The sequence below is a fragment of the Haemaphysalis longicornis genome, unplaced genomic scaffold (assembly GCF_048455015.1).
Source record: "Haemaphysalis longicornis isolate Haplotype H1 unplaced genomic scaffold, Haemaphysalis longicornis Haplotype H1 scaffold_5, whole genome shotgun sequence".
NCBI lineage: Eukaryota > Metazoa > Arthropoda > Arachnida > Ixodida > Ixodidae > Haemaphysalis > Haemaphysalis longicornis.
The window spans coordinates 152,896,830-153,185,187 of NW_027526385.1; the positions used below are offsets into that span (position 1 = coordinate 152,896,830).

The 288,358-nt window shown below is 47.7% G+C and overlaps 2 protein-coding genes and 2 pseudogenes across 10 annotated transcripts; 2 read left to right on the forward strand and 2 right to left on the reverse strand.

The window, feature by feature from the left end:
- The first annotated feature begins 24,688 nt into the window (after positions 1–24,688).
- Positions 24,689–40,863, forward strand: LOC144139947 (uncharacterized; annotated as a pseudogene). Its single transcript, XR_013316308.1, has 3 exons — positions 24,689–24,826; positions 35,221–36,542; positions 38,126–40,863. The product of XR_013316308.1 is annotated as an uncharacterized LOC144139947 (transcript).
- Positions 40,864–61,134: 20,271 nt separating this feature from the next.
- Positions 61,135–188,309, reverse strand: LOC144138760 (uncharacterized). 8 transcript variants are annotated; one of them, XM_077671171.1, is made up of 5 exons: positions 188,160–188,303; positions 182,967–183,068; positions 168,306–168,453; positions 97,555–97,808; positions 61,135–62,366 (listed from the first exon to the last, which is right to left on the reverse strand). In XM_077671171.1, exons 3-5 carry the CDS (start codon positions 168,349–168,351, stop codon positions 62,034–62,036), a joined length of 633 nt encoding a protein of 210 aa, XP_077527297.1. In that variant the 5' UTR covers positions 168,352–168,453; positions 182,967–183,068; positions 188,160–188,303; the 3' UTR covers positions 61,135–62,033. The 8 variants fall into 8 exon arrangements, 7 of the variants coding, with proteins under 7 accessions (XP_077527297.1, XP_077527298.1, XP_077527301.1 ...); XM_077671172.1 differs by lacking the exon at positions 188,160–188,303 and adding an exon at positions 184,252–184,891; XM_077671175.1 differs by lacking the exon at positions 182,967–183,068 and having other exon boundaries at positions 168,306–168,385; positions 188,160–188,309.
- On the forward strand, positions 178,314–180,317 carry LOC144138759 (uncharacterized; annotated as a pseudogene).
- A 9,805-nt stretch (positions 188,310–198,114) lies between the features above and the next one.
- LOC144139464 (uncharacterized) lies at positions 198,115–201,294 on the reverse strand. Its single transcript, XM_077671799.1, has 4 exons — positions 200,911–201,294; positions 200,629–200,811; positions 200,503–200,559; positions 198,115–199,132 (listed from the first exon to the last, which is right to left on the reverse strand). Exons 1-4 carry the CDS (start codon positions 201,146–201,148, stop codon positions 198,123–198,125), a joined length of 1,488 nt encoding a protein of 495 aa, XP_077527925.1. The 5' UTR covers positions 201,149–201,294; the 3' UTR covers positions 198,115–198,122.
- Between the last annotated feature and the right edge of the window lie 87,064 nt (positions 201,295–288,358).

Consider the following 288,358-nt stretch of genomic DNA (forward strand, 5'->3'; position numbering starts at 1 on the left):
AGGGCACAGAGCGCAGTGCAGGCAGCGTTGACCCCATGCCCGTACATGGTACACCACGTTCGGAAGTCGCCGTCTAGACACAGCGTCAGCAGGCGCATATTCCTTATCTCGCCGCTGCCTCAGCTGGCTGCGACGCGCGTCTGTCGCAACCACGTTTACGCTGCGACTATTACGCTGGGTCAAGTAGTCTCGGACAATGACTGAGACTGCCTAGTTCGCGTTATCTGTTACAGTAAACGGTCTATTTTTTTCTTTAAACGTTGTTAATGGAACGTTGAAAGGTAGTTTCAGGAAGTGACAGAAATCTTGCTTTCATGGCAGGCATTCAATTAATCTGCATGGATCTTATGGTTCGAAAGAAAGCAAGAGCGCATCAGACAGGACGGAGAGAGAAGTATAAAAAACACTTGCGCTAGTGTTTGCCAAGTTCTCTTCATTTTCCGCCTGATGCGCTGGTTTCTTTCAAACTTATGTATTGATCAGCCACACTTTTCACTCTTGTTTTTGGCGTCATTTTCTTGTAATTACTGGGGTCATTGCTGCAGGTTAATTTTTACCAATTGCTTTAAACGTTTTTCGGACGTGTCGATTTCGAATAGTGCACAATTGAGTATTCATTCTATTTTACGTTGTCTGTACATATTAACATTCAAGCTTTTCTTTCGCACCACAAAAAGTGCCCAAAACTATTCATAAATGATCACACATTCGGGCAGAATCTTATTTGTTAGCTAAATTTTTCCGTTTTCTGGAATTTTTGGTTTATTTAGGAAGACGGCTACGTTCACGGCCGCCAAGGCGTGCAACCACGCACTATTTTATTTATTTATTTGAAGCGCTCACCAACGATGGTGTGCCTTCACGGGTGAGGCACTAGGTATATGAGGAATATAAGGAATACAGAGCGACAACATATAAGTAAAGGTAGTAAATCAAAAATGGGTAAAAGAAATGTGTGGGTATACAGGTGTGTGGGTTTCATCGTGACTACCTAATTACTTTTTTTAATGGATTTTGGAAGTAAAGCTAATTTTTCTGCGCTAAGTGATCAGGGTCCGTGGCAGGTGCCAAGTGCTATTTACGGGAATAAGTAACTTGGCTTGGTAAATCAGCATTTCAATTATCATTTGTTAGGGTGTTGATTGTAATGATTAAATTGTAGAGGATCATGAGCCCATCTCATATCGATTATTACATTTCCGAAATTCTAACTGCGTGCAGAGGTACTGCGCAAGAAACTAAGCTCACCAGATGTGCATAACGAGCTCCGGGCGGAAGCTGAGCGCCGCGAAGCTGCGCCCTCAGGCTCATGTCACTCGGAGCTGTACATGCCACACGCACGCCGGGCTTTATCCTCGGCCCGAAAAGAGGCAAGGGGCACCAGAACAGCCGAAAAGAATCTGATAGCCGGATTTCTAGATTACAAAGTTCCCAGTGAGGGAGTTATTACGTCAAAACAATCTTCGGTCGGCCCATGTGGCCACCGAAACAATAATGTTAAAAAAAGCGCGCCGACATTGGGAATGAGCGTCTTGGGTTACTGCGTTACCGAGGGGTAGGGGGGGGGGGGGAGCGGGGGAAGGGGGGAGGGAGACGTGAGGGGATATACCACTGAAAGTGAACTAAGGGCATGTTATGGCCCGAACGGATAACCGTTGGACCACCGTGGTAACGGAATGACTATCCTGAAATGAGAATAGAAAGAGCAGAAGACCGCTAGCGCTATGAAAGAATGAAATGAAGAAATTAAGCATAAATGAGTTATTTGGACAGAGAAATATAAAAGCAGTTGGACTTCCACGGGCAAGGCCCTTGATAGGCTGATCATTCATTCATACATACATGCATACATACATACATACATACATACATACATACATACATACATACATACATACATACATACATACATACATACATAAATACCTGCGTATGCACATACGTACGTACGTACACTCCTCAATTTACGCAGTGTGGACGTATTATGAAAAATTGAGAAAAAAAATGTGCGATAATTTAAGTAAACCGGCATCACATTTCGTTGGTCACATTTAGCTCAATCTATAACATATGACTTTAGCGTTACAGTAACGTTTACCTAAGCTGTGACCTACGCATTGCACTTGTTACATGCGCTTTCGTCGTTCCGTAATATTGATGGTCACAATAATTTGTTATATTTCTTTACAAAAATAAACAATACAACAAAACGCTCAAATAAGTGCGCTCCGTAGGATTTAAAGCCGTCTTAATAGAACATATTGGTACACCAAACACATTTCCCGGAAAAGAACAAAAACAACGAGCTAAGAGAGAAATCACCATTGTTACGTAGAGCAAGAAAAGGTCATAAAAGAGCGTTCTAAGCAGAGCCATGGCTGGATCCCATCCGCAACATCCCGTTTCCCGTTTCGCTTCTCATGCTCACTGGGCCGCTAGCCAAATTGAATTGTCCAAGAACTCACAAGTCGTCGCAGCAAGGGCCACAATTACTACCGTACTAACAACTATGTGCGTTGCTTAGATTGGGCTTAACCGCTTGCGTAATAGTGTGATCGGGAAAGTGATAGTTCTTGTTTGGTGATTTTTTTATGACGAAATGTTGTATCGTCGATACTACGTACAATCGTGTACTTTTACTTCAAATCCCAGGTCGCATTGTACGAAACGTTTCAAAAGCAATACAGTGGTAATAAATCGTGGATACACTTACTCGGAACGAGAAGGACACGCCGTCACGCAATCCCCTCGTTCGTTCGTCCTCGTGTCGTCCTGCGCATACGCTCGGTACCGTAGAAGAGCCATCGCGAGCGGCATCGTTTAAAAGACACCTTGTTTGGTTGGGGTCACCGCTACAGCCGCATTCTCTAGAAGCCATTATGGATAATTGGAGACATGGCTACGGGTGACCCAATCTTTCGCGAGACGGCCGGCAGATTCCGCCACCGCTGCCTCTAGTCGATGACGAAAAGCTGGTGGGAGTCTAGAATGCCGAGAACCACTTTGCATCCACCATTCGCCGCGAAGACGACGACCTCTGTGATGCATTTGTGGGTACGTGCCAAAATCTTTGAGGACATCATCATCATCATCACCATTATCATCAAAACGATTACTAGCACCGCAAACATGCGAATAAACAGTCATGCTGAAACTTCGCAATGGGTCCGGTACTCCTCACCAAAAACATATTAGTCAGCCAAGCCTAGAGCTTGAGTGCTTGCTTTCCTGATTTTTTTTTTTTTTGTTGCGGCCAAACATATCGTTTTTGTTTTTGTTTTCAGTTCCGAGTTTGCTTTCGTTACGACACAATGGTTGCGAAAGCGTGAGATCTCACTCCGACTGCATTACGTTATTCTAGCCTCGTCAGGAGCAGTTGTATGCACAACCCGCCGCGGTGGCTCAGTGGCTAAGGCGTTGCGCTGCTGAGCACGAGGTCGCGGGTTCGATTCCCGGCCGCGGCGGCCGCTTTTCTGATGGAGGCGAAAAGCAAAAACGCCCGTGTGTACGAGATTTCGGCGCACGTTAAAGATCCCCAGTGCTCAAAATTAATCCGGAGCCCTCCACTACGGCGCGCCTCATCGCCTCCGTTGCGTCGGCGCGTTAAACCTTACAAACAACAAACAAGTTGTATGCACAGCGGGGGTTCTTTCCGCGTCAGCCCTTGGGTTTTTCGGTAATACTCGACGTCTTTGTTTAAAACTCGCAACAGCGCGCGGGGCGACCGAGGCCCGGCCGTCTGAGGTGGTCTACCAAGGATGGCTTGCAGGGGCTTAGCCAGGGTAGGGGGCTAAAGGAGGTTCGGTGTCAGAACACATGCCAAAATTTTCTGAGGGCTGCCTTCATCCCTCCCTTTCCCTTTCTCTTTCTTATACGATATACTATTTACACACCGAGTCAATACTTTATAATTTTAAAACAAAAATAAGAAGGGTATAACTTTATTAAAGCCGGAGAGTGAATAAATTTTGTTTGGACACAGGATCTTTTTCTCTTTTTTTGTTGCAGCGTATAATACCCCCCCCCCCCCCCCCCCAGAAAATATTTCTGGCTGAGCCCCTGATGACGTGTCATTGTAACGAATTCGTGAGGGGGCCTAGTGGGGCTCCTGATGGTCAACGTTTGCTGAACAGTTCCGATCATTGTTCAAAATAAAATCTCGCCCGAAGCCGGCGACACTAACAGGCAGTTTTGTGGCGCATTCCAAGCTCTTCACTATAGACAAGAATTTTGCCGGGTCGGCAATTTTCCAACGATCGAGGTGCCACCTGGCGGGCGTTTCTTGGGGACTGCGGGGCGAGCAGACGACGCCGCAGTCCGACGCTGTTGCTCCGTGCCGCGCGTGAATACCAGACGTCCAGGCGCCACCGAAAATTGGTGTCATTTTTTCTATATATCAGCAGCCACGAGTGAAACAGTGCTTTAAGGATAATGTTCAGTATCCGAGAGCTGTCAGGTCGGTTCATAAATACTGTTGTTAAGCGGTGGGCCACCCCGCACGCCCTTTGTCCTGACGGGGGTTGCCTGTGAGGCTACGTTTCACATTGCCAGCAGGTCTACCGACTTTTAATCTCCAATTGTTGCTTATTTCCTGAATTGTGGGCAGGTTGGCGTCATTGCCTTCACTTGGCGATGTACAGAAGCTACTCGTCCGGGCGTGAGTACGCAGCTGTTGTTTGCACGAAGAATCAGCGTAAGCGCAAAGTACTCATGCAAGAAACGTGTGAAGTGCACCACGACAAAATAAGTGTCAGCATGTCGGGAGGCTATTCGCTGAACAAATTTCTCTGAGTCCCTTGAGTGCCGCCGCGAGTGGTTCGTCCTGCTTAATCGGAAACACTTCTAACCTAGCAAATGTGCTAGAGTAAGTACGGTCGTACGTTGCTTTTGGAAGAGCTGTTTGTTCACCCTCATGGTCAATACCTATCGCACGTTTCTGTTTTCTGGAGGTATGTTCTATTCATGTCATCGACGGGAAGCCTACAAAATCAACCGGACACCTGTGCTGCTGCTGTGGTACGCAAAAAAGTTGAGGTGAAAGCGAAATAAAAGCGTCGCGGTGGCGGAGAACGCCCGATCGTTTCGGGAAATAGGTGTTCGCGGATGGCACCCCCCGCTGAAACGCAAAAGAAACGTAAGTATTTGTGTTTGGTTTCCCAAACAAAGCAAAATACGAGTGTTGCTTGTTCTCATTTAAACTTTTTTTTTATCATGTAGTCACTGACATGGTGTAATTTTTCTAAATAACAATAAAGAAGCCGATAAACATTGCAATAGCCAAGCCAAGGCTGTCTTTCTCGGAGCTGCATAGAAGCAGCCCCCCGGTTCGGTCGTCGTTTTTCGCTTCCGTTCTAAAGATCTATGAGGTCTGTGGCACCATTGCCTATTCGAAAGCGCTTTCTCGGCTGCGTCGCTCGTGTTTCAACTGAAGAAACTGAGTTCGCCGTAGCGCGCTTGCATCGCGGGGGCTGCCATGCTAAAATTCCGCACGGTAGCGTAAGCTGCGGCGACGGTCCGCTAAGAGGCCCCGGTTAGCGGAGCGGGGTCCCGTTTCTGTGTCGCCGGTAGCGCGCGAGTGCGCCACGCATGCGCAATGGCGCTCCCGCTTGCTAGCGGAGCGTCAGAAACGGTCAGCTAAAACTCTCTAATATGTCCAGATACCCGTCACTGCGTGGCTGCGACAAAAGCGCAGTGAACATGCGGGTGCCATCCCGGCCGCTCTTCAGATGGAGGCGAGAAGGAACAACGTCCCTGTGTCGAGATTTCGCAGAACGATCTGCAGGTGGTTGTAATTCATCCGGAGCCCCCCACTATCGCGCGCTTATATCCCAGGTGTGGCTGCAGCGTGTTACAGTCCCAAAATTTGAAATTATTTAAAGGGCACAGAGCGCAGTGCAGGCAGCGTTGACCCCATGCCCGTACATGGTACACCACGTTCGGAAGTCGCCGTCTAGACACAGCGTCAGCAGGCGCATATTCCTTATCTCGCCGCTGCCTCAGCTGGCTGCGACGCGCGTCTGTCGCAACCACGTTTACGCTGCGACTATTACGCTGGGTCAAGTAGTCTCGGACAATGACTGAGACTGCCTAGTTCGCGTTATCTGTTACAGTAAACGGTCTATTTTTTTCTTTAAACGTTGTTAATGGAACGTTGAAAGGTAGTTTCAGGAAGTGACAGAAATCTTGCTTTCATGGCAGGCATTCAATTAATCTGCATGGATCTTATGGTTCGAAAGAAAGCAAGAGCGCATCAGACAGGACGGAGAGAGAAGTATAAAAAACACTTGCGCTAGTGTTTGCCAAGTTCTCTTCATTTTCCGCCTGATGCGCTGGTTTCTTTCAAACTTATGTATTGATCAGCCACACTTTTCACTCTTGTTTTTGGCGTCATTTTCTTGTAATTACTGGGGTCATTGCTGCAGGTTAATTTTTACCAATTGCTTTAAACGTTTTTCGGACGTGTCGATTTCGAATAGTGCACAATTGAGTATTCATTCTATTTTACGTTGTCTGTACATATTAACATTCAAGCTTTTCTTTCGCACCACAAAAAGTGCCCAAAACTATTCATAAATGATCACACATTCGGGCAGAATCTTATTTGTTAGCTAAATTTTTCCGTTTTCTGGAATTTTTGGTTTATTTAGGAAGACGGCTACGTTCACGGCCGCCAAGGCGTGCAACCACGCACTATTTTATTTATTTATTTGAAGCGCTCACCAACGATGGTGTGCCTTCACGGGTGAGGCACTAGGTATATGAGGAATATAAGGAATACAGAGCGACAACATATAAGTAAAGGTAGTAAATCAAAAATGGGTAAAAGAAATGTGTGGGTATACAGGTGTGTGGGTTTCATCGTGACTACCTAATTACTTTTTTTTAATGGATTTTGGAAGTAAAGCTAATTTTTCTGCGCTAAGTGATCAGGGTCCGTGGCAGGTGCCAAGTGCTATTTACGGGAATAAGTAACTTGGCTTGGTAAATCAGCATTTCAATTATCATTTGTTAGGGTGTTGATTGTAATGATTAAATTGTAGAGGATCATGAGCCCATCTCATATCGATTATTACATTTCCGAAATTGTAACTGCGTGCAGAGGTACTGCGCAAGAAACTAAGCTCACCAGATGTGCATAACGAGCTCCGGGCGGAAGCTGAGCGCCGCGAAGCTGCGCCCTCAGGCTCATGTCACTCGGAGCTGTACATGCCACACGCACGCCGGGCTTTATCCTCGGCCCGAAAAGAGGCAAGGGGCACCAGAACAGCCGAAAAGAATCTGATAGCCGGATTTCTAGGTTACAAAGTTCCCAGTGAGGGAGTTATTACGTCAAAACAATCTTCGGTCGGCCCATGTGGCCACCGAAAAAATAATGATAAAAAAAGCGCGCCGACATTGGGAATGAGCGTCTTGGGTTACTGCGTTACCGAGGGGTAGGGGGGGGGGAGCGGGGGAAGGGGGGAGGGAGACGTGAGGGGATATACCACTGAAAGTGAACTAAGGGCATGTTATGGCCCGAACGGATAACCGTTGGACCACCGTGGTAACGGAATGACTATCCTGAAATGAGAATAGAAAGAGCAGAAGACCGCTAGCGCTATGAAAGAATGAAATGAAGAAATTAAGCATAAATGAGTTATTTGGACAGAGAAATATAAAAGCAGTTGGACTTCCACGGGCAAGGCCCTTGATAGGCTGATCATTCATTCATACATACATGCATACATACATACATACATACATACATACATACATACATACATACATACATACATACATACATACATACATACATAAATACCTGCGTATGCACATACGTACGTACGTACACTCCTCAATTTACGCAGTGTGGACGTATTATGAAAAATTGAGAAAAAAAATGTGCGATAATTTAAGTAAACCGGCATCACATTTCGTTGGTCACATTTAGCTCAATCTATAACATATGACTTTAGCGTTACAGTAACGTTTACCTAAGCTGTGACCTACGCATTGCACTTGTTACATGCGCTTTCGTCGTTCCGTAATATTGATGGTCACAATAATTTGTTATATTTCTTTACAAAAATAAACAATACAACAAAACGCCTCAAATAAGTGCGCTCCGTAGGATTTAAAGCCGTCTTAATAGAACATATTGGTACACCAAACACATTTCCCGGAAAAGAACAAAAACAACGAGCTAAGAGAGAAATCACCATTGTTACGTAGAGCAAGAAAAGGTCATAAAAGAGCGTTCTAAGCAGAGCCATGGCTGGATCCCATCCGCAACATCCCGTTTCCCGTTTCGCTTCTCATGCTCACTGGGCCGCTAGCCAAATTGAATTGTCCAAGAACTCACACGTCGTCGCAGCAAGGGCCACAATTACTACCGTACTAACAACTATGTGCGTTGCTTAGATTGGGCTTAACCGCTTGCGTAATAGTGTGATCGGGAAAGTGATAGTTCTTGTTTGGTGATTTTTTTATGACGAAATGTTGTATCGTCGATACTACGTACAATCGTGTACTTTTACTTCAAATCCCAGGTCGCATTGTACGAAACGTTTCAAAAGCAATACAGTGGTAATAAATTCCAACTAAGCTGTTTCACTATTCGTGAAATGTTATAAATGATGTTATCTCGACTGCGGAAAAAATTAAGGAAGGAATTTGCTCAGAGTACAAATACGTTTGCATGCTAAAAGCGAAGCGGGTGACAACTTTAGGCACCCTTCTTCAACTAGAAGGGCTGATAAAGCTGTAGTTATCGCCAGCACAACGCCGCCCAGCGTGATTTGCTCGGCCGCAAGAGATGTGTTTTCAGTTGCTGCTCTGACAATGGTGCGATTTTCTTCATGCGTAACACTGGCAATCGTCGCTGCAGTAATTGAACACGGATAAGTGGGATAAAATTCTCCTTGAAGAAGTCACGTTTCGTGGCTTCCACAGAAGCGCAGCGAACCAAGCTTCTATCCCGCAAACGGCAGGATTGACAACGAATGCTGAGGGAAGCCTGCAGCCCAGTAGGTCCACACGCACCCCTTGCCTCTTCCGTAGCTCGCTGCAGTGCTCTTCTGTCGGTCGGAGCCATGTAACCACCGCTGTTTCTGCTGGCGGAAAAGGGAATTGTGTATACGCGCTGTCGTATTTCTGTGTTCTTACCTGTGCGCGTAAATTGATACCAAAGGTTTAGAAAACCTGTAAATACATTTTCTGTCGCCTTCGTATACGCAGTGGCCTTATCTGGGGGTCGCAGGAAATGAATGTACCACGAGAAGCACTCTCCTCGCCCTCTTTGCAAGTCCCCGACTTCGTGTTCTCCAGAAAAAAACAACAGCGTGCAAAAACGCTAAAAGAAACATCTGGGCCAAGTCATGCCGGTATTCATTCCGTACTGATATCTGATATTTTGGCCACGACCTTCTGTCGTATCAGGGAACGCTCGCGTCATCGCACGACCGATGCATGCCGTCATCGGAGCTATATTTCCTTCCGTGCGGCGGAATAAAGCGTGCTTCGGTGTCCTGGTTGTTTTTACACTGCTAGATTGCAACTACCTGAGCAGCTTTTTGAGGGCGGTACGTGATGCCATCTATGAAGCGAAAAAATGCGAATCTGAGTTGGCGCCGAACTGCTGAACCACGCTTTATTCCGCCGCACGGAAGGAAATATAGCTCCGATGACGGCATGCATCGGTCGTGCGATGACGCGAGCGTTCCCTGATACGACCGAAGGTCGTGGCCAAAATATCAGATATAAGAACGGAATGAATACCGGCATGACTTGGCCCAGATGTTTCTTTTTCCGTTTTTGCATGCTGTTGTTTTTTTCTGGAGAACACGAAGTCGGGGACTTGCAAAGAGGGCGAGGAGGGTGCTTCTCGTGGTACATTCATTTCCCGCGACCCCCAGATAAGGCCACTGCGTATACGGATTGATTGATTGATTGATTGTAGGGTTTAACGCGCTGACGCAACGCAGGCGATGAGGCGTGCGTAGTGGAGGGCTGCGGATTAATTTTGACCACCTGGGGATCTTTAACGTGCGCCGAAATCTCGTACACACCGGCGTTTTTGCTTTCGCCTCCTTCAGAAAAGCGGCCGCCACGGCCAGGAATCGAACCCGCGACCTCGTGCTCAGCAGCGCAACGTGCGTATACGAAGGCGACAGAAAATGTATTTACAGGTTTTCTAAACCTTTGGTATCAATCTACGCGCACAGGTAAGAACACAGAAATACGACAGCGCGTATACACAATTCCCTTTTCCGCCAGCATAAACAGCGGTGGTTACATGGCTTCGACCGACAGAAGAGCACTGCAGCGAGTTACGGAAGAGGCAAGGGGTGCGTGTGGACCTACTGGGCTGCAGGCTTCCCTCAGCATTCGTTGTCAATCCTGCCGTTTGCGGTATAGAAGCTTGGTTCGCTGCGCTTCTGTGGAAGCCACGAAACGTGACTTCTTCAAGGAGAATTTTATCCCACTTATGCGTTTTCAATTACTGCAGCGACGATTGCGAGTGTTACGCATGAAGAAAATCGCACCATTGTCAGAGCAGCAACTGAAAACACATCTCTTGCGGCCGAGCAAATCACGCTGGGCGGCGTTGTGCCGGCTATAACTACATGTAGCTTTATCAGCCCTTCTAGTTGAAGAAGGGTGCCTAAAGTTGTCACCCGCTTCGCTTTTAGCATGCAAACGTATTTGTACTCTGAGCAAATTTCTTCCTTAATTTTTTCCGCAGTTGAGATAACATCATTTATAACATTTCTCGAATAGTGAAACAGCTTAGTTGGAATTTATTACCGCTGTATGGCTTTTGAAACGTTTCGTACAATGCGACCTGGGATTCGAAGTAAAAGTACACGATTGTACGTAGTATCGACGAGATAACATTTCTTCATAAAAAATCACAAACAAGAACTATCACTTTCCCAATCACACTATTATGCAAGCGGTTAAGCCCAATCTAAGCTACGCACATAGTTGTTCGAACGGTAGTAATTGTGGACGTTGCTGCGACGACTTGTGAGTTCTCGGACAATTCAATTTGGCTAGCTTCCCGGTGAGCATGAGAAGCGAAACGGGAAACGGGGTGTTGCGGATGGGATCCAGCCATGGCTCTGTTTAGAACGCTCTTTTATGACCTTTTCTTGCTCTGCGTAACAATGGTGATTTCTCCCTTAGCTCGTTGTTTTTGTTCTTTTCCGCGAAATGTGTTTGGTGTACCAAGATGTTCTATTTTAACGGCTTTAAATCCTACGGAGCGCACTTATTTGAGGCGTTTTGTTGTATTGTTTATTTTTGTAAAGAAATATAACAAATTATTGTGACCATCAATATTACGGAACGACGAAAGCGCATGTAACAAGTGCAATGCGTAGGTCACAGCTTAGGTAAACGTTACTGTAACGCTAAAGTCATATGTTATAGATTGAGCTAAATGTGACCAACGAAATGTGATGCCGGTTTACTTAAATTATCGGACGCTTTTTCTCAATTTTTCATAATACGTCCACACTGCGTAAATTGAGTAGTGTACGTACGTACGTATGTGCATACGCAGGTATTTATGTATGTATGTAAGTATGTATGTATGTATGTATGTATGTATGTATGTATGTATGTATGTATGTATGTATGTATGTATGTATGTATGTATGTATGAATGAATGATCAGCCTATCAAGGGCGTTGCCCGTGGAAGTCCAACTGCTTTTATATTTCTCTGTCCGAATAACTCATTTACGCCTAATTTCTTTGTTTCATTCTTTCATAGCGCTAGCGGTCTTCTGCTCTTTCTATTCTCATTTCAGGGTAGTCATTCCGTTACCACCGTGGTCCAACGGTTATCCGTTCGAACCATAGCATGCCCTTTCTTAGTTCACTTTCAGTGGTATATTCCCTCCCCTCCTCCTCCTCCCTTCCGCCTCCCCCACCTTCCCCCTCGGTAACGCAGTAACCCAAGACGCTCATTCCCAATGTCGGCGCGCTTTTTTTAACATTATTGTTTCGTTGGCCACATGGGCCGACCGAAGATTGTTTTGACGTAATAACTCCCTCACTGGGAACTTTGTAATCTAGAAATCCGGCTATCAGATTCTTTTCGGCTGTTCTGGTGCCCCTTGCCTCTTTTCGGGCCGAGGATAAAGCCCGGCGTGCGTGTGGCATGTACAGCTCCGAGTGACATGAGCCTGAGGGCGCAGCTTCGCGGCGCTCAGCTTCCGCCCGGAGCCCTTTATACACATCTGGTGAGCTTAGGTTCTGGGCACTGTACCTCTGCACGCAGTTACAATTTCGGAAATGTAATAATGGATATGAGATGGGCTCATGATCCTCTACAAGTTAATCATTACAATCAACACCCTAACAAATGATAATTGAAATGCTGATTAACCAAGCCAAGTTACTTATTCCCATAAATAGCACTTGGAACCTGCCACGGTCCCTGATCACTTAGCGCAAGAAAAAAATTCCCCCGCACCTCCCCGAGGGGGATTGTGAGGATGCAGAAATGCGAACGTCGAACGCAACGTCCTCGGGTACCATGCGAGGAAGGCACCGCATAACCTTCGATACGTCGATGGGCACGTTCACCGCCTGTCCCTTGATTCCAAACTGCCCGTTGCCTCGAGTCAGCCGCCTGATGCTCATGAAGGGGAGTCGAGGCGCGATGAGCCGCTCTTCGGCCGGGTTCAGATCGGGAAGATGCGCCGGCCGAGGAGGATAACGGTAGCCAAAACTCACGCAGCCCTCCTCTTCGCAGCTTTGTCTTCTTCTCCTTCTTCTTCTTCAACGGTTCCCGTACGGGAAGATGACGATGGTGGTTGAACGCGAAGCTATCTCGTGATGGATTGTTTGGTTGGCCAATCCCTAGGGGCATCATGCCACAATCATCATCAGAGGCGCTGCGGACGCCGGCCAAGGGACGCACGACAACCCCCGACTATAATGCATTTCTGCATAACAGCTTTACTTCCAAAATCCATTTTTTTTTAAATTAATTAGGTAGTCACGATGAAACCCACACACCCGTATACCCACACATTTCTTTTACCCATTTTTGATTTACTACCCGTGCTTATGTGTTGTCTCTGTATTCCTTATATTCCTCATTTACCCAGTGCCTTACCCGAAAAGGCACACCACTGTTGGTGAGCGCTTCAAATAAATAAATAAAATAGTGCGTGGTTGCACGCCTTGGCGGCCGTGAACGTAGCCGTCTTCCTAAATAAACCAAACATTCCAGAAAACGGAAAAATTTAGCTGACAAAGGAGATTTTGCCCGTATGTGTGGTTATTTATGAATAGTTTTGGGCACTTTTTGTGCTGCGAAAGACAAGCTTCAATGTTAATATGTACAGACAACGTAAAAAACAATGAATACTCAATTGTGCACTATTCGAAATCGATACATCCGAAAAACGTTTAAAGCAATTGGTAAAAATTAACCTCCAGCAATGACCCCAGTAATTACCAGAAAATAACGCCAAAAGCAAGAGTGAAAAGTTGGGCTGATCAATACATAATTTTGAAAGAAACCAGCGCATCAGGCGGAACACGAAGAGAACTTGGCAAACACAAGCGCAAGTGTTTTTTATACTTCTCTTTCCGTCCTGTCTGATGCGCTCTTGCTTTCTTTCGAACCATGTAAAGACCCATGCAGATTAATTGGATGCCTGCCATGAACGCAAGATTTCCGTCACTTCCTCAAACTACCTTTCAACGTTCCATTAACAACGTTTAAAGAAAAAAATAGACCGTTTTCTGTAACAGATAACGTGTACTGGGCAGTCTCACTCATTAGAGAGTTTTAGCTGACCGTTTCTGACGCTCCGCTCCGCTCTGATAGCTAGCGGGAGCGCCATTGCGCATGCATAGGGCGTTAGGGCGCTAGCGGCGATACCGGAGTGAGGCTGCGATCCGCTAACATGGGCGTCTTAGCGGACCGTCGCGGAAGCTTACGCTGCCTCGCGGAATTCCAACATGGCTGCCCCCGCGATGCGAGCGCGCTCCCTCGAACTGCGTTTCTTCATTTGAAACACGAGCGAAGAAATCGCGAAAGCGCTTCCGAATAGGCAAACGTGCCGCACTCCTCAACGAGTTTTAGAACGGAAGCGAAAAACGTCGAACGGAGCGCGGGGCTGCTTCCATGCAGCGCCGAGAAAGACAGCCTTGTCTTGGCTATTCCGAAGTTTACCGGCTTTTTTACAATTATTAAGAACCATTACACCGTGTAAGCGACTACATCATTTTGGAAAGGTGAAATGAGGCACTAGAAACGGTATTTGAAATTCATTTAGCGACCAAATTCCAATCCGCATCTTTACTTTGGCTTCACGTTTTGGTTTGCACACGCACAGGGTGCGACCAGTGACGTGAACCATTCCCCGTCGAGGGAGATACGGTTATCGCTTAGCTAAAAGCCTTTCTGCCGCTGACGCTGCGGTTCTGCTAAGCGGGCCCTTGGGAGCATAGCGGAGCGTCAAAAACGGTCAGCGAAAACTCTATTTTCCGAGACTACTTGACCCAGCGTAATAGTCGCAGCGTAAACGTGGCTGCGACAGACGCGCGTCGCAGCCAGCTGAGGCAGCGGCGAGATAAGGAATATGCGCCTGCTGACGCTGTGACTAGACGGCGACTTCCGAACGTATTGTACCATGTACGGGCATGGGGTCAACGCTGCCTGCACTGCGCTCTGAACCCTTTAAATAATTTCAAATTTTGGGACTGTAACACGCTGCAGCCACACCTGGGATATAAGCGCGCGATAGTGGGGGGCTCCGGATGATCTACAACCACCTGCAGATCGTTCTGCGAAATCTCGACACAAGGACGTTGTTCCTTCTCGCCTCCATCTGAAGAGCGGCCGGGATGGCACCCGCATCTTCGCTGCGCTTTTGTCGCAGCCACGCAGTGACGGGTATCTGGACATATTAGAGAGTTTTAGCTGACCGTTTCTGCCGCTCCGCTCCGCTCCTCTAGCAAGCGGGAGCGCCATTGCGCATGCGTGGCGCGCTCGCGCGCTACCGGCGACACAGAAGCGGGACCCCGCTCCGCTAACCGGGGCCTCTTAGCGGACCATCGCCGCAGCTTACGCTACCGTGCGGAATTTTAGCATGGCAGCCCCCGCGATGCGAGCGCGCTACGGCGAACTCAGTTTCTTCAGTTGAAACACGAGCGACGCAGCCGCGAAAGCGCTTTCGAATAGGCAATGGTGCCACAGACCTCAGAGATCTTTAGAACGGAAGCGAAAAACGACGACCGAACCGCGGGGCTGCTTCTATGCAGCGCCGAGAAATACAGCCTTGGCTTGGCTATTGCAATGTTTATCCGCTTCTTTATTGTTATTTAGAAAAATTACACCATGTCAGTGACTACATTATACAAAAAAAAAGTTTAAATGAGGACAAGCAACACGGTATTTTGCTTTGTTTGGGAGACCAAATACAAATTCTTACGTTTCGTTTAGGATTAAGTTTTGGTTTCCACGCGCACGCGAAACGACCAGCCACACGAATTATTCCCCGTCGAGGGAGATACGGTTATCGCTTAGCTAAAAGCCTTTCGGGTGCTGACGCTGCTTGCGCTATGCGCGCCGCCGATACGGGAGCGGACCGTCGAAAACGGTTGGCTAAAACTCTCTATTGGTTTAGGCTGTCCGGTTGTGCACGGGTACTGCAGGGTTGCTATGGGAACCTTCCCGAGTGCTTGCTTTTCGCGTTTTTAAATCGGTAAACTTTGATCGATTGTAGGGTTTTATCGCGCCGACGCAACGCAGGCGATGAGGCGCGCCGTAGTTGAGGGCTCCGAATTAATTTTGACCACCTGGAGATCTTTAACGTGTGCCGAAATCTCGTACACACGGGCGTTTTTGCTTTTCGCCTCTATCAGAAAAGCGGCCGCCGCGGCCGCCGCGTCCGGGAATCGAATCCGCGACCTCGTGGTGAGCAGCGCAAACAACGTCTTAACCACTCAGCCACCGCGGCGGGTAAATTGCTAAATTTTTCGTTGCCCCTGTGTGTGGACTGTAGCCTGGGTAGTTGTGTTTTTGCTGCCCGCAACCCTGAAATCACGGCGGTGTTCCACTGAGCAAGGGACGTCGCTATTCCTGTACACGCGGGTGGTGCGCCTTAGCCACCCTGTATTCGTATAGTTCCCCGACGTGGGACGGGCGTGCTGCGTATCTTTCTATGAAGTATTTCAAGGTACAGGCAAGGTGCGGAATTAGCTATCGAATTGATCAAAAATCTTTGAGTAGCACTCTGATTTATTCCGAACAGCAATGTTTATTCTTGAGTTATATGGACGTGGTAAACTGATTTCGCATTTCTAAAAGAAAAGTATGAAGAATCTGCAGAAAATACAATGCAAGATAATTAATTGCATGGAATCGCGATGCTACTTTGGCGTCAAATTTTCCTGCCATGCTTGCACCCCGAGGTACTTTGTATCAAAGTAACTCAGAGAACATCAAGTAACATCAAAGGAGGAGGAGGAGGAGAAAACTTTATTGGACAGATCCATCGAGCTTGTAAGTGGGCGGGGTCCTCAGTCCAGGACTCCGTTGGTGTGGCCTGCCGTCTTCGCCCTTTCAGCAAGCCAGAGCTGCTTACTTGGGTCCGAGCTGGCAAGTTCACTCTCCCACTGCTCGTATGTAGGACTGGGAATTGGTGCAAGGTCTGGGTTTGAAGGGCATGCCCAAACCATATGAAAGAGCGTTGCTGGGTTGCCGCAGTGCCGGCACAGGGGGTAGTATATTGTGGGGTGAATGGCGTGTAGCCGTGTGGGATGTGGAAATGTATTTGTTTGAAGTTGTCGGAGGGTGACTTGTTGTTCTTTTGTTAATTTTTCTGCCGGTGGCGGGAAGGTGCGTCGTGTGAGCATGTAGTGTTGGGTGATGTCGTTGTATGTAATAAGTGGGTGTCTGGTCCTCTCATCGTCCTCTTGCGGTGCCCGGCGAGCAAGATCTCGGGCGTGAGCGTGAGCCGCTGCATTGCCGCGAAGGGATGAGTGGGCAGGCGTCCAAATGATTTTGACTGATCTTTCAGGGGGGTTTTGGACTAGGATCCGTAGGGCTTTTGTGGAAATCCTTCCGGCTATGTACTTACGACACGCTGCTTGCGAGTCTGTAATAATAATCTTGGCTTTGGTCTGGGTTATTGCTAATGCGAGCGCCGCTTCTTCCGCTTCGAGGATGGTAGCCTGGCGAAGGGTGACACTAGTAATAAGATCAGTGGGGGTGGCAACAACCGCTGTTTTAGTATTTGCACGTGCGTAGTCCGCTGCGTCTGTGAATACTGTTGTTTTTGAGTGACAGTACAGCCGTTCAAGGGTTTGTGCCCTGGCGGTTCTTCTACCTTCATGGTGCTGAGGGGTCATATTTCTTGGCAGGTCAGCAATTTTTAGCTTCGACCTAATTTCCGGTGGAATGTCTTCGGCATTGTCCATTTCCATTAAAGGGGAGTATCCCAGGTTCATAAGTACTTGCCGGCCTGTCGGGGTAGTGCTTAGGCGCGCTTTCTGGGCGTTCAGGTGCGCCTCTGTAAGCTCATCTATGGTATTGTGCACCCCTAGCGCCATCAAACGAGACGAAGAAGTGCTTGCCGGAAGTCCGAGGGCTTGTTTAAAGGCCTTTCGTATAATGGTATCGATCTTCCGCCTTTCTGCGGCCAGGAGGGTGGCGTAGGGGGCGACGTACGTAATTCGTGATATTACAAAAGCTTGAACAAGATTCAGCATGTCCTGTTCCTTCATTCCGTGTTTTTGGCTGGCAATGCGGCGGAGCATCCTGACGATCTGAGCGGTTGACGAGTCCGATTTCCGTATTAGTTGCGTATTTTTACAATTTCCCTGGTAGGTCATTCCCAAAATCTTGATGTTCCGAGTTGGGGATCGTGACTTACGGCAAGAATGTTGGGTTCCCCGTGGTCCTCGCGACGTTGGGCGGGTGGTCCGATGATTTTTCGGTGGAATTCAGGACTTCTTCCGTTATTTTGATGCGTTATTTGCAGAGTCTGAACAAAGCCAGATACATCGACGACGACGATGATGATGATCCTCCTAAAAGCTCCGGCTTGCACCTACGCGTGCCTTCGTGTTCACGTGTTTGCGTGTGAGCGAGTGTATGTGTACGTGTGTGCATGTCCGTGCCTGCGTGTGTTTGTGGGTGCGTCTGTGCATGTGCGTGGGTGCGTGCATGTGTGTGTGTGTGCGTGCGCGTTGCACGTGTGTGCGCGTGCGTGCGTGTGTGTGTGTGTGTGCGTGTGCGCGCGTGTTGTATGTTCGTGTTGTGTGCGTGTGCGCATGTGCGCGTGCGTGCGTGCGTTCGTGTGTGTGTGTGTGTTTGTGTGTGTGTGTGTGTGTGTGTGCCTGGGTGCGCGCTTCTGTGCGTTCGCATGCGTGCGTGCATGCGTGTGCGTGCGTGTGCGCGCATGTTCGTGGGTGCGCGTTTCTGTTCGTGTGCGTGCGCGTGCGTGTGTGTCTCTGTGTGTGTGCGTATGTGTGCGTTGCGTGTGCGTGCGTGTGTGTGAGAGCGATAATTGTGAGAGCGTGAGAGCGATAATTGTGAAGCGTGCCACCGGAATCTAGATGCGTCATCGTAGCATTATCAAGTACAGGGCCGCCCTGTAGACTGGGTGTTGTCAGATTCACGAGTGTGGTACAAATGTATTTAGAAATGTATCTGTGGGCGGAGTTATTGAAATGGGCCAAAAAATCTGAATGATTACGGGCACTTAATCTCGCCGTCCCAAGTGCGAATGAAATACGGAGAGTAAGCGATAAAAAACTACAACATCAAAGAGCTGTGCATGGGGACATACACAAAATCAGAAGCAATGTGTGATATGTCGAAAAGAAACAAACAAGTCCACTTATTTTACGTGAAGGCGAAATCATCTCTCTGAGCAGGACATGCCTGGCTTCCCAAATACCTAGGTTAACATACAGCATAAATTACACATCCATGTGTGGGACCAGAAATCAATTGAAAAAAAGGAAAAAAAGGGAATTATAATATGGAATAGCTCCAACCTGTTTCATCCAAAATACAATTTTTGGATTTTTCTGATAAAAGTGTTAAGACTACGATGGTATCATTTATGTAGCTGTAAAAGCACAGAACCTCGCTGAGTTATTAGAAGCCATGGCGCCAGCATGATGGAGGGAATAAGATCAAGCAAGTCACCGTCGTTTTCTGCCGATGGTCGGTCTAGATCGGTCGTCTGTAACAAAAATGCGCCGAGCATGCTCCAATGGAATATAAATGAAAGAAAATGAACCAAGTACCCACCAAAGAGCATTTTAACAAATGCGAATCACTCAAATCTTTATTTCAGCATCAACAACTGCAATTCTGGATGTTGGGTGGGGGGGGGCAGTTAAAATCATAATGCCGTTGATCGGTTTGACGACAAAAGTGCAGCATAAACAAGACAAGTGCTGTAGTAGCCAACCCACTAGACACATGAATGCATACGAGTTACAGCAGAGTAGTGGTTTTGACGAGTTGGTACATAAGGACGTGTGGAAGTGCAGCACAAGACGAGGGAAAAGAACGCATGAGAAGACACACTATTCGATGTGCGTCTTCTGCGTTTTTGTCCCTCGTCTTGTGCTGCGCTTCAACAGGTTGATACAAGTTATTATTACATTCAAGTGGCCCCATCGCTTTAAAATATGTATTATGCGCTGATACTAGAAAACACATTGTAACGTTCGTGTCTCATTTGTACGCAAAGGGACCAGACTGCAAGAATAAATAAAAGATTACGAGTGAAAAAAACAGCGCTAAAAAGACGGGACAAGAAAGGACAAAGGACCAACCAGCCCAAATGCGCACCTTATTGCAAATAAAAGATATATGTGCGTGGACTGACACAAAAAATGAAGAAAAATAAATGAAGGCGAACACCGGTGAACGGTCATTGACGACCAATCGTTTATCCATGCTTTAAATGGTTCAAAGTGAGCGATGAACCCTAAACGTAATAAAAAGAAAGGAAATAAAAACAGTCACTATTAAACAAAGACCGCGCTAGTAGGGATGAAAAAGAAGATGAAAGATAAACAAACACGGAAAAATAAAAAAAAAAACAGAAAATCAAATTTCGTTCTTTCAAAGACTAGGCTAAACTTCCGAGCGTGGCTTTCTTACCTCTACGCTGTATCAATGCATCTTACAGCACACCGTGCATTTCTTTGCCTTGGGGACTGAAAATCAAACGGTGTGAAGGAGGCTTTTTGAAGGAATTTTGGAAGGGCACATTTAAACTGCAGAAAAGTTAACTTTCATACCGACAGTAAAAGTAACTCATTGGTCAGCCTGAAGAATTTCCATTAATTGCAGAACAATGAGAGTGACACTTTTGATTTAATATAATTAATTTCAAGTAAGGTGAACATTCTGTGCGCTCGCACAGTTACCTCCGTCTGCAACTTTCAGCAATTTCCGCCTTGAATGGATATAAACAACGAATCAAGTAATAAAAACGTTGCATTTTAGGATTTCTATAAATGCGCCCTGACATTTAGGAAGATTGCTACGCTAATTCAACAATACAATAATGTGGTACACCTGCTGCATATTAGTGCACGAGTCAGTGGGTTTACGCATTACTCCGCTAACGCACGCGTACGCAGATGCAAGTGGCTGCATAGGCTAAGTCTCCGTTCGCGGGAATGCCGAAGTTGAAGATTAAAAAGAAGCTGTCCCTGTAATCTCAATAACGGGTGCTCCTGAATGTCTAATGCTCATTCTACGCGAAGAGGGGAGAGAAAGAAGGAGAGAGAGAGAAAGAGAGAGGAGAAGGAGGAGCAGGAGAAGCAGAAACAGGAGGCAAAACGTCTTAATGAGCAAACAGAAAAATAAAAAAGTCAGGTGGCGTATTCCGTTCAGCAAGCCCCACTAAGGTTTTTTTAGCCGCTCAAGTGCGAAATCACCCCCTTGCCCTCTTCCCCATCCGAGCCTACAAGAAAAATATTATTCCTGCATTTTTGCACCGTGACACCGCCATTATGCAATGAACACAAGCAACAGTTTACCTGCAAGATTTGAGGACACGTCACTTTGAGCGCTGCGTCTTTGCTACGGCTCAGAGTTGAATAATAAAAAAAAACTAAACAGCATTACTACGGAATCAAGCCGTCGTTCGGTGAAAAAGCAAAATATGGACCGTGATATGGACCGCTTCGACCAACGCCATCGGTTTAACCTTGCTCTTCCCCGCGCGCTGATAAGCGTGGAACCCGGCTCGCAAGAGATGACGCTGCAATGCATAGTTGCATCAAAGCGGTGGTGCCACTCGCATGAGTGACGGCAAACTTTTCTTCGCTGTTCCGCGCGCATGCCGCATAAGCCCCAAAGTCCGGCTATCCGCGCAGTAACATAGCGAGAACGCAGCGTGTACGCGGTGATTGGTAGAGCCTAATAATGTTTCCTCCTGATTACGAAAGACGGAGCCACCAACAAGAGTGGAAAATTTGAATGCGAGCGTTCTCGAGCAGTGGAACTTTCAGAAGGCCTAGCCCTAAAACTATTCATCTCAGAAGAATTCTACCGGCATGTGTGCAATCCGAAGAGCCAAAGGGAGGGAATGTTGCGAACAGAATTTCGATATTGGAGGATTTTTTTCAATGCATCGTGCAGAAACACAGGCACCCCGAAAACCCGTGTTTTTGCTCATATTTCTTACTCGTTTGTAAAAAAACGAGATCCCAGTTTAAAAATCTGTCCGCAACATTCCCCCCGTTGTTGAAAGCGGGAAAAGGTGATACTAACCCCATAGGGGTAGGCCAAATATTAGGCGCGCTATGGCTTCTGAAAGTGTCCATGTATTGTCTACGGGAGGCCGGTACTGCTGAACCCTCTTAAGGAAGCAAACGGCCGTGAAATCTTAGTTGATCTAATAAGTTGCCCCTGTTTGGCAACAGGAAATAGTGTTATACCGCGGCAAATATCGTTATAACATATTTTGCTTTTATGAGCATATACGTCTACGACCTTCAAAGCTAAAAGGAATATTTCAGGGTCTGGTTTAACAACCAACTCAGTATGAGGTATGGGAGCGCGTATTAAATGACAACACGTTTGTGTACCGACAACAGCAAGCCATGCTTAAAAATGTTCGCTACTGCGCCTCCGATCGGAGGCATTCGCTCACTGCGGCCACCCATTTTCTTCTGAGCGTACGTAATGGGCATTTTTGCCGACACGACCGGGCATGCTCCGCCACCGTTACGCTTTTCTTTCCCTTTCTGTTAAACTTTTTCGCGTACCGTAGCTGCAGCATAGGTGCCCGGTTGATTTTTGTCTGCTTCCTGTCGATGAGATGAACAGAACATACCTCCAGAGAACAGAAACGTGCGATAGGTATCGACCATGAGGCTGAATAACAGCTCTTCCAAAAGCAGTGTACGACCGTACTTAGTCTCGCAAGTTTGCTAGGTTCCAAGTCTTTCCAATTCAGCACGATGACCCGTTCGCGGCTGCACTCAAGGGACGTAGGAGGAAATTTGTGCATCGAATGGACTCCACATATGCCGGAACTTATTTTGTCGTGGTGCACTTCACACGTTTCTTGCATGAGCACTTTGCGTTTCCTCTGATTGTTGGTGCGGCCAACAACGGCGTATCGCGAAAGGACGAGTACCTTCTGTAAATCGCCACGTAAACGCAATGACGGCAACCTTCCCACAATAAAGAAAATAGCATCAAATGAGGATGAAAAGTCGGGCGCCCTGCTGGCACGGCGAAACGTAGCCGCACAGGCAACCCCGGTCAGGACAAAGCACGTTTGGAGCGGCCCGGCCCGCCTTCTTAGCGGGTCGGGAACGGAATTAATGGGCAAAGCTGACAGCTCCCTGACGCTTTGAACGTTCTTCTTAAATCACGGTTGAACTCGTCGCAGCTGCCATACCCAAAAAATGAGACATCGATTTTCGATGCCGCCTGGACGACCGATATCCATACGCGGCATGGAGCAACAGCGTCGGACTGCAGCGGGGTCGTCTGCTTGCCCGCATTCCCCGAGAAATGCCTGCCAGGGGGCGCCTCAATCGTCTGAAAATGGCGGCGCCCAGTGCACGATGGATATTCTTGTCTATAAGTGCCAGGGGGGTAAAGCGAGCTCCGAGACCGTACGAATCGTGGGCGCTGACATGATACAATTCTCATGGTTGCCAGATCAATTTTATTCAGTCCTCTAAACAGTTGTTCCGTAATTATTTAACTAAAACAAAGAAATGAAGCAAAATAGTTACAAATAATTGCCTCAGTAATTACACTAGCTCTATAAAAAAACTTTTACTGTAATTAAGCTTTAATTAGCGAACAAAGAGTAAGTGCGTAGTTTAGTTTTGGTTTCGATTTTTGTTAAGTGTGCTAGGAAGGGGCGAGGCCCTTGCGCCTGACTTGCGAAGTGTGTGTGTGTGCAGAATCCAGCTCAGATCTGCGTGCGTGCAAAACGTGTACAACTGGTACAACTCGAATGCACGCGCTGAGAAAGTGCCTTCCCGGGCGCTCGAGAGGTCGTTATTCGTTTCTTCACGTGAAGCACCCAATGTACTGCCCCTGAACTGACGCCGGAACAGCGATTCCGATCTGACCTTGACTACCGCAAGTTCACTACAGGCTACGGAGTGGCAGCGATCGTTCCCGTTGGAAGAGAAATAAAAGGAGCTTTTATAATTGTTCCGTTCCAGTTGTTTTATTCATGGAACTTCTTACAGCTCTCCGTGCTTCGATATTTTGCGCAAACGTTCGTAAAGGTAGAACGAAAAAATAAGTAACGAAATGCGGTTTCTTTTTAAATCAGTCACAATAAGACAATAAGTCAATGTTCTCTCCCCGCGCGCTCTGTGCAGCAAATTACTGCCCATTCAATACTGCCCATTCAGACCCGCAAGCTTTCCCTTTGAAGTGGTGGAAAGCAGCTAGAGCTTGACGAATACAGACAGAAAGGAAAACGGGACACGCCGCTGACTGTATTTCGCATACTCCTTTGGCATGCATTCCGCCGTTCCGTTGGCCTGCATTCGACCGCGCTCTTTTGTTCCTGTGCTTCAAAGGGACGCGACTGACCGGCAATATCAGCGTTGGCCCATGCGATAACGTGTTTTTTCTTGGTGTCAGTAAAGGCTCCACATTCAGCTAAAGTCACAGTTCACTTTACTTCATTTGAAAAGCATTGAGCGACGCGCAAAATGTCACAGAATGGCAAATAAAGCGGCACAGCACAAAAATGCTCGGAGATTCGTTTTTCTGTGCGCCCCAGTACGAATCAGCTGATTCCTTGGCGTCCTCGCGCATGCAATCAGTCGCATTCGAGCTTGCGTGCAAGTGTTGTGTGCGCGTTGCCACATCTTGCTCAAATAGTCTAAGTACATATAAGTCACACGCTGAACCGAGAACACGTCGGTTACCTACCCACAGGAGATAGAACTACGCAATGCTGTCGACGCCGCCAGCACAAAATCCGCCTGGCCCGCGGTCCGCCATGTTACAATTAATCCCGGCATGCTTCGCTAGCCGGGCGCGGAAACGACACAGTAGCACGTTGCCAGATTACAACCCATCGCTTTCGCCGTTTTTAGTAAGCAAAAGCTCAGCTGGCAACCTTCAAATCGTTGTATCATGTCTGCCACTGTGTGTCGTACGGTTCCAATGCATTGGCTCAGCTGCGCGCTTTCCCTCTAGAGTCAGTATATTATCTCTATGATAAGGGCACCCGCGGTGCTAGTCTAGGTACGCGCTGTCCCTATAGTATTCAATAAGAATGCTCTGTGTTCTATCATGTGTGTTTCCGGAAAGTTCTGTATAGTCTGACTCCCGTACTCACAAACTTAACGTAAGTAGAACTTTTCCTTTCGGACCCTTTTCAGCGCCCTAACGCGTTTCAAGAACCAAACATATGCTGAAGGGTCACCTTTCACCGAACTTGTATGGCCGTAACAGCGCTACTCAAGGTAGCTTGACCAACCTTAAGTGAGTTTTTTCCCGACCAACATTGCAACTGGTACGATGATAGCTTGGCTGAGTGGTCAGATTTCTCGAGTGGTTCACGAGAAATTGATAAAGCTGTAAACAATGAAGCCCTTTTTGAGAGCAAAAACCATCCACGCACACGCCTGCCGCCCTGACGCGGCGCCCTTTTCTCATTCTGGTCCTTTCCGGACACTTACGAAAGGCTTCCTTATGACAAAAGTTAAGTAGGCTTCTTGAATAGGGCGGTGAATCTTAATTGCAGATCTATTGTACTCTGTCAACGAGCCTATGCTGCCCGTTAGCTTGCAAATAAGCATGTTTCTTCGAGCACGGGAGCCCAGGCCTGCGAGCAGTCGGTTTTCACATGGCTGTAAAGTAGCGCGCGACGAGACCAAATTAAAAAAAAAGTATGGATTTTCGTAGCCTACAAAGCCGCGCCCAATATTCGACGACTGATACGGTGGCTAAACAAGCGCCCGCCGTAAGAAAAGCGAAAGGTGTCCCCTAAAATGTCCATCCGTACAATGCAGCGCCAATTAGGCCTACATCGAAGGGTCGGACATATTCAAGGAGCGACTCCGACGCAAAGTTGTACGTAACGCGTTACAAGTAATCAATTACATTTCCTTTAATTTTTGTAGGATATCTTCAACTATTTTTTCGAAACTGTACCGTTCTGTATACTTCAATTACACTTCGTTTTAATTGATTAGCGGTAATCAATTACTGTTTTAACAAAATCAGGGTGTAAATCAGGTTGTAACACATCGTAACTTTCGTTGAAAACCATTCACTAATTGACCCTAACCAACACGGATTCAGGAGCGGTTTGTCGACAGTAACTCAGTTAGTAGAGACTGTACATGACCTAGCCCTAACGATTGATAAGCGTGGTCAGGTCGACATTGTATTCTTGGATCTATCGAAAGCCTTCGACCGCGTGACGCACCGAAAACTAATTTATAAGTTGCAAAGCATTTTCGGCCACGGCACTCTAACAAAATGGCTAAAAAACGTTTTGTCAGAGCGTAAGCAGTTCGTTCACTTCGAAGGCCAATCATCACAATGTGTTCACGTCTTATCTGGTGTGCCTCAGGGCGCAGTTCTGGCTCCTATTCTTTTCCTTCTTTTCCTCATCGACATAGCAAAAGATATAGAAGCAACAGTGCGGAAGTTCGCAGACGATATTGTATCATCTACAAAGAAATACACACCGTGAATGATCAGTTAGTTTTGAACAATGCTCTAAAGAAATTGACAAGTGGTGCCAGGACTGGCAGATGACGATAAAGTAGAAAAAACTGTTTGCATGACTGTCACGAGAAAGAAAAACCCTTTATTTTTTCCGTACCAAATCCACCAAAGTGTATTACAAAGGGTCAATGAACACAAACACTTAGGTATCATTCTTTCTTCTGATCTAAAATGGAACAAGCACGTGTAATACATTTCAACTAAATCCCTCACAGCGCTTCTTTCCCTCAAACGGTCCCTCCGATACGCTTCGGCAAAAACCAAGCTACTTGCATACACGTCACTCGTTCGATCTATCATCGAATATGGCGTCATATGCTGGTTCCCACATACCAAGTGTGCAATTGCAAAGTTAGAGGGTGTGCAAGAAAGAGCAGCCAGATTCATCTATAACAAATACCGCCGTCGTGATTAACCAACTGAACTGTTAAGATTTGCTGGGCTCCCAACAATCAGCGACCGCGCAAGATACCTCCGAGTGAAATTCCTGTTTCTTCTCCAGAGCAATTCTCTAAAAATAGACAAAAACGGGTTCCTAACACGTTCCGATACAAGAAATTTTAGAACAAAACGCAATAAACAATTACTCGGACACAGATTTCACAGCGACACCTTCAGGTATTCCTTTTTTCCGGAGGCCATCAGAGAATGGAATATGTTACCCCAAGAACTTGTTGATTGTACGTCCCGTGACTCTTTTCTGTCCGGATTGTCTAATTATTACTTTGTTGCTACGTAATATTGTACGCTTGTTTTTCGCTTTTGAGTTTGCTTCGCGAGATAATGTCGCATTGTGTATGTCGCAGCATGGGCCTTATCGTTATGATTGCTTCAATCAAGGCAAATGCCTCTTGCTACTCTTGTTGAAAAATGTCTGAATGATTATGCACGTTTTTGATCTTTCACTACCGTACCCTTTCCTGCCAAAGCCTTTGTTAGGCTAGCAGTATGTACAAAATAAAATAAATAAATAAAAATAAGCAGTGGTCTAAAATTATATGCCACCCCCCGCTGCTGTGGCTCAGGGGGTAATGCTTTTCGTTGTTGAGCACGGGGTCGCGGGTTTGATTCCCGGGCGTGGCGGCGGCTTTTCTGATGAAGGCGAGAAGCGAAAACACATGTTAAAGATCCCCTGCAGATGGTCAAAATTAATCCGGAGCACTCCACCCCTTACAAAAACGGTTGTTCAGTTTCATAAGAAGTTTTGTTGAATTCACTGAACATTCTTGAGTATCCAAAGAATTTCTGTTGTGATTCTGTTGAGGATTTGTTGAGTTTTTCAGGAAAACTGGCCACCGTGGTTTCATTGATTTTCCGTTGAATTTTTTACGTAGAAATCCCATTGAGTTTCTGTTGTCTTTCGGTTGAGTCTCAACTGAATTTCGTATTGATATTTTGTCGAGGTTTTTATGGCTGCCCAATGTGTTTCTGTTGACACTTTGTTGAGATTTTTACGAGGGCCCCCTGTGTTTCTGTTGATATTTTGTTGATTTTTACACGAGTGCTCAATGTGTTTCTGTTGAAATTCGTCGAAACTTTTACGAGTGCCCAATTTGTTTCGGCTGCGATTTCTTTCAAAGGTTTTTGCGTAACTGCAGGTTGAACAAGAATCTACATTTTATCGCGCCACCAATACACGAGTTTAGGGGTGCAGTAGTAGTGCATGTCATGTGACTAAAAATTCTGCTTCATGCAGACATGCAAAAAAGAAAAACAAAGCGTTCAGTGTGCACTTCTTTTTACTTTATTTCCTATTACACGAATTTAGGGGTGGCAGTAGTAGTGCATGTCATGTGACTAAAAATTCTGCCTCATGCAGACATGCAAAAAAGAAAAACAAAGCGTTCAGTGTGCACTTCTTTTTACTTTATTTCCCTATTGAGCAGCGACGACAAGCTATTTTTGATGTATCCGGCGCTCACCCTTGGAAACTTCTGGCCCGTGTAGTATGCAAAAGATGAAATGTATTTATGACTTACTAGAGTTGTCCATCCAAACATGTAGCCATGGGCCATAGAGTTTCATACAATAACAACTAGAAAGGAATTTGGCGCTGCGATCGTACGCCTCAATGGGCGTGATGGGTAGTTCTGGATTCGGATTGGGGATTGATGGCTTGTGGAAGTTGCTATGGATTGCAGGCAGTTTCGTTTTCGTTTTGGATTTACATGAACGCATTTGCCTACGCAGGGTGTTGGAAGAAGCGATCGAAAATACGTTTCTCCCTGAACTGCATGCCTCGCGTGCACTTACGCCGCCCTAAGTGGAATGTTTTATAACCAGAGTTGCGAATTGGGTGGGTTATCAATTCATTGCCGCACAGCGAGCACGAAAACACAAATGACGGCGCTCTGTGCGGCGAAGTTGTCTGCGAATTAGGAGTTGCGGCTGTGCTCATTCGGCAGAGCAATGTATTGCAAAGCTGTCGACCATTGCGAATCGCTTGGAACAGCCACACCTTTCGGGCGAACGCCGGCTCCTACGGCGTAGAAGAGCAGCACCGGCGGCTGGTAGGAACGCAGCTTGATGAATGCCACTACTTCAGGCAAGAATACTTCTTCAAAGGTAAACTGTTTATTTTTTTATGAGCACAAAACTTTTCTGAGTATTACAAACTACACGCGCCGAAACTTTTACAACTAGTTTTTAAAGTCCGAGTCCTGCTGTAGTTGGCGGCAAATGGCAAACCTGCTCCACAAACCTCCTCGACTTCGTGTCTGCTGTTTATTTAAACGCGCGGTTTCATTTCGTACAAAACCAGTTTTTGGTCAGTAACTTTCTTGTTCGTCATGCAATTTACAAACGAAGAACCGGGCAATATAAGTTTTTTTGTCAAAAAACGTAATTTGCGCAGCCATAGGCGCGTTTCAATCCTACGCAATCCGGTTCCAGAACTACCCATCATTCCCACTGAAGCGTAAGCGCCGCTGCCATGTTCGCGTTGACACTAGCGCCAGTTGCTCCTCTAGTTATTTGTATGAAACTCTATGGCCATGGGCTAAAGTTATTTGCAATTATGGGGCCTCTGGAAGTTGCTCTCATCCAAGCGGCAGGCATGATACCTTACATAATACACGCCCACAAAGATTGACAGGAGGAGAATCACCCGAGCTATCTGGAAAATTGTGTACATAAAAATTGCAAAGCTCAAGTGTGCTTTCGTGAAGGTGCCCAGCTTGTGCATATATGCTTGCCCATCCTTTGCGCTTCTCTTTCTTAGCCTCTAAAAGTCCATTCACATGACCAGTTCTAGGCACCACCCTTCGTGCTTAGTGGACAGACAGTTTAGGGGGGAAAAGATGGTGATGATGATTTGGGTTCAATGGTGCAAGGTTTTAATGAGAAAACAGTGCCAAAAATAGTTATTTACTATCTGTGATGGGACGGAACAAATTAAACCCTGTCAGTAAAAAAAATAATTACACGTCATCTTTCCTCACGCGGGTTCTGGCGGGACCAGCAGGATCACAACCGGTTTTAATGCAAGGAAGGGCGTGTTTATGCACAGCAGCTCGTCACGGCAGCTCATCAAGAGTCGCCTCACTCCCTAAGGGCTAACCTGTACATGTGGACGGGCCACCAAGCTGGATCATCCAGTGACGTTTTATAATGTCATATCTGTCCATCGCTGCTGGCCCCTTTTTCTGTCATGCCACTCCCGCCTTAGCATCACGTGGAGGAATTCAAACAAATTATCCATTCAGATTCTACTCGAATCAACATCTCAGAATTTATGCTTTCCCCAGTGCTTGTAGTTAATACTTCCCACTCAGTAACAAATGCTTTTTTTCTAAAAAATAAAAACCTGTTCAGCAAGTTCTCAAAATTAGTAGTAAAAGTGCGCAAAAATACACTTTCGCAAAAAGCATAAAAAGAATGCAATGATCTCACTGTGCACATGAAGACTAACGGGTGATTAGCTAAAGTTGACAAAGATGAACGAGGCTGCTTCGTTCTTGGCACTCTAAAAGCGAATCATGTGCACTCACCGACCACTGCCTTCACCCGCACGGGGTCCAACCCTGGCTTCGTGGGAGCGTCGCCCTGGGCTTTGCCTTTCCCTTCAAATAGTGTCTTTCCATTCAGCTCCTCCGAAGTGAAGAGATGCCGCAAAAGAGCCCTGGAAAATTTGCCAGGGCCACTCGCACATGCATGCACCAGCTGCTCGAGGTACCCCTTTTCAACTAGGACACCGCCCCCAATGTCAACCTGCGAGCAGAAAATAAAACCGAAACAGTTGAACCAATACGAACTCAAGGATCAAGACAATGAAGAGTTTGAGTACCCGTGAACAATTTCTCAGAATATTACAGTAATTCATTTACAGACTGTGGCACTGATCCACTAGAAACTCTTTTTGAATAGATTTAATTTAGAATGTATATTTTTAGTTTTTATGAGTGAACATGCATACCTCAACATGTTTTCGGCTTCTTTAAACAAGCGTTTAAAGAATTCATTAAAGACTTTGCCAAGTGCCCCCTGCAGTACACAGTGCGTGTATTGCTTTGTGGTAGAAGGGCCAAAAAAAAAAGAACCATTTGGGTGCTGTTAGCTCAGTTTGGATGAAACGTTACGTGGCTAAAATTTGAAAATGGCCGACCCAGCAACATTCTAGTCTACAAGCAGAACAAGATAATGGAACACGCTTTGACTACTCCAAAAACATCCCACAGACAAGTGACAAACATGAGCGCTCGAGATTGTGTCAAGCGTCAAGATTTAGTGTTATCTCGGAACACGCTTGGTGATTAAAAAGCCGAATGCGAAAGAACAGGTGAATGCCCACCATGTAATGTTTAAAGCATGTCACGAAGTGCGAGGTGAAAGCTTCAACGCCCATTGTTTTTTGGGCCCACCTCTAATAAAACGGGCGCAACAGATTCCGTACTTATTAGCTAGGTCATTGATAACTTCCCTGCGAATTCAACGAATGAGATCCAAACATCTACAAACACTGCCACGTAGCCTCCGCTTTTAAACAGATCTGAGGCGGAGAAAAATAAACAAAAACAAAGCTTCCCAGCACGCTTGCCTTCACTGGGCACCCTGCTTCGGGTCTGCCCTTGTAGGATGCGTGAACAGGGCAGTCCGGAATTTCGAAACAGAAACAATGCTGGCTACTCCTTACTACAAAGCATTTATAAACTCATGAACCCCGCAGAAAAAACACCACACCGTCCACATGAGCGTTCCTACCAACACCACGCCGCAAGCCATGTTTCGCGTCTTGAAACTTGCTGCTTGCGCAGCAGAGTGCAACCGCATGTGGCGCCAGCGCCACCACGCATGTATAGTGCCACCGCACTGTTGAAAGTCCAGTCATATACACCCTATTAGTAACTACCAAGTGAAGCTAGAAAGGTCACGCCAAAATATACCCAGTACTGCTTACCATTGGCACTAAAGATGTGATGCAAAGTCACAAATTTGTGATAACCATCAAATTTTCTAGTATTACTTACTTACATCCTCTGATTCTTTGACTAGTAATTTTGTCGTAATTTGTGTGATGCTTCCCCCTTACCAGAAATCTACTATACCCTTAAATTTTGCACACTAGCTATTGAAAACATTGACCGTGTGAAACATCCCTCCCCCCCAAAAAAGAAACTTACCTTAAGGGCAAGGGATCACGACGTCCTCCAGGCCTGGCTTGTTGCCTTCAATCTTGCTTAAAATTTTGTGCGCCCTTTTCAGTACCTTGGATGTTTCTGCAAGAAGCCCACAAATAAGATGAACAAAATTGCTAGAACATTCATTAGTCTCATGTCTTTAGTCATTAGTCTCATGTCATGTCTACCTTGCGATGTCCAAATCGATTCTTCGCTCCCAAACTTTACCTCAAAGTTATCGGTTTTCCCTACTTGTAGTCTCATCTCTTGTAGCCACCGTTCCGAGAGAGTGCACCAGCTGTCAATTCACATTACATGCCGTTCTGTTAACTTGAGTTGATACACGATATTAGGATAAGTAAACAATGGAGTTCTGGTATCTCCGAGGCTTCCTACCTCAAGCCGTGCCATGACGTCATGTTAAAAAGCCAATCAAAGCCCCCCCCCCCAACCTTCCATCTGCAAATGGCAGGCATACAGCAGGCTTGCAAAAGGCCAGACAGAGCTACAACATCGGTGCCACGATGAAATTCACATGAAACTGTACGGGTAATGCCTGACCTCTGATAAAACTGATCAACATGGCCAAACTCCCGGTTGACTGATTGTGTACGGTTTAACATGCCAACGCAACACAGGTGATGAGGCGCACCGTGGTGGAGGGCTCCGGATTTATTTTGACCACCTGGGGGTCTTTAACGTCTCTATAACACACGGGCGTTTTGGCTTTTTGCCTCCATCAGAAAAGCGGCTGCAGAGGCCGGGAATCGAACCCACGCCCTCATGCTCAGCAGCACAACGCCTTAGCCACTGCGACGGGTCCAAACTCCCAGTCAAGACCTTTTGCATGTCCGAGCGAGTGGTGCAGGTACAGTTAACCAAGAAGAAAACATTACAAGTGTGGCAGTTGCTGTCCCTGGGTCCACACGTAGTCAACGCAAGTGAAGTGAATGCAAATTGCCTGACCTCAGGGGATAAATTACAAGAAGCTTAAAATAGAAATGTACTGCAAGGACACATAAAACAAGACAACTTTGAGTAGTGAGAAGTTAAATTCAACCAGTCCTTTGCTCGCCAAGTGTATAAATAACAAATGAGAAACAGTGATACTGCCGCTGCAAAGTTTCACCTCCGCACAGTTCCAGTGCTTTCCTACAATAAATGGTGCTCTCAAGATCGTTTAGTCAGTTTGATATGCTTGCGTATGGATTACTGCAGAAACACCCAACAGTCAGTTGGCGGTTAAAGCTATAAATAGATCACATTTTATAAATGCTAGAACAAAGATCTGAACTACAAATGTAAAGCAACCTTTAGCCCACATTTTTCTGAAGCCTGCACTTTTTATGCCTGTGGCCGAGTGGCGAACTGGTACCTAAATGGCATGAACGCCGACTCGACAGCCACAAGTTGGGAAGGCATGTCAGGGAATTTTTCCATCTGAGCAAATTTGTGTCACTTGTAACAACAAAAGGAGGATTCCAAAAGTATTTAGGCAACAGGATGCAAATTTCTGCTGGATGATGACGTAATGAGAATGATGATGAAAACGATGACGCAATATGAGTTTGTGAAAGGCAATGTCTACTAGAAACTTCCAGTGTGCTAAGCAGGGTAACCTCCACTTTTGTTCCTCAGCTCCGCACCATAAATAGTGTTTTTCACTATTAAAAAAGGTTAGCAAGTTCAGCTGAAGGGTGAAATGCGAAAAAGAGATGAGAGCCGTGCTGATAGGCCCACTCACAAGGTACCAGTGTCAAACGAGGCACTACACAAGATATCACCAATGCAGTTCACAGCATGCTGTGTGAGCATTATAGGTCTCTCTGTACTTGGCAATTAAGCCTCCAAATATAAAAGTGTTTAGAACACAAGGCACATTTTGCCATTTTATCCTGGGAGTGAACAAGTAATTTAACAGCGTTAGGAAGACCGAATAGAAACAGAAGTATGCAATTACCTTGTATGAACTGACCTGCCGGCAATGAGTATGTGCATTCCCTACTGTAGAAATGCTCAAAGTAAAGGACAACTGCTTTCAATACCCTCCATGCACAACTTGACTGTCTCTGAAAAACCCTTCTAGGTACTTCGCTTCATTACTCTGGCTTTAGAGTGGGATGTTATCTAACGGCAGCAGCAGCCAAATTGATGTTGAGCTGAAGTTGCAGGCGGTCACTCAATAATTAAAAAGAATGTTGCATTCCAAGTAAGGAAAGATCGAAAAGAATGAAATATGTTAGGTGTCGCCAGTAATGCTGGGCCTGCTGCGCCGCACTTCAATGTTGCATGCCGAACACTCCTTACCAGCAACGTTGTCAACAGCTATTCGCTCTCTCTTCAGCGTCGCCACCTCCGCCTGCAGCCTTTCTTTCTCTTCTTCTAGTTCCCGAATCCGGTCGCTGCAGGCACAGCATGGTCCTTCCTGAAATTGCGAAGACATGCACTAAATGAGGACTCATCCAAACAAAACGCAAATTAATTTTTGTATCAAGTCCAGTTATGAGGTGTTTAGTGAAACATTATTTTTTTATCACCATCACAACCTGAAGCTTTTCTTTTTCCTTCGGCCAGCCTGACAAGAAGGGAGCCCAGCTTTAAAAAAAACAGGATTGCTGTAGTGAACACTGGTGGACTACGATGAGGGGATAAAAAAAAGAAATACAGAAAGTGTGAGAGCTACAAAAGAGTGAAAATGAACTCCGAAAACTAACTGCACGCATAAGAGTGCATGACAGCAGGCTCTTCGCAATGTTGCGGCAGCGGCCGATTTTTTGATGGAGGCGAAAAGCAAAAACGCCCGTGTGTACGACATTTCGGCGCACGTCAAAGATCCCCAGGGGGGTCAAAATGAATCCGGAGCCCTCCACTACGGCGCGTCTTATCGCCTGCGTTGCGTCGGCGCGTTAAAACCTACAATAAATCAATGAAATTAATGTTTGAAATGTTTCTTAAACTTGCTGACATCAAGCGTACAAATGAAAAATGAAAGTAGGATGCCGCTCGCAGGAATTGGTGCATTGCAATTACGCCACCATTGTTGTGAATCCTGTTTCGCCCACTTTCGAAGACCGACTAGCACGCAGCGCGAACACCATTCGCGCACGCGGCTGAGTAACCTACGCCGTGCTCTACCTTCACAACAATTATGCTATGGGGAAGATGCATGCAGCGCATTTTATACACACCCTTCCTTCCATTTGCCGGGAAGGCATGGCTTCGGCTGAGCTGGCGGTGCTGGCGGCTGCGAGCTTCGCGCGCTTCCTCTCCAGGTAGCCCTGTTTTCTTGCCAACAGTAACCGGTACAAACGTCAGTTTTCACCGCTTACTAAATGAACACAAAGAAGACAAAATAGGGCATACTAACCAAAATGGAGAATGCGCGCAGGTGCTGGCTCCTCGCCGTCTCTACAGCTGACGTCCTGTATTGTGCCTTGAAGTTTTTTCAAGGCACCCTCGTCCGTCATCACTCTAACTCTCACTGCTGGATCCGCCAACGCTCGGACGGGGTAAACGTCCCATTTCTCATCCGCCAGCCACTTCACCAGCACGTGGGTCATTGCGAAGCACGAGTACAGCAACTACAGCAACTACTACCACAGAACAGGGCTACTACCGCGCTTTGTCCCAAAAAGAAACAGAAGATTGCCAGGGTGGTCCCAACAGAATAAGAAACAAAAGATTTCCAGAGTGGCCTGTTGGTTTTGTATTTTGGCTAGCAGGGTCTTAAATTATGCATGTTTTAGCGATAGTATTAACTGAAACTGATAAATTAATATGTTAATAAAATAAACAACTTCAATTACTAATTAATAAGCAAAGCTAGCTGAAAAAAACTTGGACTTATTTGGCGTTTTTAGAGCAATACCAAATCTTTTTAGTAGGTAAACCAAAGCAGCATGTGAGGTAGCTGAATAGCTCCACGCCAGGGGTAACACTGCAAAAAAATTTTTTTGTGTATCTCACCAAATAAATCACACAATCAGGCAATATTTTTAACATACACTGTTACGAATTAGAACTGACATGATTTTTTGTCATTTAAAGCAAGCAGAAGTTGCAAAAATAGCTACAGTGTGATTTTTTGTGGCGCTGTAATCGCATCATGTCATTCGCATCGGATGGTGTTGGAGGGTTTGTGCCTGGTTTGTGCACTAACAGGAATAGCCTCGTTGATTGTTTACGACAAGGCCGTAGGTTTTACAGCCGCCGCAAAGGTTACCTTAGCGTACAGCCTACGCGGAAGCCGAAGAGTCAGTGCTGCTCTGTGCGTGCTGCGCGTCCGCAATGCCGCCGAAAAGACAGTTCGGCAAGTACCTATCGGATCCAGACGCCGACGTTCCTATACGTTCCAAATACCGGTTCAATCCACGAGCTTCGCATGACGCCCCCTCCAGCTCCAGGACTGTGAGTGTTGTCATGGATGGAAGCTCTTCCAACAGCAGCAGGGAAAGGGGCGATGAGGACACACCCCGCTGTGCACCTGAAGTGGCTGCCACTGACTCCACCGAAGGAAGCTCGTCTGAAGGCAGCCCGGGAAGTGACGAGGGGGACCGGCCGACTACTGCGCATGCAGCTTCAAACGGCTTTAGCCGCTGCATTCCGTTTCCTAGAGACAGTGAGAGTGAAACGTCTTCGGATGACAGCACCGACTCGGAACCGAAACCTGACATGGATTCCAGCCATACAGAACCCGGGGCTGATGAACTGGTGAGCACTTTGGCTTCGTATTTCTGAACTTGTGGCTGAGACGCCAACATGTAATTAACGGTTTTTTTATTGGGAGGGGGGGCACACAAATTTATTTTTGAGAAGAACTAGTAAACATGCAGTATGTAGTATGTACAGATGCAGTATGTCCAGCCTCCCAAATTTCTATTCAAGCAAAAACGCCCGTGTGTACGAGATTTCGGCGCACGTTAAAGAGCTCCAGGTGGTTAAAATTAATCCCCAGCCCTCTACTACTGCGCGCCTCATCGCCTGCGTTGCGTCGGCGAGTTAACCCTACAATCAATCAATCAAAGTAAGTGCACGCGCAAGAAGCCCTCTCTTTCGCGAGCATCGTTTGCTACGCTGTTTCCTTGAGATCGCTAAACCCCTGCCACAGTATCACCATAACTTTGTTTAAGAAAAACGGGGTTGATTTGAAGCACATGCGCGTCTTCAATGTGTGTTCATGTTTTCGTTCGTATCACTTGCGCGGCACGTGCTTTAGAAATGTTTACGCTGCTAGCTACCTTTTGTGGCTGGCGAAACTAACGTTGGGCGAAACGGCGTGATCACATTGGAGCAAAAGGGGTGTGTTGGTCTAAACCTTTCAGCCCATTTTTTTTATTTCAAGCAAAACAATGTTTTCTGTGTCTTCCTAACTTCAGGGTACCATAAGCCCACAAACAAAAAATACAGCTTTATGGGCAAATATGAACAGATTTATTAATGAGGCAATTATTAGGACATCTAGCAATTAAAAAAGTATGAGCAGAGACATCACTTTTGTATATTTTCCTAAACCATATGATTACACCTACAAACAAGAAGTGAGCTTCGTGGTGCACGTATGTATAGATTTACATTCTTAGGAGCAAAACTCAGACCGCCATTTTTTTCAGCCTCAATGTCATAATTGCCTTCACCGACGCTTCTTTGTAGCGTCCACCTCCACTAAAATGAAGCAACAGTGTTATTTATCGCAATAGGCTTCAATGAGCAACAATCCCCCAAAAAACAAGCTGTTTTGGTTTTGTTCTCTATGCGCGAGAGGAACTTTTAGGTGATGGCATCAAATGACACCACCAGGTCTGAAAGGGCTAAAGAGGCGTAGCAGAAGACACTCCTACCCGCCGCGGTGGCTCAGTGGCTAAGGCGTTGCGCTACTGAGCACGAGGTCGCGGGTTCGATTCCCGGCCACGGCGGCCGCTTTTCTGATGGAGGCGAAAAGCAAAAACGCCCGTGTGTACGAGATTTCGGCGCACGATAAAGATCCCCAGGTGGTCAAAATTAATCCGGAGCCCTCCACTACGGCGCGCCTCATCGCCTGCGTTGCGTCGGTGCGTTAAACCCCCCCAATCAATCAATCGAAGACACTCCTACAACAGATAACGCTATGCGCGTGCGCATACTCTCGCTTATTTCGCCGGTGGATACCCTGATAAGGTGCTGAAATGCCGATCGGTCGTCACTCCTGTGGTATAAAAAAACTGAGAGGATGTACATATTACTTCACGTCTTGTGATTGTTTCATTGTATTATCATGGTGCTAAGCTGCTGCGTATTGTTCTTTTTTTTCTCTCTAGAAAGAGCCTCTGTTCCCAGGGGCCAGGTTAGCAAAAGCAGAGAGCCTCCTGATGGTGATGGCACACAGCTTGCTCCACCACTCCTCCAAGGAAGCCACTCAAGGCTTGGTGCAGCTCATGAGTGCCCACCTGCCGGAAGGTGTGCCGTACCCCGCCTCCAAGTACACTTTTTTTCGGCACTTCTGTGGGGCTGAAAAGGAGTATGCTAAGCATTTCTACTGCAGCGCATGCACTGGGTACATCGGAGAAGTGGAAGTAGAAAATGTATCGTGTACGTACTGCCATGTGGATCCCACGCTCAAGGAGCTCACAAAAAGTTTTTCTTTCTTTCTTGTAATGGACTTCAAAAGCCAGCTGTGTGAGCTTTTAGAGTCGGGTTGTGTGCAGAGAAATCGCTGTGGTTTGTCGTACGACGTGGAGGACATTGCACAAAGCATTCAGTATAATAAACGTGCTGTTACGTAGGATGACGTCACCCTAACGTTTAATACTCATGGTGTGCCTCTCTATGATAGCTCACAATTTGGCATATGGCCCCTCCTTGTCATGGTGAATGAGCTTCCGTACAAGCTGCGCATTCAGAAGTTACTGTTAGCAGCCCTGTGGTTTGGTCCTGGGAAGCCAAACATCAATTTCTTTTTACTTCCGTTTGCGAAAACTGTGAACGAGCGGTCATCAAGTGGAGTAGCATGGAATGACAAAGAAGGTGTTGCACATGTCTCCAAGGCATACCCTGGCCCATGCACGGTCGACAGTTTGGCCAGACGCGAATAGATGAACATGACGCAGTTCAATGGGTCGCAGGGATGTGCAATGTGCGAGGATGCTGGAGAGGTCAAGCCAAAAGGGAGAGCGACTTGCCGTGTGTACGTGCCAAGTGGGTCATGCAACGAAGCTGAGGACTCATGACTCTTTTGTTAGCCATGGTCACAAGGGTAGACCGAAAGCCCCAAGCTGTGGTGTGATGGGAGCAAGTGTGCTAACACTGCTTGCTTGTTTTTTCATTTGGCACCGGTTTTGTTGTTGACTATATGCATTCAGTATGTCTTCGTTTCGTGAAATCAAGCATGACTATGTGGCTGAAGTCGCGAAGGTGTAAAAAATTTAGGTTAAGAACCCATTTTGATAAGGCCAATGCCTGCCTTTTGAGCCTGACTGGTGTATGGGAGCTGTCTCGGTTGCCGAGGTCTTTGAAGGAACTCAAATATTGGAAAGCATCGAACTGGAGAACTTGGTTGCTCTTCTATTCCCCCATTGTTCTCAAAGGGCGCATCCCAGATGCACAGTATGAGCGTTGGATGCGATTTGTTGAAATGATCCATTACCTTCTCGGTCCTTGTTTGCGAATCGAGGACATAGTCACAATGCAAGAAGCGATGATGAAGTTCCTTATGGAACACGAACGTTTTTACGGCGACGAATACATCACCTACAATGCACACCTTTTGTTGCATCTTTTTGACAGTGGAAAAAACTGGGGTCCACCTTGGGGATATTCACTTTTCCCATTTGAGTCGATGAATGGAACATTGGGTAGGTTTGTCAATGGCACAAGGTACGCGCACTTTCGGGTTGTTCAAAAGTTCTCAATCTACCAGAATTTGTTCAAGATGTGGTCGTTAAGAACTGCACAGAATGGCGCATCGCCTTTTGCTCCTTCATTTAAATCACTCATTAAAGGTTACAACCTACGGAAAAAAATTTTGAAAGTCGGACCAGTCTTGCTACTTGGCAGAGGTGTCCAGAAAGAGAATGCGACGGAGTTCAAAAAGATGTTAATTGGCCCATGCATATTCTCTACGGGTCAGTTAGACAAGTCCAGGAGGAAGAACTCCTACGTCAATGTAAATGGGGTTTTTGGCCGCATTTGTCGGATTTGTCAAGATGGTTCAGCTGCAAGTGATAATGAAGTCAATGTTTAACTGCAAGTTATCACTGTTGCACTAAAGCTTTTCAGCAGCTTCTATCGTAACCTGTCATTAGAATTTTTGCAGCTTCAAGAAAGTGCTGAGAGGTGCATTGTAAAAGCCAGCTGCCTAAACAAGTGCATCTTTCTATCAGGCACAGGCTCTATCTTCTTGTGTGTGTTGCATGATAACCTGGTGCTTGAGTCAGTATAAGTTATCTGAAGGTGTTAATTTCATCAACATTGTGTATGTTGAGGCAACGTAAGAGAGTGGCCATACATCCCTTATATATGCGACCTAGAAGTCTTATTTAGGTATCTTCCATTCCGTGGTCCTTTAATGCTTTTCGCGAGACTGCGGTGTGTACCGAGTCAAATGCTTTCTTATAGTCTGTAAATGCCATGTAAATGGGGTTTAGTGTATTCTGCGGATTTTCCTATCATTTGGTTGTCACCATTGATGTGATGTATAGTTGAGTGCATATTCCTAAACCCAGCCTGCTCTCTGAATCCAGGCTGTCCCCTATATGGCTAAATACTTTCGTTTGCTCCAAACAATGAACTGAGAGTAGGCTGATGGGTCTGATTTTTAAGGCCCTTGGTATCTCCCTTTTTATGAATGGCAGTTTTTATATCTTATGTTTGCATTATGAGTGTGCACGCATAAATTATATTTTAGTTTGTTTATTCATTACTAGTGGTAAAGAATGCTCTGGTTTTAATTCTGTGTTGTGAAAGCACTCAGTGGGTTTCATGCTTGTCTCCCATTGCTTGTATTTGCTGTATGTTTTGCGTGTATTTACTGTGTACAGCATTTGCCGCATGTTTTCGACCACCAGACTGTGTTGTGCTGGACCCAATAAACTGTTTCCGCACTGAAATTTTGCCTTTCATGCTGGAAAACGTGCATACACATAAGAGACAAGCGCAGTTGACTCTCAGCATGCTGGCTGAAGTTCTAGACTAGTAAAAAACCTATTAGATTACCCAAACAAAAAGCATAAAATGCTTGGCTCTGATGGAACCGCCAGATATAGTCCAGTAAGCGCAGAAATTTGGCGTGCTCACTCTAGTTTAGCAAAGGGTCACAAAGGCATCTGCAAGAAGAAGGGGGGGATGTTGGGTCGAGTTGATGTCATGCTGTAACCAGCCTTTACAGGTAAGGGAGAGTGTGAGCTATTTGAATGTCATGTGGGCTTAACATAGTTTTCTTTTTTGATGACAAAATTTTATCAACTGGCTCGCCATGCCAAATATGAGCATGCAAAAGTAACCATTTCAAAAATCTAAATAGCCACTTTTTTTAACATGTTTGAGTCCATTGGCTTTTGGAAAAATGACACACCATGAAAAAAATGCATCTTTTTTATATGCTTCGGCTCCCTAATTAGGCCGATACATGCAGGACGGTGGTATTAAAATTCTAATGCAGCTGGCCTTCCATGTTAGGAGGCATGCAGGTAGTATATGGTATCATTTGCTGATGACTTGCCTACAAATAATCACATGAGTCACTGAGAATACAACAAAAAGTCAACAAGAACTACTCACTAAAAAATCATTGTGCAGACCACAACGAAAATTCCGTTGAGTTCTCAATGTGTAAACTCAATGAACATTGAGTTTCTGTTGGTTTTCCGTTTAATCAATGAGAACTGAATGAAACGTCAACAGAAATTCAGAAACCATTTTTGTAAGGGGTGGGTGCAACGCGAGGTACATGGTGCTCTTCCCACTACGCCACAAAACCGTGACAGAATCAAATGCTACGAACGCGACTTATATCCTTGACTCATTCAAACTACGTCAAGATGCTATTGATACAACGCATGATGCGGCAATGATTAACACTTGCAATGAAAGAAAAGAAGCTCCCACTTACAGCAACAATGATGGAGTAAAGGTCGTTGCGACAGCGAAGCCCCAAGCATACCACTTAGAGAGATTGACCAAGGTTGGCCAATAAAACATATTAATAATCATAAAACATAATAATCATACGCGTTCCCGACACGTTTCACGCGATTTCCGAATCAATCCAACGAAACACCAAGTGAACCCCACGCTGCATCGCATCTACACAGGGTTCCCCTCGCGGGGAGGTGGGCGCAATTGCAGTTTGGCCTCCTTGGATTTCGCTCGCTCGTTTTGGCGTGTTTTCGCTCATCGCCACGAAGTGGCTTCAGCGTCCAGCCAATAGGAGAGCCACAAGAGCACAACTCCCGGATTAATGAAAAAATGAGAGCAGCGGGCGATTTTGTGTGGGGAGAGAGAGATAAACGTTTATTTATCGTAAAGGAAAAGAAGTAAGAGTGGAAGTAGTCAGCCTCCGAAGTCCAGGAGGCCGCGAGCCCGTGCTGATTCTATGGTGCCCGGTCGACCAGAACTTGGTGTTGGTCCGGAGCCGAAATGGTCAGCGCAAACTCCCACTGCTCAGGTGATGGGCTGGGGAGGGGATTAGGGCTGTCTGGACATGAGTGCACCAAGTGGTAAGTAGTGAGAGGGACGTTGCAAGTGTTGCAGTCGTGTTGGGAGGGATGGAGAAATGTGGTAGAGAACCGTGTGGTTAAAGTACTGGTCTGTAGCCGGCGCCATATGTGAGACTGTTGGTGGCTGAGAGTATAGGGTGGGGCGATGGATAGATTCTTGTGGAGTGAAGGTAGTGGGATCGGATTGCATTGTACGTAGGGTCGAGGGGTGTTAGACAGTGAATTGTGGAGCTCGGGGAGGTCGAGGCATCTTACCTTGAGGATAGGAATGCCCGGAAGTGCAGACCGCTTTCGGCAGCGTGGGCTGCCTCGTTCCCGACAAAACCCGAGTGGCCTGGGGTCCATACGATGGCTATTTCAAGATCTTCAGGCAAGGTGCGGAGGAGACTTTGCATGGCAATGTAGAGAAAGCTACGGGAAGTGGGGGGGGGACGAGTGGCTGGCAGAACCACGACATTTCGTTGCGCAGTTCGAAGTAAATCCACAAACATTAGTCAATGGGCATAACCTTTGCAATTCAACAACATATATTTCATTTTTTAGCCTTGCATTGACAATGACAATAAACCGGCAGAATATAATCGACCGTAAGCCTTACTTTTTAAAATTTTTGGTTTTGTTTTGTTGCCAAAATTACCACTGGTGGCGCGAAGGTTTTCTTCAGAACAAAATGGCGTCATCATCGACAGCCGCTACTTTTCCGTCCGATAGCCCGCCACTTAATTCGCTGCAAAGGATTTTCAAAAAGCTTCACAACCAAAAGCTGTCAAAACAGACCAAGCAAATTGTCTTAAACGCGTACGCCAAAGTAAGACTGACGCAACCAGGACTCTTCGTCGTTTCCGCATTTCGTTTGGTTAGCCAGCTTACCGGCGTAAGCAAGCGTATGGTCGCACGGCTCAAGAATGAGTTCTGGAAACAGCGCAAAGGGACGACGACGAGGTGTAGACGGGACAAAGCGAAGACTAACAACAGATGTTTATTGCACAAAATTGCTTAAATGCACAATTCTGTTGGAACAAATGAGAGAAAGAGGGAAGATAAAAGAACACAGAAATATCAAGCAGTCACTGCAGCTCACGTGCTGTCACCAGATAAAAACCGAATTTCTTTGTCAGTTAACAACACCGAAGGGTAGCTGACACACGAGTCTTTGTTAAAATATATCCCTATATATTCTTGTTTTCGGCATCAGTGCACCAGCTGGTGGTTAATGCTGGCACCACTCGCCTGAACCGCTGGAAAAGTCACGCTGGACGCCACGGAGCACCGCCGGAGCCTCAATCCGAGCCTCATCAACTCGAGCCCTTCTTATCTTTCGGCTTCCTCCCTCCGTTCTTTTCTTTCCGCCTGGGGTGGTGGTGCTTCATTAAGAAAGCAGGGAAGAGAAAAGAACTGGGAATAGTTTTGAACTCAGTCGGGGAGTTTACCCTCATACAACCCAGTCCAGGGAAGGGAAGGGGAGTTTCTAAGGATAGGAAGGGAGGAAGGGGAAAGAAAGAAGAGAGTGGGGCAAACTACCTTCGCACTCACGGCGCTTTTCAGCCTCCTCGCGCTTATGGCACTGTTTGACCAGGCTGCCTGATTATTACTTTGCTAGTCTCCCATCTAAACTCCCCAACGCGTCTTTCGCAAAGGTTGTAGCTTCCAACATCACCTGCATGCCGTCGAACTACATGCCTGCGATGAGGCCGCCACTCCAACTTTGGTGTACGACGCAGCCTCGAGCATGCCTCACTATCCCAGGCTTAACAAAGAAGCAAGATTTTCCAACGCTGGCACTACAGCAGCTAACTCTCAATTATTTATACGAAAGATACAGTGACCGCACCCAGGTTCACGCCGATGGCTCTGTAACAACATCTGGTTCTGCCGGCGCCGTTGTTATACCACGAATGTCCATGTCCACATAATTCGAAATAGCCCATCTTACCACTTCCACGGCTGCAGAACTTACCGCCATCTGTTGTGCCCTTCACACCGTTGAACAAACTTCATGCCGAAGATGGGCGATCTTCTTCGACTCAAAGCCTGCGCTTCCATCGCTCCAGTCAGGCCTGTGCCGTGGACCTCGTGAACAGCTGCTGGCCGAGATAAGACTACTTACTGTACGACCATGCCACCCAAGTGTGTCATGAAATTGGCTTTTAGTGGCTTCCCAGTCATTGCTGCATTGTCATAAACAAAAGTGCTGGCGCTGCCGCCCGCTTGGCACACCAAAAAATGCAGACCATAACCATTCCGTTATACAGGACGAACGCCGCTAGGACTCTCCGCAAACATGCTCGGGAGACCACTCTATTCAAATGGACTACCCCAGAGTTACGAGCGCTCATATTCATGCCCTGGACCCGCATCTTCAGCGCCCCTCCCATTAGAACTCCCACGATCTGACGCAACCATTCTTTGTCGCCACTGGCTTGGAGTCGCATTCACAAATTCTTACTCCCACTTGATTGGAAAGGGAGCGAGTGAGGCGTGCGAAGCCTGCGACACACCAGAGACCATGCGACATGTCCTATGCGAATGTCGACTTACAAAGGAACGAAGCCAACTCTCTTCGACTCTTCGAAAGTTAGACTCTCGGCTCCTGTTCTCTGAGGAGACAATCCTGGGCCACTGGCCTTCTCCGTCATCTACAAAGAAGGCGACAAAAGCGCGCCTGTGCTTTCTAAAAACGACGTAATTGCACAAAAGACTGTAGCGCGAATGACTACCTCTTTGGACTCACTGAACTTGTTTGTCTATAGTGTCCTACCGCTAGGCATACCACTCTACGCTATGCTTGTACCCTTCTGCTTCTTATTCTATTTTTCTCTCTTTCTTCATTTTTCCCCTTTCATACGTGCAGGATATCCCACTAGGCTTCAGCCTGGTTAACATTCCTGCCTTTATTTTACCTTATCTCTCTTTCTTTTTTCTCCCTTGCCGTCCCTATACTGTCGAGCTACTGGTAAGGTACGCGCAAGTAATTCCCCACATCGCTTTGTTTTCATCCTCAGGGATTGCTTTGGATTTAAAACATTCTATTTAGGCTTGAAACAACCAAAGCTTTCACAGTGCTTTCCACAGCCCTTCTTTAAACTACGATAACCTGTTCTAGAGAAGTCTGGTGAACTGAGAGCGAACATTGAATACTTACCACACTAGGTAATAGCCGTTGCCGGTTAAACCCGAAACTGTCATTCACTCTGAAACAGGGCCATCTCCCTGCAGCCACGACTGTTGGGACTGGCCATCCGAGCGCAGTCACCTGTGCTGCGACGTTCCCTTGCTCCGTCCGCTATCGACGCGGTGCCGAGCAGAGCGATGAAGTTCTCCAGCCGACGAACAGTTGAAGCAACATTTATATACAGTATGTACAAGGGTAACAAAAGCGTTACATGGCTCGCATGGAGGTGACAGCATGCCTCAGGTGCATCCGAAAAGTGCCGTGCTGGCTGATCCTTCCGGGCTGTTTTTTACCCCCGGGGGACCGTTGCAGCCGCGAGTGGTTTGAATTACTCCAATCAGTAGTCTCGCTGACGGAACTTTAAATCCCACAAATGGAGGCGAAGCGGTTGCGCCAGTCGACCCGCAACTACGGGGAAAGGGAAGGCGACTCAGCGGCACCGTTTCCGGGCATGCAGATGCGTGTCTACCGCGGGTCGTTCGTTCTGGGCATGATTCGGCCAAGCCGCCTAGAAGGGAAAAGGAGAGGGGAATCTGCGGCGCTTTCAAGTTGGGGCACGTCAGCCGTGCGCGGTTTGGACCAGGCGCTCGGGCACAGCAGCGTGTTCAAAAAGCGATTTAGAGGCATATGACCTAACTTGCCAAGCACGAATGGGAGTTCCTCTGTTCGAAGCTGGACCCGAGGAAGCCGATTTCTACAATCTGGCGCCTGGGTCGAAGCCTGCGGGTTCCACCAAGTCAACTGCACCCCTTTAGGTCTATTGAACTCAGCACAAAGACTACTGACCTATACGTCTCTAACGCCTTCTATAGGCAAATATACTTTGGCGCCGACACCTGCACTACCATTATTTTCTCCCCTGAGCGAGGCGGCCTCATTGATGTCGTCGCTTATGGATGTGCTTTTCTCAATGACCGAGCTGGGGGCTGCACTGGCCTTCATCAAAAAATCTACGCCCCGTGTCCGGATGACGGCAGTTATACGACCCTGACGCGTTTAGGTCAATAGGTGGAAAGGTACCTCGTCAACATTTTCAATCGCTCATGTGTGACCGGCCGTCTAGATTCAAACTGGGAAAATGCTCGAATTGCGCCAGTCCTCAAATCCGTAAAAATTCCAACTTCCATCGAGTCTTACAGTCCCATAGCCCTCCTGAGCTGATGGTGCTTTGTCGCTTCGACTGGGATTTGACTGTCAGAAATGTGTACCCGCCACATATGTCTGGTTTTCGCAGGGTGTTAACAGCATGCGCAATGTCATCGCCCTTGCAACCAGCGTCACACAAGCTAAGTGTCAGCGGGACATCATCTTTGTCGTGTTCTTGGAAATAAAATCAGCCTACGACTGCGTAGCGCATGGCGCCATTCCCTCGGCTATGAAGTTGCCGTCTGATATCAGAGGCTGCATGTAAGCATGGCCATCAGACTACCTTTCTGGGAGGTACGTCTGCAGATGAAGACATAGCGGGGACTGATCACTATTCAGAGTGACCCAAGGTGTTCCTCAGGGGAAGGAGGGGGGGGGCGATAAGAACTCACTAAGCAGCCTGATGCTGTTCAACGTCCCCATTATAGTACTGGAGAAATGGTAGTCGCAGTCGAAATATCCCTGCACTCGGACAACATCTGCATATGGAGCTGCGGGCATACCAGGTGTGTGCTATGGTCCAGAGTGCAGCGGGCATTAGATTCTATTGCAGCGGTCCTGGCAGCAGGACGCTTAAAAATCTCGGCAAGCAAATGTGCTCGTTGGCTTTTACGAAAAGGGACGTCACGCGCTTCGCGCTCACTGTTGGAGGCCACGTCACGCTTCACGTTCTCAACTATACTTTTCTGAAGGTGATATTCGAGTGGCCTCTCACCTGGTATTTTTATGTCCGCTATCTTTAAGAGAAGATTCATTAACCACCCGCATTCCGTACACTCAGCAATAACTCTGGAGGTTGCTCTGTTAACTCTCTCTTTCGGCTCTACGATGCACTCTGCGTTGGCGTCACTTGCTACAGCACAGCTGTTTTGCTCCCTATCTCTAAAGCAACGATCAAGGCACTTGATACCATGCAAGCAGAAATCTTCAGGACATAAATGGGTGTTCCAAAAACTACCTCTGCTTTGGAAGCACTGACAGAATGCAGACGCCTGTCCCACTTGGCTCTCGACACGCACGAGCTCCTTCGCGTGCGACTGCGGATTATGCCAAGACAACGCAGACACCTTTCAGCGCCAAGGTAAGTCCCTGAAGTGCGTGGCTTCCTGCTTCAGTATTACCAGCAGCTAGCTCCTCCCCTGCATCCGCCCTGGATGTTCCCGATCATGAAAATATGATCATGCTCTCCGCAGGACGAGAAATGAGGGGCTTATTAGGTCCTTGGATTTCTTGCAAACGTGCCTCTCGGGCTACGAAAGCTTTGTTTTCGTACCTAAAGACAGAAGTTTTTATCATGCCTTGTAAATAGCTTTAAAAGCTTGTGTTCCTCTTCATCATTGTAATCATCATCGTCACCGCATTCATCTGGCGTGGCAAGCCAGAGCCGCTTACGCGGCCGACATCGTCGGTTTTAGTAAAGATTGTTCTCTTTAGGTAGTGCAGGAAAGCCACCTTTACACTTTACACAACGGGTTTTAAGGAGGCCCATCAATCATACCTCACACGTACCCAATGGAGGTGTTTACGTACAAAACATGATACGGTGCACTACTGGAATACGCATTGGCATCGTAATGGAACCACTGATGATGATGATGATGAACGCTCCATCGTTGCAATCGAGTCGCTCAGAATTAACTTTGAGTTCATTGCGCGGGGATGACTTTGGACTTTGGCGCAGTTCGTGCAAACATTGGCTTAAGAGTTTGGCCGTTTGCACTTTGGTATTTGGCAGTGTAAATCTTAGACCGTGATTTGATACAGTTTGCATAAAAAAGCTTTGCGTTTCAACCATCTTTATCCCGAAGTAATGGCCTATGACTCTGCTATAAAATAGGCCTTCTTCCTGCTGTACACATTATGATAATTATAATGGAGATGACCGGTTGATGAATGAACCTACCGCTTTTGATGCTTGTAAGTTTACGGAATTTTACGCCAACAAAGATTCTTACAGGGGAATAGACATTTGTTGAGAAACACCGAAGTATGTTTTATATAATATATATTTCCGAATAACAAGCGGAAATTTGCGCTCCGAATAAAACCCAATTAGTACAGAGAAGAAAAGTTAAAATTAAGAAAACCTAGTTCAATTTGATAAGAGGCTGGCTCCTATCGTACACATACTGTATGAGCAAGCGAACAAAACTTTTTTCAAGCTTGACTGAAATAAACGTACCAAAAGCCTTAAAGAATGCACGTATTGGACGTGCGTGCGACCAGTCTTATAATGTATACACATGCGCAGTCTGGGATGAGCCGCTGGTATCTCTCAGTAATAACATAGAAAAAATACAGAACAGGGCCGCGAAGCTCGTCACGGGACCGCATCAATGGCGAGTTGCACGGAAACAAAAATTGAATTGGGAGTTGCTTTCATCGCGTAGAAGAAAATTGCGATTAAAACCTCGATATTTCACATATTATAATAAAACTGGAATTAGCAAAGATACGTATTTACAGATGCCATATTATTTGCAAAATCGAATTGATCATTCCTTTAAACTCAGGGAATACCGTCCCCGGACTGGAATTTTTGCCAATTCATTTTTTGTTAAAAAAATGCATGAATGGAATGGGCTTTCATATCTACGAGTGTCTGCTGTGAAGGAAAACTTTTTTTTTCGAACATGTAACCCCCCTGTTATAACGCATTCGGTATACATTGAATAAAGAATAAGAGTAAGAAAGTATGTTAAAACTTACCAGACCCCTTCTGGTAAATAATTAGCGTACTTTCCGGGTCACATCAAATTTGTGCCATAAGCCTTGAAGCTACACCTTCACTTGCAGTTCTCTCTGAACTACGCGCTGGTTTGGACCCCGTTTCGCTACTGTTGAAACCAACGGTGGAATTGGGATTGAAATAGCAGTCCTTAGCCACCGGCTGACAGTCTTGATTGGCTCAATGTTGCGCCAGAGTAATGAGTATTGACTTCGTGTTTCCTTGTCTCACAATCTCCCCAGACTACCTTCTCTCCGTGTTCCGGGTTATCATATGTAGGCAAGAAAAAAACCGATGAATGAAGCAAACAGTGGAGCGTGATTTAAAAGCGAAGCTTTAGTTTTCTCATTGATGCCGTTGTACGCCAATACACGCAGCAGGAAAGCCAGCTTTCTCTGAACAGGATAATGAATGATCGTGGGTGAACTGAAAAAAAAAAAAACGCTTCCCACGGCCGGACTCGAAAAGCTAGGTCCCTCGTGTTTTGAAGCGGGCGTCAATCTGATTGTTCCATTTTGACATCGCCGAAGCGAACGCCAAGCAGCAGGTACGAATTCGCGCCGTTCACCTCAAACACCAACGTTCGGCCTACAAAGTGCACGCCAGAGATGTGCTGTGGGTATTCTAGAAAAGTGGTACGTCCCTCCAGAGCAGCACATACTCGCCGTGTGGGATTTCCCAATCAAAGAATCAATCACGAGTAAGATTCTTGTTAAACCATCTTAGTTGCTTGACTTTTTAAACCTTCCTTAAATATCTGTCTCCAATGTTTGCCTGATTAACTTGGGTTTAGTCTATTGACTTGAACAGCGTTTCTGTCCGGAGAGTTTGTAATTGCCATCAATGTTCAATTGCAAGGGGTGGGGGTGGCGAAGCTCTATCGCTTTCGGTTGATCAAGTGGTTCAGAATTGCGAGTTCAAAAAACTGTAAACACTCTGTTTATTTTTCCGATTTCTATAATGTTGTACTTGGCGCATGTACTGTAAAAAAGACGCCTAAGCACTAGTTAGGAGTTGTGAATGAAAAATCAATGATGTTTTATTGAACGTAGCTGACTCCGAGTGTTAATGCCAATTTTGCGTTGCAAGCAATCGTGGGTGCTTTACCGCTATAGAAGATCTTGGGGCGCGTGGTGAATTGCCGTCGAACACGGCGCTCACAGGCGCAGCTGCACTCAGGGCTTTCAGCTTGGCGTCGCTTGGCAGCGCGCTCTTTAACGTGTCCGTCTATTTCACAGAACGAAGCTGGTGCTGCGGAACGCTAGGGAGTCTTGCGGGAGCCCTGCCTTGGTTACAGAAGCCAACACCAGCTTTCTTCCTCAATTCGCCATTTCAACACGGTTTTCATGTGGAGAGCGCCAGAAAAAGCCCATGCCGCCTAAAGGGTATTCTTGCTGTTGGTGGCAATTGAGATGCACGTTCACTACGACGTCAAACGATTGAAAAAAACAGAGGGCCGCCATGTTAGGTCTCGCATTTCGGAGAATATTTCACGAGCGCTTTCTTGGGTATGCTGATCAAAATCACCAGCTATATGTTTACACGCCATGTTTAGTTTTACTGGTGTTGAGCTTAGTTTACAGAAAGAGTACAGCTTCGAGTGAAGGTGACGGCAGTTGATGGTCCAAATAACACGGCGTCACCCAGCTGTAGACGCGCTAAACGGTGTGGACGCGCTAAACCGCATCGCACTAGGTACCATTTTTAGGTACGATTAGGTACCATCTTTTCACTGTAGAGGAAATCGGGGATAAAAGGAACCCAAAAAAGTTTCTGCGTTTTTGCGTCACTCTGCTACCGTTTTTATGCCTCTACACGTGCCACTGTCGTTCGTCAGTGCGCACTATACGCTTATTGCCATTGCCGTAGAATCCCACCCTCTTTTCCAGTGTAATTCCTGGGGCCAAGGAACCCGAGCAGAGAGAACCACTCGATCCGGGTGGCAGGAAAAGACTTATTTCACACAAGCGCTCAGGTAGACCGAATAAGATATGGCTGGAAGCGAGTAGGAAAATAGTCGCCCGTATGGCACGTAGCCGGCAGGCGCCCCCGCTCTTTAGAGGCAGGGCTGTTCGTTTTCGGGTTTTATATATATTTAAAAAATCGGCGGGTAGTAATTGGGGGCTATTTTTGAAACTGTTCATTGGGGAGAAGTCGCTTTTCTTAAAGCATTCCGAAGTTCCCGCCTTTTCCCGATAAATCTATACACGCCGTTAGCAATAGGCTCAGTTCATTGTATCAGGTGCCACGAGCTTCTCTAACTCGTTATAATTGATGTTTCTTTCGAGCTGCAGGGTAATCAAGGGGACATTACGGTTTTCTAGCAAGTAGTGTCCGATGAATCCCGTTTTTGTAGAAAAGAAACAGTAATGATGATATTAAACAGCACTTATAACATCGAAAAGCTGGTCAATATTACACATACGTATTTACGTGGATAATCATCTGCAGTCGCATTATGTCGGCCTCACTTCGAGACCTGCCCAGCTGTTGAACGTATCTCAGCTGGGAGCACGTCCTCTCGACTTCACAGGTTTCTTAGCTAGATTCGAGGAGAAATAGGGTTTAACACGAAATAGGGTTTAACCCAGTTCGGGGTTTAACCCGAAACATGTTCGGGGCGTAAGAATCGGGTAAACTCCGAAAACGAAAAATCCTGTTTATATGCTACCGAGCGATCGCTTAAGGACACTCCTCTCTCCGACTATATACCGCAGCGGCCGCCTCTTTGGCAGGCGCTTTTGTAGCGTAAGCTACACTGCCCCGAGGTTGAGCACTTTCGCGTGGACCTGGAAGAACCGTGCTGCGTAAGCGCGAGGAGCTTTGGATTGGATTGGGCTGGAAATCCAATCCAATTGGGGTAGAGGTGTGTAGAGAATTGGGTCTGCACATTCGCCGGTCTGTGCATTCCAGAGGAGTGACGTCATAGCCGCGGCAGACGCACTGGTGCCGGCAGTGCCCAGCTGTGCGCCTCCGCTGCGCAGTAGCCAAGTCTGACGCTGCGCCGGAGCCACTTGATAGCCGTTTCGCGTGGCTCCTGGAGAGCTGTGCTGCGCATGCGCGAGGAGCAGTGACTGGACTGGACTGGACTGGAACCGACTGGACTGGATTGGATTGGACTGGATTGGAAATCGTTTTAGCAGCGGCAAGCGTGATAATTAGCCAATCCTAGACAACCAGGAAACCCAATAATAACCAACTGAACTTTATCTCACGCTACGTATATCCTGGCATAGCCATGTTAAGCCACTGCTCATTTTTTCCCGCCGCGCGCGTGGTGCGTTTCTCGCACTAATATGAGTTTACGGTAAAATTTCCCTTTGGATAGCGAAAGCATACACTTTAGCAGTTATCCATTGTGTTCGATGTACACGTAATTGAGCTACTGAGTTAATTTTTGCCGGCGCTTGTCTTGTCTGCTTCGCGCCGCTCGACGGGCCGAGAGCCCCGGTGGTTTCACGGGATGAAACGTACTGTTGGGAAGTCGTCGGCTGCCGTCGTTTCGTCATCCAAGCGAGAGCTGTTCAATTTGTCACAGCGCATTTCCCACTTTTTTGGAACTTACTTTGAATGTTCACACTTCGAACATCCGAACTTTATGAACTGCACAAACATTGAGGTTTGCAAGAAATGTGACATTAACCTGACGATTCCGGTTATTGTTTTATTTCTGAACGTTGAAATAGTCCGCTGCATCATATGGAAGCGCATTAAAAAGGCACATGCTACTAAGAAGGTGCGCTTACAACGCCGAATTTCAATTTTGCTTTTCTTTGAAGACATTTGTGTCCGCAGCGTTTCTCACAGAGATTGACCATCTGGAGTTCAACTATAAGTTAGTGACTGTTCATGACGACAAAGAACAGCTTGTTGTGCATACCTTTTCATTACTATTAATACACGGAATGTGGTTTATAATCCCTTTATTTACTAGTATTTGTAAATGTAGAAAAAAACGAACAAAGACCAGTCAACTCGGTTTTATTTATTTATTTACTGTACCCTCATAGTGCAAATACATAGTAGACGGGAGGGGCAATAAAAATCAAAAACAGAAACTTTGCAATTGCAAAAACTTACCAAAACGAAAAAAAGTGAAAAACACCAAGTTCGTATGGTTAACTTGTGTAGGTTACAACTCAGTGCACAGTTAATACGTAAACAAAAATAGCATGGGCAGATAAGTAGAATGCTCAATAACTAAACATACCAACACAAACCCCTACGAAGTAACGAGAAAGCAAACCAGCCGCTAGCCTTTCCACTGACAGCGGTAAAAAAAGAAAAAAAAATGGTACAGAGACTAAAAAGAGGCCCTTATTTCAAGAGGGCATGCACACACAAGAACAAGAAGTGGTATATCGAACAATCTGTCAGTGCATAGTTAATACGTAAACAAAAATAGCATGGGAAGATAAATAGAATGCTCAATAACTTCACATACCAACGCAAACCCTTTCGAAGTAACGAGAAAGCAAACCAGCCGCTAGCCTTTCCACTGACAGCGGTAAAAAAAGAAAAAAATGGTACAGAGACGAAAAAGAGGCCCTTCTTTCAAGAGGGCATGCACACACAAGAACAAGAAGTGATATATCGAACAATCTGTGAGTGCACAGTTAATACGTAAACAAAAATAGCATGGGAAGATAAATAGAATGCTCAATAACTTCACATACCAACGCAAACCCTTTCGAAGTAACGAGAAAGCAAACCAGCCGCTAGCCTTTCCACTGACAGCGGTAAAAAAAGAAAAAAAATGGTACAGAGACGAAAAAGAGGCCCTTCTTTCAAGAGGGCATGCACACACAAGAACAAGAAGTGGTATATCCAACAATCTGTGAGTGCACAGTTAATACGTAAACAAAAATAGCATGGGCCGATAAATAGAATGCTCAATAACTTCACATACCAACACAACCCCTTTCGAAGTAACGAGAAAGCAAACCAGCCACTAGCCTTTCCACTGACAGCGTTAAAAAAAGAAAAAAAATGGTACAGAGACGAAAAAAAGGCCCTTATTTCAAGAGGGCATGCACACACAAGAACAAGAAGTGGTATATTGAACAATCTGTCAGTGCACAGTTAATACGTAAACAAAAATAGCATGGGCAGATAAATAGAATGCTCAATAACTTCACATACCAACGCAAACCCTTTCGAAGTAACGAGAAAGCAAACCAGCCGCTAGCCTTTCCACTGACAGCGGTAAAAAAAGAAAAAAATGGTACAGAGACGAAAAAGAGGCCCTTCTTTCAAGAGGGCATGCACACACAAGAACAAGAAGTGATATATCGAACAATCTGTGAGTGCACAGTTAATACGTAAACAAAAATAGCATGGGAAGATAAATAGAATGCTCAATAACTTCACATACCAACGCAAACCCTTTCGAAGTAACGAGAAAGCAAACCAGCCGCTAGCCTTTCCACTGACAGCGGTAAAAAAAGAAAAAAAATGGTACAGAGACGAAAAAGAGGCCCTTCTTTCAAGAGGGCATGCACACACAAGAACAAGAAGTGGTATATCCAACAATCTGTGAGTGCGCAGTTAATACGTAAACAAAAATAGCATGGGCCGATAAATAGAATGCTCAATAACTTCACATACCAACACAACCCCTTTCGAAGTAACGAGAAAGCAAACCAGCCACTAGCCTTTCCACTGACAGCGGTAAAAAAAGAAAAAAAATGGTACAGAGACGAAAAAAAGGCCCTTATTTCAAGAGGGCATGCACACACAAGAACAAGAAGTGGTATATTGAACAATCTGTCAGTGCACAGTTAATACGTAAACAAAAATAGCATGGGCAGATAAATAGAATGCTCAATAACTTCACATACCCACGCAAACCCTTTCGAAGTAACGAGAACGCAAACCAGCCGCTAGCCTTTCCACTGACAGCGGTAAAAAAAAGAAAAAAATGATACAGAGACGAAAAATAGGCCCTTCTTTCAAGAGGGCGTGCACACACAAGAACAAGAAGTGGTATATCGAACAATCTGTCATTGCACAGTTAATACGTAAACAAAAATAGCATGGGCAGATAAATAGAATGCTCAATAACCTCACATACCAACGCAAACCCTTTCGAAGTAACGAGAACGCAAACCAGCCGCTAGCCTTTCCACTGACAGCGGTAAAAAAAGAAAAAAAATGGTACAGAGACGAAAAAGAGGCCCTTCTTTCAAGAGGGCATGCACACACAAGAGCAAGAAGTGGTATATCGAACAATCTGTGAGTGCACAGTTAATACGTAAACAAAAATAGCATGGGCAGATAAATAGAATGCTCAATAACTTCACATACCAACGCAAACCCTTTCGAAGTAACGAGAAAGCAAACCAGTCGCTAGCCTTTCCACTGACAGCGGTTTAAAAAGAAAAAAATGGTAGAGACGAAAAAGAGGCCCTTCTTTCAAGAGGGCATGCACACACAAGAACAAGAAGTGGTATATCGATCAATCTGTGAGTGCACAGTTAATACGTAAACAAAAATAGCATGGGCAGATAAATAGAATGCTTAATAACTTCACATACCAACGCAAACCCTTTCGAAGTAACGAGAAAGCAAACCAGCCACTAGCCTTTCCCCTGACAGCGGTAAAAAAAGAAAAAAATGGTACAGAGACGAAAAAAAGGCCCTTATTTCAAGAGGGCATGCACACACAAGAACAAGAAGTGGTATATCGAAGAATCTCTCAGTGCACAGTTAATACGTAAACAAAAATAGCATGGGCAGATAAATAGAATGCTCGATAACTTCACATACCAACGCAAACCCTTTCGAAGTAACGAGAACACAAACCAGCCGCTAGCCTTTCCACTGACAGCGGTAAAAAAAGAAAAAAAATGGTACAGAGACGAAAAAGAGCCCCTTCTTTCAAGAGGGCATGCACACACAAGAACAAGAAGTGGTATATCGAACAATCTGTCTGTGCACAGTAAATACGTAAACAAAAATAGCATGGGCAGATAAATAGAATGCTCTGTAACTTCACATACCAATGCAAACCCTTTCGAAGTAACTAGAAAGCAAACCAGCCGCTAGCCTTTCCACTGACAGCGGTAAAAAAAGAAAAAAAAATGGTACAGAGACTAAAAAGAGGCCCTTATTTCAAGAGGGCATGCACATACAAGAACAAGAAGTGGTATATCGAACAATCTGTGAGTGCACAGTTAATACGTAAACAAAAATAGCATGGGCAGATAAATAGAATGCTCTGTAACTTCACATACCAATGCAAACCCTTTCGAAGTAACTAGAAAGCAAACCAGCCGCTAGCCTTTCCACTGACAGCGGTAAAAAAAGAAAAAAAATGGTACAGAGACTAAAAAGAGGCCCTTATTTCAAGAGGGCATGCACATACAAGAACAAGAAGTGGTATATCGAACAATCTGTCAGTGCACAGTTAATACGTAAACAAAAATAGCATGGGCAGATAAATAGAATGCTCAATAACTTCACATACCAACACAACCCCTTTCGAAGTAACGAGAAAGCAAACCAGCCACTAGCCTTTCCACTGACAGCGGTAAAAAAAGAAAAAAAAATGGTACAGAGACGAAAAAAGGCCCTTATTTCAAGAGGGCATGCACACACAAGAACAAGAAGTGGTATATCGAACAATCTGTCGGTGCACAGTTAATACGTAAACAAAAATAGCATGGGCAGATAAATAGAATGCTCAATAACTTCACATAGCAACGCAAACCCTTTCGAAGTAACGAGAACGCAAACCAGCCGCTAGCCTTTCCACTGACAGCGGTAAAAAAAAGAAAAAAATGATACAGAGACGAAAAATAGGCCCTTCTTTCAAGAGGGCGTGCACACACAAGAACAAGATGTGGTATATCGAACAATCTGTCAGTGCACAGTTAATACGTAAACAAAAATAGCATGGGCAGATAAATAGAATGCTCAATAACTTCACATACCAACACAGCCCCTTTCGAAGTAACGAGAAAGCAAACCAGCCACTAGCCTTTCCACTGACAGCGGTAAAAAAAGAAAAAAAAATGGTACAGAGACGAAAAAAAGGCCCTTATTTCAAGAGGGCATGCACACACAAGAACAAGAAGTGGTATATCGAACAATCTGTCAGTGCACAGTTAATACGTAAACAAAAATAGCAGGGGCAGATAAATAGAATGCTCAATAACTTCACATACCAACGCAAACCCTTTCGAAGTAACGAGAACGCAAACCAGCCGCTAGCCTTTCCACTGACAGCGGTAAAAAAAAGAAAAAATGATACAGAGACGAAAAATAGGCCCTTCTTTCAAGAGGGCGTGCACACACAAGAACAAGAAGTGGTATATCGAACAATCTGTCATTGCACAGTTAATACGTAAACAAAAATAGCATGGGCAGATAAATAGAATGCTCAATAACCTCACATACCAACGCAAACCCTTTCGAAGTAACGAGAACGCAAACCAGCCGCTAGGCTTTCCACTGACAGCGGTAAAAAAAGAAAAAAAATGGTACAGAGACAAAAAAGAGGCCCTTCTTTCAAGAGGGCATGCACACACAAGAACAAGAAGTGGTATATCGAACAATCTGTCAGTGCACAGTTAATACGTAAACAAAAATAGCATGGGCAGATAAATAGAATGCTCTGTAACTTCACATACCAACGCAAACCCTTTCGAAGTAACTAGAAAGCAAACCAGCCGCTAGCCTTTCCAATGACAGCGGTAAAAAAAGAAAAAAATGGTACAGAGACGAAAAAGAGGCCCTTCTTTTAAGAGGGCATGCACACACAAGAACAAGAAGTGGTATATCGAACAATCTGTGAGTGCACAGTTAATACGTAAACAAAAATAGCATGGGCAGATAAATAGAATGCTCAATAACTTCACATACCAACGCAAACCCTTTCGAAGTAACGAGAAAGAAAACCAGTCGCTAGCCTTTCCACTGACAGCGGTAAAAAAAGAAAAAAAATGGTACAGAGACGAAAAAGAGGCCCTTCTTTCAAGAGGGCATGCACACACAAGAACAAGAAGTGGTATATCGATCAATCTGTGAGTGCACAGTTAATACGTAAACAAAAATAGCATGGGCAGATAAATAGAATGCTTAATAACTTCACATACCAACGCAAACCCTTTCGAAGTAACGAGAAAGCAAACCAGCCACTAGCCTTTCCCCTGACAGTGGTAAAAAAAGAAAAAAATGGTACAGAGACGAAAAAAAGGCCCTTATTTCAAGAGGGCATGCACACACAAGAACAAGAAGTGGTATATCGAACAATCTGTCAGTGCTAAGTTAATACGTAAACAAAAGTAGCATGGGCAGATAAATAGAATGCTCAATAACTTCACATACCAACGGAAACCCTTTCGAAGTAACGAGAAAGAAAACCAGTCGCTAGCCTTTCCACTGGCAGCGGTAAAAAAAGAAAAAAAAATGGTACAGAGACGAAAAAGAGATCTCTTCTTTCAAGAGGGCATGCACACACAAGAACAAGAAGTGGTATATCGATCAATATGTGAGTGCACAGTTAATACGTAAACAAAAATAGCATGGGCAGATAAATAGAATGCTTAATAACTTCACATACCAACGCAAACCCTTTCGAAGTAACGAGAAAGAAAACCAGTCGCTAGCCTTTCCACTGACAGCGGTAAAAAAAGAAAAAAAAAATGGTACAGAGACGAAAAAGAGGCCCTTGTTTCAAGAGGGCATGCACACACAAGAACAAGAAGTGGTATATCGATCAATCTGTGAGTGCACAGTTAATACGTAAACAAAAATAGCATGGGCAGATAAATAGAATGCTTAATAACTTCACATACCAACGCAAACCCTTTCGAAGTAACGAGAAAGCAAACCAGCCACTAGCCTTTCCCCTGACAGCGGTAAAAAAAGAAAAAAATGGTACAGAGACGAAAAAAAGGCCCTTATTTCAAGAGGGCATGCACACACAAGAACAAGAAGTGGTATATCGAACAATCTGTCAGTGCTAAGTTAATACGTAAACAAAAGTAGCATGGGCAGATAAATAGAATGCTCAATAACTTCACATACCAACGCAAACCCTTTCGAAGTAACGAGAACGCAAACCAGCCGTTAGCCTTTCCACTGACAGCGGTAAAAAAGAAAAAAAATGGTACAGAGACTAAAACGAGACCCTTATTTCAAGAGGGCATGCACACACAAGAACAAGAAGTGGTATATCGAACAATCTGTCAGTGCACAGTTAATACGTAAACAAAAATAGCATGGGCAGATAAATAGAATGCTCAATAACTTCACATACCAACGCAAACCCTTTCGAAGTAACGAGAAAGCAAACCAGCCGCTAGCCTTTCCACTGACAGCGGTAAAAAAAATGGTACAGAGACTAAAAAGAGGCTCTTATTTCAAGAGGGCATGCACACACAAGAACAAGAAGTGGTATATCGAACAATCTGTAGCGGTGTTATGTACAATAGGAAAAAAGATAGTTTCGGCAATTCCAGTTCGCTGATTGTTTTGAAACAGTTTTAATCGCATTCAGAACACGTTGTAATACCAGGAATGAACGCAGCTAGTAAGTGCCAGGTAGCTTGGGAGAAACTTTTTTTTCACCCATGGATGAACCTATTGTGCTATATATGGACGTTATCAAACGGCACCAGCTAAACAACCCTTAAGTTCGTTATCATACGGGGGAAGCAACCATTGACAGCACGTCATTATATTAAGAAAGTGGAGGAACGGGGGGGGGGGGTCTCGGAATGATTTTAGAACACTAGTTCGGATTTTTAAAGACTGGAAATGTTCAGCTTATTTCACCTTCCCAGCCTCTTGGATACATGCTTGCCGTCTTTCCTTCTGGTACGCTTCCGCAGGGAATCTCTGGAATTACACCGATGGATTGCTTCCTTGGCCTTTTTGCTACTGTTGTTGCAGTCTGGGCTTTCAGTTTTACCACCGTATACATCGCGAACCGTTTGTGGGAGCGTACCCTCGGTCCCGCACTCCCGAACCGAGAGAGACGCCCGCCGGGCAACCCGGCCGCGCCTGACAACCGTACGTGCAGCTCGGTCTGCACGCTGTCGCACACCCCGATTCAGTGCTGTCTTCCCGCACAGCCTGAGGCACCCGCTCCCCTACTTACGAATGCGTACAAAGCGGCCGCTGGCTGCACGAGCCACTTAACCAAGCAGGCAAAAAGCGTGACGGGAATCCCCTTACTCTTGTTCAACGAAAAGGACGCCGCTGCGCAAAATGGACGCCATCCCGCCCTGCGAAAGTGGATGTCCAGGAGCCGAATTCTCTAAAACGACGGGGCGTCGCTTTGAAACGGCGGGGCGGCGCCATTGAAATGCATGTGTTCTGGGGTTGTGGGCGTCGCTTTGAGGAAGGTGTTCTCCTAGTAAGGGCCGCAGAAAAGCATTGTGGCAAGGGCGCGAAGCGACGCCGACTGCCCCCCATCGTTTCACTTGTCGCTTCGCGCCCTTGCCACAATGCTTTTCTGCTGCACTTACTAGAACACCTTCCTCAAAGCGACGCCCACAACCCCAGAACACATGCATCTCAATGGCGCCGCCCCGCCGTTTCAAAGCGACGCCGCGTCGTTTTAGAGAATTCGGCCCCAGAGCAGCTGTTGTAAACCACTACACATGCTTATGGGGGAGGGTGTGAAATATTCCTCGTCTCGGCGGGCTTGTCGCTTGCACTCGTCTTTACTGGCGGCAAATCCTGACGCATGCTCTCGGCGTCTTGGCTATTGGGCAAGAACTGCTGGGTACTGCCTAGCCTGACGCATGCGCTAGCCCTGGAATGACGTCAACGCCCCTCCCGTTTCGAGAGCAGTGGGAAACCTAATCTTTACCAGAACAGATGAGGGATTGGGGTTCCCATTGTACACCGGTGCTTTATCGTCCGTCATGCGGTATCGATGCTTATTTTGTGTTTTTTTCTTAACACGAATACTGATGCTTCACGCCTGATTAGCGTGACGCATGCGCTCGGTGTCTTGGACGAGAACTGCTGGGTCCTGACTGGGTTTTTTGTTTGGGACACAAACTTTTCCGACCAACGAGAGACTAACAGCTTCGCTGCAATACAATCAACGCTGTCCTTTCCCGGGAAAATTCAACTTCGCCTCTCTATTAGCGCATTCGTGGTAGGCCACTGGAGCGGCGGTGCGTCGACTGCGTAGGCGTATACAACAGCCGTTGTTGTGGTTTACACACCCAGTAGATACTGCAGCATCTACCGGCGATATTTTTACACGCCATGTTTACTTTTACTGGTGTCGGGCTTCATTCACAGGAAGAGTACAGGTTCGAGTGGAAAAGAGCGGCACTTGATGGCGCCAATAACAGGGCGCACGTAGGTGGTAACATCGAATGTTTTGCGGCCGAAAAGGTGCGGACAAGCTAACGTGCATCGCCATAGATACCATTTGCAACCCACTTTTGCATATTAGATAAAATGACGGATAAAAGGTACTCAGAAAAGTTCCTGCATTTTTACATTATCCTGCTACCGGTTTTTATGCCATATTCGTACCGCTTCCGTTTCGCAGGGGGCCCCGTAAGTTCATTACGAGTGTAGTTGTCTTGTTTGCACATATAGTAGATACTGTAACCTACACCAGCGCACAGAATGGCGGCCGAGCCCAGAAAAAGCCCCTCTTCGCCATCGATATACACATCACAGTCGGGAATTTTCATTTTCTTCAGCAGCGCCCTAAGCCACTTCTGGCAATTGTTTGTCAGGAAGTCGTAACGGCTGTGGTTGTTCAATTCGGCCACATGTTCTTCAACACGTTGCTTTGGAATCTGGAACTTTCCAAGGCATTTCTGAAACGAAACGAAGAAAAAGAATATTATGGGAAGAGCACGACGGAACTGAATACCGCTTCCAAGGACGCAGTGACAATCCAGCTATATATGTTGAGCGGACCCATTTATATTATTCGCAAGCGCATTGGGCATTTGTAAGACCATTTCTTGTCACCGCCATTCGGTTCGTGAAAAGAAAACGCTCGGATACATTTAGGTTTTAATTTTAGCGCTGATTGCTTTTACCAGGTTAGCACAGGTGTTTAATTTGCGAGGACCTTTGGAGTGCTAGCGTGCCTTTTCTGTTGCACTACAGTACGCACAGCCGGAATGCCAAATTAATTATCCAATACAAAGGAGGAACTGAAAGCTGACCTTGTAAACGCCAAGGAAGACATCATGGAAGCCCTTGTCAGAACATTTTACAAATTACGGGAGATACAAATACAGCGCAAACGTTTAACCAGCGAACAGCTCGTCCCGCACAATGACGGTGCGCAGCCGTGCATTTGCAAATGACTCCGTGGAAGAACGTGCGAAAAAGTTGATATGTTGCAAACAAGAACAGGACAGGAAATAAAATATATGGCCTTTCGCGCCTAACATGGAACTTGAAGACAGTGCTGTGAAGGTGGTTGGAAAGCAAAGCATGAAACAACACAAACCACAATTGTTCATGCGACGTCACTTGAATTCACACACGTGGCTCTACAAAGAGTGAAACCAGATATTCTGCCAGCCATTACCTGGAATTCGCGGGGGTGGCGTCCAGAACGCAGCAGCGTCGGCCACGGCCGGGCTACAGCGGCGGACGTCGCCGCTGTAGCCCGGCCGAGCGTCGGCAGGCAGAAAACGAAAAGAGCGTCATTCAAAGGGTGAGACGGCGGAACCTAGCCATCCTGATGTGCTATCTCGGGGATACACCACAGCGCGACACAAGCGCAGATACCAAAACAATTCGGCATGTGAGCGTAGTGATTCCCATTTATGCCGATTAAAAATAGTTAGTTAAGAAAGTGTGAGAATAGCGAGAAAGCTGAGGGAATTTTTATAATCGCTAGCTATCAGAACCAGCTGCTTCTTTCGTCTTTTGTTATACATCTTAAAACACAACCGAATTGGTCTTCACCAAGGGTCCGCGGGGCACTTGCACAAAGACTGGTATAGCGTGTCGAGGCTGCGGCATCTCGGACACTCTGCGGAGAGGAAGAGGTGTGGGTGGGAGTGCTGTAATTACGTGCGCTGGGGGAAGGAGTGGGTTTGTAGAGTGCGCCACATCTGTGCTTCCTCTATCGTAAGTTGGGCGTTGGGCGGGGGTAGTGTTCTGCGGGTGAGGCGGTAGTGCTGTGTGATGTCTCGGTATGTGGTGAGGGCGTACCCAGTGACCTCGAGTGCTCAATGCGTACAACCAAGAGAAGGGCTCGCCCGGGGTATTAATGCTTGGGCCTGTTCATTAGCTACCTCGTTGGTTCCCACGTCAGTGTGAGCTGGGGTCCACAGCAGCATCACGGGCTGGTCGGGAGGTATCTTTAGGAGAATTTGTAGTGCCGAGGCTGAGATGTTGCCCTTCTCATAATTGCGTAGCGCCTGCTGTGAGTCTGACGGTCGGTGTTGGCGTCTTGCATATGGCGAGAGCCAGGGCTGTTTTTTCTGAAGTGGTGGGTTTTGTTGTACACATGGTGGCTTTGATTGTTGGTTGCGTTTCTGTGGCGGAAGCGATGCCTGCGATTGCGAAGGCTAATCTGCCGGCGTACCGTGCCGCATCCACATACACGGTGCGCTTGTCTGGTGGGTAGTGCTGCGAATGGTACTGCGTGCGTGCCTCTCTTCTTCCCGCGTGGAAGGTCGGTTGCATGTTTCTGGGGGTGGGTTTGACCTTGATTAGGGCTCGGATGTTTTTTGGTATCCTGGCCGGAGCGGAGTCGGTGTGGGGCAGATGAATTTGAATCCGTTCCAGTATGGACCTTCCGGTTGTGGTCTGCGCCAGCCTGTGCATCTGTGCCGTGCGATGGGCATCGATTATCTCGCCTACGGTGTTGTGTGTGCCCAGGTTCGCAAGTCTGGTTGTTGAAGCAGAGTGGGGAATGTGCAGGGCCGTGCGGTAGGCTGTCCGAAGTAGAGTATCGAGCGAGTCTTTGTTCGATTGGGTTAAGTTCACATACGGCTGGTGATAACAGAATCTGCTGACTACGAAGGCTTGTACGATCCTTAGCCTCTCTTCCTGTGTGAGGCCACGTTGCCTTCAGGTGATTTGCTTAGCATGGAAATTGTTTGTAGCGTGTGTGACCGTAAGACGCGTACCGTCTCGGTTGTCCCACTGTTGGACTGCATCCGTAGTTCTAGTATTTTTAAGCTTGAGACGGTGGGTATGTTTTGTCCTCCGATGTCGACTTTGCTGGGTGGCCCGTTTCTTCCTGGGGGGATGAAGGACCATCAGTTCGGATTTTGTTGTTGAGTAAGTGAGGCCCGCCTTGTTTTCGAGTTCCGCGATTATTACGGCGCCTGTGCTTAGCTTCTGTTCGATGTCGGCGTCTCTGCCCCAGTCGACCCAAAGGGTGATGTCGTCTGCGTATATCGTTGATCTTAGTCCTGATATGCTGTATAGTGCTCTGGCCATCGGTCGGATTGCGAGGTTGAAGAGTAAAGGCGAAAATACGGCTCCCTGGGGGGTCGCCTTGTCTGGCATCTTGAAGATCTGTGTTTGGGACGTTTCTAACTTCATCCTGGCTGTCCGGCCTGTGAGGAAGGATTTAACATAGGCGAATGTTCTTTCTCCTAGCCCGAGCGTGGAGATTTCTGTGAGTATTGAATTGTGCGAGACGTTATCAAAGGCTTTGTGGAGGTCAATGGCTAAAATGGCTGCGTTCTCTTTTTTCGGTGGGTGGTACAGTAAGTCGTGTTGAATCTATAGAAGTGCGTCCTGAGTGAAGAGCCTTGAGTTGGTTGTGTGGTAGCATGTCGTTTGTCTCGAAGTAATCTACTAGGCGAGAGTTCATAACTTGCTCCATGAGTTTCCCCACGCACGACGTAAGTGATACTGGTCAGAGTTTCTATTTTGATTGGCTTGCTTGGCTTTGTAATGAGTGTTATGTTAGCGTGCTTCCAGTCAGGGGGCACTTCCCCCTCCCGCCACACCTTGTTAAAGTAGTCTTTTAGAGTCTCAGTCGCCGTCTCCTCTAGATGTCATAGTATCTTGTTAGATATGTTGTCTTCTCCAGGTGAGGTCCCTCTTGTGAGTGTTCGGATGGCGGCGTGCACCTCTTCGAATGTGAATTCGGCGTCTAGCATTTCGTTTCTCACGCCCATATAATGCAGAGGTGGGGAGCGCGTACTATCATTTTGCGTTGCATATAGTTTTATAAGCTCTCCATGCATCTGTAATTCCGAGCCGTCGTAATCTTGTATAAGTTTCGTGATCTTATTGGCTGATTCTGTTTTGTTGTTACTGGGGTCGACTAGTTTCCGTAGGATCGCCCACGTGCGCTTCATCGATAGTGTGCCGCGCATTTCGTCGCACACTTGGAGCCCCCGTAATCGAGTCAGGTAGTCTGCGTGTTTGGCCATTGCTATCTTAAAGAATCTTTAGCTTCCTTCTCAGTGCTTTCCTGTGCCGGTGTTTTTTCCATCTCTCTTCGATGCTGCGATACGCGTCCCACATGTGCTGTAGCTTAGAATCAACGCACGGTGCCGGGATCATGGGGTCTATTGGTGCATCGCTGTCTTCTTTGCATTTCAAAATGTTCTGCGTCCATTCTCTGATGTTGCTTTCTGTAAGTTCTTTGGGTGGTTCTACTTGCTCACATTTTTGTCTGAATAGATCTCAGTTGGTAAGGAGTTTCCTGGGTGGCTCACGTGCCAGCCGCGTCGTGTAGTTGACTTTTAACTCTATTATATGGCGGTCTTGAGAGGTTTTGAGAGGTGATCCTCCATTTTCCCGCTACTATTTTGTGCGTTAGAGTTAGGTCCGGGGTTGTGTCCCTTTGTACGCTGTTTCCGATCAGGGTCGGGGTTCCTGGCGTATTGTGTATCATCATCATCATCATCATAATCATCATCATCATCATCACAAGCCTATCTACGCCCACTGCAGGGCAAAGGCCTCTCCCATTATTCTCCAATTACCTCGGTCCTGTGCCAACTGTGACCAATTTATCCCCGCAAACTTCTTGATCTCATCTGCCCATCTAACTTTCTGCCGCCCCCTGCAACGCTTGCCTTCTCTAGGGATCCACTCTGTTGCCCTTAATGACCAGCGGTTATCTTGCCTTCGCATTACGTTGTGTATTGTGTATAGTGAGACCCAAAGTATTCATTAATTCCTCTTGTTTCCTCCCCTTGCTTGTTGTCTTACGGTATCCCCACGCCTCGTGTGGAGCATTAAAAACTCCTATTATTATCAGGGGTTCGTTTCTGGCTATTATCATAGCTTCAAGCAGGACGGGCTTGAAGTTGTGGGTCGCCTGTTTTGGAGGGCTGTAAACGTTGAGCACGTGGATCGGCTGTTGTCTCTTCTTCACTGGCAATAGAGTGGTGAATATGTGCGGTATATTTGTGTTGGTGATTTCGTTAGTTGACGTGCATATGTTTGTGTTGACGAGTTTAGCTAGTTGCGGGTGATCGGGGTGTGTGTGTGTGCTGTGTAGTTGAGAAGCTTGGTGTTGGGTCCTGTCTCCTGTAATGCTATGACCTCGGGTTGTTCACCTAACCTGGAAAACTGGGCTTGCAGCTGGTTTCTCTTAGCTCTGAAGCCCCTTGCAGTTCCACTGCCATATGGTGATTTGTATAGAAGTCGGCATCTTGCTCGATATCTATTGGTAGAGGGGTCATGCTTGTCAGGTCGGTTGGGTTGCTTGTTTTCCCGCCCTGAAAACCAGTTCCTAACGTATCTTTCTTATACGACCACTCAATTCCGCCGTGTCCGGGTTAACCAGGAGGTGCTGTAGAACAAGTAAATCAAACCATGCGAAGGAAGCGCGCAATGGGCGCGAAGCTGTGCTAAACTACGCCAAAAACTACCCTCGCTAAAGCAGACGACAAAGCCGTACCGCCGACACACCCTCCGGCGAGCGGGAATCTCTGCGCGGTGAACTCTGGGTAAACTCGCCGCGTCATCTACAGCGTGGTGCGTGAGTGAAACCCTCCGGCGCGTTGGGAGCTTATTGTCGCGCACCCCGCGAAAGAACCGTGGGCTGTTAGAGGTACAAAGCTTTGCCTTAAAAGGGGTTGCGTAGCGTTTGAGTACTTTATAAGCGGCCATACAGACTTAAAAGGATTTATCAATAACGAAAGTGAGAGTGCCTAACCTAATTACTGATATCAGCACGAACGACTGCCCACAATTGTATCAAGTGTGGCATGCTTCTGCAATCCCTCTACACATAATAAATGCACCAGAAAACATTGACATGGAACCCACAAGGGAAATCTCCGTCTATCTAGTGACAGTGAGTACAGACACCGAAAATGCCGACTCCCCATACACAGGCAGTGTGCAGCCAAGTTAATGTGCTGAGGCGTGGAAGGTCAAAGCCATGAACGGTCGCTTTCCAAGCTCCGTCAAGTTTCGGCTGATGGGCTTTATGTGTTACTGCACTCACCGCGTGAGGTAAGACATCAAGAGCTGCTCGGCCAAATCGCACCAAGGACGCATTGCGCCTGCTCTGAGATGCCTCCTCAGTGTGCATGTAAATCTTGATGTTTAAGTAACAATAACAATTTTTAATGAAGATTTCAAAGTTACAGCAATCCCTTGTTATAACGAAGTCAGCGGGACGGCTAAAAATTTTGTTATAAGGGGTATTTCGATATAAGAGCCCAGTGGAGAAAAGCTAAAGCAGTTGAGCTTTAACTGCGCCACAACTGCGAGGAATCAAAACACAATGTATTCAGTGTATTCAGAGCGAATGCAATGTATTCAGAGCGAATGAGGAGGGAAGGCAGTGACAACTTTTATAAAGGGTGGTGCTGGCTTTGCGGAACGCTTTGAGAGTTTTGCGTTGGAAAGTGCTGCAAATGCCATCGCTCAATTCTGAGGTTGTATTTGTTGAGCTCAAAAATGATTAAGCGCTCATTGTGGGTACACAGCACAATCATGACGAGTGACCTGTTTTGCACTAGGGGCTTTGCATGATCACTCGGCAATTTTATCCCGAGGCATGCAGCCGTGAAGTTTGCATAAGAAAAGTTTTTCGGCGTCCCGTTGTCGACGACACTGCGAGTTCTACGGTTCGACTGTCGATGTTCGCGCACCGCCACGTCCGAGCCATTGAACAATGTCTTCGGACAAAATTCAAACACCCTGCCATGCAGTTGGACCGTTTATCTAAAGTCGGATGGCGCAAATCGACAATGACCAGCTTTAGTAAATCATCGGGGAAACACCAGCTTGCGTCGACCCGCGAAATTGACAGCCTGACTCGCCGCTGGGCCGACGCCACTCGCCGCTGCTCAGCGACGCCTCCGCTCACCCCTTCCCTCTAAGCAGGTCCAGCTCCGCGTGCGCTTTGAGGAATGCGGACTAAAATGCATGCGTTTGGGTTGGGACCAGAAGAAATTTCGCATAAAGCGATATTTCGAGTAAAGCGATTTCATTATAACGAGCGATTAGTATATTTTAATGCAACCGAGGTTATGAGGAGAAACATTGGGTAAATCAGAGGGCGTAGGGTGCCGGTTGTGGCGAAGGCAGCGGTGACCAGGACCCCGATTTCTAAGGCCGCCTCTCAGCATAGCCTCCATAAATCACGGAAAAGACAGGCTCTCTTGATAATATTAGATATTTTCTTTAAAATCTCGGCATCCGCAATATATAAAACTGTCACACGTATTGCAGACGGGTAAGTTGTTATATATCTAGCAATAAAAAGCGCAAAAAACACAAAACTTCCAAAGGGCACATAGATACAGCGCCGTGTCTCTGTGCCCTGTTGTCCTCTTGTTTTGAGGTGCTGTCTCTCGCTGAGTGTGAAACTGCTTCCTCCTCAATTAAACAAAAAAACATTTTCCCATCGCGGCCTGGAGGCATTGCGTAAAAGAGCTATCAAGTACCAATATTTTTACGGGTATATATGAGCCGAATAATAGTAGTAATGATACACTATTAAAAGACAGCTCAAGAAACCAGACACGTGAGAAAAATTACAGGTAAAACACCCATACAGCATGCCCATTTTGAGCTGAAGTTTGGTTACATTGAGCACAAGGCACTACTCCAGTTGCACACATCGCTACGTCGAAAATAGGAGGCAGTCTCTTTTGCCAGACTTAAGCCTAAAACCATTTTCGCTAATCACCATCAGCAGCAGTCCACTAGAATCCACTGCAGGACGAAGGCCTCTCGAATTAATCTGCAGTTGTTCGGTCCATGGCCGTCCGAGGATATTCTCCGCCTCCGAGTTTCCTTATTTCGACTCTCGATCGAGTAATTGGCCTTCCCCTTCTACTAGACCCGTCCCACCGCATCCACTCTGTCACTCTGGTAGTCCACCGAGTGTCATTTCGCCTTACTGCGTGGCACAGCCCAAGTAAATTTTTTTTCTTAATTTTAAGTATACGATATATTTTACTCTAGTTTGTCCTCTGGTTGACGAAAATTCTTTCCTCGCCCTTAATGTTACTCCTATCATTTGTCTCTTCATGTAGCGTTGAGCCGACCTAAGTTTGCTTTCAATCTGTTTATTCAGCCACTAGGTTTAAGTTCAATATCGTCACGTATCTAAAGACGACGCAGCTTTCATGAAGGAACAAAGTTTATTGGAGCGAACGTCTGCTGCCTTCTTAACTCAAAAGATTACTCAGCGGCGAAGGAGCAGTTAAAAAGTGACGTGTGCCGGCGAGTGTCGTCGAATTGAACGCAGAGGAGTCTGCTTTGCAGCCATATATAATTCGGCGTGATTGCTTCGGGAAACGTGGAATCACATGGAGAACGGAGTACATCAAAGCAGAATGTTCTAGTCTAGTAACGACAGGGCAAAACACTCTCCCTATCAAATAAGATAGCTCATGCGGCATAAAAAAAATACAGAATGCAATGCGCTTCAATTGGCACACACATAACGCAGACAGGCGCGGCCGCGGGCAGTAAAATCAAAACACTTAAGAAACAAACCCAATGCATGGTTCGCGGCATTACCCTCTCCCTACCCCCCATCTAAGGTTGCATCAACCCAATGTTGAAATAAAACGACAGTCCAAACAAACAACAAAAAGCCCGTTATCTCGCGTAGTAAAGCTTGAGGCAAACCACGTGGACGACGTCGGGCCGCGTGCGTCGTCGTGATGTGCAGGAATCACCATTGGGGATTACTTCATAGGTAAGTTGGCTAACACGTCGCAGAATTCGGTAGGATCCGAAATACCGTCGCACTCAGACCGCCTCGACCACTGGGAGTTCAGACAGCCACATCATCGCTCGTTTCAGCGTCACAAACTGGAGTGTCCGGAATCCACCAGCTGCTGGTCCTTTGTACGAATGCGAGTAAGCTGGCAGGTATCTTCCGCACGCTGCAGGTACCCTTCGACGTCGACGTCGAGGTCGGCGTCTTCTAGGTGTGGCTGAATAACGTCAAACATCGTAGTCGGCCGTCATCTGTAGAGAGACTCGAATGGTGTCATCAGCGTAGTTTCCTGGATAGCCGTGTTGTGCGCAAACGTGACATGCGGGAGCACTTCGTCCCACGTCTAATGTTCAACGTCAACGTACATAAACAGCATATTCGCGATCGCCTTGTGCAGACGCTCCATTAGTCCGTTCCTTTGGGTCTGGTAGTGGTCCTTCGGTGATCTGTGTTGCTGTAGCCTAAAATTCCTTGTATGAGCTCCGCAGTAAAGGCTGTTCCGCGGTAGATGAGTAGGAATTCAGGGGCTCCATGTTGCAACACAAACTCGTTGATGAAGAACTCCGCGTCTTCATGTGCAATACCCCTCGGACGACCGGCGGTCTCTGTGTGGCGCGTCATGTAGTCGGTCGCAACGACAATGCACTTGTATTCGGCTCGTGACGCAGAAAACGGGCCCAGAAGGTTCATTCCAATCTGTTAAAAGGGCCTCAATGGGCGAAGATCGGCTGCAGAAGTTCGGCGAGACTACTCGGCGGTGTTTTCTGCCAGTGGCAGTCGCGGCAGCTCCGGACGTAGTGGGTGACGCCGGCCGTAAGAAGGGGCGAGTGATTTTTCATGTTGATCTTTGCGTGCGTACGTGCCCTGCGGAGGTGCCCTGTTGGTGGTTCGACGTGACATGCTTCCAAGAATTCGTCGCGAAGGCCGGCAGGTATTACGAGAAGGCACCTCGCCCTTGTTCTAGGAACGGTGCGTAAAGAAAAATGGGGGCCCTGTGAAATGTGCTAGTACCTACCGTCGACACCCCCCCGCATTCCCTGCGCGCCTTGTTTAACCCTAAATTAAAAAAAAAACACCTCTCTCTCTCTTTTGCTCTCTCTCAAAGCTTCCACCCCACCCTCCCCCGCTACACTACCAAAATATATCGTTTGTTTTGTTTTAGATAACAAAATATGTCTATTAAAAATATCTAAATTTAAAAAAACGAAGAAAGTATGATTAATAGGATTCATACGATAGCAATGCGTCAGATCGTGTTTTCAGCCCACAACACAAACGCAGCCACTAACATGACCATCGGAACGCGCGATACGTGACCATTAGGTGGCCGAAAACCATATAACGACCATTGGTACAGTTTGGTGCAACTCAAGAAAAAAAAAGAGAAAAAATTGGGCCCATCTCCCCGCGAGGGGGACTCGAGTAAATTCGTAGCATAGGGGGTGGGTGTATTGCGTTAACGTATAGTGTTTGGGGAGTTGGTGGTAGTGAATGCGTTGTATCAGCAGCTTCTTGACGTACTTTGAATGAGTCAAGGATATAAGGCGCGTTCGTAGCCTCCCATTCTGTGTCGGCTTTGTGGCGCAGTGGGTAGAGCACCATGTACATCGCGTTCCGCCCGCAGGGTCGAGGGATCGAAACCATGCGCCGGATAGTATTTTTTTATATAGTGTAGGGGGAGGGGTGTGGACTACGACTACGGACGTCAACGCGGGTGACATCGTGAGTTACTGAAATGCTCTGCATTTAAAACACCCAGTGAGAACACCAACAGCTATGTTTACTATGTGCATTCGCTTTATCTAGATATATTTTCTTAGGCGCTTGGTTTTCTTTGGATCACTAAATCTATAATCTCCTGAGGAGACATACCGTTGTAGAGAACCGTGTTTTTTGGAATTCAAAGGAAGAATCCCACTGCGGAAATTGTTATACATGTTTGTCATAAACGCCCGCCCAGGCTCTTGACTCGTTGGTTCGGGCGGCCGAAATGACTTCTTCCTCGGCAGGGGACGGCCATTTTTGGTCGCGGTTTCCTCGTCCCCGTCACCTGAGTCACCCCATCTGTTTTTTTAAAGACGATAGTCTTTCTTGAGCTACTTAAACCCAGAAATTTCGGTCTGTCTGTATGTCTGTCTGTCTGTCTGTGACTCGATTCAGCCACCCGGTCGAAGTAAAAAAGATATTACGCAATAGTCTTATATTCTCACAGCCAAATGTAAACGTCTAAGCCCGGTTTATATGTTCATACTTGTCAACTTTGTTGAACAAGAATAAGACATTACGCAAATATAAGACAGGAAATTAGTACACACGGGATATTTACAGTGTTCCTTTATTAAAAAATCCACGGATGCTTGGTTTTTCGATAGCAAATGATATTTTACATCTACTGCAGAAAAACGCGGCCTCCTGGCGGAATATGAAAAATCATGCGGTAACAGCAACGAAAGGTTCCCACTAGCTAGGTTCCACGTTCTGCTTGGAACGCACGTGGAGCACGGCCACGCGGCTCTATAAACCTTCTAGTAGGCCGCCTCTATTCACGCGCGTCTTCGCCGTACTGCAGCGCTGGCATCGAGGAACCCGGCCTGTAGCAGTGGAACGCGGTAAATTCAAATCGCCTTGCGCAAACCTTTAGTGTGTTTACCTTGGAATGAGCGCGGCGGTACAGGAACAGCATGAGAGGTGAGCGCGAAAAGCAAAGGGGGCGATTCCTTGGCAAATGTCTACAAAGGCTATCGTCTTTTGATGACATTTGCAACGAAAGCAGCAGATACGCGGCCAATGTTTTTTCTTTTCTGTTCATTTTAGGTGCGGGGTACCTTAGTACCGCACAATGTCCGCCCGCGTCCGTGCGCATAGCATTTACTATAGCGAAAAATCACACAGGCGGCGGCACGATTCAAACCTGTGTCTGGTAGACCAGGAAGAGTTAGTGTCAGTCGTCTTCCCATCGGGCTACGCGCCCGTGAGGTAGCACCCGAGAGTCAAACGACTTACTCCCTCGCCTGTAACGGTGCGGAGTTCTTTAGGACCTCCCAATGTCTGTCCGCGTCCATCCATGCGCCCACCACCATCAAGAGAAAATCAAGCGTAATTCTATTTGAGCCGTGAGTTGCAGTTTTATTTAGGGTATGATCAAGGTGCACCTCACGGTTCAAATCGAATGACGGTCGGGACGCAAATCGGATGTCACTCGGACCTGCCGCGGTGGCTCAGTGGCTAAGACGTTTCGCTGCTGAGCACGAGGTCGCGGGCTCGATTCCCGGCTGCGGCGGCCGCTTTTCTGATGGAGGCGAAAAGCACGAACGCCCGTGTGTACGAGATTTCGGCTAACGTTAAAGATCCCCAGGTGGTCAAAATTAATCCGGAGCTCTCCACTACTGGAGGTCCACTACTGGAGGTCCACCAGCCTCGTGCTCTCCACTACTGGAGAGCACGAGGCTGGAGGTCCCCCTCCAGCCTCGTGCTCTGGGACCTTTTTCTGTATATTTTGTTATGTAAATATGTTTACGGCAAATAAATTTCTTCTTCTTCTTCTCATCGCCTTCGTTGCGTCGGTGCGTTAAACCCTAAAATCAATCAATCGGATGTCACTCGGGGCGCAACTTGGATTGCACTTCGAGTCCCCGTACTCCGCACCCTCGCCATCATCTACGGAGCGGAGACGCTGCCGTTATTTTGTTTTCTCTCCGATGGCAGTGGAATGGGAGGAACTGGTAAGGGGTATTCACATGAGGGAGGAATCCGCTGTTTTGCTCATAGGAGTGCGCGCCACGTGACCCCTACATCACGGTTTCTCTCCGGCGCACCGCTCGCATCAGAGGTTGGAGCTTCTGGTCGCGAGCTACGAACTATCCGATGCTTGGCGCCGTAAGTGGCGGGATTTCGTCTGCTCGTCGGGCAGCTACTCAAGTTCTAGAGCGGGTGCAGGCGCTCTATTTTTATTGCTGTTTATTACACTGGGCACCAAAATGCACCACGCAAATGACAGGCGCACTGAAAGAGCCGCGTATACCAGCAACACGGTCGCTGGGCGAGCGCCGGCCGCGAAGTGGCGCAGGCCGCCGCAGGTAACTCGAGCGATAGCTTGTTATCGCTCCCCAATGCTCAAACAAAGCAGCAGATACGAGAAAGGTAGTAACGATGTGATGGCAAAGTGCATAAAAATCGTCATGTGCGCCGCTTGCAAGAGCGGTAATCGAATATTCGCCGCAGTGTTAAGACTAAAATCTGTATGCGGGCCTGTAGGCGGACCTGTCAGCTGCTCCCGGCGCGCCGTCGCCCCACCGACTGCCCCGCGCGTCGCCCGCCGTTCTCTTTCTGCGGCAGCGCCTGCATCGCGTCCGCGGCCAATTTTTGGGCGGCTGACAAGATCAGTACGTAGGCGCTTTTTAGCAGAACTTGCCACCGTCGCGGAATCGCAGTGCTATAACAGCCTTGCTGTCGAGATGGGCGAATGCAGTGATATCCGCCCTATCGTCGCATCCTTCGTGTGAGTGAAGGAGCTGGCCGAGCGGAAGTCCACCTTCGGTGACGTCATGATCTCCCTCGGATTTCTCCGCCGGAAGGCTCCTTCGTGTGAATACAGTAAAGCCCGCTTATATCGAATAGCGCGAGGATTGTAAAATAGTTCGATACAGCAAAAATTCGATATAGAAATTGAAGCAAAAAAACCTATATGAGATCAATCTTGCCGACGGAGTCACGAGATAAGACTGAGCTCTTACCACCCTGCAGTTCACTATTGATACGACACTCTATCGGAAAGAAAACTATCATTTATTGGGGCGGAAGAACCGCGTGAGTGTAGCCAGGCCTCTCAGGCTTGGACGTTCCCTGTCTTCCCTATGGGCGGCGTAAAAATCGACGCGTCCCGTGACCAACCTACAGCTCAGTTTTTCACCGTCAAGTCCACCAGACGGCGCAACCGAAAGGTTACTTTTGGTGGAAAATACAAAACATTAATTCCACGACTCTCAGAGAGCCAATAAAGTTCGTTTACAACGTGTTGTTTAAAAATAATATTAACAAGTTCCACATTATTTATCCGTTGAGCAAAAATGTACGCAACTTTTTACAAACAGCCGACTGGTGCACCATCTCGCTTCTGAATTCGCAACCACAAAGCCGCCAATTCAAATTGAAACCGCTGCAACAGCCCATCGTTTCTATGTGCGCGGAGCACTAGTTTCGTGACTGTTATTGCTGTTACGTGCTTTTGCTTCCATCAGTTGAGAGGACTGGCAAAACACGGGAATTTAGTGCTTGTGGAGTGACAAATGTGGGAAATGGCGCATCAGAAGACAGCTGTGGAGGCCGGAATATTTGATTCTTCCAACAGCAAATGAGGGTTATGCACTCCGCTAGAAAGACGGTGCAAACGAAACCGTTGTCGCCGTAAATACCTCAATTGTGCGTGACTTCCGCTGGAATGTTGTTTTATTACATGATTCAAATATAAAATCTCCGTTCCTCGGAGATTTTGATCAGAGTGCATGCGGAGTTAAAAAAAACTTGAAAGAAAGAGAAAAACCCTTAATAAACAGCCTCTCAACTCTCCTGGCCGCTCTCGAACATTTCTGACAATCTAGAACACAAGAAGTTGTGGGCGCATTTGCCTCAAAAGGTGTGGCATTATTTCGGGTGGAAGTTTTGAGGCTACCAAAAAGTAATTCGCCCGAGCTTTACCTAACTGTTGCCTTTATGTTTTGACGCGTTAGTTAGCATTAGCATGCCTTGCGGCAGATGATGCTTGCGTCTTGGTTAATACGCGTGAACTCGAAAATACTGCGTTATTTTTTTTCAGAGGTCGGTGTTCACATTTAGACATTCTGGCTGAACCTTCAACATTGTCGGCACACGCAACAACTGCACCAAGGACTGGCAGGCCATTTCAACTCTTCGTGCTTGTCTGATATGACAGCCATGCGTCCGACTGGTGTGTTTATGTATATTTAACTTCCACTATAGATGTTTCTCTGAATTCGTATCACATGATTCTCTTAAGTATTCGTTCTTCCAATTTAATTGACCTTTTTCATCCATTCCTTGTTTTTTTTTTGCAAGTACAACCAAAGAACAAAGAAGCACACACCGGAAGGCTACCACATGAAGTTCTCAGCACGAGAAAATGTATTATGTTGCCTGCAGATAAAAGTTACAAGGTGCCAGGTATTTTCACCAAATGTTAAAAGGATCAGCATAGATCAATGCGTTCATACATGTGATGTGCATATATCTAAATATGAATGGAATAGTTGTTATTCAATTCAAGAACACGATATTCGGTGTCTAAAAATATTTAACTTCGGCCGAGTATTCGGTGTACTACAAATATTGAGACGCATCAAAATGTGCGATGTGATACTGTTACATAGCTAACCACTAGGCTCACTCTAGACCCAAAAATTCAACGTTTATCAATAAATCACGATGCGTACACATTGGCAAATGTAAGAAAGCACATGCGGGTTCTAGTTTACTTTCTTCCATTCTCTTTCACTGCTGCTCAAGAGTACTTCACTTTCTCTGTACATTTACGACACTTCGCACAAAAAAATTGCTGCAAGACCAACTTTAGAGCTGTTATCAGCCTAAAGCAAGTTCGTGCAAGAAGCTGAGAGGAAATAGACTTTATTGGAGCAGCTCATTTCTGATAGACACTATGATGCTATGGTCTGGAGATCGAGTAGGTGTCTCCTTTGTTAATAGCGCTGTGTGGACCTTCCTCGTGGGATTTAAAGCTTTGTACAGAAAGAAATGTGAGCGGTCAGAGATTGCCTTGGAGGTCTGGATATGTGGTAGCCCGGTCATCTAGAAGCAAGGATAAGCGTGTGGCAAGTGAGAAAGGAGGGGGTAAGGTGCTTTGTACCTCAAGGGCAGATTGCTTTAGCGAGTTGGATGGGTTACCTGCGAATACCTCGCAAGGGATTTTTGTATCGAATATAATAAGGAGGGCCACTGCTACATTCAGCAAGCCTGTGAAAATCCCAGTTCCCTCGAAGGCACAATTTTACATGTAGCCACCGACTGCACATTGTTGCACAAGTGGGTGAAAACTATTGAATCAATACACAACGATGTCACTCCCAAAAATATTGAACCCCGGCAGGTAGTGTCCTAAATTGTAAGAAATGAAAGATAGTAGATACCATTGCTTGAACCTACAAGGAGACTAACAACTTTAGGGCTGTGCAGTGCAGTCCATGCATTGCAATGTTAAATCATATTGGTAAGTCTTGCTTACTGATGTGCATGTTTTTTTTTACATTTGTCAATCACTGAAGCATAAAGAGTGCTTTTAAAATTTTACTGTCAATACAGCATAAGACCATCCACAACATTACTGGCAAAATTCAACATTTAATTTCATTTATTTACGCCTGAAAGGGCATTAAATAAAGGGGGGGCTCTCTTGGCCGAAGTATAGTCAGCGTTGCAACACATACAAAAATAAGACGATAGAATACAAGAATACCGAGGTGAAATTCAACTCATTGCAGCAAGCGGTGTTAATCAGGGTAATTTAACTAACAATGTGCCTCTTCGGCGTGCAAGCACTGCGAGTCTGCACAGGGTGCGTAATACGTTTTTGTGCAGCTGAATTCTGAAATCATATTTATCCTCTCTTGCTTATAGAAATTAAATTTCTTGTCACATTTTACTGTGTAAATATAAAGACAAAATTATTTAGACCTAGAGTGTTTAATTTCATTCTATATGTCATCAGCAAGTGAAATATCTGGTTCATGAGTATTAATTACAGCGCATGATTCGTCACCTCCATAGAGCGTAATAAACAGCTGATACCAACGTTCGGTACATCCTATTGCTGAACGGTAAAGCTTTTGTCTATGCCAGCATCAAGTATAATAATGGCGAAGGCAAAAACATTACTGTTATTAAACTAGTTAGCAATTTTTATGCAACAGAGCATATCGGAGTACTTTTATATTATTGAGGTGTTGGTAAATAAAGTCAGATAAATATTTTTAATGCCGCAGGTGTTTTCTTTCTTTTTCGTTCAACCTGTGTGGCTGCTTAGCGCATGCTTGGGACCTGTCGCACCCCCCAAAAGAGATCGAGAAAAAAAACGCCGTGCCTCAAACACTCTGTGACGGCGCGGAGCAGCCGTCGGGGAAAAAAGAGATCAACCAGGGCCGCAGACACGTCTCAACGCTTCTACAGTCAGACAAGAAACTGTTTATTTCTCGCTCCGAACACACGATGGTCGAGCACACCGCGACCGCAGGCTCAGCGTCTGGTGTCGGAGGGTTGGCGTGGGTACGGGAAGAATGAGAGAGCCGCAGCCCGCAGTCGCGCGTAAGTGCACCGGAAAGCACTTACGTTATATAAACACAGCGCGCCACGCCACATTCCTGGGTTCTGAAAAATGTCGTCCCGACATTGATGTTTCACATTCCCCTGCGGGATGTAGGCAGGAAACACCTAGTTTTGAGAGTCACAACACGGCTGCGAGAATTCTGCAATGGGCGACAAGTATGTCTTCAGCTTTTCCACGTCAGCTATTTGGCGGCGCGAACAGTCCATGAGTTCAATCTCATAGTTCACTGGAGAAACACGAGACACAATCCGATGAGGACCTGTGAACTTCCGCTGAGCTTTCATGCCGACGGGAGGTATCTTTAGGAGCACCAGCTGGTCTTTTTCAAACCTGATATCATTGCGGCCCCTGTCGAAGTAGTTCTTCTGCCATTCTTGCGCCAGTTTGATGTTTTTTTATGCCAATTTCCGAGCTTCGTTCAGTCGCTCACGTACTAGCGCGGCGTAATCTGATGATTCCCGGAGCTCGGCAAGTTCTTTGCGATTGAAGCTGACGTCGAGGGGCAACACTGCATCTCTGCCGTAAACCAGAAGAAATGGTGTCTCCCGAATGGTGTCTTGGTAGCCGGTGTTGTAACAAAACACAACGTACGGCAATATATCAGCCCATTTTTCACCTCTGGCGGTCAACATGCTGATCATTTTCTTCAGTGTCTTGTTGGCCCTCTCGCAGAGTCCGTTCGCAGCTGGATGATAGGCTGTAGTAGGTGAATGGTGAATTCCAGGGTGCTGAAGGTATGCTGCAGTAGATCTTGCCATCATCTGAGTTCCACGGTCGGTAACAATTACCGCTGGACAGCCATGCTTGAGAATGATGCGACGTTCAATGAATGTTTTAACAGTCACGGCTTCTATGTTGCGGACCGGTATACGAACTTTGTTAAGTAGTCGATAGCAACGATGATGTACTTGTATCCCCGTGATGACTTGAATGGTCCAACAATGTCGAGACCAAACGTGTGGAATAGAGAATGCACTTCAATCGGCTGCAAGAGACCTAGCGGTGCAACTGGTGAAGTCTTCATTCCTTGACAAAGGTCGCAATGGTTGACAAAACGTTTGATTTTCGGGTACATCTTCGGCCAGAAGTATTTCAAGCGGATGGCTTCGAGCGTGCGTCGGATACCCATGTGAGCTGCATACTTGCCTCCATGAAATTAGTTTACAACTTCAGTCTTTTTGCTTGCAGGAAGGCACACCAGAAAGCGTTCTGATATCTCTTGTAGAGAACGACGTCGTGTATGACGAACGTAGATCGTGCTCGCTTCTGCTGTTTTCTAGAACCGGATTCTCCCGCTAACAAACTGAAGATGTCTTTTCAGAAAGCGCCTGCATGTTGTGCTTCATCAAAGTTTGGCAACGGTTGGCGTACTTCTTCAGAAGAAATTTGAAAAACTTGGTCGGAGTTTTCTTCAGAGTGAGGGATTCCAGACAAACAATCAGGAGGACCATGTAGTCTGCCGGATTTGTAGATTACTTGAAAATCGAGCTCTTGCAGGACAAGAGACCAACGGAGTAATCTTTTATTTTCGTCTTTGTAGCGCATCACCCACCAGAGCGCATGATGGTCAGTCACAACTTGAATTTTTGCGCCCCATTAGATAGGGGTGAAGTTGTTCCAATGACCATTTCACAGCTAACGCTTCAAGTTCTGTTGAGGTGTAGTTATTTTCAGCGCCTTTGAGAGAACGGCTCAGGTGGACTAAAGGCTGTAACTTGCTACATTCGTCCTCTTGTAGAAGTAAAGCTCCTAGACCCAGCCGCGATGCTTCCGTGTGCACTTGAACGTATAACCGCAAATCGTATGAAAATAGCTTCAGCAGCGGTGGCTCACAAAGGCAAGCCTTTAGTACTTCGAAAGCATCTTGCTGTAGGTCTTTCCATTGGAAGTGAGTGTCCTTTTTCAACAGCGCGCGCAAAGGTGCGGCATGAACGCTGTAGTTTGGGATAAACTTCCTGAAGTACGACGTCAGTCGTAAAAATGACTGAAGCTCTTGGACATTCCTCGGTAGAGGGTAATTCTTCACAGCTGCCAGTTTCGTCGGATCCGGAGAAACTCCCTTTTCTGTGACAACGTGTCCAAGGTAAACAATTGATGGGCAAAAGAGAAAACACTTCTGTGGTTTGAACTTAAGTCCAGCACTGAGAAGAATTTGCAACCAGTGAGAGCTTCCAATGTGTCTTCGATTCTTGGCATAGGATAGACTGTCTTCCGTGACTGCATTGAGGCGCTCGTAATCGACACAAATGCGTATCGAGCCATCTCTCTTTGTGACCAATACTAACGGTGATGCCCATCGACTTCTGGATGGTGCAATTATTTTGACATCAATTAGGTCCTTGATCATCGCTTTCACGATGTCGCGTTGAACAGGGGATAGTCGGCGAGCGCCTTGTGCGAGTGGTTTTGCGTCTCCGGTCGGTATTGTGTGTGCCTAACGGAACGGAACAGTTCCCATCATCTGTACTGGTTGTGTAAAAGCATGCGAGGTTTGTTGCGAGGAGCTCCTTTGCTTGTTCCAACTGCCTATGTGTAAGCGTTGAACCAACATCGAATGAAATGCCATTCAAGTTTAAGGTCTGATGCTGAGCTTCACTGCAAGGGGTGAACGCTTGTTCCTCCATATCCTCAGGAGACGGCAAAGTAGTGCAACGAAATATATTCTCTGTTTCGTCAGTGCTGATATCTAACTCTGTGATGTCGGAGATGACATCCGCCAATACCACTGACATGCCAGGAGTCAGGATAACATGTTGCGTTGAACAGTTCGTCAAGAGAACGTCGAATATTCGTTCCGTTGAGCTTATTACCGCTGGTTCGAGAAGAAAAGAGCGTCGCTCAAACAGCAAGCGCGTTCCAACAACCTCCATCTGTACCTCTTCTTCCAAATGGTGTGAGTTAGAAAACTTGACCTTTACAAGCTTCCGCGATGTTGCTGGAATGTGGGTCTCCTTTGCAAGGCTAATCTTCGAAAGTCGCTGAGGCTTAGGCACCTGAAAGGTGTTCGTACCCCAGTGAATAATGGCTTTCGATGTCACCAGAAAGTCATTCCCAAGGAGAAGTCGTTCACTCTCGAGGTGAGGGACAACGATGAAGGTTTGGCGGAATGCTTGGCCGTCGGCTACAATCGACGCAGCCACTTCTCCTAAATTGATCAGTGGCTGGCCGTTTGCTCCTTTTAAATACAGGGAAGATGGCTTAATTTCTAGCTCAAGCTTCTGTACCAAGAGAACGTTCATTAGGCTTGTCATTGCTCCTGAGTCCAAAAGTGCTGAGATCGTTCTTCTCTCAAAGGAAACATCGATGCTTTTTCCGCCCGCTTCCGTGTGACATGCAACACGCTTGACTAATGATGACCTCTCACGGGCGTCAGAGGCATCACATCGTCGTTTCCCTGGCTGGCACTGGTGAAACGCTCTTGCCATTCCAAAAACTGCTGTGTCAACGGCTGTCTACAGCGCGTGACGAAATGTCCAGATTTCTTGCAGTTGAGGCAAAGACGACGTACCTGTGTCTGCTGGGGAGTTGAGCGCTGAGCGCTGTGTGAAGGTGACTGGTGGCGACATCCTGGCAGCGTTTCTCGACGCTCGAGGAGACGAAGTTGGGGGCGTGCTGCTTCCGGATCTTGCGGTTGGTTGTTTCCTTGGGGTGAAACTGGTCGGCTTTGCTTTTTCAGAGGTGCTGCCTTCAGTGTACGACAGTCACGGTGAATGCTGACGCTTTACCTTTAGTTGATGACACTTGATCGAAGCGCAGTAGGGAATCGAACAGCAGGTCCAGAGGCTTGAAAGTCTTGTCGAAGGAATGCTTCTTGGCTTTTGGTGAAAGAGTGGCCAGGATCAACTTGCATTTCTCGGCTTCGGCCTCGGAGTAGCTGCACTGCTCGATGAGCTCCAATTTTCGGAGAGCGAAGTCCGCGCACGACTCTCGAAAACGCTGGCTCCCGCCGTACATCTTCTGCTTCGTTTCAACTTCATCGTCCAGGTTGTAGCGCTTGTGGAAAACTGTCTTCAGCTGATCCCAGGTTGTGACGTTCGCTGTCTTCAGGTGGTGTCTAATCCACATGACGTCTTTCGGTGGCAATTTGGAAACGATCAGGGGGATGGCTACGTCGTTGGCAATTTTGACGGTTTTGAACCAAAACACTGTTTGGTAGAGCCATGCCGTGACGTCCTTTCCAAGCAGGGGAAGTGAGGCAGCGGCAACGGAAGTGATTGGCTCCTCCTCCTCACCTGGAGTTCCTGCAGTTTAGGATTTGACGAGGTTCCTGGCTGTGGTCAGCCTTTTTTCTTTTTTGTTTTCACCGGAGTGCCTGAAGCGCTCGTGTCGGTGTCCTCGTTGTCTGTCGCAGGTGGAGAAGCTCCACGCATCCCTGCTTCAATCTGGTCGAGGCGGCACAACACTGGGGAAAGCGTATCCGCGATCAGTTCTTGCGTAGCTTGCAGCTGCACTTCAATGTCAGTTGTTGGCGGCTGACGCACTGTAGAAGTCTGTGAGGCTGGCGAGGCTGCTGTTTTCAGCTCCGTCAGTTGTCGCCGCGTCTCGTCAACTTCTTCCCTCAAACTCCTCACCTCTTCGACGGAGGCTTTGTACGCTTCCGTCTTGGCCGCGTCGTCCATGGCTGCGAAACTTTCGATGGATGGCTCCATTTTGTTCACAAAACGTGGGAGACGTTGACCTGTAGCAGGCGGTGACAGCAGAGGTGGTCGAAGAGAGCGTAGACCCCACATACGTTGAATAACTGCCTAATTAAAATCCCTGGCCCCACGTTCGGGCGCCAAATGTGGCGGCGCGGAGCAGCCGTCGGGGAAAAAGAGATCGGCCAGGGCCGCAGACACGTCTCAACGCTTCTACAGTCAGACAAGTACTGTTTATTACTCACTCCGAACACACGAGGGGCGAGCACCACCCGACGGCAGGCACGGCGTCGGTGTCGGAGGGTCGGCGTGGGAACGGAAAGAGGGAGAGAGCCGCAGTCCGCAGTCGCGCGTAAGTGCGCCGAAAAGCACTTACGTTATATAAACACAGCGCGCCACGCCACACACTCGCTCACGGAATTTAGTTCCATCGGTACGTTCAAATGTCGATATGTGCGCCGTAAGCGATTGCGTTCGCAATAACTATCGCTTTATTCCGACAGAATTTCCAAGCGTCCGTTTCCTTCGTAACTTGTTGCGACGTCCAAAAAAATAGATACGGGCAGCAGAATATTGGAAACGATGTGCCCTTCGTTCGAACTCTTAGTTCAAGTGAACGGGTTGTTATGGAAAAAAAATAAGTTGTCACGAAAGCGACGTACAATTGCAGCGATCGAAATGAAATGATGTCCTGGCCTCCGTAAACTTGCGGATGTCAATAAACGATTTGTTCTCACTTGCTGCTCACTGTGGTCTGTGCCAGTCGAGGCCATCTGCTCACCTTGCATTACATCACTTCACTAGCGTGGCGCAAGTAAATACCCGGCCAGCGTGCCAGCCAGGAGCCACCAGGAGCAGCGAGCCGGCGGCCGCCGTGCGAGGGCAGCCATGTTTTTAAGGAGCTCAAGCGCCCTGTGCAAAAAGCATCTGCCATGTTTACATGATGATGATGATTCACGGCTTCCCCTTTGTAACGGGGTGGCGTTGCACAGCGGCCTTAGTATCAACGCCAATGTACAATCACCTCGCCAAAAATACAAACAAAATTTAAAAATATATATCAAAATAAAATGAAATACAAAGAAAACACTTGTACGACATTTTTGTGCTAGTCTGACTTCTTTGTCGGCATGTCTTCCCAGATTGTTCTCTGCTCTTTTCCCACCAACACTGTAACCTTCTTTTACTAACCTCTACTGCTTTCCAATTCACTTTTCCGCGAACCTTAAAGCCAAGGGCCTCCGGAAGCTGGATGGTTCCCTCACCGAGGACTGGACGGATGCTTTTGTACTCCGTTACAATATGTCGCGTGGTTTCTGGCTCCTTTCCGCAGCCTGCGCATAGTTCTTCCTGTACCGGTTTGCGGATAAGCGTTTTTGTCCGCAAGCAACCCGCCCGGGCTTCAAAAAGCAATACACTCCCTTTGGTATTATCGAATAATTTTTCCCTTGTGATCTCCTGCTTCCCGATCCTGTAGATATCTAAGGACTTATTCGCATCCATCCTCTTTTTCCAGGTCGTTGTCTCTGTTTCTTTCGCTTTATTTTTTATGGCCTTGGTTGTTTCCCCTGCACTTCCAGGTTTCATATACTTTGTCCTGAGCCTTCTGGTTCTTTTCCTCCACTGTGTGTCCACGATTTTCATATAAAGATACCGTAACACTTTGGTAGCCCATCTCTGGTCATCAATATTTCTTCGTCGTTCTTCAAAACATATTTTGCTCTGTGCTTCTCTCACTTCGAAGGATGCCCACACCATGTCTTCCTGCACTGCCTTATTTCTTGTTTTACGGTGCGCTCCTAATGCCAATCGACATACGGCCCTGTGATTTACTTCTAGCCCTGATTGAATCTCTAATTTGACACACACTACTGCATTTGATAAGGTGAGTGCTGGTACCATTACTCCCTTCTAGATTACTCTCACTACTTCATATCTGTTATATCCCCACAGTGCTCTGTGCTTCATGATAAAGGCGTTTCTTTTGCCTTTCATTCTTAAATGCTCCTCATGAGTTCTTAGATACGCCTTAGCTGCGTTTATACATATGCCAAGATATTTGTATTCCGTTACGCAAGGTATTGCTGCTTGTTGAACGAATATCGATTCGTTACGGGCATCGTCATTAAAAACCAGAACTCCCGATTGTGCTGCGCTAAACTCGAAACCCAGTTCAGTGGTTTCTTCCCCGCAGATATCTGTGAGCTGTTGCAGACACTGTTTGCTATCTGCTAGTAGTACTATGTCATCTGCATATATCAGTCCCGGGATATGTTGCTCCACTTGTTGTCCTTAGTGGCTATAACACAGATTGAAACCTACTTTACTGTCTTCAAGCTTTCCTTCTAATCTAGCCATGTACAGTGGGGTCCACTGTTAAAGGGAAACGGCGAGTGCGTGGCCAGTGCGCTCCGCAAAGCGCCGGCGCCGAGAAGTGGCGAGAATCGGAGACAGCCGGCACATGCGCACTGACCGCATAAGGCGGGAGAAGCCGCTCTTTCGTCTGGTACGGCGCTTCGCCCGGCTGCTCACATTCTTGCCACGCGCTCAGCGTTTCCCTTCAAAAGTGGACCCCACTGTACAGCATGAACATCAATGGTGACAGAGGACAACCCTGCTTTAAACCTCTATTTGTGACTACCGGTTCCGTGCACTTTTGGTCCTCCCAGGTAATTTGCACCTCGCTGTCATTGTAAATTCCCTGCAACAGCTGTATAAAGTCCTGGCCTAATCCCTCCCGCTCAAGTATGCGCCATAGAAGTTCTCTATCTGCGTTGCCATAAGCTCCTTTTATATCGGGAAATGCCATCTATAGTGGTCGTTCCTGAGCCGTTGACACCCCTTTGCATTGTGTTAGGACAAATAAATTGTCCTCTAAGCGTCTGTCTCGTCTGAAACCATTGTGCAGTTCTCCCAGTAAGCCGTTCTCCTCTATTCGTTCCTGTAGTTTCGCTTTTATGGCTTGCATTGCGAGCCTGTATGCTACTGAGGTAACTGTAATAGGCCTGTACCAATCGGCATCAGCCCTGTCTCCTTTACCTTTATATATAATCTTCATCCTGCTCTCACGCCAATTGTCCGGTACTTGCTTAGTTTTTATCATTTTTCGATTGCTCGAATCAGTTGTGCCTTGCCTTTTGGACCCAATAGGTTGACCAGCCGTACAGAAACCTTTCTCGGCGCGCCTTTATCTTTTGCCCGTATATTCGAGACCCATCACTCACTTTCTCCTTTAAGATTTTGCTGTACAAGTTTTTTTACTTCCAGCTTCTTTAGGTAGTACCAATTCCACCTCACGTTATTTCCTGTTTGCATTCCCACTCGCGTGGCCTCCCTGTGATCTCTGGATGCTTGCTGCCTTTGTGTTATTGCTTCCTTAATTCCCTTGTTCCACAAGCTTCTAGGTTTTCTTTTTCCTTTCCAGTAGTTGCGTTCTTTCGCGTTCCTTATCTTTCCTTGAATGAAACCAATCAGTTCACTATGTTCCCAATCTTTCGTAGGTTGTCTCTAGATTTACTTCTCCAGGCTTTTGGCAATATTAACCATTTGTTGATCGTTTAATTTCAAGTCGTGTACCACCGTTTTCTCGTTTTGACCTTCCATCTTTCCAAATGGCAAAGTTATCCGTTTATGGTCACTTCCTAAGCTGTGGGAACCTATTTCATCTATTTCCATTAGAGTCAACTTTTATACACTCCTTCTGTAAGGAGGCTGTAGTCTATACTGGACTGCTTTCCCCCTCGTTCCCAAGTAATTTGTCCCTCACATTTATTCTCTCTGTTTACTACAATGAGATTATGTTCTTTACAGATATCTAGTACGAGTTTGCCGTTTCGGTCCGTGTATCCATCCAGGGCCTCAACGTGGGAATTCATGTCTCCCACTAGGATCACCTCTCCCGATTGTATCAGCTGAACGAGATCCCGCCTAATGCAGCCTACCAGTTTTTCATTCTTTTCTCTAACCTCACTGCCATCCCCTGACCACAGATACGCGACTCCCAATAGCGTTTCTCTTCCCGCTATCGAGCACTTAACCCACTAATGTTCTTCGCAGTTTTAGTTTACTCTGCGCCAATTGGATCCCTGTTGAATAAGCATGCCGACCCCTCCCCCTTTTCTAGTGCCTATGGTCCTGTTACAGCCTTGCCATATACAGGGTGTCCCAGCTATCATGCACCAAGATTTAAAAAAAGGGCAATGGCGTAATTCAAGGAAAACCTAGTGCATAAGTTTGCAGTACTGTGGAGAAGTATGCAGCATTTTTTTCGTTAATGAGACTAACTAAATAATTGTAATTAATTATCTAACTTGAGAAGTACTGTCCTAATCACTAAAGTGTCAGTGAGGCACTTGTTAGTTAGATGCAGTTAGATGCCCACGAGGGGCATCTAACTGCGGTATTTTCAGCGACAAACTAATTGCGTACTCATTTATTCTGAATGCTACAGAAAACCCGCGAAATATGAAAAAATACCACGTGGCGGTGCCTCTTAGCGCGCATCGTAAAGCAATGCCCTCAAACAGGCTGCCTCTGATTTAGCCAGAATGGAATAAACAAAAGAAAGAAAGAATAAATCGCGACGAGTTTGTGCCTTATCTGCACACGCGCCCCGAGAATCTTGCGGTTGCTGCTCCTTCCATGCATGCCATTATCAAAGTGATGCGCTGTCTCTTCAGGTGGGTGACAGGCGAAGCAGTTGCTTTCAATCAGCTTATTTGGGGACGCTGCTTTACAATGCGCGCGGAAGAGCCGTCACGTGGTATTTTTTTATATTTCGCGGGTTTTCTTTATCACTCCGAATAAATGAGCACGCAATTAGTTCATCGCTGAAAATACTGCAGTTAGATGCCCCTCGTGGGTAACTACAAGTGCCTCACTGACACTTCAGTGATTAGGACCGTAATTCTCGAGTTAGATAATTAGTTACAATTCATTATTTAAGTATAAGTAACGACAAAATTACTGTCCGCTTCTGTACAGTACTGCAAACATAACCCACTAGGGTTTCTTCGAGTAACGCCATTGCTCTTTTTTTAAATCTTGGTGCATGACAGCTTGGACACCCTGTATATTCGTGCATTGCTGGGGGCTCTTCTAAATCTCGAAGAAAAGTTTCTGTAAAGGCACATACTTCAGTTTTTTCCTTTTCTAGTTGACCGCGAACCTCTAACCATTTTTCCCGTGAACTGCCACCGTGCATGTTTATGTAGTTAATCTTAGTCACTCCGCGCTTTTTTTTTCGGTTAATTTTTTCCCGATGTTTGACATAAGATTCGGTCACCGGGAAGACGTCGCTTGCCTTTTCGCTCGCCTGCATTGCTATCTCATGCCCCTTTCTAAGCCTTTGTGCGCCCTGTGTGCTAATTTTAGCACTTTCCTTTGCACTGTACATTCGACCTCGATCGCAATCGCTTGTCCCTGCCGCATTTTCACTGTGCCTGTTATTTCGTCCAGCTTCGGGATGCTCTTGGCCTCCCTAAAAAAGCTACCGCCCGCGCAGTTAGTCGCCTCCCCACCAGCTCCGCTACGCCCTCAATGAAATCTACTCCGTCCCTAACAAACGCCCGGCCCCGGCCCGCACTGTACACTTCCCGGTTGATTTCAACCACTTCAAAATTCATTGCTTTAGCGAGCGTCCAAATTTCCCTGTTGGCTTCCACAACTGCCCTTGCTGCGTGGCCTCCTCTGCCGTCAACTTCCGGCACCGTGCAGACCGCGATCTGGACGTCGTACGAAATCGCCCGGAGTTCAGTAACTCCCTTCGCCACCTGCTTCGCTATGCCTCGTCCTCTTCCCTGAAGCACGTCGTTTAGTACCCCCATGATCACCACTAGGTGCTTGTCTGTCATGTGCCCCACACCTGCTCTTTCGCCTTCTCCATCACCACGCTAACCGTCTTTCCAGGGAGCGTGCTAGCCTTAACTCTCTGGTCCTCCGCTACCCTCTTTGTAATCATCTGCTCTGCCCTGCGAATGTTCGAGTCGCCCACAATGGTGACTCGCCGCTCCCTTAATTGGTTCTTTTAGCTGCGCAGGTGTTTTTGCCGCCGGGGCTTTCGCGCTGGTTGCCTCTGCGTAGCTCTTTCCCGGCGGCGACCCCTTCCTTTCTTCCACGACAGCGTTAGGGCCCTCTCCGTGACCAGCGCTGTCATGTCCGCCCGCTGCCTCATGCTCGGCGGCCCTGGCCTCTCCTTGTTTTCCCGCCTCGGAGCCAGGCACACTCGGTGCGCTTGCCCCGTGGCGTACGCCATTGCTTTCCGGAATGGCATCCCTCGGCACACACGCGCTTTCTACCTGTGCTAGCTTCCTTTCCAGCACTTCCCGCTGTTGCCTTTCGGTTTTCAGCTCCTCCACTAACCCGTCCACCTGTACCTTCAGTTGCTCCTTCTCCTGCTCTAGCCGGTCGAGGCGCGACTCCATTCACACATTCTACACATGAAGTCCTGCCCTTCCGCATCCTCAGCTGCATCGAACCTTGTATCCTCGAGTGGATACCCCCGCGTGCACCTCATGCACGCAACGCCCGGCTTCTTCTTCGCCGGCATGTTTCGTAGCTACCTGACTGCCGTCCACAAAGGTAGTACTGCCGCTTTCTCCCGCACGTGCAACGCTCGAAAAAGAAAGGACAAACACCGTGCGATGCCTGCCTACCGCATCTTCCTTTGTTGGTGCGCTGTCAAAAAGGTGCTTAAGCTGTAACACTAACTAAACGTTAGTCTTACACTAACTAAACTAAGTAAACACTACTAATACTAACTACACGTTAATTACATTTGCTCTACAGGATTACCACCCTAAGAGAAAAAAAAGAAGGACTTATCGCATTCGGCGTCTGGGCCGTCGTCGCTGCGCTGGGAACACACGTCCGTCGTCCGCCGCGTCCAGTTCGAATTCGTCGTTTAGAGCGCCATCAAGCCTTGTTTAGAGCGCCATCAAGCGGGCGTCCTCGGTAGTTCACGACGCCGCCACTACGCTTTTATGGCAGTACAGGCAAAGCTATACTAGAGTTCCTGTATATAGCTCCCGCAGGGAGCTAAGAGTTGCGCGACCACCCGCCATCTTGTTATTCGTATTGCTGCGGGAAAGCCGCCCGTCGCGGGCGTAGGAACCTCGCCGCCACGCTTCCGACGGCGGCCGACGCGCGGTGGGGGCGCTTGGGTCGGCGGCGCCTTACGGCGGGGCGCGGTGCAGCCCGTGTCGGCGGCTGCGGCGCAGCCGTAGGGGGGGCTTCTCTGCGCGGCATGGATAACTGGAGTGACGTCATCACGGCGGCGCGTGGAAAATGGTCGCGCAACTCTTAGCCCCCTGCGGGAGCTATATACAGGAACTCTAAGCTATACTACAGTTCCTTTATATAGCTCCTGCAGGGATCTAAGACTTGCGCGACCCTCTTCCACGCGCTGCCGTGATGACGTCACTCCGGTTATCCATGCCGCGCAGAGAAGCCCCACTACAGCTGCGCCGCAGCCTCCGACACGGCCGGCACCGCGCCCCGCTCAGGAACAGCAGCAGCAGCAGCAGCAGCAGCAGCGTGAGCGCAATCGCAGGAATCCAGCGAAGCCGCCATCTAGATAGAAATGAAGCCGCCGATCGAAGCGCCCCCACCGCGTGTCGGCCGCCGTCGGAAGCGCGGTGGCGCGGCCCCTACACGCGCGACGGGCGGCTTTCCCGCAGCAATCCGGATAACAAGATGGCGGACGGTCGCGCAACTCTTAGCTCCCTGCAGGAGCTATATAGAGGAACTCTACGCTATACGTTTGCTTCTCTAAAATCCTCCCTGTTCTGTGGTGTAGCCTGCTTCTTGGAGCGCAACTCGCTTCTGGTGACTACTTGCTCCACGGTATCTAAACAGTCGAGAAGCGCGAGACCGCTGCCTTTAGTGGCACTGCAGTTTCGCTGTAGCAGGGCCACGGCAGCGACGTCTTCGCTCGTGCTCGGAAGCCGTACGGAGTCCTCGGCGTCTTCGACAGAGCGGAGACAAGCATCGATGCACGCGAATAACGGCGAACCCAGACGATCCCAGTGAACCGAGGAAGTGCGGCTAGCGAGTGGCGCGGAAGTTCGGTGACATCGAAGCCCGCAGCGTACAATGTGGCTCTTTCGGCTCCAACGGCATGCCGGCGTGGAGCTGGTGCACTCTGCCACGGCCGGTTTGGACGCGCCCGAGCTCGCGCGGCGGTCGAAAGCCACAGCCGCGCCACGCTGCGCACCGATGTATTGCGGAAAAGCCTGCCGCATGCCTAAGGAGAGCGAGAAATCCCGCGTGGGAGAGTTCGATATATTCATTGTGAGCGAAATTGCGTTGGATACAAAAAGTTTTAAATGCATGTAATTTTTAACAGAATTATACAAGTGTTCGATACAAACGGTCTTTACTGTACCGCTTTAGGTCCAGTGCGGGCCGCCTGTGCGATTCCGGGAAGGGGACTTGACTATGGGCAGAGAAAACCCGCACTCAAATATGGGGCATGGTATCGGGGGCCCAAGGAAAAAAAGAACCAATGGGGACGGCGGAGGAGCAAATGTGCAGGTCGGGTGAAGTCGGAGGCTCGAGCGGGACCTGGGACTGTCATTGGGAGATGTATCAACGTGGAACTCGCTGGGGAGGGTTCGGGGGTGACGCGGCTTTAGCGGAAGTCCATCGTTGGGCTGGCAGCGGGGTGATCAGCGCCTCGTCTACGAGATCGAGCTCACGTGGTCGTCGCAGGCCATCAGGCTGACCGGACGCCGACTTCCGGCCCGAAAAGCATAAGCGGCTGCCCCGGTGAGACCGGCTTTTCTCTGCCGGTCCCTCTCGACTAGGAACTTATCAATGGCGCTACCCACGCCTAGGGTTATGATGTAGGCCTCTTCCTAGAAGGCGTTTCTTGTGTAGTTCAGAGTTTGCGTACTTTCTATGTGTTTTTTCGTTGCCTCTGTTTTTGGTTTTTTGGGGATGTGTTTTTTTTTCTCGTCACGTGCGTAGTTAATGCCGTTGGTTAGCGGCCAAGCGCGCACGTGGTTCCCATTGTACAGCGTCTCAGGCTCAGTTCCTGCACGCACGAATGCCGATGAATGCGTAAAGGCTTTTCTTGATTTTGTGATGTATTAAGCGCTCTCTGTCCTGTTGTCATCTCGTTCGAGTATTAAAGGAAATATTGAGTTTAAGCAACCCAAGAACTCTGAGTCACTCCAGGGACTTCGGCACGCGTGCACACGCACGGGCCGGCCACACATAAAAAATAAATAACTGTTGTTGCGCCGCATCGTTTAAACAATGCGAATAACTTGTAAATGATCGTGTCTCCACCAGGAGCACTGCGTCTGTTGCTCTCATCGATGGGATTCCAGAGTTCCGCCAGCGTGAACGGCTCGTCGAGTTTGTCGTTCGCCGGGTCATCGTACGTCTCGGGGATCTGGAACTTACCCCTACCAGTCTTGAGGTAACGCACCGTCAGGTCTGCGACGAGCTTGCGGCCGTCTCGTCGTAGGTATTTAGACCCTTAGTGAGGTTGCGATGCGTTGCAGTCTTGCTGCCCAGCGGGTCGATGAGGTGCCTGAGGAGGCCCCAGGTCTTGCGCGTAGACAGCTTGCCCTGCAGTCCGTCGCACATACTCAACCAGTTTTCTCTGCTGAGCTTGGCGGCGTACTCTGCAATCTCTCTGTTGAGGTCTGCAACTCGACGAGCTAGCTTCTTGTTTCTCCGCTGGCACTTCCACCACCTCGTGAGGGAGTGCCGAGCCTACCACATGTGGGCCAGCCTCGCGTTGACGAAGGGCGTCTGCACCGTCGTTGTAACCTCTTCCGGAATTTGGCGAGCGTCGTCTTCTGATCGCGCGCCCATTCAGCGTACGTCTGCTTGTCTTCTGTGGGCTGCTTTTCGTTATTCTCGTCGAGGGGTTCCTCGTCCGATTACTTGCGGAGCTTCTCCCAGTCCGTCATTCGGGCTCTTCCGAGCGCAGCCTGGATCCGCGGTCCCTTGATTTCTATGTCGATAATGGTGTGGTAGGATCCGAGGTCCGTGCCGCCGTCCCACCACGTCGCGTTCAGGTTGCCCTTCATCCATGTGAGATCGGGCGTCGTGTCACGGTTGACTCTGTTCCTTTTTCTCGTGGCCACCCCGGACTCGTTAAGTAACTCCAATTCTGCCTCTTTCATGGTTCTGACCAGAGCATCCCCTCGTTTTTATTCGTACTTGTATCCCCATAGCGTGTGGGGGGCGTTTAAGCCGCCGACGATCAGGACCGGCATGTTCCCCGCCAACCTCATCGCCTGCCCACCATTTTGTCAAAGTTGTACTGGCGCTGCGACGGTCTGCAGTACGCACTCATGACAAATAAGATTCTTGCCGTTGCCAATTGCCCGTGCGTGAATTTCGATCAGCGTGTGCTCGCAGCCGTGCTGTGGCGTTACGTGCTGTGGTGCCGCAATGTTTTTGTGTATCAGGATCGCCGTGCCCTTCTCCGTCGGGTCCGTGTATGTAACGTATCGCGGCTGTCGGGGTCGTCCATGCGTTCCCTGCAGCGACACCGCTTCTGGCTTCTGATCGAGCCCTTCGAGGTGTAGAAACAGTTCGCCGTATTTTTGCCTGATACCCCTGAAGTTCTATTGGAAAATGAGTGTGCTCTGCTGTGCTCGAGCAGCCGTGTTTCTATTCTTGTTCGGATTCTTAGCCATGGTTGTTTGCCGATTGCACGTGTCCTCGCCCCTTCGCGATGGATTCCTTGACTCGATTTGCCCGCTCCTAGTAGATCGGGGCTGTCCTGCTGGCGGTCGGATGCCAGAGAGTGGAGACCTTGGCCGCCAGGCGTTCGTGCTGGACCGACAGCGCCTCCACTCGCTCTTGCATTTGCCTAAAGCCCTCTTGAATTTGCTTATTAGTATGTTCTTCAATACAGTGGTAGTCTCGCTGCCCTGCGAGGCTTGTTTCTGTGGTTGCTGCGACGCGCTGGCCTCCGCTGCGCTCTCCGCGTTAATGGCTTCTTGGCAACTCGCGTGCTCGGCGTTAGCCGTTTCCACCCGCTCTAGGTGAACGTATGGCGGGTCTCGTTATGGCACTTTGCGTTTCTTGCTCGCGCCGTCCGACACCTCGCGGATGCAGGAGCTACCGCTCGTCAGCGCCTCAATCTTGTTCATGAGAGCACATATTTGTGCGTTCTGCTCCTTGATTTGGGCTTGTTGCCATTCGATTATTCTCTTGAGCTCTATGCATTGGCTGTCGCCTGACTTGGCTACAGCGCCCTGACCGGGAGGTTGGAACGGGGTGAGTGGATGGAACTCTGTTGTTACCGAGAGCGACGGGAAACCCGTTTGCCCAGCCCACCTGTTTGTCGGTGCTCTTCCCTCGTTGCCGCTGACTGAAACGGGCCCGGTACTTCGACCTCGGTGCTCGGGACTGAGATCGCGACCTCTGGCGTCTTCCGCTCGGGCCCCGTTTGCCGCTGCTCCCCCTCTTGACCGTCTCCCAGCGGTGGTTCCCCTTGGGGCTGGTTGATTGGGTCCGGCCGGCCCCCTTGGGGTCGCAACGGGACCGGCATCTCGAACGTTGACGGCTCCGGTGGTCGCCCTTCTACAGCAGGTTCGCCCTGCAGGACCTCTTTTCTCTTGACTTGAGTCGCCTTCGGCTCGTCGGCATTCCTACCGCCGGCGGCGCACCGCTTTGTATTAGCGCCGAATGCTAAGTCTGTGTTTCGGGCTTTGTAGGACAATGAATGACCGCTCATTTAAATGCAGTAAATTTATAGGGCTACACAATCCCTGCTAGCAGCCGTCCTGATTGGCGGAGTAAGTTAGCACGTGTTGCAGGCCCGGTCGGCGGTGAGGCGCTTTCCGCCGCGCAGGCTGAATTGCGGCACGCACGAGTGTTCAGAGTCCGGATTGGCTGCGCCACTGCCCCGGCAGATGCGGTCCTGGGGTTTAGGGCAGACGTCCATCCTGTGGCCGAGCCTCCCGCACGTGTAGCACACATCTATCTGCTTGCGGTGTCGGGTACACTCCACGAGCAGGTTCCCATAACGTACGTAGTTTGGCACCTTGGTCCCCGCAAAGGCGATGACCACGGAGAGCGTCTTGCCGATCCGGTTGGCCTGGAGCGCCGTGGGATTATGCGTGTGTACTACGTAGTCCTGGATGTCTTAGGCAGTGTCCTCTAACGGGATGCCCCGAATGACACCTTTGACTGTCCCATGGGGGGCAGACTCGTACGCACTGACTTCATGGGCCATCCCTCTGATGTCGATGTTGGTCACAGCTGCGCACTTGCCCGCGTTCTCCCTGCTTGGCGTGCTTGCGACAATTATGTTCTGTTGATTACTGAGGCAAATTAAATCGTCTCTTGAGTCACTTGCGGCGACTTGGCCCGCCGCCGAGATCGCTCGGCTTATTTCCAATCGCAAGACTTCACTGACGCGGAGCCCGTCCCGTGGTCACAAAATGATCTTCATGTCGGCGCGCGGGAGGTCTGGCATCCGCGAGCTTTTAAGAAGTCTCCCCTTGTTTACTCGCTTCGCCTTCGTGGCATAGCCTCTTTCCTGAAGCGCTGCCTAGGTCGCCGTCTTGGCCACAGGTGTTATCTGCAGCTCTGGCGCCGGCGCCATCTTGGCCGTCATGGCTTCCTTGCATTAGGTGTAGCTGCCTGCCGCCGTTGACATTCAATTTCTCGCTGGCCGTTTTCCAGCCTTGCGCTCGGAACACCTCGTCTGGCGAAATTGCTTGCCCATCCACTTCGATCCGCATGGCGGTCGACATCTTGGTGTCAATGCCCGGAGTAACTAACTGCCGATCTCAAGGCCGGCAGGCCTTGGCTAGGCCTGCCGCTTCCGCGGCCGAGGCTGGGTCGGCGTTATGCTTAGTTGCTGGCGCGCCGCATGGGCCACAAAATCGGTTCTTATTTCCAAGATATGGGCTCCCTACCTGGGTTTCGGGTATCCGCGTGGTCCTTGTCGGCTTATACATCCAGGCGGTGCAGTACCATGAAGATTCAGGCTTAATAACCGGCACAATTAGCAGGAAAATGCGGAGCGATCGCGGAGCACGTCCTCGTTCTTCGTCATCGTCTTCCTTCCCCCGGCAGGTTTTAGGGCTCGACCCGAGAAATATCGAATACGGGTTTCACAACAGCATCTATTACATCCAACTTTATAAGCTAAAGTCATGACGTCAATGTGCTGTATTAATTGGGTGGGCTATATAATAAGCCTGGGTTCCCACAGTACATATGAGAGGCGAATGGTCGTGCAATATGCATTTGTAGATGCGCACTCTGCGCGGGGGTATTTAACACAGAATTTATCATGCAAGCAGCCACACAGTGCGCAAAGCATCTTTCACGAGTGGTGCTAAACATCACACAAACCTTTTATACAAGAACGTTCTAACCTACCTACTGAGATCGCAGAGGAGTTGGGCTCGGTTTAAATTACGTTTAAGTGCTGGAGTTTTATTTGTGTGCCTAGGAGGTACTAAAACGTTCCAAGGGGTACAACAGATACATAATTGACTATCAGGAGTGGGACATAGCCCCGAGTGTAGGTTTATTCCTATGACGGGGCAGTTACACAAGTTCACATACCACACGAAATAACTCCACAATTGAGATTTTCGCGTGTACCCTAGCTTTTAGGTTGACGAGCATTTCAAGGTTAACCATACTTTATGCTTCGCCACCGATTTTTTATAAACATTTCAACAGCGCTGCTGCATTACCAAAGTACGTCATTGTATACAGGTATGCATTGAAAAGGGAAGTACACTCTGCAAAGATTAAAAGCAAATCTGACGAATGAAGTGTGCTCGGTATTCTCTTCATCTTCCAGAAGTGCGTTCGCATTTGGCGCTAATGTCAGCAAGCGGTGATTGTATGGATTTCCTTGTAGATCATCTATTCGCCAACGCTTTTCTTACCTTGTTTTCGAGGCACATCTTGTTAAATTTGTCGAGCTTCATCCGCTCGCACTTTCCCTCCAGCCGTCCATCAACGTCATTCGCATCGCACACGAGGACTTCGTCGTCATAAGTAAAGCCTGCCTTCCAATGCTGCAAAAATGGCACACCCCATGACCCGCCGACCTGGTTCAGGGATCCGCTTCCGGAACTACTTCCCCAGAACTCGAGGCGCGTCGTCCAGCAGTACACGTTGCACCACTGACCAGCGCACCCTGAAAAGAGAAATTGTTTACTAAAATTACTAGACTACCAGCGACAGGTTTCCAGAATCCGGCATCTCAGCCCCCGAAAAACCGTAGCAACATCTTCAGATTTAGTTTAAAGCAATAGGCACACGGCTTAGCATCACGATGTAAAGCATCCCCGACATAGCGTAGTTGGTTAACGCTGTATAGTTTTGGGCTTCATGATAAAAAATGGCGAATGAACAAATTTCTGACAGCGTTTGTGCGTCTATCGAGCAGCTGAAAATGCAAAACAACTCCCACGCAGTCTTGGGCGGTAACTAGTTACCAGTAATCCGTTACCAGTAACTAGTTACTTTTTTCAGTCACTTGTAACTGCAACTAGTTACTTTTAAGTTACAGGAACTTGTAACTCAAACACTGTTACTTTTTTATGGAGTAACTGTAACAAGAAATACCGTTACTGTTACTTCATTTCTATAAAATTATCCAACAGCAACACTCGTTAACAACCGGTGCACAGTTCGCGCTTTCCACTTTTTCGGATTTTCCTGTGCAGAACCTTCGCCTACTTCGTGTATGCCAGCTCTCTAACTTCGCATGGGTTAAAAAAGTCCCCCGCATTTCCCCGAGGGGGAGAATGTGAAAGTGCGAATGCACGGTTGTCGGCCCGCTTGCGGCGCTTGCGCTCGGCACCCGCAGCCCACCGCCTCGCCGCCTTCTCTTCCATCTCTTCCATCGGGTTTGTAGTATCACGTGTACACCACGCAGTTATCAAGCCGCTATAACGCGGCTGAGTCGCCAACGCAACGCCGCTGACGACGTAGTTTGAATGCGTTAAAGATATAAGGAGCGTTCCTAACTCTTAAATTAGCGCGGCTTCCGTGGCTTAGTCGGTAGAGCGTCGCGCTGCGGCCGCAACGTCCTCGGATCAAAACCGGGCGCCGGATGCGCGCCGCCCGCAGCTACGCCGAGCAGGAGACCGTTGCTACGCCGAGACCGTTGCTACGCACGCTCTCTCTCTCCTCCGCGCCGTTGCTAGGGGAGAGGGGGAGCGCGGACGGCGGACGAGTGATTCAGGGTCCGCTATAAAGTGCATTCGCACTTAAAACAGCTGAACTAGAAATTTTTAGGCGTGCACATGTGCTGGGTGTCCCATACGGTCAGCGAAGGGCTCGATATTTTTAAGTATGAGCTGCAGTATTTCCCTAAGCAGAGCGATGTCGCTCTCACCCAGACCATAATTAACCCTGCGACACGCGCCTATGCGCACGTGGACGCATGTTGACGCGAGAACTCAGAGTACGATGTGCGGCTGAACCCTTTTCGCCACATCTGCAACGCAGTAAAAGTGTTTGACACAATGGTGAACAGGAAAAAAAATTACACCATCTTCTCACGTTGGAACCCTGAGCCGATGCAAAGCCGTTCCATCAGGATCAGCTACTCGCCGCTGGCGTTTCAAAGCGGCTTCTCATTCGCGAAGCGAGGAATCCGCTGCTCGACGCTGCCGTTTACGTTCGGCGTCGGCAGCTCTCCCCTGTGCAGCCTTGTCTTCGGAGGTGCTCGCGGTTCTGACAGTGTGCTGGCTGGCGCTAGCTGAAGGTGGGCCAGCCAGTTCGCTGACAGAATTGTTGGCGTCCATTTCCAGTCATTGGACGGCGCAGTACTGAATAAGCAACTGAGCGGAGCGCGGACCGGGTTCATTTGCAGAGCAGAGGGAGTGGAGGAGGAACAGCGCGCATGCACGTGATTGGACAGCTGGTGTGGAGAGGGGAGAGGAGGGCAGTGCGCTCTAGCTCACAGGTGGTGTGGAGAGAAGGAAAGGGGAGAGTGGTGTTAGTGTGGAGAGGAGGAGAGGTGCGGACGCCGGACGACGGAGGGTCGACTAAGAGATGCTTTGCATCTAAAACATCCGCAAACACCACACAACGTACTGAATCCTTCGCACTTTTGCAGAAGCCTGGAAAACTTCGGTCAATGTGTCGCCTTGTCATTAGCGACGTGGAGCCTCGTTTGTGTGGTCATAAAACGCCGTGGGGAGTCTCGGGGTCCCCGCGATCGTCCACCCCGGTGCGCACTGTAGAGTGTTCGATTCACAAGTCGCAGTTGCTTGGAACCATTGTGCGCTTTTGAGACCCCTGGCCGAGTTTGGGACCACGTGTTTGGAACCCCTGGTCTGAGGTCGAGGAAGTAATGAATTCCATGCCCCTTTACACATACGACGACCCCAACACACCACCCAGCATCTTTGCCGGCAGACGCCTGACCACACTGCCGCTGCACGAGGAAATATTCTAGGAAAGCCCCAGCTGAGGCAGAAACGAATGCTGCAGCTAAGTCTGTTTCTGAATGTTGGGCGCAAAGTATACTTGGGCGACCTTCGTTCGGGCTGCGCCTCAAAGCAAACGAAACAAGCGGGCTCTGGGATCGGGGAAGTGGTTGCTGTGCAAGGCTGGGATTGGGAGAATACTGGTTCCCGGTCGAGGCGACAAAAATCGCCTTTGTGAGGACAGGGAGCGCAGGAAGAAACATTAAAGCGTCCAGTTCAGTTTCTATTCCCTTTGGAAATAACCTTGGCTCATTCCGGGGGTGGGGGTGGCTGGGGGGAACGGCAGGAGAACGACTCCGAGGGCCTACGGACAAACGTCGCTTCGGCAATAACTCAAATTGTTTTCCGTCTCCGACGACAAGTACGAAATAAACTGCTAACGCAGCGCTTTTTTTAGTATCTTTCAAAAACACCTCGACAACCAAAGTACTCCAACATCTGTTTCCCTTTTTCTCCAAAGGGCCTTCCGGCGATCCACAACTCCCATCCCCTTTTTTCCTTTCTCCCTCACTATGCAAGGCGGTCAAGCAACAAAACTGTAGCTGAAAATAAATTTAGTTGGCATTGATTGTTCCGTCTGTTTTGTCCTCAAGCTCGGTATAGTAAAAGTTCGGCCTCCGCATTCGTACTTTTTTTAATTAACGTTTGGCAGCCATTTCTGTCGACACAGAGCAAGTGCAATCACTGCCTAGGCCCCCATGGCTTCCTACGTTTCTATTTAATAATATAAATCTTGTTATCTAATAATTAGTTTCATACAGTAACCGAAAAGTAACGACGTTACTTTTTACGGCAACTATAACTGTAACTAGTTACTTTTGAAAACTTCGTAACTGTAACTGTAACAGAGTTACTTTTTTGGATTAGGTAACTCTAAAACTGTAACACTTACTTGTTTTCGGTAATGCACCCATGACTGATTCCCAATTCCTGGCCTCGGAACCTGCTCCTTTCTCTCTCGGAGGTCTGTGAACACATTCTGCATTCCTGGATACCCAAATCCAGCATGTGCATCAGGTGTCTTCCCGTATGGGGCCAGTACTGGCTCCAGCTGGCTAATCCTAACTGTATCTAAAAGAGGCCTGGGCTCTGCATCGCGGCGGCCGCAACCTCGCTTGGCCAGTCCATGAATCCTACCACCGCATACGTTCCCTTAACCCCCAGCATTACTGCACCCCGCCTACTCTTGCCCCGAACTGTGATCCTGAAGCTAACCAACAACGCCAACTTGGCTGAGGCGGACACCAGCACTATCGAACAGGCCGTCCAACAAGCAGCCCACTTGACGAAGCAAGAATGCCGCGAAATTTTCATCAAGCTACGACGCCGTCAAAATTTGCTAGCGGTGGATGCATATCGAGATTCGGCAGCCGCAAAACTTTTTGCACTTCAGCAGATATCTGTCCTAGGCAAATGGCACCCCACCATAACGTACGAGGCCAACAACCCAAACAATGCTCAGGGTGTTATACATGGCGTGTTCTTTGACCTCTCAGAAGACTTCCTGCAGTCCGAGCTTCTCGTGGCGTCTCGAAAAATTTTACGCTTCCGCCGGCTTGGTCAGACTGCCTCCCTTCTCATCACGATCGAAGAACCTACCCTACCTTGCAACGCTGTCCACTGTTCAACAGTGTTGAGACTCTACCCGCCCCGCCCCAACAGTCACCAATGCCTTCACTGCTTCATCTTGGAGCACCAGACCCACGTCTGCCCTAACCGAAATGCGTTTCTGCGCTGTGCGACCTGCAGGACCAAGTTTCCTCCAGACCAGTCACCTTCGGACACACTTCACCACTGTGAGCCTCGGTGCGCCAACTGTAATGGCGAACATCCAGCGACAGACCCCAATTGCCCTGCACGTGACTTGGCTACGAAGGTACTGCGGGAACGCACGAGGACCATGCGACGGTGGTACACGAAAACCGAGGGGCAACCTCCATTGATTGCTACTGCCAACGATTGGCCTGCTTTCCCTACATCTAATTGGTTTGAACTTCTAGCTTCCTCACGCAGCCGGAACAAAGGACGGGGGAAGTCACCCCATGGCTTGAAGAACCGGTACCGGAGCCGGAGCAAACGGCGGGAAAAGTCCCCCCATGGCTTCAAGAACCGGAACCAGAGCCGCTCCAAAAGGAGCGGGCAACGGGTGGGCCTGAAAGTCAGCCACTCCTTGCTGCCCCAAACCCTTGAATTTCCTATACTCCTGGATTCCAGAAAGCACGAGGTTATCTCCAACGTGCCGTGTGTCAACAGACCGGTCCTCCTCCAACTCGACAGGTGAGCGGCCTAGCTAATCCCTCCTCACCCACATCTACACCCTCCGTCAATCCTCCTTCCAACACTTCACCCCCAAAACTATGCACCCAACAACCACTTCATTACCTTCCCCTACCCCACAAGTCAACCCCTTGTCTGCCCCTACCTCGTCCTCCCAAGTTGTGCAGCCCATTTTTACGCACATCAATATTCCAACCATTGTTCGTGCCACCTTGTATCAAATCCCCCCCCTCCTTGCTTGAACAAGCAGTCCCTTCCGTCGTATCTCAAGCTCTATCTCCGATACTCGCTGCTCTTCAAGAGCTTACCGCACGCCTTGCTTCGCTTGAAGACGACCGCCTTCTGCATGAATGCACACCCGCTTCGGCTGAAGATTGCGATTCAATGCAAAATGAATAAAACGGCATTGACTCCAAACCCTCCTCATCTCCATAAATCTCTCATAATCTGGCAATGGAGTTGTCGTGGGCTCCGAAGAAAGAAAAACCTTCTCCTACAGCACATGGAATTCACTGGAAAACACCCAGATATTTTAGTTGTTCAAGAAGTTAGAGGGCCATTCCCACTTCAAAGCTATGAAGTGTTTTCACAACCTAGTATTTCCCATCGTTGCCTAGGCATCGTAGACACTAGCGCCACACCTACCATGACACTTACCTACGTGCGTAAAGGCCTCCCAACCACACAAAATGACACCACGCATGTTAATACACCCTCGCACGAACATGTCAGCACCACTACTCTGGTAGGCGACCATCGACTCATGGTCATCAATGTGTACTGGAGCCCCAGCCAACCTTCGGCACCTTTGCCTCCACTACACACCCTCATTCCTACTGCGAGTTCTCGTGATACTGTGCTCCTCCGTGGTGACTTCAACTGTCCTTATACTACGTGGGGGTACGATCGCGTGGTACCACTCGACCGTAAATTGGCAAATTTTGTTGACTGTCATCAATTCACACTCATCACCGAACCATCTGCCCCTACACGACTGTGGACAGGTCGGGAGTCGGACACCACCCTAGATCTCGCATGGATCCGAGGACCTCTTAGAGCAGCATGGGAGAATACTGAAGAAACTCTAGGAAGCGACCATTACATTCCCCAAATGCAAGTTCATTTTATTTCCCGCATCCGTCAAACTAGCATCAACTTCCGTCGTGCAAAACTCGTCAACTGGTCAAAGCTAGACCAGCTCTGGACGCCACTGACGCGCGTAATCTGCTCATTGGCATGTGGAGTACTGTGATACAATCAACGATTTGTCGTCATAGTAATGAGATCGCCCGCATCGAAGACCATCCACATGTTAACAGTCACCTCCTGTAATTATGGAACAAGCGTCGCTCGTTATTCAAACGCTGGCGCCTTAACAAACGCAATGTGATGATAGTTGGGTTTTATTGGCGCAAGGCCGACTATGGGCAAAGAGCGCCAAAGAAGAAGTTACTGAATTATGATGAGACTGTACATACTAAAACATGTGACTAAAAGTAAAGGTGATGCAAAACAAAAGACAATGGAGATGGCTGGTGTATAGGGCCAGGGTGATTACACATGATATGACAAGAGCTGCAGAAAGTTTACCTCAGCTAAAAACTTAAAAACACGTTGACTAGAAAACATGGGTTCGTCGGCTAAAAAGTATGATGGGTGCAAAGGAATGTGTCGTCTGTATAATTCAGGGAAATGTTTGTGTCGTGTTGTGTCAAGTGCTTTGCATGTGATTAGTATGTGGACTACGGATAGGCCCTTTCCACACCTGCTACACGTGGGTCCCGAAGTTCCAGTGAGCAGGTGGGAGTGCGTCGCATGTGTGTGACCTATCCGCAGCCTAGCCAGGGCAACTTCAGTGTATCTGTTGTGTGAGTCAGTTATGTAGCGTCCCAGTTGCGGTTTTGTTACGTGTAGTTTGTTGTCTGTTTGTTGACTCCAGTGTAGTTGCCATGTGTTACGAAGCTGTCGTCTGATGTGTGTCTTTAGGTCGGTGTAAGGTACTGTTGTTATGTCAACTGTGGTCATGAGAGCAGCAGCACTAGCCATTTGATCGGCGGTCTCATTGCCAGGGATCCCACAGTGACCTGGTACCCAGCATATGGTTATTTCTAAATCTGAAGCATATGCAGTCATTATGACCTTTAAAAGAACATTGATTACATAGTTTTTTGACGACCTTCCTGATGACAATGCCTGCACAACGCTTAGAGAATCTGTGTAGACGATGGACTTTGGAATCTTATGTTCGAGGATGTGGTTTGAAACGAGTAATATGCCATAGGCTTCTGCCGTGAAAATACTGGTATGAAAATTCATTGTCTTAGTTACGGTAAAATTTGGTCCGTGTGCTGCACAAGATACAGTAAAACCAGTTTTCGACGCGTCGCTATAGAATTCTGCGCGCCTGTACTTGTCCTGCAGGAACAGGAAGTGCTGCAGAATTGCACTCCTTGGTACCCTATTTTTTTCTACTAATGTGAATGATAGGTCGCATGATATAGGATGTAGATGCCATGGTGGAATTAAATTATGGATGGGTGTCTTGTGCGTATCTGAAAGAGGGACCGTGAGTGCAGAAGCCTCCTCCCTAACTCTGAGAGAGAAAGGTAAGGAAATAGATGGCCTAATTAAAAAGAGTTGCAAGTTTGATGTATTGTTCATGATGGGATTAAAAGGATGGTTGGTAAGGGACACAATCTTAGATGCATACAGCAGGTCAACATACTCCCGCTGATGCCCTAGACACCACTTGTCGCACTCGACATAAAGGCTTTCGACAGGGCTAGTGCGGAAAGCGCCGCATGAGAGGCGAAGGCCAAGATGCAGCACTGTGTCGAGCATTCTCAGTGCGGTCTTTGTCGCCGACCCATTCACGACACTGCCGTAGTCGAGCCGGGACCCCACCAACCCTGTGTACAGGCGCAGCAGGAGTTGTTTGTCGGCCCCATAAGATTGATGTGAGAGAACCTTAAGAATATCCATTGCCTTTAGGCATTTACATTTGAGCTGTTTGACATGAGGAATGAATGTAAGTTTTTCATCGAATAAAATGCCTAAAAACTTGTGCTCCTTGTTCACAGGAATTGGCACATTCGCAAGAGTGATGTCTGGGTCCGGGTGGACCCCACGCTTCCTGGAGAATACAACACAAGAGCTCTTTCCGGGATTAATTTTAAAACCATTCTTGTCTGCCCAGCCGGCAAGCTTCTTGACGCCGAGCTGGACTTGACGTTCGCAGATGGACATATTACATGATTTAAAAGATATCTGCACGTCATCTACATACATGGAGTAAGAAATTGTAGGCGGCAGTGCCTTCCCAAGGGAGTTCATTTTTACTATGAAGAGAGTGCAGCTTAGAACTCCGCCTTGCGGCACGCCATTTTCTTGCACATGTACCTTTGACAGTGCAGAACAAACTCTGACGCGAAAGGTTCTCTCCGACAAATAGCTAGCAAGGGTGTTAAACATATTACCAGAAACACCGAATGACTTCAGGTCAGTAAGGATCCCATAACGCCAAGCGGTGTCATAGGCCTTTTCTAGGTCGAAAAACACAGTTAAACAGAACTGTTTATGCACGAAGGCATCCTTAATATACGACTCTAGTGCCACAAGTTGATCATTCGTGGATCGCCCCGCCCTGAAGCCTGCCTGGCAGCTCTCGAGAAGGCCGTTATACTCCAAAAAGTACACGAGCCTCCGGTTTATCATCTTCTCGAGAAGCTTGCACAGGCAGCTGGTCAGGGCAATGGGTCGATAGCTTGCGGGAGAAGAAGGGTCCTTCCCTTCTTTCAAGAATGCTACAACTATGGCATCCCTCCAAGACTTTGGAATGTGCCCCGAAAGCCATATCTCGTTGAAAAGGTGAAGAAGTGTTAGAAGAGTGTCTGTGTGTAAGTTCTGTATCATTGTATATGTAATGTTGTCTGGGCCTGGAGCTGAGGGTTTACACGTGCTCAGAGCAGCCCTCAGCTCATGTAGTGAAAACAGGGAGTTGTACGAAGTCTGTGATTTGTTGTTGTCGTGTAGGGACTTCTTTTCACAAGAGGCTTTATGTTTCAGGAAAGTGTTCGTGTAGTGTGCTGAACTTGACACGTGTTGGAAGTGTTGTGCGAGTGTGTCAGCCTGGTCTTCCAGAGTGTCCCCTGTTGTACTGACCAGGGGCAGGCTGTGTGTCTGTTGTCCTTTGAGTTTGCGTATACGTGTCCATACTTTCTGTGTGTCTGTGTAGGAGTTTATTGATGTTATGAATGTACGCCAACTCTCTCGTTTTGCCTCACGGCGCACACGTTTTCCTAATGCCTTGGCCCGTTTGAACAAGAGGAGGTTTCCCGACGTGGGGTACCGACGAAGGATACCCCACGCCTTGTTCTGGGCCTCTCGCGCCCGCCTACAGTCCTCATTCCACCACGGCCTCCGCTGGTTTCACGGGGCACCAGAGCCGTGGGGAATGGACTTTTCGGCGGCGTCGAGGATGTGCGCAGTGAGGAGTTGGGTAGCTTCTTCAACGTGTACGTGTCCTATGGATGTGTGGTGTAGTTTGGATGTCTTTGTAAATGTATTCCAGTTAGCTCGTGCTTCATTGAACCTATTATGGGAAGAGGAACTGCTTGGGCCTTTACCTATATATGTAAGTGAGGTGGGGAAGTGGTCACTGCTATATGGGTCAGTTCCCACACCCCACTCGAGAAGAGGAAAGATAACTGCGGAGCCAATCGCCAAGTCAAGACATGAGTATGTGTTGTGTCCTATGTTATGGTATGTAGGCTGTTTACTGTTGAAAAGGCATGCTCCTGAAGATGTAAGGAATTTCTCTATGAGGATACCTCGGGCATCCGTGCGAGAAGAGCCCCAAAGAGTGTTGTGAGCATTAAGGTCGCCTGTCAGGATGTATGGTTCGGGCAGCTGGTCAACCAGCGCCTCGAAGTCAGAGCTTAAAAGTGAAACATCAGGAGGAATGTATATGGAGCATACCGTTATCAACCTATTAAATATTATCGTTCCAATTGCCACAGCCTCCAGGATAGTGTTGAAGGTGACAGGGTGGCATGCTAAGGATTTGCGGGCGATTATGGCCACACCGCCAGAAGAGTGTGTGCAGCCAACCCTGTCCTTTCTGTATACCAGGTAACTATTCCAAGAAATTTGTGTTCTTGGAATTCAGGTGTGTTTCCTGAACACACATTACACTTGGCTGATTAGCATGCAGAATCTCATAGACGTCGTCAAGATTATTTAGAAGGCCTCTGCAGTTCCATTGAACGATATTTTCTCTTCCCATTATTATGTATTAGAGCTACTAGAGTGTGACTATTTATGTAGGGTCTTTCGGGGCTTGGACTCTTGGACGGGGTTTCTTTACCTTCTCTGGAGGTTTAGATGGAGGGACCCGTTCCTTCCGCTGCGAAGCAGACAGGAAGGGTCCCACATCCAAGTCATCATCTGATTTGGAAGGGGTACCCGGCGTACCGGACCCCCCGGACCTGGCACCCTTTGCGGTGCCCTTCGTTTTGGCCGCGACCGCCGAGGGCGTCAGGAGCGCCCCGGGTGGCACAGGCGGTGCGGCGGAGGTGGGAACTGCTGCGGTTTCCTCCAGCTCCATCTCCTCCGGGCCCTCGCATGTGCTTCGGGCCGGTGGAGAGGAGGAAACAGAGGGTGCAGCAGCATCCCCAACGGACGTGGATGCCACCACAGCCGCTGCTGACTTAGCAGGCGGTGCGGTGGCGGGTTGGGCAGCCAGAGGCAACCCAGGGGGGGGCGGGTGCGGGACCAAGTCCGACTCGCGGTACTGGGTCCCCGCCGAAACCAGACGCCGCTCCGCCCCCCGGCGAGCTGCGTCGGCGTACCTGCCCAGAGGGAAGGAGGCGAACCTCTTCCATGCCTCTGGGAAGGTGATGTTTTCGTTGACTTTCAAGGCAATGATTTGTTTCTCTTGTTTGAACTTTTCACAGCTCCTAGAATAGGCAGCGTGTGGTCCCTGGCAGTTGGCACAGGTTAAGTTCTCGGATTTACAATTGTCAGTTTGATGATCATGTGCTGCACATTTTGCGCACGTCAATTAACCACGACAAGACGTTGTGCCGTGCCCAAACCGCTGACACTTGAAACAGCGGCGTGGGTTTGGCACGTAGGGTCGGATTGGACATCTCAAGAAACCTGCATTGACCGACTCAGGAAGGCTAGAGCGATCAAGTGCCAAGATTATGTGCTTAGTTGGAATTATTTCATCATTTCGGCGTATGGTGATTCGCCTCACTGCTGTCACGCCCTGATCTCGGAGGCCCTCGAGCAGATCTGCTTCAGTCTCATTCATTAGATCCCGATCAGAGATCACGCCCTGGCAGCTATTGAGGCTGCGATGGGGCGTGATCTTGATGTCAACATCTACCATGCGCGTTTGCTTGAGGAGGTTAGAGGATTGCTGTTTGTTTTCAACTTCTATCAGAACTTCTCCCGTTGTGAGTTTCTTAGCCTTGTAGGACTTTCCGACAAGGCTTTCAAGAAACTTGGAGATTAGAAACAGACTGGGAAGTGATTGGTTTTGCCTTGGCAACAGATTCCATGATCAGAAAGCGCGAAAAATTATCCGGCTTTGGGGAAGAGATCGATTGCAAAGGAGGAAAAGAAACTTCGGTGCGGCCCCTTTTCGGGGGCCGATCACGTCTGGGGGGGGTTTTGAAGATGCCATATGATACATTGGAAAGCAGGGAGACGGGGGTACTTTCTCCTTTGACCTTACCCTGGTAGTCAAAGAGGTCCCGGAGCTCCCTGCCTGGTAGACAGGCAGGGAGCCCATCGGCCGGAGCTTGACCAAGGCTCCGACGGCCACCGTTCGTGGTTTCTAACCCTCCACCTATAAACACATTGCCACGGTTGGATCCAGCGTATGTTTGGGGGCTCGGGGTCCGCGGTATCGCCAGTACCGTCACCAAGATTGCTCAAGGTGCCCCGTGCGGGGAACAAACGCAATGTGACTCTCCACTCAAGAACCGTATCCCTAAAGCAGGAATGCCGGAAATACGCCGACAAACTGGCCACACAGCACTGGCTTGACTTTTGCAATGCCATGAATGGCCATCTTCACATCTCCCGTGTCTGGAACGTTTTAAGGTCCTTCCTTGGAGGGAGAAAAACTCGACACACCCTTCAAAAACTACTATTGGCACAGCACCTCGATCAACCCGCACTGATAGAGGAAATTCGAAACACTTTCTACCCACCATGCACCCATAGAATATTCATTGTCGAGTATATATCTGATCAACCAGAATATATGGATACCGGCATTAACTCTGAATTTTCTATGGCAGAACTCCAGAACTCTTTGTTTCAACTAAACCGATGCACAGCCCTGGACCGGATGGCGTAACGTATAAAATCCTCCGTAAACTTCCTGATTATGCATTAGAAGAGCTTCTGACGCATATCAATCGGGTGTGGCTTTTTGGAAGTCTGCCGCCACAATAAAAAGAGGCCCGCATTACCCTTATCTCCAAACCGGGCAAACCAGCACCTTCTACGACGAACCTCCGCCCTATATCGATGACCTCCTGTATCGAAAAATTAATGAAGAAAATGGTCCTCACTCGCCTTGAATGGCATCTAGAGGACGGAAACCAATTTCCCGATACCTTGGGTGGGCTCCGAAAGCATGTCAGCACCCAAGACATAGCGCTCCAGATTAACAAAGACGTGTTTAAAGTCCCAAGCACCGCCCAACTCTGCACTATCATCGGCGTGGATCTAAGAAAGGCCTTCGATAACTTTGCACATGACGCGATCCTCCAAAGACTACAAGAAGCTCGGCCTGGGGCACGCCTTTTCAATTATATCAAACATTTTCTAGCCAATCGCACTTCCCGCATTTTTGGATTCGACAACCAACCATCAGACCCCTTCTCCGTACGCCGTGGTGCGCCTCAAGGCTACATGCTATCGCCCATTTTGTTTAACTTAGCTATGAAAAACCTTCCCTGTAAATTATTTTCGGTTCCGGATCTCCGCCATGTCATTTATGCCGACGGTATTACAATTTGGAGTTTCCGAGGCAGTCTGGGTGCAAAGGAGCTTACCCTCCAGGATGGCTTGGATATTATTCAAGCTCATACAAAATCCGTCGGCTTGGAATGCTCTCCAGAAAAATCAGAAGACGTCATTGTTCTTAAACACAGTAACAAAAAAACAGACATATATAGTTCCATTATCAGCCTCACTGTCTACGGCCAGCCCAATTCCCCGACGACCCCACATCCGCATCCTAGGCTTTATATGGCAACAAGAAGGGATGAGCACAATATGGACCAAAAGTATTATCAATCATAACAATTTAATATAACATGCTTCGTCGAGTCACCCGCCACACAACAGGCCTCAAAGAACACGAGCTTCGCAAAATAGTAGAAGCAACGATCTTTTCCAGAGTTTTGTACGCCCTTCCCTACCCTAAACTCACGAAAACTCAAAACAATAAATTAGAGATTGCCATCCGGAAATGCTTACTAACGGAGCTCGGTGTGCCCATGTACGCCCCCAACTATTTTCTTGCCGACACGGCCCTCCACAATACTCTTGAGGAGAAAGTAGCCACGCACATCGCTGCCCAACAGCACAGGCTCACGACGTCAACGCAAGGTCACACCATCCTGGCTGATATAGGGTTTGCGACATCTCACTTATCTCCTCTATCAAACGAACCTCTACCATGGGACACAATTCCTAGAATAATGGTCAAGCCCATCCCACGCCACATGGACCCGCCTTCAGACTCCGGCAGGCACCGAAGTAAGCCCTCCATCTTTCCACATCATCACATGACACATATTACACAGACGCCACGTTTACCAACAACATAGCCACAATTGTGCAGGTAGGTCCACGTGAAAAAACATCCGTCAACACGGTAATGTACCTTCTTCTGCAGCTGATGAAATTCAAGCCATTGCCGATTCGATCCGCTGCAAACCCATTCAACTGACCAAACTACCATCCGCACGGATAGTCAATCTGCCCTCAGAGAATTCGCAACTAACTCCTTACCTAAGCACATTCATTACGAGCTGACATGCTACATAGCAGCCCACAGCCACCTGCATGTATTTCTAGAATGGGTCCCCGGGCACCAGTGAATTATAGAAAATGAAAGGGCTCACGGCCTTGCTCGTGCAAATCGGAACCCGAGCGACCCTAACTTCTGGCCCCAGGACTATAGCTCTAAGGAAGAGATATATATATATATAAATTTTATTTTGAAACCTGTGCCCAAAGGACTGCTCGGCTTCTTGGTTAGGTTACAGCGACTATAGTCCTGGCTATAGTCCTGGCGTGTTTTAACGTGGTTCACAAGCTTGGTCCAATAGAGCTCTTCAATCTCCTTAAGGGGTGTGACCCATTCCTCCCAGCATGCAGGGCACTTTGTGGCAGGAGGAAGAACGCGCCGCCAATCGCAAGGCCCAGAGGCAACAGCTGAAAAACCTCCGCTGTTCCCACCACAATCTTCCACCTCCAACTCCTGACCTCACACGCTGCGAAGGCACTTACATCCGCCAGGCTCAGACTCTCTCCCTTCCTTGTGACCTCGTTCTTCACTATGTAATGACACGGGATGTATATCAGATGTGTGCTTCTAATATTCATTGTCCTAGCTGCAGTGATGACAATGGCATGACATTTGTTTTTGCTCTTTTTGGCTACAAGTCGCACGCCCTACTACGTTCAAGTCAAACGGAGTCGAGAAAAGCGTCGAGAAATTTTTAGTGGCTTGAAATCAACGAATACAAAATATCCTTGGTTCGGAACCAGCGCGTCAGACAGGAGGGCAGGCCTGTTGCCAGTCTTCGGCGGTATTTGCCACAGCGTCAGCGTGAAATAGACGGGAGGTGGCGGAGGTTATTTCACAAATAACAAAGGCCCTTTTCCTGCCGTAAGGTATCACGTCCTATTCATGGTTTTATTTATTTTATGCGATAACACAGACTTCGAAATACTTCTAAAATATTCGAATTTTGCGAACAGTCCAATTGAATTGGAAAGTCCATTTCAATATGATATTATTCGCTTCGATATTCTAAATGTTCGAATATACGCACAAACGTAATCGTACTGGTTTAAGGGGCCGACGCTGCATAGGCGAAAAGGAGCGCCGTAGTAGAGGGCTCCGGATTAACTTTGTCCAGCTGGGGATATTTAGCCGAAATCTGAAACACACGGGCGTTTTCGCTGTTCGCCACCGTAAGAAAACCATCCGCCGCGGCCGGGAATCGAACGTCTCTTTCAAATACAACTGCATTTCACGCTTACGTCTCACTAGGCACACCAAATCCCGGAGGAGCGGCATCCCACCAGAACATTTACACTCAGCGTTCTGACCGAATTCCACGTGATAGCGCCACGCCACCTCTCCCGCCGCTGTGTGCTCCACCCATGACACTTGTAGCGGCCGGGTGTGCGACTTTCGCATGCACTGGGAGTTATAAAAATTAAAGGAAGCTCACACCAACGCATGGCATCGCACCACTCTGTGTCTGCCGCCGATCTCGTCGCCTCGGTCAGCGACGGCAGAGACGGAGAAGTACTGAGATCGTGCAACACCGGGTTTCACCTTCCTTTAATTTTATGAAAAATGTTTCCACTCGTATGCTTCACCAATACAACTTAACCAACCACCAATCATTAATCGTGCATTGATTTAACCTTATCAAAGAATATCTCATGATGATGATAGTTGAGTTTTATTGGCGCAAGGCCGACTATGGGCAAAGAGCGCCAAAGAAGAAGTTACTGAATTATGATGAGACCGTACATACTAAAACGTGTGACTAAAAGTAAAGGTGATCCAAAACAAAAGACAATGGAGATGGCTGGTGTATAGGGCCAGGGTGATTACACATGATATGACAAGAGCTGCAGAAAGTTTACCTCAGCTAAAAACTTAAAAACCCGTTGACTAGAAAACATTGGTTCGTCGGCTAAAAAGTATGATGGGTGCAAAGGAATGTGTTGTCTGTATAATTCAGGGAAATGTTTGTGTCGTGTTGTGTCAAGTGCCTTGCATGTGATTAGTATGTGGACTACGGAGAGGCCCTTTCCACACCTGCTACACGTGGGTCCCGAAGTTCCAGTGAGCAGGTGGGAGTGCGTCGCATGTGTGTGGCCTATCCGCAGCCTAGCCAGGGCGACTTCAGTGTATCTGTTGTGTGAGTCAGTTATGTAGCGTCCAAGTTGTGGTTTTATTATGTGTAGTTTGTTGTCTGTTTGTTGACTCCAGTGTAATTGCCATGTGTTACGAAGCTGTCGTCTGATGTGTGTCTTTAGGTCGGTGTAAGGTACTGTTGTAACGTCAACTGTAGTCATGAGAGCAGCATCACCAGCCATTTGGTCGGCGGCCTCATTGCCAGGGATTCCACAATGCCCTGGTACCCAGCATATAGTTATTTCAAGATTTGAGGCATATGCAGACATTAGTACCTTGAAAAGAGCATTTATGACATAGTTTTTAGATGACCTTCCTAATGACAGTGCCTGTACAACGCTTTGAGAGTCTGTGTACACAATGGACTTGGGAATTTTATGTTTGATGATGTGGTTTGTAACGAGTAAAATGCCATATGCTTCTGCCGTGTAAATACTGTTATGAAAATTCATTGTTTTGCTTACTCTAAAATTTGGTCCGTGCGCTGCACAAGATACCGTAGAACCAGTTTTCGACGCGTCGCTATAGAATTCTGCGCACCTGTACTTGTCCTGCAGGAACAGGAAGTGCTGCAAAATTGCATTCTTGGGTACCCTATTTTTTTCTACAAGAGTGAATGACAGGTCGCATGATACAGGACGAAGATGCCATGGTGCGATGAAATTTTGAATGGGTGTCTTGTGCGTGTCTGAAAGAGGGACCGTGAGTGCAGAAGCCTCCTCCATAACTCTGAGAGAGAAAGGTAAGGAAACGGATGGCCTGTTTAAAAAGAGTTGCAAGTTTGATGTATTGTTCATGATGGGATTAAAAGGATGGTTGGTAAGGGACACAATCTTAGATGCATACAGCAGGTCAACATACTCCCGCTGATGCCCTAGACACCACTTGTCGCACTCGACATAAAGGCTTTCGACAGGGCTAGTGCGGAAAGCGCCGCATGAGAGGCGAAGGCCAAGATGCAGCACTGGGTCGAGCATTCTCAGTGCGGTCTTTGTCGCCGACCCATACACGACACTGCCGTAGTCGAGCCGGGACCCCACCAACGCCGTGTACAGGCGCAGCAGGAGTTGTTTGTCGGCCCCATAAGATTGATGTGAGAGAACCTTAAGAATATTCATTGCCTTTAGGCATTTACATTTGAGCTGTTTGACATGAGGAATGAATGTAAGTTTTTCATCAAATAAAATGCCTAAAAACTTGTGCTCCTTGTTGACAGGAATTGGCACATTCGCAAGAGTGATGTCTGGGTCCGGGTGGACCCCACGCTTCCTGGAGAATACAACACAAGAGCTCTTTCCGGGATTAATTTTAAAACCATTCTTGTCTGCCCAGCCGGCAAGCTTCTTGACGCCGAGCTGGACTTGACGTTCGCAGATGGACATATTACATGATTTAAAAGATATCTGCACGTCATCTACATACATGGAGTAAGAAATTGTAGGCGGCAGTGCCTTCCCAAGGGAGTTCATTTTTACTATGAAGAGAGTGCAGCTTAGAACTCCGCCTTGCGGCACGCCATTTTCTTGCACGTGTACCTTTGACAGTGCAGAACCAACTCTGACGCGAAAGGTTCTCTCCGACAAATAGCTAGCAAGGGTGTTAAACATATTTCCAGAAACACCGAATGACTTCAGGTCAGTAAGGATCCCATAACGCCAAGTGGTGTCATAGGCCTTTTCTAGGTCGAAAAACACAGTTAAACAGAACTGTTTATGCACGAAGGCATCCTTAATATACGACTCTAGTGCCACAAGTTGATCATTCGTGGATCGCCCCGCCCTGAAGCCTGCCTGGCAGCTCTCGAGAAGGCCGTTATACTCCAAAAAGTACACGAGCCTCCGGTTTATCATCTTCTCGAGAAGCTTGCACAGGCAGCTGGTCAGGGCAATGGGTCGATAGCTAGCGGGAGAAGAAGGGTCCTTCCCTTCTTTCAAGAATGCTACAACTATGGCATCCCTCCAAGACTTTGGAATGTGCCCCGAAAGCCATATCTTGTTGAAAAGGTGAAGAAGTGTTACAAGAGTGTCAGTGTGTAAGTTCTGTATCATTGTATATGTAATGTTGTCTGGGCCTGGAGCTGAGGGTTTACACGTGCTCAGAGCAGCCCTCAGCTCATGTAGTGAAAACAGGGAGTTGTACGAAGTCTGTGATTTGTTGTTGTCGTGTATAGACTTCTTTTCACAAGAGGCTTTATGTTTCAGGAAAGTGTTCGTGTAGCGTGCTGAACTGGACACGTGTTGAAAGTGTTGTGCGAGTGTGTCAGCCTGGTCTTCCAGAGTGTCCCCTGTTGTACTGACCAGGGGCAGGCTGTGTGTTTGTTGTCCCTTGAGTTTACGTATTCGTGTCCATACTTTCCTTGTGTCTGTGTAGGAGTTTATTGATGTTATGAATGTACGCCAACTCTCTCGTTTTGCCTCACGGCGCACACGTTTTCCTAATGCCTTGGCCCGTTTGAACAAGAGGAGGTTTCCCGACGTGGGGTACCGACGAAGGATACCCCACGCCTTGTTCTGGGCCTCTCGCGCCCGCCTACAGTCCTCATTCCACCACGGCCTCCGCTGGTTTCACGGGGCACCAGAGCCGTGGGGAATGGACTTTTCGGCGGCGTCGAGGATGTGCGCCGTGAGCAGTTGGGTAGCTTCTTCAACGTGTAGGTGTCCTATGGATGTGTGGTGTAGTTTGGATGTCTCTGTAAATGTATTCCAGTTAGCTCGTGCTTCATTGAACCTATTATGGGAAGATGGACTGCATGGACCTTTACCTATGTATGTGAGTGAGGTGGGGAAGTGGTCACTACCGTATGGGTCAGTGCCCACAGCCCACTCGAGGAGAGGAAAGAGAACTGCGGAGCCAATCGCCAAGTCAAGACATGAGTATGTGTTGTGTCCTATGCTATGGTATGTAGGCTGTTTATTGTTGAAAAGGCATGCTCCTGAAGATGTAAGGAATTTCTCTATAAGGCGACCTCGGGCATCCGTGCGAGAAGAGCCCCAAAGAGTATTGTGAGCATTAAGGTCGCCTGTCAGGATGTATGGTTCGGGCAGCTGGTCAACCAGAGCCTCGAAGTCAGAACTTAAAAGTGAAACATCAGGAGGAATGTATATGGAGCATACCGTTATCAACCTATTAAATAATATCAAGCGTATTGCTACAACCTCAAGGATTGTGTTCAAGGTGACAGGGTGGCATGCTAAGGATTTGCGGGCGATTATGGCCACACCGCCAGAAGAGTGTGTGCAGCCAACCCTGTCTTTTCTGTATACCAGGTAACTATTCAAGAAATTTGTGTTCTTGGAATTCAGGTGTGTTTCCTGAACACACATTACACTTGGCTGATTAGCATGCAGAATCTCATAGACGTCGTCAAGATTATTTAGAAGGCCTCTGCAGTTCCATTGAACGATATTTTCTCTTCCCATTATTATGCATTAGAGCTACTGGAGTGTGACTATTTATGTAGGGTCTTTCGGGGCTTGGACTCTTGGACGGGGTTTCTTTACCTCCTCTGGAGGTTTAGATGGAGGGACCCGTTCCTTCCGCTGCGAAGCAGACAGGAAGGGTCCCACATCCAAGTCATCATCTGATTTGGAAGCGGTACCCGGCGTACCGGACCCCCCGGACCTGGCACCCTTTGCGGTGCCCTTCGTTTTGGCCGCGACCGCCGAGGGCGTCAGGAGCGCCCCAGGTGGCACAGGCGGTGCGGTGGAGGTGGGAACTGGTGCGGTTTCCTCCAGCTCCAGCTCCATCTCCTCCGGGCCCTCGCATGTGCTTCGGGCCGGTGGAGAGGAGGAAACAGAGGGTGCAGCAGCATCCCCAACGGACGTGGATGCCACCACAGCCGCTGCTGACTTAGCAGGCGGTGCGGTGGCGGGTTGGGTCGCCAGAGGCAACCCAGGGGGGGGGGCGGAGGCGGGACCAAGTCCGACTCGTGGTACTGGGTCCCCGCCGAAACAAGACGCCGCTCCGCCCCCCAGCGAGCTGCGTCGGCGTACCTCCCCAAGGGGAAAGAGGCGAACCTCTTTCGCGCCTCGGGGAAGGAGATGTTCTCAGTTACTTTCACGTGGATGATCTTTTTTTCTTGGTGAAACTTCTCACAGCTACGGGAGTATGCCGCGTGCGGCCCCTGACAGTTTGCGCAGGTGAAGGTGGTGGAATCACATTTTTCAGTGGGGTGGTCGTGTGCGGCGCATTTTGCGCAGGTATGTTTGCCGCGGCAAGAAGTCGTAGCGTGCCCGAACCGCTGGCACTTGTAGCAGCGGCGCGGGTTAGGTATGTACGGACCTACACCACACCTAATGAAACCAGCATTGATGTGATCAGGAAGTTTTGAACAGCTGAATGTTAAGATTATGTGCTTTGTGGGTATTTCTACATTGTCGCGACGGATGGTGATTCTCCTGACAGCTGTTACGCCCTGATCCTTCAGACCTTCTAGAAGGTCGGCCTCTATTTCACTTAGCAGATCTGGTTGAGATATCACCCCCTGCGAGCTGTTGAGGCTGCGGTGGGGTGTGACAGTGATGTCCAGATCTGCCATGCGGGTTTGGGTCAGGAGATTTGTGGCTTGCTGCTGCGTCTTGACTTCAACCAACACTTCGCCTGTTCGTAGTTTTTTTGCCTCGAAAGATTTGCCAACAATGCCTTCAAGGAACTTGGAGACGAGGAATACAGATTGGGAGGAGACAGGTTTGGATTTGTCGATTGATTCAAGGACCAAAAAACGGGGATAGTTGTCATGTTTCGGAACGTTCATAGTTGGTAGGGGTGGAAAGGAAACTTCGGTGCGGCCCCTTTTCGGGGGCCGATCACATCTGGGGGGGGGTTTGAAAATTCCGTATGATACATTGGAAAGCAGGGAGACGGGGGCACTTTCTCCTTTGACCTTACCCTGGTAGTCAAAGAGGTCCCGGAGCTCCCTGCCTGGTAGACAGGCAGGGAGCCCATCGGCCGGAGCTTGACCAAGGTTCCGACGGCCACCGTTTACGGCTTCTACCCTTCACCTTAAAAACACGTCGCCACGGTTGGACACGGCTTATGTTGGGAGCTCGGGGTCCGCGGTGTCGCTGCTCACCGTCACCATGAATACTCAAGGTACCCCGTGCGGGGTCAAAGAATATCTCTTTGAAGTAATAAAATGTGTGGTTAAGTACATTTAACTTGACTCGGGTTGGACTCTTTGGCGCGCCCAGTTTCATTTATTAAAATTAATTATTCATTAAATTAAAAATTTAATAAAAAATGTTTAATGGATTAAACTGGCATTTTATCTTCATGGCTCCTTCGAAAGCTTATAAGCAAGTGCAGTGGTGGGCATCTAAATGTTTCGTTAAACACAAAAAAGTTTAGGGACAGGATTTGTAATAGTCTTTGTTGAACTGCATATCGAAATGAATACCAACCTGTGGTATTCAAACCTGTGAATATTACAACCTGTGGTAGTCCAACCTGCAAATTTCAGCCTGTGAATAACAACCTGTGGTACCACCAAATGTACGTCAGATGAAAAATTGCGCATCATGCTTCCCTCTCAACTCGACCGCGGGCTACGCAATGAAAGCTGTTCGCTGTCTCCCGGACAGGGGGGCAGCTCGTGGTGTTCTCTTCTGCGGCCTTTGATACATTATTAGCCAGGGACTTTTCTCTCTTACTCCGCAACGTGGAGGGGTCTGTTTCCGGTATGGTACAACAAAAACACCGGCAGTGCTGCCTGTTCGCAAGCGCGCGCTTAGGCTGGTAGGGCATTTAAAAGCAATAAGCGTTTCTTGTCGAGTGGCCCAATTGAAAAAGAAGTATTGGGTTCAGCACTCAAGCTCCGTGCGCACTCAACACACAAAAGAAACGCCAATACTGTTCGTGCAGGTCCGGGCATAGAAGAGGGTGGTGCACAGCGTTTACGATGGCGCATCGTCACAGGAAATGCGATAAATAAAGAGTGAAGCTCACCAGCAAGTCAACAGGACAACCACCACTATATTGACGTAATTACAGGGGTGCATAATGAGGGAAATTGAAGAGAGCGTGGTTGGTTTTTCTGCGTCTTTCACAGTGATTTTCAAGCTTACTGCTGTGAAAGTGTAATATTTGGTTCAGGTATTCCTGGCAGTGTAATCTAAACGTCGCAAACGTTAATTTGCACTTCTCAAAACGTGTTGCGAGGTCCCTTGAAGGGTTATTTCCATTGCCATTACTGCAGAGAATTCATTGGAACGTTACGAAACATAAAAAAAAATGTGCTGCACATAACCAGGTACTACCAACTTATTGTGTGCAAGCGTAATGATAAAGCACGATCTTATTTCAGACCTGGTAGTCAACTATGGAAGTTTTGGCTCACAACCTCAAGCACCCCAAGCGTGTCAACTTTTGTTGCTCATGAGGTGGTAACTCCACTTTTGTCGGTGTTGTTTACTAGCACCTTATGTTAACAACACGTCAAATCAAATTAAAGGTTTATTTGTTTCAACACAAGGTTGGGGTTACATCAGGGGAAAAGCAGTTGCGTACTGCTTGAGGGTGCCTGACGACCCTTGGACGACAGCATGTTCACAATGAAAAGTTCTGCGTTAAATGGCCTATTTAAAACCTAAAGTACTTGTGATAAAAAGTAGCATAAAATCGTATGCTCATACATAAAAAGCTGCACTCACCCAGGAAAAAACATGTCTATCAATATATTTGTTCACAACGAGTTGTCTAAAAAGTATTCCACCAGTTGTTTCTGGGTAACACTTCCAATATCAACACCTTTTTTTTCACAGGTATTAAGCAGAACAGGTAATAAGTATGCGAGTGGTTGCAGTACATGGTCAGTGCGTCAACGTGGTACAAGCCAGTTGTCATTGCATCTAGTGCGTACATCCGTAACATTTTTGGATAACCCAGATACTGAGTGCAAAAATGATTTGAAGCTCTGGTTTGAGAACAAAAAAGAATAAAGCAGACGAAACTTGTATGTTCGCGGAAGGGGTATTATCTTATAACTTGTAAACAGCGGCTTTGTCGTGTGCGCAAACGGGACAATCACAATACTACGCTGTGCTTTCTTTTGCAAAACGTGAATTGCGTTTATATTTTTATCTGTAGTCGTGCACCAAACAAGTGTGCAGTAATTGACATGCGAGCGAATAGGGCATGATAAATTTGCAGCTTGGCTTTTCTTGGGAAAAAATGACGACATCTAGCTAGCGCTCCCGACGCAGATGATAAAGATTTCGCTACAGACTGCACATGGCATCTCCAGGTCATATCATTACAAAAAGTTACCCCAAGAATCTTGTGTCTGCTGACAATTTCTACAGGGGCAGACGCAAGTGTCAGCTGCTTATTTAAAATTGCCTGTTTGTTCCTTGCTCTGAACATTATAGCTTTTGTTTTCTGCGTATTTATTTTTGAACCATTTGAGTTAGACCATTTGGATAGTACTGACAGACATTTTTCTGCCCTAGTTGCTACGTCACTTGCATGTGGCCCTGAAATAAAAGAGGCTTGTGGCATCTGCATAAAGTATAAAGTCAACACTTCAGTCAAGTTTAACAATGTCGTTGGCGTAAACATTCAAACGAAAGGGGTCTAAAACACTCCCCTGTGGTACACCGGAACACATTTTGCTCTGCGATGAAACAAAGTGTTCAATTCCAACCCACTGCATCCGATTACAAAGGTATGATTGAAACAGACCATGTGCAACACCGCGAACACCATACGCATCCAACTTATGAAGCAATATGTTATGATTTAGGTAGTCAAAAGCTTTACTGTAGTCTATGAATATACCAAGCGTGATCTCGTTATGTTCAATATTTTTTATGATAAGTTATTTCATTGTTAAAAGGGCCGTCTGAGTGAACTTTCCCTGACGGAATCCATGTTGGCTTTCTTCAAGTATAGAGTGTGTATTAAAAAAATATTGATACGGAATAAAATTACTTTGTCTAACCCCTTGGAAAACAATGAAAGTATGAAAATCGGCCGGTAGTTATTCATTTCATTTTTGTCCCCTCCCTTATAAATTACAGAAACTTTCGCTATTTTTATAGCATCTGGAAAACATCCCGATTCCAGAACAAGGTTAAATATATGTGCGAGGCCAGGAGCAATAATATCAATGACATATTTAACAGGTTTAATTTGGATGCTATTAATGTCCGTGGAAGAACTGTTTTTCAGGCTGTTGAATGTCTGGCATATTTCTGCTTCTTCTGTAGGTCAAATAAAAATAGACTCCTCACATCTATAGCTAAGCGGAACCTCGCAAGGTTTATCGAAAGGTTTCACCATGTTCACAAAATGCGTGGTAAAACTTTCGGCTAACGAAAGACAAGAAATGTTTTTCTTGCCTATGCGAAGTTCCAAACCGCCACAGTGCGCTTCTTTCGTTAACGTTTGGTTAATTATTTTCCAGGCTTTATCAGGGCGCTGCCTGTATGCATGGGTGAAAATGTTTTCGAAATACGACGCCTTTGCTTTTTTTTAATTCAGCGTTCAGGTTATTTCTGAATTTCTTAACAGCCGCTGGCACAGTTGGATCTTTTGTACGTAAGAATTTTTTAAACAGCTTGCTTTTTTTGGATCATTTTTATATGCTCTTGTGTCACCCACGGCTTTCGAATATCTTTACTGGTTTTTGCTTGTTTATAAGGAAATGAGGCATTAAAGTGATGAAGAAATATCAGGAGAAATTGATTATGAGCATCAGTGGGATTATTCTTGGCATAGACTGAAGACCATTCTTTGTTTAAGTTGCGTGAAGGAAATGAATCCATTTCTGCACATGTTATTCGCCTGTAGATTGAGCCGGTTTGTTTGTTTCCTTTGTATGATGTAGATGCCACGTAAGTGACAAACACTGGGCAATGGTCACTGATATCGTACGATATCGTTCCAGCTGTTTTCACGATAGTGTCCCTGCTAACGATGAATAAATCTAGAATGGAGTGGCTCTCGCACGTTACGCGAGTGGGTGTGTCGATGACATTGCACAAGCCGGCGGCATCGACTACACTACTTAATTGGAGAGAATGACCAGTATTTTGGGCCATATTAATGTTCAAGTCGCCCTCAAGTAAAATACGATAGCCGTGAAGCGAAGCATGGTCCAATAGCTTTTCTACGAAGTCAAGGCATGCGCTAATGTTGCCAGATGGTGGACGATAGATAACAGAAAACATATTACTGTCACTAAGAACAGGTAGGCATTCGTAATCTGCAGTGATCTGCGTGAACTCGGGCAGCAGTTCAGAGGACTGGCGTCGCGCAACATGCATTGCGATTCCCCCTCCGCGGACCCCAGTGCGATTTAAAAAGTAGTGATTTTAATCATTTAGGGACAGCATGTCGCTGTCACTGTGGTACCAAGTTTCGGAGACATGATTATATTGAAATTAAATTTGAATTCGCAAAAAAATATTTTTATTTGGTCTTGCTTAGGAGAGAGAGAGCGGGCATTTATGTGAATGGCAGATAAAGTGTTTCTAATGGGTTTGGGCGCTATGACGTCTAAAGGTAAGCAGTATTCCGTATACTGCATACTGCATGTTCTCTTTACCTCTCCAATATTAATACTGAATCAGTATTACGGTCGTACGATTTGATTTTTTATAGAGGCTTTCATTCAGCCAAACATTGGAGGCAACCACGCTCTTAAGTGTTTCCTTATCATTTTGTCCTAGCAAGACATTTGATAGCTTGCAGTACTTAAGTTGCTTTTAAAACATGGCTGTAAAATAACATACATTGAGGCTGTTGCTGAGTAATGCATGCCCGTTCTCAGTGCACTACTGTCACACATGCACTGGTGCAGCAGCAATGAATGGTTTCTAACTTTATATTCAGTGTGGAATTTAATGCTTTAAGGAGGAATGCAGCAGGTATTGTGGTCATAAAGAGAGTGCAAAAATTAATAAAAGGGCTTGGTGTTAAGGGTTGTGTTTCCTTATTAAAACAGCCAAGAGCAAAGTGTGCATTCTAGATAACAAAAAAGCCCTATTTCTGATAGGGCCGTTTGTTGGAAAACGTGAATTTCTAAAAACTCTTGACTAACGCCACATTAAAAATGGCCCGTTCTGTCTTTTGATGTTGTAAGTGCCTCTGCAAAGTTTTCATAAAGTTGGCAGCGTCGGCTAAAGTACTCTGCACAAGTATGATTTTGTCTTTAGTAAGGTTAGGCGGTTCAGACAACTGGGTTTTGCCCCCGTATGATGAGATTCCTGCGCACATTAAAAATCTCGAAGTAATCGAAATTACTCTGCAGGTCTTCACTGGGGTGCGCCTCATGGCCCAGGTTTAGCCTCGATGCGTGAAACCATAATTATTTTACTTTTAATTGCGCTTTGCTGTTAGTAGCATGTCCAAGGTATAAAAATGGTTCTTATGGGTCTGGGTGGCGTGCACTTGTACTCGTAATTTTCCAAAGTACCCACGTCCAGTCATTGTGAGCCTTATGTATATTGAGCTTGGCGTGTGCATAACTCATTAGTCTTTTATTTAAACCCCCTTTCACATAGCGTAGGGTCCTTGAGTGTGCAGGTCATCAGATGGCAGTCAACTTCACGTAAAAAGAAGTAATGAACCCGTGCCCTGAATAAACACTGTTTTTTAGGAAGACTGAATTTATGTGAACAATAAAGCGTGCTTTTCCGTGAGTACGGGCAGTGCAACCAAATTTCAGTCATTAAAGGGACCCAGAAATGCCTTCTGTAAAAGTTACAAAAGGCCTGTATTGTCGGGTAGCGCCAATATAGCGATGCAATGCCGTTAGAATTATTGATCTACATTCACTATTAGATGCGCCAGAAGCAGTAAATGCACATCTCCCCCTTGCCGATCAACTCCTCCTCCCTCTTCAAAGCAGCTGGAAACACTGGTAATAGCCATGTGACATCGCGACTCTCGACTTGCATTCTGCACGATCTACATTCCCGCGCCTAGGCACGCGTCAATCACTGCGGACCCGCCTTTGCCTCGGGATCACGCCGGAAGGAGGAAGAGCAGCCGGAAGCCAATGGCAGTGACGTTGCCGGCGCACGACCTCGCCGGCGATTGGGCGAATCAGGGGGCGCCTTCGCCGTTGCGTCAGCAGCGATCGGCTCGCTCCGGCGTCGCGCTCATCGACTGAGAAAGGCTATCTTCAAAAATTGTTTCCAAATTATCCGTACAACGTATGGGGTCCCTCTTGGCTCAAAAATTCCTTGTATGTGTTCTACCACCTGAATGCATTTGATTGCCACCTTCACAGAGCCTTTCTGGGTCCCTTTAAAACATCGCCTTTCTCATAAAAGATTGTCCACAGCACGGGAACGTCTCTGAAAGACAATCCTGTATGAGAAGGGCGATGTGTTAATGACGAGAAGTTGGTCGCACGGCCCGTACTCACGGATAAGCACGATTCATTGCTCACCTATGTTCAGTCTTCCAAAAAAAGTGTTTAGTCAGATAGCGTGTCAATTACTTATTTACACTTTTCCGTTTTACTGCTTAGCTTCATAATTTAATCAGAAACATTTAGCCCCCTGTGTGCTCACTTGTGGCAGAAGAGCCTTGGTGCACGTAGGCAATGACCGCCTTTGGTGGCGGGCACATGTGCGAGAGAGAGATCCAGTTTTTGTTTAAGCTAATCAACCCGGTGGCCTTTTCATGCAGTTTTTGGGAACAACTGGTGATAGATGCTGTATGCATCGGTGGCACTTTTTTAGACCACGAACACCCCTCACTTTGTTCCTTGCATTTATTGTTTTCAGTCACGTTTCCGTTCTCGCTGGTACCACTGTCTGTAATCGGCGGCTAGCTAATTGCCTACGCGGCAGACGCCAGTGGCAAGGAAAAAATAACTGGCACCATTATGGGTGCTGACAGGCCTTTCAGGAGGCCTAGCGGCTACAGGAATGGTTCCTGTAGTGGCTATAAAACACGCTAGCACAGCATTTTTGCACACGTGCACACATGCTTCATCATTTACCAGACGCGCGTCCAAGTATACAGAAATGTACTCTACAAAAAAGCGTAAGCAAGGCAAAACACCACTTTACATGTCATCTTAGGTTAATAGAGGGGTTATAATAAATGCTGCTCCTCGTCACGGCCGACTTGCACTTGGGCTGGGCTGTTCTCATTAAATCAGGGCACAGAGTATTGGCACCCTTTTCCCCATTGGTTTGTGCCGCCGCCATGATCATTGGTAATTTCTAATTGGCCAAGAACACAGCAGCGCTCTCGTGTTGAGCCGCTTCCCGCTTTTTGTGCAGTTTTTTCGCCTGCTGTGCCATTCCCGTGCCTAGCCCGCCCCGCAATTTTCGCTGTGGTGCCAGTGCGTTGGTCAACCTTTTTCTGCCAACGCTTCTGCACGTGGCCACTTCGGCTTGCACTGGCCAGGACGAACCTATCTACATTACTGTAGAGAGCCCCAGCCTGTTCATCCTCCCGCAGTTGATGGCCTGCGTGCTCCTACTTTCAGGGACGCCACCCTGGCCCCTGTAATCGTTGGCGACTCAGGCATAGCTGCTTCCCCAGCAGAGCATATAAAAGCGTCCTTGACAGCTACTTTCTTCAGTGGGCACGACCATAGCAGCGCTAGCGTAATGCTGGGCAGCTTTCTGCTATTTGTGCAAATAGGTTACCCAAAAAACTCCAAATGCATTCGTTCCGGTACTTGAACTTTCAATGCGCAAACTACACGAAGACGGAAGAGTACGAGGTACTTTGCGCATTGAAAGTTCAAGTATGATATACCAACTCGCCCAAACCTATACCTAGTTCCGGTATGCTGCGCCTAGTTTCGTTTTTTGCTGCTGTTTTCTTGCCCACACGATTGCATATGTGCTCGTGATTGTGTGAATTTATGCTCTGACGTAATATACTGCGTCAGGAGCCTCATTTTACATAACGATGTGGAAGTTAACCCAGGGCCTCCCAAGCAAAACAAGGGAAACAGTGTTCCGGCGCTTATACTCGTTTGCGGAGCTCTTCCCCGGCTGAGGAAATGGTGGCCACCGATGCCAGTGTTGCTGACTTGTCGACCGGCCTGCAATGCTTGCTGAATTAATTAGGGGTCAGCAACGCATATAGCAAGAAATAATAGAAATCAGGAACTTGATTTCGACTCAAGGTTTGACGCCCTAGAGACATGCGCCTCCGTACTTGAATCGGTTTCACTACCCCCCTCTTTCATCTGCCGCGCTCAACGGCGAAGTGGAAAGAGTTTCAGCAGGTAAAATCCAAAATCAACAAACTGTCTCTGGGCAACGATGAGATATAAAATAGTTCCCGTTGTAATAACGTGCTGCTACACGGCTTTCCTCAGGCGCCTGACGAAACCCACAAGCTTCCGCTGTCCAACATTTCCGCGTGGTTCAAGGAAGAGCTTTAAATCGAATACTCGGGTATTGAAAGACGCCACAGGATTTGCCGGAAGCATGATGATCACCCGCGCCAGGTTATAATTAAAATTCTTCTCTTCCGCGACAAAAAAAGTTTTAAAAATGGTAACAAGGTTAACGATTCTGACTTTCGTATTTGAGAAGGCTTTTTTTTGCGCATACGTTCACTCCAGACAAAAATATGGGAGGCAACTTATTCCTTCCCCGATAACGGCGCGATAGTTCGCTTAAGCTTTTAACCTGCGTCTATAGAATAAAGTTCGGTACAACTGGGATGATATGACTCACACACTTGTCAAAGTTCCTTGCGCCCATCAGAAGACACATATAACGCCGTTACTGTAAACCGTCTGACGCCCAAGTAACATACACAAGCCATTGCGCGCCCTCAGTGTGAATGACAGAAGTTATCTGAATAAGTTTCTTATTTTCTTTCACTGCTTTTCACGCATTCACCTCATATTGTTGTCATAACCGAGTCATGGTTACACGATAACGTTCACGACAGCGAGGTAACACCTCGAGGTTTTACTGTTCTTACAAATGATCGACCACTGGGAGAGGAGGAGGTGTTGCGTCATTTTTGCGGTTCGATCTTCGATTTTCAGTACTCCCTAGCCCGGCTAATACGGAATCCGTTTGGTGCTAGGTCTTCCTTTTTCGGGAACTTTTCTATGACATTTGATGTCTTCTATCGTCCGCCCTCATCGTGCACAATGCAGCGTCTCGCCTTAATTATGCTCATGCACGAGCATATGTTACCTTCAACGTTGGCTGCCTCGGTGATTTCAACGGTCCAGGTATTCTGTGCCCTTCTTAATAACTTGCCCGTCATGACCTAAAAATAATCAAAGTTCTGTTAGATTTTTCAGTATCTTTGGTTTAAAACGAATCGTCGAAGCCAACACAAGAGGAGCCGACGGTCCGGATTCAGTATTTCTTAGTCCCCTTGTATAGATAACGGGTATGAATGCAAGGTTACCGAGGACATTTCACAATACAAAGCTGTTCTTGTTTCAACACGAAAGTGTTTTATTCCAGCTACACAACAATTTTGGTGACGCGATATCCATAACGGCAGTGACATCGCCAGAAAAAGCGCAATCGACGGGGCGGCGCCCGGTTTCGATCCCACAAACTCTCTGGCCGCGACGGTATGTGCGAAACGCGCTGCCGACTGCGCTACGTATGGAAGCGTGAATGGGGCGACAAACGCGCCTAATAGCCTTGCAGATGATGCTGCGTTGCCTCCGCGATCCAGCGCGCCGCCGGAGCCGGTGCGCTGCTCCTTTGCTTTTGTCGCTGTAGCGGACCGTGTGTTCACCAAACGATTCGCCGACAACCCGTTTCTTTTCGTTCGCGAGCACAGTTTGCGAGCGCCTGTGGTTGCAGTCGGATTTACGCAATGCTCCGGCGAGTGCAATCCAGTGTCGAACATTGATGCGTCTAACGGAGCAATACCGACGAAATACAAATAGTGACGTGCAAGTTCATATCGATGCACAATAAACATTCAGCTGGTCCTGTGAATGCACCTTTCACTTTCGTGTTTTACCGGTTCCTATGGAAGATGAAGCAACATTTTTTCATACCCCATGCGGTTCACAATGACTGTTTTGTTTACTCTCCACTTACTGATTTTTTCACGTAATTGCTATTCCAGCATTATGTATTATTAAGCGACTTTTTTGACGATTGTGAACAGCTTAGTGAATCGAATGTTGTGAATTCCTTGGTGGCTTCTTTCGAAAATATTGTTGCAATCTGTCACCGCCGCTTTTCCCCCCAAAAAAAGAAAAATCCTCGTCTCCCTGCAATGTCGCGTGATATATTTCACCTGTCGGAACGTGTTGCAAGATTAAGGCGTGCAAAACGAAACTGTGATCCCCTAGTCTCGCCGAATTTAATGATGCTAAACAAGAGCAACGCCTCAGAATGAATTCGTCTAAAGAGTTTTACTTTAAAACTACATTACAACGTTTACTAAAAATAACCCTAGAGAATTTCGGGGTTTAATTTTATCCTCTTGAGCCTTTACTAACTAGCAAAAAGTGTCCGTTCTAGTGACCCAATAACTGCGATGAGGTACTATCGGCGTCAAATGAAACGCCAACACGAAAACATGAAGCAGAACTTGCAAAATTGACAAATACTGTTCGTAGAGTTCATATAATGCACGCCATTGGTATATTTGGAAATCCAATTTTCGCAACTTTGTTTTCGTAAATAAGTCAAGCGTGATTTTGGCTTGCATGGAAAGGAATCGCGCTATTCCCTTATGAACATGAACTTTTCCTTTCTGTTTACTTTGTGTCTCCTGCATGTTGACTGTGTGGCCTTTCTTTTGACTTTTCCTTTGTGTTACCTCTAGGACATAAACAGGCTGTGTACTTTTTATAGACTGCCGGATAAACAGCCATGATGTTTTACCTTTATATGTACTATGGTAAAGACAAAGTTTAAATTTCTATACGAAGATTTTATTTCGGATGAGAGGTATAAAACTTTAAAAATGACTTGCTTTCTTCTCTTTCTGAGTTCCGCAATGCTATTGCCCATGTGTGTACTCAAGGCAAAATGAAGTCAAAAGACTTTGGCCTGTTTCCCCTGTGTTGCCTCTAGGACAAAGGCTGTAAGATAGAACTTGAATTTGCTGTCTTAATTCTTCTGTGTGCCGTAATGCTGTTGCTTATGTATGTACTGAAGGCAAAATGAAGTCAAAAGACTGACTTATGTATTTTGTGTTGCCTCTAGGACACTGGGAGGAAGGATAACTATTTGTTGCCTTACATTCTTTTTCTGAAGATTGTGCTTCCTCAAGTAAACATAAAGTCGAGCATGTAAGCCTTAATTATACTCGAAAGGTTAAGTTTTTTGGCTTGGCTAGAGATGGTAAGAAACCATGCCGATGGTTTGTGGAAATTCAGCAGCACTGTATACGTTATTTCGTGCTAGTGAGGTCTGATAAATTCGCAGAAATAATATTACCAACTGGTACGTTTGTATGAAACAGTGGCGTAAGAAGGATACATATTGAACGAGGCTGTTCGAAGTGCCTCGTCCCTCCCATTACGAAAAAAAAGTGGGAGGGAGAAGAATATACAGACCAGAAAAAGTAAAAAGAACACAAAAAGCCGAATAGAAAACGAAGCAATGAAAACAAAAACAACCTAAAAAGTGGCTTCCGATTGTCCTAGTCTGTGCTTTCCTTCAGGGTCGTTGTAAAATGGCTTATCCTTGCAACTAAATGCTGAGCGGTGTACTGTTTTTTGGGGCAGAGCTTGCGGTAGAAATATATTGCGACAGAAAAAAAAAGGGACACAGCCAGACGATAGCAACAAGAGCAACAACAATGTCAAAATATAACCTAAGGCAAAAAAACTTTAATTAAGGCACGGTTAAAAAAAAAAAAATAGGTCACTGACCGGGTTTCGAACCTCCGCCCTTTGAATCAGTAGGCGAGTACTTAACCTCCAAGCCACCAAAACGATACACGATGAGGTCGTAAATCTAGGTATAAATACTTGAGCTGACATAGTCTTGCTAAGCCTCCATTTGAGTGAATTGTTTGCCTGCGTGGATTTGACGCACGGTGCTTTTGTGTGCGTGTGTGCGTGCGTGCGTGCGTGCGCGCGCGCGCGCGCGTGTGTGTGTGTGTGTGTGTGTGTGTGTGTGTGTGTGTGTGTGTGTGTGTGTGTGTGTGTGTGTGTGTGTGTGTGTGTGTGTGTGTGTGTGCGCGCGCGCGCACTCGCGTGTGTGTGCGTGTGTGTGTGAGTGTGTGTGCGTATGCGTGTGCGTTTGCGTATGTCTGCGGAGAATAATTTTTTTATCCGGCCGTTCTGTTTGTGAAAAGCCCACAAACAGTGAGTGGTGAATGCTTGGACGCTGAACAAAACACAAAACAGTCAATCTAGATGTAGATGACGATGATAATAACTTCGTTTGTTAATCCATTTTTATTCGCTTTTGAGTAGCAACAACTTACGACAACAAAAGACGTTGCTCGCATCAAGAAAATATACTGCCATTATATATATGTTTGCTATTATCAACTTTAACAAAATACTATAATGGCGTCTGCCTAGTTTGCTTCAGGGGTGATGATGAAGGAAGAAAGTAACTGCTAAAACTCTATGACTGCTAGATAGCCAACTGTAGTAATAAGTCTAGTCTAGGCTAGCATATATGCAGTCATTGTTATAGGTGCGCAAGAAAAGACGTGGTTTGTTCGTTGTGCGTGGTTTTGGTGGTTTGTTTTCGATTTGCTGGTGTTACGTGAATTACTACGTGCTCCTCCTGCCGTAATATTACGTGTTAGTGCTCTTGTGCCACCTGAAACATCGTGAGCGCTGGCAAAGCGTCTGTGTCGTCGCCGTACTGCGCTGCTGTAGCAAACGCACATCGAGGTCGCCATTTGACAAAATACCTGACAAGTTGTGCGTGCCTACGTGAATCAAGAGTCTCTACTGCAAGTTCCAGTCTTTCGACGCGACGTGTGAAAAATGCTGCGTGTTCTGCCGTAAGTGATTGTTTATCGTGGTGCATGTTAAAATTTTATTACGCGTTGCCGCAGTGCTGTTTTGTTAAACGTGTTGAGTATATTCCTTGGTGTTCGGCTCGCCGCGCTTCTTTTATTGTAAATTACCGGCTGCGTCGGCGCGGTCATAATGAGCTTCCAGGAGCGGCGGCCAGTAGGCTGTGTGAGTGATCGACCCCCTTGCCATTGCCGGCAACGAAAACATTATGCTGACGGCCCAGCGGCCGCCGCTTGGCTTGGGTGGATTCGACGCTAAAGCTTGTTGCATGAAAAAAATAATAATAATAAAACTGCGTTAATGGTTGTAAAACAAAACGCCCACTCACCGATTTTTTTTTTTTAGGAGGCAGTTGACCCACAGTATATTTTTTACAGGACGTAGGCAGCTTAGCATTGTTCTAACGGGTAGTTTTCGTTTACGGGTAAAGAAATGCAAGGAGGCTGCATTACATTTGTAGTTATAATACGTAAGAGTTGCATATACGTTGAATTTTCAACATTTAAGCATTGCTAGCAACTTTATAAGTAGTACCACATGCACAAGCTCTTTAGGCAGTGAACATTTGACCAGATAATTGTTTAGACGTCGCAGCTTGAAAACATGCTGTTCCAGCCTGCATTGCTGGTGCAGTCACAGGGCAGCTTTCACTGTTTTAATGCAAGAAATTTTTCCACCTTCCTAAGCTCATCCAGCATCGTCATGATCAGACAGAAATTCTTGTGTGGTGTGACATTATTTGTAGCTGGCTTGCATAAATTGTGTTGACCGTAACATGTTGAGCATGGATTAAACGTGTTGATTCTTACAGATATGCATGTGATGGGGATACAGTCACGGTGCGAAAAAGATTCAACAGGGCGTGGGCTTGCCACCGTGCTCCTTCACCATCCTGTTTTTTCGTTTCGTCAGCATTTCAACTTGCCTACCCCTTGGAGGTATTGGCACGCTGAGACGTTCACCATGTGCCTCAGAGAGAATTTTAATGGCGCCATGAAGACAAAATACAAGTTTGTGTTATTCGAAAGATTTCGTGTGGTATGGTGCCCCCAGCACTTGTCCAAATGCAAACGATGCTTTATTCACTGAGAAATTCATTAATTTAAGCTAAAATTTTGGTTTTCCCGCTAAATCGTGCATTTTCAGGGTCTGCAATGACATCACAGGAACCGACCGCTCTGCAGCCGATCGGGAAACCTTCTTTACCGTTAGTTAACCTAGATGGTGCCACGATACCGTGGCAAGCCGCTTTCTGCTTTTGTTTTGTTTTTACCGTATTTAAACGTGGCTTGTTTTTGTTCAGCGAGAAAATAATCGTTTCGTGAAGCATAGTGCTCGCTCCACAAATATGGTCACGTAAGACACCGTTGCTTGTGTCAATCGGCCATTGTTGTCCGAGACAACCCCAAAGCCCCGCAGTCCTGTGCAGCTAAACCAAGCATAGTGCGCGCAGTACCAACAGCAGTACGCATCGGTACTTCTATGCTTACGTGTGCTTTCCTAACCTTTACTGTTGGTCCCACCATTCTTACTACTGTAAAAAGAATGTGCCCTAAATTTAAGCGCAAATGGTTCGTTCGGCAAGCTTATAGCCTCTGCCTAATTCGCGTTTGCTGTTGCCGCCCTCCGCTAACTGCAGAGCTGGCTGGTATGACATAGGTTCTGTTGTGGGAAATGAGCTAGTGGGTCGCATGGCCATTTCCTTTGTTCCTAATTTGTAGCTTATTTGAGTGGAGTTTATGTTAAAAATGGTGTCAGCGTGATTCTAGCAACGGAATCCTTTGAATGAACCAAACTTGTGTTTTCTCTTCATGGCTCCTTTAAAAGCCGTAACCACGTTTCGCACCCTCTGGACCAGAGAATATGCTTGCACAGTTGAATCTGGGGCCACAGATTTCTACCACCTAGGGATATTTAATAGGCTTAGTTTAACATTAATTCAGTGTAAGGATGCTTCTGTTCCTTTAAAGTATGGCTGAAAGCCTTGTAAGGATTGTCATGTATGTACAGTGCTCACGGATTGAAACGCGACACTGCAAGCGCGTGGCCTGCGCTACATGCAGCGCCGCCAGTGGACGCCCGTGGAAGCTAGGTGTTGCATTGTGGTATACCACGAGGATGAGAGTGTTTTGACCATAAGCTTGCTGCTTCCGATTGCCAATAAGCGGGGCAGTGGTACCCCGCAGCGACAGCGGTGCGCTGTCAGCGACAGCGGCGTCCATGGACGGCGCTGCATGTATTGGCAGCCACGCGCTCGCAGTGTTGCGTTTCAATCAGTGAGCACTGTACTTATTTTTTAGCTTGAAAGAACTGAAGGTGCCTTTTTTGCACCTACAAAAAACAAATTCTGTCATGTCCTGTCAGAGCGAGTATTTCACGGCATTATACCGCATATTTACGGCTTGTTTACTACTTGAACTTCCATTTTTTACAGGGCCAGGTGTTTGACATGGAGGATGTACGTTGTGAGCTACCAGAAGAATTGGCTGCCTCCTGTTTCTATCTATCCTGCACGACCTGTAAGTGGAGTTCATTACGGCTGTGAAATGCATGAAAATCTCGATTTTGAAGGCTGAGAGAACATGAAAACATAGAAAACCATTGTGGCATTCTTGTGGTACCTTAGTGATATTAAGACATAAGAACATTGCAGAGATGGGGCAAAAAATAAGGAACCGATGAGGGTGAGAAACTTCCTGGTACCTTTCTTATTTTTTTGTCGCATCAGGGCTGCGTCCTTGCTCCATGAATTAATTAATAACGACTTTGTCACCCTTGTTCACTGGTAGTTGCGTGGTGCCCACAGACAGTGTGTGGGGATTTTTCTTCTACCGCCTATTACAGATGAACTAGATCTTTAGACTTCTACTCAAAAGTCATATTATGGATTACATTACATGAGTGAAACAATTCCATGCACCCACAAATAGAATTTAGGTGAATTCACTTCAATGCCCTAGATGCAACTTGTGCCTAGCAGTGAAAAGGGTGTATTGCGTGCCTTTTTGCCACTGTGTTTCATGTAGTGTAATGAGTCTTACTGGCCATCGTAGCCCCTTCCCCCGGAACAGCTATTTACTCTAGCAAATATAATGATGGTCCTAATTGTAGAAGGGTACCCGCCGCGGTGGCTCAGTGGCTAAGGTGTTGCGCTGCTGAGCACGAGGTCGCGGGTTCGATTCCCGGCCGCGGCGGCTGCTTTTCTGATGGAGGCGAAAAGCAAAAACGCCTGTGTGTACGAGATTTCGGCGCACGATAAAGATCCCCAGGTGGTCAAAATTAATCCGGAGCCCTCCACTACGGCGCACCTCATCGCCTGCGTTGCGTCGGCGCGTTAAACCCTACAATCAATCAATTGTAGAAGGGTACTCAGCAATTGAAGAAAGAGCTGTGGGGGGTTCTGGTTTGTGTATCAGACTTTGTTTGGAATATTGTTATGTAGCCACGGATAATGCAGGGTTTTTGTAAAAATATAGATTATCGGAGCAAACTTGTGCTCCGCAGTAAACATAAAAAAACACAAACCTCGAAGGAGTCAGCAAAGGGACGTGCATGGATGAGCGTTGGCGAATTGAATGCTGCAGGGTTTCTTTTGCACTCGTTCATTTAGATCGAGAACATTTTCAATAAAAAACAGGAAAAGCTAGGATAGGGATCACAAAGCAACACCCTTTCCATATCAAACAGGACTGCTGGTGCAGCATACAAAGGAAAAAGGGGAAAAAGACGGTTCCCTTAAAAAAGGATAAGATTGCAGGGTGTGGCCAGGTGCTTGTAACAAAATATTTTGTAAACAAATCAAATGGCGTGGTTGGGGGCAATATTATGATGTTTATAGTAGGAAAAACCTGCATTATTTCCGAACAGTATGAATGCTATGTGTGCAAACATATGCAAAAATGCTTGTGTGTTTTTAGCATTTGAGTGCACGTTACAGAGTAGTCAGCTCAAGTTACTGCGGTAGCTTTCCTCATTGCTGGTAAGCATAAACCCTGAAATTAAATTTGCTGTATTCGACCGCTTTAACCCTTTCACTGTCACTGATGTCCTGGTTTGTCTTCGAATTTCTCCTCGAATACCGGTGCGTTTTTTGTTGTACGTTGAAAAATTCGTGCCATGGTGCAAAGTTGGCGCACCTGCACTGTTTGTGCTATCTGTCAAATCTTTCTAGTAGCTTGTATTTTCACAAAGTACAGAGCGACCACGCCCAGCTTTCGCTGCTTGGGGGTCACTCCGTGCACTGTACATCTGTTGGGATGAGTGACCACGTGGCACGCGTGCAATGATGGGTGCAAGTGTGCTGTCCACCACGTTTTTCTAGGGTTGTTTTTTATTTCTGTTCCCGTGTCTGCTACCCATCGACACAAGGAAATATAAAAAAGTGAGGAGCCAACCTAGAGGTTGGTCAGTTCATGGTGATGTACATTTTGCTTTTTGTAAGCAAGCACAGACAAACAAACTAGACAATGCAAGTGCTGTCTCGTAAACGAAATGCACAATAAAACTGCTGGCTTTATAGGTTCCAAAGAACGCGTAGACACAAGCAACTACTCATGATGACGACTGATCAATGCCTGTCTTAGCATGTTCATGCAATTTTATGTTGCCCCTCCTCCCCCCCCCCCCCATATTGCTTTGTTCCCACAGTGCTGCTGCAATAATCTCATCTCAAATGTTCTTGCGAGGCTGTATAAATGCCCGTCATGAGGAGGCCATGAATCTAAACAGTACTTAGTTCTAGGTTGTGTTGCCTATGTAACAGTATGTCATATTTGATGTTCGTAAGCTCAATAGTTAATTTATGTGGTCTAAATTTTGTGGCTAATTTTGCAACCTAGAAGTTATACCTTCTCTTTCAGGATACTTGGTTCAGTTTTGTATGGGAACACTCCTTTATATTTATAAGCATAACCAGCAAATGTTTGAGACGTGTTCGTTTAAACCCCTTCATATGCGATCAATGCGTTTGTCATTTCAGGTTCAAGCGTGGCAGTGGCTATCCCGTCCTGTGAGGGGTAAAGATGAGGCGACACCTGGTGTGGCAGGCGGCAGCAGCACGTATGGATCCAACCTGAATAAAATAGTCAGGTTTGCAAGAGTCGTGTGATTCATGTGATTTTCGTCAGCTTGCTCTTACAGAAACAGCTGCAGCATGAAACAGTGACTGTGGAGCTGGCTGACATTTTCTACATGCAGCTGGCTGTGGGGCACTGTTATTTGACAGCATGCAAAGGGCACTCAAAAGGTGGAAGCTTGTGGGATACGTAGAGGACGGAAACATAAAGGATTCTTGGAGGACGCAGAAAGTCGGTGGCGAAATTTCAATACAGGGGACACACAAGGGACGAATGCGGTCTGTTGCCTTCAAGACATATAGGGGACACACAAAGGCCGTATGGTGTCTGTGTTGCCTTTGGGAGATAGACTGGACGCATGGAGGACGGAAACACACGGGACACTTGGAGTACGCAGAAAGTCGGTGGCGAAATTCCAACACAGAGGAAACACACAGGACGCACGCAGTCTGTTTCCTTCGGGACGCAGACTGTCTTTTGACTGGACATAGAAATTTTCATAAGGGTTTGTACATTCAGGTTCCCATTTTCATGTTCGCGTTTCATTTGACGCCGATAGTACCTGTCAAGGGAGGCGGGCAATCCACCGAAAGGCGAAAAATCGTTCCGCGAGAAATTCCCGCCAAGGAAGGCAGAGCAACAAGAGGAAGGTGATACTCGGAAAGGATTAAGCCTGTTGTAGGACGGCTAGAACTACGTCTCCTGCGGCTGTTGTAGACCACTGACACCCCGTTCCGACCATCAATCTACTTCGTGAGCCTCTAAAACACGTAGAAGTGTGGTCAGCCTCCCTCCGCCCTTTGCCTTTGCTGATGATGTTGCAAGGCCACCGTTTCCGGTGCACCTCCAATGCCCGACCCTAGTGTTCCTCTCCGCCATCAGCCGTTTCTACGCCTCATAAGAGCACCTTAACTTTTAATTACAACGTTTACTGTGACTGTTCGCAGTTATCGCTTTTCCCGCTATCCGGACCTTTCTACCGTCGTGTATGTCCCTATTTTATTGTGCCTTTCGTCGCCCACATCCATATTTGCGTAAATTCGTATAAATGTCCGTGTTTGCGTCCTTAAGTTGTGTTCCTATTACCCCACGTTGCGTCTCTTATAACCTCACATCACAATAACTATCGCCACTGCCTTCAATAAGTACTTACAGAGAGTATTCATAACTGACAACTTTGAGATACCCGATTCCCCACATGAGCCCATTTGCTCTATTGGCGATATCACCGTATCCCGACGGAGCTCTAAACCTAATTTTGCATTTTAAAAATCAGAAATCCTATGACCCGGATGGAATTAACATTGCTTTTTTGTTAAATATTGTGTTTGGAGCAGCCGGTAACTAACCGTAATTTTTCAAAAATCCTCATTACCTAGACAACCCGGTACTGTGGAAATTGGCAAAAATGTTTCCCATATTTAAATCTGGCAACAAGCCATCACCATTAAAGAATCATCTGATTTTACTAACATCTCAACCATGTAAACTTCCGGAACATATAACCGTAGTCACATTACTGTGTCTCTTGAACGTAACAACGTTTTGTGTCATTTCCAGAATGGTTTCTGTTCTGTATTTACTACAATAACGCAGCTCGGCGAATTTTCTAATGACATAGCTTCCGCTTTTGAGAAAGGAAACCAAACTGATGCAGTTTTTACGGTTATCTAGGGCCTTCGACACCATTACCCACTGAAAACATCTTGACAAACTTCGCGTTATATTTAATAACTCGGCCTTAGTTGATGGATGGCGAGCTTTGTGCATTATCACTCACTGTATGATTCGTTTGATTCGTCAAATACGTCTGTGGTGAAGGTGTCCTCCGGAGTTCCCCAGGGTTGGTTCCTTGGGTGACTTTGGTTCTTGTTGTATATGAACGATTCCCATAATTATGCGTCCGCAAAAATTCGCATCTATACGGACGACTGTGTATTGTACAGCCTAGTTAACATGAATCATGACAACATTTCAATAAATTATTCTTTGCTGAATTTTCCAGGTGGTCCCACAAATGGCACATGACTACTAACTTTTCCTAAAATGGGACTTTATCTTTCAGTACGCACAGTTTCGTTTCTTTGTTTAATTACTCGTTTAACGGCTCTTCCCTACACCGGGTGTCATATTCACACCTACCTTCTCGTGGCCAAAGGACATTGAATATACATGCAACAAAGCACTAAAAAATCGGGATACCTCTGTTATTTGTCTCTGTTTATCTCTGTTTGTAAAGAAAAGTGTGTTTGGCATTACATGTACCTGCCCACTCCTACGATTACGCAATTGGGTTGCAGTCTGTATAAATAAATAAATAAATAAATAAATAAATAAATAAATAAATAGACCAATTAATTAAATTAAAAAATAAATCAATAATGCGAAATTTTTTACACTGCAACGGTAAACGGGCACCGCCATTTTGCTGTTTGTGCGTTTTAGTCAGTGAACTCTGGTAAACTTAGTTTGTCCTCTATGCTCTGCAGCTGCGGGCGATTGACGCCGTTCTGAATGCGAATCTAAGATAACACGTGTAAGACCATTTCAGCAGCAGAAGTGTATCCTAGAGATGCCTTTGTGCTGCATCTTGGGTAGTGTTGCTAACAAATGACCCGGTTAATGTTAACGTCCAATTCGTAGGTGGGGCGATCTCGCAACACCGACAAACGACAAAATGGCCGCCGTTGTTGACTTGCGTGCATCAGTAACAGTAATCTAATACCTTTTCCACAGATACTACACTTGGCTTCTCTTGCGGCCAATGCTGGCTGCCTAGTCTGACGCAAACGCTCGGCGTGTTGGGCAAGAAATGCCCTGTTTAGTAACTCTAGTTCTGCTAGCCTTCAAAGATAATCTACAAATATAGTCGTTACCAGGAATGCATGGTTGAGGGCCCCAATGTTCACTGGCGCCTTATGATCCCCAATGTGGTTTCAATGCTTTTTTTGTTTTGTTTTTTTAATCGACTTCTGGGCTCTATGCAGTATGCCTGAGAAGCCTGACGCAAGCGCTTGGTGTCTTAGGTATGGTGCCTTGGCTTTTTGCCCACGGAGGTGAAAACTTTGGGGGATAGAGGTATAGCTTTGCTGTAAAAAGTACAAGGCTCCTGATGCTAACAAAATTTCGAACACCCCTCTTGACTTCAGGTTTAAATACCTCACAATCATGCAAGAGTCTAGAACTACGGCTTCGAGCATAAATGTAAGGAGCCACGTTTCGAGGATTCTTCATCGAATACTCATCAAATTGGCATCCCACACCGAAAACAGGATCAGGGACACGAAGTGCGGACGTTTAAGGAACATAAGGCTGATGCCAGTTATTCCAGTGCCGCCAGACTTGTCACCCAGGTGACGCAGTGTGATTAGAGGAACTTTGTAAATCTGACAGCACACCTTTATATCTCAGATGGTGACCTCATGATGCCCGAGGCATTGATAAATTTCAAAAAGTAAGCGCAAAACAAAATATTTGTGAATGCGCATATTTAAAAAAATACGAAATGTCGTTTCCAAAAATGCTACACAATACCCTAACAATGCTAGGTAGATAAACTACCTACAAAGGATGCAGCCCTTGTTCGTCGGTAGGGATAACGAATGCCTTGTAATGCATCTCATAATGCAACAACAAAAAATGTGGAAGAAAATTGTTACAGCACCCAAATCTTGCTACTCAACCGCTAAGATAGGCGGCAATGCTTTCGGGTTGAAGCTGGGTAAGAAAACCCAACTGCCCCAAGGAATTTTTGTATCACACAAATGGTAAGGACGTTGTGCAGCCGCGTGGATATGTGAATATCTTTCCGGTAGCGTAGATATTCCCATGCGTTAAGGTGGGATTGACAGTTCTGCTGACATGCGGATTCTGACACGCCGTTTGCGCAGGTTCTTGTTGCTGCAGCTTCTTGTTGCCGCAGGTTCTTTTTGCTTGTTGCTGCAGCCCTAAGACGCTATCGGAACAGCCAATCAAGACAATGCTGTGTAGGTGAGCCGTGCAGTCGCTGAGCTGTGTGGTCTCCTGCATTTGTTCAGGGTGCGTAACCCGGCCGTAACTTGAAGGAGGAGCGATGACAGGCGACTGTCCAGGCGCTCGGTTGTGTTTGACTTCTCTCGCGTTGCACTGCTGACGCAGACGGCCCCACACCGCTGATGATGATCATGACAAGATGTGGGTGATGATGGTAGTGGCGCTAAAGGTGGATGATGTTCGTGCCACTAGAGCCTCATACTGTTGCATGACGCCTCCGCATCGCACCTGCCAGCACCGAAAGACGGCCCGCGCATCACTCCCTCTCCGTATTTGGAACATTCAAAAGCACCACCCTTAGGGACATCAGCAGCCCAACCGGACAGAGCACACAGTGCTCCACAGCCGACCCTGAGTAGGCTTGAAAGATCTCGATGCCAGCGGAGGCGCTTCCATCGGTCTTCCGCTTCAAACTGCTGAAGGCCCCGTTACTCTGCCACATAGCACTGCCAAACTCATCACACAGAGAAGTGATCGAGTTCTGCACATCGGGATTTGGAAATACCCGCCCACCGGCCGGTATTTTTTAGCAACCTGACAACTACAGCACCACTTGGGGAAAGCACCGGTAGAAGACTAACATCAAGCCATGGTACAAGTGGAGCGAGTCTAGCCGCCCGCACTCCCCCTCCATTGTCCCTACCGTCCCTATGGGTTCTACCATCCAGACCACCACCTCGCATGACAGGGAGACTGGCACAAAGCCCCCGCCTTTGAAGTTCCCTACTACGGCTCCTCGCCAAGCTAGCTACACTTCTGTGGTTTTGAAATTCCTGGATAACCCCAATCTATCAGCCCTTAATATCGCTCATCTATTCCGCACCACACTTCAAATTTATTTGGCTGCATTAAAAAGGAACGATACCTTCATCAAACTTCCACCTCCACAGTACCTTCTCACAATCGACACATACCTCCCCACTGCTGAATAGATTATTTCAATACAAGCAGTCCTCATCAACGGCAAATGCCATGGAGTTCGATCTTGTGTTGTAAATGACCCTTCCAATACCCATGGGATGATTCATGGTACTTTCACGACATCCCGGACGAAATCCTGCGTGAAGAGCATCACCTTCCAGGCCGTGAGAGTTTAGCTGCCCTGCGACTAATCAAGACTAGTACTATTTAATAATCGTTGAAGGCCGGAACTTGCCCCGACATGACACTCTATTCTCCGGCGTTTGCTACATCTTCCCGCAACTACAGCCAGAGAGCAACCACTGTCACCACAGTAACACACAATCGGTCATTACGCCGACGTTTGCCCGAACAAAAATGAGTAGCTACGATGCGCGAACTACGGCAAGCAGTTTCCCCTGTACGGCGCTATGTCTGGGCGAAGGAAAGGAGCATTGTACAGAACGACCGTCCGTCGGCAAGGCAAAGAAGATTCTTTTTGTGAGAACCGAGCGAGACCCCGTGTCCTCATGCACTCGCGCCGCCGCACCACATGCCACGCCATGTCGCACGGGCTGCCACGCGAAAGGCGGCGCTCGACCCAGTGTTGCCACTCGAGCTGATGTACAGGGATTCCCCAAAAAGAGGAGCGAGAGTGACGGGCGAAAAAATTATGCGAACTTCTAGTGGGCACGTCGAGGTGGTCTTGTTGACGGGGGCAGAGCAGGTTCAAACGAAGTAACTTCAGGAGGCTAGAAGGTATCCGGGTTTCAGGTGCTCAATTGCCACAGGGTCTTGGGAGCCATTGATATCCAGTACGAATGTGGACGAGCGGCACCGAACATCAGGGTACGGACCAACGTAATGAGGCCGCAGCGGTTCTCGAACGTGTTCGTAGAGCACATAAACATGTGCGGCTGTTTGGAGGTCTCGGTGCATGTAAGCCGTGTGGTGCTTGTCAAGGCTAACAGAATGAGGGCACAGGTACCGCAACCTCTCGTAATTGGTCGAAGTAGTCGCTGGCCGTGACAGGGTGGGAAGACCCGTCGAACAAGTCCTCCGGCCAATGAAGAGATGTGCCATGGACGAGCTCAGCATACGTGCACGAAAGGTCGACTTTGTACGCACACCGCATTCCGATGAGCGTCAGCGGTAGTGCTTGGACTTTAGAAAAAACAATTACACCATGTTCCCGTAGGGGAACCCTGAGTAGTATGCGAAGCAGCCATGGGGTCGACTGAAGTTGCCATTAGTTTTCAGTTCGTCGCTTCCGTTGACGTTAAGCTTCGCGTGCCTTCGTTGTATCAGTAGCTTATTGACGTAGTTTGAATGCGTGAAGGACATAAAGCGCGTTCGTAGCACATGCTCCCGTCTCGGTTTGTAGCGCCGTGGGAAGAGCGCCACGTACCTCCCGTTGCGCCTAGAGAGTCGTGGGATCGAAACCGGGCGCCGCCTAACTATTTCTTTTTATAGTGGACTGCACTGACGCCAGCCCAAACGCTTACGGGGCTGAAGAGACGCGCATGCGCAGTAGAGTGCAGACTGCAAACAAGGGAGGGAGTGACACGGCCCCGAGCGTGAGATGCTCCGCATCTAAAACAGCACCGGAAACGATACGATAGGGAGTAAAGACAAACACTGCACTGAAATTCCTCAGCGCAGTCTTTATCTTTACTCCCTATTGTATCGGTTTGGAGCTGTTTTTCTAAGTAGCATCATGCACCAACTACCCCGTCTCAGTTCACTTCTCAGTAGTCTTTGAACCCACCACGTCGGTCAGCCGTGTGCAGTGATTGAATCCTTGAGGTGTCGATGGAAAGGCTCGGCAAAGCCATTTGGTGAGGGGTCGTACGCAGCTGTTCGGAGACGAGCCGTGCTCAGAAGGTGTAGCAGCTCTGTGAGGATAGACGAATCGAACTGCCGGCCGCAATCGGTGACGACTGTCGAAGGACATCCATAGCGCGACACCAAGGTAGAAACAAAGGCTGTCTGGTGCCCAGCGCAACCAGCGGAGGCCGTGGTGGAATGAGGACTGTAGGCGGGCGCGAGAGGCCCAGAACAAGGCATGGGGTATCCTTCGTCTGTTCCCCACGTCGGGAAACCTCCTCTTGTTCAAACGGGCCAAGGCGTTTGGAAAACGAATGCGCCGTGAAGCAAAGCGCAATAGTTGGCGTACATTCGTAACATCAGTTAACTCCTACACAGACACACGGAAAGTATGGGCACGAATACGCAAACTCAAGGGACAACAAACACACAGCCTGCCTCTGGTCAGCACCACAGGGGACACACTCGACGACCAGGCTGACACACTAGCACAACACTTCCAACACGTTTCCAGTTCAGCACATTACACAAACACTTTCATGAAACACAAACAAACGGCCGAAAATAAGCCTAAACTACATAACAATAGGTCAACATCTTATAACTCAGAGTTTTCACTGCATGAGCTGAGGGCTGCTTTGAGCACGTGTAAACCCTCAGCTCCAGGCCCAGACAACATCACATACACAATGTTACAACACTTACACACAGACACACTTGAAACATTTCTACATCTTTTTAATAAAAAATGGCTTTCGGGGCTCATTCCAAAGTCTTGGAGGGAGGCCATAGTAGTGGCTTTCTTGAAGGAGGGAAAGGACCCGTCGTCCCCGTCAAGTTACCATCCGAAAGCCCTGACGAGTTGCTTGTGCAAGCTCTTCGAGAAGGTGATCAATCGCAGGCCCGTGTACTCCCTTGCGTACAACGGTCTTCTCGAGAGCTGCCAGGCAGGCTGCAGGGTGGGGCGATCGACGAACGATCAACTGGTAGCACTTGACTCATACATCAAAGACGCCTTCGTGCATAAGCACTACTGTTTAACTGTCTTCTCCGACCTCGAGAAGGCCAATGACACCGCTTGCCGTTATGGGACTCTTAGTGACCTCAAGGCATTCGTTGTTTCGGGTAACATATTGACCACCCTTACTAGGTACGTTTCAGAGAGAATGTTTCGAGTACGAGTTGGTTGTGCACTCTCAAAGGTTCCCGTCCAAGAAAATAGCGTGCCACAAGGTGGCGTGTTGAGTTGCACTCTCTTCCTAGTAAAGATGAACTCTCTTGGAAAGGCACTGCGACCACCAATCTCTTATTCCATGTAGGTAGACGACGTGCAGATATCTTTTAAGTCATGTTATATGTCAATATGCGAACGTCAAGTCCAGCTTGGTGTCAAGAAGCTTGCCGGCTAGGCAGACAAGAATGCTTTTGAATTGAATACTGCTAAAAGCTCCTGCGTTGTGTTCTCCAGGAAGCGCGGGGTCCATCCGGACCCAGAAATAACTATTAAAAGCGTGTCGCTTCCTGTGAACAAGGAGCACAAGTTCTTAGGTGTTGTGTTTGACCAGAAACTCACATTGATTCCACACATCAAGGAACTTAAACATAAATGTCTGAAAACAATGAATATACTTAAGGTTCTCTCCCGTCAATCGTATGGTTCCGACAAAGAACTCCTACTACGGCTCTATACTGCTTTGGTTGGGTCTCGTTTAGACTATGGCAGTGTGGTGTACGGGTCGGCGACTAAAGCAGCGTTGCGAATGCTTGACCCAGTGCTACACTTGGGGCTACGTGTTGCGTCGGGTGCTTTTTGCACTAGCACTGCCGAGAGTCTGTATGTCCAGTGTAATAAGTGGAGCCTTGAGAACCAACGAACGTACATGGACTTGCTTTATGCTTTTAAAATTTTATTGCTGAATACCCATCCTTTTTATCCTGTCTTTAACGATACGTCAACAGCGCTGCTGTTTGTAAAACGCCATTGAACACTAGCCATCATCAGCATCAGAAACAAAGGCTGAAGGTACTGTGGATGCTGTGATGTCGAGAAGAGGGCAGGCTTCGGGCCAACGGGTAAACCGGCCAACGCAGGTCAGAATGTACCGGTAACCTTGGCAAGGTGGCAGGGAGCCGATGAGGTCAATATGAACAACAGAAAAATGTTCATCGAGCCTGAGGATCGGTTTAGCAGGGGGCAAGGAATGCGTTGAACTTTTTAACCCTTACATGGCGTGCAGGCGCGCACCCAGTCCCGAATGTCAGTGGTTATACGTGGCCAAGCGTAGCGACACGCAACCAGTTTCTAGAAAGCCCTAATGCCGGGGTTGGTCATGTTATGAATGGGGTCAAACAAGCGGCGGTGAGGTGAAGCAGGTAGGAAGGGTCGGGAAGCACCTGTAGACATGTCGCAGACGATGGAAACACCACGAAACCGTACGCATTCAAGCTTGACAGCTGTAGGTGCTGCACGCAGACGAGCGCTCGCTGCCGTCTTGAGTCGCAACCATTTCGCGGACATCGAGCAGGTCGGTAGGTGCTCCCTGTATTCTTGGTGAAAAAGTATTTAAATTGTCCATGCGATTCAGAGCGTGCGCGGGGCAATTGGTTACCCCACTGGCGTGCCGGATGTCGGACGTAAACTCCGAGGGTTACCCTAGTTGACTTACAGTGCTCACGGATTGAAACGCGACATTGCGAGCGCGTGGCTGATGATGATGATGATGATGATTAGTGGCTTTCCCTTTGAATCGGGGCGTCGGTTGTCAGCAACCGACTTGCCTGTTTTATTACGTTTACTTGCCCTACTCCCAGCTAACCTATAGATTTGATTCCTCCCTCCCATCTCTCCCCCTTTTCTGTTTTAAACTCATCGCCCCCCCCCTTATTTTCTCCCCTCGCTGTTCTAAATTCTCGTCCGCATGATTACTCCGCCTGCGTACCCCTGTCTTCCCTACTTTTCCTCCACCACCACTCCAGTCGCCTCTTCGTCACCTCTATGGCCTTAAAGTTGAGGTTCCCCCTCGCCCCAAATCCCAAAGCCTCCGCCAGCGTCGTTTCCCCCTCACCCCGCGGTGGCCGTATCTCTGTGCAGCTCCTGACAATATGGTCTATAGTTTCCCGATCACTGCAGCAGCATGCACACGTTTCATCCTGCTGCCTGTAGCTACCCGTGTATGCCCGGGTTCTTAGGCACCCTGCCCGTGCCTCGAAGAGCAACGCACTGCCTCTCGTATTGCCATAGAATCCCTCCTTCTTAATTTCCCGTTTCTCTGCCCTATAAGTCTCCAGGGTTTTTTTCGCTTCCATTCTCTGTGCCCACTTCGTCGTCTCTGCTGCCTTTACCTGCTTTTTAACTGTTGTGTAAACCCCGCTTTCCCCTACCAACTTTCCGTACCGCTTGGTCAGCTGTCTGGTCCTCCGTCTCCACCGCGTGTCCACGCTCGTCAAATACAGGTACTTAAACACCCTCGCGGCCCATTATTCGTCCTCCATGTCACGAAGTCGCTCCTCAAACTTTATCTCGCTCTGCGCCTCCCTCGCCTCGAAAGACGACCAGCCCATATCGCCTTGTACCGCTTCATTTGTAGTTTTACTGTGGGCCCCTAGGGCCAATCTGCCTACCGCCCTCTGATTTACTTCTAGGCCCGCTTGGGTCTCTGGCTTCATGCACAGAACCGAATTAGCGAAAGTTAATCCTGGTACCATGACCCCTTTTCAGACTCCCATTACCACCTCGTATTTGCTGTATCCCCAGAGGGCTCTATGCTTTATTATAGCCGCGTTCCGTCTTCCTTTCGTCTTAAGGTGAGCCTCATGCGCCTGCGTGTAATCTTCGCTGTTGTTCAGCCATACTCCTAAATATTTATACTCTTTTACCAATGGTATTTCTACTTGCTGCACTGATACTGTTTTGTGCTCCTCGCCGTCATTAAAGACCATGATCCCCGATTTTTCTCTGCTAAAGGATAGCCCTAGGTGTGTCGCTTCTTCACCGCATATATCCATCAAGCCCTGCATAATTATCCGGTTGTCCACCATCAACAATATGTCGTCTGCATACATTAGTCCCGGAACCCGTTGTTCCACCACCTGCCCGTTTTTCATGTAGGATAAGTCGAACCCCATCGTGCTGACTTCTAGCTCCCTTTCTAACCCCGTCATGTAAATCATGAACCTGTGTTACATGCAGCGCCACCCGTGGACACCCATGGAAGCTAGGTGTTCCATTGTGGTATACCACGAGGATGAGAGCGTTTTAACCGTAGGCGTGCTCCTTCCGGTTCCCGCAGCCACAGTAGCGCACTGCGAGCCTGTAACGCAGGAGCGCGTTTATGCGTCGGTGGTAGTCGCACGTGGCCTGCGCAGCCAATTTCGCAACATCGTCTGCTCGCGCGCTCTTTTTACTCGTGCCCTTCAGATGCGACACAGCTAATGTGCATGTAAGGCACGGTAACGCTTATATTAATAAAACGAGCGTCTGCACGAAGGAACACCCAACTTTATTTTATGAGTTAAACTAAAAAAAGAGGAGTTCCGACGAATTACTAATGCACCGCACCACACGCGAACGTGCCTGCAAAGGCGTCTTTCCTCTTTTTTAAATTCGCATCCTGGAATAAAGTTTGCTGTTCCTTCGTACAGACGTTTCTTTTATTCAGATGAGCGTGACTCTGCATTACATGAATATTACTGTGCCACATTGGAAGGGCACCCGTAACAAGAGCGTGCACCGCGAAATCAGCTGCGTACACAGCCGGGCTACTACCGTCGGCGCACAAACGCGTTCCAGCGCTCCAGGCTCGCAACGCCCCGCTATCGCTGCGGGGAACCACAGTTCCGCTCATTGGCAACCAGAAGCAGTAAGCCTACGGTCAACATGCTTCATCCTTGCAGATAACACAACGCAACACCTAGCTTCCACGGGCGTCCACGGGCGGCGCTGCATATACCGGCGGCCACGCGCTCGCAGTGTCGCGTTTCAATCCGTGAACGCTGTACCTTTCGTGGATTGTGGATGGTGTCAGGGCGGTTCAAGGCGAACGTGAGCGGCTTTAGATCGGTGAAGATCGTGATTCAGCGTTCTTGAAGGTGGTGTTTGAAGTGACGAACAGTTCGCGGCCCAAAACACTATATAGTGTGATAGCCGGAGTCAAGCGCGTGGAGAAAAATGCTAGCGGTTGGCCATGCGCCTCAACTCGCTGCTGAAAGACAGCTCTTCCAGCTGCACTTGATGGGTCGGTCATGAGTGTATCATGCCGTGCCATGCCCGAGTAACCATGTGATGCGTGGTGGGATGAACAGAGTGCGTCGGATGTACCTATATAAGCGCTTATGAATAAACCACTACTCAGTTGCTGTTCTCGACGCCAGCGTGTAAGCCTGACCTTCTTATCAGCCGAATTGGGGCTGATACATGGTGTCAAAAGTGGAGCACGCAGCCACGACGCAGTCATGAATCCGCTGAAGCCGCCAGATCACCTTCGACTAACCAGTGATGTTCAGAAGAACTGGGCGCTATTCAAGCAAAAACTTGAGTTGAACTTGCAGGGCTTGCGTTTATCTATGCGACGAGGGTCCAAGGGGCGTATTGGGTAACTACCGCAGCCACCCCCACCATCCCACCCGCCCTCCCTGACGAATCAAACACCCTCACAGGCCAGCACTGATGCAGACAGCAAGCTTGCTCTCGCACAGGCCTCAAATAAAGTACGTCTTTCTCTCTTTTGCAAGGCACTGCGACAGCAAAGCCACTAATTGAAGCTGAGAAAACTGCCATGCTCCTGACCGTCACCGGAGACCAGGCTTTAGACGTTTTCAACAATTTCACATTTACTGAAGGTGAAAATAAGGAGGGCTACCAGACTGTGATAGTGAAGTTCGAGTAATACTGTGCAGGCCAGCAAAACGAAGTGTACAAGAGATACGTTTTCGGGACGAGGACGCAGGAAGAGGGTGAACCGGCGGAACAATTCCTCAGGGACCTATAACACCAAGCAAGGTTTCGCAACTTTGGCCATCTCTTCGATTCGATGATTCGCGACCAGATAGTCTTCGGTACGAACAACAGGAAGTTGCCTGAGAAGATTTTGAGGAAGAAAGATCTGACCCTGGAAAAGGCAGAGCGTTTGTGCAAGGCCGCCGAGGCAGCAAGGAAACAGAACGAAGCGTGGAAAGAGAATGAGGGAAACGTTAATGCAACTACAGCGAGGCAGCAACGTCGGAGCCAAAGTTTGAAGACCACGTTCCAGTGCTTCAAGTGCAACAGGAGGCACGAGCCAAGGAAGTGCCCCGCCATGGGGAAAATATACCGCTCTTGTAAAGGAAGAAACCACTTTGCAATTTGCTGCAAACAACACGTCGGTGAAGTGCAACGTGACGACGAAGGCTTCAACATCTTGGATGTAAGCGTTTTCGGCATTCAGAGAGCGAAGAACTGTGTCGTAAACGCCTACATTGCGGAGCAAGAAGTGGCGTTGAAGTTGGACACAGGATCCCAAGCCAATCTATTGCCCTTATCCGTGTATAAATCGTTCCGCCGGTTCATTTTCTTCCTGCGTCCTTGTTCTGAAAACGTATCTCTCGTACACTTCGTTTTGCTGGCCTGCACAGTACTCCTCCAACTTCTCAAAGTTCGGTAGTCTTTTTTTTCACCTTCGCCAAATGGTACGATTTTAAACATATAACTTCGAGCCCTGAGTTTCCACGGTCCAATGAGCTGGCGGAAAAAGGTGTGCAAATTACCAAGAGACTCCGAAAAAGACAAGAAACGCACGTGAAAATTTCTGGCTAGGTTTACTCGCGTATCGCTCTTCCCCCTTAACAGACGGACGTTCGCCACGGGAACTGCTGCAGGGCCGGCGCCTGCGGGCACGGCTTCCCGACTTCAATACCCCGCCACGTTCACCAGTCAAGAAGCACCGCCAGCGGACGACTGGACGTACACTGCACCCGCTTCAACCAGGACACCTGGTTCGCATCCCTGGCCAGGTCTGGTCTCAAAGGGGCAAGGTATTGGGTGAAGTTGCACCTAGGTCGTACCAAGTTGCAAAAAAGAATGGTAAAACACTGAGGCGAAACCGTCAACACCTGCGGCCAACACCAGAGTCCTTCCCGCGCACGAGCTACAGCGACGACAGCGACGATAGTGACGACAGTGATGCCGAATACGCCCCATCTCACGAACCTGCTCGCGAAACTTCGCCCATAGCATCGCCAGGCCCAAGAAGGTAAGCGCGGGCCGCAACTCAACCAAGATGCTTAGCATACGGTGGCAACTTTGAACAAATATCTTAGCAGTTGAAGTGAACCGGTCGCACACATTCTTGTCAAATAATGCTGTAAAAAATATGGGAAGATGTATCATGCCGTGATGCGCGGTTGGGTGCGCAGAGTGCGTCGGATGTACCTATATAAGCGCTCATAAATAAACCACTACTCAGTGGCTGTTCTCGATGCCAGCGTGTCAGACTGACCTTCTTATCAGCCGAGTTGCGGCTGATACAATGAGTGCCAACGGAAAAACCGGATTGATTCGAATGAGCGTGCAGTTCAGCGTCGGTGAGAGCACGTTTGATGGCTACAAAGGCACTTCCAGCTGCAGCGTCCCAATGAAATTAAGTTGATGAGCATTTTGTGCAAAACAACCTGTCTAAAGGCTCGAACAGTGTGGTACAATTACTAATGAAGCGGCGGTAAAAATTTACCAGCCCTAGGAACTGACGGAGCTTTCTCACCGACAGTACGGCTTGCGAAAGTCAATGATGGCCTGGATTTTGGCGTGACGTGGACGATTGCCCGTGGCGTCCGAACGACGAGCAAGAAAATCCAGAGAAGTGGGACCAAACTCGCTCTTCGAGACGTTGATGACGATGCCATGAGCAGCGAGACGCTTACAGACAAGGTGAAGATGCTTTAGATGCTCTTCCAGGGATGTGACGGCCACCAGAATGTCGTCAACGTAGGTAGCCCTCGTGGAACGGCATCAATGGAACGCTAGAATGTTTGTGCAGCGTTGCGAAGTCCAAATGGCATGCGCAGACATTCAAACAGTGCGGATGGGGTTGCGATGGTAGTTTCGTGGATGTCTTCTTCTGCAACATGGACCTGGTGGTATGCACGGGCTAAGTATATTTTAGAGAACATTGTGGCACTGTGCAGAGTGCCGGTGAAATCTTGGATGTTGGCTAACGGATAGCGGTCAGGAACGGCCTCGGTGTTCAAAAACCGGTAATCGCCGCAGCGGCACCAACCACTAGTTTTGTTGGGCACCCTGTGCAGTGGCGATCAGTGGTTTCTGGATGGTGGACGGATGATGCCCAGTTCCGTCATACGTTGAAATCCGCAGCAGCGACTTTGGACTTGTCAGGCGCGAGTCGCCGCGTCGAAAAAAGATTGCGAAGCGAGTGGTGACACTGTCATTACAGGCGTCATGGCGAACAGGTTGGGCGCAGTGACGTGGCGATGTCACGGTTGGGACGTCACGCAGCAAGGTGGCGAACGGTTCGTCGGAAACTATAGCGCAGGATAGGGCCACATTAGCAGCTGTCTCGCTGACACACCTCGCTCTAAGAGCAGTGTGGTAGATTCAAGTAGTCGCTGCCGCTTGAGACGAACGAGAAAGACATGTTTTTCGAGGAAGTCGGCACCGAGGATGGCGGTGTGAACATCGACGACGAGAAAAACCCTCCGGAAAACTCGACGGAGAACCAACTTTGGAGTGAGCGAGCGTTAATTGTAGACGGGTATGTGCGGGTCGTTTATTGGTTGTAAATACAAGATGGCGCGAGAAGCACGATCCGAGCGTGTAGTGCGCAAAAAGATAACGTGGGTGCCCGTTTCAACGAGGAACCTCTGTCCAATGGTGCGGTCTGTGACATGAAACAGGCGAGATTTCAGAATTGGGCCGAGATCTCTTGTCGCCTTTGGCGGGCGTCCAGGCCGTTTCCCGTCCAGGCGCATGGCAGACGACAGTGGTGGGAGTCATTGCCGAGGCGTCGGTGGTACAGACAGATGGCACGGTGGGGAGAGTCGCCGCCTTTGGGCTCAGGGTGTCGGCGCTGCGATGACGAGCGACGACGCTGACGGGAACGGTATGGCGAGCTATCGCGGCGTGTTGCGGCCACGATTATCTTCTTCAGACGATCGCAAAGGCTCTAGAGCATGGACTCAGACCAGGACTCACTCGAAGTAGGAGCGGGATTCATGTCCCGAGGAGGAGACGTAGACGTAGCCGATGCAACCGCGACAACTTGAGAAAAGGGGGTGGCGACCTCCATGGCTTTTTCTGCCAGCGCGGCGAAGGCCTGCGGGTCCATGGTTGCGGTAGTGTCAAGAACCATTTGGTCGTTGAAAGGCAGGCGTCGAAGGAAAAGCTCACGCAGCAGTATAGTGTCCATGGTGTAGGAATTTGTGCTAGAAGTTGCTTCACGCACCGTAGCAGTTGGCTTGGACTGCGATCGCCAAGCTCCTTGCACGAGATAAGCTATTGGATGCACGTGCATTTCGAAGAAGCTTCCTGCTCCAGGAAGCTTCCTGCTCAACCCACACACAAGAGCTTCGCCGACTTGTGTGTGGGTTGAGTCCTGGTTGTCGAAGAACATGGCTCTACATTACCCTCGGTGGCGTGTTCTGGACAGTGAGAAGTTGGGGAGAGCTAGGTCAGGGCGAAAGAAGCCTCGTGCCGGACAACCGTTCGTCGGCAATACAAAGGAGATTATTTTGTGACAACCCAGTGAAACCCCGTTTCCTCGTGCACTAACATGTCCCTGCCACATGTCCCGCCATGTCGCTCTGGCTGCCGCGCGAGGATTGGCGCTCGATCTAGCGTTGCTGCTGGAGCTGCTGCTACACCCCCAAACGTAGACCTCGCAACTACCCCCCAATAAATGAGAGGCTCACTGCGCAAGTTGCAATGACGAGCACCAGTCCTCATTCGCAATATGTCAAGCGCGCATCGACGCTAGCAAAGCTTCCCTGTCCGGTTTTCATGATACCCAGCAACGTCGCCAAGAGCCCCCGCCGCAACGTGTGCACGAATACGCGTGGCCACCGCTTCCTACAATCAATTACTATGACCTCCTGTCCCGGTTACACGATCGGAGCAAGAGCCGGAATCATTCAAATTATCACATGCGTAGGCTAACCGCCATCCGGTCACATCGAGCAAGCTTCATCCACACACAGATGCACGGTCAGAACAAGGATCTCATTGAGGCCTCCAAACTGGCTTGCTCTATTGTCCACGCGACACTGTCTTGCCAGCGCCTCCAAAATCCGCAACAAAACGCGCACGATATGCTACAGTACTCACAGGTGATTTTCCCAGCAACCCCCTCCCCCCTTCACACCTCACCAAATTATTAAACACCGATTATCAAGCTACACCCGTTATACACAGCACTAACACAATGCAATATTCGCAACCACCATACTCCTAAGCAATAGCACAGCAGGTGCATCAGATAATTCAAGAGATGCTCCCAGGCCTTTTATAACAACTACTGATCTCGCTTACTCAACAAGCTCTCGCCCCTCTGGAAAAGACGCTACAACAGTTAATGCGCCTTCAAGTCGTACAAGAGGAGCTCCTTCTCCGCAAGCGCCATACACCTGCCACCTCAGAGCCAATGAGCGCCGACGATGTATGGGGTGCCTACCCAATCACCACCAATTACTCCATCACAAACAACATGGCAACGAAATTGTCGAGGTCTCCGCCCAGAGCGCAATGACATATCAAAACGCAGGCTTATCATCAACACCAAAGCGGATATTCTTACCCTACAAGAAACTAGCGGAGACTTTTCTATCCCAGGATACGATCGCTATGTTCAGTTAAGTATTATCTGGAATAGGAAAGGGACGCAACTGCCATGCATGCCGCCCACCAAGGCAATTACCTACGTAGACAAGACCCTATCCACCATCGAGCTGGACGCGATGCATGTTAATTCTCAAATGGAGCACGTGGCTACTGCTACAATGGTAGATGGTCACAACATCACTATTGTAAACTTATTTGGGCCAACCAAACAAACAACCGCTATGCTCTCCGCCTTCTGTACGATGTAAAATGCAACTCGTAGCTCAGGGACGCCCCTATTGCTTTGATATTACTGCAAAGCAGTATATGTCTAACCCCCTTGTTTTCATTCCGGTGTCATTAATTTACTCGGCCCCGCTCCAGAGTTCTTCCTCACCCCCGCTTACACATCTTCCACAACTATTTTTACCCTCGCCTCCAACGATGCCCCTTTTTCAAGTTGCGCAGTCGCCAGCTAACAGCGGTAGTGCGGTTATTAGATGATTGGGGAAAATAAACAGAAGCACGGATTGGCGTAAAAAATGCACTGAAGGTTACCACACTGCCTGATAGGAAATTTGTGCGCAGCGCGTGCTGCAGTCTTCTCGGTCACGGAGCTTTTGTGCTGCGTCCCAGGAAGTGTTTGCGTGATCAGCGAACGTACGGCGGCATGCGCTGCTCTGCTGCTACCTCGCAGTGTGCCACCGCATGCGGCCAGCATGCTGCAAATCGTGTTTGAACCTCCCACGCAGATGTCACGGGGTTCGGATTAGCCCCAAACACGGTAGCAGCGAGCGTGTTGTTGCATATCGTGTTTGAGCCTCCCGCGCAAACGTCGCATGCACGGTTTGGATTAGCAGAGGTTGGAATAGCGTCTGGGGAAAGTGTCAGGGGGAGGGCACTCCTTGGTGGCGACGCATGAGACATGTGTGAGGGATAGGCAGTGAGAGAGATGACGTCGTAGCCGCTCGTGTCGTACTCTACTTCAGACATCGCTAGACACTCCTCTCTGTTTTCTTTCTTTCGTCGCTGCTGCGTTCGCTCCCTGTGTTGCGCGTACATAAAGCGCCGCTCCCGTGAAGCATAGGTAATCAGAGTAATCAGAGGTCTTGAAGGTAATCAGAGGTCGGCGAACTCATTCACGAGTCCACTCACTCAGACTCATTTGGAATCAAACTCACGCGTGAGTTTGAGTTTGAGTGAGCGCGAGGCTAGTGTGGCATGGTGAGTTTGAGCTTGAGTGAGTTTGAGCCGAGTGATCCCGACTGAGATTGAGTCCGATTGAGTTTGAGTAAGCCTGAGAACTAGTGAATTCTGAGTCCATTTTGAGTTCTGAGTACATTTTGAGTTTGAGTCCATTATAGTTCTGAGTACATTTTCAGTTTGAGTCCATTTCGAGTTCTGACTACATTTTGAGTTTGAGTACATTTTGAGTTCTGAGTACACTTTGAGTTTGAGTTCATTTTGAGTTCTGAGTACGTTTTGAGTTTGAGTCCATTTTGAGTTTGAGTCCATTTTGAGTTCTGAGTAAAATTTGAGTTTGAGTCCATTTTGACTTCTGAGTACATTTTGAGTTTGAGTCCATTTTGAGTTGTGAGTACATTTTGAGTTTGAGTCCATTTTGAGTTCTGAGTACATTTTGAGTTTGAGTACATTTTGAGTTCTGAGTACATATGCGTTTTTAGTCCATTTTGAGTTTGAGTACATATGAGTAGCCTAGCAGGCAGCTATGGTTGGCTGTTAAGTTTCATGCGTCACTGTGGGCTCGGAATTCAGGTTACCTGCGGGTACGGCACCAATCAAGATCTGCATGATCGGTTGGGAGGGAGGGGGTGTATGATTTTTTTTAGTTTCTTGTTGAATTTTCATGGCCATATGCACTTGCTGTATACCTAATTTTCGTGGCTGGGCGCGTAAGAGATAATTGACTGGTGAGGTCATAAAAAAGGGTTGTCTTAACTTTTCTTCTTGACGGATCCACTAAGAGCGTGGGAAAAGGTGGTGGGAAAGCACACGGCGGCGCTGGCGTGCTGGTTGTTCACCTGCTGCTGTTAACGGCTTGATATACTAGGGGTCACAAAGGAAGAGGTGAGAGCCGGGGGGAAATGGGGGCGGGGGCTGTCCTTTCTGCTGTTTCAAATGAATTAGCTGAATTTACTGGCAGAGCCCCTTAAGACAGAATAATGACCATATTAGATTATTTGAAAAGTGAAACTGATGAGGCTAAGGCGTGTAAGGTATCAAATGAAAGGTCCGGATTAACGGAATCACGCGGGATAAATAAAAAATGCTTCCTGATTGTAGTCATCAGGCAGTTATAATGAGTCATATATTGGGTGAAAATTGAAAATAACGCTGCGAGGGCATGTGGGGAACCAAATTCAAGGTCTCGATGTGGGGAATCATCCGGGACAAAAATGCGTTATGGATATATAATGACGTAGTCATGGTAAGTCAAAGATTCGGTTAAAATTCAAGTTCATGACGCTAGGGCGTGTGGCGTATCAAATTAAAGGTCTCAAGGAGGGTAATCACGTGCTTCCTGATTATTATCATGACATAGTCAAAATGGGTCATAAATTAGGTTAAAATTCACAATGATGCCACTTGGTGTCCGGGCCATGAAACTGAAGGTGCCGAAAAGGGAAATCACATGGGAGAAAAATGTGGTAGGGCTGTATCATGAGATAGTCATGGTTAGTCATTGATTGGTTTAACATTCAAATTGATTCGGCTAGCATGTGATGGGTATCAAATTAATGGTCTTGATGAGCGGAATCACGTGGGAGAAATACAAAAATGCTTCCTGGTTATATCCATGAGATTGTCATGGCGAGTCTTATATTGGGGTAAAATTCCAAGTGACCCCGCTAGGGCGTGTAGGGTATCAAATTTACGGTCTTGATGAGGGGAATCGCGTGGTACAAATAAAAAAGGCTTCGTAGTTCGAATCATGAGATAGTCATTCTGAGTCAGATTTGGTTAAATTCAAGGTGAGGCCGCTGAAGCATGTGGGGCGTCAAATTGAAGGTTCCAGTTGGGGGAATCACGTCGGACACTTACATAATGCGTCCTGGTTAGTGTCATGAGAGTCATGGTTCGTTTGACTGGTATGAATTTCATATGACCCCGCTAGGGTGTGTGGGGTATCAAATTAAAGGCCTCGTCGAGGGGGATCACGTCGGTCAAATATAAAAAAATGCTTTCTGGTTATAATTATGAGGATATAGCAAAAGGTATATAGCAAAAGGTACACACTCACACTCACACGCTCACTCACACTCCCGCACTCACACTCACTCACTCACTCACACTCACACACTCCTACTCTCACTCACACTCACACTCACACCACACTCAAACTCACACTCTCACTCACACTCACACTCTCACTCACACTTACACACACTCTCACATTCCATCTCACACACTCACACTCACACTCTCACTCACTTTCACTCCACTCACACTCACACTCTCACACTCACTAACACTCTCACTCCCTCTCACTCTCACTCTCACTCACACTCACTCTCAATCTCACTCTCACTCACACTCACAATCACACTCTCGCTTTCACTCTCACTCCCACTCGCACTCACACTCTCACTTTTACTCTCACTCACACTCACACTCTCACACTCACACTCACACTCACACTCACGCTCACACTCTCGCACTCACACTCACTCACACACACTCTCCCACACACACACTCAGTCACACTCTCACTCACACTCACACTCTCACTCTCACTCTCACTCACACTCACACTCTCACTCACTCTCACAATCTCACTCACACACACTCATCTCTCACACTCCCTCTCACACACTCACACTCTCACTCCCACTTGCACTCCACTCACACTCACACTCTCACTCACACTAACTAACACTCTCACTCCCTCTCACTCACACTCACACTCTCACACTCACACTCACTCTCACTGACACTCACACTCACACTTTCACTCTCACTCATACTCACACTCACACTCACTCACACTGTCACTCTCACTCACACTCACACTAACACTCACACTCACACTCTCACTCACACACACTCACACTCTCACACTCCCTCTCACACACTCACACTCTCACTCTCACTTGCACTCCCTCACACTCACACTCTCACTCACACTAACTAACACTCACTCCCTCTCACTCACACTCACACTCACACTCTCACACTCACACTCTCACTCTCACTCACACTCACACTCACACTCTCACTCTCACTCATACTCACACTCACACTCACTCACACTGTCACTCTCACTCACACTCACACTAACACTCACACTCACACTCACTCTCACTTTCACTCCACTCACACTCACACTCATTAACACTCTTACTCCCTCTCACTCTCACTCTCACTCACACTCACTCTCACACTCACACTCACCCTCACACTCTCACTCTCACTCACACTCTCACTCTCACTCACATTCACACTCACTCTCACTCACACTCGCACTCTCACTCTCACTCTCACTCACACTTACACTCTCACAGTGACATTCACTCACATACTCTCACACACCCACACTCACTCACACTCTCACTCACACTCACACTCTCACTATCACTGTCACTCTCACACTCACTCTCACTCTCACTCAATCTCATACTCACACTCCGACACACTCTCACTCACACTCTCACTCACACTCACACACACTCACACTCTCACACTCCCTCTCACACTCTCTCTCACACACTCACACTCTCACTTTCACTCCACTCACACTCACACTCACACTCACACTCTCACTCACGCTCACACTCACTAACACTCTCACTCCCTCTCACTCTCACTCTCACTCCCACTCACACTCAAACTCACACTCACACTCACACTCACACTCACACTCTCACACTCACACTCTCACACTCACTCTCACACACACACACTCACTCACACTCTCACTCACACTCACAGTCACACTCTCACTCTCACTCTCACACTCACTCTCACTTACACTCACACTCACACTCTCACTCACACTCACACTCACACTCACACTCGTAATCATACTCTCACTCTCACTCGCACCCACACTCTTACTCTCACTCTCACTCTCACTCACTCACTCACTCACACTCTCAATCTCACTCACTCTCACACTCTCACTCTCACACTCACTCACCCTCACACTCACACTCTCACTATCTACACTATCACTCTCTCAATCTCACACTCTCTCAATCTCACACGCCCACTCTCACTCTCTCAATCTCTCACTCTCTCACACTCTCACTCTCTCTCACTCTCCCTCTCTCACACTCTCACACTCACTCTCACACTCTCTGTCACAGTCTCTCTCACTCTCACTCTCACTCGTTCACTCACTCTCACTCTCTCACTCACTCTCTCTCTCACACACTCTCACACACTCTCTCTCTAACTCTCAAACACTCTCACTATCTCTCAATCCCGCACTCTCTCACTCTCTCTCTCATTCTCTCAAACACACACACACACACACACACTCACACACGCGTGCATGCTGGAAGTTAACAGCTGGGTACGGTGGCAGTCCTTGCTTACAACGACAGCATGGTGTTTTTCTGAGCAACGAGAGCTCATCCCACCTAGCAAATGCTAATAAAACTAATACAAGTGCCTCAGCAAACAACGAGGCACTTTTTTGTTTGTCCCCGTGAGTTCCCTTCTCGAGACCCTCAATTTGATACCCCACATTCTTTAGCGCCACAGCTCTCTGCATTTTCACCCAATCTGAGACGATCTGTGACTCACGTGTTACACGGTTCGCCATTTTCGATATTTTTCCTAATTATTTTTTAGATTTTTAACATTTAGTTTTATCAATTCTCTACATTTACGCTTTTATAATGATTAGAGGTTGAATTTCCGTGATATCTGCATTTTTGTGTATATGCAAGGCGTTACAAGATGATGGCGGGGATAGGGGAAGGGGTGTACTCGGCAAAGAATGCTACGCAATAAAACAGCAAAGGTATATCCATGAACGCCTTGCGCTGCAGAGATTCGCGGGGACAGTTCGCTTTTACACAAGGCGTTTTTTCAGCATGCAGAGCAAGAATGCACGGAACCGTAACCCTAAACAGCTTCGACATAAATGAACGGAGCAGTGAGCGCACGTCCCGTCACCCAATCTTGCTTGTTTCGACCTGGGGATCCAGCACACCATCGAGCCTGGACCACCTCTGTCATGAACACGAACACGGAGCCTACATCAAGAGTTTGGTATCAAATATATACGTACAATTGCTTCCAACCAGCGTTAATCTTCATGGGCAGCAGGTATAGCTGTATTAAATCTGCAACGAAAATTGTTTCCGACCTCACAGGAGCTATGGTGTCATGTCGTGGCGAATGCAAGAGTTTGAGCTCACGAATTTGCACCCGTAATATTTTTACCACACGTGAATTTGAAAACACTGACTGCTAATGAAATCAGAGTCCATCTGAAGCCGAGTAAATTCCTAGCATGAGAGAGTTGCGAGGCCATTTGAGTTCTGAATTCATTTTGAGTTTTGAGTACATTTTGAGTTTTGAGTCCACTTTGAGTTTGAGTACATTTTGAGTTTTGAGTACATTTTTAGTTTTGAGTCCATTTTGAGTTTGGGTACATTTTGAGTTTTGAGTCCATTTTGAGTTGGAGCACAATTTCAGTTTGAGTGCATTTTGGGTTTTGAGTACATTTTGAGTTTTGAGTCCATATTGAGTTTGAGTACATTTTGAGTTTGAGTACATTTTGAGTTTTGATTACATTTTGAGTTTGAGTTCATTTTGATTTCTGAGTACCTTTTGAGTTTTGAGTCCGAGTGAGTTCTTGGTTTTGCGCTCAATGTGAGTTTGAGTTTGAGTTAGTGCTGATGTGCTGCTCAGCATTGAGTCTGAGTTTGAGTGAGTGGTAATTCGAAAAAAAAAATGTGAGTTTGAGTGAGCCGCGTCAACTTTGCCGAGGTATGTAGGTAATGGCTCCCTGGGGGAAGCCCTTTTAGGGGAAGCCCTCTGGCTTCCCCTAAAACGACCGAAACCCGCCGTCACCGTTTCCGGTCAAATTCACTTCTCCAAGTAGCTGTGAATCCCTCCCATTAGAAAAGAAACTTCCCCAGCTGGAACGCCGGCTTGAGCCCATATTTCTTCTTGAGCTTAGAAAGCCTTCCGAGCGATATTTTCGCCGGTGTCTTTCACGCCTTAGTATGCGCCATCACCGGTTGCTGGCTTATGCATGCATGGTTTGCGGGTAGAAAGGAGGGGGGGCGTGAACGCACAGCTAGGCTGCATACCGCCATTGGTGAAATGACGGTTGTGCTGGTGGAAGACGTAGATGTCGAAATTACATGCTTTAATGCGGTTAGTCGGCTGTCCTCCTTAATCGAGTGGTTAGGGTGTGGGTTCATGGGCTACACAGACATCCTACACACACAGTAAGATGCACACGAGGAGGAAGGAAAACGGACAGCCACATGTTTGTACGCGAGAATAGAGCTCAATGGATTCCAAGTTATAAATCTTTATGGAACTGATGCATGCCGTTCGTTTGGAGGAAGACGAGCAGGAATTGAAGCCTTGGCCCGAACAGAAACGCGAATGGGCGCAAAAACAACGGTAAGCGGCTGGCGCCGCCGTTAATGCCTGAGGTTCAGCTCGTCGATTAGCGGCGAATCCCTCCCGGATGAATAGCATCTTGCCCGCTTGGAACGCCGGCGTGAGCCAATATCACTTTTTCAGAGGGCGTTCAAAGGATATATGTTCGACGGCGTCTGTCACTTGAAAGCACTCTCACCTGACGGGTTGCCGGTTTATGCGTGCGCACGTTTGTAGTGGAGAATAGTGGGGGGAGTCGAGGGGCGTGCACGCGCAGCTATAGGTTTGATGTCCGTACTGATGGATGGCATGTCCGTTGTGCTGGAACGAGGTTTAAACGCGGACGTTAAACGGCCCAATGGGACCTGTCCGGAGTCAGTTGTAGAGCGGATTGGGTTTGTGTGTGTTAGGCTATGTTCAGACTACCGACGCAAAAAGTGATCTATGGACGTAAAAAAATGGCATGTCACACAGTTCGGTTGGCTGAGACGTGAAACGACGTCATTCTTTAAAGGTATTACGACAGTTTCGGCAACAGTCTAAACTTGGCCTTACAGAAACAGTAAGATGCTTACGACGCGGGAGGGCCACAGGCAGTTCCATGTTTATCTGCAAGAACAAAGCTTGAATTCTTCAGGGGTTCATACAGCTGATGGGCTCGGAAGTATGCTCCATCGCACATTACGCTAAACGTGGTTTGTTTCGTGCACTTTTTGGACTGCGTCGAGCTTTGCAGGTCATCCTTCTTCACAGAGTGGAAAGGCACTAATTTTTTTAACTATCCCAAGCTTGCCTGCGGCCACACTCTTACATCCCCTTTAGGACGTCAATTAAACCAACGTACTAGCCTCCTTCGATTCAGCCTTAGGAACGACACCACAGCAACCATAAGGCTCGGCTCCAATCAAGAGGCGGACACAAATCCCGGTCTTACCTGGATTCGGGGTTCGTTAAGCGCTGCCTTGGAGAACACCGAAGACGAAACTCTCAGGAATGATAACATTATCCAAATTAGTTTCCCCTCTTCCTCGATCATCAAAAAGAAACCGGTCAAACAGACCGACAATAAGTATAAAAAATTTGCTCAGTGTCCGCTAACACCTGCAAGAAATTGGCACGAGTGGCATCCCCCTTGCTGAATGGAGCGATGTAATCTTTGCCATGATCCGAACACACCAAAAATATAAACCGCACCGAATCCAATACGCACATTGACCAGCACCCTCTTACCATCTCGTGAAAGCACTGTGCAACTGTAACACGCTGGAAACGTGAAGAGCGTGACAGCGTACTTAAAGAACCTTCTTACCGTCTCAATTACGAACACCAAGAGTATGCGTAGAAGTTAGCCACGCATAGTCGGCTTCAGGTAAGCGATAGGCACAACGGCAAGCTTCATATTGTCCCGTAGCCAAAGATGACGCAGCTGTCTTGAAGGAAAAACAAGTTTATTTGAGCGAATTTGTGCTCCCCTAACAACTCAAGGAATACACAGGCGGCGAAACAGCAGTCAATAAAGTGACGTGCGCAGACTGGTGTCGGCGAATCGAATCCCGTGGCGTCTGCTGTGCAGGTCTTCTTTCGGCGCGAGTGCTCCTCGAACCGTCGATTTAAATCTAGAACATTGTAGATCAAAGAAGATTATTCTAGGCTTGTGACATTAGGGTGAAACGCTCTCCGTATCAGAATGAGATAGCCCGCGCGGCATAAAAATAAAGAATGGAACACGCGCTTCGCTTGGGACACAGATAACACAGCCGGGTACGGCCGGACAGTAAAAACAAAACATAACCAAACCAACCCGATGCCTAGTTCACGGCAATATGGTCAGGGTCTGGCAGCTGTTTCGCACACTGCATGACAATTTGCAAACCCAAAGTACACCATATTATGTCTTCATTTTGCGATGGGATGCTTACCAGATGATATCAGAATAGATCCGTAATACTACCTCCCTTACAGTGCCACACGCAGCGACATCGTGTACAACGAAACTCCCCAGAAGATTACGATGAAGGAATCAACTCGGACTTCTGACCCGGAGATCTAAGCATGACACTATATAAAATCACTCGAAACACGGCCCCGGGACCCGATAAAACTACATAGGGCATGCTCAGTGACCTGCCTGAGAAAAAACTTACAGAACTCCTCGGCCATATCAATCAGGCTCGAAGATCAGGAAACCTACCCGCCGAATGGAAAGCTCATGCCACCCTCATGCCCAAATCACGAAAACGAGCCAAAACGCCCTCCCAATCTCTTTTCTATCTCCATGACATCTTCTGTTGGAATACGTATGAAGAAGATGCTGCTCGCTAGACTGCAATGACACCTGGAAAAGAACAGCCACCTGCCACTCACAATGGCGGGATTACGAAAGCATGTTATCCCACAGGATATTCTCAAACGCATTCATGAGGGTGTATACGCGCTGCCAAGTAAAGCTCAATTACGCACCATTGTGGGAGTAGATATTAAACAACTTTCTACAAGGTGTTGCATGAACCGATACTTCTCAGCGTCAAGAAAACTACACTGGGTATCCGTATATTCAATTACATCAAAAATTGTTTCAGAGACAGCGCCTTATGCACGTTGGGACTGGGTGGGAAACTATCTTAGGCTTACCCGGTTCATAGAAGCACACCCCAAGGATTCATATTGTCACCAACTCTCTTCAATCTGGTGACAAATGTTCCCGACAAGCTTAACGCCATCCCAAATCGTCAACATGCCATGCAAGCTGACATCGTCATACTGTGGTGTACAAGGGGTAGCTCTGGCAAGTAGAAACACACAATACAACGCGGCCTCCGTCGGACTCACTTGCTCAGACGACATATCGGAATATGTAGTTGTATTGGACAACTGCACCAACAAAACTAATCAATATTGCAATCTCATCACTCTGACCGTAAAAATTTACCCATCCTTGTATGGGTAAAAATTTACCCATACAAATACTCTTTTCGGTGCCGTACCAAAACAAAAGCCAATAAAATAGAAACAGCCATGAGAAAATGCATCGGTACAGAAGTGGGAGGGCCTCTTAACGCCGCCACGGCATTATGTAATGACGCGGCCTTCCAAAACACTCTTCAAGAAGAAGCGTTGTTTTATTATGAAGTGCAGCACCCCCGTTCGACAATTCCAATGCAAGGACAGCATATTTTTCGCGTCTTGGGTACTCCACCAACCCCTTTCCACCGATTACAACCCGCCGCCACCCTAGGAGAGCATACCAATAATGAGTGACCAAAATATGAGTTCAGCTAGGAGGAAAACGCCGAGCATTTCACGCTCAACACCTGTCAGAACTAACCCATGACAACTCCTACACGGACGCCCGTTTTGTGGAATATACAACGACGACGACATCAGTTGACCCCGCGCAGCTTGTGTACGGCATCCCACCATAGTCTCCTCGCCCACAGCTGCAGCCATCGAGAAGCCTTTACACTTCGCCAGCATCATACCAACCACAATAGAGACCGCCCGGACAGCCAGAGAGCCATACGAAGCGTCGCCATGTATGACATTCCAGCCCCTGTCCCCACTAACCAGAGTACATATACGCAAGCTCTTCGCCACCTACAGGTTTTCCTTGACGGGATCAGTGGCCATCAATGTATAAATGGCAATTACCGAGATCACGCTCTTTCCCGTGAAGCTCATTTCCAGGGCAGCCCTCAGCCATGGCCTAAGAATACAATCCAAAAGTGTATAGAGCGATGCATCATAAAAGCGCCGAGCACATCAGGGCAACCCCCGGACACAAAGAATGCTACTTCTCTCCGCATCAAAATTCGCCGCGAAGACACGCTACACACATTAGATACGCGCGGACATTGTCCCTCCACTGAGATCTTTCTCCACTACATAAAGCAGTCACCGCGCCGTCCGCACTGTCAGGTATACAATGTCTATCCGTATAAGGAACACACGTATCGGCGTTGTGTGCGACCCACCTCGTCTCCCACATTTCTTTCCACACACCCTTTACCCCTGATATTCCCAAGTCCTGTTATAGCTGGGCCGCACCTCCGAAAATCTACCGCCCGCATTGTGTCACTCATTGAAACTCTTTGAAACATTGAAACTCTTTGAGCACCACCGCCAAGCCAGCTACCGTCGGAGGACTGCGGAACATCCCGTTCATCCGAGGTATCATACCTCCGCAACTCGAACGTGAGCTGCCGAATAAAGTTTGCTCTCTTTCTGTGTCTTTTCAGGCTTGACAGTTGTGGCTACATGCGGATACCATTCGCGCCCTTCGCATTGATTGCGCAGGTACGTTCACCCGACTCCTCTTCCGAGAAAAAAACTAACAGCCATGTGTTTCTACAACTCCTATGCTCATAGTGGTTTTGGTGTTTTACAATGCACATTTTCACATTTGCAAACACTGTCAAAGCTGCTACTGTTGTTGGGCGGACTAGAGGTTAATCCAGGCCCCAAAGTTTTAGGGCTGGAGCTGTTAAGCTTGAGTTCTGTCTGTACGCATCGTTAAGAGAAATTTCTGCTCGGCGAAGTGGAGTGAGAAAATGCTGTCCCAAAAAGTTTGAGAAAAGTGGCGAGGGAGCAAGGAACACACTATTACGTGCCTCAAGAAAATAACGCTTCCCGTGGTGGAAATCGAACCATGGTGCCTTCAGTTATGAACCCGGCGTCTGTCAAATTGCGCAAATATTACATTCGAGACGCTTAGAATTTCCTTTGGCTTCCTAGCGCTTCCTGGCTAAGGAGACTTTGGCTTCGAACTTTCGCAGTTTGGATTTTGGTCTTTAGGAAGGTGGATGGTGAACTTTGATATAACTGAGTTTGCATAGAGAAAAGATGTTTTTTAATTCTTAATCTTAAGACACGGGCCGATCTAAGAAATGCCAAGTTGAACCTAGTGAAGACCACCAGCTCCGCTGTTTTGCCAGTATTCACATGGCAATTACGAAATCGCCGAAGTTCTTTTTTGTGAACCCAAACAACAAAAACACATCAATCAGCCCGTGAACGCTGATGTGCAAAAAATAGAGATAGAGCTCGGTACCACCACAAATATAGCCCTATCCACTTTTACACTTGTTGGCCAAGACAAACAGTACGCACAAACTTCCACACACAAATAACAGGCCCTTCATTAACCCCGAAAAACCGAAGTCTACAATAAGTCCAAACCCTAAAATGTATCACTCTCTAACAGGGGGCACCCGACAAAGAATTTGGGCTGCCTTGACAGTAATACCAGCGTTCATCTCAGAGACTACAAGCACAGACAAAAAAGTGACGACACGAACAACCCAAACGTTCCTTAGAGCAGCCATCAGAAGGGAAAACATTGGGGCGCTTGAAAGCTATCTACATTTGCGCTGTCCCGAGCAAGCGAGCTTCGCCACAGGAGCTATTCTTCGCCTCTCATGAGCCTGTGCACGCCCTGTTTCAACAAGGCCTTGTCGAATAATGGGAGGTACTGCAAGTTTAGGGCTTCAACGGTGGTCCGATATTTTGCAGATTCAAGGGTAGCACTACCGGCTTCATCAATTTTGAATACATACTTGCTTGTGCATAAAATATAGAATTTTGTTGCACCGTACCCTTGTGTGTACGAGATTTTGAAGCATGTTTGTTAAAATGGTTGCCGAGGGGTCCTTTCCCTTAGATTAGAGGTAAGTGAGAAGTAATTTCTACAATAAGGTTAATTGCACAACCCCCGATGAGGCAATAAGAAGAGCACAGAAGAGCCGCTGCCCAATTCTATGTGCTACAATGTGTTCGCAGTGTTCCAATACGCTGGGTGATTTTCATCAATACACATGCTCCAGAGTTAATGACCAGTGTTAAGTAAGCTGACCTCCGGCATTGTTGTGTCCCTCAAATTTTTCTTCCTTCTCGTCATCCAATTCTTGTTTTTTCAACAGCATCCTTCATTTCACTAACTAAAAGTGGCCGCTTGTGAAACAAAAAATTCCCCCGCATTTCCCCGAGGGGGAGAATGTGAAAGTGCGAATGCACGGTTGTCGGCCCGCTTGCGGCGCTTGCGCTCGGCCCCCGCAGCCCACCGCCTCGCTGCCTTCTCTTCCATCTCTTCCATCGGGTTTGTAGTATCACGTGTACACCACGCAGTTATCAAGCCGCTATAACGCCGCTGAGTCGCCAACGCACGCCGCTGACGACGTAGTTTGAATGCGTTAAAGATATAAGGCGCGTTACTAACATTGATATCAGCGTCGCGTCCGTGGCTTAGTTGGTAGAGCGTCGCGCTGCGGCCGCAAAGTCCTCGGATCGTAACCTGGCGCCGGATGCTGTTTTTTTTTTATATATATAGTGTAGTGGCCTGGCTGGCGCGCCGAGAGAGGGTGTTGCGAGCTGGAGAGTAGTAAAGGGGCTTTAGGAGAGTAGGCGAGGGGGGAGAGGAGGCGCTATGCGAGCGCCCTCACGCGTCGGAAATCCGGCGCCGTTGCCAGGCACGCTAGCTAGCTCCGTTGCTAGGCTGCGGACGGAGGACGGCAGTGGAAGCAGGAGTAGGCCCGACTAAGAAGTGCTTCGCACTTAATAAATAATAGAGCCGAAATTGATTTCATATCTGTGTTTTCTTACCTTCATTGATGGGCTTCTGGGATTCAGTTGACGACGAGCTACCCATGTTGAGCTCTTCAAGTTAGTGAACTGGTTTCGCCCTGGAAGGAGCACGTTTTGCTGTAGCGGCGTCGGGATTGGTTTCTGGGACTGTAATATCACCATCCACCTGACCGAAATAAAAAAGGGGTGACACAGGCGGAACATCTAAGCAAATCAGGCTCATTATGAGACATCATAGACAGAAGTGAGAGAGCTCGATATAGCAAACACATAGCTTTATCAAACATAAAACTATAAATTAAGCAGAGATAAAGCAGGAACCATGTTCTCAACAGTTTTGTATTTATCATTGTGATTATAAACTATATTCACGTCATTGTGACTTGTGTGCACTATAGCAAGTACGCACCATGTTGAACAGAATGCCCACAAACATGAAGTCCCAATAAAGCCATGGAATGCAGATAAGGCTATGCGATGGTATAAATACACACAACACATAGGCAGAAAAAACACACGAGCGTATTTCAAAAGGGTTTAGACAAAAAAGTGGGGTATGGGAGTTTGGTGCAAATTTTGGGGTGTGCACACACACACCTGCTGATTTGCCTGTATGCTGAGTGGTTCAACACGCACAGCAATCACAGCTCACCACACATAAAGTAAGCAAGTGATTCAAAGTATTACATGAAACAAACTGTATATTGTTACCTCAACTTCTGGATTGCCTGGCTTTTATAGCAAGCAGAGGCAAATAATTTGCTAGAGGAGGTGGGTTTTCGCAAAAACAATGATATCACTCTTAATTTAAAGGAACTCGGTGTAAGCATAACAAACTTATAATGCACTGCCGTAACTGAGCTTCTGGTTGTAACCATACATATATCTCGCTTTCATATTTTACTTGCGTGAGAGAGCGGCTCCTTCGCTCCAAGAAATGTACATTTTCGTGAATGCGAATCGCTTTTCTATAATACAGTTACCGCGTTTACACTTGAGGCTGTAATATTCCCCAAGACTAGCATACAATAGCTATAGTTAGAATTTAACACAACACAATAAAACCGTTTTGAATCGACGATTCTAAAAATAGAAGCCTGGTATACAACATAGCCAAATTACCTGCGTGGAATCTATGCTTACTGGAGGTCGGTTTTGCATGCACCCACTTACTTCGCGGTACCTTCTTGCGCAGGTTATTTGAGTAGTTATGGCTAGCTTAGCCTGTCCTTTCTGGTCCACCCACGTCTTCACTGCAGTCGACCACCCCGAGCTCTCAGAGCCTTCCGCCGTTGGAAATACAGCTGCTGACTCACTGGAAGAACAAACGCTCTGTGGATTCCCGCGGACGACCGACAGGTACACCCTCCTTTCCCGAAGGCTAGGTGTGTTTTACCAGAGCTGTTGTATTGTAGTATTCCACGCATTAAACGCAGTTCCCCAATGCGATATCGTCATCTCGGAGCGATTGCCATGTGTGGCGAGTGGCGACCCGACATTACTGCTTGGCACGATCGAACCCGAGGCGAGAATCTTTGTAGCGTGCGCTGTATTATACTCCGTTTCATACATCAAATGCAACACTGGCAACGCTTCGGCTTGTTCGCGGTGTGTACTTCCACGTCCAAAAGTAGTGCGTCGCTTGCGATGAGCGAGAAGCAATAAATATATCGCCGTTAACCTTAACGCATAAACATTTGTCATCAGATTGAAAACGATGGCCGTATTGCCGAAAAACAATCGCTTTTTTTCTGATCTGTTTTTCAATTTGTGCGCTAGCATGGCCGCCACGTTTTCTTTACTCTCATTCCGTGTCGAAAAAATGGCGTCCAGCTTCAATGCCTCCACCACCTCTCCTGTACACGTTTTTGGAGGGTTCATGCATTGTTCGCACATTGTTCGTACATTCTTCGATGGTTTGTACGATGTGTACACCCGTACCAAGATGCGTTTTCCGGAGATATCTGCCTCGGAAGTGCTGAGTTTTGCGAGAGAGAACACCGGAGTATCTCCCCGAGTCACCGTACCATCAGAAATTGAAGACGAAGATCCTGCGTGAGCCTTTGATATCTTAAAAGAAAAAAAAAACTACTGGCGTGAATATTTCGAGCTCGCAAACCCTCATACATGACAGCTCCATCGTGCATTCCATGCATTCGAAAGTGCCCAGCATCTACACTAAGAAGGAGATCCTAACAGTGAAGAACGTCCGAAAAGCTTCCAACGAAGATAACTTGCCGAACCACAGGAAAACAACCTTGTGAAGATTAATCTAGGATATCGGCTTCACGTTTGATAAAACAACACGGAAACGTTCACTGATCGAGCACCGCGACATCATTGCCTGGCGCTGCCTGTACCTGCGGGAGATCAAGGAATTCCCAAGACAGGGCAGCTGGGAACTGTTATTGGCATATTTTCTCTCGCAGCACGTTTGGACTGCCTTCATGTAACGCTTGGTGTTAGCATGCAACTTCATCATCGAAATAAAGAGCATTACATCTGAATCAGAAACCGAAAAAAATCACTTCAGCCAAGTGGTTGTTTCGGCTGAACGTTTGCACAGAGGTCGCATTTCCCGACGACTCTTGTTTTGTTAGCCTGCCTAAATCAGTCAGGGTTTATTTCCCTAATCTCCACAGTTTGGTGCAATAAGCCAAACCAACAAATCAGCCAAAGCTGTCGTATTATTGTTGTGGATAGAGCCGTCTCGTCGTCACTGCGGGAAGTAATTAACTTTCACTGTATAGCGCCCATGTCTCTGAAAGATACAAGCCGACACCACTGCTGAAAACGTGGTATAATATTGTTTGAAGCCGCCGCAAGTGATGAGGACTGCGAAGGAATTCTTACCGAATAAGGCAAGTGTCACATCCAAACTTACCATGACGCAAAGTTGACGGCCAAATGTCACAGCGTGTGAAATTTGACCCCAGTCAAGGAAACAGTAACGCCGACATTTTTTTCTCGGTTGATACTCAAAAGCTGCTAATGAAAGAGCAGCAAGCGTGATAATTTGTAACAACAAAAATTGATGATTCATATGAATGATATTTGTATCTTTACTACCTCATGTCCCCCTGGGCAGTATTTGCTTTTATGATTAGGCTAACAATTGTGGTTGTGCAGCGGGTATGCGTGCTTGCATGCGCTAATGTTTGCCCTCGTTTTTTTTGCTTTGTGCAGGGGCCTCGTGCCTCATAGAAAAAAATGTACTAACGCAAGGCACAATAAAGATACGTCTTTTTTTCGAGGAAAGCATCATCTCATGATGCTCTCCTTGAAGGTCTGACAACTGAATTGGCTGCGCCCCCAGGCAAAGGAGCCAATTTTTAGATGCTGCGATCAGTGAAAGAGGTTTTGTCCCAGAAGCTGCTCACTACTTCCAGGCGAAGCAGGGGAACAATGCGGACACAACTCTGAGACAGATGAAAAATACTTTGAAAAGGGATTCATCGACAACCTTTTTACGAACTTCACCAAACATACCGAGCAACAGTGCTGTGGTCATGGATAATGCACCATACCACACTGTGGCTCTTGAAGAAGCACATACTAAGTCGACTGCAAAGCACATATTCAGCATTGGCTCAGAAAGAAAGTTGGTCCGCGGTAAAAGCTAAACGTATGGCACTTCCGCAAAATGTGGCCACACCCAGCATCGTCAACCGGATCAAAACTCGAGCGACCACCCACGGCAACTACACGCTTCGTTTACCACGATACCACAGCGAGTTGACGTGAATTGAACTTGTTTAGAGCCAGGTGAAGTGGTACAGATAATGAATAGCAGCCTACCATTGTCCCTGAAGAAGAGTGCATGACAGCTACATCTTACCGGTACTCATCTACGGGGAAGAAGCTTGGAAGCTTTGTAAGAGGGTACCACTTAAATTGAGGACGACTCAGCAGGCAAGGGAGCGGAAGATTATAGGCGCAACATTAAGAGACAAAAAGAGAGCGGAGTGAGTCAGGAACAAACGTGTGTAAAGGACATATTGGTAGAAATTAAGTAGAAATTGATGTGGGCAGGGCATGTTATGCGAAGGCAAGATAACCGTCGGTCATTAGGGGAACAGAGTGGATCCCTAGAGAAGGCAAGCGTTGCAGAGGGCGGCGGAAAGCTAGATGGGCAGATGAGATCAAGAAGTTTGCGGGGATAAATTGGTCACAGTTGGCACAGGACCAGGGTAGTTGGAGATTAATGGGAGAGGCCTTTGCCCTGGAGTGAGCGGAGATAGGCTGATGATAATGATGGTAAAGGGGTGCATTGCCAGACGAAACGCAGGTTTTGCTTTGAGTGAAGTCAAAAAGCATCTACCGGGGCCACTGGCATCTGTACGCCAGGAAAACTCGCAAAACAGCGGTGAAGCAGGCTTCAATAACAAAATACTCAAACATTTATTAGCTAAAAGCGGTCCCATACTGTTTGCTCTTCTTTCCCGATCCTTATCACCAGGTTGCATCCCTCATGTCTGGCGAGTTGCAAAAGTCTTTCCCATCTTCAAATCCGGAGAATGTTTTTCACCCCTAAACTCTCGCCCCATTCGTTAACAAGGAACATTCGTAAACTCCTGGAACATATAATACACATAAATTATTAACTACCTGGAGAATCATAAGATTATACATAAATACCAACCCGGTTTAGCCGAGGGTACTATTGTGACACACAGCTAGCCGGGTTCATTCGTGACATTCATTCACCTCTCTCCGGTGGATCATAAGTTGACGCTACTTTTCTTAATTTTTTCAAAGCTTTCGAATGTGTTCCCCAACACAGGCTGCTCGCTCTAACTTTCTCAGCTTAACATCACTTGAATATTTTATTATTGGAAAAAGGTTTTCTTTCGTAGCAAACACAGTGCCCATCCGCTAACAATCGTACCTCTTTTTTCAAACATGAAACCTCCGCAGTCTCCCACGGCAGCGTACTAGGACCCCTTTTGTTTGTAATCTATATATTGGCTTGCCATCCTGTGTCTCTTCCCAATAAGAATTTTTGCTCATGATTGTGTGATTCACCGAATAATTTCTTGTTATAACGACCGAAAAACTTTGCAAACCGATCTTAACGCTATCAATGCATGGTGGTCGTCTTGGCTAATGACCCTAAACTACTCCAAAACTAAGCATATGTCATTTACTAATCGCATCTACCGAGTCCCAATTTCCTACATACTTGATAATATCATCATTGACCTTGTTTATAATTATAAACATCTGGGAATTAACTCACAGCCTGACCTGTCGTGGTGAGGCTGTAAAAATGGTCCCGCAAAAAATTGTCCTGAAAAAAATGATTCCGGAAGAAATGGTTCCGCAAAAATGGTCCCAAATGCAAGGTAGGAAAAAATGCTCCCGCAAAAACTGGTCCCAAAGCCAAGGCAGGAAAAATGGCTGCATCTCCACTCCGTGCATGATGGCGAAGGTGCCGAGTACGGGGACACGAAATGACATCCAAGTTGCGCCCCGAGTGACATCCGATTCGTGCCCCGACCCTCATTCAATTTGAGCCGAGAGTTGCACCTTGATTATCCCTAAGTGAAACCGCAACTCTCCGCTAAATCGCATTTCGCTTGATGCTTTCATTCATGCTTTGGCGTTAAAGATGTATATTTTAAATATATTTACATTTACATTTCGCTGGCCGGACATTTCGGTGCACGGACATATTAGTGCAGGATGCCTCGGTGCAGCCATTTCGGTGCATGGGATGTCCCAGACATTATTTTAACGCCTTAGCTTTATTTTAATTTCGTCGGATGATATGACATTTCGTTCGAGAATTGGTTTTAGGCTGCACTGCGCGGTAACTAATGCTAAATACAGGCGGAGAATCAACGCGTAAAACCCCATTCGACAATAGACATAAAAAATAATGTTAATTTACTTCCGTTCCACGTTCTTTTTTGTTTAACATTCATGTGAAGAACCCTAGTACTTTAATTCAAGTGTTACCGAAGAGCTTTGATTTCTTTTAACCAAACGTTGGGAGACGTCGCTCCTTCTAGTTCATTCCTATCTCTCCTTTTCCACCCCACCCCCCCACAGCAAAACTACCGCGAAAAAAAAGAAAGAAACAAGCTAGCTTAAGCGTGCATTTCCTATTCATTATTTTCTTATTATTCTCGTCTTCGTTGCATTCGGTGTCGGTTCTACTTATAAGCTAATCAACAATCGTATTTACAGGGGCATCGCTAAAGGTGTAAGGGTACGGGGGAGGGCTGAACACCGCTGGGTACCAGTCCCCTTGTATAAGTGCAAGGGACTAACTCAGAGCTCAGAGCGCCGAGTTTCCTTCATCGTTTTCCCTCCATTTATTTGCCATCATGGTGTCGTCTTCGTCTTCTTACCTCACCCGTTCATAATCAGCACATCATCGCCTGGGCGCGCAACGCTCGATCATCATCCTCGTCGTTCGAAGTCCCTGCTCAGATTCGGGCAGCTGCTTGCCGAATAAAGGGTCTTCTCGGCTTCAACAAAGCCTTCTCGCCGGAGCATCTCAATGAGAAGGAGATTGGGGGGGTGTCACTTCTGCTTCTACAATGTGTAAACCGGACATTGGAAACTTGAACACGACTTTTGCGGCTCCCGCAAAACCACCCTATTCAAATTTTTTCCCTCTTACAATGTACGGGGCATCCGACAGAAAGCGAAGGAAGCGATTCCTCTAGAGGGGCGCCATCGGTGTGACCGCGATGCGCAGAAGAGTGCAGCCAGCAAGCTTGTCACTCGATGGGGGCGACAGGCGCCAACGATCCTTGTCATTGTGTCCTCAGGGGATTGTCAGGTGGCTTTTTGTTGTGCAATAGAGAGGTTGTGAGCTCATGCCTAATGTATCACTTTCACTTGCATCAATTCAGTGACGCTTCGGAGACTGTATAATCACCGCTATGCCTGTAAGATTTTCTCAGGAAATTGAACATAATATGACCGAAAAAGAAATCTGGGGATGATTAAAACCTAAAGACGGGGGGGGGACAAAAAATTAAAATGAGATGAAATTAAGCACGTAAATTTAAATCAGAGGTTCGTTTGACCGAACAGAATGGGTGGTATTTCTACGCACAGCCCGTGCGCACTTGATAAGCATTGAGGAGTTATAGAAGCTGCAGCTGTTTCCAAAAGGCCGGATCTTTCTCCGTGACAATATCCTGGACTTCTCTGTGAAAAGAGGCTGGCGAGAACAGTGTCTCGAAATTCATTTTAGCATGGCAGCGCAGCCTAAATAAACTCGTCATAAGATTGTCTGCATTTCTGGGGGCAAACGAATGGTTGTAAAGGTTTGGGTAGGGACTCTACAGTGTGCATTTATTTTAGAAAAAAATCTAAAAAAATCCAGCAGCCATCGTAGACACCGGATAATTGCCTTAGCTGATTTGCATGCCCCTCAAAAGAGCGAACATAAGTAACGCCTTGTCCTAAATAAAAAATAAACATGCCGAAAGAATTCAATGAGATGGCTGTATAGCAGGTGTTACCTGAACGAGGTACAAAAGAAAAATGTACAAAAGTTCAGTCTCTAAACATACCTGGTAAAAATCGAAGCCGGCATCAATCTAAAATGCAATCGCTACTCTAGAGTGTTGTCCATAACCCATGTTAAGCGAAAACAAAAATATAACGCTGTTTCAAACAAACAAGCACCCGGTAATTCGGTCGCCGAAATGTTTGCGCACGGAAATGTCCCTGCACCAAAAGGTACGTGCACTGAAGCGTGCGTACACCGAAATAGGCGTACACCGAAATGTCAGCCCCGAAACGTTCTGTACCGAAGTGCCCTGCACCGAAATGTCCTAGACCCAGGACGACGCTCTCCGCTTCTATGGTGGAGCTCCAATGCCTTCTTGTGCGATTTCAAAGATACTGATAAAACCTCACATATAGAGCTTCTATGACATTCCAGACACTGAGATGGTTGTGTCCGACTAAGCTACTAAGCTACAGTATTTCAAAGATACTGATAAAACCTCACATATAGAGCTTCTATGACATTCCAGACACTGAGATGGTTGTGTCCGACTAAGCTACTAACTAAACCGACGGTTCCAGGCCTCGCAGTTGTCTGTGCAGTTGTAATCCAATTACTTGCATTAGAAGAAAAATAAAACAACGGCGTCCGTCCTCTGCTCCGTTTCAACCCAATTCTCAACGGTGGTGTCAACAGAGTTGTTATTAATCGCACTCACATTGGAGTCGAGGCATTACTTTGCGTTCAGCGGTCTACAGCTTGGAATATCCAACCCATATCATGGCTTAGCACGGACAAGTACCACCATCCAGCGGAGCCCGACGCAACCAGTGATGACGGATGATGATGATCATCATCATCATCACCACCATGATGGTGGCTTTGTGGCTGCCCCTCTGTAGCGGGGGTACATTCCTGCGGGCATAAAATCACCCTGACGTCCTAGCCACAACAGTTTTGTACATCGCCTCCTTTCCTCACGCTTACGGCGCACTCGCATGGTTGCCTGCATGCGTGCCTCGCTATTGAATATGGACTATACAACTAGCCTTCCGTGCAATGTACAACCGATTGGGCCCACATTAAAGAAACATACAACTTAAAAGAAGGACTCCGACAGAACCAAAACACAGTCCGGAGGGCGAAGGTACCGCGTAGCAATTTCTGCAAACGGCACGAAAAAGCCGTAATTTCGAGCGCGCTGGAACACAAAGAAGTAAACAGAAAAAATTACCCGTTATTAAGCTACTGCTGCTTAAAGTAAAATTTCACACAGGAGCGGAGTAGAGTTCGAAACGACCGTAACACCTTTGGTTAAAGTTACGCTAGTGTCGTAAGAATGAGACCCAAGATGTTGACATTCAGGATGTCGCGTGCACGTTTGTGCCTTTTAACTGGTCTTTACTTTAAACGACGCCTCTCTTACTTCCGTTTGTAGAGTAAAAATGCTCGGACCGCTTTCCGCGTTCAGAGATAAACTGAGAATGGATTGCTGTCTGCGCTAGGGCGGCTCTCGATATTTCACCACGGCCGACAGACTCAGCATAGTAAAAGAGCCTTTGATGTAACAGTCAACCATTCAGTGATTATCCACGCACTGCTAAATTTTCTTTGACCAATAAACGCCGTTGAGTTGTACAAAGTTGCGCTGATTAAGTGAGTAAGAATGAGACCCAAGATGTTCACATTCAGGATGTCGCGTGCACGTTTGTGCCTTTTAACTGGTCTTTACTGTAAACGACGCCTCTCTTACTTCTTCCGTTTGTAAAATGTGCATTTAATGTGGTTTGTAAAACCCTACCGTGTATTACAAACCACATTAAATGCACGCCAATTGCGCACCTTCGCTTACCTCTCACCACGGCAAAAAAATATCCTTTCGCAGAAGCAGACCCCTCAGATAAGGCAAGCAGACGACGACTTCGAGAGGACTCAGTGTGAGGAGTCAGCAATGCTGCATCCCACCGAGACGGAGAGAGAGAGAGACAACGTGGGAGAGGATATGACGTGCAGGGGCACGCCGTCGGTAACACGTTCCCTCTTGTCTAGAGTGAACTGGAATATTCGAGAGGTTTCGAAATCCCCACCGAATAGCGCGGGTATAGTGTTTCGCGCGCTTTTCTGTATGGCGGCGTCTTGGCCTTGCTAGCGGAATGCCACATGGAAATCGCTCTGAGGTTGCGCTGCTCTCTCTTAGCGGAAGCGTGGGCAACGAAGCAGCGATAGCCTAAAGGCAGAGGCCAGATAAACGTCGTACGCGTCTTTCTCAAGCTGAAACTCCCAATGCAACGGATACCCTGCTGCATTTCAGGGGATCCGGACACTTTATCGAACGCCGTTATATCGAACGCCGTTTTGTCGAATGCCGTTTTTTTGAAGCCGATTTAGCGAAAGAGTTTTTTTCGCGGCATTTTCGTGTAACAAATTTTGCACTACGTTTTTAGTTTCCATTTCCCAATATATTTTAAAAATCTTTCCCCAGCGAGTCTATTTAACAGAATTGCTAGTCGTTATAGTTGTCTTTTATTTCGTTCGGGCATTTTGTTTTTGCGATGGGCGAAGTTTGTCTCAACGAATTTTGTTTTGATCATTGTGCTGGTGGTACTGCCATAACGCCGCTTCTGGACAACAGTATAAAAGAAGATCCTCAGCGACCTCCTGGAAGTGGACACGGCGGCAATGCCAAGATGCAGTCGTCCAACCCATTTCTCTTCTTCATTCAGGTGAGGAAGAGTTACGGAAAATGTTTTAGAAGTAACAACCTTTGCCTTGTTATGCTGCCGTGCCCACGGTCACTTTATGAAATGTTTCAGTGTGCGATTTTTTCCTTGAGGTTCCTTTTGCTTTTGGAAGGGGATATTGAAGAAAACCCTGGTCCTGACTTGGAGACGCTCGCCAAGCAACTTAGCGATATCGCTGTCGATATTCTAGAAATAAAAAACGCAAAAGCACTAACCAACCAAAGGCTAAGCGCGATAGACAAAAAACTGGAAAAGATTAGCTGTTTTGAAAAACAGGTTTCAGACTGCGTGAAAAAAATAGCTCGTCTAGAGGACAACCTTCAAGCCGTTACAAAAAAACTTGATGAACTGGAAAACAGGAGCCGTAGGTCTAACCTCATAATTTATGGCGTAGAGGAGAAGCCAAATGAGTCCCCAGAAACATTGCCAAGTGTAATATCGAAGGAAATATTTGAGGCTATACTAAAAGTAAATACCCGGGATATATAAAAGATTCACCGCCTAGGAAAACAGTCTACTGAAGATGTTAATAAGATGAGGCCTATTATTTTGAAATTCTCGAAAAACCAGGACAAAACGAAAATATTCAAAAACTGCTCTAAACTGAAAGGTTCCGGTTACTCAATTAGTGACGACTTCTCCAGTACCATGCGACATGTTAGGAAGAAACTCTGGGATAGAACAAAAGAAAATCGAGACAAAGGTGAAAAGGTGATGCTGGTTCATGATAAAGTGAACATTAATGGGAAACTCTACGGCTGGGACAACAATCGCGGTGATCTTGTTGCTCTGTCAAAAAACGAAAATCGTCCGCTTACGGAAGGTCGGGTCACCAGAAGCCGACGACACTGACGTTACTTAACGTTAATGGGCGAAGTCTTGTGAACAAAGTCGACCAATTTGAGGCCATTTTGATCGCGAATCAGCCAGACATCGTCACTGTCACAGAAATTTGGTTGCACAAAGAAATATTGGACCGCGAAATTGTTCCGCCAAACAACGTGATTGTTCGCAAAGATAGAAAGCACAGAGGTGGGGGCGTTGCCATTGTTGTACGACAAAGCATAAGCTTTACAGTCATGCCAGATGTTCCTGACGTCGAAGCGGTGTGGTGTAAGGTTTCCCTAAATGGTGTCACTGTATCCATAGGTGCGGTATCCAGACCCCCGCATGCGGAAATGGCATATCTGGAATCTTTATATGACTACATGCACAACCATGTGACCAGTGCCGCAGTAATCATGGCTGGGGACTTCAATCTGTCCGATGTAAATTGGGAATGTCTGAGTACAGGAACAGCTATGAGTGACCTTTTAAGCGATTACATATTGTCATTTAATCTCACACAACTTGTTGTCACGCGAACCCGTGAACAACGGGAATCTAGTTCTTTACTAGATCTCATCTTTGTTAGTGATCATTTCCCATCAAAGAATATCTTAACAGCAACCCTGGAGGGGTTATCTGATCATAAAATCGTTTCATGCTGCCTGCCTGTACCATGCTCCGCTCGCATGCGAGGGCCGGTTAAGTCTGTTCCAGCGTTTCACAAGGCCGATGACGCTGCAGTTATGACGTATTTGGAGCATGAATTCCACGACTTCTTCGATATGTGTGCTGATGGGTCCTTGGTTATTGACGAAATTTGGGCCAAATTTAAAGCAATTATTGCTCATCGTATGACCAATTTTGTTCCGCAGGTTGCAAAAGTAACAAAAAAACACAACCCTTGGATCACACGTGACATTATTCATAGTAAACGTAAAAAAAAAGTTTAAGAAAATCTAAAAAATCAAGCTCAGTCTATGGGTTCCAAGAAAAAATAACTTATTTGTCTCGGTCATTGCAGGTAAAAATCCGTAGTGACAAAGAAAACTTCTGCAGCACAACAGTAAGTAAGTTTATAAGAGAGTCGCTCCAGAAGTTCTGGCAATACCTTGGTTCAAAAAACAACCCCCCTACTGTCGTTTCAGTGGAGGAGGAATTAATTAAAGCTAACTCATTTAACACTTACTTCCAGTCTGTCTTCACAGCTAACAATGGTAAAAATACGCCGCTTCTGTTTCAAGATAAAAACTTGAGTACTTTAAGCGTGCCTCAATTGTCTGAGCCGGGTTTGCTATCACTTTTATTAAACATCGATGGCGAAAAAGGTTGTGGACCCGACGGGATTCCCAATGCGTTTTTAAAGCGTTACGCTGAATCAGTGTGTAAATACCTTTTTCTTATATTTTCCAAATCGCTTAAAGATTGCCAGGTTCCATCGGAATGGAAAATTGCAAAAACTCTTCCCATCCACAAAAGTGGTGACTCGTCTTGTCCATCTAATTACAGACCAATTTCTATTACGTGCAGTTTCCGCAAAATGCTTGAGCATATTATTCTAAAGTCGCTTACTGAATAAGTGGAAGAAAATGCTATTCTCCATTCCAATCAACACGGATTTCGTCGCGGCCTATCTACTGTCACACAACTAGATCTGTCAAAAGCTTTTTACCGCGTTTGCCATCCCAAACTGATCCAAAAGCTTACCAGTATACTGGGCAACGGACCTATGACCAAGTGGATCGAAAGCAAGTTGACCGACCGCTACCAATTTGTTCAATATGGTGCACATGTGTCCGAAACGGTTCCAGTATTATCAGGAGTGCCCCAGGGTTCCGTTTTAGGCCCCATGTTGTTTCTTCTTTTATTAATGACATCGCTGACGTAGCCGAAGTAAATATCAGATTGTTCGCAGACGACTGTATCCTCTACCAGCGAATAGACAGCTACCAGGATCAGTTAAAACTAGATGAGTCGCTAAAAAAGGTCGGAACCTGGTGTCGAGAGTGGCAAATGGAAATAAATACTGAGAAAACTATCGCCATGTCAATAACAAAGAAAAAAACACAGGCATAGTTTTCGTATTCGCTGGGAAATGTCCCACTTCGCAACATCACTGTCTGCAAATATCTCGGCATCTTGATATCGTCCAACCTAAATTGATTGGACTGCGCATGTTAAACATATTACAAAGAAGGCTCTCAGCAAGTTATTTTTTTCTTAAGCGAACCCTTCGACATGCGACACCCCAAACAAAACTTCTAACGTATACCACGCTTATCCGTCCAATCCTTGAATATGCGAGTGTGGCCTGGTTACCTTTCGCAAAAAACACATAGCCGCGCTTGAAAGAGTACAACGTAAAGCAGTTCGTTTTATCTAACACCGTTATAGGCGTACCGATTTGCCTACTGCTTTTTTGAAAAGACCGGATCTGCCCACCCAGCCGAGCCAAGCCAAGCTTCATAGTCTGAGATTTTTGTATCTGGTGCTACACAACTCTTTGAAAATAAATCTGGCTAGTTATGTTAACGCTAACTGGAAGCGCCAAACACGAAATAAGCATCGCCACACACTTGGTGAGTATCCCTTCAAGAACAATGTTTTTGGCCAATCTTTTTTTACACGAGCCATACGCGCTTGGAATTCCCTGCAACCCACTGTGTTGACACAGCCGACAGTTGACAAATTTGTTATTCGCGCGAGTGAATCTGTGCTGGCTTTTATGTAGCCGTGATTTCCTGAGTTGACGATGTTGCAAGTTTTAACTCTCTCTGTGTAATTACGTTTTGTATTTTTTTTATTTGCTTGCCCCAGCAATTCAACCGATGTTTATATTCATGACGACTCTTTGCCTATCACTACGCCGAATTTTTCACTATGTACGAGATATATGCTTGAAATCCCAAGTGCTTGAAACATGTATTTCTAGTCTGTGTTTTTACAATGTGACACCACTCCTGTAATAATCCCATCACGGGATTGACAGTATCCTGAAAAAAATACATAACAAAAAACCTTTACTAATCTACGGCTGCTTAAAGTCAAATTTCAAACACAGGAGCGGAGGGGAGTTCGAAACCACCGTAACACCTTTGGGTAAAGTTACAGGAGTGTCGTAAGAATGAGACCCATGTGTTCACATTCAGGATATCGCGTGCACATTTGTGCCTTTTAACTGGTCTTTACTGTAAAACGACGCTTCTCTTAGTTCTTCCGATTCTAGTGTAAAAAAGCTCCCACTACTTTCCGCATGCAGAGGTAAACTGAGAATGGATTGCTGTCTACGCTACGGCGGCTCTCAATATTTCGCCACGGCCGACGGACTCAGCATAGTAAAAGAGCCTTTGATGTAACAGTCCACCATTCAGTGATTATCCACGCACTGCTAAATTTTCTTTGACCAATAAACGCCGTTGAGTTGTACAAAGTTGCGCTGATAATGTGAGTAAGAATGAGACCCAAGATGTTCACATTAAGGATGTCGCGTGCACGTTTGTGCCTTTTAACTGGTCTTTACTGTAAACGGTGCCTCTCTTACTTCTTCCGTTTGTAAAATGTGCATTTATGTGGTTTGTAAAACACTACCGTGTATTACAAACCACATTAAACGAACGCCAATTGTGCACCTTCGCTTACCTCTCACCACGGAGAAAGAATATTCCTTCACAGAAGCAGACCCCTCAGATAAGGCAAGCAGACGACGACTGCGAGAGGACTCGGTGTGAGGAGTCGCCAATGCTGCATCCCACCGAGACGAAGAGCGAGAGAGACAACGTGGGAAATGATATGACGTCCAGGGGCACGCCGTCGGTAACACGTTCGCTCTTGTCTAGAGTGAACTGGAATATTCGAGAGGTTTCGAAATCCCCACGGAAGAGCGCGCGTAGTGTTTCGCGCGCTTTTCTATATGGGGGCGTCTTGGCCTTGCTAGCGGCATGCCACATGGCAATCTCTCGGAGGTTGCGCTGCTCTCTGTTAGCCGAAGCGTGTGCAAAGAAGCAGCAATAGCCTAGGCAGAGGCCAGATAAACGTCGTACGCGTCTTTCTCAAACTGAAACTCCCAATGCAACGGATACCCTGCTGCATTTCAGGGGATCCGGACACTTTATCGAACGCCGTTATATCGAACGCCGTTTTGTCGAATGCCGTTTTTTTGAAGCCGATTTAGCGAAAGAGTTTTTTTCGCGGCATTTTCGTGTAACAAATTTTGCAGTACGTTTTTTAGTTTCCATTTCGCAATATAATTTACAAATCTTTCCCCCACGAGTCCATTAACCAGGATTGGTAGTCTTTATAGTTGTCTTTTATTTCGTTCGGGGATTTTTTTTTTGCGATGCGCGAAATTTGTCTCCACAAATTTTGCTCTGTTCATTGTGCTGGTGGTACTGCCATAACAAAAAAACCTTTACTAAGCTACTGCTGCTCAAAGTCAAATTTCAAACACAGGAGCGGAGTTGAGTTCGAAACCACCGTAACACCTTTGGCTAAAGTTACAGGAGTGTCGTAAGAATGAGACCCAAGATGTTGACATTCAGGATGTCGCGTGCACGTTTGTGCCTTTTAACTGGTCTTTACTTTAATACGAAGCTTTTCTTAGTTCTTCCGATTCTAGAGTAAAAAAGCTCGGACCGCTTTCCGCGTGCATCGGTTAACTGACAATGGATTGCTGTCTGCGCTACGGCTGCTCTCGATATTTCACCACGGCCGACGGACCAAGCATAGTAAATGAGCCTTTGATGCAACAGTCAACCATTCACAGATTATCCACGCACTGCTGAAGTTTCCTTGACCAATAAACACCGTTGAATTGTACAAAGTTGCACTGATTATGTCAGTAGTAGTCCAGTATCGGTATTACGAAAACACTACCATATATTACAAACCGCATTACACGCACGCCAAATTCCGCACCTTCGCTTACCTCTCACCACGGAGAAACAATATCTCTTCGCGGAAGCACACCCCTCAGATTAGGCACGCAGACGACGACTGCGAGAGGACTCAGTGTGAGTAGTCAGTAATGCTGCACTCCACCGAGAGGGAGAGATAAAGAGAGGCAACGTGGGAGAGTGTCTGACGTGCACGGTCACGCCAACGATAACACGTTTCCTCTTGTCTAGAGTGTACTGGAATATTCCAGAGGTTTCGAAATCCCCACCGAATAGCGCGCGTATAGTGTTTCGCGCGCCCTCCTCTATGGCGGCGTCTTGGCGTTGCTAGCGGCATGCCACATGGCAATGGCTCTGAGGTTGCGCTGCTCTCTGTTAGCGGAAGCGTGTGCGAAGAAGCAGGGATAGACTAGGCAGATGCCAAATAAACGTCGTACGCATCTTTCTCAAACTGAAACTCCCAATTTAACGGATACCCCGCTGCATTTCAGGGGATCCGGACTGTTTATAGAACGCCGTTTTATCGAAGCCGTTTTATCGAACGCCGTTTTCCGAAAGTCGTTTTATCGAAGCCGATTTATCGAAAGAGGTTTTTTCGGGGCATTTTCGTACAACAAAACTTTCCGTACGTTTTTTAGTTTCCTTCTCGCTACGTTTTTTACAAACCCTTAAACTGCGAGTTTATTTAACATAATTTCTAGTCTTTTTTGCTGTCTTTTATTTCGCTCATTCATTTTGTTTTTGTGATGCGCGAAATTTGTCTGCAGAAGTTTTGTTCTGTTGATTGTGCTGTTGGTGCTGCCATAGCAAAATTGCCCGTTACCAAGCTACTGCTGCTTAAAGTCAAATTTCACACAGGAGCGGAGTGGAGTTCGAAACTACCGTAACACCTTTGGGTAAAGTTACAGGAGTGTCTTAGCAATGAGACCCAAGATGTTCACATTCAGGATGTGGCGTGCACGTTTTTGCCTTTTAACTGGTCTTTACTGTAAAACGACGCTTCTCTTAGGTCTTCCGATTCTAGAGTAAAAAAGCTCGGACCGCTTTCCGCGTGCATAGGTAAACTGAGAATCCATTGCTGTCTGCGCTACGGCGGCTCTCGATATTTCACCACGGCCGACGGACTCAGTATAGTAAATGAGCCTTTGATGCAACAGTCAACCATTCAGTGATTATCCACGCACTGCTGAAGTTTCCTTGACTAATAAACACTGTTGAGTTGTACAAAGTTGAACTGATTATGTCAGTAGTAGTCCAGTATCGGTATTACGAAAACACTACCATATATTACAAACCGCATTACACGGACGCCAAATTCCGCACCTTCGCTTACCTCTCACCACGGAGAAACAATATCTCTTCGCGGAAGCACACCCCTCAGATTAGGCACGCAGACGACGACTGCGAGAGGACTCAGTGTGAGTAGTCAGTAATGCTGCACTCCACCGAGAGGGAGAGATAAAGAGAGGCAACGTGGGAGAGTGTCTGACGTGCACGGTCACGCCAACAATAACACGTTTCCTCTTGTCTAGAGTGTACTGGAATATTCCAGAGGTTTCGAAATCCCCACCGAATAGCGCGCGTATAGTGTTTCGCGCGCCCTCCTCTATGGCGGCGTCTTGGCGTTGCTAGCGGCATGCCACATGGCAATGGCTCTGAGGTTGCGCTGCTCTCTGTTAGCGGAAGCGTGTGCGAAGAAGCAGGGATAGACTAGGCAGATGCCAAATAAACGTCGTACGCATCTTTCTCAAACTGAAACTCCCAATTTAACGGATACCCCGCTGCATTTCAGGGGATCCGGACTGTTTATAGAACGCCGTTTTATCGAAGCCGTTTTATCGAACGCCGTTTTCCGAAAGTCGTTTTATCGAAGCCGATTTATCGAAAGAGGTTTTTTCGGGGCATTTTCGTACAACAAAACTTTCCGTACGTTTTTTAGTTTCCTTCTCGCTACGTTTTTTACAAACCCTTAAACTGCGAGTTTATTTAACATAATTTCTAGTCTTTTTTGCTGTCTTTTATTTCGCTCATTCATTTTGTTTTTGTGATGCGCGAAATTTGTCTGCAGAAGTTTTGTTCTGTTGATTGTGCTGTTGGTGCTGCCATAGCAAAATTGCCCGTTACCAAGCTAGTGCTGCTTAAAGTCAAATTTCACACAGGAGCGGAGTGGAGTTCGAAACTACCGTAACACCTTTGGGTAAAGTTACAGGAGTGTCTTAGCAATGAGACCCAAGATGTTCACATTCAGGATGTGGCGTGCACGTTTTTGCCTTTTAACTGGTCTTTACTGTAAAACGACGCTTCTCTTAGGTCTTCCGATTCTAGAGTAAAAAAGCTCGGACCGCTTTCCGCGTGCAGAGGTAAACTGAGAATCCATTGCTGTCTGCGCTACGGCGGCTCTCGATATTTCACCACGGCCGACGGACTCAGTATAGTAAATGAGCCTTTGATGCAACAGTCAACCATTCAGTGATTATCCACGCACTGCTGAAGTTTCCTTGACTAATAAACACTGTTGAGTTGTACAAAGTTGCACTGATTATGTCAGTAGTAGTCCAGTATCGGTATTACGAAAACACTACCATATATTACAAACCGCATTACACGCACGCCAAATTCCGCACCTTCGCTTACCTCTCACCACGGAGAAACAATATCTCTTCGCGGAAGCACACCCCTCAGATTAGGCACGCAGACGACGACTGCGAGAGGACTCAGTGTGAGTAGTCAGTAATGCTGCACTCCACCGAGAGGGAGAGATAAAGAGAGGCAACGTGGGAGAGTGTCTGACGTGCAGGGTCACGCAAACGATAACACGTTTCCTCTTGTCTAGGGTGTACTGGAATATTCCAGAGGTTTCGAAATCCCCACCGAATAGCGCGCGTATAGTGTTTCGCGCGCTCTCCTCTATGGCGGCGTCTTGGCGTTGCTAGCGGCATGCCACATGGCAATGACTCTGAGTTTGCGCTGCTCTCTGTTAGCGGAAGCGTGTGCGACGAAGCAGGGATAGACTAGGCAGATGCCAGATAAACATCGTACGCATCTTTCTCAAACTGAAACCCCATTTTTAACGGATATCGCACTGCATTTCAGGGGATCCGGACAGTTTATCGAATGCCGTTTTATCGAAGCCGTTTTATCGATCGCCGTTTTGTCGAATGCCGTTTTATCGAAGCCGATTTATCGAAAGAGGTTTTTTCGGGGCATTTTCGTATAACAAAATTCTCGTACGTTTTTTTTTTAATTTTCCTTTTCGCTACGTAATTTACAAACCTTTCCACAGCGAGTTTATTTAACATAATTTCTAGTCTTTATGGTTGTCTTTTATTTCGCTCGTGCATTTTGTTTTTGTGATGCGCGAAATTTGTCTGCACAAATTTTGTTCTGTTGATTGTGTTGTTGGTACTGCCATGGCAAAATTACCCGTTACTAAGCTACTGCTGCTTAAAGACAAATTTAACAGAGCAGCGGAGTGGAGTTCGAAAACACCGTAACACCTTTGGGTAAAGTTGCAGGACTGTCGTAAGAATGAGACCCAAATTGTTCACATTCAGGATGTCGCGTGCACGTTTGTGCCTTTTAACTGGCTTTTACTGTAAAACGACCCTTGTCTTAGTTCTTCCGATTCTAGAGTAAAAAAGCTCCGACCACTTTACGCGTGCAGAAGATAAACTGAGAATGCATTGCTGTGTGCGCTATGGCTGCTCTCGATATTTCACCACGGCCGACGGACCCAGCATAGTAAATGATCCTTTGATGCAACAGTCAACGATTCAGTGATTATCCACGCACTGCTGAAGTTTCCTTGACCAATAAACACCGTTGAGTTGTAAAAAGTTGCGCTGATTATGTCAGTAGTAGTCCAGTATCGGTATTACGAAAACACTACCATATATTACAAACCGCATTACACGCACGCCAATTGCGGACATTCGCTTACCTCTCACCACGGAGAATAAATATCTCTTCGCAGAAGCAGACCCCACAGATTAGGCACGCAGACGACGACTGCGAGAGGACTCAGTGTGAGTAGTCGGTAATGCTGCACTCCACCGAGAGGGAGAGATAAAGAGAGGCAACGTGGGAGAGTGTCTGACGTGCACGGTCACGCCAACGATAACACGTTTCCTCTTGTCTAGGGTGTACTGGAATATTCCAGAGGTTTTGAAATCCCCACCGAATGGCGCGCGTATAGTGTTTCGCGCGCTCTCCTCTATGGCGGCGTCTTGGCGTTGCTAGCGGCATGCCACATGGCATTGGCTCTGAGGTTCTAAGAGCATTGGCTCTTAGAACCTCAGAGCCTAGACCAATGCTCTAATTGCATTGGCTCTTAGAACCTCAGAACCTAGACCAATGCTCTAAGAGCATTGGCTCTTAGGCAGAGGCCAGTTGAACGTCGTATGCACCTTTATCAAACTGAAAGTCCCAATGCAGCAGATCCACTGCTGCATTCAGCAGTGGAATCTCGCTTTCGGTCGCTCGCATCCATAGGTTCATTGAAGCCTTTTAACTTTCAAACATCAAATTTCTTTTACTTCTCGGCGAATTACAGGAAACACGAGATCAAAAGTCAACCAGTCGAATCGCCAAGAACAACATAGGCCAAATAACACTGTTACTTAAGTACCAGCAAAAGATAGTCAACATGCAAGACAAAATGCAGCCTTTTTACAAAATAGAGATCAAAGTATAGTATTTTCTACAAAACTACTCAACTAGAAAACAAATTGCACAGTCAGATACTCGTAACAATGTTTTTAGGAAGACAACTCCATTGCCATATCCGAACATGAGAGGGGGGGCGTATTTAATGAGTCATCTTCGGATTGGTAATCCGTTGAGGTTTGTGATATGTCGTTGTAGCAATCCTTCACTCACACAACACATCTGGACGAAAACAATGGTAGGTTTCAATTGCAGATTCTTTTTTTTATTAATAGCCGAGAAAGAAAAACTTTTCCACTTCCGCATGGGAGCATTGTTCAAAATGAAATTCCCAGTACGAGGGTGTGGGGGATGTTTAAGTAAACGGTGTCAGCATCGTGAGAGCCTGTTTCATTGGTTTTGTGCGACGTTCGTTCTGTTGCGTGTACTAGTGATACCACATGAATGCAAGGAAGTGTTTTTTTTATGTACGGTACCCCAGTTCATCTCGTAGCCCAAAGTTTCTGCCTCTTTTGGCGTGCACAAACATTGGGCGAGATAAACTACAAGACGGCACAATTAAAATTCGGGAAGGTTGGCCGGTATGACTTTAGTTGCTTTCCTTGTTCTGAACAATGCGGCAAAATTATTTCGTGTAACGATTACTGAATGATCTGAAACCATTCGAAAGGCCGTAAATCAATATCTCTGGAGTAACCTTTCATTTCAGTCTCTGGTCTGCGTCTTCATTTCGTGCGATGTATTTTTCGTACTTCAAATGCCTGTGGTTTGATGTGAAGGGTTTATCGTTACAATAGATTTTGTTCTTTTTCTCTAATTTTATTTAGATGGCTTTTCAAGCTGGGAAATACCAAGTGACCGCCCCTCACATACATACGTACGTCTACGGCAGCAGGGGACAAGTTATTCAGATGACCTCGGAAAATCTTCAGTGTGCCCTGATTTTGTGCTTGTGTACTATACATAAACTGCCAAGCTTATCTCTTCCCATTTCGCTTTCACTGGCGTCGGGGCATTGGTCCAACATGCGAACTTGATGCTGGTCGCAGAAGAACGTGCCGTGTAGCGCTGCCAGTCACAAATGGGCTCGCCGCAGTCTCTGTGACTCACGCCGACAAATAAGTCTTGTTACAGCAATCCTCGCTTCATCTTAGGGGAATCACACCAGTGAAAATGCTCGAGCGGCGGGAAAACGCGGCCACCGGGCCTGCGGGCGCCGCCATTTCTCTATATCCCGTCATGCAACCTAGAAATCACAGGTCGCCTGGCGAGATGGCGCGACAAGCATTTATTAGAGGTTACCGGGCGTTTTATAGGTTACTTTATAAAGGTTAGATGTCAGATTTTGTTGAAGTAACCTCTAAATCGCTGACGTAACGTTTACACTGCTTTTGACTTCACGCCTGTAACTCTTAGAACGGACTGGGATAAAGAAAATATGAAGTTAGCTCCATTGTAACCTTTATGCTATAGGTTATTCCTTTTAGATGTTACATTTGAGGTTACCACGATTAGAGTGCATAGACTGTGCACTTAGTAACGTCTCCTTGTTTGCTACTGACATCCGCATATCGTAGCAAAATTACATGAGTTATTGAACGTAATAACTACACCACTTTTCCCATTCCACCTCACGATTAAAACTGTTTTGCATATCCACTTGTTGACGTGTATATGCTCACATTCAAATGCATAATCCTAAAAATATCGCTAAAACATTTGATGTTTGATTCACGCCTACTGACTCTATCAGAGAAATTTCCGCTGCTGTCTATAAAAGCAAGAAGAGCAGATCCATGTATATGCCAAGTTATACTCGCTGTAATCGTGCATTCCGGTGGTTTTCCTGCTCCATTTCTTTCAGGTGTAAGTCTGATATGTGCGTGTTGAATGTGGCTACGTTGTGCTGCGTGGTCGGCCGATCTGCAGGATTCGGTTTTTACTAGGTCATGCATTGCCAGTTAGTAAAAGCACTAAGCACCTAGCGGATACTCTTCCAAGAAGCTAGGTAGTGTTCTGTTAGTGAATGCAATTACTTTCTTAGAGATTGGGCGCGGTCATTTGTTTTTTGTGCTCGGTGCCTGCAAAGAACCTACTCTATTCGCCACTTTGGTTATAGGACATTTACACTCCGGGAAGCGTCACCGGGCGTGCGGCATTAAATTCAAGAAGAAACATGTTTGAACCCCTCTTCCCCAAATCCCTGCATAGGCAAAGGCGTTCGTGGAAGACTACAAGAAAAAACAAGCTGGCTGCACGATCTAATTCACATTACTTCTTGCGAAGGCATTGACCACCAATTCGAATTCACTTCTAAACATCACGCCCATCGCGGTGGACGATACCAGCTCCAGATTTCTCTCTGGTTACTTTTGTTTAAAACTATACGGCAGAGACCACTACAGTAAAGCTGGGGAGAGCCGAGCCGAGTGCGCGCCTCGGCTCCAGTAAAGTTCCGTGTGGGCAATTTTTCTATTTTCGGGAATATTTCTGCGGTAATTTTAACCAAATGGGAAACAGGGAATCTTCAATACGTGCAAGGAATTTTATGAGTCGTGTAGTACAAAGGAAACATATTGTCATTAAACCTGACCTTGCATTAGGTATTACTTTGTTTTCGTGAAAATGTTTCTGAATACGTCGTAGTATTTACATTCGAAATATCCACCGTCATCTTCCCGCAAGCCACAAGTACCCAAGATCACTCCCAACTAGTTCATAAAACGGATGAGCATAGAGATCGAATACTCTATGAGAAAGAGCTAGTAAGGTGTCAGGATTGTATGTCCATAATAAGCCTAATTACCAAGCACTGTCTTGTTTTTTTTTAGACAGTTCTAACTTAGAACTTTTGCAAGCAAAGTAATCATATTGTTTAGTGCAAAACGTAAAATGCATAGTCGAGTGCTGCTGAGGGGAAGATGTTATGAAATTTTGTTCATGCTGAAACTGATTCTCTGAGAATGATCTGCGTCCGGGAGGCTACGGGAAGAGGCAACGTTGGCTAACGCCCGAAAGAGAGCAGAAAACCACGTAAAGATGAATAGATGCGTTGGATGCAAAAAAGTAGAACGCAGGAAACTTTGCTGGGAATTCTTAAAAAAAACCTGCGAGCGAACATAAATAGGGAATTTCTGTACCGAGAAAAGGATATTTTTCTCCCCAGTAAAGAACATCACTGCTCCGGGCGGCCGTGGCAGAGACCATTTTCCGGGATTTCCCGGCGGCCTAGCGGGGATTCCCAGGAGGCCCGGCGGGGATTCCCGGATAGCTAGTCGGGGAATCCCCGGCCACGCCGGCTTCCAAGCTCTCTCTGGCAGTTTCTGTGCAGTGCAGTCAAGCTGCAGTCACAATAATTTTTTGAATTTTGGCTTATCGTTGGTTACCACTTTGATCATACGCATGCGGGCGGGTGGACACGGCACATGTGTGTTTTTGAGAAAGACAGAGAGAGATAGAGGGAAATAAACATTATTCAAGAAAGTGGTTAGAAAAGCGTGGTGGCCACCGGCCAAAGGCTGGTGGCGATTTCAGTGGTGCTTTTGAACAGGGCTTCCTGTGGTCTACGGGCCGCTTGTCGAAACACTATTCCTAATAAGAAAATTTGCTAGCAAGGCAATTCGTGTCACGGCAATTGGTCGCATACGGTAATTCGTCAAAGGGCTACTGGTCGTACGTCGCTACGGCCGCTAGTTGTTCGAAAGAAAAGTCTTTTTAACATTTAAAGCCTTATAGGATTCACACATTGGGAGAATAGGTTGGGCACAAAACGTCTACGTATAAAATATAAAGTTGAAAAGCTTCCTCCCCTAAAAGTGGAGCGCGCTCTTAAGCTGACAGGACACGGAATGCTGCATGTCCTCAGAAACAATCTCATCAATGAAGGCGGAAAGTATAGTGCTTTAGTGACGTGCAACTTCTTTCAAGGCATCTCGCATCAAGTTCACTAGCCAAATGGTAAACAACTGTTTCAGGTCTTTAATTTTGTAGTTAATTCGGCCGAAACGTATATCAAGAGTCATCTAGCCAAATTAAACCATTTTCTTTACCAACACCAGCATGGTTATCCTATCTAAATAAGGAATAGATTTATAACTCCACTGTGGCGTACTGCCACAAAACTAAGCAGCCTCTACTACAGAAAAAGAACCTTTCCACCAATTCCTAAATTTTATGCGACGAGGCGAACAGACAATCAGGGAATACCTTCGTCGGTAATTATTGATATAAAATCACGTTGCCGCGAATTATATCGTCTGATCAGTCGGTAGCGAAATGCGCGTTTCCTCCTCGTTTGTGTGCTGTACAGCCTCGCTTGACACGGGAAGGGTAAGTGCAGCATTGCGGTCATCATCCTAAACTGTTCTTGATTGATCCACAACGTTTTTGCCCTAATTCAGTATTCCCAGAAGCTAGAGTAACCGCTGCAGCGTTCTATTCCCTGACGCTCTACTGTGCGCAACACATTGTTTGCTGCTTCTTCGAAGTTTGTGTCCCCGTTTATCGCGACTCGCAAGTTCGCTTCAGTTTCTCCAATATGCTTGTTTAGCCCTTCACTTCGTTACATAATACTCGATGATAATATACTCAATAACCGCGCGATAGCTCTTCTTGATTCTTAAGTAAGAGTAATAAGGGTACCTCAAAGAAGTTGCATCGAAGCCAGAAGTACGTCGTTCGCATATTTTTACGTTTTTAAATGCACGACGCGTTCCTTGCGGGCAAGCGCTGATTTGATCTTCTTACACGTTGCTTGTTTCCTCAATAAAAGTCTGTAGTTAATCTGCGCTGATATCCATGTTGCCACCGGATCAGTCTGTTGTGCCGCGCAGTAGTGAAGAGAACCACTGTCAATTTGTCTAGTTCACCATTGTCTTTAACCCGTAACAAGCTTCCAATGAGTTGACCAACCGCGATGCGATGCGATGAGATTTTTTTTTTGGGGGGGGGGGGGGGGGGGGCGAAGAGCGAGGGGGGAACAGGGCTTGAAACTGTCTGGCGTGGGGTGCCGCCAACTTATGAGGCCCAAGGGGGAAGGGAAGGGGATATAAAAGGAGGGGATAGCGGGAAATAGTAACAGAAAAAAATTCCCCCGCATTTCCCCGAGGGGGAGAATGTGAAAGTGCGAATGCACGGTTGTCGGCCCGCTTGCGGCGCTTGCGCTCGGCCCCCGCAGCCCACCGCCTCGCCGCCTTCTCTTCCATCTCTTCCATCGGGTTTGTAGTATCACGTGTACACCACGCAGTTATCAAGCCGCTATAACGCCGCTGAGTCGCCAACGCACGCTTGAATGCGTTAAAGATATAAGGCGCGTCACTAACACTGATATCAGCGTCGCGTCCGTGGCTTGGTCGGTAGAGCGTCGCGCTGCGGCCGCAAAGTCCTCGGATCGAAACCTGGCGCCGGATACTGTTTCTTTTTTAAATATAGAGGAGCACTGCGGACGCCGCCGGCGGTGGATGGTTTGGGGTCGCTTATAAAGTGCATTCGCACTTAAAATTTAGTTGAGACATAGGGCAGGAGTTCGAATTTGGGTAGGGCGGCAACTGCGAAGCGGTTGCGCGCTGAAAGAAACGCCGAGCGGAAAGGGTGCCGTGAAGGCGAGGGAAGGAGCAACGGCGACTAGAGAAGGGGGTCAAAGACAGCGTGAATGCGGAAGGAGGAGTGCCTAAGTACCTCCGCCACGGCGGTCAAGGCCAACGTTTATAGGGGGTATTCACGTGACGTCACCGGCAGCGCAGCAGCCGGTGGAAGCCATCTTGTTGTACTACTGGTAGCGCCACAGCGCGGACCGCCGCATTGGCCGCCTTTGCGCCTCGCTATCAGGCAACGATCACGAGACCTGAGCGCCGATTTTGCGGGACGAGTTTCTTTTATCGACAGCGCCGTTCACGTGTCTCATGAGTGTTTGTTTCCGGCTGTTTCATTTGATGTTAACGTGAATGTGATGGCAGCGTCGAGGAGCCGCGTCGATAAGACAACCTACGCTTCGTCTCTACGCGGCGACGACCGTCGCCGCTACGAAGAAAAACTCGCCCGGTGTGGCTGTGACCCGCTACAGTTGCCGGCAGCGGAGTGCGTTTATGGATGCAGTGAGTGGCCCGACGTGGATTTCAACGATATTTACGAGTACCTCGTCACACGGACAAGCTTTCTGACAAGACAGCAAATCAAAAACAAGAAAAGCTTGGAGGCTTACAACTTTGTCGTCAGTGGGTGGGTGAAGGAGCCCTACGTCAAGCCTGTGTACACGGATGAAGTGATAGTTGTTGGGGACGTTAATCACTCGCAAAGTCTGTCGCTAGGGCCGCTGACCGCTTGGCTTCTCATGAAAGCCGATGGTCGCGTTGTACATGGACACTGTTTGTGCATGGCTGGCCTCGGTGAGACGTGCTCGCACATCGCGGCTCTTTTGTTTTACATGCAGTTGCGGCTAGAGGTCGAGAAAGCGAAGTCGTGCACTGACGTTAGCAACAAATGGTTGCCGGCGCACAAACGCAAGGTGGTGCCGTCGCCGATCGCCGAGATGAATTTTTCATCCGCGCAGATGCGTCGCCGTCAACTGATGTCGGGAATTTCAAGTACAGTGCAGCAAGTGCCAAGAGACAAGGCGCCCCCGCCAACTACTGAAGAACTAAACGGGCTCTTTGACAGCCTAATCTCCAGTGGATTACGCCCTGCTGCAGCCGCTACAAACCCGAGGTACAGTGACCTGTACGTTTCAGCGACGGCCCAGTGCAACGCAGCGCACTTGCTTGACTTGTACAGTCCCAGCGCATCAAGTTTCGACAAACCTTCTCTCACAGAAAAGTGCCGGTCGATCACCTTGCAAATAACGGAAGCCGCAATTTCTGAAATTGAAGAACGCACAAGAAAACAAGCGTCCACACCAAGGTGGTTTCAGTTCAGGGCTGGCCGCATCACAGCGTCAAATCTAAAAGCTGTCTGCACCACTAATGTTACAGACCCATCGGTGAGCTTGATTAAGAAGATCTGCTATCCAGACAACAAACTCAACACTGCAGCGGTGAAGTATGGCAGAAACAATGAAGCGGCAGCGTTGGAAAGCTACAAGTCTCTCGCCGCTCAGCATCACACTAATGTAAGGTTTTCTGAAGTAGGTTTAGTGGTGTCAAGAGAGGAGCCATATTTCGGTGCAACACCTGATCATCTAGTGGAGTGCGAATGTTGTGGAAAGGGCACGGTGGAAGTCAAGTGCCCCTACACTGTGCGAGAAACGTGCCTCCGGGATCTTCTGTCGCAGACGAAAAGCCATATCGTGGAAGCTGATGGCAGCCTTGTGTTAAAAGAAGACGATGAATACTTTTACCAAGTTCAAGGACAGATGTTTGCGTGCAACGTTGAATACGCAGATTTTGTGCTCTGGAAAGAAGGAGAAATCAATGTAGAAAGGGTACGCCGAAACAACACCTTCCTAGAAAATGCACTAAAGAAGGCAAGAACATTTTTCTACAACGTTATCTTGTTGGAGCTAGTTGGCCACTGGTTCACCCGGATGAGAGAAGCCGCAGAGGCGTTGCAGGAGAGTTTGGAAGACTGAAACTCAGTGGCCCAATTATAATGGCTCAACCATAAAGTCTGTTTTCGCCATTTATCGAGGTCTGGGCTGAAGTAACATCTGCATGCACCAGCATGATTTCATGAGGCAAGAAGACAAGCTTGCAGCAGTGTTATGCGCCGTCGCAACACGTGACGTAGAGGTGACTACACTACTTTGAAGTGGTACGCTTGCAAGCTACAAGCAGTGTTTAGTGTGAAATGAAGGTTGCAGCAGTGTCATAAGTTATCAACGCAGTGTGGAGCACTATCATGCACAAACTATAACAAATGTATGAGTGGATTCTTGTGAACACGACTTCATAGAAAACATGACACCAACGTTGCGTGTGGCCTAGGAACAAGGCAGGCACCCTTTGACGTAGGTAACAAATGTTATAAAGCAAAGTGCAATGTTCGAGTGGGCTTTATTATGCAGGTTTTGTGCTGTTTTATTTCTGATAATTGTGCTTTCTGCCAAGTAAAGTGTCTATCCAGCTTAAATAGAAAAGGTACCTCTATTTTGTGTGTAATCATGTTTGTGTTGACCAAGCTTACTGGTGTGAAAAATTTTTGTTACTTTAAAGTGTTATCTGTAACCCTTGACTGACTTCATTGAATGATTTTTTCCCTTGCGCCCCTTCTTTCTTTGTGTATTACGTAATATGCAGCAGCATGATTTTTGTCTTTACCGTGCGAGTACTTGGAAAAGTAACGCCTCTTGGAGTTATGGAAAAAAACATACACCAGTTCAACAGGCACAGGGGAAACAAATAAACAGGAATCAGTTTATTCGTTGTCCCAAGTTCTGCAAAGTGGCTGATGCTTTTTTTAAAACTGTGGTAAAGATTAGTGCTCCACTATAGCTTTTCTAGTTTGTCAAGGTAGCAAAATGCAGGTTAACATCTGAAAAAAAAAAACTCATTTCTTTCACAGCAGGTTTGCGTGCACAAAACCTGTGTAAATACAAAGCCTCACAGTGAACTGTCATGAATGCACTTCTTCAGAGAACGGCCGAAGCACTCAGTATGAAACATGCTTTTGCAATGACGATGCCCAGTTCGGTTGTCAGAAAAATAATGCTCCTTTCAGTTTTGTAGTTGAAGTGCAAGGGAAAAACACCAGGCAAAGGAAATTCAAACATGGTGCCTCTTTGTTGCCTAGGTCTCCAGTTCTGGCTGAAAATCCCATCAAAGTTATATCGCATACTAGTTGAAGAATCCATAGTAGCATTGTTAACGTGTGACCAGTGGTGTCATTAGGCAACGTGCAAAAATTGTGTGAGCCACGAATTTACATGTTTACATTGAAACTTCAAGAAAGCGTGCACTTAAATTTCATGCATTGTTATGCATTTTTTTACGTGTGACTCAAGAGTGAAATGCAGCCTGTATTAAGCAAACGTAAATTCTAAATTTTATAGTGAGCCTCGTACTAAGTAGCAACATATTAGTAGCACAAGAAATTTAGGCCTTTTGTTAGACTGCAAGATTTTATTGCTAGCCGACACATAAAATACACACAGCTTGTAAAATGCACTATGTTCTGTTCTAGAGACATTTCATATGCAATGTGCCTGTTATACAGAAGAAAAAGAAAGCTGGCACAAATGATTGCACTTTTTACCGGTGTCGGCACCAGATGTGCGACCAATGAGCACAAAGTGACAAGTTGTTAGAGACTAATCCATGGGCACCACAGAGTTGCATAAATTGGTCAGCGCACAGCAAACAACTGCAATTTTGTCAATCGGTGTTTCTCCATGGCAAGACACAGTCAACAGTTCAACTGGCAGGCAACTTTTAAGTATCAAAAACTTGTTTCTTAGCAACCCGATCACTCTCTCAACATGTATTCGGACATTGGCTAGCTCTCTGGTACGCTCAACTTCGCTAGCACTCAGTTGGCGCTTTCCCTTTGTAAAAGGGGGAATGTAGAGTTTCGCACAGCATAATCCGACACTTTCTGAAATCAAGAAGCCTCGGTCGGCCAGTACAATGTCATCGTACTCCAAGTTTCTCAGCACGCCACAGTCCTCTGTGATAAACTTGTCACTACTTCTACCGCCATAGGCCTTAGATATAAAAATGATGTTTCCTTGTGGGCAGATGCCAATCAGAAACTTTATGGTGTTATGGTGCTTGTACTGGGACCAGGTGCCAGCGCGTGTGTCGAGTGCACTTGGCCTGTCCGAGAACACCTCAAAGCAGTCTAGAATGACTCGCACCTTCCTACCAAAGTTCCGCATAAATGCCAGTGGCATGGTTTTCATAACCTGTTCCTTATCAGGCCATTGAATAAGTGGTCCTAATCGGTCGAAGCAGGCATCCAGCCATTTTTCACACGTTCGAGACACTGTTGCCTGTGAAACGTTGAACCTGTACGCAATATCCTGTAAACAAAGTCCAAGCCGTATGCGCATCAGAAAAACCATCATCTCCTCAAACTTGCTTAGCACGTTGTTGCTCGAGTGTGCCACATATGGCTCCACAATTTTGAAAACGGACATCAGCGCTAAAAATGACGGAAGGCCTGTGTAGAATGACACTTTGTCATCTTTGTGCTGCAGTGTCTGCTCAGTGAACCGGCTGCTCTCTACGGCGTGTCGAAGTTCATAAAGCTCGTGATTGCGAATAACGAGCTCGTCTTCCATCCTTCTGATGTCAGCACCGGTCAGATCAGTCTGGCACCCTGCAACAGCAAAGTGCAGAAGGAGACACCTCTGTGGAAATCATTCTCACATAGACGCCCATTAACTAGATCCGCACACTTCATAAAAAAGCCATTTAGTAAATTAAAAGTGGCTTAGCACAAGTACTTTGAATGCTAAGCATACACTACCACTCAATACCACTTTCAACACTGAAGAATTCATCACAAGGCCTGTCACGAACAATCTTCAAAGCACATACTTTCTTTCTTATATTTATTCTCACCCCCTTTCCAGGTCATCCATTAATCAAGTGAGACCACACGGCCTCCTTTTGCAGATTAAGATGGATACTTCAGTAAGCTATTCTTAAGACGAACTCGAAGGGGACGTGAAAGCTTCTTCGTATTGTAAGAAATTCGTCTTAAGTGTACGTTTTTTGCATTGCGCACATCACGAAAGAATAAAAATTTTGTTTATCTTAACCATAAAATTCGTCCCAACCGATTTTGTCTTAATAAGAGTCGACTGCATTTTCTTCATCCACATTTTCACATATTGCAAATCTACTCGCCCACAGTGATAACAATGGAAGAACTAATTACTGGCAATTAAGCACATCATGTTATGATTTACTGTGTAACTTATACTTCAACTATTTTGCTTGGTCAACCAGTTTGAGCTTAAGGCAGAAAAACAGGGCAGGCACCTCGCAGGTGTCGTGATATAACCCCCCTCCCCCCCCCCCCCCTACCCGAGACTTCGTTACGGTAATTCCCTGTGAGGCCACATGCACGCTTTTAACCTCCAGTTTCCACGTATGTGAACTCTATGCATCAATAAACTCTACGTGAACTCCAAGACGGCCGTCATGATACGTGTGCCGTATTCTTGAAGCTCAACAAAATCAGACCTGAAATTTGCGTACACGCTCGCCGGCGCGCGGCCCGAACTCTCACTCCCTCCCCCGCGGTTCTAAGTTTCATTGTGGCACCGTTTCCTGCGCTTGCATATTATTTTATCCCCGGTCCGCTTAATAAATTCTCACCTCCTGCGTCCTCATCTCTTGCCTAGTTTTCTTCCGGCACAACTCCACCAGCGCCCGGTCGACGCGTACGCTGTCGGGCCGGCGAGTGACGCCTGATTTTGTTGTCGAGCTTCAAGAGAAGGGCACGCATATCGCGATGGCCGTCTAACTCGCCGGTCTCCCGAGCACGGTAGCTGCGAGGCGCACTGCAGGGCTAGCTATCAGGTGTTTTACTCGTTTCAGGCCTGGGTCAGCGCTGGAACCTAGCTGGCGTGACCTGGTGATGTTCTACGGCTGCTTCAGCAACTGTAACTCAGTAACATCGCTTACGCTCACGACTGTAAAAACGCGATGAAAAAGCAATGCTTCAAAACAGGCACCTACCTTGATCGATACCTGCCGTATCGTAAACGGGTGACGACTCGTCAGCGCTGACGGCCACTGAAAAAAAGAACGGTTCACTTTTCACACATTTCCAAATGCAAATTTTCGCGTACTACGTTATCGCACCTTGCGGGGCTGCGACGTCGATTGGAGGTGGGGCTGTTTGGTGAGTGGCACGCGCGGCCAATCGTCGTCTCTTCTGGCGTTCGTAGCGGGCTTCACTGTTTTTGTCAACAGTGTCGCCGTAGCCCAAATGGAGACTCGGCGCCCAGTCTGGATTGCACTCATCGAAAAGGTGTGACGGCGACCCTGCATGATCGAACAGTTCGCGTGCTAAGTGTAAACAACTGCGGCAATCGATTGTACTAGCCGCGGCGCTATGCTACTCAAATAAACGTTGCCTCTTACCTGTAACGAAATGCCGGGAGCAGACTTTATATTTGTCCAGGTCAGGATCGAGGTCTTGACGATTTATCCGAGCCACCCATTCGCGCCGACGCCGTTCTGAAAGCTCCTTCGTTTTTGCGCACTCGTTCAGGCGCACTTTGGGTAACTTGAAAAAGTGAACATCCGGCTTGTTGCTTCGTAGCTTTTGTTCCTTCGTCTGAGACCTTTCGGTGCACCCGATGATAGCGCAGGCCACCATAGTGACCAGCAACACACAATCACGACACCTCTTGTAACAAAGTTGGTTGTTTCCTCGAGAGCCGGAGTGACAGGAACGGGTCAGCTGCGCGCGAACGTACTGCCCGCAAGGATGCCCGTCCGTACGTAGTACAAAAAGATGGCGACCACTCCCAGAATGCACCGCTCCTGTGACGTGGGTGAATACCTCCGTATCTCCCCGCCCCGGCCACGGAGAGAAGGCGGCCTGCCGCGACTCTCGCCACCACGGCGCTGCGGTTGCGAGTTGCGCTAGGGGAGCGAGCGTCGTCTGCTAGGGGGAGCGTTCCTCACGGCATCTCCGCTTCTCATCACTCCTGGCTGCGTACTGCAGGAGAAATAACTGTTCTCGGAAGTTGCTCATCAGTTTGTTGCGGCCATTGCAGTTCGCAATTTATTTGAAACGGACGGTATTATGCAAGGAGTACCGTACGTATGCCCACGGATTTCAAGCGGTGGCTAAAAGATCAAGAACGATTTAAATGAACGTTCGCGTAGCAGTGGCTGTCAAGCGTGCACAGAAATTCGCTTGCCATGCGAATCCGCAAATTCATTGCATCACGAATAATATTTCCTCACACGACTGTTGGAGCAGCTTGCCGTTTTGGTGGACAACATAGGTGATATCGTCCCGCACAACAACGCTCTTCAGGATTGTGTAGGCGCCCGCTTTCATTCCAGCCACGTAAAAAAAAAAAACAATTTACCGATTCTTCCCCGGTTCTTTTTCGAGTGCTGACGTTCTCCAGTTGGCTGGGAGCCGTATTGCCGCACTATTCCCGACTATCTGAGCAAAATCGGTGCACTGCAGGGGAACAGGCGCCTCATGTACAGCTCCTCTTGTAGCTCGGTGAGCAAGTGCTCTCCATTTGTAATCCGCTAGCTCGTGCGTAGACGTTGCCTTTCTCTTTTCCGGAGATCGCCGCCGAGACTGCTTTCTCAACAAGTTGCTGGGAAGGTCTGCAAAGTTAACGGGAACTGCGCCTTCCTTCAGCGCCCAGTAAGCCCGGTCGGACGAAAGAAAGAAACTTGTACAAACACGCAACTACCCCGAAACTTTGAGCTCAGCCGACTGGAGCACGCGTATGTGTTCTTCTGGAGGAGTGAACTCGGAAGCACCACACAAGGGGCAAGAAAATTTCGTTGCCTTCTGTTACACTTATTGTAGCTGTTTGCTTCCGAGAATGTACACAGTTACCAGGTGAGCGCGCCCTCCCCCACACGCACAGCAAACGTGCGGAGCGCTTAATTAAGAAAGTGTTTTGCCATCCTGCTCCGCTCGGAAGGAAAGCATAACCGAAACCGCATATGATCGCCGGGATGTCATCGCGCAAGAAAAGCTCAGTGCGCTTGCACCTACACACAGGCAGGAAGAATAATATTCGGCACCTCATGAAAACGTCGACTTGCCGGAGCGCACGTGCAACGCCGTGAAAGCGCAGCGCGGGCTCGAGAAAAAAAACGGCAGAAAAATATAACACAGCCCGAAGTAAAAAAAAATCACGCCATATCCACGGAATGAATGATGATAAGTGGGGCGAAGCTCGAGAGGGGGAGATCATCGGTAACCGTAACTCTCCCGTGAAAGTTCGCCCATTACATAATTAAGAAAGACGTAAGACTCTGTGCGTACATTGTACAAATCAACTTTTATTTTCGGAGTCAATTCTCCCAGGCCCAGACCTGGTGAAAGACCCCGCGCCATCGACGACTACCCCGCACCTCCACCACAATTTGTCACGTAGGATGGGACACAACGGTAAAGAAAGAACTTTTATTTAGGGGGAACTTGTGCCCGAACAAGACGAGAGGAAACGAGCAAAGGTCCTTGCGTCTCGTTCGATCTCCGAGAACGATTGCCTGCGTTCGTGGCGTGATCTCTTGCGTGATCTCCCCCTCGCAGTGCACGTGCGCTCGCGCCTCCGTTGGCGAACACAGACAAGCTCGCGCTCCGGGTGCCGAGTTTGCGCTGCCGGTTGCAGCCGGTTCTTGCGCGTGCAACGCGGCCCACTTTGCGACATCTCCGAAAGCATGCGGCGGTCACGTACCACGAGACACAAGGGATGGACAGACCCATGGCTTTAGGAGCTTTGCCCCTAAAAAACTACGTGACGAAATACGTTACCTAGGGTTAGGGGTCAAGTGATATTTTTCGCTCTTGGACCCCTTCGCCCTCGTGCAAATGCCTGCCTTCTCGTAGCGTTCCGCCCCGGCATCTCGGGCTGTGACCAGTTCTGCATGCGTACTCCAAAAACAAATAACTGTTCTAGCAAGTTGCTCTACATATTGTTGCCGCGCTATTCCAGTTCGCAATTTATTTCAAACTGGCTGTATTATGCAAGGAGTAATGTAAGTACGCCCAGTTATTTTTAGCAGGGGCTAAAATATCAAGAACGACAGCGTTTTAAATGAATTTTCACGTAGCAGTGACTGTCAAGTGTGCACACGAATTCGATTGTCATATGCCAGGCGCGCAAAATAATTGCAACACGAATGATATTTCCTCATAGTCATGAGCAGCAACTGCATATTTTCTTTATGATAGACATCCGCGTATCCTTTATATTCAAAGAAATCAAAACTATCCCAAAATCCCGGATAAATTACTCAGTTTTCTATTGAGATTTGAATTGTAGGTTTTCTGGTTATATTATGTTAAAAAATTTTTGTGTTGTTGTTCATTGTATGTTTTGTTTTAATAATAGTTTTGCCAGCATGAGGAGCTAGACTCCCTCCTCCTACCACTTACGTAAGTACAACTGTATACAGTTGTACATTTTATAAAGGGCATAAGCATGTACCCCATGCAGGGTGCATGTGCCCAGCCTTCTCAAAGTATCACTGCTTAAGTGGGCTGGAAAATCTCGTACAGCCGGCTGCTAATTCGGCAGGTCGGCATTGCGCCAAGCCCAGCACATGAAAGAAAACAGCGCGCTGACGCACTCACGGCCGCGGGCTTTCTGGGGTGCTATTGGGGCTTTTTGGGGTGCTATTAAAGAGTGCGGCCGCGGGCTTTCGCCCGCGGCCGCACTGTTCAATAGCACTCCAAACCGAATGCATTGAAAAGGCAAGGTTCTCGCACAAGGGTGAAGACAAACGCAAGCGAAAAGAAGAAGCATGTACAGCAGAGACGCAACTACACCGCGACCGCAACTTTGAGCCCAGCTGACCGGCCCCGCATGCCTTCAACGCGGCCGCCGGAGCCGCCGCAGCAGCCGCCGACACAGCGCAACTCGCGACCGGAGCGCCCTCTCAGCGCCTAGAGTAAACTCGCGCCCGCTTTGGAAGGCGCAGTTCCGAGTTGGTCACGGCGGCACGCGCGCGTACGGTGGCCTGGTGCCCATCTGGACGTGCGGTTTTAAAGAAAACATAAAAAATAAAAAGCGGTCCAAGCAGCTGGGGAGACCGCAGAAGGAAGGGAAGGGGGAGGGGGGGGGGGTCACTCAGAGGCGCGCGGCCAGGCATCGCCACCTAGTGTAGAGTTCCTCTATATAACTCCCGCAGGGAGCTAAGAGTTGCGCGACCCTTTTCCACACGCCGCCGTGATGACGTAACTCTGGTTATCCATGTCACGCAGGGAAGCCCCCACTACGGCAGCGCCGCAGCCACCGATGCGGGCGGCACCGCGCCCCGCTCAGAAACAGCAGCAGCAGCAGCAGCGGCAGCAGCAGCGTGAGCGACAGCGTGAGTTAACACTACTGACCCTAGAGGAAAAACTGCCCGGCCAGCCCATGCATTGAAACCGTGCTACACCTGGGCGCAGACATGATGCCACCCTCACAGCGTTGCCCGCTGTCTTTTTGCCTACTAGAATTGGCGGCAGTAGTGGGTTTTCACCTATCAACATACGCATTCTATCATGGCAGCCCCCGTTGCTGCGTGCCATGGCTTTCTTTTTTTTTTTATTTACGCAAGTACGCCCTTTGGCATAAACTAGATGTAGTCCAGCAGTCCCGTCTCCACAATGAAGTCGAGGAGGGGCCGGTATTGGGGACCATGCGTCCAGCGGCGAAGGTCAGGTGGTCGTCCTGGGTGGTACCCAAGGGCCCTCATGTGACGAACTCGTGCTGCCTGGAGGCCCGAGCATGAACCAAGGAGGTGGTCCAGGGTCGCTTCAGTGGCAGGGGTTTTACAGAAGGGGCATGTTTCTGGGGGAACTTGCGTCCTCCATGAGGCCTTTATCGCCGGGGTCAAAGCTGCGCCCACGCGGATTCTCCGAAGCGCCACCTCCTCGCGGCGGGTTAAACCGCCAGGAAGGTCCGACCCACGCGGGGGAAGAAGGGCACGCGTGGAGCGCCGGAGAGACTCCTTGTGAATGATGAGGGTGTCACTCTGCGACAACTGGAGCAGGGGTTGCGGCCCAGTTACCCTCTGGGGATGGCAGGCCGCGTCAGCGTCAGTGTGGGCAGGTGTTGAACGTCTATTCCACAGAACTCGCACGGGACACGGAAAAGAGTTCACAATGCGATGCACATCGCAGGTCAAGTCGAGCGACTTGGCGACGCGTCGGAGTTCCCGGACTGCCTGTGTGGAGTCTGTGTACAGGTGAAGGCACGACGGCGGGTTTATGCGTAATCGAGGCTCTAATGAGGATAACCCATCCCGGATGGCCAGAAGTTCTGCCATGATTGAGGGAAGAGGTGCCTCGGTGCTGTGTGCGCGCCGTGACAACTTTACTGGGCAGAAACGTTGTGTAAAGTTTTTCCTGTGGTAGGTAGCGAACTTTTGTGCCGTGCTGCCGGGTTAGATGCAGTTTTGCATTCTCCGCAACTGAGAAGGGTAGCGCGTAGATTAGCGGGTACTTCGTACGCTCCGAGAGGTAGCTTTTGCGGGTGCGTCAGGGGAGCTCGGTCGTCGCTTCGGAGTTCAGCGGACGTGTTTTTTCGTGTTCCTGTGCTTCGGTGGGGCTTCATTTCGGCGGCCTGTTACAACCGCGGGCCGTTGTATGTCGCCCAGCTTTCGCTCTACCGGTGTGGGTGGTCGAGTGCCAGCTCCTGCCCCTCCCCCCAGTACCCGTCTGTCGGCCGCACTCCTATCCAGCGAACTCAAGAGGTCGGCACCGCCGCAGACTTCGCTCTTCGTCGCACCAAGCTGTCCTCCGCGCTTCACCGTTCCCTTCGAGGCTTCTCGTCTCCCGGACGCAGCATTACGCCAGCCAACAGTGTTCGTGGTGTGTTGTGTGCGACGGAATCAACCACAGTGGAACTACTCTTCTCTATTCTTTCCTCACCTTTCTAATCTTTACTTTTTCCCCTACTATTCCCGCTTCTGGACTGTGTTAAATGCAGGTGAGCTCCCATGATAGCTTAATAATATCTGCAGTTCATTTATTTTCGTTCTTCCTTTAAAAAGAAATCACTTCCCCCTGATGTCTTTTTTCGCCTGATTTTTTTTTCCTGGTGCCTTCCCCCGTATTCGCGCATGCGCTGTTTGTGTATATATCCTTTTGTGTGTGGTAAAAGAGTTCAGTTGATATGCAGCGCTAGTCCTGTGTAGTCTTTTCTTGGTTGTCCCGTCTGTACTGCGCTAATTTACCATGTTTCACACGCCTCCCCCCCCCCCCCCTCCCGTATGCATCAGCTGATTGTTTTCGCAATCTATTGAGGTGCTCTTTACAACTACTTGCTCTTCTAGCGAATGGAAGTTCAAACTGGACAAAGCTTCCAAGAAACGCTTGTAAATGGAAATCGTATTTGTGACTTCACTTTATGCTAAACAAACACACTTTCTGTGCCTGTGCCTGTGCCTGTCTACGAGGCCTCTGCAGCACGTGTGTCAAGTTTTTTCTCCAGTTGAAATGCTTTTAGGTAGTGGCCCTTGCATTAGCTTAGATTCAATAACCGTGAAATACCCAAGCCTAATATTACTATGTTATGTGCATCATGAAACTCACTCAAGGGATTGTGGAAGTATAGCTTTCAGTACTTCCAACCACAAAGAAAGTAGTGCAAGTGTTCATTAGTCGCTGCAGGGCTCGTTACCTTTTAAAATTTCATGCCCCCTCTCCCAGAATAAAGAAAGGGGAAAATTGTGTGAGGAACTATTTCCAGCAAAGCAGGTTTAAAGCCAATAAACAGACAGGGCTAAAAGCCAAAAAACCTTTTTGAAGAAAAAACAATATCATTATTAACCCCTTAAGTGCTTTATTTTTTTTTAGAATTTCCCGACCAAAAGTGCCTATTTTTTTTATTGCTGATTTCGAATCTGATTGTACTAAAAAGTAGCTAGTCGATGTTGAAAAAATATTTGTACCCCACAGTTAGTCAAATCGACACAATAAAGTTTATTTCTGAAGAATACATAGGAAACCAGGTACCTGCTGCTAACAAAATTAAAAACTTTATAAAAAGAACATTTGCAGATGCCACATCTTTCTTCACTTGTGTAGGCTAAGCACCTTTGCAATAGCAGGAGTGCACGGAATACCCACATCTCTTCCTTTGTCACTGGTACCCATTTTTTGAGGCGGGAGTAATCACTGGGAGGAAAGCATTTCAACTTTTCAGCCGCTTTGCGATTGGTTTTGTCTACCACATATTATATAAGTTCATCGTCTAGAACCTGCTGAATATATTCCGTAATGTCACCCGGCGATGACAATATGAAAGTCTTGCCTGGAATGGCCAAGAATGGAAAGCGATGAGCCTTCACAGGAGGATTGTCCACATAAAGCAGGATCCACTCGCGAGCAGTCGCGATGTTCGCTTCCCCGCTGTCTTTGTCATCACCGGAGGAGCTGCTCAATTCACCGTCATCGCTGTCTTCACTTCCAGAGACAAGATAAACATCTGTATCCGAATCAGCATCACTTGAAGAAGATGACGAAAATGAACAGCTTCTTTTTCTAGTTGACGGGCCAGCTATGCATGGGTCGGCGCCACCGCACGCCATATTTTCATACAAAAAGCGCGCCTTGCCGCAGGAGAAAACTAATTCGTCGAGTAAATGCTGCCATCTAGTGGATGGCACGCAATCTAAGCCGCAGACGAGCGCTTCTCGTCCTGAACAGTATAGGGCAGTACCTATTCCGCTAAGACGAGCTCTGCTCGTCCAAAGCAGTTTGGTGACAGTTTGGGCAGGACGAGCTCTGCTCGTCCAAAGCACTTAAGGGGTTAAAATAACTTAAGCACTGGAGAAGGAGAAGAACGAAATAAACAAATACAAGCAGAGGCAGCATAAAAGAGCAAGAAATGAACAAAGCAAATGCAATTCTACAAGGCAGTGAGTCACGAAAGCTTGCCACGAAGGAACAGACACTTCAGGAGAATTTTTAAAAAATTAGAGTTTATGTACCCTATTTACATCATGTATACAGAAAATCAGACATATTTAAGTGGTTTTAGACAAGATGGAGCTGAAGTAGCCAAATTAATTCTTGCCTCGAAGAAGCAGATTGAAGTGAATAAGAAATAAAAACAGTAACAGGTGCTGTAGGGGTGTTACCTGCATGCAGTATCCTTCGTTTGCCCATTTTGTCGTTTTGCCTGCATGTTTTATGCCTCTCTTTTTTTTACCCATGGTGCTGTCTTTGTACTGGCCATTTCCACGCCATGTTTTTTTCTCTCGAATTTTTATCCTTTGTTTTATGCCAGTCCTTTCGTTTCCTTTCAATTTTCCTGTTCCTATTTCCACATGTAGCACAGCCAGCTGGGCAGTTCTTCTTCTTTCCTTGGTTAACCTACCTAGCTTTCTTCTACAGTTTCTTCCTTTCTTTAAAGTCGCACATTAGGTCATCTTAGCCTTGCTCTTACCATCTGGGATGCTAGGCAGTCCAGACTGGGATGCTAGGCAGTCTGATTCACCTGCAATAGTTATGTTTGGCAGCTGTTTCAAAATTAACCACTATGATTGAACTAATGAGGGCCAATAACAATTTATAGGTACACTCAAATTAATTTACTTTTCAAGGGAGACGTATATCCTTCGTCAACTTCGCCTTGCACAAAATACATGACGGTCCCATCGCGACCCAAGAAAGCGCATATGTGTGTTACCAGTGTTACCTCAACAAGCTTCCTAGGCGGTTTCTGTTGACAGACAGATTTCCGGCCGAACCCGCAGGTATTTCAGGAAAATCCGCCTGCAGGTGGGGTGGTCCTGATAATTGGGCGTGAACAGAAGTGGCCGTTTCCGTTCATTGGCAAAGGCACCCAGGGAAGGACAGAAAAAGTTTTCTTAACGCCCCACCACACGGGTGCCCATCTCACATAAATGAAGTTTACTCCTCCCCTTCCTCCTCTGTGCAGGTATATACATGGGCCATGTGAGAGTAGAGGTGCAAGTAGACGTAATAAAACAACGTCGCTGATCCACCGAGTTTAAGAAATGTGTCATGCAAAGCATCAAATGTATTCTCGAAAATTTCAGATTGCGTGTTTCAGCGATGGAAGGAGCATGCACCAATCGCACACACGCATACAGGAGATTTCTGCACCTACATTCGTGATTACCTTTCGGCTTCGCCTTGTCCTCCTCTAGAAAACCACCTTATTGTGCAGATAAAGTTACCATTATTATTGTTTGTTGGCAGTTGTTTTATCTATCACTCAAGTAAAACACCGTTCAGTGAAAGTATAACAGCACTCGTAAACAAGAGCCTAGTTATACGCTAGGCATGGTAAAATGTTTCGTACATTTGGTTGTTTTTAATTTAAGCATCATATACGGTCAAAAGGAGCCGATCTGCCCAGCAATGTCTCGCGTAACATGATATGACCGGCTGACGGCGAGTTCAAATCGGCAGCAGCCACTACGGACATGTAGAGAAGGTGCCCTTGAAGATAGGCGGCGGCGGCTTTATTCCATATCGTCGGCAGTCTTCGCAAGCAACGAAGTGACACAGCAGACACTAAGGCGTGTTAGAGCGAACCTTTGTAAATTACCCCCACATGAGTGACGCTCCTCACAATATACCGAAACTGAATTTGGCGCCTCAGCCAGACGTCTTCTTTTTGCTTAATATTTCATTTACTTTTGTTCGTCAAGCAACAATGCTTCGAGAAAAATAATAAAAAGCATACAAACTCGTAAAAAAACTCAGTTATTGCCATAAAAGTTGCCTAATTTTAGCTTAGGGCCCTAAATTTCTGCCTCTTTTTCAAGAAAAATTGTTAGCCATATCTTCAACTACTGATCTGGCAACTACAGCATGGCATCATGGCGGCATTCGTGTTTAGACACATTTTTGAGCCAGCTTTACCCGCCTGGCGCTACTGGAGTGGCGGTCTTTTCCTCATGGCTTCGGCAAACTTTCGTTCTCGCGGAGGCTTTGGCGATGCGCCCACATAAGAGCTCATAGAAACTCGGCACACGTGATGGCTTTTATTTGATTCGGAAAACGGGCATATGCGTCTACGCGGACGTTTACGCCCGCTGAGGTCGAAACAAAGCTCAGATAATAGCCGCGTTAGCGCGTTAATACCGGCTAAAGTTTTTTTTCTCGCGGAGGGCCGTGAGTGCGTGCGATATCCGAGCTTAACTTTGGATGACAATTTCTTCGTTACTATTTACAATGAACGCAAAAGGGCGTGGCTTCATTAACTTCTTTTCTTGACAACAAGCCTTTCCGTAGTCAATAAAATATACTGCGACGCTCTTAGATACCCAGGTTATATAAAGCTACTTACAGCTAATTAGCCAGTAATACTACATCGGCCCGTTACCCAGCACTTTTCCCTCCTGAACACCAATACTACAGCAAAACAGCAACTGCGGAAGCAGGTAGAGAAGGCGGATCATTCAATGAACTTCAATTACTATGACAAGACACAACAACAGCAAGTTAATTCAGCGCATTTTTGCCGTTACTGCACAGTATAATTAGGAATTACAATGTCATTTCAGCATTAATACATGCAAAATAATGCAGGTATCACGTGGTATATTTAGTTGTCCAAGATCAGTTCCGTTCACCCAGTCAACCTCTCCCTGGAAAGAGGCTTTTGTTTTTGCTTGTGGAAATTAAAAGGGACGCACCTGTTAGCATTCCTATCGGACTTACTACGTCATGACCAACGGACTTAAAAACCATCGTGCACCAATACGAATAGTTTTAAAAATACATACCGATGTTCACAACGGCCTAGTTTGCTTATTTTAATATATGTCGCTTCTCTACTGAAACAAAGAAATAAAACTCTTGCATGACCGCTAGCGCCTTCCAGTGAAGACTGGATAAACCAAAATGCGTTTCTTGTTTTTTTATCTCTCCAAAGAAATGATATACAGCTGACTCCCGTTAAGACGAACCCCATGGGACCGTAAAATGTATTCGTATTATCCGAAATTCGTCTTAAGCGGAGGTGTATTGCATTGTGGACGTTACAAGAGAAAAATGTTGTGGTTCTTAATCAGTGTTCGTTTTAACCCAGTTCGTCTTAACGAGGGTCTACTGTATTTCTAGAAGAAGCAAACCGGGTCGTTAGTGTCGTTTCTGTGAATTTGTAAAACTTCTTCCATCGGTACATGGTGCTTTTGAATTAGTAAGTCTCATAAATTTGCGTCATGAATTAGTGAGTCCCATATGAATTGGATCAGGTGAGTCACCCTTAATAGCATGTACGAGACGAAAAATGCTAACGAACATCCCAGCATATATAACTGCATTCGTGACATGCTGCGTGCAGTGTAAAATGCGGCACAGTCGGTTAACACTATGTATATACCGCATCAGGCCATAAATAACGTGGACTAAGTACCTCTTTTACAGCAGATTGTAGCCATTTATACGTTCCTGTAAAGCACTTAAAATTGTGCACGTACTACAACACAGCGACCTGATGGCTGAGCATTGAGCAAAAAACTGTGTTTCTGCGACGCATTGTGAACCAAATGCAGAACATGCAATAGTCTCAACAAGTATATATATTTCTTTATGAGGTATCCACATAATCCCAATGAATTCTTCGGCACTACCGCGGCTCTGTCCCAAACGCAGAAGGAGAACCTGAGGACAGCTGGTCCTTCTCAAAGTCAAGTCATTGGTGATTTCAGACGTACTGCGCGTCTGCAATTAGCAAAAGATGAAATGCACTAAAGCGGTTTGAGCGCCGCAGACAATCTGAGAGGGGTTCCTGGAATTTCTATTTTCGCTAAGATACCCTTTTCTCGCACAAAGCTTCCGTGCTTTGTACGGTGTTGTTATAGCAGTGGACATTATTTTTTCTGTCAAATAACGTCACTAAAAATACGTCTTAGCCGTCTTATATAAGTAAACTGATCTAAGATAATTCCATAGATATCGACGAAGTTTATTAAATTTTATGTGGTGCGTGCGTGTGTGCGTGTGTGACTGCATGCATGTGTGTGTGTATTTGTGGGTGCGCGGGTGTGCGTTCGTGTCTGTATCTATGTCTGTGGGCGTGTGCGTGCAAGTGCTTGTGCGTGCGCTTGTGCACCAAAGCGCGTCAAATATATATGTGGTTCATTGTTCCAGTTAGTTAATGCACGATTCAGTGCATACTTCACTGCAGCGCACACGTTATGTGGAACAAGACACCAGCAAAAAATATACAAAAGCCCTGTCCAAATTTTTTACTGGGACATAAGTGGAACAGTAACTGGAACGGCCGACAGCGCATCCCCTCATTTATTCCGTTCCACATAATAACCACAAACCTAAAGAAAACAAATGCACAGTTCCAGATAAGATCCACTTATATCTCTCGTTCCATTTATTCTTCGTTTAGATCCAGATAAAAATATGTGGATCGCCCCGTTTAACTGGAACTTACATGGAACCAGATTAAGAGTGAGATGCGTAGTCGTGCTGCTGACCGCTGTGCTTTTTCGCCCAGCGCAAAAAAGTGCTTCCCGCACCCTAGTTTTACGCTGTACGGTAAAATATCAGTTGATTTTATTTCCTTAGTACCTATATTGACTTCGCTGACTCTTCTCCCGCCTTCAAGAGGCCTTATATTTTCCTACTGGCGTACCAGTCAGCGAAGCGTCGCATGTGCGCTTGTGCAGCGGTTGTGTGAAGCGACCTTGACTTGGAGCTAGATACAGTGTACAAACTAACCAAGTAAAGAAAGGCAGATTCTTCCATTCACAAACGTGTCCTGGCTTCGTTTCAACTGAGCGAACGAATGGCGACGACCCGTCGGCGGCCGGCGGACGAAACGCTGGGCCGACTGACTCTGTCTGAAGGCCGGGGAGCCATGCACTAGCGCACCCAATTGCGAGCTCGGCTCCTCGTGACGTCACACAAAAACGCCGCAGAAAATGTGCGAGCGTAAAGAGAGGAGGACAGCATTTTCGAATTAATTTTTCTACTAAATAAAATCGCGTAAACGCGCCCAGGGTGGTCGAAACATGGCCTGGGGACTCCGGACTACAATTTGCGCAAGTAATCCCGCAATGTTTAAATATCACTTCAGTGTCCCTTTAAAAGAGAAGTTATTTTATGTGCCGAGACCATCAGGAATTGCGCAGCAGGACGGCAGTTCGGCGTCACCGAAGGCAGCATTCGCGGGCGGAGAAAGTAACTGGTGCTTGACTGGATAAAATCTGTGTGGTGTCGGCGGCCTGGAGCACTGTTGGGGGTTCCCGTCAGTGCTCATGTTGGGCGCCTTTCGCTGCCACCTGGCTGATTCCGTGAAGAAGTTGTTCTTACAACTTATGCTCGCACCAATGTCGTTGATATGAATCAGAAATAAAAGTGGTCCAAGTACCGACCCTTGCGGTACACCAGATGACACAGGAACGTTTTTTGATTCAACACCATTAATTACAACCTTTTGGGATCGACCAGTAAGATAATTTTGAAGCCAGCAAAGAATATTGTTTGGTAAGCCAAGAAAAGAAAGTTTGTGTAAGAGGAGGCTGTGAGAAACTTTGTCGAAAGCTTTCTGAAAATCAAGCAGTACACAGTCTGTTCGAACACCTTTATCGAAAGATTTAAATAAATCGTGCGAAAATTCCGTTAGTTGAGTGGTGCATGATCGGCCTGACCTACACCCGTGTTGGTAATGGACAAAGAAATTGTTGTTTTGGAGGTGGTTAAAGATGGCTGTATATATTATGTGTTCAAGCGTCTTGCAAGAAACACTAGTCAATGAGATAGGTCGATAGTTTGGAACCAAATCTCGATTTCCGGTCTTGTGAATGGGCACCACATTTCCGATTTTCCAATCCTGTGGTAGTGTGGAACTTGAAACGGATATGTTATACAATAGTGTTAAATACTTAGATATGGCAGAAACGCAGGATTTAAGGACAAGATTCGGAATTCCATTAGGACCTGTGGCTGAGTATGGTTTTATGTTTTGAAGAAGCTTGAGTACTCCGTAACGATCAACGATAATTTCAGGCATAGGCTGAAGTACTGGGTATGCGCAAGTTGGAAATTGGCTACGTATAGATTTTGAAAAGACAGATTCGAAATACTCGTTAAAGCATGTTGCTTTATCAACATCATAAAGGACAGAGTTGTTATTAAACGTTAGTGGCAGAATACCTGTATCATCTTTACGGTTGGTCTTCACCAATTTACAGAATTCTTTGGGGTTATTTTTAATTTTTGAGCCTAAACAATGAAAGAACGTATTTTTTGCAGATTTATTTGTACACTTTATTAGATCGCCTAGCCACTAAAGGCTGGCATATAGATCCGGCTCGGGATGTGCTCTATGCTTCTTGAACATTCGTTTTCTCTTATTTATTAGTGTTTTTATTTCGCTGGTAAAACACGGCTTGTTTGAACTTTGCTTTCGCGAAAGTATCCTAAATGGTGTGTATAGGTCTATAAGGGTGAACATATTTTGCTTGAGCTTCAACCATAAATATGTGATGTCTGATGCAGCGCTGCAAGATTCAAATAAAGGGAAATAATTATCTAACTCTGAGGCAATTTTCTCATAACCGCCCCTATCATAGACGTAAACCTTGCGAGGCCGGGCGGCAGGTATAGGAGGGCGGTCACATAAGACCTTTGCGGTTATTCCCACGTGATCATTAATACCAGCGATTACAGAGACGGATTGAATCAGGGATTGGGAGTTCGAAAAGAGTAGATCAAGCGTGTTGGCATTAGCGCTAGAGCACCGAGTAGGGATATCAACAAATTGAAAAAGGCCATAGCTGGCAATGAGGTCTCCAAACGCAATAGTCAATGATGCTGTGGAGGAAAATACAGGCACCTTATCTACCCAGGTCACGTCAGGCATGTTAAAAATCTCCCCCGATTAAGAAATGATCGGTCGTCACTTTTTGCAGCTGGTCGGATAATGAAAGAAAAGGCTGAATACTACCGTCACTGGGCGGCCGATAAAACGCTGCTGTCGTAAGGTGTTCGCCATTCTGAAGCACAACTCTGCACCATACTGATTCGCAGCTTACATTACTAAAATCAATCGGGAAACTGGGGATGGTTTTTTACTAGTATAAATGCTCCTCCGCCACGTGAATTTCGGTTTTACGGTATGCTTCATATTCAAGGGGGAATACCTCAGAGTTGGAGATTGATTCATCAAGCCACGACTCACAGCCCAATACTATATCCGTGTTTAGAGAAGATAACAAGCTCGCTAGCTCATCAGCCTTATTTTTAACACTGCGGCAGTTAACAAGCAGAATAACAATATTTCAGGCACGGGCAATGACAGAAGACACAGACTGCCCAATAGCAAGATGATGGCCCAGGCGTGTTGTACGAACTACTGTTTTTGACTGCAGAACAGTTGCCGAGACAGCATCATAAAAACAACAGCGCCCATCAATGAGCTACTTGTCATACCTAAGCTTCTACTTCAAAGACTGCACCGTACCAAACTCAAGCAGCTTACCCCGCGCTACACGGAGTGTGCGTGAAAACTCTTCGCGTACAGGAAACTCGGTATCTTTAAGTTTGACGCCTGAAGTCAACACTGATTCTTTATCCTTAAACCTGAGAAATCGTACTATGATAGGCCTAATTTTTTCTTCGTTGAAAGAGCCGAGTCTGTGGGCACGGTCGATGTTAACTGGATCAAGTGTGACCCCAAGTTTATCGCTGCAGAACGAGACAACGGATTCATTAGACTCTCTGAATATCTCAGGTTTACTATCAGGCAAACAAAAAAAAGCAGATTATTTCTACGCTGCCTGTTCTCATCATTGTCTGAGCATGCTTTCAGCGCTGCTATTTCTGCTGATTGTGCTGTGAAAGCATTTTCTGCACCATTACTGAGAAAAATAGGTGGTGAGCCACACAGCAGGGCAGTGCTAGCATTTTTTTTTCATGTGCGTCCACTCGGAGCGAAAGGCGGGAGACGGATTGTTCTAAGTTAGGTTGCGCAGAACGGATGCCTGCGAGTTCAGAAAGCACGGTGTTCTGGTATTTCTCTAAGCGTGCGATGGCCTCCGCGATAGATTCAAGCGTTACAGGAGAGGGTCCGAAGTTCAATTCAACGTCCCCCGAGAGTACAAGCATAAAATATACAAGGTAAGCATTTGTAGTAGCAAAGCACAACAACTGGTACAAACATTTTCACCAGGACTCGAGCATGTCAGGGGGGCACGACACCGCGAGAAAGAAAGGGTCGTCAGAAGGAACGCAATAAGCAGCGTGCTGTGGGTCACGAACCTGCGTCATAAAAGGCCCTCGCACGTCTCCGTTCCTCGCGGTGGCGTGCCACGACTGACTCGGGTGTGGGAGATCTCGGGAATGCCGGGGCCGGTGATTGTTCTCGGGATAAGGAGGGAAGAACGGGCTGCCACGGGGACCGGCGGTTTTTTCGCAGGGCGCGCTGGTATGTCGCCGGCCAGAGTATGGTGGGTTTGCTCGTGGCAGCCGTGTGGGTGCAGGCGGGCGGTGGTGAAAAATCTGAAGACCCGACGTGATGATCGCAAGCAGGACGACCTGCGTCAAAAAAGGCGCTCTCATGGCTGCGTACCTCCCGGTTGCGTGCCCCCATGGCGTGCCCCCATCCGCACGAGAGGGTATTTCCATATCCTATTTCGGCAGCGCATTACACAACAAGCTTGGCGTGCTTTTTCTGAAATCTCCCTTATCAGCTGGACGGATAAAAGTGTACTTGACGGTGTTTTTATGCAGAGGCAGTAACACCACAATAACGTGCCCAATCCTGTTGTAATGTTTCCGTCGAAATTTGAAGTCTTTGAAGTTCTAACTTGGTATACTTGGGAGAATAACGAAGTACTTGGGAGAATAAAAATCGCTTCAGGCGAAGAACGTAAACCGTGTGCGAATTCTTTGTGTTGTTTTTTAGTGAGATAAAATTGAAGCCCTGAGAAACTTTTAGCGGAATAAACAAAACCACTTTACCCCTATCAGCAGCGTTTGTCTATTTGGGCTAAATGTTGTAGTGATGTCCCAGGTGAATTTTGTTTCGTGGATAGGTGCTCTACCTTTGAATAATTCGCCTATAGTTTCCCCCTAACATCCGTTCAAATAAAGAACTTCAACAATGCTGCACGAAACCATACCTCTGACCGCTTCTTCATGTTTTTTTTTATAAATTCCTGGCTGCGCCACGATGGACTTTATAGATACTGACCTGCCCATCACAGCCAGGCAAAATGGGAGCCAGCGTTCCAAAAAATGTCCGTGTAGGGATGTCGCGCTCCATCAGGTGGGGCTTAATTTTATTTCCAAACTCGCCAGCTTCACTTCTCTCACAGTTGGACCCGCGAATACTCGCATAAAATGTAGCGGTCGTACCAACGAGTGCCTACTGCACCCATCATTACCTTTAATTCCCGCAAGACCTAGAATTCACCATTACATCTATAGACCCGTTTCTTCGCTATTCAAGCGCTAACGTACAAAAGTAAAACCAGCCGGCTACCATAGCCGGCTATTCGACTAGCATTCCTTATTTTCAATACTTGTCGTTCATATAAATATGCGAAACTTTGTCGACTTTCGCATTGCGTCGGGGAGCTTACTTTTGACGTGAAGCTGGTCTATGCACGCGGAAGAGTCCACAGCACAGGGGGGCTGCAATTGGTGTGAACACCCCAAAACGACCATTCTGTGTGCGGAAGGGTTGTTATTATTGCAGAAAAACCAAATGTTTTCCCTGTGGAGGGAGCACTAATCGACGTCCATCTTTCCGGGAAAGCCTCTGCGCCGTTTCACCATAACTGGAGCGCCACGCTCGCAGGAGCTCCGTCGGTGTGTCTTACTGACCAAAGGAATGGCCAACCACGTTGGCCATTCTGTGGGTCTCACCGCAAGCATTGACCTTCCAGGTCAATGCTTGCGGTGAGACCCACAGTTATCTTCGCGATATCTTTCTGGGCCACTGCGCCCCTATCAAAGTGATCGGAACCTGGTGAAAACAAATTAGCTTTACTGCATGACGGCCGGTATTGCTCACTTATGCGCCACAAATACCTTAGCGTTCGATATGTCCTTGAAAGTGCGATACAAAAATGTTGCAGGATTTAGTATCATATCCTTTCGCAAAAGCGTTACTTTTGGCCCCGTTCGTCGCCGAGCCTCTTGCCTAAGTCGACTACTACCTACAATCCCGGCAACAGACTCACTGGACCTACCTTTTACAGAATCACTTTTCATGATGTTGCTACACTGCACTCTAAAAAAAAGGGTAGAAAAAAGGAGCATCTTTTGGCGTTACTCCCTGTCGGGCATTTCGGCACACCAACTGGTGCGGTAATGAAACGCACGTGTCGCGCAGCGCCTTGAAACGTCGCGCATTCCGAGGAAGGTCGCGCCTGCCCGCACCGGATGCGCTAATGGCCACCACATGGGGTTGGACCCCCACGAAGGACTCGCTCTTCCCCCTTCCCCGGCCCCAGCGGCAAGACGAGGGGATGAAGACAAGGGAGACGCGGTCCGGGCGCGGGAGAGCTCGGCCCGCCGTCTTCCAGCTCCGCGCGAGTCCTGTTTTTTAGTCGCCCGCCGGGCTGTAAATAAATGTACAGTTTTGTATCGGAGGCTGAGCCTGTCGGTTGAGGATACCCGGGGTCAGATCCTCAGCGCTACTGCGGCTTGGAGGAGAAGCCCCGGGGAAAAGAACATCACGAAGATAACTGGCGCAGTCGGCAGGATCTTCAACAGCGACGACTCAGCCGGCCGGCGGGCGAGACGGGCCTTCGACGGACGGGGCACGCGGAGAAATCACCGTCTGCTGAACGAGATCGGCAGGAGCAGCGAGCTCGCCACCCAGGTGGAGAAGCGGCTCGACCGGCGCTCTGCGAACTTCTCATCGGAGACCGAGGGAGTGTCTGCGGCCTGCTGAGCGGCGGAGAAGCAGCTTGACCAGCGGTCAGTGGAGGCATCAGCAGCCCACTGAGCGAGGTGCGGCAGGAGCAGCGAGCTGTCGGCAGGCGAGAAGTCGGCGGGCCATTGTTTGGTGGACACCTCGGCGGAAAAGGAGCCGCGCATAAATGGATACCCCATCTGCACCGGTGCGGCATCTCTACAGGCGCCGAGCTATGCAGGTCAGTGTCTCGTTTGATGCTGGGTCTGCGGTTCACCATGACATCTGGCGGCTATCTAGGTGTAGCCGCGAGATAATGATGAGAATTAGGAAGCGTGCATGAACGTTGCAGGGACAGCAAGCAATGCAATGTCGTTCGCTGAGCAGAAGGCGCTATTGCTAGCGAAATTGAGAATCGCTGAGGCAGAGTTAGCAGCGGAACGTTCGAAGAGTGAACGTTTCAAGAGAGCTAACAATGTTCCTGCCTCACCGATTGCTCGCGGAGTAATGTTCAGTGCTGAGGGAGAGAGTGGACTAGGGTGCGCCCGTACGCCGAAAGATGCGCGGGGTGGAATCCATTCACTGAGCGCGCGTAGTCCTCCTGTTTCGCGGGATCCGCCACGATCAGAATCTCGTGGGAAAGGCGAAAAGAGGATAGTGGCGCACGTTCCTTCGTGGGCGTTGAGATTTCCTGCAACCGGGGAGCAGGATAGTGAAGCATCCCGCGTAGAAAGCTTCACCGAAATGAAGGTGGACGTGAAGGAAGATGTCACGCGCGAGGCTGCATGGGGAAATGACAGGCAGGCAAAGGTGATCGAGAGTGTGCGCATGCCCGTGAAAAAGCTGATGGCAAGAGAAACATCCTCAGCTGCGTGGCATGTTCGCGTTCATGTGGCCGATGAGCCCCTCTCTGCTCCTTGCGCCACACAACGGTGTGTTGTAGAGAACGGTGCTTTGTGCGCGAACAGTGGTTCGGTAGCGGCCGAACACGAGGGTTCCGAAGAGCGTGAGCCCGTCGTCGCAGCGTGCAGAGACGCAGAACATTCCGAAAGCGTGGGCGAGCGGCCAGTTGCTTGGCGGGATGCAGCAGCACGGGAATCGCGCGAGTCGGATGCAGTTAATGTCGCGCACACTGCATCTTGTGTTTCTGGAGGTCCCCCAATGTCGAGTCCCGAAAATGTGACTGCCATAAGGAGCTCCAGCCAATTGAACGAAGAAAGTGTAAATCAGGGTACGGCCGCTTATGTAATGCAGCCCCAGGCAGTTACAGGTAGGACTGCAGGCGTAGCTGAACCGACAGTCAGTGTCAGGGGTAATGTGACCGCTAAGCTGCCTTCTCCTGATTACGCTGACCAGCAGTGCGTAGTGGAGCACGGCGCTCCGAGCGCAGAAGCGGCCGAACCAGAGGGTTCGCCTAGAAAGGGGAGGAAGCGTCAGCCAGCTTCACCGCAGTGCAGCGTGGCTGCAACGCAGGCCGTCGAGCCAGCAGCGGTCCCATCTCGAGCGAGAAAGCGAGGAGGAGAGGGGTTCCCGATACTGTTGCGTCATTCAGCTTCACCTGAGTGCAGCGTGGCTGCAACGCATGCTGACGAGTCGGCAGCGGTCCCTCCTCGAGCGAGAAAGCGAGGAGGAGAGGGGCCCCTGTTACTGTTGTGCGACGGGGTGCGCCGCATGGCAGGGGGGTTTTCGGACGCCGACGGCCGGTGCGTACCGCCTTCTAAAGGTCGCTCGTTCTGAATGAGCAGATGAGGATTGTGCCTTTTTTGTCATGGTGACCTACAGGCAGGGTCATATGGGGCACTGGCCACGCTGGTTGTGTGTCGTCAAGTGAAAGAGTGACGGTACACGTGTGGAAAGGGTGTGTGATGTGCGTGTGTTGTGTGTGAAACATTCCGAAAGTTATGTTTCACAGTGGCGGTGGAGGTGTCGGGCATTTCGGCACACCAACTGGTGCGGTAATGAAACGCACGTGTCGCGCAGCGCCTTGAAACGTCGCGCATTCCGAGGAAGGTCGCGCCTGCCCGCACCGGATGCGCTAATGGCCACCACATGGGGTTGGACCCCCACGAAGGACTCGCTCTTCCCCCTTCCCCGGCCCCAGCGGCAAGACGAGGGGATGAAGACAAGGGAGACGCGGTCCGGGCGCGGGAGAGCTCGGCCCGCCGTCTTCCAGCTCCGCGCGAGTCCTGTTTTTTAGTCGCCCGCCGGGCTGTAAATAAATGTACAGTTTTGTATCGGAGGCTGAGCCTGTCGGTTGAGGATACCCGGGGTCAGATCCTCAGCGCTACTGCGGCTTGGAGGAGAAGCCCCGGGGAAAAGAACATCACGAAGATAACTCTCCCCATCTCCGCTCAGTTGCCCCTTCCCCCGGACGGTTCGTCCTTTTCCGCCAGTTTCTGTGCTACGCCCCCTGTCGGGACGTAGGAATGGAGTAACGTTTCTACCCCGCTGCTCCGTGGCTTCGCGGCATCGTTCAAACGCGGCCCCGGCGGGTCGCGCGTGGCTACGCCTCGCGTGCGTTGCGTGATTTACGAGCGGAACCTCTAAGTAGCCACGGACAATTAAAGTGGTGGAAAAGCTGGGATGGCGCTTACCGCGTCACGGAACGAATGTCTGTGACGTCTGTAAGGGCTTTGAAAGTGGGAAACGCATTTTTACCTAACCAGAGGTGGATAAATTGACCTCTTCAAGAAGGGACGGGGGTGAGGGTGCCTACGCGCATGGCGAGAATGTGGGAATGAAGCAAGCTTTGGGGGCTAGCGATTGCCCTCCTGCTGGATTTCCACAGGGGCGCATGCTTGGCACCTGTATCTCTGTAGGCCTGTTCATATAATATTGAGAATAATCTTAATATCCTAATTGCAACCAATTATTGCATTCAGTTATTAGTAAGGTGCCTATGTAAATTTAGCTCATTGAGGGCACCTTTCCTGAACTGCTGTACTTGATGTCCACGCCTAATCGTAAAAAAATAAGTATAACTAACATCGCCATGTTAGTTTTACTTATTTTTTATTATTGTTATTATTATTATTATGATTATTATTATTATTATTATTATTAGTTTTACTTATTTTAATATGACTTACTTACAAATCTGAAAAAAAGTGCGTGATCTTGATCGCGCACTTTTTTTTAGATTTGTTTTGTTAACATCACCTCACAAATTCCTGTCACGGGTCTGGTATAAATCTGTAATATCCACATAAATAAACTCATTCTTTGTGAAAAAAATGGCACCTGAGCACATGCAGTGCATTTCAAAATAATTTAGCAACAAATTTACATGAAGCATATAGTTTGACTGACTTCTTATAAATATCAAATGATACATTAATCAGTATCAACATTACACCACTGTATAATATATGGAGTAATCATAACATGACTATAAATGCACCAGGTTGAAATTGCTCAAGTAGGGCAAGGACGTGAAGAAAAAACAAGACGGCTGATCAATGCAGGTTGTTTGTTAAGCCGGCATGGTGGCTCAGTGGCTAGGGTGTTGGGCTGCTGAGCCCAATTGAGGACACAGGTTTGATTCTCTGACGCATTGGTCACTTTTCTGATAGGGTCAAAAAGCGAGAGCACCCGTGTGTTTAAGATTTTGCCGCACGTTACAGATCCCCAGGTGGTGAAATACTGAGCCCTCCACTGCGGCTTGCCTCATAGCCTCATAGCCCATGCGTACCTTCGGCGCATTAAACCGAATAATCAATAAAGAAAGGCGGTTTCTTTGGAGTCAACATGCCCAGTTTCTTTTCGCTGCTCCAGAGCTTGGCAAATTGCACACATTTCCCCTTTTAGTACTCAGCGATTATGATCATACTTTAATCAAGCCCAGCAAACCTGCCCTTGTGTGATGGCCTTGTATATGTGAACTATCACACAAAAATTATGTGAAATGAACTTCTGTGCAGACTCAACAAACAACTGCAGTTAACAAATAATCACCAGTACATGTGCACAGTTGTCTAGCTAACCCTTCACAAGGATCGCTTTGAAAGTTTCTTGCGCAACTCTTGAAAGTTTCTTCTTTTTTGTCCCCACTACCTTTAAACTGCATTTCACATATCAACCTTCACTACAGGAAGTTCTCGCTTACACCCTTACTTAAAGCAGGTTATTTTATCATCGGTTCTTTAAATTTATGAAATGTCTGCAGTTAAAGAATTTGTTAGTGATAAATTATTTAGCACAAACAAAAATGGGCTCCAATCCACGCTGTGAAGGTGGTTGGAAAGCAACGCTGTAAGTGACACCCATAACAATTGGCCATGCGACATCACTTGAATTCACACACGTGGCTCCACAAAGAGCGAAATCAGATATTCTGCCAGCTGTTACCTATAATTCGCAGCGGCGGTGTCCTGAACGCAAAAGCGTCGGCCATGGCTAGGCTAGAGCGGCAGACGCCGCCGCTGTAACCCGGACGTGTGTCGGCAGAAAGAAAACGGCGAGGAGCGTCATTCAAAGGGTGAGACAGCGGAACCTAGCCATCCTGATGTGCTAGATCGGGGCTACATCACCGTGCGACACAAGCGTGGACACCGAAACAATTGGGCGTGTGAGCTTAGTGATTCCCATTGATACCAATTTAAACTAGCAAGTTTAGTAAGTTTGAGAAATGCGAGAAAGCTGAGGGAACTCGTACAATCGCTATTTATTAGAACCAGTTGCTCCTTTTGCCTTTTGTAATTGGTATTTACCAATTTAGAAAACGGAGTCCCATTCGTGGCAAGGAGTGCGCAAAAGGTAGTGTTTGTTTAGCGGCCAGATGTCTGTATGTGGTCTCTACAATTTGTTTTCCCTCTTGGCAAACCAATCTTTAACGCATCTTTGCCGTACGACCACTTAATTCCGTCATGTCCGGGTTACCCATGAGGTGCTGTCGAACAATTTAATCACTAGGTGTGCCAGTCATGTACCCGGTTCAGATCCTGCACCAAAGGTTCCAGCACGTTTTTCATGCCATGTCATTGCACCGCAGAGTAAACAACCAGGAGCAAGAGGTAAATGGCGCTGAGCTTTGATCGGTGTTTTGGGTGGGTGTTCAAAATTGAGAAGTACACCGCCAGAATTTTGTACGGCCCAGCAACACTGCCAAGAGGGTTTGTCAGGCCTAGCTCGTCTGTATTCAAAAGCAGGAATATAGTGCTGCAAGCTCCATCTTGCACGACGCCACGGCGCTGTGAAAGGAACTCCCCATCACCAAAGTCTGAAAGTACATCTGTTGACGTTTGTGCAGGCTGCATTAAACATTCCAACATATCTTGAGAGTGCAAGAAGTTGGTCAGAACTTTGTGGACTGGCACGTAACTAATGGTGTCCACAAAGTTTCCAGTCTGCAGTTGCACCCGAGTAACATCTGTATGCAAAAAATTTTCTGCAATAAATTTCTTTCTCAGGTGTGTTCTTTCCAGTCAGGCAAACATGTCTTGCACAATGTCTTCATTCAGATGGGACGACAGCTTGTCCCTCGCAAACGAAGCTACACCTATTTGTTCGAGGAACTTGAGTGTTCGATGCGTGTGCTCCTCCAAAACTTGCTGGATGAGATACCTCATCACACTGAAGATCTCATCTGCTGTTGAGAATGGCAACCGCAGTTTTTCCGTTATTTTAAGGTAAAACAGAATGAGCTGCTCCTGCATTTCCCTTGTGCTGTACCCACCACTCGGCGACGTCTCATTTACATCGTCACCATCGTCGCTGCAGGTTAGATCGCTTCCGGACGAATGCATTTCGATGACGTCATCCTCACCGTTCCTTGCAGCGTCATCACCCAATGCTGCGGTCACTACACCTGCAGCCTTCCTATGCGAATGGTACACATGCTGCTTGTACGCGAAGTAACGGCGATACGACGCCGTACAGCGGTCTATACCACAAATCACATGGAAGTCTGCACTGTAAAAACTGGCCGTCACTTTTACGGCCAGGTGACCGTGATTTTTGACAGGGAGTCGACGTAAATGGTGAAGACTGTTGTTTCGCCGTCAACTCTATGGGAGAGGGGATAGAACAAGGAGCGAAAGGAAACAAACAAACTGATTTCGGTAATACAGCACTCTGATTGGCCTCCCCAGGCGGCTCTCGCAGTCGCCGGTGGGGCTTTTTGCTTTTTGTCTTGTTCGACGCCGGATTGTCGAAGAATGCTTCCTTTGTAGGGACCCTTCCGAGAGGCACCACTGCCTGTTGCTGGGGGGAGTGGGGGTCTTTCCAGGGACGCTTCCTTTGTCTCCCGTCGCGGCGGCCGCCGCCGTCCGCGCGATCGGGGGAGGAGGAAGGAAGGGACATTTTCTTCTGTTTTCGGAATGCGTCTGGGTTGCCCTCCTTTCCCATGTCGGGGGCTCACACATACTTCTTTGAAACTGAGACGAAGCAAACGTCTCTTTTCTGGTCTCCTTCAGCAAGCAGCCATGCGCACGGAGCTGCAGCAACAGAGCAAGTGCATCTGATAGCGGTAAGTGAACGATTTACCGCATCAAGAGATTTTTCCTCGCAAAAAATAATAATAAATAAAATATGCGAACGCAATAATTGTGAAGCAAGTTCAAGTGTGCAGAGTATGTTGGTTTGAATACTATGAAAACCGTCGTGTCAGAAACTGGAACCGTGTTTCTGCATCTGCAGCTTGAACAGGGTAGCACGCTCGTCGGTGCGAGCGGTGCGAGGGATAACTGCGCCGTGAGAACGATGACCACCATCGCGCCGGCCGCTGCACGGCCTGGAGCTTTTACTTTTAAATGCAGAGCATTTCTTAGGCTCGCCTCTTCCTGCGTCGGACGGTGTCAACAGCTCCGCGTCCGCAGCAGGTGCGCCTCTCCTCCATCCCTACTCTCTCTCAACAGCAGCTGGCGCGCGCATGCGTCATAGTCAGCCCATTCGCTCCGTCGTGGTCTCGGCGTAACAGGTGCGTGATAGCAGCGCGGTGGGGCGTGGAAGGGCGCGCGCTGCTTCCGCACGCGCGCTCTCCCCCCCGTACTGCTCTACTTCTACTGCGCGCGCTGCAAATATAAAGCGTCTAGCGGTCGCTCGTGCTTCAGTCACTGCGTTGCTCCTTCCTTCCTTGGTTGACGCTCGCCCCCACGTTTACTCGTGTCTGCTACTCCAGCATCACGGAAGAAGCGATGGAAGCAACACTGCCTTCAACCAGTACTGAGGCCCCAATGCTCTGCATTTACTCGTGTTCCCCTCGCGGGAAGGCGCGGGAATTTTTTTCTAGCACTTTTAATTGCCCCCAAACAGGAAAGGCGTTTGCGTTTTGATGAGTTTTGTCTCCAACTGACACAGTTTCGAAATGTCGACATGGGAAGAAATGGGCGGGAATTGACAGCGGCTGATTTCGGCACCACAGTAGGCGGGCGTTTCGTTATGTGCACGACGCGTATGTATTGTTGTAATATAATTTTGAGCGAAACAACGCTTTTGACCGTGCCCGCGCACCCGCCGAAACTCGGTAATAAGAAATGACTATGACTTGTCGTTTGTTCACGCCGCAGCACTGTTTCCGAAAGTTGGGGTGGGGAAGGGTAGGGGGCTGTCGACTCTTTCATCGGGTCGTGCAAAGGGCAGAAAGCGAGCAGAATAACTACTGCTTAAACTTGACGGGCCAAGAGCATCTGGACACATGTAAACTCTGCGCGTCTTTTTTTCTCGTGCGTCGCCTTTTTGTGCAAAGTACGTATAACTGTTACTCGCGGTCGTTGCATCACTACTTCAACTGCGACGGTGCGTAAGTGCAGTAATTTTGTCGCCATGCAGGCTCGAAGATGGGTGGACTCCAGCGGGTCTTCATAGCAGTCGACGGACACGACAGAATCACCACAACAATACTGTGAAGCAGGAAGTGTCACCCGTCATCGAGGGATTATTCATGTTCAACGTTTGTTACCGACACGGCCACCCTCATCCTGACGATTGAGTTTGCAAAGGTAAATGAGTGTGGAACAACTTCATCTCGATAACGGTTAAAGTTTTATTAATTTTCTCATCGCTGCGGCCATGTACTAAAGAAAGCTACTGTGACTTTCTGGCAGCTTCCTTTGTTCTGTCGTTACACAGCGCGACGTGGCTTATTGAAATACGGTTTTTATTTTTTTTATTTTTACGCCAGTTCTGTGCACATACTTCGTATACCAAACTTTGTCCAGTTAACGTTTGCACGGCTAGTATTCTTGAAAAGTCGCTGTCTTCCTAAAGCAAATGGAAAAGATGCTGTTTCGATTGGATTAACATATTGTCATATTTGTTTGCATTGTCCACCACCTGTTTTTGTGTAGGTTGATTCTTTTTTGTTGCTTATTATATGCAATTTTGTCCAAATACCATTAATATCATGTTCCACCTAATCACAATACCAATTACTCTATTTTTCAGGTGCTGTGGTCCATGGCTTTTCAGAAAATCAACAGGAAAGCAGCAAGTCTGCTGTGCATTCCTGCATCCATTCTGCTATGTAGCATTCTGCAGCAATAAATACGTGAGCACTGAAGGTGATCGTCGTAGCATCTTATATCAGTTACTGCCCACAGAATGTGAAAATTGGGCAGTTCAGCCGAAGACTACATTTTACTTACACTTGACGTCTAAATGACGGTTTGCTGTGAAACACTCAGGCCGTCGTATTGATGGGCCATTAGTATTTCATATTGACAAGGACACGTCAAAATGACAGAATGAAAAAACGTCAGCCCGTCATTTTGACGACAAATTTGTATTTCAGGATGACAAGTAAGACGTCCAAATGACTAAAAACGGCATCATTTGGTATTGACGACCACCCGTCAATTTCCTGGAAGTTCCCGTGAAGTTCCCGGAACTCAAGAGAACAGAGAGGATTCTCATCCAGGTGAGTAGATAACTCTCATTACATAAGTCTTATCTATCTCTTCTCGTACTATCGGATGATGGCAAAGCTTCGCATCGCAATGCACGCATGCCAGTGCGCACCGTCAGTTCTCAGCAGTATCTCGCGAGCGCGCATGGGCAGGCATATACGTATGATGACACCACGGAGAAGTAGAATTGATGAGACTGAGCGTGTGCGCAAAAAGCAGATGCCAGCAATACGCGCGCGCTTTCCGCGATCATGCGCATTTGCTCATCCTCGCGTCCATTGCCGCCTCTCGCCTCTCCATTGCCGCTCGCGCGGTGCGCGCTGTGTACGAATAGGGGGGGGGGGGGGGGGGGGGGGGGGGTTGAGATGCATCTCTTTACGATGCAGCTAGCCGAGTGGGGGGATGGGGGCTGGGCGAACACCGTTTATTTTGCGGTCAGCTAGAATATCAGTGTGTGTTTCGGTTATCATGTTAGTCGAGTTAATTTTAAACCAGCACTGCGCTCAGAAACAATGAACACGCGTGAATCGGGAGAAAGAAAAGAAACTCTGAGGTACCGCCTTGCAGCTACGGAAGCAGCGAAATAACTGTTCCGTCCAGATGGAACTGACAGTGTGTAGTTCCTTTCAGACTAAAAGAAAACCGCCCATTAAAAACAATTTTTGAGTCGTGGGGAATGGAGTAGGGGTAACGCTTCTGCTTGCGGGCGATGAGGTCGTGGGTTCAATTCCCCCCCCGCCGTTTTTTTGCGCTTTGTAATAGCTGTACTTTACGTCCACTTTATAATTCACGTGGCACCTTGCTTTCCATTAATTTTGTTATTGCAGTTTAAATTATTTTTTTATGATTGCTATGAGTATTTATTGTGGGTGCAATTTTTGTTGCTTTGCCGGTTTAGAGGTGCACGATGCAGAACTCGATGAGTTTATGGATTTTGATCAAGACACTGTGGTTGCTGCGGGGTCCAGGCTCCGAGCGGTTCGCTGCAGTCACAATGCAGCAGTACATATTTTTCTGTGAAGCACGTTGTTAGCATCTCATACAGCTAGGCTAAAGACTGTGTCTCTTAATTGAGCAAATTACCATTATTAGGATATTACCAGTTAATCAGGGTGCTGCAATGATCTATGACTGCTGTTTCAAGAGCATTACTTTGCTTATTACTCGACAAAAATCAAGGGTATTGGACAGGTGCATAGCCAACGGGGCGGGGGGGTTGTTTGAGTGTCAGAACATCCCCCAAAATTTTGTGAGCAGTGCATTCCCCCCTCTCACCCCCCACATTTTCGCCTTTTTCCTCCACATGTGCAATTCACACTCCGCATCGGTATATTATGATGTAAAAAACGAAAATAAATAAAAAGATAGATGAGAAAATGAGAATGAAGTGACGCTTGCAAGCAAGCTATCTCTCATTCTTAGTTTTTTTTTGCCGGTGATGTGTAACACCCTCTGAAATATATATTTTTATGCATGTGCTATATCCTCACCTTTATGTCTCGAGGTAAGCTGGCAGTAAATTAAAACTATTGGATTGGTCAGCTTAGCTGTACAGGCTTATGTAATGTGTGTGAACTTGATTTCTCCTTCCAAGGTTAGGGTAAACTATTGGACCACCTCACTTGGCAAACTGGACAATTCCTATATCGTTGTTTGCAGGGGTCTAAGCACAAATGCACAATTGTATCAATAACTGCTCAAGTTCTGTGGCAGCCATAAGGTTTGTTTCCAACTGGTAGGGGAAAATTGGAATTCCCAGGCTTAACGATGCTGCAGCCAAGCAAATCCTAAAATTAACTAGAAGGCTGATAAGCCAAAAGGAGAATGCAGGCTTATGCAGTCACTGGGCAAATGTGCCTTGTCGTTCTCATGGTAGTTTGAAGCTAAAATGCCTTGATGCAACAACTTTTTTTTTCGTTTTGTCTTTTTGTTTTCTCTTTTCTCATTCCCATTTCTTAATCTTCTGTAGAAAAGTAAAATATTTTTTTCCACCTTGTCACTGTGCAGATTGCTTGCCACAGTTTATTGTAATCAGACTCTAGACATCTTTTTGTGCAAAGTAATGGTGCAGTACCAACCCAAAGTTTAACTGAGTGCTTTGAGATTGTTAAACGTGCATGATAGTTATATCAGTTGCAACATTTTGCTTATTTCGCCTTCCATTACAGCAAGTGGGTGACACCACTACTGATGACAACCACAGCGTTGAAGTCCATCTCAGGGCCATGCAGCAAGAGATGAAGAAGGCGGTCCCCAACGAAGAAAGATTGCGAGACTCGATGGCACGCACCTTCGAGTCACGGCGGCAGTTTATCGCTGAAGAGCGGCCGTTGCTTCGTCACCTCTTCGAGAGGTACCCTGCTCTTGCGAGCAAAAAAGAGGTAAAAAGGTTATGGGTTGACTGTGCATTTTGTTATCAAATATTTTGGTGTGCATTTCAGATCTTTCGGGAGTTTGAGCGTCTGTGCGGGCATTCTCCTTTGGAAGCCCTTATTCACGTCGCCAACACCCACATGAATGTCCTTCTTGACGTAGCTGGCAACCGGGTGGAAGCCAGAACCCATGAGATGTTGGACAAACCTCGGGAATCCAGCACGGAGGACCAAGAGGGTGAGAACGCTGCTTTTCCATTATGCTGTAGAATGCTGCTGCCTGTCCCTGTCCCACAACAGGGGATGAGGCAGCATCTTTTGCTTCTAGCAAGCGAGGCACTAAAAGATCATGCTGAGTGCACCCAGCCACTAAGGTAGTCAATAAAAATGCAGGATGAAAAACTGCCGCGCTAAACTCTCTTTTGTTGCGCTTCTAACCACACTCAAAATTTCATTGACTTGAAAGTAACAATAAGTGCTCACAGAAAACAGTCAGTATAAAAGTGTACTACAGTAAAAGCTCGTTAATTTGAACTCGGTTAATTCAAACTTCCGGTTAATTCGAACTCATGCCCTGGTCCCGGCACAGCCCTGTATATTTCAATGGGAGAAAACGCTCGATAATTCGAAGTTGTTGGTATCTAGAATGGTTAATTCGAACTATGATCCTGTCATTTTCATCGCTCTTCGCAGAAGTGGGCCCAGAGTGATTACGATGTGTTGCCAAATCGAAAGTAAACCAAATTAACTAGAGATTCAAAACAACGAAAGTTACGAAACAGAAAAACAACAGTGTGGCTGGCACGCGCGCTTCATTTCTGCGATAGCTTATTTCGCTTCAACAGAGGGCACTACACCACTGGTGCCAGTGCTTCGGCACATGCCATTATTATTTACGAAATCACCTGCCAGAAACGTGCAGTAGTGCATAATTAGCGATTACGAGTCCAGAGGTGGCTTCTTTGTCTTCTTCTGATGCAGTGTGGCGCGATTTCCAATCATTCTAGCGCCTGCCCGCTAATTCGAACTCCGCATTATCCGAACAATTTTGTGGTCTCCTTCCAGATGAAATTAATGAGCTTTTAGTGTGCTATACGTTTTAATGTCATTGCTAACATTCTAAATGGAATTTTCATCAAATACTACTTTTTTAAATAGATGGTTCTGTGCTTCGGAGTACACACACATGCCTCAGGGTGCATGCACAGATTTCTTGTGGTCAAAACCCTTGTATTGATAGTGCACTATGAATGTTAAAGCTGAATACTGCACAATAATACAGGACAAAACTCGCATGTACCTCTACAATTTCGAGCTAATACGTGCATCACAAGGGTTGGACGAGTAGGAAGACCCGCCGCGGTGGCTCGGCGGCTAAGGCGTTGCGCTGCTGAGCACGAGGTCGCGGGTTCAATTCCCCGCCACGGCGGCCGCTTCTCTGATGGAGGCGAAAAGCAAAAACGCCCGTGTGTGCGAGATTTCGGTGCACGTTGAAGATCCCCAGGTGGTCAAAATTAATGCGGAGCCCTCCACTACGGCGCACCTCATCGCCTGCGTTGCGTCGGCGCATTAAAACCTACAATCAATTTAGAGTACGAAGCTTGTTCAGATCGGCACCAAATTTTGAGGTGGCAGTTGCACCATGACAGCCTATAAAAGTGAGGATAAGCAGTAAAGTCAATGGTGTCAGTGAAAAGCTACATTAACACTTCCATTTTATTCTGTGTAATGATTTTGCTGAACTGAGTACAGGACCCAAGTGCCTGGAAGTGCGATCTGTGCATAACACTTGAGAGAATGTTAGTCGTTTCTGAAGCAGCAGAAGGTTCTTTATACTTTGTACTCTGTCGCAATCTTGTTTTAATTTAGGAAAAAGTTTTCCGGGACTTTTTAACGTATCAGAAGAGGGGAGAAAGGAGGCACTGATATGACCAGGAGTGCCTGCCGAGTATTCTATGGTAACGACATGCAGCGAGAAAACTCTTGATAAAAACAATTAAAGAGAGGGCCCTGTACTTCAAGTTTGCATCACAAAATAGTTTCCTTAAGGATAGATTTGTCACATTTATTCAGTTGTAATACATGGTGCTCTAAAATATAGGGTAAAGCGTTAGGTGCATTAATTGGAACTGCCCTAGAAGCAATTAATTTTAACAAAAGAAAAACAGGATGCACTTCAAATATCAAGAGACATTGATTATTTCTCTAGCAGTCAGATTTATGCGATTTTTTGTTATGTTATTTTTGCAGTGTTGACCACCCTGGCATTCTTGACGACGTTGCCCCGAGCAGCCAAAGAGAAGTCGTCAACACTTTTGAAAGAAAAGGTGGAACAATTTTGTGCACTTCTGTTCTGTATTCGATAAGTTTACTTCTGCTGTGCATTGAGAGATTGTATTTTATTTCATGTGTCCACCTCTTGCAATAATGGAAGTGCATTTTTGCATACGTGTTACTGTCATAACATTCCTTTAAACTTTAACAGTTATTAAAATAATCTGAATGCAAACATTCATTTCTGCTCAATGCTAGCAAACTTATTGTTAAGAACAAGTTCTGCATTGTTAAATAGCAAATTGTATGTATGTGTGTGTGCCTTATATGGTTAGGTGTTTGCATATAATAGCCGAGTTTGACTTCATGCGGCTTATAGTTTGTTTTTTGTCTATCATCATGGAAAGCCTGCCTTACAGCTTATCAGTGCAGATAGTCATGAATGTGCAGATTTTAAGTGCTGTACTTTTAACTTTTTTGTTCAGGTACCGTGGTTCAGCAAACACCCCCTGGTGGCCTGGAATGGAGATCTGGAAGGCCCCATCGGTGCATGCATTGTTCATATCGAAGACCAGGTGTTAAACACCAGTCACCAAGTGGAGGCGATTTTGTTGTCCTTTTGCCTTCCCTGGGTGGTTGACCTCATCTACCAGCCAACGCTGAAAAATTTTTATATCATGATAGAGCACCTTTTGGGGTTGGATACAACGAAAGAAACGCCTACAGTGCTGATAGTGCTGGCGGCACTCAGGCCATAAAAAAATGCCATACAGCACATATTCAATGTGTGCATGGCAGTTTTTTTTCTTCCTTCTTCTGCATGTCTTCAGATGCCCTCTTGTTCCGAGATTTCGACACTTTCCATGATTACTATCTTGCTAATGCTCATGGCAGTTTCACTGTTTTGCACGTAAACATCAGGAGCATTAGAAAGCACTGGGATGAATTCTCTTCTCAAGGTTAATGGTCAAGGTCAAGGTTCTGGTTAATGGTCAAGGTTCTGGTCTCAAGGTTAATACGTATAAAACGAAAGCTGTGATATAAAGAGCAAAAAATAGAGTAGTAAGTGGTGACATCGAATTGCTTTTGGGAAATGACAAGATTGACATCGTGTCCAGTATAAAATCTCTCGGTGTCGTATTCTCTGAAACGCTGAATTGGGATATACAGGTTGACAGTGTCAGAGCTAAAATGAACAAATTAAATGGCTTGTTATGTAAACATAGGTTAACACTTCCCACACAAGTTATACTGCTCATTTACAACGCATATATTGTACCTGTGATCACTTATTGCCACACAGTTTGGGGAAGGACGACAAAGTCTAATAAACCACGCCTTCTTGTTGCGCAAAAAAGAGCAATAAGGCTGATAGCTAATATACCGTGGAAGGCTCACACAGAAGAATACTTCAGGCAGTATAATATTCTTAGAGTAACTACCCTGTATACATATAGGCCACATTGCATTTACAAAACTGCTGTGACAATGAACAATGCCTTCATGATAACAATCTTTAGGCTAGTGCGTCATGAACCTACTTATAATATACGTCACTCTAATCCATGGATCCTACCACTTATCCGCAGCAAATACCGCACACAGTCTTTATCTTGGAATCTACCCAAATACTTAAATATTATCGATGGTAATAACTTTATTATTCGAATGTTTTCTACAACACATTTCATAGAATTGATGCATCTTCTTGAGCCTTCGACCGAATAGGATCATCTAAGTATAATAATTTTACAATGAAATGTCACGAAGTATCATTTTCGCTGTATTTTTTGCGATTCACATTTGAATTGTGTAATGGTACTTGTGTGGAATTGTGTACTTGTATATATTTAGAATTGTATAGCACTAATTTTACCGATTTGAATTTCTGTAGTTGTGTATATTTTAAAAATTGTCGCGTTGAGTTTGTGCTGTAACCACATAACTGCTAAGTGGGGCGTAAGGGGTCTTCAAGCTGCATATAGCAGCTACTTCCCTTCCGCCTCTCTCATTGTGTACTTTTTGTACTTCGTCTACTTTGTTTTAGAAAAACAAAACATAAACATAAACATTCTCTTGTGAGTGTCTTGGCAGATAAGGTTGATGTTTTTGCTCTTACTGAAATTAATATTACGCAGCCTCTTACTCGGTAATTTTTTATTTATGGGTATCGTAGCTTCTTCTCTACTCGTGACACTGGCCGTGGGGGTGGAATTGCAGGGTTTGTTAAAAATAACTGGGCCTCTTCCATCGTATCGATGTCTTTCGTTAGTGCCGAGCATGTAGCTGTTTCCCTTCACTCCGCGCACTTTGACTTGACACTTATTGTTATCTATCGCCCACCCAGGCAGAACATAAACGTCTTTATTGAGGAGGTCAGTAAGGCCTCGTTGCCTCTTGGTCGAATCTGCTTAATCGGCGACATAAATATAGATCTTTTAAAAAGTAAAAAGCAAGTGACCGTTGAGTATCTAAATACTTTGGCCGATGCCGGTATTGCTGCTTTGATTAACCTTCCTACTCGAGTAGAACTATTAAGAAATAGTCTAGTGTCCTCTTGTTTAGACCATATTAACTTACGGCTTGATCAAGACGATTGTACCTCTTTGATAATTAAACGTAAAATGTCGAATCACTTTTTTGTCGGGTGCAGTATCTTCCCTCATTCCCCTGGCGCTCCGCGCAATCTCCGTAAATACGAAGCTGTTACAATTGTCGACCGGAAAAGTTTAGATTCGGCCATTGCAACTTACGACTGGAACACGTTTTTAAGTGATGTCACAGGTGAAGTGGTTTACGATTCCTTTGTGACGGTGTATCAGCAGTTGTTAGAGTCAGCGAAAAAAATTGTGGAAATAAAGCAAAGACGTACGGACTGCCCCCGGATTAACACAGCTGTGTTATCAGCGATTGCTGAATGTGAGTTGGCTTGGGCTCGCAGTAGACGTGCACCTAAAAACAATCATTTAAGATCGTTTTACAAAAGCACTCGGAATAAGGCTAACGCACTACTGCGCTCTGAGAAGCGGAAATATTTCCAGGACTTGTTTCGCACATCAGATAAAAATTCAACCAAAAATTGGGCCATAGTTAATTAACTCCGAGGGGGTAAGCGTAAAAATGCTTCGTCTGTTCTAAAGCAGAATTTTGGTGCCATTTCCATCACACTTGCTGATGAATTTAACGCCTTATTCTCTTCCTCTGGTCAGTCTTCGCTGGTACCCGGTCTCACGCCAAACAGTATGCCATCTGTACTGGAATCGGCCTTTCTACTACTGTGCAGAATGGATGACCTGAGGTGTATTTTGCCGGGTTTTAACAGGCTCAAAAGTGCAGGTGCCGATGGCATATCTGTCGATGTTCTTTGCAGGAATTTTGATAGTCTCAAAGGAGTCCTTCTTGCTATTATTAACTTCATAATATAAACTCAAATAATCCCAGATGGCTTAAAATATGGTCTGGTCATCCCCCTACATAAGAATGGTACGAAAAATAGGATAGAGAATTATCGGGGTATTTCTATCTTCCCTGTTATTGCTCTTATCTTGGAAAGGCATATTTCCACCATTATGCAGAGCTTCCTTGATGTTCATAGCGTGTACGCCCCGAACCAGTACGGCTTCATACCAGGTCGCGGTACCCAGAAAGCTCTTGAGGAACTCTGTGATGTTCTCAATTCTGCAATTGATCATAATGAATTTGTATGTGCCTTGATTTTGGATGTATCAAAAGGGTTTTATTCTGTGAATCATCAAGTATCATTTGAAAAACTATTTCATTACGGATTTAGAGGGCCGTTTTTGTCCCTATTAACTTATTATCTCTCTAACCGTTTGCAGGTTGTTGTTATCAATAAGGTCAAAATTAATCCGCAGCATTTAAGTACAGATGTCCCTCAGGGTTCAATTTTGGCTCCCATTCTTTTTAATGTTTATGTCAACGATTTGGCAATCTATCCTGTCACTGTCGCGTATTTCAATACGCAGATGATACGTCGTTACTGGCTCGACACCTTGATTTTAAAAAGGCATATGTAGAGAAAGTCATCGAGTTGAAGATTCACGTCGGTCCGCCACCCATGCTTGCGTATGATTTGTGTAAGGTGAACGGCCATGTTTTTAAGGGACCGACACTGCCCATTTGTCTTATGTAATCACATGAGGAAGTTAGGCTTCATCAAAATGATTGCACTGCCACCGCAGGTGTGGTGTGCCATATTGTTCCAGAGACATGGTGAAAGTGCAAAAGAGCACTTTATTTTAGTGGGGCATCTATTGCAAATTTTCTGATACCATGATTACGCAAGTTCCGTAATTGTATATTTATTGCAATAGATCTTGTAGATTAAAATAAAAGTATGTGAATCAAAAGTATGTGGGTAGAAGTCTCACTTTGAAGCTTAAAAAGTACATGTGAGCGTGCCCATGCACTGTTGGCATGTTTCAAATTATCAGAAAAATTTATTAATGCCTTTCAAAATTATCCATCTTTCAGCATTGATTGATTGTAGGGCTTAACGCACCGACGCTTCGCAGGCAATCAGGCGCGCCATTGTGGAGGGCTTCAGATAATCAATTTTGACCCCCTGGGGATCTTTATAACATGCACCGAAATCTAGAACACACGGGATCTTTCCTTTTAGGCTTTCTCAGAAAAGCGGCGGCCGCGGACGGGAATAAAACCATCTTTCAGCAACCCTTAAGCGTTGCAAGTGGTTTAACGTAATTAATCAGCGTATTTTCGCGGGGCACTCATACAATTACAGAAGTAAATATGTTAAAACTGGTGCATGTTAATATGGCATCCTCAATAAGAGCGAAAAGAGAAATGAGAAACAGTACGGCATAAATTACTGCCGATAATGAAAGGGAAGATTGTCACGACCGTAAACCATTCTTGCAGCTAGATAACCCTTTGACATCGAACGCTAGAATTTACGTTAATTTATGCAGTTGACACTTGTCGGGGGCGCATTGGCGCAATGCCTTCTGGGCTGGAGGGCGTTGGGGGGCGCCTTGGCGCAATGCCTTCTGGGCTGGAGGGCGTTGCTCGGGGCCCTTCGCCTTGAGCCCCGTTCTCTCGCCCTCTTCGCCTGCCGTGCAGTACTGGGCCGCAAGATTTGGAGACGCCGGCGCCAGAGGGATGGCGCTAGTGGGGTGAAGGAGCGGGCGGTGGTGATGAAGAACCGCGCGCGGGGACTGGGGGTCGGGACGCAGAGTGTTTTGGTGCTGGTGTCTGTGTGTATGCCCGGAGGGGCGACAGCGAGGTGATGTAAGTAAAGAGTTCTTTCACGCAACCGCAGTGCGCCTCACTCCTTGGTATGCCGTAGAGAGCAGGCCCACATCTGGCGCCCGAACGTGGGGCTGATGTCAAGCCCACCGGTGGACATTTGCTCTCTGCGGCGGCCGGGAAGGGGCTCACTGCGGTTTGGGACGGCATTCCTTTGTTCCGAGAAGGAAGCGCCATTTTGGCAGTGGGAGACCAGGGCTTTGAGCCGTGTAGATGCATGCTTGAAGTATTTCTTGCGTTCTTTTTTTCTGCTGTTTGGTTAACGGCCTAAGTGGTTACATTGCGAGTGTATTTAGCGTTTGTAGGGATGTTAGTCGCTTGTGTATTTTGACGTGTCGCTACTGTAGTTTTGCTGTATTTTATTGCGCCTGTAGTTCAGCCCCGTTGGTCGAATGTATTGTCTTGACGTTCCTTTTTTGCTTCCATTGTAGATTTGTGTGTGGGGTGTGTTTGTCGCGTTGCGTATGTACTTAGCGCGGCTTGCTCTGTATCTGCATCTGCAGTTTGGTGTGGTTGAGCCAGCTTTTTGTTGGGTAGTCCATTGGCAATGGCTCCTGCCACACGGAGAGAGACGGGAGAGAAGGAGGAGCCGCAGGGCTCGGTGACAGATTCAGCGGCCGCGGTGCAGGAGGCTGCTGCTCGGTTGCAGCCCGCAGATCTCGCCTCAATGATGAGGCAGATGACCGGGATGTTCGCGGAGATGACCCGAATGCTCGGTTCGGCGCCAGCGGCTACCAGCGCGGGTCCTGTAGTGTCAGTCTCGAAGCCGAGTTTGAATATCGAGGTTCCCTCCTATTCTGGCTACGGAGACGTGAAATCCGTTTGCGAATACCTTCAGCAACTGGATTCGTATCAGACTGCGGTAGGCGCATCGGATAATGACGTGCTGAGGCAGGTCCTGCCCGTGGCACTGGTAGGAAGCGCTGCGTGTTGGAGGCGCGGCCAACCGGCTTTCGAGTCGATGGCAGATTTTAAGGAGCGCTTCCGCGCTGAATTCCTACCACCTGATTACGTACGTACACCTGGTTGCGCCTGGTCGGGAGGGGGAGCGGATAACGGCACCACAAACTCCTCGGGCGGGAGCAACGCAGGCGACGGAAGAGGGAGGCAGGAAGAAACAGCCCGCTTGTGCTGGTTTTGTCGCAAACCTGGTCACTTTTCCCGTCAATGCCCCGAGAAAATGCGTAGCACGCAGGGAAACTCGGATCGCCGGCGGCGGTGAAGGGCGGTAGCATGTCGTCGCCGGCGGGCACGCAGCACCCTGAGGAGAGTCTAATCGAGTACGTGCGGGCTATGCAGGAGCTGTACGAACGGGCCGACCCCGAGGCAGCCGACACGGTAAAGGTAGCGCGCGCGTGCAGGCAATGCCACCCGCGTTTGAGACCGTACCTGCGGGGCCGGAGTTTTCGCAACTTGGAGGCCCTCGCACAAGAAGCGCGCGTAGTTCAGGCGGATTTACTCGCCGAGCTTCGCTACAGGTTACCGTTGAGACCCGAGGAATCGCTCGAACCTGGTTGCGCCTGGTCGGGAGGGGGAGCGGATAACGCCCCCCCAAACTCCTCGGTCGGAAGCAACGCAGGCGACGGAAGAGGGAGGCAGGACGAAACAGCCCGCTTGTGCTGGTTTTGTCGCAAGCCTGGCAACTTTTCTCGTCAATGCCCCGAGAAAATGCGTAGCACGCAGGGAAACTCGGATCGCCGGCGGCGGTGAAGGGCGGTATAGCATGTCGTCGCCGGCGGGAAGCGAGAAGCGGGTGCCAGGCAGAGGGGTTGGGAGGGAGCCCCCAGAGCACCCCGGTGCTGGCCCCGACAGGCAACTGGCCCCCTCCGCATGCAGGGCGCAGGGAGACCCCTCTTCGTCTCCCCATTCATGCGAGTGCAATTGGTCGGTCGCGAACTTTTTGCACTGGTCCACACAGGCTCGACGGTGTCTTGTCGCTAATAGGAGATGAAATAGTTGAGGCCTGTCGGAGAAGAAGAATCCGGATAAGACCCGCCGAGACACCCTTGAGCTTAGCAGCAGGGTCGGCAAAAGCAGAGGGAGCTGTGAGACTCACGCTCGCTTTTGATGGCAGAAAGCGCAGACAGCGTTTTGTTTGCTTGCCTGGTTTGTCTGTTCCAGTCATACTGGGGAGGGGTTTGTGCTCTCGAATGAGGGTGTTGTGCTCGACATGGGGAGGAATGGCTATCAGTACGGGCCGCAACCCCCTTTCTTTCCTTTCGCGAACGCACCGATGCACGGTTTACAACCAAACGGGGCAAATAATTCTACTGAGCGGCGCAATGCCAGGGAGAGGCGTCAGGAAAGATGAGCCCTGATGTAGAAGTGATCGTCGCATCTTTTTCAGGATCCGGTGATCAGCTCCGAATGTTGGCGTAACGTTTGCTCCCCTTATCGGAAGGGGGTGGCGGAAGCGCGTGCGCCGAGTGCAGTGGTTACATGGGCGGCACGCGCCACCCCGAGAGGGGGAGGAAAGGGCCGGACGGAGGAGTCGAGGCCGGCCGCAAAGAGAAAGGAAAGCGGCATCACGCAGCGGCGATTTCTCCCCCCTCGAGAACGGAGACAGAAAGGAATCTGTCTTGGGGGGAGGTAGTGAGTAAGGAAGAGCTTATTGAGGCCCAGAAAGCAGACGGTCTGTGCCAGCGGGTGCTGAAAAGGCTAGCGAGCGGCGTAGCTTGCCCCGGCAACGCTGAGGGGTTCGACGCGTATCTGCTGGGCGACAATGGCTTATTACTTCGCTACATTCCCCAACTGAATGAAGAAGAGGCGGTTTCATCCCCCTTTCGAGTCGTGGTCCCAAGGAAGTTGCGGAAACGGTTCATGCAATACTTTTATGACTCAGCGCTGGCAGGACATGGCAGCGGCAGGAAGACTCACGACAAGTTACGCCGTGTCGCGACCTTGCCAGGTAAGAGGAGAGACGTAATGAGCTATTCCCGCGCTTGCCCTCTCTGTCAGGTAGCGAAGCCGCGCGATGGGAAACCTGTGGGTTTCATGAAGCCGGTGGAAAGCAGCTACCCGTGGCAGATTGTAGCGTGTGACGTAATGGGACCCCTCCCAAGATCCGCGCGAGGAAACCAGTTCATTCTGGTTATAACGGAACACTTTTCTAAGTTGGTGGAGTTGTTTGCCCTTAGAAAGCTAGCGTCGGAGTGGATCGTAGAGAAGCTGTTGGAGACATTCACTCGTTTCGGCTTCCCCTCCGACCTGATCACTGACAATGCTTCCTATTTCACAAGCAAAGTCTTTTCAGACTGTTGTCGAGCGCTGCACATTCGGCACAGGAAAACGAGTCCTTATCATGCTCAGAGCAACATCACTGAGAGGGTGAACAGGAACCTGAAGTGCATGCGGGTTGCGGCAACCAAGGAGCATAAGGGAGTGGGACGCGCGTTTGCCTGAGCTGGCTTTCGCGACTCGGACTACCGTAAGTAGGTCAACGGGTTTGACACCAGGTTACCTAAACTTCGGTAGAGAGATCGCTTTTCCAATGGAAAATGCACGGCTGTACGCGGCGGCGGGTAACGCCCCTTCTCTTTCGCAGTGCGCGGCTAGGCTCCGGGAACGCCTTTTCGCAGCGAAACGCACGGCTCGGGAGAATCTCGACGTGGCGCGCATGGAGCAAGCCGAGCAGTATAACAAACGCCGTCGTCACCTTGTGTACAACATCGGTGACCTAGTGCTAAGGAGAAAGCACCCACTCAGCAATTCTGCGCGCGGTTTCACTGCAGCGCTCGCACACAAATGGCAAGGGCCATACCGAATTACGGCGCAGGCAACTCTGCCCACGTATGAGATGCAGTCGCTTGAAAGCGACGAGCTGATGGGTCCTGCGCACGTTAGCGATCTCAAGGCCTATCACGTTCGCACTGGCGATGACCAGAAGGTGGGAGCGGAAGCAGAACCAGAAGGTGGGAGTCCAGCTTCTAATGACAGAACAGCCGGTGATAGGGTTCGCACCCATCGCTACGACCTGAGGGTGCGGTAGTGTCTACCCCCCTTGGGTCCGGGTCTCACGTGGTTCTACCACGGAGCAACCCGCAGCGCAACAGTCACCGCTTCAAGTTTTATCGCGCCACCTGTGCGGTGGTGCGAGACGTGGTTTTGTGCCTGGCCGTTACGATGCCATCCTGGGCCTGCCGACAGCGGGCCTTCGTGCCTGGGCGTTACAAGTCCGGCCCGGGCCTGCCGAGCAGAGGGCCTTCCTGGTTCGACCCTGGAGCTGTTGCCGCAATCCGGGGGTCCTGCCGCCCTTTGGAGATGCGAGGCGACTGCGCTTCGCCTTCTGGTCGACGGCGGAGTTGCGTCCATGGGTTGGAGGCCGGCCGAGCTTAACGCGGAGCTGTAACCCTGGCGTGGAGGCGAAGGTGGGCGCAAAGCCTGCAGCTCACTCCGGGGCTTCGAGCCTCTACGAGCGCCTGTCAACCAGATTTGCCCCGGGCTCATCATGGAGTCTTCTGTTCTGGCGCCGAGCAGCGGAAATCCGGGACCGGGGCGACATCGAGAGAAACCTGGCTGTTCCGGGGAATCCTGCGCCGGGCCGCCGAGAAGGTGTTCCTGCGGACGGCTACGGGGTGGCGATGGCGACTGAGCGGCACGCTGCCGCACTTTGGCGGGTGCCGTCCCACCCACAGCCGCACGGGGCGGCTGCGTGCACTTGGGCCCCGAGAACAATCTTCTTTGATGGACCCGTACCCCGTGTTTGAGGGGGGGAGAGATGTGGGGGGCGCCTTGGCGCAATGCCTTCTGGGCTGGAGGGCGTCTCGGGGCCTTTCGCCTTGAGTCCCCTTCCCTCGCCCTCCTCGCCTGCCGTGCACTACCGGGCCGCAAGACTTGGAGACGCCGGCGCCCGAGGGATGGCGCTAGTGGGGTGAAGGAGCGGGCGGTGGTGATGAAGAACCGCGCGCGGGGACTGGGGGTCGGGACGCAGAGTGTTTTGGTGCTGGTGTCTGTGTGTATGCCCGGAGGGGCGACAGCGAGGTGATGTAAGTAAAGAGTTCTTTCACGCAACCGCAGTGCGCCTCACTCCTTGGTATGCCGTAGAGAGCAGGCCCACACACTAACCAAAACAATGAGGCACCCTGCAAAGCAAACGATCCACTATTTCAGTGTGGAGCTAGGTACATCGAAGCAGCGCCGCAGGTATTACAGCTGAATATATCGCATTTACGCTGGCGGAATTCTCGACGCCGAGTTCCTGGGATTTTCTTTCGCTCTCCTGTCGTGAATGGCAAATGCAGTGAGGCTAATCCAGGTACATGTTTTGTTACTGAGTGTATAACGACAGGCGTGGCAACAACGGATGGCGCGCGCGAGCCCTGTTCAGTTTGGAAATTGAGAGTTTGCCTGCAGATCGCGGGTCAGGCAATCGCGATGCTCGGCTAAGTGACATGGTGCAGTTGTTTATTGTCTCAAAAACTGTGTCGTCCACAACATACACGACGTAGAACTTTACTTGCAACTGTTGCAATAAGCGAGCCGCGCACTCAATACACTTGGCTGGGCTCATTTTGTCCCCTTGTTTCGTCGTGGGTGCTTCTTCCATGGATTTCTGATAAAAATATTTGCGTTAATTCACATAAAGAAGCAAATGCAATTTCACAACAACGGCACGCGAATCCAAGCGCTGTGAGTTTGCGCCTAAAAGTGTGAAGACCACTCACTGGACTGCATATTCCAAACGGCGGCCATATATATGGCAAGGATGAAAACGGCGTACGTGAATCGGGTGTTGTCGTGCGTTGGATGTGTTATGTAAACTATGTGAGTGCGTATGTGTAATTAATGCTGTGTATGTGTGAGTTGTACACTTGATGTCTAGCGATGTGCCGGTAGTTTGGGTAACTGTTGGCACCCCTTACTAGTAGTAAATTTTTTGTTGTATTTTTTCAGCGTCATCTGGTGGGTGTGCCCGTAAACTTTTTGTTTCTCTCCCATATTTGCCAGACCGAAAGTATAAACAAAGAGTTACGATTTCCGGCGCTAGGTTGCGATGTATACTTTTCAATTCAAGGGCTTTAGCTGTGTATACATTCATGTGTTCAACGTAGTCGTTAATCCAGCCCATTATTTACATGCCGGTCATCCGCGGGCACGCATGCGTTTGCTGCCTTCCCCTTCAAATGAGCTGTATTTTGCCCGAGTGTTCATTCTACGAGCTGGAGATATAGTGAAGGGTATGTGACGGAATACGTGACTGCGTACGTGATGGAATGTACCTCTACTTCAGCGTCGCTACATCTACAGTCATGCACGGTTTGTTGACATCTTACGGGCATGCATGCATGTCTTATTCGCGCTTCTCTGCCGTTGACTGCAAATGTGCATATACGTGTAGTGTTAAATAGAGCCCTTATGTTTTATCGGCCAGTTTTGCTCGTTGCCATTCATTTGGGTTAAATAAGTTGAACTCTTCCGCCTCGCTCACACGGCCGGCTGAACAAAATGCTGTCGGCAGATGTATAATAACACTGGCCGCCGTATTCGTGCCATCATTTTCTTGTTCCCATGATTTGTAAAAGTAGCACAGAGCCGAACGTGCTATTCACTGAAAATGGATATTAGACCATATTAAAATAAAATCCTTATTTACTCGCCCGCCGGGACCGTGCACGGTTTGGGGAGCAACTGTTTGTCCCTATCGTGACAAAAAGGTGGCGACGTTCGCCCATTTCGGAAATGCGCAACGTTACTCCCCTGCGTGAAGGAGCAACGTTGCTCCTTTTGGAGACGAACATATTGTCGCGAAGCGGAGGTCCGCTGATGTTTTCTGGTTGTTTTGAGTCGCGATGCCCACTGCCAGGGCTCTTGCTTCCAAGTGTGGTATGTGAAAGCGCTTTGGACGCGGCTGAGCCCTGGCCCCGTTTTTTCTGAGAAACGGCTCCGGCGCGTGTGTTTGCCCGTCGGCCGACCAGGAGACGGGCCGTCTCAGGTTACCGCGGCCGCGGCGTTCCATTCCCCCGCGTGGCGTGTGCGCTGGTCGCGTTCGGGCTCCGTGTCTTCAGTGTTCTTCCAACGGCCTTCCTGTCTTTTCCCCTTTCGAGTTTGAATACCTTTACTTTATTCTCAACAATAATTTTTTTGCCAGAAACGGGCGCCTTCGAGTTTGCACTTGGTGTCTTCTGTGTTTGATTTTTTCCTTTTCACTTTGGCGGGAACATGTCTGATTGGAGCTAAGAAGCGTCTCCCCGATTGGCTGCAGAAAGCCTTGTTCCCTAGCGTCCGCACTCTCCAGGATGCAAGTTTTCTCCCAATACATGCCCCACCAGACCACTTAAGCGGATATAACGCGGCCCCTGTGGCTATTGAGGGCGGCGGGCGGTCTGGACCAGGACTCTCTTCAGAAACTCTGCCGCTCGTCGTAGTGCCCTCCCGCCGGGAGATCGAGATCCAATCAGTCATGTCCCGGTAAGTACTCTTGATCTATTGACTGTCCTTCTCATTTATGTAACAAGTGTATTCGTTCTGATTCTTATGTGCTAAATGTCATCAATGTTACCCGTAAATTAAATCAGTTAACTTTAAAACTTCTTCAACGCCTTGACTGCTTCACTACGATCGGCATGCTACCGTAGCGGCAGATATGTGACCAAAATACGCCATTACAAGAGTGGTGGAGAGTGCGCGGTAACGATGACCCCCTCTACCATTATGGGCTCCCCCCACTCATCGATCATCTTCCTGCTTTTCATCATCGAGTTCTTCATCCAGCGTGCCGAGCAAGCTTCACCTGATTTAACATCCTTTGTCCACGCACCGTGGGCGGCAAGAACAAGCGACGACATGCGCGACAGTGGCAAAGACTTTCCTACTGCACGGCTATCACCGCGGTACCAGCCCGGAGCAAGCTGGGCCCGTCATGTTCGGCATCGGCTACGCCGAAGAGAAGCCTCCAGCCCCGACGCGTCGTCGCGCCCGCCGATGTCCGTCGCGGCCGCCAAATGTCAACGCACGCAGTAAGGTGAGAGATTTTTGCCTCTCGGCGCACCGCATGACTGTGGGCCTGTAGGCTTTTCTTCTCCGTGTGTCCGGGGCGCCCACTGACTGGTTGTCTTTGGTTCGCTTGCTTTATCAGCACCAGCTTGTTTATGTATCCAGCCGCTGTTGATGCAGAAGCAACAATTTATGAGCGTGCAGCCGTTTTATCATGGGGTATGTGGGCTCTTCGCGCGGGAGTTGGACGACTTTGTAGTCAGGATCTTAACAGCACAAGCGTTCGGCTCTCCCAGCGAAGGAGCCCAGAAGAAGAAGAAGACCCCCACGAGCCTGTGCAAAGGCTGATTTTTACGCAGATCTTGCTGTATTAGAGATTGCTGATATCCGTTTCCTCGGCTCCTTTCCACCGAAGTTAGGTTTTGTCTTCAAGCAAATACGGCAGCCACTTCGGGGTTCGGGGTCTGAGGCAAACGAGGAGTTGAGATGTTTACGCTGCACGCCACTGCTCGAAGTACAAAGACACCATCAGGGGTGCCCGGGATGCCGCGGACGGGGAGAGCTAGCGGGTGTGCAGTTCTGCGAATGCGTCGGGTGGGCGAAGGTTTCTCACCACTGCTGATATTCGGCAGTCTCGGTTCTTCTTTTGTAAGCATGTAGGGTAGCTAACGCGTAGTTTTAAAGTCTTCATAGTTTTTTTATCATGTTTTACCTGTATCATTAGCGCTCGTGTTCATGAACAAGTATGAATGTTTTTTTTTTCCGCTTTTATTGTTTGTATCGGAGTATGCAGCGGGTAGGAGCGTCTGAACGGTTCTGGAAGGCTTCGTCAGGCGCCAATGTTTATTTTGTATCATACTTGATATGCGCGACCGCCAAGTTTTGACTTTTGTAGCTTTTATGTTTAGACGGTTGGCAGTTTTTCTCTGAAATCGTTTTATTAGTCGTTTTGTTGTGTTGGCGTCTAGTATTTTTCTAACCCATTTTCTTAGCCGTTCCTTTGAGTTGTTTGTCGATGTTTCAAGAAGCGTTGCGGTCTAAATTAGGTACTCTTGTCATAATGGACAAGAAAGTTGGTTTTAGAACAAGTAGGGTTGAGTATAAAAATGTGCCCCGTTAAGTGCGCAACAATTGCTAGTGCACGTACGCTTCCACTTACATAACTCTAATAGAGTGACCCCTTGTATATAATTATATTTGTCTTACAGTGCCTTCTCAAGAACCGTTCGTAATCTTATCTGTAAGGCACCGAGTGTTTAGGTGGAGATTGTGAAGACCAAGTTTCTGGTTTTTATTCGCTGATTACTTTTAGTTGGCAAGCGAGTTATTTTGCATCGATTATATATGTTTATGCGACCTGTTGTCCAAGGACACATTTTGTCTCCCCAGAACTGAGTGTGCGGCCGGGCTAACGGAGCTAGTTTTTTTATCTTTTTTGTGTATGAGTTTTAGAGTGTGCATTCTATTTCTATGTTATTCCTGGTGTCCGTGTTGTTATTTTCTTGTTGTTACGTGTAAGTGAAATGTTTTCGTGGGTGCTGGACAAAAGACTGTGCGCGCGTGAAGTGAAGAACGAACTCCATTAGGTGACCGCGTGTGCGTTGACTGATTCAGAGGAAATAGTTGTCGACTAATATGTTAGAGAGTGTGTTTCTTCTCTTGAGTCCGTATGCCATGTCATTTCAGTATCCCTGTCAGTTGGCGAAAATGTGTTCTTATGTTTTAGACTTTGTGCAAGAGTGGGGAAATTCTTTTTTCGGTCGGGGAAGGTGTCGCGAAGCGGAGGTGCGCTGATGTTTTCTGGTTGTTTTGAGTCGCGATGCCTACAGCCAGGGCTCTTGCCAAGTGTTGTATGTGAAAGCGCTTCGGACGCGGCTGGGCCCTGGCCCCGTTTTTTCTGAAACACGGCTCCGGCGCGTGTGTTTGCCCGTCGGCCGACCAGGAGACGGCCCGTCTCAGGTTACCGCGGCCGCGGCGTTCCATTCCCCCTGGGGCTTGTGCGCTGGTCGCGTTCGGGCTCCGTATCTTCAGTGTTCTTCCAACGGCCTTGCTGTCTTTTCCCCTTTCGAGTTTGTATGCCTTTACTTTATTCTCAACAGTAATTCTTTTGCCAGAAACGGGCGCCTTCGAGTTTGCACTTGGTGTCTTCTGTGTTTGAGTTTTTCCTTTTCACTTTGGCGGGAACATGTCTGATTGGAGCTAAGAAGCGTCTCCCCGATTGGCTGCAGAAAGCCTTGTTCCCTAGCGTCCGCACTCTCCAGGATGCACTTTTTCCCCCAATACATCCCCCACCAGACCGCTTAAGCGAATATAACGCGGCCCCTCTGGCTATTGAGGGCGGCGGGTGGCCTGGACCAGGACTCTCTTCAGAAACTCCGCCGCTCATCGTGGTGCCCTCCAGCCGGGAGATCGAGATCCAGTCAGCCATGTCCCGCTAAGTACTCTTGATCTATTGACTGTCCTTCTCATTTATGTAACAAGTGTATTCGTTCTGATTATTTTGTGTGAAATGTCATCAATGCTACCCGTAAATAAATCAGTTAACTTAAAAACTTCTTCAACGTCTTGACTGCTTCACTCCGATCGGCATGCTACCGTAGCGGCAGATATGTGACCAAAATACGCCGTTACAATATTATAACCTAGTATTTTGGTTACATACTGCCGCTACTGTAGCATGAAGATCGGAAGGAAAAAGTCGAGACGTCGAAGAGGTTTTAAAGTTAACTTGTTTACTTTACAGATGACATTGGTGACATTTAGCACCTATGAATTAGAATGAATACACTTGTTACATAGATGAGAAAGACAGTCAAAGATTAAGGGTACTTAGCGGGACATAGTTGGCGGGCGAATGGCTCCCGGCGGGAGGGCACGACGACCGGCAGCAAGCGGCTCTCCCGGTGTTGCTCTCTCTCAATCGCCAGAGGGGCCGCGTTATATTTGCTTTGGGGGGACGCATTGGGGGAAAAAGCGCATCCTAGCGTGTGCGGACTATCGGGAGCAAGTCTTCGGCACACCCGCAGCCAATCAGGAAGACGCTTCTAAGCTCCAATCAGACATGTCCCCGCCAAAGTGAAAAGGACCAAAAACACAGACACAAGGTTTGGACTCGAAAGCGCGCACTCGGAGAATAACGGGCGTAGAGCAAGTAGTTAGACAAAACGCACTAAAGTAAACAGGGGAAAAGGGAAGGTCGTCGGAAGAACACTGAAGACACGGAGCCCGAACGCTCCCAGCGCGCACGCCACGGGGGGGAAGGGAGCGCCACGGCAGCGGTAACAGAAGCCGAGGCGGCTCGCTCTCCTCAACAGCCGCGACTCTCGGTTTCTCTCTCTCTCTCGGTCGGTCAGCGCGCAGAGACAAACTTCGCCTGCACTTCTTAGAAAAAACGGGGCCGGGCCCAGCCGCGTCCGAAGCGCCTTCACACAAACACTTGGGAGGAAGAGCCCGGGCGGCGGCACACAACTTAAAAACAACCAGAAAACATCAAGAGATCTCCGCTTCGCGACACCTTCCCCGACGGAAAAAAGAGTGTCCCCACTCTTGCACAAAGTCTAAAACATAAGAAGACATTTTCGCCAACTGACAGAGATACTGAAATGGCATGGCATGCGGACTCAAGAAGACAACACACAGACTCAAACGCAGGAGTCGACAAACTATCTCCGCTGAATCAGTCAATGCACACGCGATCACTTAGTGGAGTTCCGCTCTTCACTTCACACGCGCACGGTCTCTTGTCCAGTACAGGCGAAAACATTTCATTTGCGTGCAACACTAAGAAAATAACAACACATCTACCGTGAATAACATAATAAATAGCATGCACACTCTAAAACTCATACGCTAAAAAGATCGAAAAACCAGCTCCGCTAGCCGGGCCGCACACTCAGTTCTGGGGAGCTTGACGCGAAACAAAATGTGTCCTCGGACCGCAGGTCGTGTAAACATAACACTGAAGTTATCCTCTAGCCAACTTCAAGTAACCAGCAAATAAAAATAAAAACAGGCGCATTCTCGGCCATCGTCACTCAAGAAAATACTCAGTGAACTAAAGATTGGAGTACACATAGTTCATAAGAAGGCATTAGAAAACTGAAATAAAATTGTATAAAAGGGCTCACTGTATTGAAGTTATATCTCACGCACACGCGGAAGTATGCGTACATCCGCCACTGTTGGGCACTTCACTCGAAACAACATGTCTATATTCAGCCCAATTCGTTCTAAACAGCCCTATTCCTCCTATATGACAAAATGCACCCACTAGAGATCTACACGTTCGTTCGAACACACCATACAAAACGAAGAAACTGTTAGCCAAGAAAACAAGTTACAAGAAAACTACTAGAAACGAACACGAACGAACAGCTAAAAAAAAAAACGAGTTACCAGAAAAACTGCCGACCATCCAAAAATAAAAGTTACGGAACGCAGAACGTGATATTCGGGCGCATGATACAAGAGATGTGGGCGCGTGCTGAATCCTCTAAGCACATTTCATTCGCTTCTCGTCGGTCAAAACTAAAAACGCAAACAAAACGAGCAAACATTCATGCATACTTTACATGAACACGAGCGATAGAAATGATAAAGATAACACACGATGAAATATTTGAACACAAGACTTTAAAAGTACACATTAGTTACCGTCCATGCTTACGGAAGAAGAAAGAATTGTAAAATATCAGCAGTGGTGAGAAACTTCCGCCAACCCGACGCATTCGCAAAACTGCACGCCCGCTAGCTCTCCCCGTCCGCGGCATCCCGGGCACCCCTGATGGTGTCTTTGTCTGTACTTCGAGTAGCGTCGTGCAGCGGAAACATCTTCTCAACTCCTCGTTTCCCTCAGAGCCCCAACCCCGAAGTGGCTGCCGTATTTGCTTCAAGACATAACCTAACTCCGGTGGAAAGGAGCCGAGGAAACGGATATTAGCAGTCTCTAATATAGCGAGATCTGCGAAAAAATCAGCCTTTTCATAGGCGCGCGGGGGTCTTCTTCGGCGCTCCTTCGCCGGGAGAGCCGAACGCTTGTGCCGTTAAGATTCTGACTACAAAGCTGTCCAACTCCCGCGCGAAGAGCCCACATACCCCACGAAAAAACGGCTGCACGCTCATAAATTGTTGCCTCAGCATCTACAGCGGCTGGTTACATAAGCAGGCTGGTGCTGGCAAAGCAAGCGAACCAAAGACAACCAATCAGCGGACGCCCCGGATACACGGAGAAGAAAAGCCTACAGGCCCACAGTCATGCGGTGCGCCGAGAGGCAAAAATCTCTCACCTTACTGCATGCGCGGGAAGGTCGCCGCCGCGATGGAGTTCGGCGGCCGTGGCGACGTTGGCTTCACGCCTTGGCCGGTGGCTTCTCTTCGCCGGAGCCGGGGCCCCGGCATGACGAGCTTGGCGGGCGCCGGGATGATTGCACGGTGACGCCCACGAAATGAGGAGGAAGTCATTCTCACACTTGACGAGCGCCCATGACGGTGACCGGATGAAGGACGCGATCTCAGATGAAGCTTGCTCGGTAGACAGGATGAAGAGGTTGACGCTGAGCAGCAGGAAGATGAACGAGGAGAGGGGGGAGCCCATGATGGCAGAGTTCGCTACCCCGCACCTATCACCACTTTTGTAACGTAGTCTTTTTGTTACATACTGCCGCTACTGTAGCATGAAGATCGGAAGGAAAAAGTCGAGACGTCGAAGAGGTTTTAAAGTTAACTTGTTTACTTTACAGATGACATTGGTGACATTTAGCACCTATGAATTAGAATGAATACACTTGTTACATAGATGAGAAAGACAGTCAAAGATTAAGGGTACTTAGCGGGACATAGTTGGCGGGCGAATGGCTCCCGGCGGGAGGGCACGACGACCGGCAGCAAGCGGCTCTCCCGGTGTTGCTCTCTCTCAATCGCCAGAGGGGCCGCGTTATATTTGCTTTGGGGGGACGCATTGGGGGAAAAAGCGCATCCTAGCGTGTGCGGACTATCGGGAGCAAGTCTTCGGCACACCCGCAGCCAATCAGGAAGACGCTTCTAAGCTCCAATCAGACATGTCCCCGCCAAAGTGAAAAGGACCAAAAACACAGACACAAGGTTCGGACTCGAAAGCGCGCACTCGGAGAATAACGGGCGTAGAGCAAGTAGTTAGACAAAACGCACTAAAGTAAACAGTGGAATAGGGAAGGTCGTCGGAAGAACACTGAAGACACGGAGCCCGAACGCTCCCAGCGCGCACGCCACGGGGGAGAAGGGAGCGCCGCGGCAGTGGTAACAGAAGCCGAGGCGGCTCGCTCTCCTCAACAGCCGCGACTCTCGGTTTCTCTCTCTCTCTCTCGGTTGGTCAGCGCGCAGAGACAAACTTCGCCTGCGCTTAGAAAAAACGGGGCCGGGCCCAGCCGCGTCCGAAGCGCCTTCACAAACACTTGGGAGGAAGAGCCCGGGCGGCGGCACAGAACTAAAAAACAACCAGAAAACATCAGGAGATCTCCGCTTCGCGACAATATTATACATCTCAGTTAGTCCCCTAAAGAAGAAACCTCCATACCCTTTTTTTTAGAGTGTGGGAAGCATTAGCATTTCAAGCGTATGTTGACCCTGATGATGAGCATGAAGAAAACGTATACGCTACAGGAAATCCAAAAATAATTCATTTATGTAGACTCCAAGCTGCGTTCGGTCCTCGAATGTCGATTGCCCGTCGCGCCAGAGCGCTTTCGCCGGAGGATCGGTTTGAATTGCAAGATGGCTGCGCGGCGAACATTCCGGAGGCCGGGTCCGGTGAATCATGCGATGCAGGTGCCGGGGGCCGTATCACGATCGGTCAGGCATTGTAACTGCTTCCCCCGAATAGCTTTTTTTTTCATGCAGTAACAAACGAAATAAAAAGAATGACTTTGCGAAACGCTAACTTTTATTTCAGGTTTTCTGCCACTTACGGCATTGACACACTGGTCGGCGACTTTGGCTAGTTTCGGTTTCCGAAATTGTGGCGATCCTAGCGGCACGGTGCTGCGGCGTGGCCCTTCCCTTTCCCTCTGTTTTTCTTTCTTTCCACACCGTCAACGCTTCCGCGCCTCCTCACGCATGCGTAACAGCTCACCGGCGCCAATATTTTTTTTTCTTTCTCTCGGCGCGCACGGCGGGCCTAAACGCTTCCACGGGCGGAAAGTTTCGCTGCATTATAAAATACATTCGAATGTATTCTAAATATGGGGCAGCGGAGGAAGGAGTGTTACCACTCCTGCGCAGCTCTGTGGTGCAGCAACACAGGGCGGTACAGTTCGACCAAGTTTCTCGCCTTCTCCAAAGACGACAGGTAAGCAAATTAGCTTTGTACAAGTTATAGTGAATTCCTTAAAAGCCGACTGATTGCACTCTTCTGTTTTCAAAATAATTCGCGCATGTAACGTGAAGTTAATGAGACATGTCACTCGTCTTGGAGTGGAAACTAATGTGCAAATATATCCCAGCTGTGCACGTACGCAAAGTTTTAGTAGAAGTAAACGCGTCTTTGGCACGCACACACTTGCTCGCAAGATCAATTTGTGGTGGCATTGCCGTTTTTTGATGATTGCCTTAGTAACTGCTGGAACGTCGATTCAGTGTACTTATCAAGGTATTTTTTGTTGTTTCGTGCAGCAGGTATGAGTCTAGGTTTGGGCCCCAAGTCGAGGACGGTTTGCGACTTCATTGGACGTTTCCTCCGGTGACTCTCCTCAATCCATCCAATGTCATCACGACGCACCTGCTCACAAAGAAGGCAAGCTCAACTGTACGCGCTTCTTGCCTTTCATGGCGTACATACTACCACATCGATTGATGGCGTGGAGGTGCTGCGCCCTAAGTATTTTTTCTTCCCCCGTCTTGCTCCAAAACGTATATTTGCGGCGAAACTACTGCCAAGCGTTGCTTCAGAGCTCCGAAAAATCTGACGTAACTCCGCGGTGTTCAATGCAAGTCGATTTTCACATGAAGCAGTGGAAGGCCAAAACGAAATACATGCGTTGTCTGCAGCCGCCATTGCAAGCGTTTCGCTCATTTAAAAATAAATAAAACCAAGTAGCATTGCCGGCTTTGCTGTTCAATCTGGGCTCCCGCGCCTTGTCATCTTATCGCGAATGGGTTTGGTGTTCCATAGTTCTGAAGTTAGAATGGTCATGCCGTATCGGACAGGATGAGATAAGAGGCGCTGCCCAGACACGAGTTAGAGGGTAGCTTGTAACAACCTGGCCGATATCTCCGGCTTAAAATACAGGAAAGCTTCTTTTTTTTTTCTGGGTGTCTTCTCCCCCCCCCCCCCCCCCCCCCCCGCCTTCCCTCCCACCCCCAGTAAGCAGACTGTTAATTCACGCGCCATTACAAAGAAAAGACGGGTGCGTTCGATTTGTGTTCTGTGTTCTACGACGTGCACATGGTTGGGAATTGTTTTTGTACGTAGATATAATCGAGCAAAGAGTGTCTACAGTGCGGTCATTGTGTTGCAACAGTTTTTTATGGCTGCATTTTGTTGGTGTGAACATGATTTCTCGGAAGTGTATGCAGGTTAATGGGCGGGTAAACGCTTTCTTTCAGAGTTTGCGTTAACTCGCCCGAAAGGCAGGGCTTGAAGCATACGTGTGCGTGCTTTCTTTTAACATATAGATTCCCAATTATTGTGTCTCTGAACTGAAACGAATTTTTTTAATGTCTAAGGAACATTCCTGTTTCGAGGTGAGCCCAAGAAATAAGTATACATTGAGTGGAACTTTCAAGTTCTTTTCTTCTCCCGCCGAGGTGTGCGCAAAAAAAAAATCTGTGTAGGGACTAGAACTTTCGAAGTTCTCCTTTCGTAATCAAGTATTGTGTACCTAAATGTGTATTCATGGCTGTAACTTTTGCGTAACTTTAGACGGAGACCGATACAAAAAGGGACTCGAAGACCTGTACCTGTCACCGTGTAAAGTTGCGCAAAAGTTACAGCCATGAATTCAGAATACCAACTAGCCCGCCTAACCGTGTTATTGTAAATGTGTATGTAGCACGTTTTTCCATATTGTACAATATTGTATGCCTAAATTTGCATATGTCATATTTTTGCTTAGTCCAATACTGTGTACATAAAATGTATGTGCAATATATGGGTGTAGTACATGTGTTCTCGTGACTTCGAATCAAAGTCGTCCTCATATGAATTTTGAATAAATGCAAAGCAAAAATAATGTGTGTAACACTCCAATTATTATCGCCACAAAGACAACAATTGGACACCAGAAAACGTACTATTACCTACATGTTTTCTTCGTTCAATTATTAAACACGTTACTGCACACATAACAAACGACGGGCGGCGGCCATTTCGAGTCATCGGCGCCGCTCGTTCAACTTGCGCGCCTGGTGCCATTGCCGAGCGGCCCATGAGGCAGCGACCGGCGGCAGACGCGAAAGTTGGACGAGCGTCGGTTTCAGGGGCCGGCGCGCGGCGGCACGGCCTGGCTGCCGCGGGATAAATGACGTCAGCAGCGTCCGCGACGTCAGCAAACGCCCTTTCCCCCCTCCCCACTCGTTGCCATGGCGATTAATGAAACGATTCTCAGAGGCCACGTACTACTAGGGGAGGATTTGGCGCTGCTGGCGCGAATTACGTGGGACCACGGTGGATGCGAGAGAGGCCGCCCCGTGATTGACATACAAGCTGGTTTGTCCGCGCCACGGATGGATAAGTTAGTTCGTCCGCGCAACGGGAAAGCTTTGCGGGAAAGCTGACGCGCAGCGCTCGTGTCATTACGTGACATTCACACACAAGCCATGAACTACACTGACAGGGGCACCGGAATTACCTACTCTGTGCTTGGCGCACTAGTAACTTCTCACAGTTCGTACGACGCCGCCGTTATCTGTAACGCGTAATCACTGCGGCACGAAAAGCCTTTGCCCCCCGAAGACAAGTGTTCGCTCGTCCGCCTTGACGCTATCAGTCGAACGATATCAGGTGCCCGAAATATCAACAAAGAAAGGCCAGCACCGACATTCACCTCCACAGTTCACCTTACTCGTGCTTACTTTGCTACCGTAAAAGGCCGCCTTCGGGCCTGCGGTGTACATACGTTTTCACCGCCCTTTCAAAAAAGAAACTATGCTAGGCTTAAGCTAATCCTGCACCGCGCCATCGAAGCAAAAGAGGCAGATAGTGCGGTCGTAAGGTGAAACTCAGTTGTGAATAATTGAATGGTACATACCTTGCAAAAAGGTCCTGTGAAGCGAAAAATCCATACAACGCCGGGGCTGCAGACGCAGTTTTCCTTACTCGAAAACACGGACGGCGCACAGACCGTGGATTGCATTTACGACATTCGAAGCGGCTGGAATCGGAGCGGCAGCGGCGGCAGGACGATGAGCGCGCATGCGCGGTGCAATAAAGGGTCGTATTCCGGCAAGCGTGCGCGGGTGATGGGCGATGTGCGTCTGCGGACTGGCGGAGGCCGATGAAATAGGAGAAGTTGTCGAGACCTCTGACCAGCTGTAATGTGTGCGACATTAGGGGATCCGAAACACCAATTTTATTCTTTTGACTCGGTCAGTGACCGCAATTTTATTATGAACTTACCACCTGACCAGACGGACTTCCGTCGAACCCTGGACTACGGACACCTGCGTAAGAAACACTTGGATATTCCTCGTGAACTGGAGTCTTTCCCCGCACATACAGGATGTTGTTACGTAAATAGAACATTTTTAGTGGTACGGTACAGTTCCTGTTTCTTCGTCGCAACTGCAAATTTGGTGTAATGTTGACGAACAGTACACGTTCCATTGCCGTTTTCACGTAAATTGATGGAATTTTCTAACAATGTACCAGACCAATAAACTAGACACCATTCCGAATATATGCAGCGAGAAAAATGAACATTTCCCGACGGCTGAAACAAAACGATAATACCCAGAGAATAGCGCGATAATATAAGAATTTCGTGAGAAAATATTCAATTATTCAAACAGAGCTACCTGACGATTACATGTGCCAATAACTCGTCAGGTGCGCCCGATGCAGCCAACAGCGTGGACAAAACGCTCAACACAAGACGAAGGCGCGCCAACAGAGCATAAAGCAGGTCACGAGCGCCGTTATCTGTTATAATGTACGGGTTTTCCCGATCGTCCGCTCTACTCTGACGCAACGAACGCAATTCCCGTGATTTCATTCAATTGCCGTCGCGGACAACAGAAAACGTCCAGCGAAGCAACCAGCCAGGTAACGAAGATCCCTCTCGAATGCTGCAATTTCAAAGTGAAAAGCCCACAGCGAAAAGATATAACAATGAAAACACGTAAACCATTACGGGAATATACTCACCGAGTTCGCTTTCACTGGCGCCGGGCCACTGCTCCAACATGCGAACTTGATACTCGTCGTAGAAGAACGGGCCGTGTAGCGCTGCCAGTCACAAATGGGCTCGCCGCAGCCTCCGCGACTCACGCCCACAAATAACTCTTGTAACAGCAATCCTCGCTTCATCATAGGGGTATCACAACGGTAAAAAGGCTCGAGTTGCGCGGAAACGCGGCCACCGGGCCTGCGGGCGCCGCCATTTCTCTATATCCCTTCATGTTACATTATGGGTTACCAGGATAAGAGTGTAGGGTTCAACGCGCCGACGCAACGCAGGTGATGAGGCACGCCTATAGGATTCCGGATTAATTTAGACCACCTGGGGATCTGTAACGTGCGCTGAAATGTCCTACACGGGCATTTTTGCTTTTCGCCTCCATCAGAAAAGCAGCCGCCATGTCCAGAAATCGAACCCGCGTCCTCGTTCTCAGCAGCAGAACGCCTTAGTCCCTGAGCCACCGGGGCCAGTTTGTGTAAAGAATAATGTACATGTCTTTTTTTTAACAGTTCGTTGCTAAAAATTCCAGAGAAAAACTGCATCCCTGTACAAAACAAAGCAACGGTTAAATGATTCTAGTTTTTTTAAGCGACAATTGTCCGACCTAGAGATAGACATTCCTTTTTCGCGAAACCATGTTTTCATTAAGAGTGTTGATGTATGCAGCCTCAAGAAAAACGTATTTGCTTCGCCGAAATCCCCAGAAACATGTTATCACTCGTGACGGCCTTCTTTAGACTGGAAAAAAATTCCCTCGCACTTCCCCGAGGGGGAGAGTGTGTAAGTGCGAATGACGGTTGCATTCGCACTTAAAAGAAAGATGCATTTATTCACAGACACCTATTTGTGTTGTCGTTGTACTTGATTGCTAGAAGAATCGCTTTGTGGTCCGTGAAATGGACCGTCAAAGGGTCCTGGAGGACGGTGCGGACTTGCAGAAGCGTTTTACATAGTTATCTCAGCTTTCAAATTTCGTGTCCGTACTCCTTTAAGCGGGTGCATTAGCCCTTCTCACGCCCGATTCCTGGTCAATCCCTCACGTGGGTATGTGCCATGAGGAGGCGCCCAACACCCGCAGTCACTGAGCGGAAAGAGGAGGAGGAGAGTAGCGCGCGCCCATCTCCCCCCGTTGCTAGGGAAGACGAGGAGGAAGACGAGGAGCGCGCGCACCCGCAGCTGTTGCTATGCGGACTACGGCAGCGGACGATTCAGGCTCGCTTAAGAAGTGCATTCTCACTTAAAAATTCACGCCATATCCACGGAATGAATGATGATAAGTGGGGCGAAGCTCGAGAGGGGGAGATCATCGGTAACCGTAACTCTCCCGTGAAAGTTCGCCCATTACATCATTAAGAAAGACGTAAGACTGTGTGCGTACATTGTACAAATCAACTTTTATTTTCGGAGTCAATGCTCCCAGGCCCAGACCTGGTGAAAGACCCCGCGCCATCGAGGACTACCCCGCACCTGCACCACAATTTGTCACGTAGGATGGGACAGAACGGTAAAGAAAGAACTTTTATTTAGGGCGAACTTGTGCCCGAACAAGACGAGAGGAAACGAGCAAAGGTCCTTGCGTCTGGTTCGATCTCCGAGAACGACTGCCTGCGTTCATGGCGTGATCTCTTGCGTGATCTCCCCCTCGCAGTGCACGTGCGCTCGCGCCTCCGTTGGCGAACACAGACAAGCTCGCGCTCCCGGTGCCGAGTTTGCGCTGCCGGTTGCAGCGGGTTCTTGCGCGTGCAACGCGGCCCACTTTGCGACATCTCGGAAAGCATGCGGCGGTCACGTACCACGAGACACAAGGGATGGACATACCCATGGCTTTAGGAGCTTCGCCCCTAAAAGAGATCGGAAATGTGCGATCGTGCGGCTGACGTCTGTGGTAGTTCCCGATGAGCAAAAACAAAACGTGTTTCTCGTACCTTGGTTCAACGCTTTACAAAAAAAGTATTAGTTGATTTTTTTTGCTATTACCTACAATAAATTCACTGAATGTCCTCGCACTTTTTCTGCCCTAGATTTTCTAGCAGTGTACCAGTTTTAGGGGCAAATGCAGCTTACAGCTCCCGTGAAGCGAACCCAGAGAAACGTCGTAAGCCAATATACGTATTGCATGTGCGCCATTGTAGGCCTACAGATATATTGACTTGAACTTTTTTACAAGCTAACAAACTAAAGCCACATCCTCCCGGGCCCAATTCTTGTCGTGGCTTCGTTTTACCTGAGCGAATGAATATGGACGACCCGAAGGTGGCCGGCGCATAGGGTCGGCGAGCCGCAGTAGCCACATCCAAGCTAATAAGCGTCATTTGAGACGTCATATAAAAGCGGAAAGGAGGATGCAGAGATTAGGACAGCACTTTAAAATTAATTTTTCTACAGAATAAAGTCGCGTGAAAGCACCCAGAGTGCACTCCGGGTGTGCTCGAGTTAGTAACCAAGTGCAGAAGAGGATTTTGAATTTTCGTAAGTTTATTTATTAAAATTTTAGTGTTCGGGTCCCTGATCAAGGTCCCAGAGCAGTATACGTACGTGCATGAACTCTTGGTTTCTGGATGCTCGAAGTTTTCGCACCTAACAATATGTATACTTCACGCCAATGGTGCGCCGCAAACAAATAGCACTGGAATATTTTTGATCTAAGAAAGCGTCTCTATCCAACATGGGTGCAATGCTCGGGACTGCCGGCTTCTACCAGGTAGTCGTTACTTGCAGGTGCGCCATGAAGAGCTATATAACAACGAATTCTTAGGTGTCCTGGGATTTATTTGTGGGCAGTTGAGCTATTTAACGGTCTAAATCATTGCAAAAAAGAACCACTTGATAATGTTTTTTTCATTAATTCATAATAATAAATTCTGACTAATATAATTTTATAAATCTCAATTTTTCATTCCTGCAAACACGAACCGTTATGTACCTCTACGAACCATTATTTTTCGTCCCGGTGCCTAAACGGAACCAAACTTTAACTTTCGAAACGAAACAGGTATGGGAAGGAGCATTGCCTTCCGAAACACCGGCTGAAAGAGCTGGGGCCAGTACTCTTGTAATTTTTTGAAAACGTCCGTTTTGTGTCCTTTTTTATTGTGACGTACTTTCAGTTCTAGGCGGGCTTTGGGTTGACTTTTGGACAACTTTTCTTGTAAACACATTTTAAACGACTTTTGAAACTATCTTTTATGTGTTTATTGTTCCACCAACGAACCGACAACAATTCGACGAAAAATCGCCTGCTCCAAATCGTCTGCTCCGAGTGCCTCCGAGCAGCCGCGGCTCATATCTCCGCCGTGCTTGCGGCGCCACATCCGGGTGTTCGCTTTTAGCCAATGCGGGCTTGCTCAAAACAGACACTTTTGAAAGTGACACAAAACGGACAAAATACGAGAATACCGCCCTGAGCGAATTTTACCGACACCCTAGCTTAAAGAGCTGAGCGAATAGGCGCGCGGGGGCGTTCCAGAAGTCAACGCGCCGGAACACCGCGTCGCCGCGACGGCCCACGGGACGGGCCGCTCCGCCTCTCACCAATCCGAACGCTAGGGCGTTTACCTTCTCTTTTTCTCTCCCCTGGGCGACACTCCTTCAGCCCCTCCCCGCCCCAGTCAGAAATAGCCGCTTCGGCCTCGTTGCGGCTGAATCGGATCGCATGAGAGGTAAGCGTAGACTGATGAAAACCGCGTGCCTCGGCTTTATAGTGCCTTTAAAGACGATAGCCTTTCTTGGGAAACTTAAACCCAGCAATTTTGGTGACTCGATTCAGACACCCGGCAAAAGTGAAACTATGTCTGCGCGATATCCTTATGTACTGATAGCCAAATCTAAACGTCTAAGCACGGTATACATATGTCGATACTTGTCAACATTTTTGAACAAGAAGAATACATTACGCAAATTTAAGACAGAAAATTAACACACAAGAGATGTTTACAGCGTTCGTTTATAAAAAAATTCATAGATGCTTCATTTTTTTCGAAATTAAATACTACAGCCAGTGCAGAAAAAAAAAACACTGTCGCCTACTGTCGCCCGCGCCCCTAGAGCTTCTGGCCGCATTTTAAGAAATCAAGCGGCGACAGTTACGAAAGGTTCCACTAGATAGGCTCCACGTTTTGCTTGGAACGCACGTGGACTAGTGCAAAGCGTTTCTATAAACGCTGGAGTAGGTGACAAAGATTTGGACAAAGACTATCTAATTGGACCACAAACGACCATCAAACATCCGTCGGACATCTGGTGTCGGACATTTGGACGTCCGTCAGACATCCGCAGAAAGCCAGCGGACGTTTTACGGACGTCCGTGGGATGGTCCCATGCAAAGGAATTGCTCATCCTACGAATGTCCGACAGACATCCCAGCTGGGTTTTCTGACATCCGGCGGATGTTCAAAATCGGACATTTGCAAACCGAAATGTACAGGGGACGTCCAGAGGATAACAAAATGCGGATATTGGATGGCCGCCGGACGTCTATTTCTAGTCCCAAAGTTTTCGTATCGGGGAGAACCTGCACTGCAACTATCAGTGCTTTATTTATAACATGTCTTGAAGCACTACTCCAGCTTTCAGAATACTTGACGCAAAAGCCCCTTCTGTAGCTTATTTTGGCACAACCTTATAAATGCTTGCCCCATGCACTCTGGGGACAGACAACTCCACACCCTATTCATATTTTCCTTGACAAGAGTGCCAACAGTGATGTTACAGAAACATAATACAGTGGAACGTTGCAAGCTTATCGTCACGACTTTCAATAAGGACTATGCATACACTGCGGGTGGCTGCGTACAGGGGCGTAGGGAGGGGGGGGGGGGGGGGGGCTTATGGGGCTTCAGCCCCCCCCCCCCCCCCGAAATTTTGACGCGCTGTCATGCACGGCGACCAAGGCAACCACCTGCGCCGGAAACCATCCTAGTATTTTGTCCAGAACCCAAGGAGTCCTGTCCGGAAAGCGCACCAGCTCTCCCTTGGTGGCCCGTTTCCCTCCTGGTGGTCATTAAAGTTTTGAGACGGCGCGCGCGCTTCGGGTCGCCGACAGACATTCAAGCCGACAATTCTACGTCGCTTTGTCGAGCGCCCCCCCACCCCACTCTGTGGCCGCGCACGCCACCACACACCGCGCACGGCACTTATCCCTTTTTCCGTGGCCGATAGGCGACTAATTGCTTCCCGACGGACCCCCCATTCTCGTTCCACGCGCCCCGCCGTCCCGTTATTGCCGCCCTCGTTGTCAGCCAGACGACGTCGCGTTTTCAGGCCGGAAAGAAGACCACACGTAGCCGGCACGAGACACGCGACTAAATGACCTGCGCGACCCAATGTTTCCAAGCCTAGATCCCCAGAATGACTGGCGGGAGAAGCCCATTCAACCGTCTCGCGGGGACACCTGCAGGCGAAAACAACCCTTCTACCCGCGGTTGGTCCAAAGTGCTCGGGATCGCACAAAACGAGGGCCACCCAGACGGCCTCGTTAGTTCGTCATAGCCCTCCCCGCGAATACTTGCCGCAGTTCGTCGACCTGCCCGATACAGCAGCGGCCAAGCCTACCACTTCCCTCAAACCGAGGCGCCGACACCGGGCGCTGCGGCATCATTACAAACAAACGGAACGATGCGCAGCCCGCGTCCCTTCTTTGAACCCGCCCCGTGGCCGCCCGCGTCAAACCCAGAGGCGCGAAGTAATGCGTTTCCGTCTGCGCTCCGCGCTGTCCATTCATCACCGCATCCCAATCGGCGGTAAAAAAAAGAACATATGACAGAATAAACGAGCAGCTCGCGATTTTAGGAAAAGAGGTGCTCGAACTTAACAAGTGCCCTCAAGTGCTTGCACGTGGTTTCGTTTGTTGTGTTTTACTTAATTGTTTTTCGTCTTTTCCTTTTTTCTAGTGGTGGGAGGGAGTTACCAACGTTTCGGGGTTACAGGGGCGTTGTCCGCCGCAGTTTGTGCACGGATTTGCGAATGCAACCAACCAGATCGCCACGAGATGCTGATTGGCACGTGCGTCGTGGGCGGAGCCTAAGTGACCGATCAAAACAACGAGACACGACGTCTCGGGGTCGGATCCTCAGGGTTTCACACAAAGTTAGCTGTCTGATACGCTTATGTTACTTCTTACTCTGCTCAACTTCAACTTCAGTCTGCAAATATTTTTTCTTTCGTTTAAATATACTTTTAAAGAAACCTCCCCTACAATCGTCGTCGTCAGATCATCAGGGAAGATAAGAACCTTTAGTGTAAAGATTCAACTTAATATATCTTCGGAGTTCATCTGTCTGCCCTTCAATGCCGCGTAGCGACTGCACGGAATTCGTCGTTACAATATGTCACAGAAGAGGATATCGACATTTTTTCCTCCTACGTCCAAGCGTCCGTGCCAAGACACTGAAGCCAGCAAAGGTAACTATGCTCTTTCTTTTACGGGTTTTCTTGTGTTCAATGTATGGTGCGTAAAATGCATGATCTTGAAGCCTAGAATCGGGTTTTCGTAGGCGGACAGGTATTGGCAGCTACGTTTGCAAAATAGCAACATTATTACTGATAAACCAGTAGTCAAGTGAGGGGAATAAGATGCATTATTTGCGAAAGTAAGCGTTAGCATAACCAACATGTAACAGCAACTCTTTCTCATAAAAGTCAGATCTCCTGACTTTCATTCGTTGAGACATGTGTTTGCATGCATTCTTTTCAGTACTGAGACCTTTTCTGTATATGTCCTATTTTTTTCCTTCAGTCATGCAACTGCTTGAAATTCAATCATGTTCGGTTTCGAAATCATTATTTCGATGTTGTCGCTGCCTTTCTTAAAATGTTTTCGCCACGCCGGCGTACAATGCCGACGATGCCGGCAGGACGAAAAGCACTGTGGATCAAGCCTTGCACTGTCTTTTTATTCAGTAGGTCCTTCAGTCGCGTGATGAGACAACCCTCTTCCCCCTTCAAAGAAAAAAATTCCTCTCTTTTCAAGAACACAGAGGAGCGCTCCCTTCCATGGTTTGCATAAAAAATCGAAAAAATCGCTACTCACGCTAAAAAAATGTCCCCTTCCCTGACATGCAATTTTCACGTGTGGTTTTGATCACGCGTAGGATTGAACAGGCCGGATAACCACGGGGGTGACGGAGCTATGACGAGGCGCAGTCTAAAAAATCTGGTTTTTCTACAACTCGTATTGAGTTTGTCGCCACTGCACCCTTAGCCTAGGTGGCACATCTTACGCTGTTTCCCGTAAACACATATAGATTCCGCTTCTTAGTCCGAAAACAGCTTCTAAGTCACAAACCGGTGAACCAGCGCGTTACGCTGAGCATTGCAGGAAACACCTTGCTCGCGCAGGCCAAAGGTGCAGTTTCACACACCGAACATTATGCAACTTATATACATGGCGGTAGGAGCTTATAAACAAAGATGGCGCATTATTGGGTCATTGGGTATAGCGACAAGAGAGAGCTCCTGTTTATTTTTTTCCCTTGTGGTTTGCGCAGGTACTGGTTCAAGACAAAAAATCTCTACTGACACAAGAGACGAAGGACTGGTGCCAGAGCCACATCTGGAAACTCAGAAGCATGCGTCTGTACCGTCTGTACCGACAGGCTCAACATGCTCATCTGGTGAGAATTCGCACATATTTTTCTTATTCGTTCAGTTATTGTGCACAATTTAGAAACAGATCGCTCATGTATCGAACCACGTATAGTGATATCAAATATTTAACTCTTTCAGATGCGCAAACGGTCCTAACAAGCAAATTTGACATAGGGCTGCACTCAAATTACTCAACAATGAAAGGCCAGACCAGATATCAGCTTCTGACATCTCCGTGGATTCCACCTCAAGGATACAGATTCAAATCTACGAAAGATTTGAAGCAAAACCGAAGATTTCAGTCGGCATGGCTCGATAGATATCGATGGTTGAGCTACTCAGACCTTCAACAAGGTGCTTTTTGTCGAGTGTGCGTCCTGTTCTGCGGGCCGGAGGTTGGCAAGGGCCAACATGCACGCACTGGATCCCTCGTGTCTAAGCCTTTCCAGAAATAGAAGCACGCTCTCGAAATCTTTGATGCGCACGAAAGCACCAAATATCACCGTGATTGTCAACTGGCGGCTGATAACTTTATCCAAATGTTCTTAGGAAACGCACCTAGTGTGGTTGATCAGCTGGACCAGGGCAGACAAAATCAAATAAGAGGAAACAGAAGAAAATTGCAGCCTGTTGTTGAGACAGTTCTTTTTTGCGCACGGCAGGGTCTGGCTCTGTGTGGCCATAGGGACAGCGGTCCTCTGGACTTGAGCGCCGTCTCCGCGGAAAACGAAGGAAACTTCAGAGCGCTACTTCGAATGCGAGCCGATTGTGGCGATACAGCTGTGAAGGACCACCTGGAGGGCTTCCCCAGTAATGCCTCGTATTTAAGCCCAGCGGTACAAAACCAAATTATAGAAATTTCTGGCGAAGTCATCAAAGAAAGATTGGTTGCAAAAGTAAACGCCTCAGGCTGCTTTGCAGTACTTGCCGATGAAACTACAGACATTGCTGGAATTGAACAGCTTACCGTTTGCGCAAGGTACCTGAACAAGGATACCGACAACATCGAAGAAGCGTTTTTAGGCTTTGTGCCAATACAGGACCAAAGCGGCAGAGCCCTTGCCGACACAATTATCAAAGTTCTCATTGACCTAGGAATTAACATGCAACACCTTCGTGGCCAAGGGTATGACGGCGCAAGCTCTATGGCAGGTAGAACCAATGGTGTGCAAGCCGTCGTTCGCGAAAAATGTCCGACCGCATTGTACACACATTGCGCCAGCCACTCCCTTAACCTAGTTTTGTGTGCGGCCTGCTCCATTACAGATATCCGAAACTGCTTTGGGACACTAAAGGAAACATCGGATTTTTTCGGAAATCTGCTAACCGTTCGCACGTTCTGAGAAAAATGATAAGTTTGATGTGCCCAGAGTCCACAAGGCAGCGGCTTCTGGGATTATGCGAAACGCGCTGGGTGGAAAAGCATGATGCAGTGCTTTCATTTGTCAGTCTTTTTGCAGCGGTGATCGCAGCACTAGAGGAAATTCAAGACAATGGCAGTGGTGAAAGTTCCGCTCAGGCGAATAGTTTGGCGTTGGCACTTCTGTCACCAGCATTCCTCGTGAGCCTGCATGTGGCGAAGAATGTGCTTGGATTGACTCGGCCGCTGTCAAAGAGGCTGCAGTCGAGCAGCATCGACATGAGCGCCGCGATGGACGACCTACACTTGGTACAGAGACTATTCAGAATGACGGAGACAGTGCCACTGCCTCCTTCTCGAAAATATTTGCACAAGTGCAGGCCGTGGCAAACAAAATGAATGTCGAAATCACCAGCCGACGAGCCGGCGTCCGCCAGCAGGATCGTGGCGTTGCATTAGAAAATCCAGAGCAATATTTTAGAAGAACCGTATTCATTCCATTCATGGACTACGTGTTAGCACAGTTGCACCAACGGTTCGAAAAGCACAGGACAACATTAGAGTGTTTTTGTGTAATTGTGCCATCCGCAATACCACCACTGCAAGACAATCGCGAGAAAGCAGCGGAAAACCTCGTCGCTAGTTTTCCACAGGACGTGGACGCAAGGGCTGCTTTGGGAGAACTGCGACTTTGGTGGGCAAGGTGGATGAAAAAAGGAGCAAACCTCCACCCCAGCACAGGAATAACTGCCCTTTCTCACTGCGACTGCCAGTTCTATCCGAATGTGCACAAACTGCTTCAGATTCTTGTCACCCTTCCAGTGACAACTGCCACCGCAGAGAGAACATTTTCGAGCATGAGGTTGTTAAGGAACTACTTGCGCTCCACGATGTCCCAGGAACGCATGGTTGGCCTAGCGCTTCTGTACGCTCACAGAGACGTTGATGTCAGCGTATCAGAAGTCATTGACCGCTTCGCTAAAATTCCCCGCCGAGTAAACTTTGTCCTTTAAATAGAGAATCAGTAAGAAACTATTGCAAGTAAAAGAAACGATGTTAGTTCTGCTTCATAAGAGTGTAATTGTGGTAACGAATCATTGCGCATTAGTTTTAGAAACCACAGAGATTGCTTCCGTTCACTGCAACGGCCCACATCATATTCTAGGATTATAACGAAATTGGAAATTAAAATTTAACAAGCACGTCAAGTACGAATCGCCCACCTTGCAATGGAAAACCTGGTTTACGCGGCGTTTTTCAGCAAACCGTTGCTCTATGGGCTATGTGCAACTAAATGTACCGTCTGCGACTTACGTAAAACTTTTGTCTTTTAAACTTCTGTCTTTTGTCATTCTATTAATGTCAAGTAGAGCCTTATTTTACATCGGGCACAACGCAATTGTGTTCACACTAAAGCACCTTTCAAATACACATTTTGTTTATTATTTTAAGCATTTATGCTTCTACCCATTTTACCCATATGGTCCTGTTACATCACGACGCCAGTGTTCTAAAAGCACATTACAATTTCTAGGGTAATAGTTTTATTTTTGCCTGGGTTCACTGCGTTTCTATGTGTGGGGTTAACCTCATGTGCTCGCTGAACTTTATTCTTTGTTGGCCTTATTTTATGTAATATGTACACTGTACAGTCACTGTTGCTTAAATATGTGCGTTAACTGCAGCTTTCCGATTTAAGTATCTTGTTGCTAGGTTTTCTGTATAAATGTGCACTTTGTTGCCAGTCAAACTTTTGTTGCCGTCATCCAAATATAATCGTCTCGCTTTTTTCTCCACAAGTGTACGTTTTGACTCCTTTTTTTCTGTGAATAATCTTGGTGGAATTATCCGCTGTAGGCGACTGTTAACAAGCTGCTCCTACGCCTTATAATGGCGTAAAAGACAGCGGCGTTCAGATTTGACCCTAACCGTCGCATGTCAGCAAAAATGGAAAAAAAAATTCTTGAATGACAAAGCGACATTAAAACGTCCGCCCGCAAGTTAATGTTTCGTGCTTTTCACGTTTATAATATCCACTGCATGCAATCTTTAGTTAGTTTTAGATGAATGTAGTTCTTTACTTCTGTGTCTTTTGCTTTCATGTTTGTTAAGGATATCTGTTTATATTTTTACATATTTCTTTAACTGTTAGTTGTTATGCAGACAAAACAAACTTGCATGCAGTGATAGCAGTTCTGCAGCAATTCTCGGAATATACCAATACATTTTATGAAGAAATATTTTATTTATTCTTGTTCTTGACAGTACGACGGGTTCAATAATTCGTCCCCAACGTGTAACATACATTGTTATCAGTTAATAGTTTTGTATTTATTATGTATAATATACATAAATACTTATTATACATATTTATCATATCTTCAAAATGTGTACCTCACGCGAATGGATGGAACCGGACTTTATCAATTCGGAAACCAAGTGGTAAATGAACTTCTATTGCCTTGTCTATGTTATAACATACTCTGTCCACTTTGCTATTGCTGATAGCAACTAGTGAGTGTACAAATTGTGTTATTGCCTTATATGTGTATAATTTCTTACCATGGTTTTCTTTGTACACTGATCCTATGTATATGTTTTTCTTTTTCGATCCCCAATATGTAATGCACTTCGGGGCCCTTAGTGTACCTAAACAAATAAATAAAAAACATATTTTTAATCCCTTGAAAAATCATATGGAGGAGGTCGAGGTGCAGTCTCAGCCCCCCCCCCCCCCCCCCGAGCAAAATTTCTGGCTACGCCCCTGGCTGTGTATATATAAATATGAATAACTTGTAGTAGGCAGTTACCACTTCGGTGAACAGGATGATTCAACATGACAGTCCGCAGTGTACACATGGCACTGTATTGAAAAGCGGTTACGATAATAAGCTTGCAACTTCCCGCTGTATTATGCTACTGCAAACATCACTGCTCCCACTCTTGCCAAGAAAAATACGAATAGGGTGTGGAGTAGTCGGTCCGCAAAGTGCGTGGTACAAGCATTTATAATTAGGGTTTTGTCAAAACAAGCTATAGGGGGCTTTGGGATCGAGTATTCTTAAAGGAGCGGTGACACGAAAATTTTTTGTTACTCTTTTATTGCTTTTATCGATGCTCAGTGGTCTGGCGAACCTGGAACAGCACTTCAAATACTTCAGCGCGCGGAATATAATTACACCGAACGACCTGAAAATCATTTGCTTCAAATTCCCGCGCTTTCATCCCGAACGGCGCATATGACAGAATCCTAGTCTGACCTCACCTCTTTCTGCGTACGTCACCGGGGTGTTGGCCCGCTCGCCGCTCGTGTGGCCCCGCACGTGAAGTGACGTCACGAGTTTTTGACGAGCGCTGTCGCATTACTTCTTTTGGCTTCACGGGGTGATGTCACGCTGATGTGCATTTGCTGTCTGCCGCTCCGTGCGCTGCTCCGTTGGCGCGATAAAAGAGATCCAATTTAATATGTTCTTCGCGTCGCAGGCCACTCATATTTCAGCCTTCACTGTTCTTCACGTATTCCTTCCTTCACTGTTGAGTGAAGGAAGCAAACTGTGCAATATTATTAACGCCCAAAATTGGTGTCAGTGCTTCTTGAAAGCTTTAATAGGGCTTCAAGGCAGGTTATCGATAAAGAGGTGAAATTTACAGCACATACAGGTTTACCAGTTTACTAGAAAACTGAAACCTACACTATTAAGCTTTATGAATATACACCGAGTATGTTTGGGATATTTCCATTAAATTGCTAAGACAATTATTCTGGCCTCGCGGTACGCTGTTCGACGGGGTCGACGCGTCCGCTATCAACAAAGATGACGGCTAAACATTGGAAGGCTTAAAAGGCAAACTTTAATTAAGAATAAATGAACAACAGTTAAATGGTACAAGTTGAAAAAAGAAAGGTTCCTTCCTCTGGTTAGCTCCGTAAAAAAAGTGGTGCCGTCTCGAGGGCTGGCAGCGGCAGACTTGTGGTCGGGGCGTCTCTGGACTAAAGGCCCAACCATACGCACGCGTAAAATCGACGTACTCGCGCAACGACGTACGCCTCCGGAGACGTACGCTGCTGCCTTTACGCCGACCGACGACGCCGGAGAGGGCGAATCACCACATATCGCCGCAACACGCGCGTAAACCAATGCGCCGCGCAGTGTGGCTCGACTACTCCGGAATCGGCTTTGTGGCGACCAGTTCAACTACATTTTAACTCAAATAAAACAAATAATGCCTATTCTCACAAAAATACGTATATATAATACAGAAACAACTAAAACAGTTCTTGGGACATTAAAAAAACGTTAGGGATTAGTAGCATACTTGGCAGGCACAAAACCTTCCCCTACATTTGGCCTAAACTGCCTTGCTCGCATAGTTGTTCGTTGCTTCGCGTAATTTTTCCGGTTGTTTGGTCTCGGTATTTTATAAATAACTTCCTTTTATCGCATAATTAATAGTGAAGTTAGCTTATTTATCCATTCACTGTCTTGTTATGTGACCTGACCGCCGACAACATCACCGCCAGAGGTGTACGTCAACACCGTGCGCCCGAAAGTTTGCGTCGATGTCTGGCGGGCTCTGACTTGGGCGTAACAAGTGCGTACCAATGCATTCGGCGTACGCCGGTTCCTTACGGGCTTACGCCGGTTTATGTCGTTGCGCGAGTACGTCGGTTTTACGCGTGCGTGTGGTTGGGCCTTAAGCGCTGGACACATGTACGACTGGTGCACGCGATTAGCATGCGACTGATCGTTACGATTGATCGTTAGGACCTGGTTTGGCCTCGTTCGCAGGTCGACAGAAGCTCACGACGTGCGACTGGCAAGCCAGATGCAGTCGTGCCATCGTTGCCATCGTCGTGAGGCCACAACCAATGAGAGCCCGCTGAGCCCGCAACCGGCTTGCGTTGCTCTGGTCTGCTCGGGTGTTGGGAAATTTAGGCTTAGCGCCCTGGCGAATATTTGATCGCCGCTATCTGTGCAACTGCGAATGACAATCCGTAACACAACTTTGCACCACACTATCATCCCCTTTCTCGCATGTGAAACTTTATTTGAGCTACAACTGCCGTTTGAGCGATCGGTGACCGAAACATCTGCGTAGCCTGTTTCGATGCTTCCGCGCAGGTATCACCATCTCTCGGCCGCTCGGCGCACCGTGCGCCGCGGCATCCACGGCCGGTCAGCATATTGTAACGGCGTATTTTGGTCACATACCGCCTGCCGCTACTGTAGCATGATGATTGCAGTGAAGAAGTCGAAACGTTGACGAAGTTTTAAAGTTAACTGATTTAATTTACGGGTAACAATGATGACATTTAGCACATAGGAATCAGAACTAATACACTTGTCACATAAAAGAGAAGGACAGTCAATAGATCGAGAGTACTTAGCGGGACATGGCTGACTGGACCTCGGTTTCCCATGCGGAGGGCGCGACGACGAGCGGCAGAGTTTCTGAAGACAGTCCTGGTGCAGGCCGCCCGCAACCCCGCTCGCTGCTCTGTTCTCCGCTCTCAATAGCCAGAGGGGCCGCGTTATATTCGCTTAAGCAGCCTGGTGGGGGATGTATTGGGGGGAAAAGTGCATCCTGGAGAGTGCGGACGCTAGGGAACAAGTCTAAGGCACACCCGCAGCCAATCGGGGAGACGCTTCTTAGCTCCAATCAGACATGTCCCCGCCAAAGTGAAAAGGAAAAAAATCACACACAGAAGACACAAAGTTCAAACTCGAAGGCGCCCGTTTCTGGTAAAAGAATTACTGGTGAGAATAAAGTAAATCTATACAAACTCGAAAAGGAGAAAAGACAGGTGGCCGTTTGAACGAGATCAGGGGGTCGGAGAGCATAGCGGCCCGCTTAGGCGCGCAACGGGGGGTCGGAGATGCCAGTGCGCACGGTAACACAAGATGCCACGATGGTCCCCCTCGAGAGCCGCGTCTCCCGGGTCGGCCGACGGGCCAACACACACTCCGCATGCGTTTCTTAGAAAAGCTGGGCCTCGGTGGCCGAAGAGGGTTGCTAAAAAATTGAAAAAAGCAAACGGAACAGGGGCTTCGCGACACCTTCCCCAACGAAAAAAAGAGTGTCCCCACTGTTGCACAAAGTTTAAAACATAAGAAAAAAACATTTTCGCAAACTGACGGCGATACTCAAATGACTTCGCATACGGACTCGAGAAGAAGAAACACACTTTCTAACATAAGAGTCGACAACTATCTCCTCTGAATCAGTCAACGCACACGCGGTCACTTAATGAAGTTCCGTTCTTCACTTCACGCGCACACAGTCTGTTGTCCAGCACTCGCGAAAACATTTCACTTACACGTAACAACAAGAAAATAACAACACGGACACCATGAATAACATAGGAAGATCATACACACCGTAAAAGTTACATCTTAAAGAAATCGACGTCGTAAAAGCAGTTCCGCTAGCCAGCCCATGTACTGAGTTCTGGGGATCATGGCGCGAAAGTAATACTTTGTCCTTGATAACAGATCGCATTAACATGACGCAAAGTACCCGCTATCCAACAAAAGTGATCACCAAATAAAGAAACAGAAGTGCAGTCTGAACGGTCGCCACTCAAAGAAATACTTAGTGCCTTACGGAATAGAATTACAAACGTTTCATAAGAAGGCACTATAAAACAAAAAAAAATATACGCAAAGGCTCACTGTATTGAACACACGCACAAGTGGAAACCGAAGCACTTCAGCCACTGTTGGGCACTTCACTCGAAACAACATTTCTATATTCAGCCCAACTCGTTCTAAACAGCCCTATTCCTCCTATATGACAAAATGCACCCACTAGAGATCTACACGTTCGTTCGAACACACTATACAAAAACAAAGAAACTGTTAGCCAAGAAAACAAGTTACCAGAAAACTACCAGAAACCGACACGAAAGAACAGCTCAAGAAAAACGAGTTACCAGACAAACTGCCGACCATCCAAACATAAAAGCTTCAAAATGCAAAACTTCATATTCGGGTGCATGATACAGGAGATGTTGGCGCGTGCTGAATCCTCTAAGCACATTTCGTTCGCTTCTCGTCGGGTCAAAACTAACAAACAAACAAAAAATGAGCAAGCATTCATGCACACTTTACATGAACACGAGCGGTAGAAATGATAAAGATAACACGTGACGAAATATTTGAACACAAGACTTTAAAAGTATATGTATCAGCTACCCTGCATGCTCACAGAAGAAGAACAGAGACTGCCGAATATCAGCAGTGGTGAGAAACTGTCGCCAACCCGACGCATTCGCAGAACTGCACTCCCGCTAGCTCTCCCCGTCCGCGGCATCCCGGGCACCCCCCGCTGGTGTCTTTCTACTTCGAGCAGCGTCATGCAGCGTAAACATCTCTCAACTCCTCGTTTCTCTCAGACCCCCAACCCCGAAGTGGCTGCCGTAATTGATTCAAGACAAAACCTAACTTCGGTGGAAAGGAGCCGAGGAAACGGATATCAGCGATCACTTATATGGCGTGATTTGCGCAAAAAATTAGCCTTTGCATAGGCGCGTGGGGTCTTCCTCTTCTTCGGTGCCCTTTCGCTGGGAGAGCCGAACGCTTGTGCCGTTTAGATCCTGACTACAAAGTCGTCCAACTCCCGCTGGAACAGCCCACGTACCCCACGGCTGCACGCTCATTAATTTTTGCTTCAGCATCAACAGCGGCTGGTTACATAAGCAAGCTGGAGCTGATAAAGCAAGTTAACCAAAGACAACCAATCAGTGGGCGCCCCGGACACACTGAGAAGGAAAGCCTACAGGCCCACAGTCATGCGGTGCGCCGAGAGGCAAAAAGCCCTCACCTTACTGCGTGCGTTGACATTTGGCGGCCACGATTGAGTTCGGCTGCCGTGGCGATGTTAGGACTTGGCCGATGGCTTCTCTTCGCCGGAGCCGGGGCCCAACATGACGAGCTTGGTGGGCGCCGGGATGGTTGCGCGGTGACGGCCGCGAAGGAAGGAGATAGTCATTTTCACTGTGGACGATGTCCCTGCTTGCCTTGAACGCCCACGGTGCCCGGAAGCATGACGCGAAGTGAGATGAGTTTTGTCCGGTGCACTGGATGAAGAGCTTGGCGGTGAGCAGCAAGAAGATTAACGATGAGTGGGGGGATGAGGAGCTCATGATGGTAGAGCGGGGTGGTCGATACCGCGCACCTTCCACCACTTTTGTAACTGCGTATTTTGGTCACATACCGCCTGCCGCTACTGTAGCATGATGATTGCAGTGAAGAAGTCGAAACGTCGACGAAGTTTTAAAGTTAACTGATTTAATTTACGGGTAACATTGATGACATTTAGCACATAAGAATCAGAACGAATACACTTGTTACATAAAAGAGAAAGACAGTCAATAGATCGAGAGTACTTAGCGGGACATGGCTGACTGGACCTCGGTCTCCTGGCGGGAGGGCACGACGACGAGTGGCAGAGTTTCTGAAGAGAGTCCTGGTGCAGGCCGCCCGCCGCCCCGCTCGCTGCTCTGCTCTCCGCTCTCAATAGCCAGAGGGGCCGCGTTATATTCGCTTAAGCGGTCTGGTGGGGGATGTACTGGGGGAAAAAGTGCATCCTGGAGAGTGCGGACGCTAGGGAACAAGTCTAAGGCACACCCGCAGCCAATCGGGGAGACGCTTCTTAGCTCCAATCAGACATGTCCCCACCAAAGTGAAAAGGAAAAAATCACACACAGAAGACACAAAGTTCAAACTCGAAGGCGCCCGTTTCTGGTAAAAGAATTACTGGTGAGAATAAAGTAAAGCTATACAAACTCGAAAAGGAGAAAAGACAGGCGGCCGTTTGAACGAGATCGGGGGGTCGGAGAACATAGCGGAACGCGTAGGCGCGCAACGGGGGGTCGGAGACGCCAGTGCGCGCGGTAACACAAGATGCGACGATGGTCCCCCTCGAGACCCGCGTCTCCCGGGTCGGCCGACGGGCCAACAGACACTCTGCATGCGTTTCTTAGAAAAGCTGGGCCTCGGTGGCCGAAGAGGGATGCTAAAAAATTGAAAAAAGCAAACGGAACAGGTGCTTCGCGAAAACATGCTTGCATCGCGGCAGATATCTGATCGCCGGTTTTGTTGTTGTTGTTGTAGTCCTTTATTAGGCGAGGGAAGGCCATGCGGCCAAAATAGGGGTAGGGGAAGGAGGGGAAGGGAGGAGTAGCCCAGCTAAAAAGAAGATGCGTCCATGAAGACGGCACAGGGGTTCCCTTCAGACCGCGGAGGTCAGGCTAAGGTCAAGGCGCTCCCGTGCTGCATCATGTGCAGCCTGGTTGCCCCCATCCGGATCTGTGTGACCCGGAACCCATGCCAAACGGGTAGTGATCCCATTACGCGACAGAATGGCGATCATATGTTGGATTCGGTGCACTGTTGGATGATCGGTGAAGGGTTTGCGCAGCTCTTGGAGGGCTTGGTGAGAGTCTGTGAGAATGCGGATGTGTGGAGGTGGCGGGTTTGCAATGGTGAAGGCCAAATGATCCAGTGCGCTAAGGATGCTCTGGAGTTCCGCTTCCAGGGGGGACGAGTTACAAGCGTGACGTGTGAGGGAGCCGTCCAGGTCCGGTCGAGCTGGGCAGCGCCAGGCCAGACCCATATGGGAAGGGGAGAGGATAGCATCCGTGAAAATATCGACCTCGTCCGGCAATTTCGCTGCGAGGACGCGCTGAAGGGCCCTTTCACGAGCGGTACGACGGGAGCGCGGAATTCCGGTTCGTTGGTGGGCTACTGTAACAGGCGGGCTTACCCAAGGGGGAGGGGGTGGCGAGGCCGATGGAAGTACTGGAGGTACACGTTCGTCCCACGCACAGAGTGCAGTCCCCTGTTGTGTTAGTGTCCGCCGAAACCGATGTTGATGCACGGCTTCCGCAAGGAGCTCTTCCATTGGAGGGACAGGGGCAGCTCGTTCAAGAGCGTCAATGCGAGTATGCCTCGGAAGTCCGGTGATAGTACGTAGCATGGCCCAGTAAAGCACCGCTAAGTGCTTCTTGTGCGCCGAAGAGAGGTCATAAGCCGGGGCGCCATTAGTCAGACGACCGACGGCTACTGCCCTTGAGAGTGTGAGACACGCCGATTGGTTGGCGCCACCAAATTTGTTGGAAAGGCGAGAGATTAGGCGCAGCATCGGTTTCCAATTTTTGCGCAGCTGCGTTATCCATTGCCGAGCACTGTTGTGGCTAGCGAGGGGAACACCTAGTAGACGGATATGGCCACAGTGTGAGGCAATGGGTGTGTCGCCGATGTAGATAGTATGATGCATGTTGGCGGGCGGTCGGTGCTGACCGTGGACTAGGAGAAATTCTGTCTTCTCTGGTGCCAGCTCAAGGCCGAGGGTTGGGAGAGTGGTTGAGAGGCTGTTTACCGCCGCCTGCAATTCTGTAGCCATGTCTTCAGTGCATTTGTAGTCGGCGGCTTCAACCCACACTGTTAGATCGTCAGCGTAGATAGCAAAACGAGCCGCAGTGTCCCGTTCCAGGTTGCGGGCGACGCGTGCCATAGCCAAATTAAAAAGAACGGGTCCAAGGACAGAACCCTGGGGAACACCCCTGTCTAGATAAAATGTTCTTGGTTTCCATCCTGGATGCGTGCTGTTGAGCCGAATTGGACGATTTTCAAGAAAATTTCGTATCCAGTTTTGGGCCCTTTGGCTGGGGAAGGCCATAGCGAGCTCTTCGAGGATCGCCGATTGGCTAACGTTGTCAAATGCTTTTCGCACGTCAAAAGTGAGGACGTAATCCGGATTGCCAGCCCGGGATGTGCGATTGAGAACACGTCGGAGCAGCCAAAGGCAGTCGTGCGTACTTAGGTGAGGACGGAATCCAGTTTGAGACGGGTGAAACCACGGACGCACGTATTCCAAATAATACTGAAGGCGGTTATTGATTAGGCGCTCAATAAGTTTGCAAATCGTGGGCGTGAGTGAAATTGGCCGAAGGTTAGTCAGGACAGAGGAGTCTTTGTTTGGCTTGGGTATCGGATGAACTAGCGTCAGTTTGAGGTCATTGGGAACGTCACCCGAGGCCCAGTAAGTATTAATTATATCAAGCAGTATTAAGTGCGCCGACTCATCCAAGTTACGCAGGTGCTGCCATGTCACACCATCATGACCAGGTGCAGAATGTGGTTTGCCCTGGTGAAGAGCCGCTTTAAACTCCCCCATGGTGAATGGGGCGTCCAGATCTCTATCCACGTCTGGAACCATTATGGTCGGCAGCGGAGGGTGGGGACTGAGAGAGGCGTGAGGGAAAAACGCCGTAATAAGGCGACGCTCAACGTCCTCTGGCGTGTCTCGGAGAGTGAGCGAAGCAAACAACGTGGGTTTTTGCTTGCACTTGCCCGACAAGCTCCGAAATGTGCTCCATAGTTTAGAAAGCCCGCGTTCTTTACCAAGCTTCTCACAAAGGCTATGTCAATGCTCGTTGGAAAGGGATCGTTGGTATTCCCTGATGATTTGATATTGGCGACGAATCCGGATCAGGTCTTGCTGACGTTTTCCATTGGTGAGGTAACGAGTGGTGAGAGATTGCACGCGCTTCCAGAGGTTAGTGAGATGTGCGTCCAGGGCAGATGTCGAAGAGTCACAGATGATTTTCTCTGTAGCCTGCAATTTCGCACACTGTATAGCCGCAGTGAATTGCGACAGGGTAGCATTTTCAGGGATATCAACGTTGCTTCGAAAGGCTGTCCAGTTGATGTGCGAAAGGCATTGACGAGCGCGGAAGCGCTTTCCTCGAAGAGTAAGGAGGATCGGGTAATGATCGCTTCCCCAAGTGGTGGTATAGGTGCTCCACTCACGAATCACCCCAGTAGTAGAAATGGTGAGGTCAGGTGAACTGTTATTTTGCTTGGGATGAAGACCCACCCTCGTGGGTAATGTAGGGTCATTGAGAAGCGAGAGGCCACAGTCGTCAATGGCCGCCTCAAGGCAGGAGCCTCGGCTGTCGGTAGAGGCATATCCCCATGTGGTACTTTTCGCATTAAAGTCGCCGCCGATGATAATGGGAGTGCGGGGGTACTGCGAAACGAGGTGGTGTAGCCAATTATAGTTGATGGATTTTTGCGAGCCGGTGACTGGACGGTAGTACACGGATGCTGCAATTATTGGTTTCCCGTCAGGTAGGCGAACCTGCACGATAACCACCTCGTGATCCTTCGAGCATTGACCTGGGACGGACAGCTTACAGCAACCTAGGTCCTGTCGTACCAAAACAGCTGCTTGTTCTACCACTAGAGGCTGGGAGAGTGAGTTATTGGTGGGTTATTGATGGTTCTGAATAACTGGTGAGTTATTGATGGTTCTGAATAACTGGTGTATCCTCTAAGTTTGGGCATGGATCTGGTTTCTTGAAGGAGAAGAAGAACAGGAAGAATTTGTGATACTCGACTGGACAGAATAGAAGCCGATTGATTGAAACTACGGCAGTTCCACTGTAAAACGCAAAGGGACCGCTTCATTGTCCAAGGGTAGCACAGAGGGTTATCTTTCTAGGCGGTTCATCGCCTTCATTTGGTGGACCGGGTAGGGTTTGGAGGTAATTCATCATGGCCGTAGTTTGCTCAGCATATTTTTCTGTGAAAGTGCGAAGCTTGTCCATGTCAGCCATTCGAGCGCGCCGTTCTTGCTGGATGTCAGCGCGAATAAATTTTAGAATCTCCATAATATCGTTCCTGTTGGTCGCTTTTTGCGAGGTGGGGGTACGCTTGACACTAGTACTGCGACTTTTTCGTTGCTTGGGCGTGGAGGGAAGGGGATTGCGGAGGGCCGACTTTGCAGGTGCAATAATGGAAGTAGAGGGGGAATCAGCCTTTTTTGGGGGCGTGATTGAGGTCGAGGAAGCTGCATGGGTGGGCGTGGTATGAGACCCCAGCTTGGATGCTGCAAGTTCAGCCTTGAGCTGCGCGTTTTCCTCACGAAGCTGGTGAAGTTCAGTTCGGAGGCTGGCAAGTTCGGACAATACTGTCTGCAGAATGGGGCCGCTTGTCTCAGGACGTGGAGGTGGAGGGTCAACTGTAGCTGCAGCAGGTGACGACACTGCGCCGACGGCATTGGTACTTGGGTTGCCATGAGTACGAACACGATCAGCCCAGGACACGCCGTCTTGCACTTTTGAATTGGTGCGAGGGGAGAAGGCAGAGCGGGCCGGACACTTGGGGTCCACTGCCAGATGCCCATCCTTTTTACATGCCACGCAATAAAGTGTGCGCTCGCAAGGTTCAGCTTCGGCATGTACGCGCCCACATTTACGACACACAGGTTGATGCGGGCAGTACTTCGCCATGTGCCCGATGTTGTGGCATGCGAAGCAAACCATTCGCTTGGGCTCATAAGGAGATACTTTAACTATAGCCATATAGTATTTGACGACGTTCGGAATCGTTGGAGAGGCAAAGGTTAGAACAGCTCGATTCGTTTTGCCTATCCGTTGCGCCGCCAAGACCTCAGCTTGCTCACAGCGAATCCAATTCAAAATTGTTTCGTTTGAATCTCCAGGTTCCACTGTGATGACTCCACGTGAAGTATTCGCACGGCTGGGGGAGTGTTTAACCTCGATAGGAAGAGTGACCACACAGTTGTCGTGCTGAAAGCAGAGACTTGTAGTTGCAAGGAGGCGGTTAGCGTGCTCCTGGTCATATAAGGTAACCTGTATGCAGTTTCCGGCGACGTCGTAGCGGTGCGTTGCGAGTTCGGCCATTTCGGGAGTAGGCGCAAGAGCGCCTAACAGATGTGCGAGGGCGTTTTTGGGTATAGCGCGCACACTGATTTTTGTGAGTGGTCTCATCAAGAAGAGTGCTCGGGGCCTACTTACCCGATCTAGGCGAGTGATTGCAGTCTTCCGATTGGGCTTGACTCGAGTCCAGATCTTCCAGGGGCCGTCGTTGTCCCGGTTGCTGCCGTCTTGATCCATAACTTGACCATCCGGGTCATCAGGGGACTGAGTTGCAGGGGTGGAGGCTGTAGCTTGTGAGAGCGTCATCGTCGGAGAAGCCAGGACCAGTTGAGCGGGGGCCAGCAGGGAACCACTGGGAGCATGAAGCGCCGACCTTGGAAGTTGTGGGAGCGTTGAAGAAGACGATGTTGCCGCCGACATTGTGCGCGAGCATGCAGGCAGGAGGTGGGAGCACGAGGTGTCCGAGCACGTGCGAGGGAGTGCCACCGCAGCCGGCCGCCTCACTGCCGGGCAAGAGGCTTAGCTGGCGGGCACAGTTCAAGTCGCCAGTAATGCGTCGCCGCGTGGTCAGATCTGCTGGAGACGAGCACGAACGGGAAGCTGGCCACTTCGCGAAGCTGTGGAGTGCACACTCAAGGCAATAACTACAAGTCCGGCACTACCAGAGGTCGAAGACGGAGCCTATGGAACACATGTCTACCTTCTTCGAGCGCAAGTGGCGCCCCCCTCGCCGGTTTTAAAATGAGCCCTGAGAACAATCCCTAGCACAATTTTTCACCACACTAACACCTACTTTCTGGCAGGTGGAACTTCGTTTTAGCGATCAGATTGATTCGGAAGAGCAGCGACAAGCGGTTGCTACCGTGGTCTGCGCCGGTTCGAGCCGCTGAGTTTGCCGAGCAGGCAGGCATGGCCGGCGTGTGCGCTGACTATTCCCGATGCAGAAAACACTTTACGGTTGCCTGGTTTATCCATTTCTTGCGCACAAACGCCCGGGATCTACAAATACAGCTCAGCGATCGTCGTAGTTGACCTTGGATCAAAAACAGTGGCCGGAGCGGCGCCGACGACACATCGCACACCTACATCGGGACATGTGTCTCAAATTCAGGCGTACGACTATTCGTGGTAACAGTTGTAAGGATCAGTCGCATGCGAATCGCGTGTACCAATCGTACATGTGTCTAGCGCTTTAAGGCGCAGCACGGTTCTGCGAAACGTAACTCAACACCTCGCCGGGGCTGCGGACAGCGGGAGAAACGGGCCGAATTGCTTTTCCGGCCGTCCCGGGCTCGTGGAGGGAAGGAGAAGCACGCACACATAAGCACAAGAACAAATACAAAACACACGTTTCCCCCTCCGAGGGACACCGGCCGGCTCGGAGTTCAGAGTTAGTGGCGCCTCGCTGTGCGTCGATGAATGCGAGCAGAACACTCCCCGTCTGTGTGTCAAACCTGTTCGACACCACCGTTACTTGCGGGGCGAAAACAAGTGCTCAACTTGCGTGAGGTCTCAAGAAAGTGGTTGGGGTTTTGTTTCTTGTTGTTTTGACCTCAACCTTGCGTACTTTGCCGTCGGAATTGGGCCGGGGTCGGACGATAATACCGACTGGCCGTTGAGAGCGGGCCCATTGAGCGCGTCTTTAAGCAACGCGAAATCACCCTCCATGAGATGGGGCTTTGCCATCTGCCACTCGCGGCGTTGTTGCAAGGTGCAAAGGTATGTGGTGCGTCAGCGTGTGCAAAATTCGTTTGCCAAACCTTGCACCTGGTTTTATTGATGCTTATACAGGCTGGCAGTGTTCACCTCTCCGGGCCAAGAAGTTGCTTGCCGTACCTCCGCGTAAGCAGTGTTGCCGGAGGTAACAGGATCTTCAGGGTCAGACAACACAGGTGTCAGAGGTCTTACGTTCATAATTGCGGACACCTCTGGCAGAAATGTGACCAGCACTTCATGTGTCAATCGTTGGTGGCGAGACTGCGGAAACATGGATTCCAGGATGCGGCGGGCGATGCCAATAATGCGTTCCCATGCTTCACCCATGTGTGAAGCATGCGGTGAGCTGAAAACCCATGTGCAGCAGTTTTCACAAAGACATTTTCCAGCTTTCGAAAGGTCGACGTTGCGGACAGTGATGCCGAGCTTCCCGCATACTCTGACGAAGTTCGTTCCGCAGTCAGAACGTATCTGCTTGCCCGGGCTTTCGGCGAAGTGTCGTTCCCGATGCTGCAGCTGCTGATTGTATTGGAGTGAAGGGAGTGTGATAACTCGGTGTCGACCCAACATGACAAAGGGAGTTTTCTTATCATCAGGCAGATCAGCCCTGTTCGGGTGACCGCTGACACGCAAAGGTCCTTCAAGGCTGAGAAATCTGTCCACTATGCCAAAGGCGCTTGTCTTCGGGACGTGATTTTTTGCTTCAAAGTAGTGAACATCTCTGGAGAAGGTATACCGCTGAACAGAACGTATAATGATGTCCTTTGCACGTGACAGCTTCTTAACTGTAGGGACTGCGCGCAGGGAGGTACAACGTTTGAGGAGAATCACTTGAGTTAGAAAGGCCAAAACCAGAAGCGATTTTCCTGTCGAAAATCGACTGAAGCGATCAGATCCACGCCGTTTTCTGCCAACTCCGCTAGCTACCGCGTTCACTTCCGGGAGGACCTCTTTGCCTTTCTCGGTACCCGCAACTGGTGTCTTGGTAATGGGTCTTTCCTGCTCAGTAGAATGGCCTTCGCAGGGCTCAAACAAAGACGGGCGTCCACTCTCCAGGACGTTGGTTCTCAGAACACTGGCAGCGGCCGTCTTCCGTGAGCGTTCGATGCAAACACCTCCCACGATCACCCAACCAAGGTCAAGCTTCTGAGCGTAAGGGGTGTTTTGAGGCCCATATCGCGTCTGGCGTACCTTCTGGACTCTGAGGACGTCCCGGCCAAGAAGAAGCAATATTTTTGCGTCGGGGTCAGCGGGTGGATTGCAGTTGGCAATGCGTTTGAGGTGAGCATAGCTTCGGGCAAAATCAGGGGTTGGGATTTTGCCTCTGTTGTACGGAATTTCAATGCATTCAAGCAAACAAGGGAGTGAAATCGTCGCTTTGTCTTTCACTCCCATCACAGTGAATCCATGGGCTGCCCTTCCAGCCACCTCAGCATTACCAGCGCAGGTGTGGAGCATGTAATGAGTGGGAGTTGCGTTGACTCCAAAGAAATTGAAAAGTTCTGATCTGGCTAGTGAACGGTTGCTTTGATCGTCCAGTATTGCATAGGCCTTCAAAACTTTTTGTGGTTGGGATTCATGCCTCACTTCAACAAGACATATTTTGGCGCAAGACTTTTCGTCGTTCACTTAAGTGCGCATGGAGCAGACTTGTTTCGGGGCGGTCTGAGAGTTTTCGTATTCAAATGCTGCATCTGAGAGCTGGCTTGCCAGTGGATGAAATGCTGTATTATGGTCGCCAGCTCCACACAGAAGGCACTTCACAACTGCCCGGCACTGCTTCACTGAGTGGTCTGTCGACTTACAACAATGGAGACAGATTCCCCGTTGTCTGAGGAGTTCCGCTCGTTCAGCCAAGCCTTTCATGCGGAAGGCGCGGCATCCCGCGAGGGGGTGAGGTCTCCTATGCAGGGGACACCACGCGTCCAGATTGTGTTCGTCATGCCGCTCAGTACGGGTGCCCGGTTTTTGTAAGTCCGCTGAGGAAGCCGAATCAACGTATGTCTTCCGGGTAGAGATAAAAGGGTTCCTTGAGGCGGCTTGGAGTCTTGGTTCACTCTTCGTGGGTTGGATGCAGCAGGAGGATCATTGCGGTTGGGCGTGAAGCTAGGGTCGTTTCTCATGCTACACTCTAATCCTTGTCCCCCATAATGTAACTTCTAAACGGAAGTAACCTATAAAATAAAGGTTACAATGGATCCATTTTGATCTTTTCTTTATCCCAGTCCATTCTAAGGGTTACAAGCGTGAAGTTAAAAGCGGTTTATTGGTTACATTAATGATTTATAGGTTACATCAACAAAATCTGACATGTAACCTTTACGTTGTAACCTATAAAACGCCCTGTAAACTATAAGAGATGCTCGTTGCGCCTTCTCTCCAGGCGGCCGTTGATTTCTCTGTTGCATGACAGGATATAGAGAAATGGCGGCGCCCGCAGGTCCGGTGGCCGCGTTTTCGCGCCACTCAAGCCTTTTTACCGCTGTGATACGCCTACGATGAAGCGAGGATTGCTGTTACAAGATTAAATTGTTGGCGTGAGTCGCGGAGGCTGCGGCCAGCCCATTTGTGACTGGCAGCCCTACACGGCCCGTTCTTCTACGACCAGCATCAAGTTCGCATGTTGGACCAATGCCCCGGCGCCTGTGAAAGCGAACTCGGTGAGTATATTCCCGTAACGGTTTCCGTGTTTTCATTGGATGTATCTTTTCGCTGGGGGCTTTTCAATTTGAAATTGCAGCATTCGAGAGGGATTTTGGTTACCCGACTGGTTGCTTCGCTGGACGTTTTCTGTTGGCCGCTACGGCAATTGAATGAAATCGCGGGCTTGCGTTCGTTGCGTCAGACTAGAGCGGACGATCGGGAAAGCCCGTACATTATAACAGATAACGGCGCTCGATACCTGCTTTCTGCTCTGCGCGCCTTCGCCATGTGTTGAGCGTTTTGTTTACGGTGTTGGCTGCATCGGGTGCACTTGACGGGTTATTGGCCCATGTAATTGTCAGGTAGCTCTGCTTGAATATTTGAATTTTTCCCCAATGAAGTCTTATATTATCGCGCTTTTCTCTGGGTATTATCGTTTTGTTTCAGCCGTCGGGAAATATTCATTTTTCTCGCTGCATATATTCGCAATGGTGTCTAGTTTATTGGTCTTGTAGTAATATATCTGGATAAACACAAGGTGTGTGCTGCAGAAAAGTAGTCCACTAAATGCTGCCCGAAATTTCTAGACTCACTTTTGTCCAGCACAAGCCTCTTTTTTTTGTGAAAGTTTGCCCTACCGCACAATAAAAAGTTTTCATATGTACAACACTCTTCATTTTTGTCATTCTTTTCCTTGAGTGGGTAAATTTGGTGTTAGTCATATTGAGGTAGCGGGGCATTTTCACCATGTTAAGTTGGTTTATTATTCTCATTCGCACAAATCAGTCGTTTATTTATTCGCGTGGTATTGCAGGGCAAATGGTTGTCTCGCGTGATACTAGTGTAGTGCAGCAAAGCGACTTTACAGAATGGTGGTATGTATGAGCCAGCATGCAGGCTGCTTGATTATTGTTGTTTTTTGATGATACAGAAATTGTGACGAATTAAACAGAGACAAGTGCAGGTGTAAAAACGGGTGCTGCACCCTCATCGGTTCCTGGCTGTTCGTAAAGTGTGGTTGCATCTGGCTACCTATATGCTATGACTTATGAGCACTACTGTTTTTCTTGCAGGCAGTGTTCTTTGAGCTGACAACCAGGACTCCCCTGCGTATGACACAAGTTGAAATGAAGTCTGATTTCCGTGGAAACAACGGTATAATAATGCAATAACAAAACATTCATTCAAATATTCTTTGTAAAGATGGCACCCAGGCCTGCACAGACAAAAATATGAATCTCTTGTAAAAATGCGAGGCCTTACTTCAAGTGTTATGGTGTTATATTTCGTATCTTATTTTGCGTCATGTTTAGTGACTCTTTCTATCAGTTCGTTACTACATGAACGTTATGAATTCACATAACGATTTCCTCAGCATGGAGATTTGTAATTTTTCAGCAACTCTACCTATTCTATAAGATGCGTGGTTTTGCAGAGCCAACAAGAACTCTTTTTCGAAAAGAGCTCTTTAAGAAAGCTTCAGTTGTTAGTGAGGGCTTGTGCTGTGTTCTTTTCTTCGTCTTGTCAAGTTTGAAGTGTTCTTTCATTATGAATGTATACCAACTGCCCAGCTCTAAAGCCTATTACATTTTAACCCAAATAACCCTTTGAGTCATTACAGGTACAAACCTCCCGGGAATGCCACTTGAAGATCGGTGCAAGTTCTAGATGTATCCTCTCCCAAAACACATTTTGACGAAGAAAAAATGTAAGTTGGCGATTCCTTTTTACGATTAGCCGAGGAAGAAACCACCGGTAGAAGAACACTTTACTGAAATGAAAAACGTTTCGGCTTCCACGTGGGATCCTCGTTCAAAATGAAACTGCCAGTACAAGGGCAGGGGGGGGGGGAGATGTTTAAGTACAGCCAAAAATGTGACGCAGACGGTGTCAGCATCGTGAAAGGACGCTTCCTGGGTTTAGTGCGACGTTCGCCCTTTTGCGTGTACTAGTGATTCCACATGAAGGCGCGGAAATGTTTTTGCTTTCTCTTTTGCAAATGTACGTCAGTTTATCTCGTAGCCCAAAGTTTCTACCCGTTCTGGGTGAGCATGCAGAAACATTTCGCGAGATAAACAGGAACACGGGGCGATTAAAATTCGGGAAGGTTGGCCGATATGACTATAGTGGCTTCGCGTTGTTCTGAACAATGCGGCCAAATTACTCTGTGTAACGAGAACTGAAATGATGTGAAATTATTTGAAAGGCCGTAAATCACTCTTCCTCTGGTGTGGCCTTTCATTTCATTCTCTGTTCTACGTCTTCATTTTCGTGCAATATATTTTTCGTACTTCACATGCCTGTGGTTTGGTGTGAGGGGCTCATGGTTGCACTGGATTTTGTTCTTTTTCTGAAATTTTCTGTAGATGGCTCTTCAAGGTGGGGAAATCCAAGTGGCGGCCCCTCACATATATACCTCCATCTGCGGCAGCAGGAAACAAGTTATTCAGATGACCTCGGGAAATCTTCAGCGTGCCCTGATTTTGTGCCCGCTTGTGTACTACGTAAATTGCGAAGCTTATCTCTGAATTTTTCCAAGCGCCTTTTTTCATGCAGGAAATTATAGATCCCATTTAAAGTTTGTCCTAAAGACAGATAGCAATCGGCCTAGAAACTTGTTAGTGCGGCATAAAAAACGAGAACTTGGCGTGGGAATCACAACTCAGGTGGAACTGTAAAGGCCGATCCACACGGCGGACCAAAACGATTATTTGGACCACGGTCCGCGCATCACGTGACAGGACGTCACCAGTTCGCGCGGACCGCCGTTGGACCGCGCAGGACCGCGGTCTTCGCGGGCCAACTATTCGCCGAGGGTTTTCGGTCCGCGGTCTCGACGGCGGACCGCGAGATTAATCAGCGTGGTCTGACAGCTCCGGCGCCGCGTGGGCGGAGCCGGGTCCAGTTGCGCCAATATAGAATGGCGCAGACAGCGCGGCTGTTTCGAAGCGCTCGAAGGAGCCTGTCAATCACCCCCGCTGGGATAGGCGGCGGGCTATGGCGACGCATACTTCATCCTCGCTTTTACAACGAGTCCTACGACTCTTACTAGTGCAATGCTAGCCATCATTATCACTTTGTTTCGCGCATGTGGACCTCAATTTACGGGAAGCGTTCGGTTCCAGCGAGCGAGCCGTATGCAGCGCGCATCACCCCGCCGTCGCCGCTCGTAGTGTCGCCTTCGTGCGAACGACGCCGGCGGCTGCGTGAGCGCGCCCACCCGGCTGGCACGCGGGTGGCTGTTACTGTGGGGATGAAACGTTTCGTGCAGTCCTGTGCGTTACAACATGTTGTCGCGGCCAAACAGCGCCTGTGTTCAACCTTCCAGCTTGCGTGTTCAGACGGTCGGCCATTCCCGGTCCGCTCAGCCGGCCCGCCGTGTGGATGCGCTCTGCTCTGGATTCCGCACGCCACAACTTGGTTCCGCAGTCCCAGCTCTTTTCGACACATCCACTTTTTAGCCCAGCACGACCTTTTCGGCGCAGGGTAGTCTTCTTCATCAACGTACAAAGCTAACGCCATAGCGGCCAAAAGACGCTTGCGCTCTGTTTCCATTTCGACTGCTCCAAAATGCGCGCGGAACCGCGAAACCAAGCGCAAAATACACATAAAACATGTGCGGCGCTGGCGCGAGCCGTTCGTATGGGTTCGCGAGTTCGTCTGGTTGGAAGCACTGTGGTGGAGAGTGTTGCTGGTTGGACCGCTCTGTCGTCTGCTACGGCGGTCCGCCGTGTGGATGCTCTCGGCGCTGCATCGGACCGCGGCGGGCCGTGACGCGGCATCACGTGACCGGTCGGACCGCGGACTCGGTCCGTCGTGTGGATCGGCCTTAAAGAGGAACCTAAGAGGGAAGTGTAAAGATGGATTCGTAAAGACAAGTGAATTCCAAGTGTATATTAGACTCTGAGTGAAACAGAGAATGTAGGGAACATAGCCATAAACACTACTTTGTAT

Excerpts from the sequence above, each read along its gene's own strand:
- LOC144138760 (XM_077671175.1), bottom strand. The coding sequence starts at position 168,351 with ATGGGTAGCTCGTCGTCAACTGAATCCCAGAAGCCCATCAATGAAG. Across the intron at positions 97,809-168,305 it reads CCAGAAGCCCATCAATGAAG|GGTGCGCTGGTCAGTGGTGC; the intron begins GTAAGAAAACAC and ends TTCTCTTTTCAG. Across the intron at positions 62,367-97,554 it reads AGATGTGCCTCGAAAACAAG|AAATGCCTTGGAAAGTTCCA; the intron begins GTAAGAAAAGCG and ends GTTTCGTTTCAG.
- LOC144139464 (XM_077671799.1), bottom strand. The coding sequence starts at position 201,148 with ATGGTGGCCTGCGCTATCATCGGGTGCACCGAAAGGTCTCAGACGAAG. Across the intron at positions 200,812-200,910 it reads CTCCCGGCATTTCGTTACAG|GGTCGCCGTCACACCTTTTC; the intron begins GTAAGAGGCAAC and ends TCGATCATGCAG. Across the intron at positions 199,133-200,502 it reads TACGGCAGGTATCGATCAAG|GGTGCCAGACTGATCTGACC; the intron begins GTAGGTGCCTGT and ends TTGCTGTTGCAG.